We start from the raw sequence: 288358 nt of genomic DNA on the forward strand, positions 1-288358 counted from the left end.
CGGTCAGAAACTGGTTATTATTAGGGGTTATCAAAACAGGTTTCTGTTTCTCCCTCATTACTAATCCTGGAAACCCATTGCTAATGAGCATTACTGGGCTGCATGTTGCATCTGTAAGCCATAGGATGCAAGTTAGAGCTATCATACACGTCTTCTATCTACATGTTGCTCTTTCCTTGGCAAGGAGTACTGGCTAAGTTCCCAAAACATTGCCACAGGAAGGCAGACGGCCACCAGGCCCACAGGGCGAATTCCCACGATGCCAGTCCCTCCCACAGGGTTTCCCTTTGTTCCTCTTCACCAGGATCTCAAGGGCCTCAATCCCTCCGGTCTGGATTTAAACGCAGAACAGCTTCTGGGGTTGCCCACCCCTGGCAGTCAGACATCAGACAGGGCAAAGGATAAAGACGGTAACTGAACCAGTGGGCTTCTCTTAGCATGCCAACTTGACCGGTGCTTTTCAAACTTTAATGTGTGCACGAATCACCTGGGAATCTTGGTAAAACGCAGATCCTTAGGTCTGGGCTGGGACCTGGGATTCTGTGTTTCTAACAAGCTCCCACCTGATGCTCAGGCCACGGCTGGTCCCCAGTCTCCCCTTTGGGGCTCCAGGACCTCGACCTTCCCAGCCAGGGCATCTTCTGGATCCCACTGGCTGAGATGATTCATTATTACCAGCTTTGCCTGGGGGCGATCCAAGGCAAGCAAAATGTAATCAGGTGGTAAAGCCATGACCTTAGTGCCCAAACACTTGACAGAATGCGGGAGGAACAGTGACAAGGAAAGCACGAGAGAGACCGCAATTGACACCGAGGAGGAGGACTTAGCCAAGGTGGCTCCAGAAGCTAAAGAGGCTTAAAAAAGGACAGAGCAGCAGAGGATATTCTTTACTGAAGGCTTCCTCTCCACCGCTCCCCACCCCACAGAAAAAGAAAACCCCAAGAACTACGCACAAAAACAATTTCAGAAACAGAACAAAACTGAAATAGGGCTTTTCATTTCCTTTACTACCTTTCATTTTCATTATTCCATTCTCTTCACTGCCTTTCTTTACTGTCTTTCGGATTCTCTTGGAATCCAAAATGTTGGGGGGAAAGTACAGTTGGGAAGCGAGAATGAGCTCACACTGCCCGTGCCTCTGGGTGTGATTTATGCCTGCGGGGGGCCTTGGGGAACCTGCAGCTAACCGACCCCAGAAAGGCCATTGTGCCTCCAAACAAATGAGCGCGCTACGGGGGCAGATTAATGTAACAGGCGACGGCAATGAGACGCCCTCATTCCTAACGTCCAATGTTTTATAATCACAGGGCCTACATGAACGGAGTCATCCTGGGGAGGATGCATTAACTTCTGAGTGAAGCACTTGCCCCTAGCTCTTCTGGAGTCTTTCAAAGGTTCCCGTCCACCTACGGTTGCCGTTTGCACAAAAGGGATAAGTGGGCACAGGTGACCTCAGGTCTCCCCACACCACAGCGCATCAAGCTTAGGAGGGATCCTACCCCCAGGTTCCCAGGTCCACAGAGGACTCTGAGGTGCACAGTGACTTGTCCAAGTTCGACTCCCAGTTGCGGGAATGCTCTACCGGGCCGGGAACGGGGTGTCGTCTGTGCAAGAATCACAGCAGCTCCATACCGTTTGGATGGATGGCTTCCGCTTGGCCCCAAGCCAGCACTAATTTACAATTTGTGTTCTTCTTCAGAGAAAAAGGAAAAAAAAGCTACAGGGGGAACTTTTAGCCAAACGTATACCGCCTCCGCTGCTTATAGAAAACCACAGCTCCCTAAGAGGGGTGCAGAACCTGAGAATCCAGCTACGAATCCCAGTCCTGGGGACCAGGGTGTTGGGGGGGTTGGGGGGGGGAAAGCCAGGGACCAAACAGCAGGTCTCTGTGGCTGGCGAGGGGCTGACCTCTGGCACCTATGTGAAAGAGTGAGCCATCCCTGGAAGGACATTCTTTTAATCGTACCCGGTTATCAGAGGTAGAAGCAAACACTTGGGCTTGCCCAGCTGGGCAAGAATCTAAGAATTAAGGGAGAGGAATGGATTATCATATATGCAAGGTCTGTACCTTCCCATAATTGTCAGGGTGACCTTTTTTAAAAAAATTTTTTTTAAAAAGTTCCTCAATGTCATAAAAGGAAGAGAATGAAAGGAAGGCGAAGGGACTTGGGTCCTAAACGCCAGGGAAGTCATAGAGTTTGGATGCCTTAACCTCCACCAACAGAGATTTCTTGGGGGAGCAATTCTCCATCACAATGCAGAGAAATGTGGTTAGAAATGTCAGACCAGCTTGAGCAAAAACCAAGATCAGTAAGATCTGTGGGGAAAGTCGGAACACTATCCAACAGCTGGACCCTCTGTGTGGACTTGGCCAACCCCTGAAGCAGCACCATCTTCTTTTGTGTGTGCTAGTCCTCACCCGAGGATATTGTCTTCATTGCTTTTTCAGAGAGAGTGGAAGGGAGGGCGGGGGGGGGGGAGAGAGAAACATCAATGTGTGAGAGAGACACATCGACTGGTTGCCTCCTGCTTGTGCCCCAAAAGGGTGTGAGGAGCGAGCGAACCTGCAGAACCCACAACCCAGGTAACATGCCCTTGATCCGGGAATCAAATCCACGATCCTTCGGTGCGAGGGCTGAAACCCCAACTGTTGGGCCACACTGGCCAGGGTGGTGCCATCTTTGAAATGTTAATTCCAAGTCCTGGTCACCATTGTCCATTATCCTTCCAATGCATCCCCGGCATTATACCAGCTCTGAGGGCTCACTGATTCTGTACTCATCCCCAGCCAATCCCCTTTTCATGACTTGCCTTCCTGTTCTGGAAGGACTCCCAGTGAGACTCACAGGGAATCCCTTTGTGACCCCCCGTGACATTGTGGATGTCCTAGCTCCTTCTCCTTCAGCCCCACCAACACCCATTGCCTGCCATGGATGGGTCCAAACACGCTCTCCCAACTGTGTCCTATCCCTGTGCCCAGGCATACTGCTTGAGAAGGACACTGCACAAGGTCTTCAGACTCTCCTGGAATCTCAGTGCCCTATAATATAACTACCCTCTCCCTTCCATATCCTCCCCACAGCTCTTCTGAGCCTTCACCACTCTTACCAAACCCCATCCCATTCCCAACTTCCTGCCCTTTGAAGACATTCTTGCCTCCTCCTTCAACAAGGAAGAAAAAGCCCTCAAAAGGGTCAGGCACAGGTCCCCTCTGCCAATCAATGTATCCAAATCTGCATCCACCTTCACTCCAGCTCCTTCAGAGAACAGGATCTATTCTCAAGTTCAAGGCAATATCATCACCAGTGCGCTACATGTATCCTGTCTCCTTTCTTCCTGGCCCAGGACCCCTGTCCCTCTTAGATGCTTTCTCTCTCCCCTGAATTCTCAGCCTTGCTCATCAAGTTCTCCTTGCACAGCTGTAAAGTGTACCCCAGTGTGTGCCACACTTTCGGAGAAAGTAAGGTCTCCACTGCTCCTCCTTCCACCTTCTCATGCACCTGCCCCGTCTTCTCCGCCACGCTGGCCTAGGAAACTGACCATGCTTGCTTCCTTCGCTGCTTCCTTTAGCTCCCTGCACCAAACATCTCCCCCACTGCTAAAAAACAAACAAACAAACAAAAATGCCCTGGAAGAGGTTATAGGTCACCTAAGTAACAAACCCAGGCTCAATAGACACCTCTCAGACTTTGCATCCCTGCTCTCCCACTCTTTTCTCGAAAATGCCCTTCTTGCAGCCCTGGCCCTGGCTTCTGTGGTCCCGTTATAGGAGAAAACCATGCCCAATGTTTCCCTGTTGCTAGTGGGAGTGGAGTTTTTGGGGTACCGCTGGAATAAGCATTTCCGGAGGCCCCCCCTGGAGAGTGAGAAAGCTTTATTTCTGTGGAATTACACCCCTGGGTTTCCAAAGTCCCATTTCCCTCAGTCCAGTCATAGAAGAAGTGTAGCTGGGGTTTCAGGAGAGCTAGAAGCAAAGCCAGTGTCCAGTGTTTCCTTTCCATGTCAGGGACAGGCCCAGTACAGCATCCAGCTAGCTGCAGACCATTAGGTCATTGTCTGCGGGGGTCTGCATGGCTGTGGACCACGCCAGAGAATGCCAGGAAGCCAAGCATGAGCCATGAGCCAAGTGTGCCAAGAAGCACCAAGAGCACAAGAGAGAGAACTCCTTCAGTAACGGAGTAAAGTCTCCCACCTCTTTGCCTGCTTGCAGTGGCCACACCCATTCTGGCCAATGACCTCTGTTCCCAGGTGTGACAGACAGAACCGTTCCTGTCACCCCAACTTTACTGGGCATGCGTCCATCTTCCCTTTGTCCAGTCCCCTTCCCCCAGTGTTTGGCAGGGAACATGCCTATAGTGTCTGGCCTTCCCTTTGTCCTTTCCTATTATTAAAAATTAGCTAATTACAATGGTATCACCCCCCCCCCCCGTTTGTTTCTCTCCCCTACCCCTGATCCACTAACTTCTGTTGGTTTTGGTTTTTCCTTTCACATGCCCCAAAGTTCTATTCTTTTCACTCCACATGCTCAGGTAAGAGGGCTCTCACCCAGGCTCACGGTCTCATCTCATAGATGGAAGATCCATTGTACCCAAGTCCTTTTCTAACCACCTTCTGGTCCAAGTTTTATAAAGAACCCACACACTCCTTCTTTCCCACAACTTCCAAGTCGCAAAGAGGGAAAGGGACCCACTAGGTCTGGGTGGCTTCATATAAGAAAGAATCTCAGTAAGTTAGAAAAGTTGAAGACTCAGAAGAGAGGAGGAAGGTCGCCACAAAATCAGGAAAGAATGGGATTATTGAGGGCAAAGTCGAGGGCTTAGCTTTGGAAATAACAAAGCTAAGTTGTCTGAGAAAGACAACTTGGTATTTATTGAGTGTCTACCGGTTCCAACCAGTACTAAGCACTTGGCATATAATAGCTCACTTTATACTCACAATAATCTTATATGGGTTATATCATTCTTGTTTGACAGAAGAGGAAATACATGCCAGACAAGGTTAATTAATTTGCCCAAGGTCACAAAGCTGGTAAGTATCAAAGTTAAGACTCAAACCCAAACCAACACTCTCCAAAGTCATTGTCCCTAAGGCATGAGAGAAATAAAACAAGGATCCTGCAGAGAAATGACCATGTGCAGAGAAGGGAAATTGAGGAGTCTGACGAGCTTCTGAAAATGAATATGAAGAGAAACAAAAAGGAATATCACAAAATCTAATAAACTCAAAAGCTTAGTAGAATATTTCCCTATGTTTTCCCATCATCGAATTTCTTTCTCCATAAAATCCAATAATCATCGGGCTCAATATTGTTTCCCTTCCAACTGACATTCTAGAAAAATGTTAAATCTCTTTTGTGGTCTTTATTTTATTGAATTTTGAGTGTAAAATTAAGGGAATGGAGATTCATTGTGCCTCCACCTGATTTTTGACTCTCTTTCCTCTTCCACCCTCACCCTCTGCTTCCCCATCACCTGTGGTGATGAAGGAATTTTGTACACCCATATTGCTTTAGGTCTTGGCAGCCTGGGCACTCAGCGCTCACAATAGATACTCTCTGGGGAGCTTGGATCTATTTTCCTGAAGCTTAATCTTGTTCACTGCCTTTCACCCTCATTGCTGACATTTTAAACGAAAAATGTTTACCATACCTGTAATTTGATTGGCCTCTTAGGGACGGGTGGTCGGGGAGGATGGAGTAAGAAATCCATATATTTATTTTCTTGGCTTTTTATCTAAACTGACTTTGATTTTCTATCAGTCAAGAGAGTGATCCCTCCCTCTTCTTCTTAGCTTTGGAAATAGATTGTGAGGACCAGCAAGAACTGCATTGGATGGCTCGGGGCTGGTAGGTGTGTGTTATGTGATTAGCCATCGTGTATATGGCACTGTCTCTGAGGGAATGACCATTGGAAACCACTTCTCCTGCAAGGTTCCTTTCCCCCAGGGAATTAAAATCCAAGAAACCAGATACTCTTTTTAAATATTATGGTGAGAAAGGGAAAATGATTCTGACTGATAAAAAAATCATAGTGCCAGTCCAAAGACTTCAAATTGACTTCTAAATTTGGCTTCTGTCAGCTGTTCAAACAACACCTCTGCAGTGCAAGAGTAGTTCAAAACACGTTCATTTAAAGGACACTATGTTGATAGTCTGTTTTTCTCTTGGTCTAATAGATGCCTCCAATTAGACCTCAAGATTTTGGTGACATGCAGGGCAAGCACAGTGGTCCTTGTCTCACTCCAGGCCCTGTTCAGCCACAAGTTGCCTTAAAAAAACCCCCACAAAAAAACCACCTTTGTGCCAACTCCTCAAAATAGCTTTCCCTTCAAGCTTGCATTAGAGAACAGGCCACTTATTCCCCTGGAAAACCTTTAACCCCAAGTTATAAGGAAATTCATACTGAAGAATGGAGCAAACCCCATTAAAACAAGATGAGAGGGGGAAAACTGATTAAAGTTAGAGATAGTAGATCTTATCCTTGAGAGTCAAGGGGTCATGAGGCACACAGAGAAGCTGCTGTGCGTCTGATGGGGATGCAGGGGCGGAGAGGAACAGCCCAAAGGACAGTTTAACTGAATGGAACCTTGGTGAAGGCAAAGTGCCGCTGCAACCCCCGAACCTGGGGGGAGGGGCTTCGGAGGGGCTGCAGGCTTGGATTGCTCTCACATTCCTAGTGAACACCTCGCTCTTGTCCCATAGTCACCAGTCATTTTTTTTGGTTCATCTCCCACTTGAGAATAAGCCACTTCATGGATCTCAGTGCTCCAGCTGAACCTGGCAAAGAGTAGGAAGCCAATGAACATGGAAGGAAGGAAGGCAGGAAAGAAGGAAGGGAGGGAGGGAGGGAGGAAGGAAGGGAGAATATGACACTGGAAAACCTACATACAGACACAGATGAAACAAAAACTTAAAAGGAGCAGCAGGACTTGCCTCAAGCAGGCAGTTAAAGACCCAGAGACTTTGGTGGAATTTCTGAAAAGTTCAGTTGGCTCAGCTCAGTGAAGAAGAGATCCAAAATGCCCCAGCGACCAAGACAGAAAGGGAAAGGCTGAGGAAGGGAATAGAGAACAGTGTCCCCTAGTCTTTGTTCCCCCGAGAGCCAGGGCCAGAAGCTAATGTAGAGCCTGGCAACAGGTGTTCCCTAAAAGCACATGGGATGAATGTGAAGTTCATCTCCAAGGCCCTTTCCGGCTCTGACATTATGGGAATCTGCCTTTTAGGGTTTCCTGTGACAGGCAAATCCCTCTCTGACCCTATGCTTGGGTCTGGCAACAGAGATAGGACTGAGTTAGAGGACAGAGTCAGAAGCAAGAGCTTGGCCTTGAGAAGCAGCCTCACTGGTCTAGCACAGGAGGCTCCCTGTACTGCTAACCAGTGTTTTCTCCAAGAGGTCATGCTGCTGATGGATGACAGCAGACACTGTCCTGGGAGAAGAGCAAAGATTCAGAATCTGTGCCCTGATTTCCCACCCAGTGGGTGGTCTACACCGCAGAACCTGGTTCCACATTTCCCCCCACACGGGAGCCCTCCATAACCTGACTGTATAAAGAGGAGGGCTAGCCCCCCACTGAAGGCATATTTCCACGCTTCTTTCATTGTCTTCTTTTCTTACTAACGAAGGAGCTCAGCCTGGCTGACCTCACCTAATAATTTAGGGACTGTCCTGTACCTTTAGTAGAAGGTGCGAAGGCCATGGTGGGAGGAATTACTGATGAGTTTTTGTCTGCATTTATGAAAGGGCAGTCAAAGTGGAAGGGAAAGATGGGTGGGGGTAGAGGAGGGGGAGGGAAGGAAAGTAAGGAAGATTGGAGGGAGGTGGGGAGAGGAAGAAAAAGGGGAATGGGGGTGGGAAGCAGGTTGGTCATACATACAGACACAGATGAGGATTGACTAGGCTCAGCTGCCTCTTTCTCAAGTCCATAGCTTGAATTCATTCCTGAGAATGAAGACTCGCCAAGCTCTAAATACCTAGGCTCAGATCTCAGGGCTGCTGTTTTGTAGCTGTGTGAAGAAGCACCTTTCTTGGGCTGGTCAGATGGTCTATTGCTTCAGTTGGTTCTGGCTTCCCAGACAAAGTTTTAATTGGACCTCTAAGGCCTGGCCCTTGCCCACTAACCTACAGGGCACTCCCCTCCCCCCAGCCTGGAGGATAAAGTCCAAATTCCTCAACATGGTATTTGAGGCTACCAGTGGTGGGCCTGGCTCCCCCATGCCCCCATCTGGGTCTTTCCATTCTAACAGCGCCCCCACCCTCCCCCTGTGGCTCATAGCTCCTTGCACCCACCCCGCCCTGAGCCTCTGTGCCTTTGCTTGTTTCTTCTCTGCCAGGAAACCTTACCAAACCCCCCACGCCCTGGTCAACTGCTACTCAGGCCTCTTCCTAAAGCCTGCCATGCATGACCTCTGCCCACTCACCCCTCGCTGCTAGGTGGCAGAGGTGACCCCTACCCTGGGCATGCCTCTTTCATGGCACTGGCCACATTCTAAGACATGGATTGTTTTTGTGGGTTTCACAGCCCTCCTCCCCCCTCCCCACCCGTGCCACCGCACTGGAGAATAAGATCCTTTGGGCAGAAACTGACCTCCACCTTTGAGCACCATGCCCAGCACACAGTAGGCATTCAATAAATATTTGTTGGGTGAAGGGGGTACATGCATGAACAACCACCTTCTCCCTGCACTTGAAACCCAGATGCCCTTTAGAAGACTGAAAACTAAGTTTGAAGCCACTCTATTTGTTGCTCCCTCCCTGCAGCCTCTGGGTGGATCCTGGATCTGTCTTATTCCCCTTTGTCACTTTAATGGCATTCCAGCTCAGGTGCAGCCCCTCACCCAGCCCAGCAGCTGAAGAGGAGCATGATGAGTACTGGCGAGAGCGTCACTCGCAGGGGACTCTCCGGCTGATCTGAAAGAAACTTGAGGGGCAGGATCTCCGCGGGGCAGCTATGGGCAGGGCCGGGCCAGAGGAATATGGCTTTGTGGTTGTTGCTACAATTCTAAACCCCATGGGAATGGGCCATTTCCCCACATATGACAAATAAATGACTCCCAATGGAATGTTTGGGAGCAAACCATTCTGGACTCATGAAAGTACCCAGAATAGTGGTTATGGAAGCAGAAGCTGAGCCCACGGTGATGGGGGCGATGGGGGCGATGCAGGCGATTTGGGGCTCAGGCTACCAGGGAGAATCCAGGGGAACTTGCAGCTTGACAGCCGTGAAGGGAGAGATGACAATTATGGGGACCAGAGAAGGAAAAACACTTTTCATTGAAATTGTCCAGTCGTGAGTGGCAGGGAGGGTTTCCCTGTCCCACATGGACCCAGGAAATGGGGCCTCTTGGTACTTTGCCCAGCCCAGGGGGACGGTGGCAAGGGGGGGTATGTGTGTGTGTGTGGGGGGGGGGACAGGGGGCAGGGCCTATGCCTGGTAGTGCATGGGAAGCAATGTTGCTGTGTGCCACAGCCCTGTCTACAGAAGGGCGCGGGCCCTGTCTGAGTCTAAAGTCGGGCTGTTTCTGTACTGGGCCACTCACCTCCCCAGCGCCCTTTTCCCTGTATCTCAGCTAAGGCACCCACCAGTGCCGCTGCGAATGACCTTTTTAAGATGCAAATGGCACAGAATCCAAATGGCAGCGGAGACAGAGATGTTGGTTAACGTACCCACTCTTGGAACCCGTCGACTCCCCCAGTGACCATTTCCTTCTACCAGCAAATCTACGATAGGCGGCTGATGCCCTGAGAGAGGGGGAGCAGGAAGTGTCCCCCTAGATAGGAAACTCTCAGCACCTGTGGGGAAGTCCCTGCCACGGGGTCAGCCTGCTGTCAGCAACGGAGATTCCCGCCCAGTCTTTGCTTTCTCCCGGGGAATGTGAGATGGAGAAGGGCTGGGCCTCCTGGCTGGCTTGACAAGTCCGCTCCCCAGCCCAGGTTCAGCGGCCTGCTGCTCAAAAGCCAATCATCGAGAGACACAGGGGCTGGTGGCGGGAAAAAGCGGTTTATTCAAGAGCCGGCAGCTTGAGAGGACAGCAGACTCTCGTCATAAAGACCATCTTAACACCTGGACATGGGCAGGGGTTTTTCTTTGTAGGTAAAGGAAGAAACGGAAACAGAAGAGCAGGTTGAAGGGAGCCGGCTCCCTGCAAGGCGCCCGCACAGGCTGCTCAGATAACTGGCTGAAGGTCAGCAAACATCCCGGAGCCAGAATGTCTGAAGGTTGGCGTCTGCTTCTTTTGAAGCGAGTTCCTAGAATTCTTAACCTAACGGGCTGCTTATCTGCAGTCACGTGTCAGCTTGACTGGCCACCATTCACAGAGACAATGTTAAAAGCGCGGTAGTTGGTTACCGGTGCAGCCGCTGCAAAGAAGCTGCTGCTCTGTGTGCTGCTGCCTCCCTGCGAGCTCTCCGGGGAGGCCCACGTCGTGCCTTTTTCTCCTTGAACGCTCTCATTTCTGTCTCTGTGTGTGACGGACCACATGGTGCGTATAAGCCATGGCTGAGCCTCTGGGGAGACAGAGCTTTGGATAGGAATCCCCTGCCTCCCCCTGCCGCCTCTCGCTGGCTGCTAGTAAACAAACCCACCTTTTGCTGGCCACGTCTTGCTCTTAAACACACTATCCCCAGCGGGGAACCCCTTGGGGCCGGTGCCAATCTCGGGCCAGAAAGCAGAGACAGCGCGCAGGTTCGGGCCTGTCGGTAATATCACCGAAGGAGGTCAGACACTTCTCTACTTATCCAGACCTGTGTTAGGCCACCCAGGAGAGGTACACGTGCATCAAGGGAAAGACAAGGCGGGGTCTCCACCTCCCTCTTTACTCCTCTCTTTAGTAACCCCTCCCCCGCCCCACCATATCTCTGTCTGTGTGTCTTCCTGTTCCATAACCACAAACAACATTGTCCACCTCTCCCTCAACAGACGGGAGCACAACTTGACACGTTGCGGGGGCGAGGCACGTAATTTAGTGCTGGCGGACCCCTTCTGCCCTCACACTGCTTTGTGATGTATCACGTTGAAGCCAAGTAATTTCCAGTGTCTGGCCTCGAAGTCCCCCCCCCCCACCCCAAGACCCCCAGGTCAGAGTCGAGTGCCATTCGCACCCAATATCAGACACTGACGGATGACTCGTTTGGTCTTGAGCGTTTGGTCAGGCCCTTGAAGGAGCCAGTCCCATGAACCCTCCTCCCCCTCCTCCTCCTCCTCCTCCTCCTCCTCGGCCCCAGCCACATCTTCACCCCCTGGTGGGAGCCGTTGCTGAAATGGGGGGGGGGCGGTGCGAGGGGAGGGGAGAGCCGCCCAGAGGCAGCCCATGATTCCCCACACACTCAGCTCCTCAGCCCTTCAGCTCAGTTCCCTTCGGGTCCTTTTCATGGTCTCAGGCCACTTTCTCTTGACTGTTTCAGAGATCATTCCTTGGACACTTCTCACCTGTGGGGAGTGGGTGTGGGTATGGGGATGTGTGTGTGTGTGGCGGGTGCGGGGGGGGGGGGCATTGGGGGGTCGAGGCTGGCCGACCTTCCTCAAGTCCCTGGCTGCCTTTAGCTTCCTGAAACGCCTCTGTGCCTGGGACAGGGTGTGGTCATGTAAGACCCCTTCTCCTTCTCCTTCTCCTTCTCACTGCCCAGCACATTTGCTACACACACACACACACACACACACACACACACACACACACACACCCTCAGCCCCACACCGTCATACACAGCGTCGCCGGCCTTGTGCACAATTCAAGCTGCCTGGGAAGCAGAGCCGCCCAGATGCACTTTGCAGGCACAGCTCCCGGTCTGGCCCAGCTTTCTCGCTTCTTTTTCCCTTTTCCAGGAAGCATAGCTTCTTATGTCGCTTGGTTTCTGGATGACATTTCTGCCTGTCTCCTGTGTCTTTTCTCTTTACTGGTTTTCATTATTCTGTGGGCGTCACCTAAGGATTCAGACTTTGAAGAAAAGAGAAAGTTGAGCTATTTCTGCTTTCCACACGGTCCCATCCTTCTCTTGCCTGAGTTGGGGAGGGGACTGCTTGCACAGGGGACGGACTAGGGGAAAGGAAAAAGGGAGAGAAATGAAGGAAAGAAGAAGAAACATTTTTTACGGCACAGGAATCATGCAGACTCTTTCATCACATGCAGTCAACTTTTTGTTGACTGTTCTGTCTTCTAGAAGGTGCCCCGAGGCCTGGGGAGGAGAAGGAGAGAAGAGAGGAGGCGGCGGTGGGAGGCTTCCCCATTCCTCTCCTTGATGCACAAGGGCCTATGCTCTGAGATAAGTCCTTCCTCATGTTGGCCAGAAACCGGTCTTGGATCCCAGATCCCACAGTGCGGAGCCAGTGACAGGGGACAGCAAAGGGTGTGTGTGTGTGTGTGTGTACGCACGCACAGAATAGGAGGGTAGGCAGGCCATGGTGGCCATGGAGTCTGGTTCTGTGACCTGGTTTGCCACGGGGCTGGCTGGACCCCTCTAGCCCTACAGGGAACCCCTGGTTCTTCCCTCATCTCCCCTCCTCTTGTCCTGAGGGAAGAGGCTTAGCCCTACCTTCCCACCTGTCAGCCTAGGGCGTTCCTTGCCTCTAGTGACAGGAACCCGCCTTCCCCACGCCTCCTCAGAAAGAGATTATCCAATTCAAGGCAATGCATGGATACAAAGTGTTTCTAGATCACGAATCTTCCAGAAATCAGGGAGCATACTCATCTCCCATTCCTGCCTAAGACATGAGACAATATAGGTTCGAGCCAAGAAGCATTTAGAATGGTGGGGGGGGGGGGGGGGGGGGAGGAGGGGAGTTCAGGGGTGCAAGAAATGGTGCAACTCTTTAGTTTCTGTAAATCAACATAACTGTCGTTTCAAGCCCCCTTCTACAAGGAATGTGGGAAATTGGGCTTCAGTTGATGGTTTGGTCTGGGGTCCTGGGGCCCCGTTCCAGCCCGCAGTGCCCCTCTGGCAGGGCTGACCCACCTTGCAATCTCTTCACTCCAGGAGCTATACACAGCTCCCCTCACCCGCCACCCGCACCCCCAGCTCTGTGTGTGGGGCTTCAGACTTCTCTGTGCTCTGCCCTCAACCCAAGGAAATCTCCTTTGACCCGGGGAAGCCTCCTTCCAGTCCATGCGCTCCTGTGGGCCTGGCTTTGGGGAAACAAAGGCCGGGTTACAATTTCTGTTGTAATTGGTGACTGTTAGGGTTTCTCTTTTAAGCTTGGCTTAGAATTGCAGCTTATTGTAGTCATTTTAAAGCATTCCTCCCTTATCAGAAAGTATCTTAAAACAGAGTCATCCCAGGCGAGGATTTGTTTGTGGTATCCTCAGAACAGTCCTAGACAGTGTTGTGCTGAATTATGCTTTGGAGCCATTCACGTTCTTCTGCTCCCCGTATTCTTTTAAGATGTCGCCTCTTACAGGAAGTCTGCTTTGACTGCCAAGGTGCACTCCAATCCTCATGCTTTCTGAATGCATAGGATTCATGTGATAATTCCTTGTGCTTTTGTACCGAATCCCATAAAGTCCTGTTATTGTTCTTCCTCCAACCGGAATGCAGGATTTTACCTGAGATTCTTGAGGGCAGGGACCATGGCTCTGTCATCCCAGTGCCGCCTCTCAGGGCCTCACACAGAGCAGAGCTCCACACGTGTTTGTAACACGGATGGATGTATGGATTAAATGATCTTAACCGCTTACCATCACCATTAGCCACTTCTGCCACATGCCCCTCTCCCCGCTCTCAGTGAGGGGGCCTTTCTTTTTTTTTTTGGTTAAATTTTCTTATTAGTCCTCTGCTTGTTGTTCCTGAAACGAGGAGAAGTTTGGTGCTGATTTCTGTTAGATGCTCCTTAGAACTTCTGTTTTAATCTTGTCGTCTCACTTTCCATTTCTTTTATACTTGGTTTTAAAATTCTGGGGCAACTGAGCGCTTCATTGAAATTCCGTTTTGGCATATTTAAGGGTTCCTGAAGTCTGGTTATCTCTTTTTCTAAATAAACTCTTTCTAAATCAACTGTTTCAGATGATTCATATTCACTTATGGATATAATGGAATGGTCCATTATACACTCCCCCTCCCCGCGCCCTCCTCACCCCCCATGGAATCAGACAACAAGAGAACAGAATGTTCTTTAACATATAGGTGAATGCCCTATGTAAAATATTGAAATGCACAGCCACAGATTATGCTAGCATTATGTGTGTTTCTATTTCTTACATTTGCAACTCATGTTGTTGATTCCAGAATGTTCTCAAAGGTTCCTTTTTCAAAGCACATTTTTATCTCACTGAACCCTTGCACTTACTCTTTGTCTCGGGTGTTTGCAAATAATTCAAAAGAGCCATTGATGTAGGCAGTTTGTAGTGAACAACACGGATGACTATATTGGAAAATACTTTAATGGTATCATATTCCAAGTGTGCAAAACCCTTATTTATCCCGCATGATTTCAAGTAATGAATGACGACCTTTAAATCTCTTTCAAATAGTGAGATTTTTGCTACTTTTTGCATTTCAAACTGCGGGACATTTTAAGTACTCTTCTTTTAGTCTTAGATCCTTACAGTGTATTTTTAAGTTTATTTCTAAGGACAAGTCATGCAAATTTGAAATATTTCCCACAAAGGCAATGGAAGGTTGTGGACTTATTTGCCATGTCCTACAGCCGTGTACACACGGGCATTTTGAAACCAGGAGAGCTCTGTTGTAAGGGTGTGTCCACCACTTGGTTTCTGCGGTTGATGTCAGGTCACAGAAGGGGCCAGGTTCCCGTTGCACTGGGGTCAGTATTGTGTCTCTGGAAACCTTCCAAGATGCTTTCTATTTGCCTGGGCCATGAACTACCCTTTGCGCTGGGATCCCCTCACACAGGGCCACCTTTTACCCTCCCCTCCAGCTCACCCAGATTTGGCCTCTCTTCCGCTGCTCCTACTCTCTCCCAAGGCCCTCTACTCAACACATGGTCTCAGATTTGCTATTTATCCAACACATATCTTTTTTTTAAAATTTAATTTTTTTAAAATTAAGTCTTTATTGTTCAGATTATTACAGATGTTCCTCTTTTTTGCCCCCATAGCTCCCCTCCACCCCGCTTCCACCCCACCCTCTGCCCTTATCCCCCCGCCCCCCCACCCCAATGTCCTCATCCATAGGTGTACGATTTTTGTCCAGTCTCTTCCCGCACCCCCCATACCCCTTTCCCCAGAGAATTATCAGTCCACTTCCTTTCTATGCCCCTGATTCTATTATATTCACCAGTTTATTCTGTTCATCAGATTTTTTATTTACTTGATTTTTAGATTCACTTGTTTATAGATATGTACTTGTTGTTTGTAATTTTTATCTTTACCTTTTTTCTTCTTCTTCCTCTTCTTAAAGAATACATTTCAGCATTTCATATAATACTGGTTTGGTGGTGATGAACTCCTTTAGCTTTTTCTTATCTGTGAAGCTCTTTATCTGACCTTCGATTCTGAATGATAGCTTTGCTGGGTAAAGTAATCTTGGTTGTAGGTTCTTGCTATTCATCACTTTGAATATTTCTTGTCACTCCCTTCTGGCCTGCATAGTTTCTGTTGAAAAATCAGCTGACAATTGTATGGGTACTCCCTTGTAGGTAACTGACTGTTTTTCTCTTGCTGCTCTTAAGATTCTCTGTTATTTTAATTATGATGTGTCTTGGTGTGGTTGGATTCCTTTTGTTTGGGGTTCTCTGCGCTTCCTGGACTTTTAAGTCTATTTCTTTCACCAGGTGGGGGAAGATTTCTGTCATTATTTCTTCAAATAGGTTTTCAATATCTTGTTCTCTCTCTTCTTCTGGCATCCCTATAATTTGGATGTTGGTATGCTTGAAGTTGTCCCAGGGGCTCCTTACACTATCTTCATATTTTTGGATTCTTTTCTCTTTTCCAGTTGGGTGTTTTTTGCTTTTTCGTATTTCAAATCTTTGACTTGATTCTTGCTATCCTTTAGTCTGCTGTTGGATCTCTGTATAATATTCTTTATTTCAGTCAGTGTATGCTTAATTTCTATTTGGTCCTTTTTCATATCCTTGAGGGTCTCACTACATTTATTTAGGGTCTCACTAGCTTTATTGAGGGTCTTATTAAATTTATCAGTGGTTTCTAGAAAATTCTTGAAAAACCTTTTAAGTGTGGTTTTGAACTCTATATCCAGTAGTTTGCTTTCCTCCATTTCTGTCATATGTGACTTGTTTCTTTGTCTCTGCATTTTGGCTGCTTCCCTGTGTTGATAGGGTGGCTTTCTGTGCTAGGTGTCCCATAGGGCCCAGTGGCTCAGCCTCCCCAATTACCTGAGGTGGACACTCTTGGTGCACCCCTTTGAGGGCTGTGTGCACAGTCTTGTTGTAGTTAAGCCTTGACTGTAGTTGGTATCACTGGGCCGAATTGACCTCCAGGCCAATTGGCTATGAGGATCAGCTGTGTCTGCACTGGGAGAACTTCTGTGCTGGAGACACCCTTCTGGGGCAAGACTTGCTTCAGTGGGGCTTTGGTGCTCACTGAGTCTGCCCCCTGAGTGTGTCCCTTATGGATCTGAGGAGTTGTAATCTGGATGGTCCAACTCTGACCACTTGGTACACTGGCACTTGGATCTCTAAGGAGGTGCTAATTTAGCCTCTGCCTGAGGCTATCCAGCAGGAACTATGGAGAGATCTGTAGATTCCACTTCTTTGTTTTGGATTTAGAGGTGCCCAGATGAGGCCCAGCTGTGAAGCAATGCAAGCGGTTGTGGGGCCTTGGGCCTTCTTTTGGATGTTCTAGTTCTCTCTGACCCAGCTGCAGTTTGTTAGGTAATTGCAGATTGCAAAGGGCCAGGTCATTCATATGCAAAAGCCTCTGCTAGCAACTTGGGTGGGGTGGGGTCTCAGGGAATCAACAGGGTAGAGCAAACAGCTATGGCTGATCCTCAGCCCTGCACTAAGAGGCCCCGGGTCTCAGTGTCCCGTGGTAATTGCTGCAAGCACCTCTGAGATAAAGCCACCCTTGAGTTCCACCTGCTGCCAGACAGTCCAGTTTCTCTCCATATGAGTCTGGGTCCCCAGAGACTCGCCCAGAACTGGAGTTCAGAGCAGTCAGGAGCTTGTGTCTCCCTCCTGATTGAAAAAGACAACCGTGTCCTCAGTTGCCAGCCCGTTCCGCGCACGCCTCCATACCTCTGCACTTTACTTCCGCACCTCCTCTGAGTCTCAGTGTGTTTTTCTCTTTCCTTCTAGTTGTAGAATTTCCACTCAGCCAGCCTTCCTCTGGTTCTGGATGATGTCCATTTTGTCTTTTAGTTGTATTTTTGAAGTGGTTGTGTGAGGCAGCAATTTCAGCTGTTTACCTATGCCGCCATCTTGGTTTCTCTCAACACATATCTTTTGAGCTCCTATCATGTTCCATGCACTGCGTCAGGTCCATGAGAACAAGGAGGGAAAGAGAGCTCCTTCAAAGAGTTCTGATTATGGACAAGATGAACAGTTACCAAAATGGAGTGACTGTTGTTACCAAAAAATCATTGGGAGGCCACCTAATCCACTCCTGGATGGGCAGGCAGGTTCCTGGAAAGCTGATCCCCATGGTGTGGTGGCCAGGAACCAGATCCCCCGTGAGACCTCTCAGGGCTACCTGAAGAGCAATCTGAGGAGCTGGATCACCCCAGAGCAGCTGGGCAGGGCCAGAGAAATACTGTTTTATGGCTGTAGTTAGCTCCATTCCTACAAGGCCAATCAGGAAGCTCCTCCCAGGAAAAAGATCTAGGTATTTTGGGGTTCTCTAAGAAACGCAGGTTCACATACTATCATCTTGGAAAATCCTTTCCAGGAAAAGGTGTCATATGATCTTGCCTCTGTTCTCTGAGCGACTAAAGCTACTCAATTCTAAATGCTGTACACACGAATGAGAGTGAAAATGGCAAGTAATGTCTTAATGTTATTCTCAAAACAGTTCTGACCTCATGGATCCCATGAAAGAATCTCTGGGACTCACCGGGTCACTGGGCCATATGTGGAGAACTACTCACCTCAAGTATAGTCTTAAAATGCATTCTGAGCATGCACCTGGGTTAATGGGGAAGAAATTCTGTGACTGATAAAGATATCTGCCTTGGGCCTGGGAGTAAGGAGTGGTGACACGTTTGCCATACATTTGACATCCCCTTGAAGCACAATCTCATATTTCATTAAGCTCATGGACGTTCAACCTATCTATGATAATAATAATGGTTTAAAAATAAATCTTCCGCCGAAACTGGTTTGGCTCAGTGGATAGAGCGTCGGCCTGCAGACTGAAAGGTCCCAGGTTCGATTCCGGTCAAGGGCATGTACCTGGGTTGCGGGCACATCCCCAGTGGGGAGTGTGCAGGAGGCAGCTGGTCGATGTTTCTCTCTCATCGATGTTTCTAACTCTCTACCTCTCTCCTTTCCTCTCTGTAAAAACTGAATAAAATATATTTAAAAAAAAAAATCTTCCATTATCTATACCTCAAAATGAGTGTTACTCTGCAGAGCTGTCATCTTTAGGGGCCAGCTATTTCAACAACAATCACTGGGATTAAACTGATGCAGTTATTTGTATACCCAAAATGCAAATCACACTGATCACTTTGTAGACAAACTTGGTTTTGACCAAGATGACACTTCGGAGCTGGATAAATTACTTACTCCACCAGTCGTGGCTCCAAATGACTTCCAATTCATGAACAAATGAAATTGGCCTTGAAGGATGCACACATGCTATCAATAAGGGCACTAAAATTATTTCACCACTTACTAGAGTGTCTGGATTGTGTCAGTTGCTGTGTTCAGAGCAGGAATGGAAAGAAAAGGCATAATTCTTGCCCCGAGGAGCTTATAATCTGCACCCGACAGACAAGGACATCAACAGTTAAAATTCCGCATAGCACGTGTGATAGCTGAGGGGAGGCAGTTAACTCTCTCTGAGGGGATGGAGAGGAGTGAGTTCAACCGAAAGATTTGGATGAGTCAGGTGGTGGTGGAACAGGGGAAGGTGGCACCTCAGTGAGGGGGCCTTTCTTTCCTTTTTTTTTTTTTTTTAAATTTTCTTATTAGTCCTCTGCTTCTTGTTCCTGAAACGAGGAGAAGTTTGGTGCTGATTTCTGTTAGATGCTCCTTAGAACTTCTGTTTTAATCTTGTCGTCTCACTTTCCATTTCTTTTATACTTGGTTTTAAAATTCTGGGGCAACTGAGCTCTTCTTTGAAATTCCGTTTTGGCATATTTAAGGGTTCCTGAAGTCTGGTTATCTCTTTTTCTAAATAACGCTTTTGCTTCATTACTTCATGCAAGTTCTGTTGCAGAGATATGAATAAATCCATGTGTTTTTTTGATGCTTCCTTTTCATGCTGAGATTGACTTCTGCTTTCATCTAATTCCTTCTGCAACTCTTGTGTTTTATATTGTGAACACATATGATGATGTGATTCAGCCTTCAGTAAAGCCTCTGTCGTAGATAGTTTTCTTTGGATATCAGCCAGTTCTCCTTGAAGTTGTCTCACAACTGCCTCAGATTTCACTTTCTTAATGAGCTCTTTCTATCCCCTTTGGTTTGCAAAGGTGTTTGGTCAGAATTCCATCTTGTAATATACTGGCATTCTGTTCTTGAGAAAGTCGCCTCTGAGTGTAATTTTTGTTCTTCAACAACATCATTCCTTCTTACAGTCTTCAATGCCATCACTTGTGTTCTAGTGGTGTTTTCAACTTTGGGGTTCATTTCAGCTGCTTTAATAGACTGCCTTTCTTTTTGTCCTAACTGCACCGTATTCTTTTTATATAACAGATCAGCTTTTTGTCTCTTCTCTTTTTCTTCTTTGAAGTTAAATCTATCAGAATCTTCATTCACCGCAATAGGAAGCTGCTGCTTATCACTTTGTTCACTGTTGCTTTTCTGTCTCACTCCAACACTGTCACTGTCATCATCAGCCCCATCATACATGTTTCTTGACACTCCCCTCTTACTATTTGTCTGCTCTTTTCTTTCTTCAACAACCATGGGTTCAACTGGCTGGGGAGACTGGGGGGACTATTCATCTTCTCCCAGTATTCTTTTCCACAAGGATCTTGCTCTTACATGCCAACTCATATTTCACACAGTTCAGTCTCAATGAGAGAAAGGATGTGATGCAGGAAGACGGCCGCCTCTCCTTCCTTCTCCTCCCAGGATGCTGGCAGCGAGGCCGAGGGGGCCTTTCAAAAGGGAAGTCCTGGAGGTGGAAGACCTGGAGGTGGAAGACGAAAGCATGGGCCATCTGCACACCTTGCTGGTAATTCAGCAACGATGGCGGCAGAGCTGGCGTGCAGCGAGGCAGAAACTCACACAGGCCTGATAGACCAGCGCTGCTGGGTTTTATCTCGAAGGCTAAGGAAATTCATGACCAGCTTGCATTTTAGAAAGATCACGCTGAGCTCCTGCCATGTGCCATGTACTGTGCCAGGTCCATACAAACAAACAAACAAACAAACAAAACGAGCCAGATCTGTCCCTGTCCAGCCCCTGACCCAGTGGCCATGCTGGGTCAGCCCGGGTGAGGCTCTTGGCTTTGACCCATGTCAGGCCACTTGACCTGGCTCAGTCCCACAGCCGGGCATTCACTCTGACCTTAGGGCTCGCCTCTCTGACAGACAGGAAGGGAGAGACAGGGAGGACAAGTCGGAAAGCACCGCACCTGTCACCTTGACTGGCAGAGTGGGCACAGCACACGCCCCACACAGCTGCACACCGGGTGACAGGGACTCAGCTTTGGAGCTGATTCGCTGGGGTTGGACGCTTCTGATTCCCTCTAAGCCTCAGAGTCTTCATCCACAAAGTGAAGAAGCGCAACTTGCCTCAGTTGGGAGACTTAACTTCACAGACTAGTCTGTAAACTGCGTAGCACAGACCCTCGTACGTAGCAGGCGCTCAAAAATGGTGGGCATTTTCTCTGTATGACGCGTCACTCCAAGCCCAGGGCCGGTGGACGCACGGCAGAGGGCAAAACCAAATACAGCTTGGAAATGTGGGCACCCGGGGGCGGGGGGGTGGGGTGGGGGGGAGAGGGCGGCTTGCCACAACGTCCAAAATTAGCGTTTCGCCTAGTGTGACACTGTGCTGTCCAACCTCCAGAGACATCCAATCAGGATCAAATAAAACTGCGGAGGAGGTGCAAGTAACTACAATACGGGGTTGTGTCAAGGTGCTCTTACTGGGTTGTGGCGGGCTCCTGTGCCTGCAAGACTGTGAATTTCCGTCGGCTCTGCCCGATGAACACGAGTGCGTGCCCGGCCAGGCCAGAAGCCTGTCCCCAGGACGGGGAGGGGCGTGCCCCCGAGTGCAGATTCGAACCCATCCGCTATCACCCGCACTGGGCCCCCACAAAAGAAAGGAAAACAGGAGAGACATTGGATTGGATCTTCCAGAAGGTCTTTGTTGCAATTTTCTCCATCATTGAAAAAAAAAAAATTACATCATCAAATAAAGACAGTAGCAGCACGGCGTATTGAAATGTCACAAGCAAATGTGCTTTTGTACTTTTCCTAAGAACATTACGAAATTCCCTCCTCACCCCCACCCCACCTTATTTTCTGTAAAATGCCTTTTTTTTTTTTTTTTTTTTTAAAGCACCATGAAATCCTAGAGAGAAAGATAGGTGAGACACCTCCACTCATGGGTTTATCCTCGTCGCCTTCGTCATCACCGGGCCCCCTGCCTGTGACTCTGGACGGGAAAGAGGCCTGAGGCGGGCTTGTGGGTTGGTTTGCGTATCTCTTCTCCCTTCAAGCTTGGGTGCCCTGACCCCAAAGGAGAGGTTTGTCAATTACCGGCCACAGCACAGGTCTGCGATGGAGCGGGAGTCCTTGCAAGGATTTTTTTTTTTTTTTTTTTTTAAAGCACAGGGAACTACTTGAGATTTTTCTCAAGAACCGAGAACAGAAAGCAGATTCCAAATCTCTTAGGCACCTCTCATTTCTCCTCCATGCCGCTGTGTTGATGTCAGGTGACTTGGGGCCCGCCCTGGGGGGAGGGAACTGAGGTTCACCTGGAGGGGGGACCTGTGGGTGAGGTCCGGGGCAGCTGGTTTATGGTGCCGGGACAGAGGGCAGGGCTTTCTGGACGGCCACGCCATGGGCCCACTGCTGCCAAGTTTCCTTGTGCAGAATTAAGCGAACCTACAATGCCCAAGTCAAGTCCCCTTTGCTTCTGTTCGTGTTTTTTTAAGGCCGTGACTAACTCGCTCTTATACCCCCAGAAAGTCCCTCTACTCACGCAGTGGCTGCTTTGCACACAGTTGCACCCTCACTGTGAGAAGGTGTGACCCCCCTGGAAATGTGAGCGGGATGCGGAATGCAGGGGCGTGAAATGCAGGACTGGCTTTTTCTTCTCTCTTTCTTCAAAGTCTCTGCAGACTTGTTTGCTTTCCTAGGCCTTCCCTATGGTTCGGACACCGGGGCGCCCACTGGGTGGTCTACATTCTTACCCCGTCCGTCCAGTGAGTAAAAACCCGCCCTGCCCACATGCTGGCCACACTCTCACTTCTCCCCAAAGCCAAGCCCACAGGTAGATGAATGGCATGGACTCAGCCAGGCAATGATATCATCTCAGAGAGAGGCAAGGGGGCGGTTTGCTAATGTCTAGCACAATGGGGGCGTTCAGTGTGAAATGGTCGCCATTTCCTGTGCGTGTGTGTGCACATGTGTGTGTACGTGTGTGTGTGTGTGTGTGAGCAAGAGATGTCTATAGTAACTGAATTCCTGAAGTAACCACGAGGAACCTTGACTACCATTGACTGCAAATAGCAACAGCTTAAACTTCTTCAAGTAGTCTTAACACCATGCAAAAAATGCCCGCATAGCATGAGCCCTCCAGGTGACAGTGTGCTGTAGACTGGGCCTACAACAGGGCACACTCCTAATTTGGACAGCAGGCTCTCAGATGCATCTGGTCTCCATCAATTATCCAGAACACAAATCCCAAAGAGCAGGAGATTAAGCTCTCATGTTAGCCATTAGTCAGTGTTCACAAATCCAGCTAATACGCATGCTTAAGACATGTAGGTTGTAGACCAGGGACTGTTGGTCAGAGAACTGCAGAACTAAAAGGGACCTTGACAGTGATCTTTGTTTAACTCCCCAGATGTGCTGATGAGGTAACAGAGATGTCGGCAAGGGGACAGGGGTCCCCACAATCCCAGGCTGGGATCGGTAGAGCACAACCAGATAGTCCCACTCACCTTAACTGTAGGCCAGGGACACCCCTGCCTACACACACATTGAGGCCTGACCCCCAAAGTGATAAATTTCTGGAGCCCCAATTGGGTTAGGACTGTGTATTGAGCTTCAGTCTCTTCAAATTAACCCTTGGTTCTCACCAGTAAACCTCCAGATGTGTTTTGGAAGAAAAAGTCGGGACCTAATTACCAGGTGAAGCAAAAGACACTGCCGGCTAAAGACCCCGAACAGGTGCCCTTTCTGTGTGTAGAGTCAACAAGTCTATTCCAGGTTTACAATGGGGTGAGGGGTGGCGGTTGGAAGGGCAGGGCTGTGCTCATGGGCATTACGACTTTGTAGCAGCTTTGCCATATCCACATGTTTTCTACGTGCTATTTGACCCCACCTTTGAAAAGTAACATTCAAGCAACTTCAAAATAACTGGCCACCCCCCACGAAGACAAGTCCAACCTCTTATTCCTTCTCAGCGTCTCCTTTGGAGACCACATTATAGTTTGTCAAACACTTTGCCCACATCTCCCTAGAGGAGGGCTCGTCTTTGATTTTGTTCATCAGGGTTTTGGCCTCATTTGTCCTCAGGGAGAGGGTTACATACATGGGGGATGTTCCCCCTCTCAGTCAAGGGCCATTGCAATCCCTTTATACTACTGTGATTTAACGCAACTTGGGAAGCGTCCATCCATGCACACACCATCACCTCTTCCATTTGGTCAAGTGTGCACTTTGCTGTGACTTGTTGATTCCTGCTGTCTGCAGAGTTTCTGCCAAGTAAGTGAGTAAAGTGCAAAAGAGTGCTTTCAAAGGGCATTTTTAACCATACAGAAAGGGTGCCACACACAGGACTCCCACAATCAAAGCCCAAAGAACGTACAGTCACTCTGCAAGGCAAACACTTGTGGCCATTTTAACACAAAGACCATGTATGCTCTTGGTAGTAGAGCTCCCCCCACCTCTGTGTGCTGTGTCCACGAAACTGGAAAGACATACACGCACAGAACGCATACACGTGCACACACACATGCCCACACACGCACACACACACTCAAGGGTGCATTGTAGCAAAGTCGAAAGCAGACTTTGGTCAGACAGGCTTTGAATAGCAGCTCTACCACTTTCTTGCTGTGTGCCATTGGGTAAGTTACTTAGCTTCTCTGAGCCTCCATGTCCTCATCTCTACAAGGGGTTTGCAAACACTTCCCACAGTGTGTGGCTATGATATTGGGATGGTTCAATGTCTTTAAAGTGCCTAATCTAATGCCCGGCCCATGGCAGCCACTGGATCAGTGGTTCTCAACCTTCCGGCCCTTTAAATACAGTTCCTTATGTTGTGACCCAACCATAAAATTATTTTTGTTGCTACTTCATAACTGTAATGTTGCTACTGTTATGAATCGTAATGTAAACATCTGATATGCAGGATGGTCTTAGGCGACCTCCGTGAAAGGGTTGTTCGACTGCCAAAGGGGTCGCGACCCACAGGTTGAGAACCACTGCACTGGATAAATGACCGGGAAGTCTCTTTGCCAGATTTGGCTGTCGGGTCTAGAGTTTCATCACACCACTCTAAAGAAAGTACCAAGTCATAGAGGGTGGATGGATACCCAAATGAATGACATCCATGAACAGTTGGATCAGGAAGCTTTTTAACTTGACAGAATGAGAAAGTCCCAGTTATCTACCAATTTCTTAAAACACATCTCTTCAGGCTGCCACAATCCCGTGGTAAGAAACCATTGCCCGCACCTGGACAAGCATCGCTTCCCAAGCGCCTGTTTATTGCTGCGGGGACACAGGATGTCACCAGCGAGCTGCTGCTCCAGCCCCACGGAGGCACTAACTCACGCCTGCCTCAGGCAGGAAGGGCCTCATCATGGTTGATCTTACCTGGCTGCTTCCCCAGAGCAATGCCCAACTTTAGAGCCTCCACGTTTGGGCAGGGGTGGGGGTGCTGCCTGTGCTCCAGGCAAGGGAGAGCTGTCTCCCACGGTACCAGGGGTCAAGGATGGGGTGGGTATCATTTTCCCTGGAAGTCTCCGCTAGTCCTGGGATCTTTTGATAAATCCACCTGTGTGATAGTCACGTGAATCCTCGCCCCTGCCCCCCCCTGCCCCCCCCCCCCCCCAAAGGCGGCACTGAGCAGCAGAGGCCCATGGCCATCCAGGTCCCAATGCTTGTGTGTGGCCCAAGCAGCTAAGTCTGAACCAGTCTAAGGACCAGCCAATTAGGGAAAAGGCTGAGGCTCACACGGGATGGTTGGCCTAGTACATATTTTTCCCTTTCAGGGAAAAATCCATTTAAAGTCTTCCTCTCAAAACATATGACTAGCTATTCCCCCACTTTCCTTCACTGAGGTTCTCGCCTCACCGAGCAACTCTGTATCGTGTGTTGGTTACTGGCGTTGCAAGAGCAGGTACTGGATAAAGAAACGAGCAAGGAAAAGGAATGCTTTCAAACTAAAGGAATGCCCAAACGTAAAGGCAAAATATTTGAAATACTTCTTTTAAGTATTATTTTTTAAAATGGCATTAATGGCACTTCAACTGCAAACAAAAACGACTCAGTTTTCTTGTACAAGGGTTGGTTGAGGGGTTAGTTTCCCTCCAGCCTGGAGATAGCAAGATTGGCTCTTGTAACTATGTCTACCCTAAGACACCCCAAGGGACAAAAAGCCCTGAGATGGAATGATGCCATGGTCCCCCTTGGTGTGTCTCAGACATGCAGGATGCCCATTTTTATAAAATTTTAGGATCAGCTAGACAGAACAGCAAGCCGCTGGCATCATGCAAGGCAATTGTTTTGGTACTTTCTCCCCCCCTCTTATCAAAGCAGGTTACAACCGAAGTTCCACCAGAAAAGTGAACGTGGACATTTCAAAACCAGTTTATTTCACCATTGCACCCACTGAGGAAAAGGCATGATTCTTTGCCCGTTAACCACGCAGCGGTTGAGGTTGAAGTTTCACCAAGGCCTGCCGGTCCGTTTGGACTACCTACCCCCGTGAGAAAGACCAAGTTCAGTAGGCTTCTGGCCTTGGTTGAGGTGATATCCACAGTGCGATGTTTGTGATTATTTTTCTTCTTTTGTGATGAGGAAAGCAACTGCACCTTTGAATACGTGTGCTCTGATCCGCTTCCAACAAATCCCGGGACCTCTCAGGCCCCGCACAGCACTCATTGGAGCTGAGAAGGGCTAGGGATGCGCTGCGTGGCTTGGATCCGAATTCAAGCTCAGAGCAACACGCCCAAATGTCAACACAAACCCTCCTTACCGGTCCCAGGTCGCCCCCAATCCGGTCCCCTTCTGGGTGTGCATACATCACGGGCGGTAGGCTCAGGAAGTGAGACTCCGTGTAAAAGACAAACCTGCTTCTCTCAGAAGGCTGGTCTAGGGAATAGCTGCCCTTGTCTATGTGCCCTCCAGGGCGGCGCTGCCCAGGGGTACAGCACCACCGGCCACTCGGCCTTGACACTTGGTGGCCGTGACCTCCGACGCGTGCACACGCTCCCCGGGTGTCCCGCGGTGGCTCATCCGAAGCGGAGTCCTTGTTCTTTGATCCCTTTTGGCAGAGCAAACTTTCTCAGTCCTTTATGGCACAGTGAAATCTATCTTCCAATGCTATGTAATTTTGGACTAAGGAGAAGTCTGTTTAAGGCACGTGTCTCGGGGTGAATATAAAAACACACACAACGCTTCCTCGAGCCCGGGTGTCCGGAACCTTTAGCTCCTGCCTTCCAGCAACGCGTTGTTCTCGTGTTCCCTGTCTTTGGTGTCCGCGGGGACCATGCCGTTCTCCAAGCCGGCGGGCGGCTGCGCGCAGTGGGTCAGCATGGCCGTGCTGGAGTGGTCGGAGTTGCACATCTTCTCCGTCTCCTCCTCTCTCTTCTCCTCGTCCAGGGAGTAGTTGCGGAAGGTCTTGTAGATCTTCTGCACGTCCTCGGGCAAGGCCTTCTTGGCGTCCTTGTTTTTCCTCTTGGTGAGCTTGGCGCTGGACCCGAACTTGTTGATGATGTTGTCCTCGGAGGCCCCCTGCGCGTGCTTGTGCAGCGGCTCGGGCCCGCGGAGGCGCAGGTTGTTGGGCCGGTTGTTGATGCTCTCCTGGGAGGAGGCCTTGCCGCGGCCCGCGTCCAGCGCCGCGAACACGGAGCGCTTCTCGGGGGAGAGCATGTCGAGCGAGTGCGCGCGCTGGTCCAGGCCCAGGCGCCGGCGCTCCATGCTGCGCAGCGTGGCCGCGCGCTGCAGCTTGTCGTGGATCTCCACGCTCAGCCGCCGCCGCGTCTCCCGGAACTCGGCCGTCACGTTGGCCTTCCACTCGGCCGCGTGGGCCTTGATCTCCCCCACCTGGCGGGACACAGAAAGGGCAACAGCCCGCTGAGAGATCGCGCTCTGCCGGGCGCCCCCCAGCGCCCACCGCCCACCGCCCTGGGGTGTCCCCCACGGGAAGGCCCAGAGGGGGCGCTGCAAACGCCCAGGGCCGGGGGTGGAGGCTGCCTCTGCCCTGATCTCTCCCCCCTAAGTACCCGTCGCTGGTGGGCTCCTGGCTGATGTGGCTCAGGAAGGGGCTTGTGCTGGGGAGCAAGGGAGGCTTGGGATTTGGAGATGGGCCTGGGAGAGAGGCGGGCGGCACTTGCGGGGAGAGGGCAGCGGGCTGAGTTGGACAGGCCTGCAGGGTTCCCGTGATGTGCCCACCGCCTTTTCACGGGATGGTCTCATTCCTGGGACATTCCTGGGGCAGTCACCTCTAGCTGATGGTTTTCAGTGTTATGTCAGAGAAAGACGTGCACTAGCTCAGTCCTGGCCACCAGCAGATTTTCAGAAAGTCCTTTGCCCTTCCCCGTCCCTCCGACGCCTCTCTGGGGAGGGTGACCAGTCAGCCTGGAGCTGTCCTGATTTTAAAAGGGGGAGTCCTGTATCCTAGGTCCGCCCTCAGCCCTGGGCAAGCTGGGACTGTGGTCGCCCTGCATGTGGGCCATGCTGTGGCCATGTGCTGTCAGGCTCATCCTGGTTTAAGAAGAACCCCCCCCCCCCCCCCCCACCCAGGGCACCGGATAACCAAATTTCCTCGGTGGGGGAGCTGGAAGGGGGCAGGCTCAGAGTCCAGTTCTGCATGAAGCTCATTATCAGATCTCTGGGCTCTTACTCAGCATGGCACATAGCACAAGCACCATGTTTTCCCAGACGGACGGACGAGGAACTCAGATTTCGGCACTGAGGAAAGTCAGTGTGTATGTGGCACGTTCTCTTTCCTTATAGCTGATTGTTAGCAGGCCAGTTAGATACCTGGGGGCTCAGACTGGGCGGAGACGGCATTGCTAGGGTTCTGGAGGCCAGGAGAACGACATTGTGCCCAGGAGTGAGAGGGCCAGTTTCTCCACTCAGCAACCTTCTCCTGGACCCTTGCATGCAGAATGGCTGTACCCGGGAAGTACACAGCTTTCTTCAAGAGGCTGCCCCTCTTTTTGTTTGTTTCTTTGTTTATTTTAATCTCCCTTCCTTTCTTTACTTCTTCCCTTCTCCTTCCCTTGCCTCCTCCGTTCTCATTTCTTTCCCCCTCTTCCTAGAAGAACTACATGGACTTTTGTTTTTTAAACTCACAAAGGATCTGCCTTTCCTTCCCAGACTTTCCTTTTCTCGCCTTTGTGTAGGCTTGCACGCACGTTTAGCTGCGGGAGTCAAGGCTGCGTGCTCTGGGGTATACTTCTTTCCACAGATGGGACCGCCAGGAGGGGGTACAGGTGAAAGGGGCCCCTTGGGTTCGCTTCCCCGGGGCTGGCCGCTGCTCAGTGATTTCAGCCTCACTCAGAATCAGGGAAGATTCATGATGTTCAAGTGCACTTCCATTCAGGCCCTGTGACCTGAGGGACAGGCAGGCTTTCTGAAGCTTTTTATGATTTTTCGACGCCTCCCCATACATTTTCTGACAGGGGGCAATTGCACACCTCCCTCGACCACAGTCTCCCTCTGCTGACGAGTTCTATATTTTCCTTTTCATTCCATTTTTTTTTAAAACGAAGTTGCTGTTTACTGTTCTTTGCAGGATCTGTGGGCTGGTGACTGAGTCACCAGATTTCCTCACCTGCCAAAAAAGGATCCGCAAGTAATTGCTATTCAATTTCACTTGGCTTTTAGGTAATGATCCCAAACAAGGAAGCCTTGTGAGCCCTCCATTGAGTAAGAAACACTCCAGCCCACAGAATAGAGAGAGGAGATTCTTGACACGAGCTCATCTAACCTCAGGAACATTCGTAGAATCTGGAAGGGGTCCTACCTCTTCTTTTGTCTTTTTGGACAGAACCCGTAGCCAATCTCCGATCATACTGAGGACGGCTGCAAAGTAGGCAAGGCCAACAAGGATCCAAAACCACACGAGGGGCTTATACCACTCCCGGTAATTGATGCCAGCATTTCCCCCTGAAAACAACGAAACGTTACTGGAAGCAGGGTCTAGCACGGGGTCTTTGCGGAGCAAACATATTCTGGTCCATGTAGCGGAGATGCCAGCCCATCACCATCTAACACCAAGACGCTAGGCCTGCTGTACAGGAGATGTGGTGGGGGTTGGAAGACAAGGAAAAGATGTTCCTGTTCTTAAAGGAGCCTGACTTGTGGCTGAACTCCCTGTGATTCTTGACCACTAACCATAGTACCCACAGCAGAATATGCCCGTGGCCAGCTTGATCCGCCTGTTCTCTCCCTGAGCTTGACAGTGAATGACTAGAGCTAGAGGACAACAGATCAGGCCCAGTTGTCAATTGCTTTTTTCTTAAACCTCTTTAAATGTAATACAAATAAAAAAAACACACCATTTAATCATCCCTCATGGTTTGGAAGTCATGAAACCGTTTCCTTCTTCAGCGCACACGCATTTACCAAGAGCTAAGTGCAAATTTAGACTTTATGGCATTCCTGACACTTTGATGCAAGCCATAGTGATTTAATGCTGAGGCTGGTGTTTACATGATGCTAATCCAAAGGGTCAATTAAACTGAGTAATTAGAACCACCACAGCCATGCTAGAACTAAATGGGACCTTTAAGGCCAGCTAGTCAATCCCTTTGTTATAAATAGAGATTACAGGAAAAATCCATCAACTCAAATGGGCCAGTTGCCTGATTGCATTGAATGGTTGTTACGTTGACCCTACCAGTCATTTGTTCCAAATAATAAGCCTATTTATTCTAGCCTTCCTTCAGGCACTGCCAAAGGCAACCAAGCAAAATAGGTTCCAAGCCCAGCCCCCCCACTGAAAGAAATGGGGACCTTCCATGAAATAATTGATGTCAGCCTCGTTCTCACTCCGTGAGATGTGTTACCCAATGAACCAGGCAGGCGGTGATTCCTAAAACAGTTGACATTAGCTATGTACCGGTAGTTATGCTATTACATGATGAGTGATAACTAGTCTTTCTCACTGGGTCATGGTTGTAACCTCATCTAGATCGCTGAGTCTATATTGAACTCTTTACGGTATCATAGCAGCAGCGGGCCAGGTGCTATGGCCTGTGGTTCTTCTCAATGCAACCAAACCCACTTAACAAATGTTTTTCACCCCACCAGTGTGGCTCAGTGGTTTGGTGTCAATGCACAACCCAGGAGATCATGGTTCGATTCCCGGTCAGGGCACATACTCAGGTTGCAGGCTTGATCTCCAGTAGGGGGTGTGCAGGAGGCAGTTGAATGATGATTCTTATCATTGATGTTTCTATCTCCCTCTCCCTCTCCCTCTCCCTCTCCTTCTCCCTCTCCCTTCCTCTCTCTGAAATCAATAAAAATATATTCAAATATTTTTTTCCCAATCATGGCTTCTTTTCAATATTATTTTGCATTGGTTTCAGGTGTATAGCTTAATGGTCACACAATCATGTACTTTACTGTGTTCCCTTCAATATTTCTAATACCCAACTGATGCCCATACATAGTTATTGCAATATTATTGACTGTATTCCCTATGCTGTACTTTACATCTCGGTGACTCTTTTGTAACTACCAATTTGTTCTTCTTAACACCTTCACCTCTTTCTCCCAGTCCCCTAACCCTCCTCTCCTTTGGCAACCCACTTTTCAATGCAGCCATGAGATCTCAACAGCTACTGCCATTTATTAAAATTAGAATTCCAAACATTGCTAAAGGGCTCCAGACCCCCTCTGTTTAGTGGTTTGGTTAAGCTGGCTTTATTTTTCCTCTTTATGTACACACACACACACACACACACACACACCCTGCGCAGCTTTCTCTAGGATGCTACTGGAGTTCATGCAACATTAAGTGGTTTTTGAGCTTTTTCCTTGGGGCTATTATCTGAGAGCAAATATTTACCTTAGCCAGTCCAGTCACCATCATCCAACAGGATTGTCACTAGGGTGCGCTATCGAGCAGCACATTAATCACCTTTCTCCCTCTTTATCAGCGGCTTGTCCAGAGTTTGGGGCTTTCCCTGTGCTCCCAGTCAGAGCTGTGAAATGCTATAATGTTCTCTGTCCTAAAGTGAGTCAGCTACCCAGTAAACCAGCACTGAAACCTGTGTGGTGATCGGTGCTCCAGTTATATTTTTAATAGAGTTGATACCTTGTTCAATCACAGCAACTATCAACTCTTGTTAGTACACCTTTTTAAACAACCGGGCATCTTTCCCTGTCACCCTGAGAGCATTGCCAAAAAGGTTGTGAAAAGCTTCCGGCCTTTTAAGGCATGCATTCTTCGGACCTGGGACCTGGAGAAGGGCCTGGCCTAATTGCAGCTGGCTCTGTGATAAGAGATCCCTATCTGTGAGGACCTCAGGACAGAGGAAATAGGACTCTGTACTCAGTGGTAAGTAAGGGAATTGAAACAGGACCAGTCGTTTGACTAAGGAGGCCACGCCCTTCCCAGGTAAGTAAAGGTAAGGTCAAGTGCTGGTCTGTGCTAAGTGCTCACAGTCCATGGTGTCTAACACAGATAAATACAAGCCATGAAGTTTTAAAATCTCATGTTCCCAGGGCTCTGCTATCTGCGCCCCAGATGAGCAGATGGACAGATTGAACTGAACAATATTAGAGCAGGGCCCTCTAGCAGGCAGCCCGGGGTTAGCACAGTGCTCTGAGGCAAACTACGCTTGGGGGGAACGTAAAGATGTTTGTGAAATGGTTCCAAACGCCAGCTGCCACGACAGCCTTAATTGGGACCTCAGGTGGGTTTCCCCACGGACGAGCTCCGGAGGATGCTAAGGAATTAACTGGACAATCGTTCCTCTTCCTTTTCTCTGCTTCTCTGTGTCAGGCCCTAGTCAGGTGGCACCAGGGGACTGTCCCCCGAGGCGAGGAATTGCACAAGGGGTTGAGTGCTGTGCATAAGGAAAGACTGATGGGCTCCCAGGCTTTTATACACAATGCTCAATCACTTCAACTTTGCAATTCTTAGCCCTTAGTCAATAGAAAGGAAGACAGATTGAAACTGCTATTTCTACAGTGGGGACATCAATCTTAGCCTGGCCGGTTGCAGTAGCTACAAGGTCACTGTGCTGGTTATCTGTATCACAGAACTGACCTATTGAGGAGCCTCCACATCCCCCTCCCCAGACTCTCCTGTTTCCCAGATTCCCAAGGACCAGGTCCCTGTCATCGTGGGCACCATATGCCATGGAGATCCCAAGGCACAGCCAAGATCAAATGCCAGATGAAGGACAGTCGGCCTGGGAGTGCACCCCTGAGCTGTCCAGGCTGCTGCTGACCTGGGGACTGGTCAAGGCCACATAGACCACCCACCATTTTGAACTTACGATGGAGGTGTTCACGCAAAGCACTCACTTCTTGGAGTAAAGAAGGATCGGTCAGTGGGCTGGCTCCCTGGAACTACCCCATTAGGAGTGGATAGGGTGGCCTCCTCCTCCTGTTCCTGCCTTCCTACCACACTCTGGGAAGGTGGTAGGCACTTGTAAGAGGCTGGATCCCACCTCATTTTCAGCTCTCTCTGTCCCTAGAGGAAAGTGATGGTGGTTTTCTTTGGCTTCCATAAACCCAGCCCATGGGCATTTATGTTCACACTGAAGGCTATTGCTTCTGTCCACATTCATGCAGAATCTGTTAACACTCTGTTCCCTGAGCGGGCAGCTCTGATCTCAGTTGTCAACTGAGTCCTAAGCCTTGTGGGCACGCCCTGGACAGCTTTTGCAGGGACAACGGCCCTCACCTCAGGTGTGGCAGGAAGCTTAAGCTGCAGATCCTTGCAGGCTCAGCTCTGTGCTAATCTCTTCAGGGTTTCACATTTGCTGCTTGCTAATATAGCCTTTATCGATGGATCCAAGGAGCCTTAATACAATTCAGAAGCCCCAACTTCAATGAGAAATTCATTTCACTCATGCATAATTCATATGACGATAAGGGCGCTATGCATCCTGGGAGGAAGAGGCTGCCTTCCCTCTCACAGCAGGAGCCTGATGCTGCTTAGATCACAGAGAACCACGGCCTTGAAATGAGCCCGTGCACAGCAGCGGGGATACTGGGCCTTTGCCGTTCGCTTCTCTCACAACTCCTTTGCTCATGGTGTTGAAAAGCACCGCCAACCACCTCTCCACCACCCACGGGGGCCCTGGTGACTGGGAGGCCCGGGGTGCTCACCTGCCACATAGTCGCCAAAGCCCACCGTGGTGAGAGTGACCACCACAAAGTAAATGGACTCCAGGGCCGTCCACCCCTCGATGTATTTGAAAATGACGGCAGGGATCGTCACAAACACAATGCAGCCGGCCAGGATGAACAGGATGGTGGAGATGACCCGGATCTTGGTCTGACTCACTTGCTTTTTCTGGGAACAGCAAAGGAGAAAGACAAGTCAGTTTCATCGCCCTGGAGCCAGAGATACAGAAGAAAATGTCTTCTGTCAGAGGCTTTTTAAAAATGGAATTTATTGGGGTGACCTTGGTTAATAAAATCAGAGAGGTTTCAGGTGTTCAATTCTAAAATATATCATCTGTATATTGTGTGTTCACCATCCCGAGTCTCCTTCCATCACCCTTTACTTCCCCCCCACCCTTTACCCTCTTCTTCTACCTCCCCCTCCCTCCACCCTTTTCCAGTAATAATCACCGTACTGTTGTCTGTATGAGTTTTTGCTTAATCCTTTCCCCTTTTTCACCCTGCCCCGCACCCCCTCCCCTCTGACAGCTGTCAGTCTGTTCTCTATGAGTCTGTTTCTGTTTTGTTTGTTCGTCAGTCTTACCCTTTGCGACAGCATGGATGGACCCGGAGCATTATGTTAAGTGAAATAAGCCAGTCAGAGAAGGACAAGTTCATTCATGTGTGGTTTCTAATGAGCAAAATTGTCGGTGCCTTTTAACCCCCCTTCGTCCAGGGGCAGCTGTGAGAGAATCTGATGAAAGCCGTGGACCTTCCCCTACAAGAATGCACACGCAGGTGTTTTCAGGTGTTCTGGGTGCTTCCCAGGCGCCAGGAGGCCGGTTCATGGACTCGACCAAGGAAGCCCGCTGGGCTCAGACCTCAGCTGCCCTCTGCGTGGCTCATGAGTGCAGCCAGACATTGTCTCCCCTCCTCACCGGTGGAAAACGTAACGAACTCCCAAGAGGGGCTTGCTGCCAGTTTTCATGGCGGCCGGGTTTGGGGCTCTGCACAGTGCTGGTGAGGGTCTCTCCCTGGTTTCCCTTGCGTCAAAGGGATACTGCTGCCCTAACCGGTTTGGCTCAGTGGATAGAGTGTTGGCCTGTGGACTGAAGGGTCCCAGGTTCGATTCCGGTCAAGGGCATGTACCTTGGCTGTAGGCACATCCCCAGTAGAAGGTGTGCAGGAGGCAGCTGATCGATGTTTCTCTCTCATCGATGTTTCTGGCTCTCTATCCATCTCCCTTCCTCTCTGTAAAAAATCAGTAAAATATATTTTAAAAAAAGGGATGATGCTGCTAACCTCCCACCCCCTCTAAAAACAAAACAAAACAAAACACAACACAACACCATAAAAACTGACCTGAAACAGGCCAGAATGTTTGGCTGAAGAGAAAATACACAGCCATCCCCACTCACATTTGTGACAGACCCTAGGCAAGTCCCTGTGTGTGTCCTCACCCTCCTTTCCCGGCTGAGGTCGGACAGTTATACTTTTCCTTTAAATACACGTGTCTAAGCTGTGCTGTGTCATCGTGTTTGCTGCTGTATCACACACAAGGGTCGGGGCAGGAGTTGAAGTCAGGATGGCAGGGTCACTGTCTAAACTGGGTAGTAGGCACGTCAGCTCACATCAGCTTCTGAAGGAGTCAATAGTGAAGAGGTCGAAGTGCATTTGGAAGGGGAGGGACGCTGATGGAGGCCAGAGGTGGGTTAGAGGCACCAGTGGTGTTCCCCTTGAATACACACCGAAAACCTTGGCATTGCCTCCAAGCTGAATGATCCTGAAGGTCTCAAAGCTGCCAGAATTGGCACCAGAGACTGTCTTTGGGAGACCCTAGTATTATAACCTCATCAAAACAATATGCCGTCATAAATCTATAGTGAACACCAGAGTGCCCAGGCCTTGCCACACTGCCTGGATTGATTTTCTGTGAAAGTCCACCACGTGGAGGGCAGTCAGTGCAGGAAATCCTTACCAGGTGATCTTTTTTTCCAGCCATTGCCTCCTGGTGAATTAGGAGGCAGACAGCTCAGAGTGCAGGGACCCGTGCACTCACAAACCTCACTTACAGATGCAAAAACAGAAGCTAAAGGGGTGAAGGGGCTTGCATAGATGCTGCTGCTAATTAAGCAGAGCTGAAAATAGGATTCTGAGGTGATTAACTCAGTCCAGAGAGTAATGAAGAATCCAGAAACAGCTTTTCAAGTCATTCAACAACTCACCAGCTCAAAGTTGCCAGAGCCATCCCCTAACAACAGAAACCAGACTAGCCTCCATGAGGAAGAGGCCACTGGTTCCCTTCTGGGAAGGAAGATGGAGAATACAAAGTTGTGGCTGGACCACCTGTTCAGGAATTCTGAAGCTTCCGTCCCGGCAGTGACACCTGGGCCAGGTTTCCCAGGACAGACATGGTTAAGAGAGATTCTCCAACCATCGGCCGCGTGGCTCCATCACAAAATGACAGCCAAGGAAATGACTAGGTCTCAGAGCCGGGAAGGCTGATTACAGTTCTGTGTCCCTTCCTCCCACCCTTCTCTTCCCCGCTGATATTTGGGGATAAACATGGGTGCTCCCTGTTCACTGGAAAGCTCCAATGAACAAGAGCTGAAGAGGGGGAAGCTGCGCTTGCCTGTAATCAAACCCCCCGAAAAGCAGCCCCACTTGATTGGGGTCCCGAAGTCCCAGGTATAGTCAACATAGCAGAATGGAGAGGGCAATGAAATGAGTAAGAACAGTGATAGTGGAGAATATTATCTGCACCAGTCTAAGTCAGCACTATTTACGCTCCAGTTCCTGGATCAATATATATTCCCCAAACATGCATAAGAAAAGCTACAAAACTACAATCTTTTTTTTATTAAAAAAAAAAAAAAAAAAAAAGCCATGTGCTCTAACTCCCCAGGGGACAGTCAGTATGTAGAACAGGGAACAATAATTGGGTTCGTGCCCATCCCTCAGAAAAGCCATCTGGGAAAAAAAAGATATTTTATTGACATTTTCGAAACTGTACATGAAATACCATTTTCCCCCACAAATAAAAGTATCATGTCAGGATAAATGACCTGAGAACCCCAGGGAATGTTTCACCCATTGTATGAATTTCCATATTGGCTATTATAGGAGGACCCTGTGGGGGCAGCTGAGCCCCTCTGAGAATCCAGGAAGGTAGTTATGATTAGCCTAGTTTTGTTTGCAGACATGAGCAAAAATCCAGAGCCCCAAAAGAGATCTTACCAGAGGTTAATTAATTGCTGGCAATGGGAACACCATTCCCCGCCCCACTTATAAGTCGTCCTCCTCAAACGCATAATGAAATGAAAGCGAATTAAATGTTTGTGAGACACCTGTTAAGTCATAAATTAGGATGTGAATGCAACTGCAGATGAAACGAGGCGGAGGTCGGGGAAGGAGGGCGGCAAGTCTGGAGGCAGCTGGAGACACTCTTAGGCCCCAGGGTGTGGGCAGAGGTATGGGGTTGGTCTGGTGGCAGACAGGGAGGTGTGTAACAAAGCCTACTGTCTGCTGGAGAGTTTCTGAGCCAGGTACACGTGTCAGCACTGCTCACTGCCCAAGCCAACAAGTCCGTCTGTCCCTGGACTGCTTCCTCCAGACACGGTGGAGTGATGCTCAGGGGCTTGGAGAATTTAATCAATGGGGTATTTTAGGGACTTAAGAAATCAAGTGTCTGGCGTGTGTGTGTGTGTGTGTGTAAATGTGAATACCCATACTTCAGTATAAAAGGAAGAGGTGTGGTGTAGGGTTTTTAGCAATATATGTTATTCTAGATACTTGTGTTCTTTCTGCCCTCTAGATATTTTTTTAAAAAGTTGCTTTATTTGAACATTTGAAACGGTGGCTTTCAGGATAGAATCATAGACTATCTTATATTTCATTCAGAGATCTTGGGCTTCTTAGTCTGGTTGGCCCTGCAACTGTTAGATATACTGTAAAGTGGTGTTTGAGGACCTGGAGTTTGGGGCAGACTGGCTGCCTAGACACATCCCGTCCCCACTACTAAACAGCTGAGCGATCTCCGACAAGTGTCTCAACTCCTCTGTGCATCTTATCTCTGTGGAGAAAGAGAATCCACCTCATAGGACGGTTTGGAAGATTACATAAGTGTGTTAGCCCTTAGCACAGTGCTCGCTAAGTGCTCAATGATCGCTAATGACTGTTTTTATTTTTTGTTAAACCTCACCTGAGGTTATTTTTCCCATTGATTTTTAGGGAGAGAGAGAGAGAGAGAGAGAGAGAGAGAGAGAGAGAGAGAGAGAGAGAGAGAGAGGGAGAGAGAGAGAGAGAATCGACATGTGAGAGACATATCGATTGGTTGCCTCCAGCACTCTCCCCAACTGGGTCTGGGGATCAAATCTATAACCTAGCTATGTGCCCTTGACTGGGGGTCAAAACTATCACCCTTTAGTGTGTGGGTTGGCACTCTAACCACTGAGCACACCAGCCAGGGCAACTGTTTTTAATGTCAAAGTTCAAATATTTCCTTCGATGTGGACAGTCCCAGACTGGATGCTGCCCGTTGCTATTAAGGCATGTTCCCTCAGGGCTGGCTTAAGATCATCTTTGTTTAGCTTAGGAGGTCACTGTTGGTCGTCCCTTCCTGGATACACTTTCTCATTGTAATTACTTCATTTTCAATAAGAGAAAAGTCTTCATTGGTTCTTCTATGCTGACTCCAGAATGAGCTGCCAGATGGTTTTAGCTCACAATCTTGAAAGCAGTTTTTATTTGCCTTTCAATTAATTTCCCCCTAGATCTTGATCATCCTTCTGAAACTGCCAGGAATTGCAGATAATGTTGGTGACATCAGGAACCCGCTGCAGAGGGACCTGAGAGGCGGGCGTGGCTTTCCTCGCCCCGCCCCCACCGCTCCCACCACTTAGGGAATCCAGCTGCGTTTCCAAGGTGGGGTTGCTAGGCAAAATCTCATTGCTTATTTACCAGTAAGCAGAGCCGCTGGCAAAAACCTTGGGGGAGAGTCCAGATCTGACTGAGCTAATGTGTTCTTGGACTGACAAAATTGTTATCCCAGAAAAGATGGTTTGATAAAATATTTGGGCAGAAGTGATAGGATTGTTGTGCGTATTTGTCCAAATCTTGTTTTCCCACTTTGTTGATTAGATAATGTTTTCTTTCCATCTCCTTGTGCAAACAGTAGTATGCAAAACTATTTCCTGTGTCCCATTGATGTTAACAGTAGGAATTTTTGAAGAACTCGAAACCTACCTTCTGTGGGGTTCATTTAATTCTCAAAATTACACATGCAATTATGTCAGAGAGAAATAAGCATCATTAATCAGGAGGCAGGGGAGCCAGCTCTAAGAGGCCCCTTCGAGGAAGGGATGTATGCGCGGACCATTCTGGAAGTGTTGGCGAGTTTCAGACCTCAGAGGGCTGAGCCTCATGTCCAGTTCTCAGGAAGCATACGCCCTGCCTGTGTTTGTTTACTTCCACAAGTTATGTTAGAGGGGAAGTATATTTCCATTCACCTGTGGGCTATTTCTTTACTTGATTTTTATCCCCTCTCCAATGACCATGCGTTTTTTCTTCACTTTTAAGTGGTTTCTTAGAATTCTGAGAATAGCTATCCAAGTTGTGTCTAGGTGAGAAATTGTGCACTTGCTGTGATGGTTAGCCAGACATTGGAGATTTTTTACAAAAATAAAAATACCAGGATAAAGATCCTAGGACAGGAGGTAGACATGACCAGCTGTCACTTACGGTTCAGTTTTGTTTTGTTGAAATGCAGACATATTGCCAGGGTAATACAATTGAACTGAGAGTAATTTTTCCAAATGGAAAGATAGTAGGAACTGCCTCACACAAGAATTGATTTTATTTTCCAAAATTGTGATGTTTTCCACAAATATTTCTTTTTAATAGGCCACTTCTAATACTACTTTCAACATCACAACAAATATCCATGTAGCACCACATAGATCAGTGGTTCTAAGCCTTCCTAATGCCGTGACCCTTTAATACAGTTCTTCATGTTGTGGTGACCCCCAAGTTCATTGCTACAAATTGAACATAATTAAAGCATAGTGATTAATCCCCAAAACAATATGTAATTATATATGTGTTTTCCGATGGTCTTAGGTGACCCCTGTGAAAGGGTCGTTCGACCCCCAAAGGGATCGTGACCCACAGATTGGGAACCGTTGACATAGATTATGAGGAGACTTTGTATTTATTTTTTTACATTTTAAATTTCCTCTTTTATTTTATTTATTTATTTTGAAATTTAAATTCTTTATTGTTTAATATATTACATCAGTCTCTTTTTTCCCCCATTGACCTCTCCCCAGCAGCCTCCAACCCCCAGCACATGGCCCCCCTCACATCTGTGTCCATTGGTTATGCTCATATGCATGCATATAAGTCTTTTAGTTGATCTCTTATCCCCTCACTCCCAACTTCCTCATAGGTTGGACAGTCTGTTCAATGCTTCCATGACTCTGGCTCTATTTTTGTTCATTAGTTTATATTGTTCATTATATTCTACCAATGAGTGAGATCATGTGATATTTATCTTTTTCTGACTGGCTTATCTTGCTTAGCATAATGCTCTCCAGGTCCATCCATGCTGTTGCAAATGGTAAGAATTCCTTCATTTTTACAGCAGCATAGTATTCCATTGTGTAGATGTACCACAGTTTTTTAATCCACTCATCTGCTGATGGGCACATAGGCTCTTTCCAAATCTTAGCTATGGTGAATTGTGCTGCTATGAACATAGGGGTGCATATATCCTTCCTGATTGGTGTTTCTGTTTTCTTGGGATATATTCCTAAGAAGTGGGATTACTGGGTCAAAGGGGAGTTCCATTTTTAATTTTTTGAGGAAACGCCATACTCTTTTCCACACTGGTCACAACAGTCCACATTCCCACCAACAGTACAAGAGGGTTCCTTTTTCTCTGCATCCTCTCCAGCACTTGTTGTTTGTTGATTTGTTGGTGAAAGGCATTCTGATAGGTGCGAGATGATACTGCATTGTTGTTTTGATTTGTATCTCTTGGATGATTAGTGACTTTGAGAATGTTTTCATTTGTCTCTTGGCCTTCTGTGTTGAGGAGACTTTTAAAATAATCCTTACCTGAGGATATGTTTCCATTGATTTTTAGAGAGAGAGAGAGAGGAAGGCAGAGGAGAGGAGAGAGAAACATCAATGGGTTGTCTCCTACATGTGCCCCAACTGGGGACTGAACCTGCAACCCTCTTGGTGAATGGGATGATGCTCCAACCCACTGAGCCACCTGGGCAGGGCAAGGAGACTTTTAAAATGCCATTTGCATATAATCCCCATGGTAGAGATACTGTAACCACACATTAGTGAGAATCATGCAGCAAAATCTCCATGGAGACTATGGGAAATGTCCTACTCAAAAGCTGAATACGCCAGGACCGGTTTGGCTCAGTGGATGGAGCGTCGCCCTGCGGACTGAGGAGTCCCGGGTTCGGTTCCGGTCAAGGGCATGTACCTGGGTTGCGGGCGCGTCTCCAGTGGGGGATGTGCGGGAGGCAGCTGATTGATGTTTCTCTCTCATCGATGTTTCTGACTGTCTGTCTCTCTCCCTTCCTCTCTGTAAAAAGTCAATGGAATGTATTTAGGAAAAAAAAAAAAAAAGGGAAAAAAGAAAAAAGAAAAAAAAAAAAAGAAAAGCTGAATACACAAATAAATAGTAGCTATACAAAAAAATAAAGTTATAGCTAGCATCTGACTCTCTAACATTGGCCAACTCAGTATTTTGCTGGTATCATCATGCAGTTTTTGAAAAACACTTTTCATATTACTATTAAATTGCTTTTATCACTGAAATGCCAATATAGGTGTATCTGGGATGGATAAAACCTTAAATCCACAAACAATAAAAATTCTCAGCTGTTCCACTCCAGGAACACCTCAATTAAAATCTTGGAAAGTTTTCTGTTCTCAAAGTCAGTGGCTTTTAACATCTATATATATAAAAGGCTAAGTGACTGACCATACTTCCGTCTAACCGACCGACCGACCAGCCGGTACATATGGCATGCACTGGCAATTTAAAAATAAATCTTGACTTGCGCATGCACGATACATGTAAAGCTCTTGCTGGCACCAATCACACGCGTGTGTTGCTTTCTCTCAAGTTCAAAGAGCATGTGATGTTAAAGTTGTAAATACTTCACAAGGGAAATCATTCAAGCACTCTGAAAGTGTTTTTACTCTTAATGTGTTATACAGGGAGATATTAGAATAAGTTTAATCAATTTATCAGTCATTGTTTTTATCAATGTTCTTTTTATATCATGTTTTTGTGTTTTATATAATTTCTTTGTTCTTATATCATGTTATTGTTTATTTATTAATCAATTTATATATTATTTTCATATATGTTTTACTAATTTTCTTTCATCTATGATACTTCTATTATAGAGAAAGGGTGAATAGCGATATTAAAATATTTCTTTTAATTAATTTCCTTTCAATGTGCACAAACCCGTGCACTGGGCCACTAGTTTGAAAATAATACTCTATCAACGCACAAGATTTTGCATTCAAAATTCAACCAATTAAGTCAGCACATAGTTGCAAAGAACACACCAGTTTTTTAAAAAAGAAAAAGATCCTTCATCCTGCACACAAAGTCTGTACACAAAGTGGGTGGGTGGGTGGGGGAGGAGATGGCTGAGTCTAGGGCTGAAAACATGTTTTGTGTCGCTGTCCTAGGTGCCCAGCACTGGTCCGGCTATTGATGACAAAGGTTAGTGCTGAATGACATACCACTGATTAAAAACATCACCTGAGAGAGAAGAAAGGAATATTCTTGTAGCTCCGGCATGTGGAACACACAAATATGCCAAGTGCAATGGATGGTCATTGGATCTTTGTTAGCTAAGCAATCAGAAACTACGTCACATAAGTAATCGCACTGATGTAGGAACCATCTAGAGGTCACCTTGGCTGAAGAATGATCTTTCTCTCTCGATGAGGTGAGAAAGGCAGACCCATGGAAAGGAGCGGAGTGGGGGAAGAGGGCACCGCGTGATGAGCCAGATCAACAGCATAACTCCTGGCAACTCGATAAATGCCCTGCCCAGCTGCTCACGCACCCAAACCCCAAATTTATTTTACCCAGATGTCAGCAGCACTTGAACAATGGCTTTACCCTAAAATGCTCCCCTCATCACACAGGCAAAATATTACTACAGTCACAGTGCTACAGACAGCTGAAAGGTGCTCACTCTTCTCCCTCTGCTGGCTAATAAAGGTTCAAAGTCAAAGTTTGTTGTCCAAGCAGTCCACAATAGTCAAGGCACAATATTCCACCAAACAGGATAAACGTTCCCTCCCACCCTGATGCTTCTTTCCTAGAACCTTACCCACTATACACACGGACTCAGCCTCTTATTCTGGCCAAGGAGCCAAGGACGGGGTCTTTCTCCCCCGCCCTCCTTTTGGGAACAACTCGCCCTCAAGAAGTGAGTGCTTCTAGTAATCGCCTGTCTAATTCTGGGCTGTATTAGGAACCCCATTTGTCCAGAGATAGAAGCCATATTCTCTAGTGTCAGAGGACTAGAGTAATATTAGACTTCAACCACTGAGCCACACCGGCTGGGCCAGAGTGGCTATCTTGACATCCTGATAGACTTGTCCTCTTTGCACCTCACTCAAGTTTCATACAAATGTCCAAGGAAATTTCAGTTTCTAAGTGTGCATGAACCAGAGACAAATAAATGAATACGTAACCCATCTGTGTTTATTCATCTATCATTCACCTGCCATTATTAAGGGCAGCCTTGTTCTTTAATTTGATTAGAATGAATTTGATTAGAATGTGGGTTTGATTAGAATAATCGAACAGAAGCTTATTTAGATTACTGAACACACATGATGAATATCCTTGTGGTTAGTTAATTGGTACATTTTTTTCCTTTTAAAAGAATTAACTTATATACAAACCTTTTAACGGAGTTTAATGTAATGACTAAAGAGTACGTTCATCTTTCATGAAATGACTGGGCTGTTTAGCTATGCAAATGAGAGCAGCTGTGGGCAGAGTGGTCTACCCTTAGGTAGGGTTGCATCTCTGCAGATAATATTTTCTTAGAAAAGTATTCTTTTTAGAATATAGTTTTAGTTGAATTCATCCCTGCAAAGTATTTAGCAGGGATGTTCATGGGCTCATTGGAAAAGTTCTCCACAGAGGACCAGAAACAAGGAGAGCAGAAAAGGACATTGAGGCCTCCCGATGCTCCCCGCAGGCTGGAAGAAAGATTAGCAAGTGGGATTGGACCAATGCTGGTGACACTCAGCCTGGAGTGTTCTGTTCATGACCATCAAGGATGCTGTTTAAGGAATGACACCACCCCATTGCCATGTTGTGAGGGAATTACGAATGAGATGACTGGGCACTGTCGCTTTAGAGGACACTGGTCATTCCTTTTGTCTGCCCATCATCTTAATCCCCTTCTTTGCTTTGGTGACAGACAGAGAACTTTTCCCAATGCAGAAGCTGAAGGATGCCCGCTAGCCACTTTCTCAGCCTCCCCACTGCAAGGACACAAGCATGCCACCAGGTTCCCCCAGCCGTGGAGACCTAAGTCAGGCTTTAAACCCGACACTAGTGTCCTGGCCAGTGTGGCTCAGTGGGTTGGAGCATCGTCCCATGCACTGAAAGGTGGAGGGTTCCATTCCTGGTCAGGGCACATGCCCAGGTTGTGGGTTTGATCCCCAGTCAGGGTGTGTGTGTGTGTGTGGGGGGGGGGGCAATTGATCTCTCTCTCTCTCTCTCTCTCTCTCTCTCTCTCTCTCTCTCCTTCCTCTCTCTAAAAAATATAGATAAACCAGAGACCAGGGAGGCAGATGTGACAGACTTGGTCCTGAAGTATTCACCCGATGATTTTCTGTGTGTTTTCCTCGCCCTCTTTTCTCTCTCCTGTATCCCAAGGGCTTTTTCTAACTGAAGGATGGAGATCCTCAGAGGCATGCCTTCAGGACCACGTTTTCCTTGCCCCGAGGGCTAGGGTTGGAGACAGACTAGCCACTCCTCCTGGGGAGGAAGGAACTGCATCTCCGTAGGGTCTTCCAAGTGGGCCCTGCTGACTGTGCAGGCAGACACTGCAGTGGCTTCTTCCAGGGCCAACCAGCCTGTGGCATGATTTGGGTCATTGTTCTCAGCTGGCTGCCTTCCAAGTGTGGGTCTCCAACCGTCCCAAGGATTTGGTAACGATCCAATATCCTTCTTAAAAGCTTTCTTTTCTGTGTAAATCACAATAGTTGGTTTCTCACAATTCAGCCAAGCTGCCTGCCCACAAGTGCGTCTTCTGGAGGTAGGGTAAGCTGACTTGGCTACTTGGAGGCAGGTCAGGGTCACAGCCGCCGCCCGCCCGCCGCCCCACCCCAATGGCCCGTTTGAAATTCTGCTTCAAGATCAGCCAGAACTGTAACCGGATCTGATTTAACCACTTGAATGTCTCTGACATTCCTAATCTTCAGAAGAGTCTTATCAAAAATTTTAGCTCATTTTGGCCGTGGTGCGGAAGGAGCTGTGTCCATTCCTGGGATGGGCAGTACAGGAGGAGCAGTGCCAGCCTCCTCCCAGTAGCAACCCCCGACTGAGGCAGAGGGCTCTGCCCCTGCAGGAGGGACCGGCAGCATTACCAAGAGAAGTCGGTGGTTATAGCAGTGATTGGCAATCCAGAGGAGTTAATGGGGAACACAGGCTGTGGCCAGGACAGCCATGGGTGACATCCCCTACACGTCTAGCGGGCAGGGGACCTTGGACAGGAGAGCTGGGGAGGGGCCTGCTGCAGGACCAGTGGAGCAGCCGGGATTTGGGCTAAATATAGATGAAAGAGAAAAAATTCACAACTATAATCAGTGGCACGTTAGTGGTGGAATTCTTGGGATGATGGATTTTCAGGGGATTGTATTTGCTTCGTTGTGCTCGTCTGTGTTTCCCAAGGTCTCCACAATGACCATGTGTTCTCTTTGTAATGTTTGCAATGGAAGACAGGAGAAGGAGGCGGGGTGGGAGAGGAGGAGAGGAAGTGGAATCATGAGGAGAAAAGGGAAAGAGAAAACAACGAACATGCTCACAGACACCATGTGGTTCCCTCCAGAAATAGCACAGTGCCCTTGAAAATCATATAATTTGTCTTCCTTTCTTGGGGAAAGGGGTGACGGCCATGCCCTTGAGGGAAAACCAGAAGAATGAGTGTAGATATTCCCCACAGTAAAGTAAGAGAGATGGGCCTTGTCTGAGCCTTTGTAATCCCAGGGACGTTTGCCAAAGGTGGCGGTGGGAGCTGGGAGGGAGCCTCGTTCCAATTCAGTCATGGCAGCCCGCTTGCTGCCAGGGCCGCCTCCTCTTCCTACAGAAACCTGCACCTCCCTCCTGAGCAAAGTGCTGGGAGCCTGCTGTTGGCAAGCACTTGCCTTCCCTCTCTGGCTTGTGTATAATGCTGGTTATTTTTGCATCTTGCCCAAAGGGACTGGATCATTTATTGGTGCTCAGATATAGCACCAGCCCATGCTTCTGTGCCTTTTTTTGTTAATTCTCACCTGAGGATATTTTTTTCATTGATTTTTAGAGAAAGTGGAAGGGAGGGACGGAGTGAAGGGGGGCGGGGGGAGAGAGAGAGAGAGAGAGAGAGAGAGAGAGAGAGAGAGAGAGAGAGAGAGAAACATCAATATGAGAGAGACACATCAATTGGTGGCTTCCCACATACACCCCCATTGGGGCTGGGGATCGAACCTGCAACCCAGTAAGGCGCCCTTGACCAGAAATTGAACCCACAACCTTTGGTGCATGGGCTGATGCTCTAACCACTGGGAAACACCAGCCAGAGGCTTCTGGGCCTGTAAAAAAGGTTGTTCTATCTGCTTGGATGTCCTTCCCCTTGTCATGCTTCCCAAACTCTTGTTTACTCCTCAAAACAAAATTCCAGTGTTGCCTCTGCAGGAAGCCCTCCACCCTCTGGTGAAGCAACAGGGTCCTCCTCCCGGCTGTCTTGGTTCCTGGCATGTTCCCCTGTCGATCAACCAGCTCCTCCTGGTTTGCTGTTTACCTGCTTGTGTGTCGCACTATCTTTGCATCCTGGGTGCCCTCCATGGCGCGTTTTTTCTACACCTGCTCCCTCTGTTTTAGCACCCAGAGAAAATACGAGAGTAACTGTTTAAGGTAAACTATTTTATGAAGGATATATAAGACAAAACTCTTCATCCCACAAGAGATAAACTGCCAGGATTTTGTAACGTGGAATGCTAGGAAGAGCACATGTGATGGAGAGGCGCAGGGATGCACATCCCACACACGCACAAGATCTGAACTTCTTGGACTGAATATTAATACCACAGGCACTGAGTCAAGGGGAGAGTCTTGACTATTTGAACATGGCCACTGACACGAGAATAAAAATCATGTACGTGCACTCTGGAAAGTTACACTGGAGCTCCTGAAAGTTATTTTTTATAACCCTGTTTAGATCCTAACACCCTGGGAAGAGACGGGTCAATCTGTGAGGATGTTTGTGGTTGTCACACAATTGGAGGGACACTCCAGGCATGTAGTGGGTAGAGGCACTTCCTGTAATACAAGACTTAGTGTCACAAATCAGAGAATCATCCCAACGTTAGCATGAGTTATCAATGTCCCATGGACAAAATTTATGTTTATAATACCTAAGCTGAGAACTCCCTTTTATACATAAACACACACACACACACACACACACACACACACACACACACACACCTGTTTGGTACTGCTTCAATATAGGCTGAATTTTACAAGAATATGATTCCTACGTAAATTGAGAAAAGCCTGAATATTGATTAGTTGGAGCCTTGCCAAGGATTGTTCTCCATTTTCCGTATCACTGACGGGGAAGTCCCTGGTGGCATCTTAGTCATGGATCTGATGCACCTGACCAGCCTAGGTTGGGAGCTATGGCATTCTACATATAGATGCAAGGGTCCCTCTGCTTCAGAAGGTCCTCTGGGGTTTCATGACCGAGCACCTATTACTGAAACATGTATTATTTATTGTGACTTTCCTTTTTTTTCTCTCCTTCATATTGTAGCTAGAAAATAGTGTTGAATTTTTCAAAATTAGCTGTGTAGGCAAGTTGCACCATCCTATATAATAAAGAGCTAATATGCTAATTAGACCAGATGGTGGAATGACCTTCTGGAACGAACTTCTGGAACAACCTTCTGGAATGACCAATGGGTGTGGCCATGAGGCAGCTGGGGCTGTGAGGGCCAAGCCCCTTGCATGAATTTCATGTATTGGGCCTCTAGTCTAATATAAAATTCATTTCAATGTGGTAAAAGGTCATGAATAAGGATTGGTACAAAAAGTGGTGTTGGACACAATACAATATAAGCATGATGTATTTTAGAATTGCACACCTGAAACCTATATACTTTGTTAACCAATGTCACCCTAGTACAATCAATAAAAATGTATTCACCAATTTTGAAAAAAGAGTGGGTTTTGGTATTACAGGGTTGAGCACCACTGGATACAATTAAACTGTGTATTGTGCTTAAGGAGCTTCTGGAAGTTTTTTATAACCTGTTGAGAAATCTATAGAATTACACTTACAGGCATCGCCTAATGAGTTGAAGGTTCCTGAGCAGAGAAAGGCCACATGCAATAATCATTATCAGTGGACAGCTCCCCTACTAAAAAGCCCTTTCATCAAAATAATGACATTTCAAAGGTTAAGACTGTTTTTTGTTCCACTGACATTTATTTGCACACGGTACTCCTTTTGGTTTCAAGGTCATTTTCTATATCAAAATGTACAAGGTCATAGCTAGTGATGCTCATCCATTCACCAGGTCTGGGTGCCACGCCCTGAGCTAGGCACTGCTGACCGGTCAGGCTGGACCCCTTCCCACAGAGCTCTCGGGCTGATGGGCACAGCGGGCATCGAACGCATACCTCTTATCAGAGAGATGAATGCTATTCTGAGGGTGTGCACGGTGTGATGGAAGGGGAAACAGGTGCTGGCCACACTGAGAAGTGAATAAAACCTCCCTGAAGAACTGACACCTACCCTGAGAGCAGGAAGAGGATGCGGACGGTTGGAAGCACCGTCAACATCACATGGGAAAGTCTGGAAGTGACAGGCTGTGACGTGTTCAGTGCACACGCCCAGGCCTTTCAATTTCCCCTGTGGAAACAGATTTCTCCCCAAATACTATCCTCAAGGACCTTACTTCGGGAAAGAGTGCTAACTGTGACAAACTTTTAAATGTTTGGTCAATATGAGCTTTCCACAAAATCTGATCAATGGGCTTGTTTTCTGTTGTTTCCCTAATCATAAGAGAGAATTTGAATTTAAGACACTTTAAAGGAAGCTTATTAAAACTAAAGGCCTGTGATAATTAAAAAAAAATAGAAGCCCGGCTGGCATGGTTCAATGGTTGAGCGTCGACCTATGAACCAGGAGGTCATGGTTTGACTTCCGGTCGGGGCACATGCCCAGGTTGTGGCAGGCTTGATTCCCGGTGTGCTGGAGGCAGCCGATCAATGATTCTTGTCATTGATGTTTTTATCTCTCTTTCTCCCTCTCCCTTCCTCACTGAAAGAAAAAAAAGTAGAAAAGATGGAAAGCATTTCCTAGGCAGAGGGTGATCATAGCAGCCCTCCGCTCCCCGGGAGAGGCTCCCAGAAGCAGGTGGCACCTGGCTGTATGGCCATCTGGACAGGCCCTCTTCCTTCTCTCCCATGAAGAAGAGGTTGAAGCATCTCCAAAGGGTAGGCGGGAGAGAAATAAACCTAACAGAAATGCAGAATCAAAGGGCTGAGGATAATTAAAAATTTTAAAAGCGGAGTGAAGCAAGAAGCAAAGAGAAAAAAGAAAGCCAAAGAGAAAGTTGTAATAACCCTGAGAGAACACCACATGGCACTTATATGTCATGCGTTTCATTTTAAATGTTGCTATTTGCTTTCTTGTTAGCTTTGCTGCCAACTCTGTTACGGTGCTCAGTAAAATTCATTTAAAAAAATCACACAGAAGCGTTCTGTACTCTATCCTTAAAATCAAACATAGATTCCTTTCCTTTTTTTAACTGCATGATAATATATCTATCTATCTCTATCTCTATCTCTATCTCTATCTCTATCTCTATCTCTATCTCTATCTCTATCTATATCTATATCTATATTTATATATACTTATAATTAACTCTTCAAACTAAACTGCAAAGCAGTGTTAAATTGGAAGAGAAAGTCCTGATAACCAATAGGGGATGTCCAATGCATTGGCTTGTACCAACTTGGCAGTAAAAGGGAACCTGGGGGGAGGTGGGTAGGTAGACAGACAATATTAATAATAATAACTTAACATGAGCCCTTTCAGCCATTCCCCAGGCTCCAGTAGAAAGAGTGTTAATGTTTACAATAAAATTGACTTCTAACAAGGAGTGGAAAAAGCTAACTTAGGGGACATTGCTCCATCTAGCTGGGCGTTTTCTTTCGGGAAGAATGCCTAGGAACACTGAGGCTTTATAAAAATACTAGAGGCCCGGTGCATGAAATTCGTGCATGGTGAGGGGAGGGTCCCCTCAGCCCAGCCTGCACCCTCTCCAGTCTGGGGCCTCTTGGGGGATGTCCAACTGCCAGTTTAGGCCCGATCCTGGGGACTGGGCCTAAACCTGTGGTCGGACATCCCTCTCACAATCCGGGACCGCTGGCTCCTAACTGCTCACCTGCCTGCCTGCCTGATCGCCCCTAACTGTCCCCCCTGTTGGCCTGGTTGCCCCCAACTGCCCCCGCCCCCCACTGGCCTGGTCACCCCATGCAGCCTGCTGTTCAGTCGTTTGGTTGTCCCTCACTAACCCCCCTGCCGGCCTTGTCACCCCACGCAGCCTGCTGGTTGTTACTGTTACTGTGATGGTGTCCCGGACAATTTGCATATTCCTCTATTATTAGTATAGATGAACTGGCCCGTGTGTTCAAGATCTAGTAAGAGCACCCACAGGCTGAAAGGCAACCCCCAAGCAGCTAAAATAAATTCCTTCTCATTCTTTTATCTTCCTTTTACTAGAATCTATGTATGTAGTGGAATATCATGGACACATCTGCGTAAACAGTTGTAGCCCATTAAGTGCAGCTGAGAAAGCAAGTACAACCTCCTCTCTTGCACAGACAGACTGGCAGGGGTACACTCAGACCTTCTGTAGTCTTCTTGAGTCATGACCAATGCAACTTCTCCTCCAGGGGCAATGACTGGTGATGGGAGTTGAGTCCCAGCCCCAAGCCCTTCCACCCAACAGGCAGGACTGAGAGCAGCATCAGCAAACATCTCTTCTTCACTTGGGCTTGTCAGGGGTGCTGCCTGGCCTGCACACCCTGGGTATGTGAGAAGGAATCTAGTCCATCTCTCTCTCATCCCCAATGAATTCACAATCAATGAAGTATTTACTGAACACTTCCAAAGTGCTTAGCGCTGAGCAGAGGTACAGGGAAAGAAAGACATAGTAGCCCTTAGTTTCAAGCCTGTCATGCTTTACTTAACGAGAACAACTCATTAGCAACATAAGACAGGTGCATCACCGAAGATGCACACCATGTCAAATACACAAGCTAGAATCCACAGTCCCTCCTCTGAGCTTCCACAGCTGACAGGTGCCTGTCATAGCCATGTTCACCACTTATTGAGAGCTGACAGCATGCCAGGCATTGCTCACAAGCCTCAGCTAAGTGCCGAAAGAGGTAGCTACGGATTGGATCCCCATTTTTCAAACGAGGAAACTGAGGCACAGCCTAAGGTCACATGACTTAGGCACTGAGGCAGTGTGACCTCAGAGGCTGCCTACCCCAGCCATTGGTCTTTTTTAAAATTTAATCCTCACCCGAGGATATTTTCTCATTGATTTTTAGAGAGAGTGGAAGAGAGAGGGAAAGACAGGGAGAAATATCCATGTCAGAGAAACACATTGATTAGTTGCCTCCTGCATGAGCAGAACCCTGACCAGGGAGGAGCCTGCAACCAAGGTACCTGCCCTTAACTGGAATCGAACCTGGGACCCTTTGGTCTGCAGGCCGACGCTCCATCCACTGAGCCAAACCGGCCAGGGCGACATTGGTCTCTATGCATGCCTGTTTCCTTCTCAGGTGAGAGGACTGTCTCTTGTTTACTGCCCCATATCCCAGTGCTGCCATTGTAGAAGGCGCTATTTGGTAATTGCTCATTAAACTGAACTGGGAAGGGGATGAAGGAAAAGCTGTGAGAGGAGTCGGAGAGGGAATCATTACAGGGTGAATAAAGGGATTTCAGAGCAGCGGCAAGGCAAGGGGGAACCTAGATGTCACCAGCACGCAGAGGCCCAAGGTGGCCTGGCATCCGGCCACCTCCCTCCCAGTAGCTCTGCTGCAGTGCCAGAGCTGGAGCAGGCTGGGCATAAGCAGGGGGCATGGCTGGAGGTGAGGACAGGAAGGGGGCAGGTGCCAGAGGGAGGCGCAGCATGGGGCCCTGCCTCTCGCCTTTGCCCCCAATGTAACAGAATGGCAGCTATCGGAGCAGCTAAAACATAAGGGACAATCAACTAGCAAGTTAGCCAGTGCTGCCTTTGTGGCCCATAGAAGCTGAAGAAGAAAAAAGAAACAGAGAAGAACAAGTTAAACACAGACATACCATATGATCCGGTAATTCCACTTCTAGGTTTGTCCCAAAGAACCGAAAGCAAGGACCCGGACAGACTTTTCACACCCGTGGTGCTCATAGCAGCATTATTCCCAGGAGCCAAAAGGTGAAGCAAGCCAAGTGTCCATCAACAGATAAATGGAGAAACGGAATGCGGTTCATACATACAATGGAATATCATTCAGCCTTAAAAAGGAAGGAAGTCCTGATGTGCTGCAATGTGCATGAATCCTTAAGGACATTATGTTGAGTGAAGCAAGCCAGACACAGAAGGAAAAACACTATGAGAAGTATCTGGAGCAGTCCCATAAGTAGAACAGCGGTGACTGGGGCTGAGGGCATGGGGAGAATGAGTTATCATTAATGGGTGCAGACTTTCAGTTTGGGAAGATAAAAAAATTCTGGAGATGGGTGGTGAGGATGTTTGCATGACAAGATGAATGGACTTAATGCCACTGAACTGTATATTTTTAAACAGCTAATATGGTAAATACACAAGCCATGTCAAATACACAAGCTAGAATTTTATGTAATGCATATTTCACCACAATAAAAACTTAAGGATAAAGAAAAAGCGGAAGCAGGCTTTATAGCACCCCAGTAACTCCTGGGGTTACCTTAATTGAGAACCTCTCTGAAACTATGTGACTATGGCCAGGACAAAAATGTGAATTCCATGGGGGAAAAGACCCCCCAAAACAACATGGGAACAGTGCTGATGGGAAAAGCCAGCGTTGCTCTATCCCTTTGTACCCAACTTTTTCTGAGGATAGGAATCCTTTTTGAACATAAAAAAAAATTTTTCTTCAATCCCCACAGAACAATGGAACCTTTGGTACCCACTGATTGTGAAAACATATCAAGAAGAAAGATACTATCACCTTTTAAAATGAACTTAAGGGATGACAACCCCACTCTATACATTTAGAAAAGGGAAACACATGTATGAAGGAGACATAGTCTTTTTTTTTTCTTTTTTTTTAAATTAAATCTTTATTGTTCAGATTATTACATTTGTTCCTCTTTTTTCCCCCCCCATAACTCCCCTCCTCCCAGTTCCCGCCCCACCCTCCGCCCTCACTCCCCACCCACTGTCCTCATCCATAGGTGCACGATTTTTGTCCAGTCTCTTCCCGCATCTCCCACACCCCTTTCCCCCCCAAGAATAGTCAGTCCATTCCCTTTCTATGTCCCTGATTCTATTATAATCACCAGTTCATTCTGTTCATCAGATTATTTATTCACTTGATTCTTAGATTCACTTGTTGATAGATGCATATTTGTTGTTCATAATTTGTATCTTTACCTTTTTCTTCCTCTTCCTCTTCTTAAAGGATACCTTTCAGCATTTCATATAATGCTGGTTTGGTGGTGATGAACTCCTTTAGCTTTTCCTTATCTGTGAAGCTCTTTATCTGACCTTCAATTCTGAATGATAGCTTTGCTGGATAAAGTAATCTTGGTTGCAGGTTCTTGCTATTCATCTCTTTGAATATTTCTTGCCACTCCCTTCTGGCCTGCAACGTTTCTGTTGAGAAATCAGCTGACAGTCGTATGGGTATTCCCTTGTAGGTAACTGAGTGTCTTTCTCTTGCTGCTTGTAAGATTCTCTCTTTGTCTTTTGCTCTTGGCATTTTAATTATGATGTGTCTTGGTGTGGTCCTCTTTGGATTCCTTTTGTTTGGGGTTCTCCGCCCTTCTTGGACCTGTAAGTCCATTTCTTTCACCAGGTGGGGGAAGTTTTCTGTCATGATTTCTTCAAATAGGTTTTCAATATCTTGCTCTCTCTCATCTTCTGGCACCCCTATAATTCTGATGTTGGTACGCTTGAAGCTGTCCCAGAGGCTCCTTACACTATCCTCGCATTTTTGGATTCTTTTTTCATTTTGCTTTTCCGGTTGGGTGTTTTTTGCTTCCTCGCATTTCAAATCATTGACTTGATTCTTGCGCTCCTCTGGTCTGCTGTCGGGAGTCTGTAAATTATTCTTTATTTCAGTCAGTGTATGCTTAATTTCTAGTTGGTTCCCCAATATACGATCGAGGGTCTCATTAGTTTTCTTGTAGATCTCATTAAGTTTATCGGCGGCTTCTAAACAGTTCTTGAGAGACCTTAAAAGTGTGGTTCTGAACTCTATATCTTCCATTGACAATTTTGTCCTGTTTCTTTGTCTCCGCATTTTGTTATGCTTTCTTGGTGCACCCCCTAGTGGACTTTGTTCGCAGTCTTATAATTAAATCTTGATTGTTGTAGCTAATTCCAGGGAGGGTTTGACCTCCAGGCCAAGTGGCTATGAGAATCAGCTGTGTCAGCAGTGAGAGAACTTCTGTCCTCTGGGGAGGTGCTAATCTAGCCTTTGCCTGAGGCTATCCGGCAAATGCCTCTGTGCAGGGCTTGGGCGGGGCGGGTCGCACAGGATCAACAGGGTGGGCCGGAGAGAGCAGTAATGGCGGCTCTCCGTCCTGTCCCCAGGGGCTCTGCCTCTCTGAGTCCCAGCACTCGCTGCAAATCTCGGAGAGAAAGCTGCACTCGCTCTGACCGAAGCCAGACAGTCCCGCTTCTCCCGTTTGAGTCTGGGTCCCTAAAGACTCGCCCGGATCTGGAGCTCAGAGTCTGCGACTCCCTCCGGATTGAAAACGCCAACCGCGCCCTCCGCCGACAGCCCGCTCCCCGCACTCCGCACCTCAGAATTTGACTTCAGCACTGCGCCTCCTCTGAGTGTCCGTATGCGTTTCTCTTTCCTCCTAGTTGTAGGACTTCCACTCAGCCAGCGTTCCTGTGGTTCTGGGTGATGTCCCTTCCGTTTTTTGGTTTCACTTTTGAAGTAGTTGTTCAAAGCAGCAAACTCCGGCGTTAACCTATGCCGCCATCTTGGTTCTCCGGAGACATAGTCTTTATTCTCTCTACCAGCAATGCTAGATGCACGAAAGGATTCTCGGGTCCTTTAAAACAGCACTTCAGGCCCCTGGGGACCCACCGCCCACAGGGGGAGAACCACAGCTCTATACTAACGAGAGGCTAAAACTCAGCAATAAACTCCAAGACACAGTTCAAAACCATTAGGTCAAAAATGCTGTGATACATAAATGCAGCTCTTCTCAGAAAATAAAAAGCAAAGCATTTCCCCCCAGAATCACAGAGTGTATTTCTCCTACGTAGGCTGGATCCATGCCAGCAGGCAGCCCTCCCTTATACAAAGCCACCAGAGCCTGCTCAGCAGTGTGACCAGGCTGTGCCTGGCAGGTTGGCACCTCCCAAGGGAGCTGCCTCTTTGGGGTAAAGGGCCCCAAACACTGGCTCGCCTCCCAGTAATGATGTATTCTAATCATTTTCCCTTCCCTAAAGCGAAAAGTTCTAAAGCTACTTTTTATTGACTCCCGACACACCAGTCATTTAGAAACGTGCCACCTAGTGTAAGCCCGTGAGTCGTATACCAGCTCCGTGATGGGCAGACGCAGCTCAACAAAGGCATCTCTCAATTTTTAGGAACCTCAGTTTCTGGAAGCTACACTAGAATGGTTTATTACTTGCTTGGCTGACACAAGTAGATGGGGTTAGATATAAGAGAAAAACCCACTGTTGTTTTTCATTGATAAATGTAATTTTTTAAAAGTAGAATTCTCTAAGAGGGCAAAGGATATTATTCTACTAGTAGCCCTGTGCACGAATCCATGCGCCAGTAGCTCGTTGCCACCCCCCTGTAGCTCTCTGCCCACTGCTCCACCCTCCTGTAGCTCCTCCTGCCCCCCCCCCCCCCCCCTTATAGCTTGCTGCCCTGCCCCCTCCTGTAGCTCTCCACTGCCGGCTTGTAGCTCGCTGCCCCACCACCTGCTGATCTGTGATCCGGCTGTTACGTGGTCAGTCGTTACCCATCAAGGTGTAATGACCATTTGCATATTTCATCTTTATTATATAGCAGTGATGGCGAACCTATGACACACGTGTCAGAGGTGACACGCGAACTCATTTTTCTGGTTGACTTTTCTTTGTTAAATGGCATTTAAAGATATAAAATAAATATCAAAAATATAAGTCTTTGTTTTACGATGGTTGCAAATATCAAAAAATTTCTATATGTGACACGGCACCAGAGTTAAGTTAGGGTTTTTCAAAATGCTGACACGCCGAGCTCAAAAGGTTCGCCATCACTGTTATATAGGATGACGTCAGCGTGCCTTGCCAAGGACCCACACTAGCCTGTGAAATGGGGTGAGGGGTGACTACGGGAAATTGTCCACCTAGTAAGCTGACTCTGGGATACTAGTAGAAATGAGTGCTCATAACATTCTTGCATAAAAGTTTTAACCCAAAAGTACCTGGAAGTTTAGAAACAGGTTACCATGTGGTGGATCGAGAGCATGTGGTGGCTCCCAAATGCAAAGATATAAGCTGCTTCAATTAATCAAATCTGTGGAATCATTTCTTCAATGGGCACAACCTTGGAGAGAACGAACCCAGAAATATTCCAGAGACTTTCCTCTATGGGGTGACAGCTTCGGAGGAGCTTCTCTACCACGTTCCTTGAGTTTAGGACTGAGTTAAACACCCAGTGGGAATTAAAACCTTGGCGTTGACTCCCTCAAATCCAGGTTCTCCAAACCACTGAAGCAAAGCGTGGAGGCAATCGGTGGGGCCCAGAAATAGAAGTGGGGTGTTGAGGGCACGACCAGCTGCCTGGGCTGCCCAAGGGCTTGGCTGTGAGCTGTGTTTCCTCTTATTGTCAACAATGAGTGGGTTGTACAAAGTGTACAGAGAGTAGAGAATATCATCAACTTCTCTCTCAGAGGTAGGTCAAAACAAGTCAGCTATCTGGATAGCACCAGCCACTTTTAGAAGCCCACCTTCACATCAGTCACATCGTGGACATAAGCAAGGAGGCATTAAATCCTGGCTGTGGTGGCTGAGTGTTGACCTATGAACCAGGAGGTCACAGTTCGATTCCTGGTCAGGGCATATTCCTGAGATGCAGGCGACAGCCGATCAATGATTCTCTCTCATCATTGATGTTTCTATTTCTCCCTCCCTCTCCCTTCCTCTTTGAAATCAATACAGATCTATTAAAAAAGTAAAAAATAAATCAAAATAAAACTAAATCCTAGATTGATCTCCAGGAGTAGAGAACAGTGAGCAAGAGATGTTTGCTAAGAGCGACCCCGTACCGGGGAGACAGAACAGGTGCGCAGGAAAGAATCAGAGGCTATGGTCCAATTCAAAGTATCGCCGGGTGACATGAAGTTGGAAAACCCTTCGAGAGCAGACACAGGGCCAACATGAACTTGTTCTCACTTTGATCTGTTTCACGAAGACTTCCCTGAATCACCAGATGCTACCCCTGCTTTACAAGAGAAAGAAGGAAGGAAGGAGGTTGGAAAGACTCAGTCTGGCTTGAAAATCCTTGCTTTGTCCCTTATGGCCTGGGTGACCTTGGACAGGTCACCAAACCAATGTGCACCTTCTGGTCTCATACAAGGAAGAGGGTGACACGGCCTTTCTGAGAGGGTTGCTGCACAGCTTCCTCCCGGCAAAGCCCACCACCAGCGTCTGGCATAGACTAAAACCCTGCAGCAGATTTGCATCTTATCTCTAGACTTTGAGACGGAGGTGCCATAGTATTCAGTCTGACCTCAGTCCACTCCTCTTGGACAAATGACAAATCCGAGTCTCCCTGCAAAATTCCTGACATGCAGAGGTTTACGAGTGACTCCCCAGAAGTTCCACCCCCTTTCTGGGGCACTCCGGGCCCACCACCTGGCTTCCCCCCACACTTGTTTAGGCACAACCCTGATGTGCATAACTCATTCCTCAATGAACACTTCCACGCCTATTAGGACTGGAACATTGTACCCACAGAGCTGAAAAGAACACCCCGTTTCCAAAACAAGGCTTTTGATCTTCCTGAAAAACTAATCTTTTAAAGTGAACCCCACTGCTGCTGGGAGCTAGCTCAAGACTCCTTGTGAGAAACAGAAGCCTCCTGCAAATGTGTCCTTCAAATCTCTCCTCCACTCATGCCAGGCCCATGGCAGAGGCCTCCAGGAGTCCTTGGCTTCCACGGCCAGCCCCTTCCTGCAATCCAAAGTGATGGACGAGCCCACTAATTGAGCATCATTAGCAGATTGAGATCGTAGTCACCGGGTCTTAAGCACTTGGCAGGCTCCGAAGTCCCCAGGGAATCGTGGCACCAATAAACCCAGCATAATGTGTGATTATGTGTCAGCTACACCCAGGCTCCTTTGACTCCAGAGGCAAATGAACATTTCTGAGGTGTCCTTGGGGGAAAAGGCCAAGGAAGGAAAAGGAAAAGCGTGTCCCTTCGTTACAGAGGTACCATCAGAAAGCCCGCTGACCCGCCAGAGAAAAAGCGGCAGCTGCTTCCCACCAGAGGCCAAAGTCCAGCTCAGAGCAAGACAACGGGATCCAGTCCAACATCAAACCAGTTTTCCTGCAGCATCCTCTCAAGTGACAGTTGGCCTGGCCCCGCAAAGGAGCCAGCCCACAGCAGGGGACACAGAAGCTGCCCGCTCCCCAAATCTGCTTTGGGACCCAAGATCAAGCCTGCGTCATCCGAAACCATCATCCTTCACCGCCAACCGCCCAGATTGCACTTGGAAACCTAGGAGGAAGGACTTTTACTGTGTACTATGTAAATACTTAAAAATCATCTCCACGAATTTGAACGGTGGTATATTCACAACACCTAAACTGCACACTGGATCCATGGTGTGGCTCCTACCTCTGACAGTAAAGATTAGTGGCCCACCTGGACGAGGAGGCAGGATTACTGGTCCGGGTCCAGGCTGTGCCACCAACTCACTGAGTCGCTTCAGGCAAGTCACTGAACAAACCGCAGGTTCCAGTCCTCGGGTGTGAAATGAGTCTCACGGGAGTCGTGTTCCCCAAAGAGTCATCGACAGGCCTTCTGTTCTAAATGCTAGGGATGGTTGTCCCAAGACAGTGTGCCCAGGCATAGTCCCAGGGAATGGGCACAGGAGATTACTAGTGCTCACCAGTTTCCCACCTCCGCCCCCTCCTGGAGATCAAACAAAACATTTCAGGCCCCTTTGTGGTTGGGTGGGTCCATGTGACTAGTTCAGGCCAAAGGGCTGTGACTGGAGGCCAAAGCCCTTAAGAGCCAGGGTGCAATGCCTAGCTGCTCCCCCCACCTCCCCTCCCCCCCGCCAAACCCATTAAAGCCTGGAGAGCTGCCTGGGCTGCAGCAGACCCTGGCAGAGGGTTACTTGTTACCATAGCATAATCCAGTCTCCCCTAAGTGACTCAAGGACCCCAAAGGTCACCTGATTTACGACAAATGGAGGGAGAACAGCTTCCCAGTAAGTGGCCGGTGTGGCTAGCGGCTGTCATTTGTTTCCCCCAACTTCTTCGCCGACAGAATTCAAATTTAGCTCATCACAGGGATGTGGTCAGCCCCAGAGCTGTGACATAACAAATCAAATGGGTGTTGCTTTTTTAAGCCTCTGCATTGCTGATCATTTGTTGTACAGCAATAGAAATACAATGCAGCAGGGTGAGATAGTGAAAAGTCCCTCCTCATCAAAGCTAAAGCTACATCCTCTGATGAGCTTATCAGCAATAAAGCCAATCTCCATATATTTATTTCTATGTTTATTTCTCAATTAGTTCTGAGCTTCAGATGACTTTTTAGGTGTTTTCTTTTATTCACTCCATGCTAACCCCAAGCACTTTGTTACTCTGTAGCCAGAAGCATTCCTACATAATACAGGCACCCTCAGCAACTCTTTAAAATGAGGCTCAGATGTGGTAGAAGGACCCAAATTCTGCCACTTCAGAATATAGACAGCTGGAAGACTGACTTTATATTTTATCTTTACTCCACAAAAAAATCCTCTCTACCCCCAAAAAACTACAACCGATGAAGGGAAAGGCTTAACAGTCACTGAGCAGGCGAGAAAACAATGAATCTTCTCCATGGGAGCCAGAAATTCCAACCCCAAGTTTTGTTGTTTTCAGTTCTCAAATAATCACCTAAGAGTAACTGGCCTTTTAAATGTAGTTTAAATGAATGGCAAGGAGCTGGGAGATTTTCTAGCAAGGCCGCATGCAGCAAGCCGAATTGCTGTTTGCATCTCCAGGAAGTATGCTTCTCCGGCTCCTGGATCTCATCATACCTGACAACAGCGCCCTCCACTGGGCTGCAAATGCCTACCTTGTATGCTGCTAATTCCATAATACACCACCCTCAGCTTCCTGGAACTGAGTGGGCATCAGCATAAAATCGAAATGTGAGCCCTGACCGGTCTGGCTCAGTGGATAGAGCGTCGGCCTGCGGACTGAAGGGTCCCAGGTTCAATTCCGGTCAAGGGCATGTACCTTGGTTGCGGGCACATCCCCATTAGGGGTTGTGCAGGAGGTAGCTGATCGATGTTTCTCTCTCATTGCTGTTTCTAATTCTCTATCCCTCTCCCTTCTTCTTGCAAAAAATCATAAAATATAGTTAAAAAACAATCAAACAAAAAAACGAAATGTGAGATTTTTGAGGCTGTCCCAGTGCCCGTTGAACTGAGCATTGAGAGGCAGCTTTCAGGGGAAGGAGAGCAGTCCTCTCCTTGAAGTTCAAAATACATTAGGGGAAACGAAGTCCCCAAATTTGGTAGCAGGTGTCATCAAATGAGTGCAACCTCTTTCCTTGATTAGAGTACAGTCCCTCATTTTTTTTTATAAAAAAGAATTTCAAAAGCTTGTAGTCTAATCAGTTTTTTTTTTTTTTTTACAAATAAAGACACCACTTAAATATAAAAATGCCGGATTTTGAATCCTGTTCTTCTGAATCTTTGCTCCGCCAGATTTCTGTTCTCTAGCTGTGAGGGCTAGAAGGGCTCCTCTGAGAACTGTTCTTGGAGGCAGGGTTGCCCTGTCTGGTTCAGGCGGACCTGAACCTCTGAGAAGCAGAGAAACTTGAGCTCTGGCGGTTTCCATGGTGACCACTGAGCCGGGTGCATGCTCTAAAGAGGCTGGCTGACTAGCCAGCACTTAGGGAGCAAAGGTTGTGGGGCATTCCAGGAAAAACCCACATGCCGCTGAGCTGCTCGGATGACATGTGAATGGGCGGCTACCCTGCCAACAAACACTTCATTCAGGAGACAGACACACAGCTCTCTGAAGTCTACGTGTCTGGCCCCATGCCAGGCTCTTTTCCATACATTATTTCATTTAATCATTACCAAACATTATAAAGCAGGTTAGAATTCCATCCCCTTTTGCTAAGGAGTAAACTGAGGCAGCTCACTCTCACTCAGCTTATAAAGGTGGCTCTAAGCCTTATTCATCCACTCTGACAAACTGAAGCTGTTCTAACAAAACTAACATAGGGAATTCCCTGTAGTCTTCTAAAGAAAAGCTGGTCATGATTGTTTGTCTCAGAAGGAAAAACAAGTTCAGATTTAGAGCTAACCACTGATCTATCTTTCCCATCATTGCTAGATTCTGAAAAAGGTCTCAAAGTGTCATCTTAAAATATTAAGTCATGAGAAAAATTCCCTAAAGAAGGTTTGGAACACCTGAACATTAGGTCAATAATGAGAAAAAGAGGAGAAATGACCCTACACCAAAGCAAAGCAGGTGCTCTGTGAAATCATATGAATAGGTGTGAGTTAGAGGGCCTTGGGAACCGCAGTCCAATCACATCTATGTCACATGACTGTCATTGATGCCAGGAATGCCATATTTAGTAAATAAATTTTGCTTGAGTTGAGACTTTTGTTCCTTGTTTAAAGGTAAGTATTCTTAAGAGGAAAAAATAACCCCACTAACACAATAGCAGTCATCAGCACCTTAGTATGAATTAGCACATCAGTGTCCTATTGCTGAGGGAACACAGCCGTGGAAGGAGAAAGAGGGAGGGGCCACGGGGAGACAGATACAAAGCACGAAGCAGTGCCTAGAAAAGACAGGCTCTGGAAGAGATCCCAGAAGCCAGGATCATCCTGAAGACACCGAGCCTGCAAATAAAATGGAAGTTCCCAAACCAAATGGATGAATTTACAGTTCTCTACTTTATTGCAAATACATAAGGGCTCATCTTCCATCTTTAAGAAGAAACGGAGTGTGCTTCATGTCTCCACAAAATCTGTGCTGGCAAATCCATACTTAACCCTCTGCGTTGTGATTCCAGAGAGACCACTCTACAGAAACTAACTACCCAAGAGAAGAGCTTCGGCCAGTGCCTGTGACGACCATCAGCCACACAGGAAATACGGTCGTGACATCAGGCTATTCCCTTAAAAGTGGTAATGATATGACAAGACCCTGATGATCCCTCCTGGATCCCAAAAGGCTGAAGCCCATTGGATCTCAGAGGTCAGGGTTGACATAGAGGCAGTACTCACTCGAAACACCTTCTCCACTCTTGCAATGCTTTTCCCAAAGATGGTTCCAAGTTGGTCTCCAATTCCAGCCAATAAGAAACCAAAGAGTGGAATTCCAAAGATGGCATATAAAATACAAAATATTTTGCCTCCTTCAGTGCTCGGAGCAATATTCCCATACCCTGGTGAGAAATATGAAAAAGAGAGAGAGGGAGAGTGGTGAGGTAGCAGAGAAATTAGAGTACAGGACCAGACTCCACAGACCCTTCCAAACCTTCCTGCATCCCCACCCCCAATTTGATGAACTTTAGGAAGTAGCACTTCATTTTAAAGGCCCGTAAACTTCAGAACACGGTCCCCATTGCCTCCTTTCCTTCCTTCTTGTCAATAGTTTTAAGGAGATCCAGGTTTCCTGGATCTAATGTGTTTAGTTAGGCTACTTTTAGGAAATGTGTGGTCACCCAAAATTGCATTTCTAATGGAAAGTGGTAGTATCCATTTCAGAAACACCAAACACCCTGGACCTGCCTGGTTTCGGGACACCTGCACACCTAAGAAGGGTTCGCCATTGTTGTTTTTAGGTTGGAAATGAGCCCCTCCAGACTGTGGCTGCCTTCAACATTTGCCTTCCCAGGGTCATGGGTGCCCCGCACTAAGGAAGCTATGTGGTCTAGCACACATTCAGAAAGGACCCATGGACCGCACAGCCCTACTCGGGGAAGCCTGAAAACAGTCAAGAGTGGGGGGAAGGACAGTGGCTCTTTTTCTCTCTACTAGGAGCCCCGCATCATCTCTGAGTCCAGCCTATCCTCTCACCCACTTCTTTTATTTTTTAAATATATTTTATTGTTTTTTTACAGAGAGGAAGGGAGAGGGATAGAGAGTAAGAAATATCGATGAGAGAGAAACATGGATCAGCTGCCTCCTGCACACCTCCTATTGGGGTTGTGCCCGCAACCAAGGTACATGCCCTTGACTGGAATCGAACCTGGGACCTTTCAGTCCGCAGGCCGATGCTCTATCTTCTTCCAGTTAGGGCCTCCCACCCACTTCTTGCATCAAGGGATATCAAGTGCTAAATACATGTTAGTTGGTGGAATGGATGTTTACAGATAAAAGAAGCCCTTCATAGCCAGGTCTACCAGTATGTTTGTCAAACAATGCTTTGGAAACACCAACATCTTAAGACTGCAGCAAGTACATATTAGTAAGTAACTGAGGTATAGTGAATAGTGGCCTTACTCTATATGGATGGGACTAAAGACAGTGGTGTTGGAAGAAAATGGCTTATGGCACTAGCACAGTTTGTATAGAAATGAGTCTAAGTCATTTGCTATTCGTTTTCATGTCAATGAGTATCGAGGTAGTCACCTGACAATCCTCCGATATCAGGGCGACTCACGAGAGGTCTGTTTCTAAAGCCATCAGTGGGTGAGTTATTGGGTTCATGGTTAGCAGCATGTTGGGGGTGCAGCACAGTAAAGAATAACCTTGATGATTGGTCCACCAATCCTCCTCTATGCATGTGGCGAGCTCACTGGTGCATTCTGCCCTTGAGCAATGAGTCACCTTGCTATTTGCCTTTGCAACTTTCCACTCGGAATCATTCAAACCTCTTATCACGAAGTATCTAAATCACAGTTGCTGTTTCATCAAGGAGTATTCAGTCAAGCCTCCTAAATCTTGCATTTCTTTGACTCACCACAGTTTTGCCTTAATGGTGAAAAAAAACCACACAACAATAACCAACCCTTGGAACTTATTTCAGGTGCTTTCAGGAACTTGGACACAATCCTTTTTCTCAGCAGCCCCCTCTAGAATAATCCAATTTACATAACATAGCCCTCTTGGAGAGGGAACAAATGTGCCTATACAGTTTCACATTATGCAGGTTTAAGGTTCCCTCTCGGAAACATTCTAGTAACTTCTGGAAACATTCATACTCTTGCTTGGCTGTCTCATCATTGCCTGACTACTCTCAAGGGATCTAGGTTTTCTTTTAGTCTGATAACTCAGAAAAAAATATACTGCAGACACCGGCAAACGAACCTAGGCTTTGAACCTGCTGACTGGGCATCTTCGCAGCCCTGACCAATGCTATACAGCCTTCCTCTTCCTCTCAGAGGGGACCTGCCCCCACCCCTGAGTCAGGGGTCATCCAGGGTCATCAGGAGCATGAGAGAGAGGCTCCAGATTCAATTCATCTCACTCTGCCCAGTTGTCCTTAGACTCACTTAGCCACTGCAAAGCCTGGTGTTGGAGGGGGTCAAGGACAACATGGGGGAAAAATCAATGAAGTGTCATTTACCATAGCAATGCAAAGTAGTATTATCATCCCTGGCTCCTTATTTACTCAGTGTTTCACAGAGAGGAACACTAAAGTAAAATTAAAGCGAAGTTCTTAGGCTAGGGCACTAGTGAAGTGATATTTACGTCTCTAAGCATATTTAAGGGCATCGTGTCATATCAGACACAAAGTAATCGCCATTCCTGAGTGACGCTGTACTTTGTGCATGGGTGTGCGCATGCGCTTTTTTGTCCCCTGCCTCCAGTGAACTATTTGGAGTGACTGCTGCCGTTGGACTGTCAACGCTGTGCCTCTAGGAAAAGCCTAGAACTTCCATTTTGGAACTTTGAGGCAATAGGAGGCCCACATTCCTGGATTCTTGGCTCTAGTCCTACCTGGCCTGTTAGACGGTCCTGCCCAGCCTTCCAGAATGCTTGGGAGAACTATGAAGTGAGGTTTGAGGATTGTACGTAGGCTCTAGAACTAGAGATAAATGTGGATTCTTGTCTGGTTCTTCCGCTTACTAACTCTCGGATGTTGGCAACCTACCTAACCTTTCTGCCTCCTGCTCCGCATTTGAGAAGTGAGGCTCTTTGATAGCACTCACCTTATAGCTACTAAAGGTGAGATGCGTTGCCTGTGAAGATTAAATACGTGTATGTGAAGCTTGACACACAGGAGGCGCTCAGTAAGTATTAGCGATTATCGTCTTGTGGTTTCCAGTAGGAAGAAATCACTTCTGAGCCATATGTCTCCAGGAAAATGAAGCCCCAGGAGAAAACAGATGGCTGGCTCCTACTTTCCCTCCGGAAACTCTGCTGTTCTCCCACAGTGCCAGGACACGGGACAGAATGTACCTCCAGTGGCTGGCTCACTGACCTGGGCGGGCCCATGGCTGGATTTGGGGTGCGGGCATCTCTTGGTACAGCAGGGGGCTGTGAAAGCTGGGAAATGAGAGGGGATACACAGCTACCAGAGAAGCAATCAATGAGGCAGACCTAGCCCGACGATTGGAACTGGATTTAAGTAAAACAAAAGACATCCAAGGAGCTACTCCATCAACTGGCTTCTGGTGACTTTCAAAGGAGATGAGCCCAGTGAGGACCGTTTGCAACATCTGAGAAGGACCAAGGTGGGACTTAGCTCCATTGACCCCCAACTAGGAAACAGTCCCATGAAGAGAGGCCGATGTTTAGGGAGGATGTGTGCCTGAGGAGCACACAGATGAGGCTCCTATGTGCTATTTATGTGCCAAAGTCACACCTTTGCCAACCCACGTGCTATGCAGCCCTGCTGTGTGGTGACAAGTGTGCATTCTAAAACCAGAATGTCTTTGTACTCAGGGCTGCCTTGATGGGTGTGCAACCTGTGCAAACAGAACCCCCATTTCGAGGGGCCCTGTGCTGTGGTTAGTGCTCTGCTGTTGCTGTTTTGACATTCGTACTCATTTCTTCGCAAGGAGACCACATTTTCATTGTGCACCGGGCCCCGCACATTCTGTAGCTGGCCCTGCTGAATGAAGCTACTAAACTCCACTGCTTCCTCACCGTGAGATATTGGGCAAGTTACTTAACGTCTCTGAGCCTCAGGCTTCTCATCAGTAAAATGAGGCTAATAAATAGAACCTGCCTCCTGAGGTTAATGAGAGATTGTGAGAAGGCGTGTGGAGCACAGTGCCCGGAACCTGGCCAGTGCTCAGTGAATGCAGGCCACAATGACTGCTATTCCCCAAATCATGGGTTAAACTTCCAATCAGACGCTGGTTAATTAGAAATAGCTGCCAGGTTCCTTGGCAGGCACAACTCTTAAATGAGGCTGCCAGGCAAGTAACACAGTTACTGGCTACCATCTGGAACCTGACCGCGGGCTCTCACTGATGTGGGTGGAGTCCGGTGACTCCATCCAAAAATGCCTCAAAGACTAAACTCCAGTTGCACTAGGGAGCTGTTGGTCAGAATGCCATCACCCGTGGCCCTTCTGTTGGTGCTTGTTTAGGGGGAAGTCTCTGCATACAAGAGTGAGTGTCATGATTAGAAAAGCTAGTTACTGGGTTATCTACCAGCAGAGTCCACATTCAAGGGCAGGTGGGACTTTTTCACATCAGCATCCGTTACTGAGAAAGGGGACAGGTACAGGGCAACCTCAACAAAGACGGAGCTGAGTCCATTCTTCCTCGTGGCGGGGCTCCTAGCTTGGAAAACGCCTAAATGTGTTCCCTTTGGCCATACACTTGTAAATCTTTCTGTATGTCTGAGTACAAGAAAAGCTTTCTAAAAAAAGAAGGCCTTGATCCATTCAGATAAAAGAGACTTCTGATACTGAGTAGTAGTATCAGTAGTATCGCTGCTTTTCAGAAAAGAGTCTATTATTCCTCAGATCTCTCTGCCTACATTCTAAGCAATGAACACGTTTTTGTGTGTCTGAAAGGTACACAACCTCATGCAGCCCGTGAAAGTCTTTCTGGAGAGCAATGTGGTGAGCCTTTAAAAGGCTCATGACCTTTGCCACGGCAATCCCTTGGGGATCTTTCCAAAAAAAACCCAACAACCAACGGTGAAGACCACACTTCATGTACAGCAGTTTTCATGGTGATGCTAAAGGAAGAAACAGCTTCGGCCTCCAACAATATGGGATCACAGTGTGGATGGTAGAAGCCATGGAACCCACCACAGATTGTTTTTCAGAGAAGCTTAGTAATAGGGGGACATGTTTCCTGTATTATGTCGTATATGAACTCAAGCAAGCAGGCTCATGTTGGTGCTTCCCAAACAATGAAAAGATAGCTCCTCAGCTCCAGCGTCCCCCTGCCTGACTCCTACATTGTGAAAAATTTCTCAGGAAAAACTAAGAGGATCAGTGAGTTCTGACTTTCCTTAGAAGCTTTGCTACTATATATGATGAATGATGAAAAACCATTATTTCCTCACCTGATTATTCTACTAATATTGTACTATGGTTCTCTTTAGAATTCTCAAACTGTGTGACTTTATAAATACCCCCCACTTTGGAGTTAAAATTTAGCCAGCTAAATGGTGGCCATCTTACAATACATTAATTTGCAATGTATTGAGAAAGAGGGACAAAATAGCCTTTTTTTTCATTGAATGGAACGAGGACCCAATCTCTAGCACTAACACGGAGCCATGATACTGAAGTAGGCTTATGGTTTGGGTTTTATTGGTGTTTTTGTTTCATGCCTTGTGTTATAGCCGTTTCTTGTTCAACATCCACCTTCCTTCAGATTTGGGGAAAAGTGCCAAGCCTGTGCCTTGGGTATGACACAGTGTCCTGCTTCCCAATATAGAGGCAGCACCTTCCCAAGCAGCCAGGACGCAAGCACGGGAACCCAGAAGCTCATCCAATGGGAGGCTCTGCCTCAGACTTTAAATCTAGAGCAAGTGGCCCACAGGAGGTAGGCGAGGGCAGCAGCAGTGTCCAGCAAGGTCAGGCCCTGGCCATGAAGGTCAGAGGATACTGTCTGGCCCTCCATGATCTCTGACCCAAACATATGTATTCGTTAGTATTTTTCAGTGCTGGGTAATAGAAAACCCGATGCAGGCTGGCTTAGGCAGAAAAGGAAATGCATGGAGCCTGGTAAACAGGAGATTTAGCATTTATTTCGTAACACTTCACAGATAGCTCCATCCAAAGCTCAAAAGATGTGAAAAGAAGCCTGTTTTTCACGCCCCCTTTCTTACTCTGCTTCTTTAGCTGAGTTCCAGGCATAGCAATTCAAGAAAATGACTGGCAGGGGCCTGGGCCTATCTCTTTCCAGATTTACCTCCAGTAAGACAGGAAGTCACTTCCTCCAAAGGTCAAGTAACAGTCCAGGAACTGAGGTTCTTATTGGGCTAATCCCAATGAGTTAAGAGATCTCGTGTCCATCTCTTAGCTAAGGACAGTGGTCACTCAGGTGCAAAGTAATGGATTTCTTAGTCTAGACAAGGTGATTCTTCCCCTGAGACCTAGAGGCCAAGAGAGGGGAAGAGGACCATTGGGGAAATGGTTATCAGGATAAGTAAATGGATGCCAGGCACCAGAAACCAAGGACTACGTGTCATTTGCACAAACTCCAAGATTCTAGAATTAGAATATAAAAAAGGCAGGAAATGTTACATATCAAATATTTCTCATTAGAAACACCATTCCTTTATCACATAAGGTCATACGGGCCAATGAACACAGTTGTTCAAGAAACCAAGCCCCTGATCCTAAGGAGTTGACACAATAAGTACCATAGGACTCCTACCAATGCAGCTGTAGTGTTTTTCCGTGCATCATACAGACCCTGATTTAGCCATTTTATAAAATGGGAAAATTTGAATGTTTTTCCTGCTGGGGCTGTGAGGTTGTGGACTAATCTTGTCTGGAGTGTCTGAAAAGGCTTCTAGCCCCCAGACCCTAGTGCATGATGGCGAACCTATGACATGCCTGTCAGAGGTGACACACGAACTCATTTTTTTGGTTGATTTTTCTTTGTTAAATGGCATTATATATACAAAATAAATATCAAAAATATAAATCTTTGTTTTACTATGGTTGCAAATATCAAAAAATTTCTATATGTGACACGGCACCGGAGTTAAGTTAGGGTTTTTCAAAATGCTGGCACGCCGAGCTCAAAAGGTTCGCCATCACTGCCCTAGTGTAACGCACACCTCTAATATCTGTAATATCTGATCTTAATGGATAAGCAGATTTGCAAGTGTGAATCTACTCTGACATATAATTAGATGAAGAGTCTTTTAAAAAAGAACAATTCTCTTTCATTCCAAATTTTCTTACGGCACATAACTTCCTTGATTGCGCCAATGTAGAAACACCACTGGTCCTAAAGGCTAGGTCTCAAAGCACATACAAAATGTGGTGCCTCTAAAACAACCCTTAGCCTCCTAAATGTACACCAATAAGAAGCTGATCACCAAAGCTGTGCATCCCCCCAAGGGAGGCATACCCTTAGGCACCTACTTAACATGTGGTCATGAAGGACAAGGGGGAGAAGAGCCTCCCTGATGGCATAGCTGGTCTCAGAGAGCAGCAGATGGGAGGCCTCCTTGCAGGTGTTAAGGAAGGAACCCTCCCCTTGCAAGGGCAGAGGGGCCTCCCAATGCCTGCCCTTCGTTTCTATGGATGGGCAGGGCTGTGTGTTTCCTATTCTTTTGAATGAGAATTTTTATTGACTTCACTATTGTAGTCGGGAAGATACCTGTCAAACTCATTTTCAGCAGAGCTGGGAGAGGGATAGCACCTAGCAATTCCACCATGTAGGAAAAGAAAATAAACAGAAGAAATACAGATAATGATAAAAGAGCCCATCAGTTGCAAATCTCACAAAGTGCCAGCAAACATCCAATTATGACGGCAAGGGTGTCACCTTGAACTTCGAAAGAGATATCTTTGCAGTAGGTGTGGATATAGGTTGAAGAGGGATAGCAGCATAAGCCTCCCTCCTCTGAGTCCCCCTCCCACCCTGCAACCCTCCTGCCTTAATCTGGTCCAAAAAACAGATGAGGCAGGACTATTCATAGAAGAACACAGATGGGACTGCCGTCTCTTTGGCAGCAGGAAAGGAGAGTCTTGGGATGTGCTACCTGAACAGCTAGCTACCTGCTTCTTCCTGCTCTCCTCTCCCAGCCCCATTTAACATTCAGCAGGTACAGGAAGATCCAGTTTGTTTGGTGTCAAGTACTTTACAAAAACCTGGCCCAGCATAAATATTAAGCTTCCATTTTTTAAAAAGAATGTGAAAAGAGCAGCAAAACTTACCAAAGAATGGAAGGCATTCAGTAGAAAAATGTCACCCCAACCAGACAAAATTGTAATAAACTATGAAGTCATCGCCTCTAAGCATTTTCACAGAGGAACCACAAAGCAGCAATGCAAGAAATTAGGAAAATAGTAGTGGGATAACTAGTGAAGACGAAATGGGAGCTAATGGAATTCAGGAAAGAAATAGGAAGGAAAAAAAATCCACTAATGATCATGAAATGAAAATAAAATGGGAAGGAACAGATGGCAGAATAGGCACTGTGAAGAACACACAAAAAAGGAATGGAGAGGATAAAATTACCAAAATGAGAACCAAATCGTAAGCGTTAAAAAGGCACGGAGGAAAGTTACAGACATAAAATACAGGCAGAAAAGTGATAATATATGTGTAGCTGGAATCCCCAAAGGACAGAACTAAAACCATACAACAGAGAAAACGTTTGGAGATGACAATCAAGCAAACTTTCCTAAAATCAAAGGAACAAAACCGAGTAGTGTTATCAGATGAAAGATAAAGACATAATCTTTTGCATAGCTGCGCAAAACATCAAGTCACTTACAAAAGGGAAAAATATTGGGCTGACATGAGATTTCTCCACCACAGCATACACATCAGAAGAGAGCGAAACACCTACAGCACCTTGAAAAACATGGGAGTCAAAGAGTTCATTTCCAGCCAAACTGCCATTCAAGGGGAAAGTTATTTTGAACAACACAAGACCCTAGGGAATATGACTCCCGTGAGCCATTCTTAAGGCAACCATTTGAAGCTGAATTACAGCCAATCGGGTGAGGATGAGGAAAACCATGGCAAAAAAGACTCGAGATGAATACTGACGACATTTTACTGAGAACTACAACTAAAATAAACGTATCAGGAGAACAGACCAGAATGTAAATGATATACCCCAATGTTATAGAATGACAGAGTAATAATTGATAGTGGAAGAGGGAAAGGAGGAGGATGCTAAGCTCACCTTATATTATAGCTGAGAGCCAAGAGGTATCATACATCTAAAGAGGAAAAATTAGCTGAAGTATATTTAATAATTTAAAAGTAAACATTAAAAGGATGGTGTACAGAGGGCGATGTCATTGTCCATAATAGGGAAATATTAGATAGTGCTAAAAGATTAGAACACTAAGTTGATATATATTATTATAATTATAAAGTTAATCCCTAAGATAAAAATATAAAACTCCTCCAGTATCAGAGACACGCAAATATTATACAACAAAAATTGCTGCAGGAAAGAAGTAATTATAGATCACCATATGATCAGTTGTGAAGAGCATTTATCTAGTCCAAGAAATGCAAATGTTCACATTTGATCTAATTAAACGACAGTGGGAGGACAGGAGGATGGGAAGAGAGCCGTCTCCAGTGGAGCGGATGAAAGAGAACTAACTCCTCACCTTCCACCACAGGAAGTCAAGACATAATCCCTAAAACCTGAACATTCAGGAAGTGGCTACACGAGTGTGATATTCAGAGTCATGGAGATAAATATCAAAATAACCAAGCAAAAGAGCATAAAGTGGTTGCCCTGGGGAGGTGAAAAACTGCTGTTTTTCATAAACAAACCTTCTAGAACATTTATATGGTTCTTTCATATATAGCTTTAATAAAAAGTACAATTTTTAAAAAGGAATTTGAGCACAGCCGAGCAGTCTGAGTTCAACTGCCTGATTCATATTTGGATTTTTTCACTCTAACCTTGTCATGAGGTTCTTTCAAACTAAAAGCTCTGAGTCTCTCACTGTTGTTGTTTTTTTTAAATATATTTTTATTGATTTCAGAGAGGAAGGGAGAAGGAGAGAGAGAGATAGAGACATTAATGATGAGAGAGAATCATTGATCAGCTGCCTCTTGTATACCCCACACTGGGGATTGAGCCCACAGCCTGGGCATGTGCCCTGCCCTGGAACCAAACCCATGATTTCTGGTGCATAGGTTGACACTCAACCACTGAGCCATGCTGGCCAGGCTGGTTCATTTTTTTAAAATGATTTTGAGAGAGAGAGAGAGAGAGAGAGAGAGAGAGAGAGAGAGAGAGAGATTTGTTTTCCACTTATTCATGCATTCATTGGTTGATTCTTGCATGTGCCCTGACTGGCCAATGAACCGCAACCTTGGCTATCACCACGACACTCTAACCGACTAAACTACCGGCCAGGTGCAGTTCTTCATTCCTCTTTGCCTTTCACCGAAAGCCACGACGACCCCTGCATTCATGTGACAGTATTTCATAAGCCTCCTTGCAGCCTTATGCTGCCATGTGTTCTGTGAGGACGGAAGTTTGACAAGCGCCATCCCTCAGGATGGCCTGCAGAGGAAGCGAGAGTGGCAAGCAAACAGTTACCTATGGTGGTGATGACAGTTCCAGCAAAGAAAAAGGCACTTCCGAGGTCCCAGTGGCTGCTGTTGTTGGAGGAGTTTCCTATCGGACTCACTCCTGCGTTGTCAGCGTCAAGGGCATGCTGCAGAGAGAGTGAGAAAGCGCGAGGCTCGGTTAAAAAAGTTAAAGGAAAAGAATTTTCCTGCTCAACAACCTGCAGTGATCTACAGGGGACTGGTTATGTGAATGAGGGTACAGTCACGAAGAGAAACACTACACACCCACTAATTAAAACGAGAAAATGCGTTGTGAGTGGGGGAAAGTTAGGGTATATAGACTAATGGTGCCATTTGGGTAACATTTGTAGGCACAGGTTTATGCAACCCAGCCCTGGGTTATGCAAATTGCATACAGATTGCTTAGCAAAGACATAGAAGGGTTGTCTGAAAATTGTTACCCAAAGTGGTCATTCCTGAAAGACAGGCTTTCTGCTGCTTTTGACTCTTTTCTGTTTGTTAGAAAGTTTGACATTGAGCTTGTTTCAGGAGCACAGGAGATAAGAGCTTGGGCTACTAGGTCAGACTACCCTCCCTTGCGGAAGCTACTCTAACCTCTCTAAGCCTAACTCTCCTCCTTGGAAAACGGGATGCTAATACCTTCCCCACCCTCTGGTGGGGAGGATTCAATGAAATGGTCCCATGTAATGTACTCAGTTCAGTGCCCGCCACCAAGTCAGGATTTAACTAACAGCCAATGTCATTTCACTGTTCCCCCAACACACAGACACATATTGCTCCTTTTCAAAATAAACAGCAGTCACTCCTTACTGACCTACTGGATTTGGAGACCCATACACCTTAAGTCCTCCAGCCCGGGCAGGACACTCCATGAGACAGACCCTCTCCCTCCTGGACCTTTGCCCACGCCCTCCCTGAGCATGCTCAGACTTCAGGGTCTAATCCGGGTCTGCTTTTCCGGGAGGTTTGTGCAGAATAAAGTGAAAATCTCTCAGCAGCCCTTCTAAGCTGGACCCGGCCAAACCCTTTCAGGCCAGAGGAGAGGGGAGAGCAGGGAGGAAGAGCAAACAGGTGAGCTGGGGCCAGGAAGGGACAGGTGGGAGTTGCAGAGGGAGGTGACAAACATAGAGCAACTTCTAGAGCAGTGATGGAGAACCTATGACACGTGTGTCAGAGATGACACGTGAACTCATTTTTTGGGTTGATTTTTCTTTGTTAAATGGCACTTAAATATATAAAATAAATATCAAAAATATAAGTCTTTGTTTTACTATGGTTGCAAATATCAAAAAATTTCTATATGTGACACAGCACCAGAGTTAAGTTAGGGTTTTTCAAAATGCTGACACACCGCACTCAAAAGGTTCGCCGTGACTGTTCTAGAACAACTAGAGATCCCGGAATAACCCAGGTGGAGCCTACAAGATGCAGTTAAATATATATGTATATTTAATATATTTCTATTTGACAGTATTGCAGATGTTTCCCATTTTCTCCATTTTTGCCCTCCTTCCACCCAACCCCCGCCTCACCCTTGGCCTTCCCCAAGACACAATATTGACATGTGATTATATAGGGTGTCCTAAAAATGTATACACACACTTTGAATAATTATAAAGGCAGTATTTATTAAAATACATTTCATTTTCAAAATTGAGCTAACAGCTATTAAAGTGGGTATACATTTTGGGGGGACACCCTGTATTTATCCTTAAATAATGCCCTTTAAGCTTTGTTAAAACAGACATGGTTGCCACAAGATCAGATCACAAGTGAAAAAGTGAATCACCCTTCTATGTTGCCTTTATGAGCCTGAGATATTTCAAACTCTCTAGACCAGGGATCAGCAACCGTTTTTCATAAAGCACTAGATAATAAATATTTTAGGCTTTTGGGGCACGTATGGTTTCTGTTGCATATTTATCCTTTCCTTTTACAAACGCTTAAATATGCAAAGACCATTCTTAGTTCACATGTTGCACAAAAACAGGCTGTGGGCTGGATCTGGCCTGCCCTTGCACAACTGACTGGATAATGGGAAAAAAATCCCCTTTTGTTAAATGTTTAGTTGATTCTTTCCTTTCTCTAAGAACATGAAATACTATGCTGCCCACTGTCTCTAACATAAACCCTGGCACCCAGAATTTAAAATCCAGTCGCATGGGGTGCATACAGGCTGTCTTTGCCAATGGTTTAAATCGGCCTAATTGACAACAATCATCAGGGGCTCTGCTCTGTTCTGCTGTAGAGAAAAGACAGATGGCGAGTCCTTTCTGCTAGTAAAATATCCATTTTCCCTTTGCTGTGAGTGCCACCAGACCCAGCAACAGGCCCTAACTAGTGTTTATCTCCTCATTATCTATTCAGCGCTGACGGGCCCACCTGGGCATAATACCTCAGGAGCAGCTCTGGGTCTCAGGCACTTGGGTGACCTCACATCACGCCATCAATAACTAATATTTCCAACTTCTATGAAGCTGCAGAGAGCTTGGTTTCCACCAATTCTCCCTGTGCTGAGTATTGCAGACAAACATCATAAGCAGACCTCGTGCTGCATATAGAAATACATATTTGCAGCAAAGACAAACGGAAAGGATTATTTGTTTCATCAAAAAAATCCGGATTCCTTTTCAAGTATCTTTTTTTTTTCTGAATTATGCAATTTATAAATAAATAATGTAAAGTATTTATCAATTGAAAGGAAAAGAAACTAACATTTGTTGAGTGTTCGCATGGAGCCAGGTACTACAGAAGTGTGATTTCATCTTATCCTTTGCACTATTTGTGTGTTATTTAATTTTATCCTTTCTACAACTTGCAAAACAGTAAAATTATCTCCCACTTCAGTGGTAAGAAAACAGGCTCAGAAAAGTTAAGTAACTTACCCTAGGGGACACAGCCAGGAAGCAGAGAAGTCAGGATTCAAACCCTGACTGGGCCCAAGCCATGGTTTTGCCTTTTCCTTTGCATGTGGTACCCAGAACACACTCCTCTCCCACAGCCATACTGGCCTCCAGGCAGAGATGAGGGGGAAGGACTGGTTTAGGCAGAAGGGACCTCCCAAGGGATCATTTCTAATGAGATGAATTCCTTGAAGTGGAAGCACCAAAACCTTATTTGGCTCTTGGAGCTGGTAACAGCTTAACTGTGTTGCATTAAAAATTAAATTTAAAAATAAAGAAAAAAAAACTTGGACAGGTTGATTTTACACCCTGAGAGAGAGAGAGAGGAGAATAAAGAGAGAATAATCCCTGAAAGGGAGGAAGGAAAAAGAGAGAAAGGAGTGTCAATTGACATTTGGGAGGTTCCAGGTCAGTGTCAGCATTGCCCAGGACTTACAAATATTTATTTTTATTTTTTTTATTTTAGAGAGAAACGAAGGGAAAGGAAGAGAGAGACACAGATATGAGAAACATGAATTGGTTGCCCTTTGTACGCATGTTGACTGGGGATTGAACCCCAAACCTGGGTATGTGCCCTGACTGGGAATTGAAGCTGCATGGGATGACCCTCGGCCAACTGAGCCACACCAGCCAGGGCTGCCCAGGATTGTTGCCGGTATCCAACCTTAACTTGCTTTATCTATGATGTAAATTCCGCTCTCACTCCCCCAAGTCTTCAGTAAAGTGGGTTCTACACCCAAATGCCTTTGGGAAGCGGTTTTGTGGAAATTAAATATAAGCATTGTTATAGGCACAGTGGGAAGAGTGAGAAAGATAAGCCCTGCAATGAGTCACCGAGCTCTTGCTAAGGCTTCATACAATCCCTAGTCCCGGGCATGAGGTTTGACTCTATCTAGATCTGATGAGTCAGAAAGACTCCAACAAACCACCAGCATGAAAACGAACCAGCACACTTGGCTTATGTACATGTAGGGAAAACCCAGCACAAGCAACGGTTATTACTTGAATTAATAGCATCATTTTTAGTTCAATAAGAATATTTCTGGTTGAGTTTGTAGTTCTAACTTTAATCATCTTCTAAAAGATTTTCAAAGGCTCTTAATTGTTTGAACTCAAGAAAACATTTTAAAATTAAATGTATTTGCTTTTAATTTGCTTCTCCCCTGCCCCGCCTCCCTCTCTGCACTCAGGCTGCAAAAGTGAAGATAAGCCAGCCCATTAGAAATGTCTGAGCACACAGAGAGTGAAATGCGGTCACTGAGCTGTGTCCTGTTTGGCTTAAAGATCAACCAAAACTCTCCCTCTCCATTCTCCCTCCACTACCCCTATGCTTTAGGACCACCTGGGAGGTATAACAGAAACTGCAGCCTCTCCCCAGTGAGGCAGGCCTCAGGTTGATGTGAAGGAAGAGTGACAGGGGTAACAATCACTTGGACCCCCCTCTCCCTCCCAACTGTCCCCAGTGTTGTAATCCCATAACTCGAAGCCTGGCTGCGTAAATCACTCTCCAGACAGCGTGAGACACCGTCATGAGTGCTAGCTCGACACTGAGATGAACAATGACCCACAGGGGACCACTAACTGTCCGTGGCTTTTCTCCTATGATCTGTGTACTCGGTGAGATCATCTGTTTCCTTATGTGGCACCAAAAAAAAAAAAAAAGCTGTGCTATCATCACTCAGCTTGTCTGAGACTGGCTAAAGAATGCCACCGATGGGTGCCCTATGTGTGTACACTGATGGCGAGAGTGTTCATTTGACGTATGGCTCAGTTGAGGATGCTTGCAGAATACAAGGCGGCTCTGTTCATAATCATGTTGGGACCACATGGCAGGTGCAACCCAGCATACATGGCCACTTTCTTCATAGCTCACACCCCTGGGATGAAACGAAAAGACCCCTTATCGGAGGGCACAAAGGTGGCTCTGTGTGTACAGTATTCTTAGTCCCAGTTGGCAAAGGGATTTATGGAGTAGATAGCTAGCCAGGGGTTGAGGCAGGATGATGGGGTGGCTGTGGAAGTGGCTTCATAAATGTATTAAACGTGAGCATTCTTTCAGCCATTAATGGATAGAAGTAGAGCCACAGACCCTGGGAGGCGGACAAAGGCACATGCATCTGACTCAAAGAAGCCTCTGATAATGCAAACCCCCAGCAGCATCCTTCTACCTCCTCACACAGGGGTAGGAAGGGCCTCGGGTAGGAAGTGGAAGGATGGTATTAATTTGGTTGCCACGGTTGCTTTTTATTTCTCCTGCTTCAGAAGTGCTTCTCATATAAATATTTCAACGAAGCAAAAGTGAATATCCTGGTGTGGGGGGAGGGGCAATTTCACATCCACCAGCATGGTCCTGAGGAGAATATATGATGTACACCCTGCTGTCTCTGCACTTTAAAAGGCCACATTATAGTATTTCAAACAGGTTTGGTGGTGATGAACTCCTGTATTTTTTTCTTGTCTGGGAAGTTCTTTATCAGTCCTTTGATTTTAAATGATAGCTTTTGTTCATAACACCAAACCAGTATTATATAAAATGTTAAAAAGGTTTTATTTAAGAAGAAGAAAAAAAGAAAAAACATATATTAACAATAAAATGGCAATGAATACTAAAAATAAGTAAAGAAGCAGAACAGAAACAGACTCATAGATACAGAGAACATTTTGATGGTTGCCAGATGGGAAGGGGATAAAGGGGATGGACAAAAAGGGTGAAGAAATTAAGAAGTACAAATTGGTTGGTACAGAATAGTCATGGTGTTATAAAGTACAGCACAGGGAATACAGCCAATAATATTGTAATAATGTATGGTATCAGATGGGTGGGAGATTTATCGAGATGACCACTTAGTAAGTTATGTAATGTCTAAACACATATAATAATGTATGTCAGTTGTAATTAAAAACAAAAAATGATTAAAAATAATAGTATTTCAAACAGCAGTGGGAGGGTGTCAGAGAGAAAGTCTGGACTCAACCCAGCAAGGCGCTTCTGGGGCTGATTCCAAGAAATCTTGCTTCACTGTGAAGAGATAGAGCATGGAAGCAACTTGTGTTGAGCCCCTGCAAGTTACTCAACTTCTCTGATCCTCAGTTTCCTCATCTATAAAATGAAGGACCTTCCAGCAGGGATTTAAAAAAAAATGTGTATTTGATTTTGGACAGTGTGCCTTGTCATTTCATATATAATAATATTAACAATATTACAAGAATCCTCTCTGAGCCCTTACTAGTACACAGACTTACTCAGTTAACCCTCATGATGACCTCTTGGGATGGGCATGGCTAGCATCCCCAGGAGACACATGAACTTGGACTAGCGCAGTACCTTACCCGTGCTCACACAGCTTGTGGACACTAATAGGATTGTCAACAGGAAGATGGCCATCCTAAATGCTGGGAAGGCAGCTTCTCTCTACCCTCTGTGTTCTCCTTTCTCCCCATCTCAGACCCTCGGGGGAGAGCAGGCTGACTCCCACCCAGGCTGGGCAGCTCCAGGATCTATGAGAGGTGAAAGGAGAAGGGAAAGGGCATTGATGCCCATGTGCCTTCACCTCCCACCCAGGCAGATAAACAATGTGGTAGTCAGGCCGGGGCTGGCCGGAGTGGACTGGGCATTCTATGGCCATATCACCTCAGAGGTTCCCACAAATAAATACTCAAAAAATCAATCAATCAATCAATCCAGGCGATAAACAAGCAAAGAGAAAGGCAACTTCAGGGCCACAGTGAGTACTGTGATGGTGTTTATTTTTCTGCTGTCCTAAGTATCAGTTATGTGTAAATATTAGCCCTTCATCAGGTCCCTGGGGGAGCCAGGAAGCCAGGCTTTCATCAGAACTTCACAGCCTGGTTATGAGTCTACAGTAGAGCCCAGCTGCAGAGTGGACAGGATGAATAGGAAATCTGTTTGGAGAATATGAGAGGAAGAAAGCCAAGGTTTCTGGACCACACATTCAGAGCCAATGGCCTTAGACAAGCTCGCTTGCCTTGTTATCGCCAGTTAATTCTTTGGGGATGAAATGTTCTAAAGCTCAATTCATCAGCACCTACACTCATGACTAATCTATGTAAACATTATCCAGCCAAATTTGGATAATGGGGGAGCTCCTTCACCATCCAAATAGCACCTAACAAGGTAAAATTAAGTTTCTTTCTCTTTAACTACATGGAAGGATGAAAGAAGAGAAATTTTAAGCCACGAGGAAATTATCAAGTCTACTAAGGAAGTGAGGATATATGCTCTGATAGGTCAATAAACTTTTACACTGTCAGCAGTCAGTGTTCATCCCAGTTTGGACTCAGCCTCTACAGACTCCATAACAAATTCGCAGAGTGATGCTGAAAAATCAGCCTGGGTCTGAGGAGAGTGTATGATGTACGCCCTGCTGTCTCTGTACTTGAGATTATTCCTATCAAAGATGAGTCTAGCCAATTGGAGAGAGTCTGAACTTTAATCGATTACAAAAATCATGATAAAAAAAGATGCTTCTGCTACCTTGTTTTATTGTAGCTGTTTACTGAGACTCTTTCTTGCTCTTGAGTGTTCAATATTAATCTCAAATTAATATTTCATTTCCTCTGCACCCTTAGAGAATGTCAGCACCTACTGTCACCATCTCTCTGATTATCAATGTTTGACGTGGGGGCAGACACAGAAGTGAAGACCCAGAAACTTTGAAGAAAGTTCTAGAATTCTCTTCAAAATAATCATAGTTGCCAGCATTTGCAATGTGCCTTCTTGTCTTAGTCAGTCCTCACAAAAAATCCTGTGATAATAAATCCTATTATTGTTTCCATTTTCTAAACGAGACAACAGAAACAGAAGTCACTTGCTCACTCCTGCAGCAGTTAGTGAGCGCCAGAGTGGGGACTGGGTGAAAGTCCACTCTCTTAGTTCTGGCCTCCCCCTCTCTCCCACAGATATCTGTCTGCCCAGCTTGCAAACATTTTTCTAAAGCTCGTCTGTTATGTCACCTTCCCCCACCTGAGAAAATGACAGTAAGAAAAGGAGGAATTTGTACTTCTGGTCCTCATTTTTCAAAGAACAAAAGACAAAACCTCATTTACTCAGTGGAGTTAACCTGCATCAGCAAGCTTTTCCTCCCTTCTGCCCATTTTCACCAAGAAGAAAAGAAAAGATATGCTTTCCACATAGACTGATGCACACCTGAGTGATCACTCATGTACATTAGTTTTTTTTTGTTTTGTTTTTTTTAAAATATATTTTATTGATTTTTTACAGAAACATCGATGAGAGAGAAACATCGATTCAGCTGCCTCTTGCACGCCCCCTACTGGGGATGTGCCCGCAACCCAGGTACATGCCCTTGACCGGAATCGAACCTGGGACCCTTGAGTCCGCAGGCCGATGCTCTATCCACTGAGCCAAACCAGCTAGGGCCATGTACGTTAGTTTTAAAGAGACTGTATTGACCCAGCCTCAACACCTGGCCTGAAGGTGAAAAGCCACGCCCCTCTAGAGCACAGCCAACAGGTAATCATTATATTCTGGTCTGGTCACAGGTGAATGGAGGTCCTTTTGGTGGTCCCACAGGTTGAATCAGAGACTCCTGCTCTGTGCACAGCCCCAGTCACACTGGGCTCGAACTAACCACTCAAGCCAAGTTGGTCTCCCCAAGCAAGAATAGAGCATTGTGGGTAAAAATATGGATTCTGGGCCCTGAGTCCGGATCCCACTTTTACTTCTCACTTAAGCGTGGGCAGGTTATTTAGTTTGTCTGTTTCTTGGCTGCTTACCCCTACCTCAAAGGATCAATGTAAAGATTAAATGACTTAAAATACAGAAAGCATGTAGAGCAGAGCCTGGCCACAGTAAACAACATGCAAATGTAGCTAGGGACACTATTGACATTAGACAAAAGTTCTGGGGGACAGGAAGTAGGCATCTTGCACCTTTTGCTATGTTTTCCTGATCACTAGAGCTTAACACAGCACCTGCTTCAGGACAGGCATTCAGTAAATATTAGCTATCTAAATGAATACATTTGATTACAAGGAATGGAAGCAATTGTACGAGCCACACACCATCAAAATCTTGCTAAAAGGGATTCTCGCTTTGCTCTAAAAAAGGAGCAAACATGTGCACATTTATGTATAGATGTAAACACAGTAGCATTCATTTCTGGGATTTGTTTTATTTTTATGGGCTTTTTTTTTTTTGAACACTGAATTCTCATTTGCAAACTCATTTTTCCAGTGACATGCCAATTTCCATTAGCTCTTTAATTTCTGGCTTAAAAGCTTTAGCTCTTCTTCACTACACAGTGATGGAATCAACAACCCCAGGGATAAAAACAATAATAATAATAATAATAATAATAATAATAATGAAGTGGAGGCCTGTAGAGACAGGCAAGAAGCCACAGGCCCAGTCTTGTCCGCATGGAACAATCTTCTGCATGTCAGCTTTGCTAGAGAAAGGGCAGGCCTCTGACTTCAGGGCAAAGCTGGGAGGTGACGCTTCAACTCATCAGAGCTGTGTCCTTAGGCAGAAAGAACCCACACCTGCACTCACCAGAGGTCACCTGCTGCCTGGGCTTTGGCCTAAACTTCCTGCACAAAGGCTGCTGGGAAGAAGGGATGACCCAGAACAGGAAGGAGAAAGCTTATCTGGCAAGGATTTCCACAGGCTGATGAACAGGTGTGTCAGGTGTCACTTCTTTCTTAAAATCTTTACATTTCTAACCATGTAAGCATTGAGGGCTGGAGACAGCAAGGGAATCTTCTGCCTAAAAGAGACAGGAAGATGATTCGAAAGGAGTACTCTTGACAACCAGAATGGAAAGAGAAGTCTTATGTTGCACAGAAACAAAACCATGTTCTGCTTGGTTTCTTGAAGGTTTGGAAGGTTTCTTGAAGGGTGCCTGGTCTCCAAAACAGATCTAGAAGGCCCATTCATTTATTCCTCAAACCTACACATCGTCTTTGGGCCAGCCACTGTGCCGGGCGTGAGGGATATACCTATGAAAGACACAGACTCAACCTGAAAGAGCTCATAGTCACAGGAAGGAGATAGATGAGAACAATGATGATTATCCAACAGAGTCGAAAAAGTAGAGACGAATGTAACCCATGTCCTCCCTGGTGGGCACCTCATCCTACACTGAACCCACCGCCATGAAACTCCCCGCCTGTCAATGTGGTGATTACCTGGAGAAATCACCACCATGTGACCCCATGGAAAGTCTTTGAACATTTAAGAATTCACAGGGTGAGAAAGGAGATCACAGGTCCCTAGCCACACAGACACAAGCATTCGTCCTGTCCCATCTGTCGGTGAAGCCGCCTCGTGATTTTGTCTTTGAGCATTACAAAAGATGAACGTCTACTGCTTTCTCCGAGACTAGTCATGACAGTATTTCTAAGACAATTGTACTGGGGACAGGGAAATAAGCGATCGTGGCCTGGGAAAGCATTGGACAAAGAAGTTCTTGGGATGGTGTGACTATCACATCAAGTTCTCTGCAAAGGCGACTTCAAAAACACAATCAGTTTACTTTATTCCATTGCCAAAGAAATGCAAGTACTCTGGGTCTGCTTATCACTCTCTATTCAGTTCTGTTCCCTGGACTTCACCTTGAAGAAGAAAGATGGAACAGAGTGAATGTTTCCTAATTGTTTCCTAAATGCCAACTAAATGCCAGGCATTTTATGTGGCTTATCTCATCCACTCTTTCCAGTATTCAGAATGAGAGGGACTACCTGGTCCCTTCATAGGTGGAGCCTGACATTCAATGGGATAAGGGATCAGGCCTACCTGATTCTAGTGTCCCTACTTTCCCTCCTCTGCATACCCCTTTCTTTGAAAATGTAATAGTCCACATTTTTTAAATTATTGTTTAAAGTATTACAAATAGTAGTACATATGTCTTCTTCTTCCCTCCCCCCCTCTCCCAGTTGTAATAGTCCACATTTGGAGTGCAATAGTACCATGTCAGACAGCCCAGGTTTCCCTAATATCCCTCCTTCTCCCTCCTTGGAGTAAAAGCTTTGGAAAAGGCCCAGGTGTAGTGTAGTGAACACTCATTAGTCACACAGTTAATGGTATCACACAATGGTTAGACATATGGGCTCTGGAGTTCTGCCCCTCAGGCTGAAATCCCAGTTTACCCACTTAACTTGGGCAAACTGCTTAATGTCTTATAACTTGTTTGCTCATCCTTAGCAAGGAATGATAAAGACAGAACCTACCCATCAGCTTGCTGCAAGGGTTAAATGGGCTCAAGGACGGAAGCACTTAAAATGAACGGTCCTGGAGGAAAGTAAACCACCAATGAGTGGTAGCTATTTTTTAATATCACAACAGCTCTGTGGGGTTTCCCTGTTACAGTCATCTAGACTCCTTCACCTGTCTCAGGGGTGAGATTCTAGAGCTGGACGGGGCTTGCGTGCCCTCTATGGGCTGACCAGCTGAGGCTCCGCTCTGGTTAAGTAGCTTGCCCCAGGGCACAGACTAGAAAATCCAGGTGCCTCACTGGGATATGTGGAAGCCAGGCTCAGAGGATACAAGGCCCCTGCCCTCAGTCACACCTTGAAATCAATGGCCACCACATTGTTCAGGTGCGCTCCTTGGGGGCTGCCTGAGCCTTCTGGGTCCCCCAGGTTCCCTGAAACTGTGTCTCAAACCACACAGAGAACCAACAGGAGGAACTGAGATCAACAGAGCCAGCCCAGGGTCTACCAGATAGATACGAGGACGAGCGTCCCCACCAAAGCTCAGCATAAAAATGATGATCTAGGTGGCCAGCGTAAGCCCTCTACATGGAATAGAAAACTGCTAAGTGGCTTCCCTGGGCTTGAGCCACAAAGACACAGCAGCTCGGAGGAAGCAGCCCAACCCAGCACTCAGGGGAGCAATTTCCGTGAAGAGGACTTTATAGAAGCAACATGAGGAAATTGGCCAATTGGAATATTTAGGATTTGAAGTCCCAAAGGGCATTTCAGGCACTTGCTTCTCTTTCCTCTTAGCAGAACCCGAGAATGCTACACCTCAGGGGCTTTCTGGTTGCTTTTTCTGCCTTCCCTAACAAATACATGGTAGTAATCACAAATACCTAAAAGCAACTGAGCTTTTTTTGTTTAATCCTCAGGGCACCCTAACAAGTGAACACTGTTATTAGGGAAGGGGAACGGAGGCCCAGGGTCACTCCCCAAGTCACAATGCCCATGAGCAGCGCAGAGATCACTGGGAAGGTTGACTCCAGTCTGGGTGCTGACCGCCAGGCTACGCTGCCTACGTGGCCTCTGCTTGGACAGGGACGTGGAGAATGGAGCAGGCATCCAGAACTCTTTGCTGAACAGGGAATGAGTCATTTTCAAGTTTACTTTGTCGGATTATCTTAAGTGTGGTTGTCTCTATCTCTTAGCATCTCTCATCTATGATGTTGCAATATCATTCTAACTCAGTGGTTCTCAACCACCCGAATGCCGTGACCCTTGAATACAGTTCCTCATGTTGTGGTGACCCCCAACCATAAAATTATTTTTGTTGTTACTTCATAACTGTAATTTTGCTACTGTTATGAATCGTAATGTAAATATCTGATATGCAGGATGTATTTTTATTATTACAGATTGAACATAATTAAAGCATAGTGATTAATCACAAAAACAATATGTAATTATATATGTGTTTTCCGATGGTCTTAGGTGACCCCTGTGAAAGGGTCGTTCAACCCCCAAAGGGGTCTCGACCCACAGGTTGAGAACTGCTGCTCTAACTGGTCTTTCTTCCTCTGATTTCTCCTTCCTCCCACCGAACTTCTCCATTGCTAAAAGAGTTATCTTTTCAACAGAAAACTTCCATCATGCCATTACCTTGCTTAAATCTTTCAGTGACTCCCCACTTCCCACAGCAGAAAGCCTAAACTCCTCAGCAAGACTCTCTGGGCACCTCCTAAATCCAGTGCCCACCCCAGTCCCCAGCCTCCTTACCATCACTTCCCACACCACTCAGTTCAAGCCACACGGACCACTTGCAGACCCTTCATAGGCCCACACATGTCCTTGGGATGCCCTTCACCATGGCCTACTGAATGAACCCCTCCCATATCCCACATTTCTGTTCAAATGTTTGGTGGTTAAGAGCCTGGGATATGAATACAGATACTGCCCAAGATCTTCCACTTACTAACCATGTGACTTTGAGCAAGTAACTTCACTTCCTGCTGCCTCAGTTTCTTCATCTCTAAATAGGTACAAAAGACCATCATCACAGGAGATAAACAGGCATAAAATCTTCCCTGTGTGCCTCACTGGGGCTCCAATTTTTTCACATACTTCAAAAAGCTCCACACCAATTAATTCTAATGATTGGTTTATATGACTCTTCCTCCAGAATTTCTCACCCTGTTGACATGTTAGTCTGGGTGGTTCTTGCTGATGAGGGACTATGCTGTGCATTGTAGAGTGTTTGACAGCATCACTGGCCTCTGCCTACTAGATGATATAGTACTTCCCCAGCTAGGACAACCAAAAACATCTCCAGACATAATTGTCAAATGCCTCCTGGAGGCAACCCTGCCCCTTTAAGAACCACTGCCTAAAACTCTGAGTAACTTGAATAATAATACAAATAGCAGCAGTGATAGCTATCATTTTTTTTAAGTAGTCACCAGGTGTCAAGCACAGTTCAAAGCTCTATGCATGAATTATATAGAATTTAATCCTCTCAACACCAAAAGGGTGGAGGATTTTAGGCACCTTTTATTGATAAATTGGATCACAGGGAGGTAAGTAACTTCCTCAAGGTGTGTCTTGTTCTCATCTTTTCCATCCCCAATACCTAGCATGTCACTTGATACCATAGAAGCTCAATAACAATTTAAGGAATACATGAATGAATGATCGAAAGAACAAATGAACAAATGAATGAATGAATGAATGAGATGGTCTCCTCCACTACAACAATCCATCTTTCTTCACCTTTCAGGAACAATGACCTGTCAGTCTCTTCCAGAGTCCCATGGTACCCCATAAAGTCGTTCAACTCATTGGAAAATTCCTCCCCAGCAATGACTCTTCTAAGCTATCTAGCAATTTCCTTGGGTTTATGCTATTCTGGATACTCTGTATTTGTACTAATAGCCTTAATAACACCTTCTGGCTTAGCTTTATGAGGAGATCAATCAATCCAAACAAGAATACTGGTATTATCAGATAAATACCATCAATCTAATTTTCAACCTATCAGTCACTTCTTTCAGAACTTTAAGAGATACAATAATACTATTTTCCAGCTGAGAAAACACCACACTGAAAAACCTCCCAGATACCGGGTTTCTTATGAACACTATGTACAGTGCTGCTCAGAGGAATAACATGAGAGAATGCTGTCTGGTCTATGAGTGTGGACATTTTCATCCAATGAAGTGAAGCGAAGGGCGAACCATAATGTTTGATTCTTGATTTACAGTTTCAGCATTTAAACCTACTTAGCCTACAAAAGCTGGAGAGAAACACAAGTATAAATCCTTCAGTTATAGCAAATGGAGATCCTAAAGTTCCCCATAGCCAGAACTGACACTCACAGGTTATAGAGGAAAGAAACAGAGAAATGCTTCTGTTGTAGAGCAAGGAACTCCAATGTTTCTCAACTCTGCTAAAATTCTACAAAGTATTTCACCTAAAACAATTGTTTAAGAAAGAGTGGAACTTATGATTAAGCAAGACCTACTTAAGGGCTTGTAGACTCACCAGGAGAGGCAAGGTAGAATCAGACAGACCTCACTTTAATCCCAGCTCTGCCCCATAGACAATTGAAAAGTTATCCAACCTCTTTTAGCACCAATTTCCGCATCTGTAAAATGGGCATCGTAATACCATCTTAGAGGGTTGTTGGAAAGATTAACATAATGGGTATAAGGGGCCTAACTCATAACAGGTGCCTAATAAAAGGTAGATTTTACAATTGTCATTAAAATGATCTTAAAGACACACACACACACACACACACACACACACACACACACACCCTCATTTCACAGAGAAACCCCTCAGCTCAAAACCTGGGATGAGTCTTAATTGGCAGCACCAGAATTAGAACCTCTATACTCCCCTGTCCTGTCCTTCATTCTGGCCTCTGAACCCTTTCTTAAAGGATAGAACCAAAGAATTAATCCTGAAATAATAAACAAATGCATGAATAAGCTCAGATATCTTGCAGCACCACCAATGTTATAGATCATTCCAAAAGCATTTCTCTATTGGGTAATATTTAGATGCAAAGCAATGAATAGGCTATACATGGATACAAAGATAGACATCATCCTTTTCCTCAAGATCTCACTAAGGGTGAAAAATTCAAGCATGAATGTAGACTCAATTCAGACCACCTTTTAGGTTATTATATATATGTATTGTAACAAAGTAAAAAGGGTCTCACCGCATATCAAAACAACATGGAACTGCATTGTTAGTTGAAGCTACTCCATGATTATTTCCTCCATTCTCTATGGCACCCCAGGCCTTAAATCTGGAACATGCTGTCACCACTACATTTGGTAGCATTTTCTCAAGAAAGAAAAAGAGAAGACCATCCAAGAAAAAGTGAAAAAGTGATGCTAAACATTGCCCTTGAATGTTAGCATTTAAAAGTTTTATTTTTCGCATAAAAATTGTAGGACATATGTATAATATCATATTATTCCCAGGTGGAAAATGTGCATTTTTATTTATTTAAGAGTCAGGTCAGATTATCAAAACTAATTTAAAAGAATACCATTACTATGAAGATGTTAGGTCATAGTGACCTTAGAATTTCCCTCCTATCAATGCAATTTGAAATGGATAAATAATAAGCCAGCCCAGATTTGCAAATCCTGCAGAATCCTGGATTGTAGTAGCCATTAGAATTTAATGCAGATAATCCCAGAGCCAGAAGGAATCATGGAAGCTGTCCTTTAAGTCCTTGTGCCTTTCAAACTTTAGACCCTCCAGAAAGATGAGACTCTGCCTGGCCTCCATAAATGTCACCACCTTCCACCATGACCAGCTCCTCATGGTTCAGTGGGGTGTGTAGGAGAGGAAATCAACCTTCAGCCTCAGAAGTAGCCATCCTCCCTCACCTCCAAGCTGGGCTCCCCACCATTTTCCTTTCCTCTTCCTGGGACTCAGTTCTCTCTTTGCTGACTTCTCCAGCCCCATTTTATTTCCTCCCATCACACCACCTTAGATGGCTCTGCTCCCCCACAGCCCTTCCCAGCCCAGTTCACCACTGCCAAGGTCACCTCCACGCTCTGCTCTCGTTGTCTTGCTTCTCCAGGTGGTAGCCCAAGTTCTCTGCCTCCATTTTTAAATGGATCTTTTTTCTTAATATCCAGAGTATGCAAGGGCCTTAGCACACAGTAAGTGTTCACATATAGCAACCTTGATTATTACTGATATCCTTATTATTTCATCCCCATAAACCCACCAAAATGGCTGCTCCACATAGTGGACAACCTCATAGTGACTGGTCCAGTGGTTGTTCTGGCCATTCTGCCATTAGGGCCAATTTGCATATTACCCTTTTATTATATAGGATATGCTCCCTTATGTTCATTGCAGTGTTATTTACAATAGCCAAGATTTGGAAGCAGCCCAAGTGCCCATCAGTAGATGAGTGGATAAAAGGCTGTGGTATATTTACACAATAGAATACTACTCAGCCATAAAAAAGAAAAAAAAAATCTTACCCTTTGAGACAGCATGGAGGGACCAGGAAAGTATTATGCTAAGTGTAATAAGCTGGTCAGAGAAAGACAAATACCACATGATTTCAGGCATATGTGGAATTTAATGAACAAAACAAACTAATAAACAAAACAGAAACAGACTCATAGATAGAGAACAGGCTGGCAGCTGTCAAAGGAGAGGGGGATTGTGGGGTGAAAAAGGTGAAGGGATTAAGCCAACAAACAAACAAACAAAAAACTCATAGACACAGACAATAGCATGGTGATTACCAGAGGGAAAGGGGCAGGGAAGGTAGAAGAGGGTATAGGGGGAATAAATGGTGATGGAAGGAGATTTGACTTGGAGTGGTGAATAAACAATATAATATACAGATGAATTATTATAGAATTATATATCTGAAACCTACATAATTTTATTAACTAATGTCACCCCAATAAATTCAATTAAAATTTTTTTATTTAAAAAAATAATAAAATAAAATAAAATGTCTTCTTTCTTTGGCTCCTAGGGCACCCTCTTACCCCACTGTCTCACTTGGACTTCAGAACCAGGAAGTTAATCAGCGCACATGGGTGGACTTGAATTTGGAAACCCACAGCCTTTTTGCCTGCTGTTGCTTCTGGTCACCACACCCTAAAGCAGGTGATGCAGGTCACAGCCTGCTCCTACATCCGGGCCATTGCGTATGGCCCCTCTGCCCCCACATTGTCACATGTCTTATTCTCCAGTTTCTTTGAGGTCTCGGCTCAAATGTCACCTCCCCAGAGAGGTCCTCTCCGACCATTAGGAGCATCATAACCAAAGGCAGGTAATCCCAGAACCAGAAAGACAAAACTGGTGCTGTCCTCCGTCCCCACAGGTGGCTCTGTGGTTGACTCCCGCCCTGCTCACCTGGATCAACGTCTCCAGCTCCTGTGGGCTCACACAGACGTGGTCCCGCAGGAATTCTGCCTTTTCCAAGGCGATGGTATTCTTCTGGCTGCTCTCAAAGGGCTGCTCCAGAGCCCGGAAGACGAGACCACCCGTGACAAGGTAGACCACCACCACCACGAAGATGGCAACCACGGTTTTCCACTTCATGACGGTCTGCAGGCCCCCCTGGGAGGCACCTTCCATCCTGGCTACCACCGTGGCTCGGGAGGAGATGGACAGGCGTGGGGCCGGGTAGTGCCCGTTAGTGGCACCCTTGGGCTGGCACACTGGGGGCGCTGCTGCGGGAACGGCCACTGGGGAACAGGGAGAGGAGAGGGAAAGAGAGTTTGTTTATAAGCACAGAACGCAAAACTGCTCAGAAATTAAGCACAGATGTCTTCCTCAGGCCAGCTTTCAAGTGTGAGGAGTAAAATGGTTCACCAAGATGCATTTAGGGAATGTGATCAGTCCTAGTTTTTCTTTTTTTTTAAGTTATTAATTGCATTTGAAATGCTTCTATTTTTCTACAAGTGTCCAAATTTGAAGCCTGATCCCCATTATTATTCATCTCCTCTCTCCTTGTTCAAACAATATGTAAGATACACATCAAATCACCATATTGGAAAAACAGACATTGTTCCACGTGGAGAGGAAATAAATGAGAGATGGATACCCAGCTACTCTGTCCACGTACTGAGGGCAGAGCAGAGAGGAGGTGAACGACCAGCAAGTTTAACAGTCCCCGTTAGCCAGGGCTGATGTCACAAAACAAAGAAAAGAAGGGTGAGCTGTCTACAACGGTGATGAGTCAAAAGTGAGACACAGTCAAGAAAGTTTGGTTTCTGAAGACTACTAAAGGCGAAGAAAAAGAAAGGTGGCCATAGAGAAAGAAGGAAGGAATGGGTGATGTTTATGCCAATTAACTTCGTTTCCTGAAAAACATAAGAATACTAAAATGCCTCCTAAACATACCTCTCAACAGAGAATGTGATGACTCAGATGTAATCACTCCTGACCTATTAATAATAAAAGTTTTCTTCTATTTTCCTCTAATAAGAAGCCACTGAAAAGGAAATTTCTCCCAGTTTTCTAAACACATGGACTTCTCAAAGGTCCCTCATCTCCGTGAGAGCAATTTCATTACCTTGGAAATAAATGTGCGGAGCTGGGGTCTTTTCTGGAATGGCAGGAAGTTGAGGGTGGTGTTGCACATGCAATGCTATTTCAGAAAACAGCCATTTCCCTTTGGGTTTGTTCTTCCTTTATTGTACTAATGCTTATTATGGTCTCCGTCATGGTGCTCCCCGACCTTTGTGTAAATAAGGTATTAGGAGATGACAAACCTCATTACCTAAGTGCGGCAAACAACCTCACTCCTGAGAGCTAAACTGCTCAGTTTCTGCCTTGGGAAACACCAGTGACCTGACAACACCTGGCCGGAGGGATCACCACCTTGGGGAATCTAGGTTCGTACATCAGCCTTTCCTCCCAGAGCCTCAAAATCTGCTCTTCTCTTTGGAAACCAACCTGAGCATCTGCCTTTATTGTATACTAGAGGCCTGGTGCACAAATATGTGCACTGGGGGGGGGGGGGGAATGTCCCTTGGCCTGGCCTGTCCCCTCTCGCAATCCGGGACTCCTTGAGGGATATTGGAGAGCCAGTTTTGGCCCAATCCCTGCAGGCCAGGCTGAAGGACCCCACTGATGCATGAATCCGTTCACTGGGCCTCTAGTATGCATATAAGATCTTTGGTTAATGTCTTCCTGCCTTCCCCCCTCCCCACTTCCCTCTGAGATTCATCAGTCTGTTCTATGTTTCCATGTCTGTGGTTTCCGCTCCTGCGTTGAGTGTCTGCCCCCCTGGTGGTCAGTGTGTGTCATAGCTAGCGGCTTAGGCTTTTATATCTATACTAGAGGCCCGGTGCAAAAAAATTTGTGCACTCGGGGGAGGGGGGGGGGTCCCTTAGCCCGGCCTGTGCCCTCTCGCAGTGTGGGACCCCTCGGGAGATAACGACCTGCTGGCTTAGGCCTGCTCCCGGGTGGCAGAGAGCAGGCCCAATTCCTAGGTGCAGCCCCTGGTCGGGCTCAGAGCAGGGCCAATTGGGGAGTTGGGGTGCCGCCCCGTCATGCACAGATTGGAGATTGGGAGGTTGTGATGCCACCCTCAGTCACAATCAGGGTAGGGCCGATTGGGGGGTTGGGGCACCATCCCCTGTCACACTCAAGGCAGGGTCGATGGGGAGGTTGCGGCGCCACCCCCTGTCACTCACAGAGCAGGGCCCATCAGGGGGATTGGGGCTCTGTACCTTGTCATGCACAGAGCAGGGCCAATCAGGGGGTTGGGGCACCGCCCTCTATCACCCACAGAGCAGGGCCCATCAGCGGGTTGGGGAACTGCCCTCTATCACCCACAGAGCAGGGCCGATCAGGGGGTTGGGGCACCGCCACTCTCACACTCAGGGCAGGGCCGATGGGGAGGTTATGGCTCTACCCGTCACACACAGATCAGGGCCCGTGGGGGGGGGGTTGGGGAGCTCCCCCCTATCAGGCACAGAGCAGGGCTGCTCAGGGGGTTGGGGCGCCTTCCCCTGTCACGAACTGAGCAGGATGGATAGGGAGGTTGTGGCCCCGCCCCCTGTCACACACAGAGCCGAAGGGCGATCAGGGGGTTTGGGCGCTGCCCCCTGTCACGCTGATCCCGGTGCCAGGAGGCATATTACCCTTTTACTATATAGGGTAGAGGCCTGGTGCATGGGTGGGGTTGGCTGGTTTGCTCTGAAGAGTGACCTGGATCAGGGTGGGGGTCCCCACTGGGGTGCTTGGCCAGCGTGGGTGAGGGGATGATGGCTGTTTGCAGCTGGTCACACACCATTCAGGGTAGGGGTCCCCACTGGGGTGCCTGGCCAGTCTGGGTGAGGGGCTGAGGGCTGTTTTCAGGCTGGGAGTGACTGAAGTTCCCAACCGCTCCTTTTTTTCTTTTCTTTTTTTTATTCTGGGCCAGCTTTAGCTTGAGGCTTGGCTCCAGCTCTTAGGCCTCCATGGCTGAAAGTAGGTTTCTGGCCTTTGCATACAATGTTGCGAATCTGCTGGCTGAAGTCCCGCTGTATCTGTTACAGTGTTTGAAACTGCAGGCTCAGAGGCCAGCAACCGCAGGCGGGGAACGTTGCCTCCATCACTGAGGCAAGCAAGCCTCATGTTAGTTTCAAGCTGCCTGGCTGCCGGCCGCCATCTTGGCTGACAGTTAATTTGCATATCTCGCTGATTAGCCAATGAAAAGGGTAGCGGTCGTACGCCAATTACCATATTTCTCTTTTATTAGTGTAGATAGATAGATTATTCGATCAAATAAAGTCATTACATGTTAAATTTCCTTCTAAGTTACATGAACATAAAACTCTGAAATATCTGAGATATTTAAGAATTAGAATCTGCACCCCGGGAATTATGTTCCCTGAAGACGGTATGTACAAGTTTCCACTTGTCCTTGACACTGGGAGGGTGAGACTTGTCTAGGGAAGCTTTCTTTCAACCTTGCCTGCATTTCCCATCCATTTAACCTCCTTGCTGTCATTTCAATCCCTTGCACCTCTCACTATACCCATGGCCACTGGTCTTGTCCAGGCCACCATCCTGTCTTGCTTGGACCAGTCCAGTAGCCTCTTAGGTGACCTCCCTGCTTCCACGTTCACCCACCTGCTGACCCATAAATCTGGGGGTAAATACCACTTCTGGAAGCATCTCTCCCCTGTTCCCTCAGTGGTCTGCCGAACAATGACCCCAAAGATGTCCACATCCTCCCCCTAGTTCCTATGCCTACACTACCTCAGGTGGCACAAGAGTGACTATGCTGCAAAGGTGACTACATTGAGGATCTAGAGATAGGGTGATTTTCCTAGATTATCTGGGTGAGCTCAGTTTAAGTGTCCTTATAAGAGGGAAGCGGGAGTGCCAGAGAAAAAAAGAGATGTTAGGACAGAAACAGAGGTCAGAGTGAGTAGGCATGAGCCAAGGGATACAGACAGCCTCTGGGCGCTGGAAAAGGCAAGAACAGATTCTCCTCCTGGAGCCTCTGGAAGGATTCAGCCCTGCCCACACTTTAATGTCCTCCCACTGAGACAGATTTTTGAACTTCTAACCTCCCAGACCATAAAGTGATAAATCTGTGTTGTTTTCAGCCACCACATTTGTAGCAATTCATTTCAGCAGCAACAGGAACTAATAACCCCCACTACCTTGGTCTCCCTTGGCCCACACACACTGCCCCCTGGTGTTGGTAGAGCCTGTCTACCCGTCATTTGACTTAGAGCTCCAGGAAGACAGGCACCATGTCTACCCCCTCACCTTTGCACCCCAGTGTCCTGCACAGTGCCTGGCAGGCAAAGGGAGGCCAACCAGTGATGGCTGATGAAATGGATGGAGAATGGTGGGAAGGAAGAAATGTTGGCATATCCAAACTATACATACAATGTGGGTGAGTGGTGTTGAGTGGAAAACAAGTTGGCATTCCAAGACTGGACAGAAGGTTCTCCAGCAGAGCAGATCACTGTTCACGCTTCTTGGACATTCCCTAGGCCAATAGCCCCGTTCTGCCCTCATCTGCCTGGGAAGCTCCCATCCTCCTCAGTCTCAGCTCAGAGCTGCCTTCTCTGTGAAGTCGGGCTGGACTCTCCAGGCAGACGTGACCTGTCTGCCCCCACAAGAGCCTGTAGGCTCCTTGGAGTCAGAGAGCTTGTTTTTCAATTGTTAGAACTCCATATCTTGGCACAATGCCTAGCACAGAGCAAATACATCTTTTCTGTTGTTGTTATTGATGATAATTCCTTCAAACTATAAACGAAGCGCCATCAGAATCACCACCATCCTTTGTAACAAGCATTCACTTAGTACTAAATGGGCAAGAGGAGCTGTATGGTGGTGGGACTAAGTCACCGTCCCTCCCAGCGTGGGCGTGGAGGGAGGGACAATCTCCTTAAGGAACAGTCCACAGCCTCAGGTAGCAACTGTCAGGATGGAGCCCCGCTGGATGAGAAATGATGGGCCTAAGCATGGAGGCCAGCTGCTGGGTCCCCTTCACTGACTCCCGCATCACGAAGCTGGGCAGAAGTGGGCTTAAGAAAGGTCTTTTCAGGCCAGTTCATGGTGCCAGTTTGCTAAGAGACTGTCCCTGGGAACAGAGTTAGAACAGAATCCACCAAACCCGGAGTTTCCAAAGCACCAGGAGCAAAAACCAGAGTTCCAGTCCCAAACCTGTGAGCATGAAACCACCCTTTAGTTTCTCTGTTTCCCTTATCTGCAAAATACGAATAATAATGGCCAATTCTTTTTTAACCCCCACAGAGTTTTCAGGAACAGCAAAGGAGGTGCCCTGGAGTACAGTGGAACTTCATTTCTCTAACTTAATTCATTCTGGAAGGCTGATCTAGAAGTGATTTGTTCAAAAACAGAATAATTTTTTCCCCATTAGAAATAATGTAAATTGAATTAATCCCTTCCAGACCACCAAATGATTCCCTGTCACAGCACATGTCTAGTGTACTGATTAATTTATAAATAAACATTTCTTTTCTTAAATTTATAGAACTACCCTCTAGCACCCTTAAAGGAATTTTTTCATATATCACTGCCTACAAAATGCTATCATCAGCTAACTGCTTTTCCTTTATACAAACAACAGTTTTCCCACTTATTCAATTGCCAGCGATTGCTGTTTTGTGAGCACTTTCACACCCTTTGCAACATTAGCACTCTTGATGGCCTCTGTCTGTTTTAAAATTGTGCTAATCCTCAATTTCATGAGCAACAAACACATTCTCTCCCTTTGCTTGTTGCATTATAGAAGCTTTTTGTCATGTTGGATATCAGCATAAAAAGGCTGTCAGGTGGAAAACAGAAGTTTTGGTCAACAAGGAAGACATTTCTGTCTGTGAACAACGTGGTCAAAAATCGAATTGGTTGATGGGAGACATTCGAGAAATGAGGCTTGACTGTATATGTATAGACATCAGGGGCACTGGTAGGAACCTTGGAATATTATAAATCTTTTGTGTAGTGGACTGAAAATGGAGTTGGTTGCCTTAGCAAAGTTGGCTGCACATTTCATTGGCTGAAAAAGGACTTAGTTTGTGCCCTTCGCTTTAATTGGATACGTTTTTAAAGGGTGTTTTAATTAATCCATTCCTTCTCCTCCGGAGCCATCGTGGCTCTCACTCTAATACAAAGTTGCCGTGAGACCTGGGATGCTGCTGGAGCTTGCTGTGCCTGAAGCCAGCAAAGAAGCAAAATGGCCATGTGATGATGAAGGTGGTGGTGAAGGTAACAGGATGTCCTACCACTTACTGGGCACTTCCTTTGTGCCCGTCACTCTAATAAACCCTTTGCTTTCATTGTTGCATTTGGTGCTCAGCATGAGGTATGATCGCCCTGTGTGATTCCAGTTCCTCCCAGAAGCGGGCACCAAGATGGGATTTTGTGCATGGATTTCATTAGGGGAAATGCATGTGTGAGAGAAAATGGGAGTCCTTCCGGGGGCTAGTGCAGCCAGCAGGCACACTGTGAGTCTGGTCCCCAGCAATGGAGAGAGGGAGGAAGGATGGACAAGAGCATTCAAGAGCCCCTGCAGCTCAGGGGAGGTCCAGCATGGCAACTGAGGAGTTCTTGAGCCAAAGTTGGCCACCTGAGGAATCGTGTGTCTCCCAGGAAGACACCTGCCTTAGGGCCCTGCAGCACTCAGTCCCCAGCTGGGAGCAGACCCCAGGAAACGTGCCCAGAGGGCAAGCCCACCGTGGGTTCCACAGCAGCAGCTCAAGCTCTTGGTCAATTATGCTCCCTCGCCCTCCCGGTGTTGGATGCCTGCAAGGCATACACTTTCTCAAGGCCACCACCCACCCTACTTCACAGATGAAGAAATTGGGACCCAGAGAAGTTCAATGACTCATTTGAGGCCAAGAGGGGCGAGAGTGGTGGGGCCATGATTAAAATGAGAGGAATCTGACTTCAAAGTCAAGTCTCCTATGAAGCATAGATACAGAAAACTAGGAAACAAAGAAATTCCAGGTGGAAAAGGCCCTTTTCTCCAAAACTCAGAAAGGCATGTGTCTCTGACAGGCATGCATATATTTCCCTGCCAATGAGATTGACCACTGTAGTTTCCTGGAGGTGATGGAGGTTTGCCCATTGAATGAATCAATAGTGGGTGGGCCACATCAGTAACAGCCTATCCTGCCTATGACTCCAACTGACATGAGAGAAAGGGCTGGAAGACATATCCCTCTGTTGATGCTCATTTTAAAACGTTTCCTCACAAACATTAGCCCATTCATTTTTACCTAAATGTGGGTAGATAGGAGGGCTCATGTGGAGATCCACTTCTTCTTGGTTGAATGAGTTCTTAGTAATTTTACGTGATTCAGGGTTTCCCATGTCCTGTATACTTCACTGCATCATCCATTCATGCATTCAATCAACAAACATTTGAGTTTGCTGGGCAACATGCTTGGTGCTGGGGATATATAAGTAAATAAACACATCCCTGCCTTCGGAGTTGGTGGGAGAGTTGACAAAGATCTTATCATGTGGGAACCTAGTTTATCTTCACAAAAGGGCAGTGGTCATTATCTATCTCCCTTGGTGGAAGGGGACACTGACTAGCGAATCACAAGCTAACAAGCAGTGACGTCCCTGGATCCGTCTTCAGACACTGCACCCCGAGTGCCTCCACTCCTCCCACTCCACCCGGAACAAACATCACCCACAGGCGCAGGGTCTCTTGGAAACCTGAAACACAGCCACTTCAGAGGTGCCACTGTCGCCTGGCAACGTGACTCTGTCTATTGACCCAGGCAAAGTACAACTGTGACCACAACACTCAGCGAGAGGCAGAGAACACCTGCCCCCCCCCGCCCATCCTGCTCCCCCCAGACTCCCTCAGGTCTGGAATTGTTCCAGGGCCACCTGCAAGGCAGCTCAGAGCTTTCACAGAGCCCCAGGTTACAGCTGTGCCTGGAATTCCCAAAGGCTGCCCAGGGCGTGGGCTGGTGCTGGGCTGGATGTGGAAAGGGGGTGGGGGGTGAGGGGTTGGGAAGAGGAGAGGAGTAATGAGGAGCAGACAATTCCAGCCCCACCTGCCTGCGCTGTCACAGCACCTGGTTTCAGCCATGACCTGCCTCTGCGAAGAGCAGAAAGAATGTATGTGCTCCCTCTGATTCTAAACCTTGTTTTTCCTGTTTCCAGGGCGCAGCTGTATCTTCACGGTGATCGAGCTGGTCCTGGTAAAAGTACAGGGGCAGCTCAGTCTTCATACAGTAAGTGAGCAAGCCATGTACTCTTACCAGCCCCCAAATGCCACCACGGAAAAGGCTCTCCCCTTGGGCTTCATCTCTGCTCTCGCCTCGCCCTCTGTAAGACCTCAGGCTTTGTTTGCAGATGGAAAGACCAAGGTATCATGAAATTTCTGGGAAGTTTTAGAGACGGACAGCCAAGATGAGAAGAAACGAGGCTGAAAGGGAGGGAGAGGGAGCTGAGAATATGCTGCCACCTCGGTTCACCTCTGTGCAGACCCTGGTCTCACCTGAATCACCAAGACAACCTCCTTTAAGTCCATCCTCCCCAGTGCAGCCAGGCGGCAATCTCTCAGGTGTGAATCTGATCACATCCACTTGGTCCTTAAGCTCCCCTGGGGGCACCACGGGGATTCAGAATAAGTGCTGTCTCCGTGGCTTGCACCAGACTCTCTTCCAGAACCTGGCGCCTGTCTGTCTCCCCAGCCTCTACCGCTGCCACGCCCTCACACTCAACCTTCGCCCCAGCCAAACCCAGCAGCACCCAGGTCCCTGCGCGCTGAGCCCAGAGGAGTGGGTCTTGCTTCCAATATTCCGTTCTCCTCCCCACTCTTTAGCTGCCAGCTCCTCCTCATACTTTAAACCTCACTTCCTATGTCACCACCTCCAAGAAGTCTTCCCTGACTGCCCCTCGCACCCCCAGTGGGATCAGTGCTCTTCCTCTATGCCAGTGGTCCTCAACCTTGGCTGCACATTAGAATCACCTGGGGATTTTTTTTTTAAAATCCTGATTTCTGGGCCTCATCCTCCGGAAGCTCTGTTTCTTAGTTATGGGGTGGGGCCACAACATTAGTAACAAAGAAACAGAACTTCCGGAGGATGAGGCCCAGAAATCAGGATTTAAAAAAGATTCCCAGGTGATTCTAATGTGCAGCCAAGGTTGAGAACCACTGCTCTATGCTTTCTCTGTGTCTCAACGTGGAGCGTAGCATAGTGCCTACACCTGGAAGGCTCCTAGTTACAATTTGCTCCACTCCTGAATTCATTCACGCACCCCTCCATAAATCTGCCTGGAGCTGGCATTTAGGATATCAAGTTCACACACCTGCCCCAAAGAACATGTAACTGCAGAGTGCTCTGCATCTGAAGATATGAGCACCCTGGTACTATTGTGTGTGTGTGTGTGTGTGTTTATTTTTATTCCACAAGGTGTCAAGTTCTCAGAAAGTCAATAGTCCAAGCAGAGCTCTTCATGGCTCCATTGTCAATTGCTAGGGAAGACCAGAAAGGAGACAGAGAAGTAATTCACTTCCTGGTGCTCCAAACACTCTGAGCTTTCTTATTCTCTTCACAAAGGGCTAGAAGATTACCTTTTACTCATGGGTACAAAATACTCCTTAGGTTGGAAAAAAAATCTATTGAATGGCATGAATCATCCTCGGTGAGTCACCTTGCCGGGGCCAACCAAGCAGAATTCCCCTCCAGTCCGCTTTCCTGGGGTCCCTCTGACCAGGACCAAACAGCATGATTTGGAGTTGAGGACCCCAAAGTCTGAAGCCCTGCCCTCTCCTTGCACCCCACCCCCTCCAGGCACTCCCACCCATCCTGGGGAGAGTACAAATGTTGCTGGTTCATCTGGGGATCAAAGGACCAGAGACCTCCTTCTCAGGACTAGTAAGCAAATGGTTTCTCCTGAACACCCCCCCACCCCCCAATCCCTTGTATTTATGCACCAGGGGCCTGGTACACAGTCAGGATCCTTCACCAGCACAAGGGCCCAGAGAATGAGGATCTTTGGATTTGGGCCTCAATGTAGGCAGTAGCAGAAGAGGTGAAGAGGGGTCAGAGACAAGGGCTGGAAAACCCCTATGAGAAGCATGCGGCGGGCAGGGTCTGGGATGATACTCAGGCACCTGGCTCGGGAGAGCGGGGTGTTCTCCAAGACAGAAGAGGCAGGAGACTTAGGTCTGTGGCTCCTGTAGCACACCCAGGTGGAGATATCTGGTAGAGACTGGGCACAAGGGACTGGGACTCAGGGGTGGGGGTCAATCTAGCTGGAACCTGGGTTGGAGAGCCATCCTATACAATAAAAGCCTAATATGCTAAGTGTCCAGTCATCCGGGCATCTGTTCAACCAATCAAAGTGTAATATGCTAATAATATGCTAAGGCCACTCAACCACTTGCACTGACCACCAGGGATTAGACAGTTGACCGGTCAACCAGTTGCTATGGTGTGCACTGATCACCAGGGGGCAGATGCTCCAACTGGTAGGTTAGCTTGCTGCTGGGGTCCAGCTGATTGGGACTGAGTGAGACGGGCTGGACACGCCCTGGAGCCCTCCCACAGTCCCTCCCTAGCTGGCCAACCTCCTGTGTCCCTCCCCAGCTCCAATTGTTGCACCAATGGGGTCCCTCAGCCTGGCCTGCACCCTCTTGCAATCTGGGCTGAGCTCCCCCCCACCCGAGTGCATGAATTTTGTGCACCAGGCCTCTAGTGAGAATAGAAGTGGTATGGAAACTACAGAGCTGGATGAATTGGTACAGAGGGAGATGGAGAATGAGAAGCTACTAAAAGATGGTGCTCAAAGAAGCAGCATTCAAGGAACAGCAGAGGGGAGAAACACACAGGAGAAGCAGGATGTGGCATCCTGGGCATCGGGGAGGGCAGCTCTTCTACCACCTCCCTGTTTGCAGCATCATTCACAAGGCCTGGCCTGGAAGAGCCTCAGTGTGTATCTGCTGAATTGATTGCTGGCACACAGCATTACATTGCTGCTCATTAATAGCTATCTCATAGACCCTTTTCTCTCCCTGGTTGCCAGGAAGCTCTCTTCAAAAGAAAACCTGTTCCAGAATTTCTGGACATTGTAGGTAACTCCTGAACCAGGGGGGATGCCTTTAGTGCTACAATGAAAGGTGCCCTCACACACCCACATGAGCACACGGAGCCCAGGACCAGAGTTAGTCCTGATGCATGCTGAGCTGGTCAGAACAGCCCTGGCATTTCCCACTGGACTGCTCATCTTGTGGGCTGCCTACTTCGTGGTTCCACAGTGTCCACACAGAGCATGCCCCACAACCAGGCTGGAGCTGGTGATCCTCCTAAAATCCCAATCTTGCCCCTGCTTAAACCCCACAGTTACCCCCATGGCTCTGCACATGGCCTCCAATGTACTCAGGGTCCAGCTTGCTTCTTCAGCCCTACCTCAGCCTCTCCACGCTTTCCTCCAACCCCAACAAACTCCCATCAATATCAGCAGTCACAAATGCATGAGTGGTCGTACCGAGCTAACCAATTCCTTTAAAAGATCCACTGTAGAAAGAAAAACTGAAAAATGTGTTAACCCCTTAGGGCAGTGGTTCTCAACCTTCCTAATGCCCTGACCCTTTAATATAGTTCCTCATGTTATGGTGACCATAAAATTATTTTTGTTGCTACTTCATAACTGTAATTTTGCTACTGTTATGAATCGTAATGTAAATATCTGATATGCAGGCTGTATTTAGGCGACCCCTGTGAAAGGGTTGTTCGACCCCCAAGCCTATGACCAAGTCCATAAACTTGGCTAATGTTTAATTCCCTAACCTTAGGAACTCTGTTTATTGCATCCCACCTAATAATGGTGAGAGCAGCTAGAGGTACTTCAATAAGTTCCAAGGTTTTCTAAAAGTTCCATATTTATCAGAGCATAAAATATATAGAAGTGATAGGAGAAGGCATTTAGAAATTTGTTGTGTCATTCATCCGTTTACTCAGGTAGTACATGCCAGCTAGGTGCAGGGAACAGTACCAACCTCCACAGTGTCCAGGCTGCCAAGCTGCCATCCACCTGGAAACCGGGGGAACCAATGCTTTTGAGAAGTGTGAGGCCAGTGAAGCCACGGAATGTAAGCTCCCCTGTGGATTGATCTCCGTCCCCGTAGCCTTGATCCCTCTTCCACTCTCTGCTTCCTCTGCTCTGATGCATCCTTCCCTTTCTCCCCATCCCAAGCCTTTTCAAAAACACCTCAGGACCCCCAGTTACCCAAGAGCACCCCTATTTCCTCAGCCTTTTCAGGGAGCCTTTCTCCACGCTGTTCCCTGACACCTGGACTTCCCCTGAGGGCACTCTGCATGTGGCTTTCAGGTAGAGGTTGTTCAATCTCCCTTACCCACAACACCAGGACCACCCTATTCCAGAAAACCAACAGTCTACACTCAGTCAAACTCCTTGTTTGTTTGAGACCCAAGCCCCCTGGCTCTTCCACTTCCTCCTTTTCCTCATGGCTGCTGGTGGAGACCCCATTCTCTCCTAGATTCCCTGAAGCCTTCCACCCAGATTCTGCTTTCCTCCTGGGTGATTGCCCCGCGGACAATCCATCTAACATCTGCACTCCCATTGCCTCGATTTCCTCACCATTATCAGCATCTCCATTCTATTTCAACCAGTGACTTAGATCAGATTCCTAAGTAGATCCACGGATAGATCCTGAAGTGAGCATTGGTTTGCAAGCAATTTATTTAGGAAGTGCTTCCAGGAGAAGGCCATGAAGGAGTGGGAACGCAGGTAAGTAAAGGGCAGGAACCACGCAAGGGTGTGATTCCAGGTGAAGCCCCATCTCTGCCTGAGCTCTTGGGGAGCCCTGCAGCACACATTATGTCTCCGAGTTCACGCCATCTTGAAGTAAGGGGGCTAAACATTCATTCTCTCACCCAGTCAGTCACTGGCTTCAGACAACCCCCTGGGAAAATGAACGCCAGGACCAGCCTGGAAGGGGTGCTAGCACACCCAGGAGAGTCCTCTGACAGGCTGTCGGGAGGCATTGCGGGGAAGCTCACAGACTCTGGACGGGTGCACAGGTCCAGGAAAACCATCAGCGAGAGCTGGGAACACTGCCGGCAACCACTGCAACCACCTCCTCTTCCAGTGGCAAGAAATGGCCCTGCCCCTGACATGCCCCATTAAGGAGACCCACTTCGGACTTGGGCATCCTCTCCTTCCCGCTCTCACCCTCAGTCACTCGCCCTCCGCCCTGCCCTCCGCACGACATTCCCTTTCTTCCTTCCTCACCCGGCTCAGATTCCGTGCTCAACACTCCACTCTTCAGGGAACAGACTCAACTTCCTTTGTCCTTTCCTGGAAACTGTTATTCTTTCTTTCTGCTCAGGGGCACATCCTGGCTGCGGCAGAGACTCGAACAGCCAGGGGGATGGCGGCTACTCTAAAGCCATGGTTTCTTCCTCAACTGCCCTGGATGCCCACTGCAAGCCTGCCCTGCTTCCCTGCTCAGAGCCAGCAGTCAGGACACGTCATGAAGATATTAAGGTGGATTCTCCTATAAACAAACCTGAAATCGTATCTGGAAATCCCTCTGCAACCTAGATATTTACTTTGCACAAGAGTTTCCTGCAGAACTGGTTTAAACAGAAATTTCTGTGTGCATGTAAAATGGGCGTTGGCTTATATCTCTATAGTTTTAAGAACAAACGGTTGATACAGAATGAGGTGTACTCTTGCTTTGCCCTTCTCCTGGGGTCTGAAGTCTCAATGCCCCAGTGCACGCTGCCAGGCAAGCAGTATCAGTGGCTTCATCGCTCAGCACTGCTGGACCTTTCATAGCCACCAAAACCTCCTACAGAAAAACTCAGTTGGGGGAAAACATATTTTTTAGGTGGTCTTCCTTTGCTCTGCCTACTAAGTTGCAAAAGGGAATGAGGTCCATCCCAGAAAGAAAGCAGTGTCTACAGAACACCCTAGAAAACAGCTTCGCCTTTCAGCATCGCCCTCCAGGATGATTCCCTCCAAGGTGGCTCCTCTAATGCAGCATCACGGCTGCTGACATCAGCATTCCCAATTTACTGCAAATGCAGCTCCGAGGCTGGCAGCGAGTGCGGTGAGCCAGAGCGCTAAACTGAACAGGGAAAAGAATCCCCACATTGTTCCTCTGGAGGCTGGGAAGAGAATGCTGCAGAAAACGGACCAGCCCATTTCTCTGAGAAGCATTTTTAAACCATTATCAATAGCTTTAATGAGTGAAGTCTTCAAGGAATCAAGAGACTGACTGAAAAATTGGGGAAGTGAATGTCAAAAGGCGGGAAGGGAAGCTTCCATAAACCAGCTCCATGTATTTCCAGCACCACCTGGGTCTGGGGGATGGAAGGGGGTGGGATGAAGGCAAGAGTCAGTGCTGCCAGGGGAACTGCAGGGGAATTTTCTACACCAGAGAGTTGCTGAATGTAGGCTAGACCTTCTGGCTAAACCAACACCTCATTCTACCCTCCACATAGCTGCAGTCGTTTCTCACTAGTAATCCCTCCAGCTAGAAGGTCAATTCTTCTGCATGCCCCTAGAACATGGTCCCTTTGTCCCAACCCCAGTGTACAGCCTACAAGAGTTAACATTCACAGAATGGATTTGACAGGTGTCCATCAAATATCCATTGTGCTTCAGGCACCAGGGGACACAAAAGTGATGGAGCAGCACACCCACTGTCCAGGAACTCAAGGTTGGGTGAATTGGGGTGGGGGATGCCTTCAGAAAAGACCCAGCACTCAAGGATCTAGAGCAGCGGTTCTCAACCTGTGGGTCGTGACCCCTTTGGGGGTCGAACGACCCTTTCACGGGAGTCGCCTAAGACCATCGGAAAACACATATATAATTACATATTGTTTTGTGATTAATCACTGTGCTTTAATTATGTTCAATTTGTAACAATGAAATTGGGGGTCACCACAACATGAGGAACTGTATTAAAGGGTTGCGGCATTAGGAAGGTTGAGAACCACTGATCTAGAGCATGCCTCCAAAATCTCAGAAAGTAGATAGATCCTTATATGGGTCACATGAGAATCTGCCAAGCTGCTGTGCTGGTCCTTAAGCTGCTCCCCAAGAAACAGGTCATAAAGCAAGGGTATACTGTCATTCATTTTCAAGGCTTAAACCCCTCTTCCACACAACCACCCTCAGACCCAAATCTGTTATGTGGGCAAACTCACTATGTGATGGGTTAGTCACAATTAAGCAGCCACCATAAGCAGAATCCCTTTCAAGGAATTGCCCAGTTATTAGAACCATGGGACATTATTTGAAAATCTAATTTGCTCAAAACACCAATTAGATATTGAATACTGGCACACAGTAGGGCTCAATCAATCAGTGTAGAAAGCAAATATGGCGTTCAGCTTGCCATGTAAACGAACATTATCTGTGGACGCAGGCTTCTTAAATAGCAAAGCTCAGGAGAAAACCACAAGAGAACAAAACCATTTTCATAGATAGTTAAATCTAACCTTTGGGTTTCTCAGGTTTTAACCAAGGAATAGTATCTTCATAGAAAGTCCTAGCTGGTATGTAATTTGTCCTACATTTCAGATTCAATTAATTGCTTTGAAATTGCCTCTGAAAAGGTCATTGGAAATAGTCTTGTGGCTATGTCTCCTGTACCTCAGAGAACAGGGGAGAAAGGAAGGCAGAGAAATTGCTGCATCCAATTAAACTAGCAAATGACTCTGACTGGCTGTCTCAGAATTTGTGGGCATTTCCAAGAGTTCCCTGCCTTTCAAAGATTTTTAATGGCCTCTCTGAAGCCAGCCGCATTTAAGCTATAACTGGGATGTCAAGATTTCAGCAAAGCCATTTGCTCCAGAGCCACAGGGCTAAAATAGTGTGTCCTGGAGTAAGTACTTGGTGCCCCCAGCACAGTCACCAGCGCCACATGACTTAATTCCCTGAGAACTTCCACCCGAGGCCCATCCCATGGAGTCCTATAAGTAGTGTCACAGGTACTGGGGAGCTCCTTTTCATTCAAGTATCATTGATTTTCCATCAAACCAGCTTTTGATAAATGCCTACTATGTGCTTCACACTCTGTGAGGTGCCCTAAGGGAACTGAATAGAAGTTATTCCCAGAAATAACATCCCTCAAGGTTGGCTTCCTTATTGGCCCTAGTGGCTCAACCTAGAAGCAGAGCATGTGGTCACCTACATGACAGTCTAGTTAGGGTAGGGTTGTGAGATTTGTGAGTGTGCTAAAATTCACACAATATAAAATCCATGACTTCTACCATTTTAAAGTGTACAATGCAATGTGGGCTGCCAGACTCAGAAAAAAGAAAAAAGGACAGCCAGTTAAATTTGAATTTCAGATTTAAACAACAACAACAACTTTTTAAGATAAGTGTGTCCCATGCAGTATTTGGGACATGCTTACATTTCCCCTCCTGAACTTCATATTTAATTGTTTGTCCTGTATTTTATCTGGCAACCCGAAGCCAGGTAGACAGTAAAGCACAGCCACCAGCCTCTCGACACAACCAGCCACAATGTAGGCAGGACGACACTGGGTGAGGCCACCCAACTGCTCCTTGAAGGATCTCTACTCTCTCCCATTGCCAGGTGCAGAGGACACCATCACGGTCATGTTAGACTTGGCCACTCAGCTGCACTTCACACAGAAGGCCTTGCTCTTTCTTAAAATGCTCCCACTCTTGACACTTCTGTGACACCAACTTTCAAGATTTTCCTCCACTCTCTCTGGATGAGCCTTTTAAATTCACTCTGTGAAGTCCTGATCCTAAAAATTAATAAATATTGGACTTGTATTCTGTCCCTGAGTGACCTCTTCTAGGGCCATGGTTTTAAACCCCACCCACTTGTTGATGACTCCCAGATCTTTATGCCCAGTGAAGACACCGGCAGAGTCCAGCAGAAGAAAACTTGGGGATCTGGGTGTAAAAGGTGCAGGAGCTGCAGGGGTGCTGTGTCCCCAGGCTCTGACTAGGTGCTAAGCCATGCTGACACTGCAGATGTCCATACCATTCTGCAGCTGAATAATGAGGGAGCTCTGCTGGCTATCAGTTATAGGAATCCAGATGCCAGATCACCATGGCCATTACCAGTAACATCTGGTTGTGTAATGAAGACAATCTCTAATGCATCCTCATGGACTGCATGAAAGGTCATGCAGCCATCACCCAAGTGGCCAACCTTCCAAGGACATATGGGCTTTGGAATGCTCAGGGCCAAGGCCCAGCCTTGGGGTGGTACCTGGGGAAGCCCCTCACCCAAAGAATGGCATTGCAATGGGTGTTGATGGAAGTTGAGGTCAGAAGAGAGAGATGACCAAATATAATATAATATAGACAATGTAATATATCTCAAAGGCTATTGAGAATTTTTGTTGGAATTTAGAGTAGGGGTCCAGAATCCTATAAGCCTTCCCTCCCTCTTATTCTTCGTACTGGGTCTCAAGACCCACTTAGGACCTGGATGATTCATGGGACACTATTAGAAAGCAGGAGTCTAGAGAAAAGAACACCAAAGAGAAAATCCAGAACTTGGAGTCTTGTTCTAGCTTTGCACACATACACTGTGAGAGCAGAAGACCCAGGTACAAATGCCACCCTGGCTCACTTAACCTCTCTATTAATCTCTCCCTTCTCTATAAAGTTGATACAGTAACCCACCTCATTGGATTACATTGCAAATTAAATGATATCATACTTGCAGGGTGCCAGTATATTGAATGGTTATAGTAAGTACTTAATAGTTGCTAGTTATAATAATAATTAATTTGGTAAGTCTATAGAATAAGAAATATATTTCTGAACATGGAGTACAATGCTGAGTATATTTCCATTAAACTCACCTTGTGCTTTGTGTTGAGTACTTGTATTGTAATTATCATTAGGGGTTGTCAATGGCCTTCTTCCTCTCCAGAGTGTAGTTAATTGAGAACCAACTGTACTGGTCTTCCTTTGAGCTTGTTGACTTCTTGTGGTATCTCAATTTGCCCCCACAGCTATTAGCACAGGTCTTGCACAAAGTAAGTACTGCATCAGTGTTTCTTAAATGAATGAGTGCTTACCAGTTCTAATGAGTCAACCTTTGAACGCTAATACAAGTTAGGTCAAGAGCAGTCAAGTCTGTTAATAAATAAGAGAGGCCCTGATTTCAGGACATGTTCAAAATTTAGAAGTAATTGAGTCGTTTAAGCCAATTAGTCTCAAATGGTCTCCTGGTTAAGCTTCATGGTAGACTATACGTTTCCCAAACTGGCCACAACCCCTCCTGTCCAGCACGCTCTTCTCACGATGTGACTGTGCTATTCCTCCCGGGAGAAGGTGAGATCTATGCTCCTTCTCATTGAATCTGGACAGGCTGCGATTAAGGCATTAGTGACACTATGTGACCTCCAAGCTATCATAAAAGTCCTGGCTCTTTTGAGACATTCATTCTTGGAATCCAGCTGTCATGCTCTTCGAAAGCCTAAATTAAGCCATGAGATCCCATGGCGAGTTCATATGTGGGTGTTTCAGCCAACAGCCAAGCTAAGATCTCAGTTGAAAGACAGTGTTAACTGCCAATCACACGAACAAAGATGTCTGGAGTTGATTCCAGCTCCCCTACCCTCCACCCCATCAACATCAGTGGTCTTCAAATCTTCCCAGGTACAGCCCCAGACATCTCTGCCGAGTCCTGCCTGAAGTCCTAAACTACAGAATCTATGAGCACAATAAAATGCTTGTTCCCCACCAGTAAGTTTAGATGGTTTGTTATACAACAATAGGAACACAAACAGGTTTTAATCTATAATAGATGTGATGGAGAGACCCACAGAGGGAATCGGCTACGCCTGCGTAAAATGTTTTTGCCTTTTCACCTCTGCCTGCCACCTGCCTCTGGAAGAACCAGAAGCCACAAAGCAATCAGGGAAGGAATTTGAACAAGGAGAGAAAGAACACATGGGCGTCCCTTCTCACTGCTGGCCTGCAGCATCTCAGGCCCCGCCTGACCTACAGGGGAAGGGGAGCTTTGAATCAGATGAGAGGTCATTTGGATTAAGATTAATCTGGACTTTTGAAGACCTTAAAATAATTGTTTTCATTTCTATTCTATTTTTATTTTATTTTAAAAGTACCTTGAAATGCTTTGGGAGATTCATGGGAAATCATCCAAGGTTGGCCTAACAGAACAAGTGTGAAGGTAGAAGTTGAAATTTCCATTCAGATATCTGATAGGCTTTGCAAATTCCCACCAAGCTAGAATAGCAAGGTTGACTAAAATAATAATTAAACATTAAAGTAAAACCCTTTAGTCTTCCTATCTCAAAAAACTGGTACCACCATTCTTCCATGTTGTTCCATCCACAAACCTAGGAGTCATTTCTAAGTACCCCCCCCCTTTTTTTTTTACCACTTTCGGCACGTATCCCATCAGCAAACCTTGTGGCTTCCATCTACAAAATATAAATCAAATCTGTCCACCCTTCTTCATCTCAATGCCACTCTCTTTATCCAAACCACCATGAGTTATTGACTGGACTTCAAATATCACCCAACTAGTATCCCCGCTTCCATTTTCACCTGCCCTGCCTCTACCCCTTCCATTTGCTCAGCATCCATGATGAGCCATGTTGCAGCAATAGCACCCTGATTTTGTTTAGGGAAACCACTCCAGCCCCACTCCCATTCCTTGTAATTACCTTCACTCCAGAGCTCCAGGAATGAAGTACATGACTCAGACTAAGCCAATCAGCACGCTGGATCCCACTCCCCACCATGATTGGGTAAAAGATGACTTTCTGACCTTAGGCCAATCAGGACTAAGACAACTGAACTGTAAGACTTTTGTTTGAGCCTTAGAGAATTTAGCTTTATTTTCCCTGAAGGATGTGAATCTGGAAGGATGAAACCCTGGAGCTATTGGCAGCATCTTAGAACCACCAGGAAGGAACATGCCTAGAACAGAACAAGGCAGAGAAAAATCAAGAAATGAAGAATTGGCCCCCGCCATGCTGCTCAGTGGTTACAGAGTTGACCTGTGCACTGAAGGGTCCCAGGTTTGATTCCCAGCCAAGGGCACATACCTAGGTTGCAGGTTTGATCCTAGCCACGTCAACCAATTTATGTATTTCTCACATCGATGTTTCTTTCTCTTTCTCTCTCTCCCTCCCTCCTTCCCATTCTCTCTAAAAATTAATGGAAAAAATATCCTTGGGTGAGGATTTTAAAAAAAGAAATGAATTGTAATAACGACGTCTGGTGTCAGGTGGGTACTAGACTTATCAGAGGGATGCTTTCATAAGTTATCTAAATGTCTAACCACTATGAGGTACACCTGAAACTAATATATGCAGAATGTCAACTGTAATTGAAAAATAAAACAATTAAAAAAGCAAAAATAAACATAAAGGAAAAATGAAAAAAATACTCTGTCCTTGATGCATTTAGTCCTGAGTCCTAGAATGGGCTGGATCCCACTTGGGTTGGGCTCTCTGTCACCTGCAGTAGAAACCATCCTAACAGATACATTGGCTGATTGGCTGATCCAGTGCCCACATTTATGCCCAGAAGGTTCAGGTCTCAATGAATCCTTAGACACAAATGGCCTCACACTGCAAAGGCTCACACGAAACTCTGATGGGTCTTCAGGTCACCAGTTTCAGCAGCAGTGTTGCCGTTAGGATCAATTCCCGACCTGAAAATACCAGCTTTCTCTTTCTTCACCTAAATTTAACATGCAACTTCAAGGGTACTGTCCCAACCTTCCCTTCTTGGTGCATTATAATGTTACTTTCAACCGTTAGAAAACACTTAAACACAGTCACCTATGACCCTTGTTTAGGTTATACATTTCTCACTGTGCATTCATTAACGTCCTAATTCAGAATATTCCAATTCTCTTCAATGTATTTCTTATATGTATTTCCCCATATGTTTGTTCTTGTATTGGAAACTCTAAGACAGGGAACGAGTCTCTTTGTGGGACACCTTGCACAAGGCAATGAGTAGTTAGGTACTCAACAAATGCTTAATGACAAACAGTGGTGACAAGGGTGACATTGGTTGTGTTGCATCATTAGAAAGACAACTTTTCTGACCATTCATTAGAGATGGTTCTTCTGAATTAATATAATAATGTCACCTTTGTAAGAATAAATTAGTTGTTAGGTGAACAATTTAGAATTCTTCCTAGTTCTCAGATTTGAATAGCTACCTTTGGTGTTTTTTAAAAATACATATTTTTATTAATTTCAGAGAGGAAGGGAGAGGGAGAGATCGAAACATCAATTATGAGAGAGTATCATTGATCAGCTGCCTCCTGCGTGCACCCTACTGGGGATCAAGCCAGCAAACAGGGCATGTTCTCTTGACTGGAATGGAATCTGGGACCCTTCAGTCTGCAGGCTGACGCTCTATCCACTGAGCCAGACAAGCTAGGGCTACTTTTGGTGTTTGAAAGCTTGGACTCTTTCTTATAATTTATAAAATTCTTCTTAGCTATTCGATAACTCTAAGTAAAATAAAATAGTGATTTAAAATAATGAACCCAAACAGTTTAAATTTCCTTGAAATCTGCAAAGGATCATAATCTAAAAGCAATCTATTCAGGGCAGAACATCCTTACAAATATTAGAAACATAATTAAAATTATTCATCCGTTTTCAGCTACGGACTGTAAGCTCATCTCTACAGCAAGCTCCTCTGGGGATCATGAGCTTTATTAAAGTATACCTATCACTGAGTTCTGGAATCCTAGCGACAAGAGCAAGTCCAGTCTGATTGGAGTAAAGTACAAATTTTTGAACTTCAGCACTTAACTCACCTGGCTACCAGGTACTTCCTTGGGCCTTCTGGGCACTCGCCCCATCCCAATCTGGTCCATTCCATGTGCCTGTGCCACAGCACACAGGGAAGTTACTCAAGACATTGGTGGACTTCTGCTCAGTGGCCTTAATTTTGGATTCTGATGCTACTATATGTACTTGTCCATGAACTTTTCTGAGACCTCTTATGATTGGACATAGGGTCACTGCATGATCTGTGACTTTGTGTTGTTTTTTTTTTTCAGTCCTCACATGGGGATATTTTTCCATTGATTTTTAGAGAGAGTGGAAGAGAGAGAGAAAGACAGAGAGAAATATCAACGTGAGAGAAACACATTGATTAGTTGCCTCCTGCATATGCCTTGACCAGGGACTGGGCCAGGGAGGAGCCTGCAACTGAGATACATGCCCCTGACCAGAATCAAACCTGGGACCCTTGGGTCTGCAGGCCAACGCTCTATCCACTGAGCCAAACCAGCTAGGGCTGATCTGAGACTTTGGATGTGTGCAGCATGTTGGAAGTGGAGTGGACTTTGATGCTCCATAATCCAAAGCCTGCATCCTGGTGCAAGAACTGACTTGCATAGGATGCTGGGCAAATCACTTACCCTCTCTGAGCCCCAATTCCACACATGAAACCAGGATAATAATGGCACCCTATAAATATCTATCTTACAGGCTTGTTATTTTTTTAATATGTTTTTATTGATTTCAGAGAGGAAGAGAGAGAGATGGAAACATCAATGATGAGAGAGAATCATTGATTGGCATGCCCCCAACTAATGATCAAGCCTGCAATCCGGGCATGTGCCTTTGACTGGAATTGAACCTGGGACCCTTCAGTCCGCAGGTCGACGCTCTATCCACTGAGCCAAACCAGCTAAGGCAAGGCTTGTTATTTTTAAAAAACAGTGCATTTGATTAAAAACCACAACGAGATAGCACCTCACACTGTTAGAATGGCTATTATAAAAAAGACAAGAGATAATAGATGCTATAGAGGATGTTGAGAAAAGGGAAGCCTGGTGCACTGCTGCTGGGAATGTAAATTGGTACAGATACTATGGAAAACAGTATGAACGTTTCACAAGAAAGTAAAAATAGAATTGCCATATGATCCAGTAATTCCACCTTTGGGTATATATCCAAAGGGAATGAAGTCAGTATCCTGATGAGATAACTGGACTCCCATGTTCATTGTAGCATTATTCACAATTGCCGAAGTGTGGAAACAACTTAAATGTCCATCAACAGATGGATGGATTAAAAAAATGGGACACACACACACACACACACACACACACACAGGAATACTATTCAGCCTTAAAAGAGAAGGCAATCCTGCCATTTGCAACAACATGGATGAACCTGGAGGACATTATGCAAAGTGAAATAAGTCAGACTGGGAAAGACAAAAACCGCATGGTATGTAGAATCTAAAAAAAAAAAAAAAGAGTTGAACCCACAGAAAGAGAGTAGAATGCTGGCTGCCAGGGGCTGGGGGCAGGAGGAAACAGGGAGAATCTGTTGAAAAGGTACACACTTACAGCTCTAAGATGGCTAAGGCCTGAGGATCTAATGACTAACATGGTGACTATAGTTGATATCATTGGAATTTGCTAAGAGAGTTGAACGTAAGTGTTCTCACAAAGAAACGCAACTATGTGAGGAGATGGATGCATTCATTAACTCAATGGGGGGGGGAATCCTTTCGTAATGTATACGTATATCAATCATCACATGATGCGCTTTAAGTACATGGCAGTTTGTCAATTTTACTTCGATGAGCTAAAAATAATGGTGCATTTGAAATGAATAATAATCGTGCACGTGATAAAGGAATGCCGCTACTATCACTGTAACTTCGTTTTTCACTTTACCAGACGGACCCTAGCCTTCCATCTCCCGCCCTGCAGCCCTAAGGGCCATTTCTCATTCCTCCAGCTCATTTCTGATGTCTGGCAGAGTCTGGCCGCCATGAATTTATGTGGCAGCACAAAGAGGCAGAGAAGAGGCAGAGACTCCAGGCATCAGAGACGTTCTCTACTGTGCAGCTTGAACCACTGGTTCTCTATCACCTTCTAACCTAACCTGGGCATCCTGACACCCAAATTCTGACATCCCTGGGCCCACTACAATGCCCTAAAACTGGAGGCCTAACGTTAGTCCTAAACCCCCAAAGGGGTCACATATCGGTTGTGCAAATATCTCCTATCAAATCTAACATATCATCAGGTACAAAATGCATCATTATTTTTTTGTACTTCTAATAAATTAATGATTCCAATTGAATGATTATGTACCATGGGTAGGGAGACACATTCTGATTTCAGAAATGTTATATAATGAAAATAATGCATCTTAGAATTAATGCAGTACAATGGAACAGTTTCTCTTGGAGAAACATTAAAAAGTACAAAACATGGCTCTTATTCTTGTTTTCAAGAGTACTGCACAGAGCCTGGCGGACGGCAAATGACTATTTGTTAAATGAATAAATGTATGCATGAATGAATGCACTTCCTAACAGCCGCATTAGGAAGTTCTGTTATTCAAAAAGAAAATGTGATGCAACAGGAAAATCATGTTAAAACTTAAACACATCATTTCACCAAACATTCCCCTTGAATTCATTTATAAAATAAGCTTCACTCCGAACAGTTTGTTGTGTCCTTCGCAAAAGGGACACCTAGATATGGTAATTGATTCAAAAGCCTACTGTCTACCTAACGGCCTGTTTGAAGGTCGACACTATTGTTAAGTGCGTGGTATCTGGGACCATAAAACATCAGGTGCCTATTCAGACTCATCTGGCAGCATCTTCAGAGTACACTTTGGGTTCCTATCAGCTAGGACACAGCATTGCCGTCTTTGATAACTGGGAAAACAGATCCCTTTAACAGTGCCTTCTCCTTTCTCTTGTACCACTAAATTGGCTATAGACTGCCTGGCACCCAGCCAATCCCTGCACGGTGATGGGGATGAAGGCGAGTGAGTCACAGTCGTCAAAGACGCTTCCGTTAGAAGAATTCAGCATCTGCTTCCTGCCAGAGCAGCTCCCAAGGGTTGCTTTGCCCTACTCATTGCCATTAAAATCAGTGCATTTCTCCCTGGCCAGTGTGGCTCAGTTGGTTAGAGCATTGTCCTGTACATGGAAGGGTCACAAGTTTGATTCCCAGTCAGCGTGCATACCCAGGTTGTGGGCTTGATTCCCTGTCAGGGTGCCTGCAGGTCAGGGTGTGTGCAGGAGGCAGTCAATAGATGTTTTCCTCCCCTCTCCTCCCCTCCCTTTTCCTTCTCTCCCTCCTCCTCCTCCTCCACCTCCTCCTCCTCCTCCTCCTCCTCCTCCTCCTCCTCCTCCTCCTCCTTCTCCTCCTCCTCCTCCTCCTCCTCCTCCTCCTCCTCCTCCTCCTCCTCCTCCTCCTCCTCCTCTCTCTTCTCTCTAAAAATCAATGTAAAAAATTAAAAAATTAGTGCATTTCACCTCATGGGCTACAGAGATAGGCATTATATAAAATAGATGAAAAGAAATATAGATGGATGTTGGAGATTCATAAATGTAGAAGGTTCTCTGGGAAAACTTCTGGTGACAGGTGCCACCAGCATCAGAGGGCCACTCTTCTCTTTGCTCTGAATTTCAGCCCCTTCTCTGGCTAACGCTTCGTCTGCTGTTTGCTTGAATGCATTCACTCTAGACTTTTCTCTGTGTCGAGGGAGGATGGTGCCCGCAGCCACAGGAGGTCAGATCCTTTGCAGGTGATACACAAGGCATTGGAATAGAGGCATCCTGCCCATAGCTCTTCCTCTGTGCAGGGAGATTGCAGGGGAAATGACTACTGTAGGGATCACAACCAGCCACTCAAATGACTTTTCACGGAGACTGTGGACCAGTTTCCCAAAACAGGCTACCCTTGTGCAAGTCAAGAGCAATGATGTCCATTCTCAGTGTGACCTAAATGACTCTAGAGTTGAAAAGCCCACACAGACATGATACAGCTATTTATCCTTGTGGCTACGTACAGACAAAATAAAAGGAATCCACAGACAATGGACTGACTGCCTCTGTTCTTTCACAGTGAAGAATTATCCACCAGATGCCACCTCCCCTTCACCCACGGGCCCCAGAACTGCAATCCTCATCTTCTTTCCCTATAATCAATGTCTCCCAATATTCCATACCTCGTGGATGACACTGCTTTCCTTTAATTTAAGAGAAAGAATTGACTCCACTAAGCTGGTGGCCAGTAGATCCCTAGACCTTTCTTCTTCACTCCCCCAGGGGTCCCTCCAGCCCAGACCTCTGAGAGGATCTCAATATTTTTCACCCGGTTACTGCACTTTCTTCCCAATAGTCTTTTGCTTGTCATTATTCCTGCCTCCAATTCACATCCTGTCTTGTGTCATAGTTTTAATTCCCTGTGCCATCAGAATGGAAACTTCTTAAAGGCAGAGAGCATCTAATGATCATCTCAGAATCAATCGCCGAGCCTGGCACACGTGTTTAATAAATATTCCAAATAGAAAAGGAGTCCCAAACGTACTGGGGTAAAAAAAAAAATAAGTAAATCCATATTACTCACAGACTCTGGATTTGCAAATCCTCCTTGCTAAAATTCATCTGTAACCCCGAATCAATACTGATGGCACTTTTGCAGACATGTGCAGAGCCACAAAATGCTTGAGTCGTTCAACACATGTGTTCCCAGGTGCGGTCGAATATGGCAATGTGCTGCCTGATTGCATCAGCTCTCATACTGTGTCTATTTAGTACCACATTTTCCACAATTTTTGGTGGTTTTTTGTGTGTCATTTAATTGTTTAAAACTGCACTCAAGCACTGTGTTGAAGTTCTGTCTAGTGTTTCTGAGTGCCGGGTTTGATGCCTTATGGAGAAAATATGTGTGCTGTTGCCATGAGGTCAATGTTAATGAATCAACAATACACATCCCAGAAGGGGCCTTTAAACAGAAACACACAGAAAACAAGGTTATGTACTGATCAGCTGATGAAAACGTGATGAGGCTTGCAGGAACCTACCCCTGTATTTTCCCTAGAAGCAGTGGTTGGTGTTCAATAACTCAGTGATCGCAGCCACTTTATAGAACACAGCTACTGCAGATGACAAGAGTCAACTGTGCTTCATTTTGCCATCTTCTCAGAAGGAGGACTATGGGAGCAACGGTTTGATGAGGCTGAGATGAGTCTCATCAAGTCTTAACCTCTCTTTTCATGCTTTATGGATTACTCAGCAGCACAGGTTTTGTGCTGAAAATGTCTTGGGGAGAAAGCTGCTGCTTAGCTGTAGATGGCATCCCCTGAGAGCCATTAGCCTGCCTGGGCAGCATCTGGGGCACCGTACCCTATCTTCTCACTGGAAGCTAGCTGGCTGGGGAATCAGGCAGAGAAGCCAGGGAAAAATAAAGACCTTTATCCTAGGTCTTAATGTGGGTTCCCCTAAAAGCTGATCCAAGATAAGGACTTGAGCACAGTAGTTGTTTGGGAGGTGAAGAAAGCACCCGTAGGGGAGTAGAAAAGAAAGGGGATTGAAAAGCAGCCAAGAAAACCAATAAAAAGTGAGTATCAAGCTAGCTATCCCTGTGGGAGAATGGAAACTTTCCCTCTGGGGAACCTGGGACCTCACGTAAAACATTCCTGAGTTCTCTTACCATGGCTGAGGGAATTGGGGTGTTTTTACACCATCTCTCATTGGTCATTGGCTGAGGGCTGCTCTGGGGGTGCACCAAGTCCCCTGCACTTTCTGCATCCCATGGAAGCAGCAGAGAAAAAGGCCAAAAAGGCAAGACTTGGCCCTCAGAAGTCAGCCAGTTTTCCCTGAGTGGCAAGAGCCAAGGGGTAAGGAGGGGTACATCTGTGACATCATCCCGGGCTGACGTTGAAAGTCACATAAACCAAGAGGAGGAACAAGGCCACTCCCATGAGAAATTTACAAAACAAGCACATCCCTGCTTCCTGAGCCCTGGGGTCTTCATGTACTTTCAGCTAACTCGCTACTTCAAAGACCAATTCCCACCCGCCTTAAGTCAAAGTAAAGTTTAATGGTGTTGCCAGAGGACCTAGGAGGTACATCTGGTTATTTACCTTCTTCTTTGGTAGCAGATGGACGGTTCATTTGCATTTTAATGATCAAATGGGGTCTTTTCCCTGGACTAACATGAGTGAGAAGGGCAGGACAGAAGCAGTTATTGGAAATCATGGGGAATCCAGCTCTTCACAGGATGGGCTGTGTCACCATCAGAGACTAGCTAGTTTCTTGATGCACATCCAAGGAAGACACACATCCCTGTTCAAGAGCCAGCTAGTGCTAGGCCTTTCCCGTCCACAAACACCAGCATGGGGACAAACCTGAGCTCTGGCCTCATCACACGCCCTTCATCTCCATCACAGAATGGCCATTGTTACCACCATCAGCACCACCAGGCAGTGTTCCCCCCCTTGCTAGGACCAGTTTAAAATAGAGCAGAAACCTCTGGTAGCTGCTGGCTGGCTGGCTCCTACAGGTCTCTCCCAGCCACTCAGATGAGAATCCTAGCAGTGAAGGGTGCCCTCATCCACACAGTGCCGCAAACTCCTGGCAATACTCTCACAGCTCCCTGGATTCACACTGGACACCCCAGCCAGTCCCTCCCTGGATTGGTAGTGGATACCCCAGCCAGTCCCTCCCTGGATTCACAGTGGACACCCCAGCCAGTCCCTCCCTGGATTGGTAGTGGATACCCCAGCCAGTCCCTCCCTGGATTGGTAGTGGACACTCCAACCAGCTGCTGCCTCCTTAAGCCCTCATGACCCAGGCTGGCATGTTGGAGTCACTGTTGACCCGGCTGCCCCAGCACCCCAAATGTAGCAAGGAGACTACCAGGCTCATAACCAACAGGTGCCCCAATTTCCCCCTGTTCAGAAGACGTGTCAATTTAGACACTTTGGAAGCCACGTGTACCAGAATACCCATCTGCCAGAGAGAAAGAGAGAGAGAGAGAGAGAGAGAGAGAGAGAGAGAGAGAGAGAGAGAGATGGAGAGAGGTTTTGAAGTAGTTAACATTTGGGCCTCCTGCAATTCCTCGGAGATTAATTTCCATGCCATAATTCTGGGGAGACTCAAACTCGTCACATCCCAGCGATATGTGCACAAGCCACATGGTCCTAATGAACAAAGGTTCTTAATAAAATGTCAACACAATCGAGGCAGTTCTAAGGCCTCTGAAATCGCTGAATTTTCTAACAGAATACTGCTGCCTTCATCAGGATCAACCTTCCTTTCCTACTCAATTATCAAATGAAACTTTTTTTTTTTTTTTTTGCAGAGCAATATAACATCAGAATGGCCTTATTTTCATCCTCGGTATTACATTTTTTCAACCCCTTTACTCGTGCCTGACAGAGATTTTTCGAATGCAGAGAAAGTGGGCTGAGTGTCTGTGAGAGCAGCTGAGCTCTGGCCAGGTGGCGAGTTTCAGGAGGCAGAGACTGTGCTGTCCATCCCTGTGTCACCAGGCCTGGGGCAGCGCCGGGCACAAGGCAGGCGCTCAGTAAATATCCACTGATGCCCAGGTAGTGTGGCTCAGTGATTGAGCATCAACCTATGAGCCAGGAGGTCATGGCTCAATTCCCGATCAGGGCACATGCACAGGTTATGGGCTCAATCCCCAGTAGGGGGTGTGCAGGAAGCAACTCATCACTGATGTTTCTGTCTCTCTCTCTCCCTTCCTCTCTAAAATCAATAAAAATATATTTAAAAATATTCACTAAGTAGGTGAATGGACATCTTCTCCAAGAGGCTGAATGTATACTCACATCCATACTTGTGGTAGACTTATGGAAAGGAAGAACAATCTCAGAGCCCATATGCTGTCGGCCAGCGGTTCTCAACCTGTGGGTCCTGACCCCTTTGGGGGTCGAATGACCCTTTCATAGGGGTCGCCTAAGACCATCGGAAAAACACATATATAATTACATATTGTTTTTGTGATTAATCACTATGCTTTAATTATGTTCAATTTGTAAAAATGAACTTGGGGGTCACCACAACATGAGGAACTGTAATAAAGGGTCGCGGCATTAGGAAGGTTGAGAACCACTGCTGTAGGCTCTAGTACAGCTGTAGCTCTTTGTTAATTCTTCCCAAAGGAAGGGGGTGGGACAAACAGGCCCCAGCACCTGTCAGCTTTACCGCGAGAGGTGATGTTGAATAATGGAGGTTAGCAGATAAGCGCTCAAAGATGTGCTCTGTCCCTCTGCCGCCTGGGCAGGGACCGGCCACTTGACCTTTCTAGACTTCAGTGTGATCCTTTGAGAAGCCTCAGAGGATTTAGGTGTTTCAAAGTCCCTTCCAGTTTCTGAAGGGAGTTCAGTGTAAACTGGGCGACATTTACATGAGTGACAGGTTACTGTCAGTGCCCTTCTCCTCTATCACGCAACCTCTGCCTCTGCTCACCTCCATCCCACCTGCCCCCGTCACACAACCGTACAAGCAGCCAGGGCCCTCGCTCTGCTCCCTAAACAGCACCTCCCAAAGCCTGTCTTCCATGCTCCTGACTTCTCCCTTCCCACTTTATCCCAACCCATCAATATGTTTTTAGCCCTGGGTTCCATCCCCTCTTGGCCCTGTGCTTTCATAGAAATTTGATTAACATGGCTATACCCATGGGTAATGGAGAGCTCATATGTTATCCAGAGGAAATGTATTTGCATTTTAACCAGATGCGTTCTGGAGATGATGTTTTAATCCACATCTCTATCAGTGCATTGATCGTGGTATATGGTCATACTTGTTTATGCACCTGCCTTGGTGGCTAACTGTCGCTTTTCTGGGTATGAAACCTCAGTTCCTTTTCATCTTTCTCTGTCTAGTGCCTAGCTCGATTTCTGTGGGCACTCACTCAATAAATGTGTATGGAATAACCACATGGATGAATGAAAGGTTGATGAATAGAGCCGCTGATGGATTTTGGGCAATCTGATAGTCATGGGAAAGAGTGATGTGGGTCACTGTAGACAGGGACTGATATGCTTTAATCCCACCCCCTGTGGCGGTCGGCTCGACCCGTCTTTAGACTGAGTCTGAATGCAGAGCATTGCCTGCTGAGCAGGCATTCATGCTGCTATAGAAGCTGTGTTCTCACTCTGCCAGAGAAAGGGACCAGCCTGCCTTAGTCTCTCATTAATTCAGGCTTCAGGGGTGGCTTCTGAGCTGAGGCCACAAGGACTCAACTAGCAGGGGGCCCCATTGTAGTGAAAGGAGAAATACCCCAATGTCACAGTGCCTCCCGACACACCAGTAACAAAGTGACAGAGGGTATGGAGGGGATGCTGGCAATTCCTATGAGGGCCATTATGCTGAATGCTTCCAAAAGGCGTTTGAAGTACAATAAAATATGGGTGCACCATGGTTTTTGGGTTATTGCTGGTTGACTGCAGATATGTAAAGTATCACAAAATCAAAGGCCATGTAACAAAGCCAGGGGAAAAGTAATTTTAATGAACAGAAACTGAAAACATGGGGGTCCATTCCTTTAAGATACGCCTCCCATTTGCAGCCAGTAGTTTGCAACCAAAGATGTCAAGAAAAGCTATTTTCCTGTCCAAATATTTTTCAAAAATTCCTATGATTTCTTATAAGAAAACGGAATCCCCCAGATGAGCCCTGCCCCAGCACCATGCCTGACACATAGTCGGTCCTCCATAAACATTTCCTGAAACAATAATTTGATTTATGAGTGGTGTAAATAAATTTTTTGAAATATATTTTTATTGATTTCAGAGAGGAAGGAAGAGGGAGAGAGAGATAGAATCATCAATGATGAGAGAGAATCATTGATTGGCTGCTTCCTGCACAACTCTTACTGGGGCTTGAGCCCACAACTTGTACATGTGCCCTGACCAGGAATTGAACCGTGACCTCCTGGTTCATAGGTTGATGCTCAACCACTGAGCCATGCTGGCTGGGCCATGTAAATAATTTCTAATCTAATAATAGACAAACATGGTAATTGACCATACTTCCGATATGCTTCCTATTGGCTAATCAGCAGGATATGCAAATTAACCCAAGCAAGATGGCGGCCGGCAGCCACGCAGCTGAAGCGAGCAGGAGGCTTGCTTGCTCCAGTGATGGAGGAAGCCAAGGTTCCCCGCCTGCCAGTGGCCCAGCTCTGAGCTCCACTCTAAGCAACAAAGTTGCAATTATAGAAGCTAAAGAAACCCCAGATACCTGCTATCAGCAGGCCCTGGCCTTGGAGCTGGACCGGCAACAAAGTTTCAATTATAGAAGGTAAATAAATCCTAGAATTAAAAAAAAGAAAAAAAGGAGAGTCTGGGAGCTTCTGTCGCCGGCTTGGCCAGCCTGAAAACAGCCCTCAGCCCCTCATCCAGACTGGCCAGGCGCCCCAGTGGGGACCCCCACCCTAAAGGGGGTGCGGGCAGCCTGAAAACAGCCATCAGCCCCTCACCCAGGCCGGCCAGCACCCAAGCGGGACCCCCACCCTGATCCGGGACACCCTTCAGGGCAAACCAGCTGGCCCCACCCATGACCAGGCCTCTATCCTATCTAGTAAAAGGGTAATATGCAAACTGACCCTAACAGCAGAAAGACTGGGAATGACTGGTCACTATGACACACACTGACCACCAGGGGGGAGACGCTCAATGTAGGAGGTGCCCTCTGGTGGTCAGTGAGCTCCCACATGGAGGAACTCTGCTCAGTCACAAGCCAGGCTGATGGTTGCCAGTACAGCGGTGGTGGTGGGAGCCTCTCCTTCCTCCTCAGCAGCGCTAAGGATGTCCGACTGCAGCTTAGGTCTGCTCCCCGCTGGCAAGTGGACATCCCCCAATGGCTGCCGGGCTGCCAGAGGAATGTCTGATTGCCAGCTTAGGCCCAATCCCCTGGGGAGCGGGCCTAAACCAGCAGGTGGTCATCCCCTGAGAGGTCCCAGACTTCAAGAGGGCACAGGCCAGGCCGAGGGACGCCGCCCCCCCCCCCCCTAGTTTAAAATATAAATCTGATTGTGTCATCTTCCTGCCTCAAACCATTTGGTGCCTTCCCACTATTCTCAGAAAAAAAAATTCTTTTACAATGCCTACTATACCTGGCCACCTTGCTATCCTCATGTCACCATGACACACCTCAGTCTCCAGCCAGTACCAAACTCCAGATCTCTTGGCCAGAGACCTGAGCTCTCCTTACTGTACCTCATTGCCATTCTTTGTTCTTTTATAACACATCTGAAACTCCAGACATCCAAACCAGATTGTAAGTGTAGGAGTGTTATTTGAAACAAGGAGTGCCACAAGCCACCATCATTATGCACAGCTACATTTAAATCTGAAGTATGTACACTACATGACTTAAGATCAATTTTTCACAGTAGAAATTGAAACACTAAGGAATCATATGCATGTGGCTTAGACTGGGTCATAATAAACCAGTTGTAGGTCCAAGAATTGAAAATGAAGAATCAATGGGAAGTTCAATCACCAGTGTAGAAACCACCCTGAAAGTCAGTCACTGTATGGGGCCAGGGGGCAGGGTAGGGAGGAAAGGTGCAGGGAGTGAGGATAGTTTCTGGATAAAGGAATTGAGGGGAAAACAACAGAACCAGAGGGGGGTACAATGGCTTAGCCACATCTGAACAATTTTTCAGCCCATGGTTACTATGGTTACAGATGCCACGAGAGTTGGCCCAGGCAGCCTCATTCAACCCACTCTCCCCGTGCCCTGGGGCTCGCCTCTCTTTGCCATTTTGTGCATGGACAGTGACATAGTCAACAGAGCCCATGGTGGCAGTAAAAAAAGCTGTCTTCATTCTCCTCTGCCCTAGACACCGAAGCTCCAACACTGTCTGCAGAATATGAAACTGCCTTGGAAATAAGCTAGGCATTCAATGTTTGGCAACATGGGAACCTCGAAGCTATCAAATGCATCTTACTTCCTGGAAATCATTTTCTCTTTCAGAATGCGAAGCAAAAAAAAAAAAAAAAAAGCAACAAGGTAGTAAAAAGATGTTTACTGGGCCCTGGCTGGCATCGCTCAGTTGGTTGGAGCATTGTTTCATATGCTGAAGGGCTGTGGGTTTGATTCCCGGGTGGGGCACATACTTAGGTTGCTGGTTCCATCCCTGGCGGGGGCATGGATGGAAGGCAACTCATTGATGTCCTCTCTCCCACCGATGTTTCTCTCTCTCTCCTTCCTCTCTCTCTCTAAAACCAATAAGCATATCCTCAGGTGAGGATTAAATATACATATATTTACTAGAAATAGGACAGGGAGGGCCGACAGTCCTTACCAATGGCTTCTGCTTGTGTATGTGACGTCATTCCCAGGCACACTGTCCCTGTCATCTCGGCTACACCCTGACTTGTGCTTAGATCACACCACATGGACAGGAGGGCTGCTGCAGACACACAGCAGACACCCACCCCTGACCCTTCTGCTGCTCAGCCTGAAGGATGTCCTGCTCTTCTGGTTTTATCCAAGGAGGCTAGGTTTTCAGTCACGAACATGTAAAGGAAGGGGGTTGTCAAAGAAGGGGACTCTGGGACACCTCAGGTGCATGAGGCGTCACTCTGAACCTCTCAATTCACAGTGAGAAGAAACAGATTACTTTGTGTGGTCATTTTTGGGTGAATGTTTTACAGATCTACACATAGCATGGTGCCCACACAAGACAGACTTAATGGATGCTTTCTGTATCTGAATAATCTGCTGAGAATGGGAGGTATGCTGTTATAAGACTGTATATTTACATTTTACATAAATTCTCTTTCTACTCACCATCTTTCAAATATACCACCTCGGGCAATGAGCAATTGGAGGGGTAAATGGAGTTCAATGAGCCATGGCTCTGTGGGAAACTGGGAAAGGCAGGATTAAATGAAATCAACCAGGTTTCTTTTCTGTAGGATTGTCAGGGAGGGGTACAGGTTAGAGGTGAGAGTGACAGCATTAGCCGACACCCAGGTTCAAGTCACAGAGCTACAAGGTGACTTGGGACATGTTGCTTAAGCTCTGGGATAATAATTTCGCTTGCTTCTTTGGCCTAGAACAAGAAGTATAGGAGATCATGACTATAGAGCTCTTATCACTGTGCCAGGCACTTTGTATGTATTCAATAATAGGGGGAAATGCTTATGGTGATTTTAAAATGTGCTCGAACCATTTCCTCCCTTCCAGCGTGAGTCTACCCCACCTCCCTTCCCAAGTGTGAACTAAACTTAGGGACTCTCATCTAATGAAAAGAATGTGGTGGTAAATCCATTTGAAACAACATGGATGGACCTTGAGGGCACTATGCTAAGTGAAATAAGTCAGACAGAGAAAGGCAAATACCATATGATTTCACTTATATGTGGATTCCAAAACAATAAAAATCATAGAAACAGAGAACAGATTGGTGGTTACCAGAGGCAGGGCATTGGGGGTGGGTAAAATGGGTGAAGGTGGTAGAAACATTAAAAAGAGGATTAGAAAATCAGACTTCATTTTCAATTCATACTAGTCAGTTTTAGACACTTGTGAGGGAAAATGAATCTCACACTTTGCAAACCACAAATAAATGTTTTTAAGTAAACATGAGGTTTCTGTTTCTCCATTCTGGGTAACAGTCATGAACTTGATGTAAAAAAAAAAAACAACCAAAAAAACAGTAGCTTCCACTGAGAGTACCACTCAGATCAGAGCCAAAAAGAGGAAGGTCCCTTTGACCTTCTTAAAGAAAAAGGATGTTCCAAAGATTGTCTGAGCCATGATTTGGTTTAGGCTTCTTTCCCAGCGGTGTCAGGGGAGCGTCATCATCCTTCTGCAATCACAGTGGTTGCAGGGTAGACTTGCGATTGGGCAGGCTGACTGTGAACATCTTTCCTCCAGAAGAAATCTGCCATGTGGGTGTCACCAACATGGTGCTGGTGCCATGTTTAGGGAGATTCCGTAACCAAGTCTGAGCCCCTAACCAACTCTAACCCTGTCTGGTCATCCAGTCAGTGTCCTTTAAACAGAATTTGAGTGCAGCAAAATTCATCCCTTGTATGCACCCTCCTGCTTCAGCCAAGCGAGCTGTGCAAACCTCCTAATTGACTATCAATACAATCGCTTCATTCTGTTCATCATTAAACACATTCTAATTCCCTATGGAAAGTAGAAAGTAAAAGGAATCCACTATCCAAGAAGAACATGTTTCTTGCTGACAGTGGGTCCCTAGTTCTGTGCCTCTATCAGATACACTTTATCCCACATCTCAGTTGTGGTTGAAGTCTCCCAAATTTGGGGTAAGATGTGGATTGTTTTTTAAATGTATCTGATTTAAGATGATACTCATATAGAGACTGCTATGGACTGAATCATATCCCCCCAAAACTCATGTTGAAAACGTAACCCCAATGTGACTGTAATAGAAATGAGGCCTTTAGGAGGTTAAATGAGGTCATGAGGGTGGGGATGTAATTCATAGGGCTTGTGCCCTTTAAGAAGAGGAAAGAGACACCAGAGCTATCTCTTTCCACCATGTGAGGACACAGTGAGAAGGTGGTCATCTGTAACCCATGAGGAGAGCCCTCACCAGGCATCAACCCTGCTAGCCCTTGATCTTGGACTTCCAGTTTCCAGAACTGTGAGAAAAGAAATTTCTATTGTTTAAGCCTCCCTGTCTATTGTATTTTGTTATGACAGTCTGAGCAGATGAATACAGAGCCAAAACACAGATGTTTTGGAAATGGGAGAAGTAACAAAGTCAACCTAGCTAGTCTTCATTCTACCAAAAAATCGCTGGGATTGGCAAAGGATGACGAAGCTCCCTTAGACACCCCTGGAATAGAAGCCTGGACGAAACCTTGGCTCAGGCAGTCTTTGGAGCATCTTTCCTCTCTACTTTCTAGGATAATTGTGGTGATTTTGGCACATTATTAATCCCATTTGGAAAGCTGATCTCTTGAAAGTTGGATATTAAATCAAAACAGATTATTTTCTTTCCAGAAAATCTAAGCTACACAAATGAGTTTGGAAACACATTAATGAAGATGGCAGCCGAGTGGCCTTGCAAGTTGAGCATGGCTCACATTCAACAAGACCAGAATCTCTTTTTAGCCAGGAGAGAAGTGGGATCCCAGAGACTTGAACTGGATTCTTGGGATGAAGTGTGACCAGTGCAAAACCAACCTGCAAAAAACAGCTCTCGACTGAGAATTCGCTGATCAACCGAGAGCCTTTTTTCTCTAAATCCTTCAGAGCAACCTCTGAATACATTTTTGGATAAGAAAGAACAGGAAAGTGTAGAAGGGAGGAAAGCTTGAGAGGAATTGCCCTGGACATAAACACCACAAGGCCTGGGTTGGGCCCAGCTCTACCTGTTTGCAGTCCTGGACCGCGCCCCCCCCCCCCCCCCCCCAAACAAGTCGTTACTCTTTCTACTGCCAACAGTAAATCTAGATCCAATATTGACAAAAAGAGGGCTGCTTAAAGAACAAGTGAGATAATTTGTAAAAAGTGTTCTGTAAACTGAAAGATGCTACACACATACAATACAGGCTTCTCTGGAATTTTGCATTAAAATATGCACTAAAAACACAGGGTTTTTAAAAAAAACACCTTCAGCTCTGCAGCTTTGATTTAAATACCTCAAAAGAGTTACACACCAATGGCCAATATGAGCCAAATTATTCACTGGACACCAAACAGATCTGTGTCAGCTCACCTAGTCGTCCCCACCTCATGTCTAGCCTGCCTTTCACTCCTGGTGAACCGAAGAACAGAAGGAAAACAGCCTGCTGGAGGTGTGAGAGAGCTGGGAGCCTGCAAGGAAGAGGTGATATTGCTGTCCTTTCTGGTACTCCGCTATTTAGAGATATCCTTCCCTTCTCCTTTGTGTACTTTGCCTTTTGTAGCTTGGGGAAGTCCTGGAATTTCCATCCTGCATGGAGCCTGAGAGATCCTCTCCAATCCATTCTTCCATGCATTCATCCATTCAGCAAAAGGCAACTGAGTTAGTGACTCCTGTGTGTCAGGCACTTCCCTGGGCACTGGGGTTATGATGGGGAAAGTTCCTGCTCTTGGAGCTCACATGCTAGTGAGGGCACATGAGTAAGCAGGATGGCTTCAGCTCAGGACAAGTGCCAGGAAAACAACTGAACAGTTGACACAGTGACAGGGCTGGGGAAGGAGAGGAGAGGTCTTCAGAGGGGACAGGGAAGTCCTTTGCTAATGAGCTGGCATTTGAGCTGAGATTCAAAGGGCAGAAAGCAGTCAGTCATGCGAACATGCATTGTAAGCTATGGGAAGTGCAAGTGCAAGGCCCTGAGACAGGAACAAGTGTCCTCTATTTGAGGAACAAAGGAAGCCAAGCGGCCCAAAAGTCAGATGCAGGGGGAACGTTGAAGAGGTGGGCCAAAGAGGCCAATAGGGCCAATGTCCCCCTTGCGCATGGCAGGAGAGTGAAGCCCAAAGGGGCTCAATGAGCAGCCCGAAATCTAAGAGCTTACTGCGAAGCTACTTCTAGCAACTCGTTCTTCTGCCCCCAAATCAAGGGTTTTTAAAGCCATATTTATCAGCTTCTCTCAAACTATGGGAATATTGTTTGCTATTTTTATTGTGTGTTTTTTAAGGCCCTTAACATACATAAAGCCAGCAAACCAATCCCAATTTTCAGCAGAAAAATTATCAAGCGATCCCAGCAATTTAAAATACACGTAGGTTCTGTCATGGAAGCTGGAACTCAGTGTCAATCTACTTTTGTTTGGTCCTACACAAACAGGAGCCATTGGTTAAAGGTTTAGCTTTGCAAATAGGAGGGAGGCCAGAGCTCACCAGAGAATAATCATTTCACCTTTAGGTCTTAATTTGACACCTAAACCTCTTGACGGTGCTTTGTGTAATTCACCCAAGTGCAATCAAAACCAATCTGTTCTCAATCCGCCTTCATTTTGAACGATTAAATTGTCAGGTAACGGTGCTGTAAGCAAAACATCGTAATTACAACTTTCCTCCACAATCTGTGAGCGCCTCCACCTGAAGGTTCAAATCTGTGAATACCCAAATCCTACAGTCTGTTTAACGTGAATTGTCTCTTCACTTCTCTGGTATAATTCTAGGTTTCCCTTTATCTTTGTCCTGCTAAACACACTTGGCCTGTGTAGATGCAAACCTCCAAAGAACAGACCCAAAGTCTGTCCAGTGACCAGTGACTGGTTCACCAGAGGAAGATGCAGAGATGCTATCTGGCTGGACGGGTTAGTGGGAAAGGCTCATTCACTGCCTGCCTCCCTCCTCCTTCTCCCCTCCTTTCTCTTTCTCCTCCTCCAGTATCTCCTCCTCCCCCTCTTCCTCCCCTCTTTTTCTTTTTCTCCTTGAAACAAGCTTCTCCAGTCCCTGAACTCTGGGAGCCTCACAAGGCAAGGGCCAGAGGTCCCAACAACTTAAGAGATAGACTTAAAGAGTGCTTAAGGGCCTATAGTATAATCCATCCCCACCACCTATTATCTCTATAACTTTGGGCAAGTTACTCAACCTCTGTTCCTCAGTTCCCTCAACTGTAAAATAAGGACAGTATCTTCTGCCTGAGATTAAATAAAGAAGATGAAATAAATTAATCTTCTATTGTATAATTAATTTTAGTAATTTATTTATTTAATGCATGTAAAACGATACGACGTCTGGCACATAGTTCTATACAGGTGTGAGATATGTCACCCTCACTTCCACTCTTCTTCTGCCTCCACCCTTTTGGCTCTAGAAAACTATTGTCACCCCAGCTTCAGGAACAGTTGTGCATGACAGCCAAGCACCTTACTGGTAGCAGCTCAGGGGTGTCCTAATGGCAATCCAGTGTCAAATGGGGACAATCATACTTATACCATCAGACAAGCATTATGAAAATGATTATCCTATATAATAAAAGGCTAATATGCAAATTGTCCCCTCGACTGGGAATTCGACCCGGAGTCTGACCAGAGGAGTTTAATCAGGGGGTAGGGCCAGCCAACCAACTGCCCACGGCCCCTCCCCCCAGCCACCCGATCGGCCAGATTGGGGTGGGCTGGCTGGATCCCACCCATGCACGAATTCATGCATCAGGCCTCTAGTATGAAATAATGTACAGAACACATCTGGCATACAATGATTGCTCATCAAATGCTGTTATTTTTATTAGGGTCTTTTCACTTTCAGCATCAATGGTTGTGATTGTAGATGCTACTTGCTTACTTCTTCACTGTGTCAGGCTCTAACATGTGGGATTCATCTGTGTTTATCACTGTGGCATAAATATCTAGAGAATGATAGTCATATAGAAATGTAGTTTAAAAGCCAAGGCAAGCTTCACGGAGGCAGCCCCACAGTCCTCCCTATCAAAGCTCCTTGAAGATCCCAACCTGACTCTTTAGACAACTGCCCACTTGACACACCTCTTGATGGACACAGGGACATCTCTTACTCAGCAGGTCCTGGATTGAACTCATGAGCTTTCCCTCAAGACTGGTCCTGCCCTGCTGTCTCAGTCATTCCAATTCCTCCACTTCCACAAATTCTTCACTCAAAGCCTGTAGATTTCGTGTCCTCGGTAGCCCCCTACTCCATCCACTTCTCCTTCCCTCGCCCTTGACACCATGGTATCTGGTCCCTCACATCCACAAGAGCTACACAGCACTTGTTTTGAAACTTGAAACCCTTCAGTGACTTAAGATAACGACTATGGTCCTCCTGCATGCCACAATCACACCCTACCTGCAAGAACAGGTGGCTTCGGGGTCTGATCCTGCAAATTCCCCAGCCATACCTCAAAACACACACTCCCCTGCTCTCTGCTCAAGCCATAGAAACTTCCTTTCAGTTCCTCAAATACACATCTGCCTTGGGGCCATTGCACTTGCTGTTTCCTTTTCTGCAACAGTCCTCCTCATTAGTCATTTAATCCCTACATATCCTCCAGGTCTCAATACAAGTGTCTGAATGCATTCCCTGACCACCCACCTCCCCTGATTCTTGTCAATCTCTTCTATCAGATACTTTCTTAAAACACTGCTGTTCTCCTTCATGGAACATACATCTATACTAATAAAAGGGTAATATGCTAATTAGACCAGGAGACCTTCTGGATGTCCTTCCGGACAAAGCCATGGTGGTGGGGGCAAGGCAGAGGCAGTTAGGGGCGATCAGGCCAGGAGGGGAGGGCAGTTGGGGGTGATCAGGTCAGCAGGGTCAGGGGGAAGTTGGGGGTGAACAGGCTGGCGGGGGGGGGGGCAATTGGCGGGCTATCAGGTTGGCAGGGGAGGCAGTTGGGGGTGAGAAGGCTGGTGGGGGGACAGTTAGGGGCAAGTAGGCCGGCAGGCAGAGTGGTTAGGGGTGATCAGGCAGGCAGGCAGGTGAGCGGTTAGGAGCCAGCGGTCCCAGATTGCGAGAGGGATGTCCGACTGCTGGTTTAGGCCTGATCCCACACCAGCAGTCGGACATCCCCTGAGGGGTCCCAGATTGGAGAGGGTGCAGGCTGGGCTGAGGGACACCCTCTTCCCACCCACCCCCCGCCCCCGCCTGCACGAATTTTGTGCACCGGACCACTAGTAAGCTTATAATTATGCATTACTCAGTGCAATGATTGGTTTAGGTCTGTCTCCCTCACTATAAACTCTAAGAAGGCAGAGCTGTTGTCTGTGTTATTCTAACTGTATTTCCAGTACCTGGGACAGCAGTTGTTATGTAGCAGGTATTCAATGAATATGTTTTGCAGGGAATTAGAAAAAAACAAACAAAAACAAAACAAAAACCAAGGCACACTTCCATATTCCCAAAGATCTAGAGACAAAAGGGAAGATGTAGGTCATATTTAAGGTGTAACAGCCTCAGGGTTAAAAATTGTCACTATCTCTCCACTCTTCAGTAGCCAGTCAATCCATAAGACATTTACTTAAGGAGTGAGAGGGTTTCCTCCTTTTCAGTCTGGAGAAAAGAAAAGAAAAAGTACTCTCAGAGAACACTAAACACACTCACACACACACGCACACACATCTAAAAAAGAAATTTCAACCCCAATATATACAGAGGTGTGTCCAAGCCAGAATCAGCCTTTAGATAAGAGAAATGTTAAATACAGCATTCTTGTCAAAACTGGACACTAGCTTTCAACTTGTCCCAGTCCCATATGCTCTCAAGAGGAGCCTTAGCATCTGTATGCTAATTACAGACACGGTGGCCAGCGCTAGGCACAGCAAATCTGACTTAGTCTCTTGCCTGGAGGAAACATTGTCCAACATTCTTAGCTTGTAAATGACACTACTGCTTGGACTGCCCCCTCCCCAGCCCTTTCCAGCCCCACCCTGTTCACAAACCACTGCCCCCTGCTCCTTCTACTCAGGTCAGAGCCAAACTAGCTGCCTGGTTTGGTAATAAGATTGAGGGGAGACTCAGAAGGCTCCCTGGGCTCCATTATTACGCACGCCCTACAAGAAGGGCCACCTCCAGGGACTGTTGCTGTAGATCTGAGCTCCACTTGCTGCCAGGAAACCTTTCCCATTGAGGACACCCTGAGCAGGCAGCGCAGCAGCCCCAGGTCCAGGGGGAGGCACCGCACCCATCTGCCAGAGACAAAGATCACCAGAAACAAAGGGCACACACAGACCCGCGCACACACAAAGTCAAAAGCAAATACCGACACTTGGTGAAATTTCAAGCCAAACAGCCAGCTTGATGTATCTTTAAATAGATTTTGCAACAATCCAGGAGGGACAATGACTATATGATAATGACAGGCACTATCTGGGTTTGGAACCCACGCTGCCTCCACCCTCCTCCCACCCTTACTGCTGTTCCCAGGCGCATTTTTCTGCCTCAGGACACACACTGCCGGGAGCAAGAGTGCTTCCACTCGCGGCGGCGCGCACACGCCGGAGGTGGAGGCAGGGCAGGCAGGGCGAGGGGGGCCAAAAGTAGGAGATACCAACCTTTAGGATCCCAGTTAACCTGTTTTCTTGGAGTCTCGATTGGAAATTTCATTGCTCCGTTGCCCAGATGGGGAGGAAAGGGAAAGAATCAAAATGATAAAGTCCTCAAGCTTTCAACACCTCGGCACAGCAGTCCAACAAAAACAATTTCCAAGGATGGGGGAGCCCTGGACGGGCTCGCGGAGGAACCCCAGAGAAAGACAAATGGAAAATAGTGGCTTAGGAGAGAACTGGAGGCGGCTGGGATGTTTGCACCGGTTGAGGGGTGCCTGGGAGCAACCCCCTGGGTACAAGGAAAAGTGAGGTCCGCGAGGGGAGGATGGAGGAGGCTCGGGAAGATGGAAAACGCCGAGCTTCGCAAACGCGTGCGGGCAGGTCGGGGCTGAGCCGCTGGAGGGCTGCGGAGGGAGAAGCCCACTGCATGTCACTCCAGCCCCCAAGGCGTGTGCACACACTCCCGCACACACACTGGCCCGGCGCGCGCTCCGGCGGCGGCACGTCAGCCTGGTTCGGTGGTGCAGAGCGCACGCCCCACCCCACCAGTGGCTCCTCGCCTGCAGGCGACGCCCCCCACTCTCCACCCCCGAAAAGCCATTGGACAGAGGGGTGGCGCGGCGCGCAGGGAGCTCGCGGCGAGGGCGGGCGACCCTCCCTGCTTGCGCTTTGCTCTGCAGAAGCCGCGCCAAGACGGGAGATCGAGGCGGGTGGAGATGCCTGGCCAGGGCTCTGCCCCTGGCGCCTGGCCTGAGACAGCGGCAGCTGCGGACTTGCCCCGCCGTGTGCGTGCGGTGCGGGCTGCGGGAAGCTGCGGGTCGGGAAGCTGCGGTGGGGCGGGCGCAGGCGGCGGGCGCACAGCTACTTACTGGTTCCGCGGGCGGGCGGGCGGGCGGGGAGGCAGGCGCGGCTCTTGGTGGAGTTGCCGCCGGAGACACGCTTGGCTGCCTGGAAGGCGCTGCAGGAGGTGGAAGAAGAGCCGAGGTGGCCCTGCCGCAGACCTGTGCTTCAGGGGTCACCTCTTGTCACCGCTCCCACGCTGGGCGCACCCCGCTTCTTTTCTCACTTCATTTTTCGCTCCGGTGTCCTCCCGCGCCAGGTGCTCCCGCCTGCGCCCCGAATGAATCTACATCCCCGGCGCGCGCGGAGGACGCAGGTGCCAGCCATGAGCCTTTTGTTCCGGGACCGTTCAGATCAGCTCTGCTCTCCCGCCCGGGAAGCTCGCCCCCCAGGCACAGCCCGGGTTCTTCTGCTGCTACCTGCGGGCGGCTGAGGCCGCTGGTTGGAGGCCGGGGAAGAGGGTGGAGAGAGACGCAGCGGCCCTAGAGGAAAGCGGAGTTGCCAAGACCTGGCAACTCCTGGAAGCAGGGGCCCGGGGGCCCCAGGAGTCCCAGGGCCCAGCGGGTACAGGTGCACGGGGCTCCAGACACGTTCAGCCCCCCCCCCCCCGCTCCCCTTCCGCCTGAAACTACACAAGAGCTTGTGGTGGGACCTCAGTCTCCAAGAGAACCTAGTGGGCTGAGATGGTCCCGAATGGGCCACTGGACGTACCAATCTGAACAACGTTTAGAAATGACCCTGGGTGCCCAGCATGGGAGCCGTGCACTAGTCCATGCTGGAGAAAGACTTGCTAAAGGAAGGCATGAATTGCATACAGCGTGCTGGAGAGGAAGTAGTTTAAGTTACTGTCCGTTCACTGTCCATGCCACGCATATGTTGAACCCCTTCGATGTGCCAGCACTGCACCAGGTGCTGGTGATATGGCAAAGCACAAGATAGGCATGGACCTTGCCGTCCATGCCATGAGGTGGGGTTCCAGGGGTGGGCAAACTTTTTGACTCGAGGGCCACAATGGGTTCTTAAACTGGACCGGAGGGCCGGAACAAAAGCATGGATGGAGTGTTTGTGTGAACTAATATAAATTCAAAGTAAACATCATTACATAAAAGGGTACGGTCTTTTTTTTTTTTTTTAGTTTTATTCATTTCAAACGGGCCGCATCCGGCCCACGGGCCATAGTTTGCCCACGGCTGGGTTAGATCGTCATTGCCTTTACTTTAAGTAGGAGAAAGTGACTTCCTGCCTGCCAGCTAGGGCCCTAAACCCTCCACGGGGTTTTGCTCTCTGAACTGCTTGAGGCTTCTGAGGGGCCTTGTGTCAGCAGCATCCTTTTCTTCATCGATTCTCCACAGTCACATCCAGGCTCTGAGTTCCAGGGCAAGATGCACAGAGGGCCACTGTCATCTGTGGCAGGGTTTGGTGAGTGCTTGGTCACTGACCCTTCAGGCCACTACGGCTGGAGCCAGAGCTCTCTGCAAACCTTGTTCAGAAAAAACTGGTACCAATCTGACCGTGCCACCCGAGGGAGCGCACAGGTCCCCGGGCAGGTCCCCCAGGCTCGTCAGGGCCAGCTTCTCTGGGACTCTGCTTCCGCACCGCACTTTGCTTCCTTCCACTAGAAGCTTGAGAGGATGGATGAGATGGAAATGAGACGAGCAAGGAATTTCTGCTTCTCCCGCCATGCCACCAGTGACATCCGTATGCATGTGGATCCTGCTCCCAAGCCCAAAGGGAACAGCTGGTGAGCTCCCGAGAAAGCCTGCCGAGCTTCCCTCTGCCTTCTCCTCAAGTGCTCACGGCAGGAGGGCTCCAGGCCAGTCACCGCAATGACATGTTCCCACCTGCATCCGAGTCAGAGAGGTGTCCACAGGGAAAGATACCCTCTCGCCTGAATCCTCTGAGGACGGGATGTCAGACTAACATTTATCAAATGCATCCCTGACCTTCTCACACTTCTCTCCATCCAGCTTCCCTACATCTTTCCTCTGAGGAAGCCCCAACGAGTCCCATTTTACAGGTGAGAAGATCAAAGCACAGAAAGATAAAACAAAACAAAAAAACCACAACCCCCCCTCCCCCCAAAAAACACACCCCAAACACTCCCAAGGTCACAACACGGAGATTCAAACCTAAGTGAGCTCATCTGGTCCCAGCCCCTCCATTGCAAAATGAGTTGGACTAACCTGGTGCTCTGGGGCCTACATCAGGGAATTAGTTCACTGCCCAAGGCAAATTCCCGAGGCACAATATACAGCCTTAGGGTGCATCATTCAGCCAATCAACGAACAAATAGGGAGCATCCCCTGTGTACAAGATGGTTTGCAGTTTTTCTTAAAAGTTATATTGGGGCCTGGAGAACCTTCCCCAGAAAAGCATCAGCAGGACAACGGAAGGCCTGCTTAGAGGCTGGGAGAGTTGGGACGGACCCACCGGGGTGAGGGAGCAGGAGCAGAACCAGGGCTGCGGAGTCCTCCTGCTGTTAAAGATGTGCACTAGTCTTTGGCCCTTAGGATCATCTCTCTGCTAAATCACTCAGTGCCTCCCCACCACCCTCACCACCACCACCACCACCACCACCAAGAACAACCTTTGGAGCTTTTTCTCATCTCTGCTTTCATTCTGCTTTCTCAGAGGGTGTGTGTGTGTGTGTGGGGGTGGGGGGGGTGGGGGGGTGGGGGGGGTGGGGGGGTGGGGGGTGGGGCGGGAGCTGGGGCAAGTTCAGCAAAAATTAACCAATTAATTAATTAACCCCAGCACCCCCTCCCCTAACTGGCCTATATCAAGTCCAACTCCTAACCTGCTTAGTATTTGGAATAGACAGCTGAGGACTGGGGGTGGGGTGTAAGGGATAAGCCCCCCCCTCCCCACCCCCCACCCCCACTCCCGGGCCTCAGCCCCAAGTAAAACAACTTAGCACATTAACCCTTTGCGCTACTGCCATGCCCTTCCATCAGTTTCCATTCTCTGCCTTCGTTATTGCAAACTGGATTCCACTTACCCCAGACAGGAGGGAAGAAGGGGTCTGTGCAGAGGAAAAGCATCCAGAAGAGATGCCGCGCCAAGCGGTTCCCTCTCGCTCTGCGCCGCCCCAACTTCCATGGCTATTGCTGACGGCTGCGGGCGAAGTCTGGTGGGAAGCGACCGCCTCGGGCTCCTGCGGCAGGACCACAAAGCATCGTGGTGCCCAGTGGCTCAGCTTCCCGCCTGCGGGCAGCGGCCTCCCCTGCGCTTTGGGGGGGGGGGGGGGGGGATGCAGGCCCTGGCCGGGAGGCGTGGCTGCAGGTCCCCGGGTCTCCGCAGCTCAGAACCTGCAATCCTGGCGGCACCACTTCAATGAGCGCCCGGTAGCCCAGTCATCTCCCCGAGGAAGTTTTCCGCAAGTTGGCTCCCTTACTTCCTCCCCACTGCGCAACTCCGGACCCGTGTGAGAGCGGAGGGGAGCTGACTGCTTCGTGTGGGGTCTCGGAGTGGCTGCCCGTGCCCCGCTCAATCTGAGGACTGCTGAAGGCGGATCGCGGGGTGCGGCAGGAAAGAGTCCTTGCTGAACAGGGATTCCGGGGCGCAGCAGGAGAAGAGTCCAGACAGGGAGAGATGAAGCAGCTTGGGGAATCTTGCTTAGTGCTGGTTCCACAAACGGAAGGAGAAGGGGAACAGATCTGATTAGAATCAACTTTAATTCGCGAATATCAGGATGCATTCATTCATCTGCCTCGGGTTGTTTCCCCTGGAGGTCCAGAAGAAACCCCAATCTTCCAAGATCTCCCCCATTCCCAAGACACCTCCAAACCCGCTTCCCAAAAAGAACCACGTCATTCTGTGAAGAGAACCCCATACCAGCCCCGTGTAGAGCCACTGGTATAAAACCGATGGGACCATTCTGCACGAAAGTGAACTCGAACTTCTTCTACCAGAAATGTTTTATTTCCCTAGTGAAGTTGCCACTGTGTTCTCAGTATTTAAGCTGAGAACATTTGTCTCCGTGTCCCAACCAGAATCTGCAGAAGCACATCCTTAAATATCTTGGGCTCTGCTGTTTTGGGAAAGGCTAGAGGCATATGGGCAGCTATAGGGCAGAGGGTGTCAGATGTTCGACTGCTCCACAACAAACCCCCTGTGTGTAAATCCTGCAGCTTTATTGCCTTGACTCAGACCTCTGATTGGGGGTTAATGACGACAACATACTCTGAAGTCCAAAGAAGTTGTAATTAGAACATCGGGTTGATGAACGTGTTTCATAACCAGGAACCATATCCTCTCCCTCTGTAAGTTTCTTTGTTTTAAATTTTAGCCCTTGAGAAAATATAATTTAAGCACCCATAAAGCATTGTGCCAAGCATTTAACCAAAATGTGCAGAGTTCCTTATAAAAAAGTTTTAAGGTGATTCCCTCTCTCTGAGTTATTAGCAAAACATAATCCCAGGTAAAAAAAATTTTTGAGAGCTGGAGCTGGAATTGTTTTGGTTTTCCCCTCAATTTTTTTATTTTGAAAAAATTTCAAACACGCAAAAATGTTGTGTTCACTTAGTGAAAAACCAAAGGTTGAATCTGTTCTATATATTTAGTGTATTTTAGCCTAGAAAATTTCCTCAATCTTTTTTTGTTTGTTTGTTTGTTTGTTAATCCTCACCAGAGGATTTTTTCCCCTTTCCATTGCTTTTCAGAGAGAGTGGAAGGGAGGAAGAGAGAAGAAGAGAGGGAAAGAGAGAGAAAGAGAGGGAAAGAGAGAGGAAGGGAGGGAAGAAGGGAGAGAGAGAGAGAGAGAGAGAGAGAGAGAGAGAGAGAGAGAGAGAGAGATATGGGAGAAACACATCAATTGGTTGCCTCCCAAACACACCGAGATCTTGGGCAAATTTTTAACCCAGATATGTGCCCTTCACCGGGATAAACCGTTACCTTTAGGGCGTGCCAACACTCTAACCACTGAGCACACCAGCCAGGGCCTCGCTCTTTTTATTTTTTAATGACATTGATTTTTTTAAGAGTCCAAATTCATTTGCTGTCTGCTAATGTTTAATGTCATGATGTAGTTAAAGATCAGTTTAGTCAAAGATTGGGAAAACACATGATTTCCTGACCATAGCAGGACATTAAAATAACTCAAGGCCTTCTATAAATGTGTACACTCCAGTATCTATGAAACAGAAAGTAGTTAGTTGTATTCCTGCTCATTCAAGCTTCTCCCCGGAATTAGCCCAGCCTTAGTCAGAGTAGTTATCTTTGTTTCTTATTCATCAAACGGCCCTGCTTCAGGGATGGGTGAGCATTTTCACACATACACATCAAGCTGACAGGGACATATGGTATTTTACTGAATTTAAAAACAAGAATTCAGCAAGGTTACACACCATAATGAGTGAGCTCTGATTTTCATGTCATTCTAGGAAGGTTTTAATTTGAACCAAAATTTTAAGGCTTGTAGAAGGCATTCATGTTTTCAACAACCTATTTATTTATGAGCAACCCTTAGTCCCAGACTCTTCTGGCAAAGAGTAGAGAATCCTTTTGAAGGCACCTACTATCCTGTCATATTGACAAATGCTCCTCCCAGTCAGCCAATGAAAGACTTGGGATAGTCTGACCAATGGAAGAGGTTTTGTTCAGGAAGAGGTGGGACATGATCTCAGTGTCCAATGGGAATGTTTGAAATAAATTAATTTCATTTTTGCTGCTTTTGAAGCAAATATGTGTTTGGTTGAAAATGATTGGACCAAGTGTAACGTTACAGCTTCCTTTCCTACCACTAAGTCATCTAAAAGTCTGCTTAATCATGCAACCAGATTTGGAAAGCCATGCCAAGATACTTTCTAGCTCAGCTTCTGATCTCTAAATAGCATTCCAATTTATATGACCATCCAATATTTCTAAATATATCTAGTGAAAGAGATTCCAAACTTGGTATTGATAGGCTTTCCAAATTTTGAGGAACTTTGATTAGGTCAAATATTATTTCCAGTCTACATCTTCCTTCTTTACTTTTCCAATACCTAAGGGAAGATAAAGACCAACAAGACCCTTATAGTAACTTTTATCTGTTGGAGATTAAATTGTCCAACATCCTCTTCTTCATGACAAGTAACTCTTTTCACCCCTTTCCCAAAATATACAAGCATTTTGTCAACATACTTTTCTTTTAAAAAATGTTTTTGTTATTGATTTCAGAGAGGAAGGGAGAGGGAGAGAGAGTAGAAACATCAACGATGAGAGAGAATTATTGATGGACTGCCTCCTGCACACCCCACCCGGGAGGATCAAGCCCGCAACCAGGGCATGTGCCCTGACTGGGAATTAAACTGTGACCTCCTGGTTCACAGGTTGATGCTCAGCCACTAAACCATGCCGGCTGGGCAAAACATACTTTTTTAAAAAGCACCTTTTTGCTAAAAGTTTCAGAAAATAAAAAATAAAAATCTCTCTAAGCCTTACTGAGTTTCTCTATCTATAAAACAGGGAGAAGTAATAAGTACAAAGTATTTGGCTAACTAACCCACATGTTAGCCAGCCGTCCTCTTCAGTAGGAAGTACAACCAAGTAAGCACATTGTGCCAAGCCTCACTCAGTTTCTTCATCTATAAAATGAGATACCATATACCTGGCTAGTGCTACCTACAGGGTTGCTTAAGAAGATAATAGATGTGAAAGTACTTTTAAACTTTAACATTTAAAGGATCATTCTTATAATTACTTGCCTCATAAGATCTTTCTTATTCTGTGCCAGGTACAGAGCAATCATATTAAGATTACCCCATTTATTTCTCATAACAATCCTAGAATATGGGTACTCTTATCAACATGATTTTATGTGAAACAATGCCTGGCATGTTTTAGGCATATACATATGGAGGAGGGAATTGGAGCTAGGAGAGGCTAGTGACTTCTCCAAGTAAACATAGATAATTAGGGATGGAAGTAGAAATCAAACCAGATCCCCACTCACCTGTGAATCAAGCAGTTATATAACCAGAAATTTTAGTTATCTGAGACTCCTTGTTTCAGATGCATTATGGTTAAATAAGCATTTATGATACCCTTGTCCTTTCTTTGCTGAGCACATTCCTCCACCCTTTCCTCTGATTGGTCCCGTGGGCTTGATTACGGTTTATGGGTCTCCCTTGGTAACTTTGCGCCAATAATTGCCTGAATCATTCATGTTCCTTGATCAGTACTTTTCTTCTTAAAACTTGTATCAAACAAGACATGTCTCCCCTGTTGGCTTATATGGCACAGTTACTTCCCACACCATTCAATTTATCATCCTTTCATTTTAAAAATGTATCTTTGTTGTTGAAAGTCCCATGGATGTCCCCATTTTCCCCTCATTGACTTCCTCCACCCTGCACACTCCCCAGGCCTTCACCACACTATGGTCTGGGTCCACGGATTACGCATATATGCATTTAAAGTCTTCGGTTAATCTCTCCCTCCCCCCTCACTCCCTTCCCTCTGAAATTCATCAGTCTGTTCCATACTTCTGTGTCTCTGGATCTATTTTGTTCATCAGTTTATTTTGTTCATTAGATTCCACATATAAGTGAGATCATGGGATACTTACCTTCCTCTGAAGACATTTTCATTTTATTGCTCTATTTCTCTAATTCCGTGTGTCTAACTTTAATTCATTCTTGTTTATACGGATGCTAAGTGTTTGCATATGAGACAGGTGTTATAGAGTGGAAAGACCACCATGACAGAGATTGGAACTACTAATTTCTTGTCCCAACTCTGTCACTAATAAACTGTGTGACTCTAAACAAGTCGCTTAGCTTTTCTGAGCCTCTGAGATTTTGAGTCCTTTCTTTCTATAGGTCTGCCGTATCTCTTCAAGGAAGGAAGGAAAGGAGAGAGGGGAAAGAAAGGATGGAGGGTGGCAGGGAGGAGGGAAGGAGAGAAGGAGGGAAAGAGGGAGAGAGGAAGACAAAGAGGGAGGGACCATCTTTTCTAATTTATTTTTCTTTTCACACGGAGCCTGTTTCACAAAGCTAACTCAGTAAATGCTGACACGTCCATGATTGGACAATTTGACTTTCCTTCTATCACAGATGGTGTATGAGCCACACATAACTGATTACAGCTGACCTTTGTTTTGGTAAAGACTAAAATAGTACTAACTGTGTGTCTTTCCAGTGGCATTATCCTTGCCCATGAAACTGCACGTCCTATTCCTTAGGCCTCCACATTTGCCATTAAAATCAAACATTATTTCCTCATGTCCCTTTTATCTGACAGGTTCTTTTTAATTTTGGTTATAGCATTCCCAATTTGGGGGTATATCATATTATTTACTCATATCCCTGATGACCTGGTCTATTAATTTCTTTCTTTAGAATTTTTATTTGCAATTAGCTTTCTGGTTTGGTTCATGTTGGTTTACAGTTTTGCATTTTTTTTAGAAGATACTTGGTCTCACAATCACAACCATAAGCACCTTTATTTGTTTTTGTTTTCTTTTTTTTAAGTAGCTCTTAAAACATATGGCACACTATCACATATAAAATTGCTATATTCACCCAGTTAATCCACACTTAAACGCACTAACTGTAAATAAACATACAATAAAGAGAACATAAAAAGTATGGACTGATAGGAAGTCATTCAAAGTTCAAAATAATACTAAACATTGTAGAATTAAAATGTGCAAGCTTTCAGGACCTTGGACAGTTAAAGTAGTTGCTGTAACCCCTGGTAAAACCACATAAGCAAGTTTGTGGTACATTTGAAAATCTATAGGGATATGATACCTTAAAATATCTTGCTGTCTTCTTTTTCTTTCAGATGAAGCAGCACAAATGAATGAATTCCAGTATTAGGTACTGTTTCCCAACACTTTCCTCTGAACTGCTTCCTAAAATTAATACAACAGGATACATCATTACTGAATATTCTGACACAGAATAGTACTTGAACTCTGGATTGAATCCTGAAGATGATCAAATGCCAGACAGTGGCAAGTCCAAATTGTTGGCCCACAGGCTGAAGCTCAGCTTCTAAAGCTATAATTCTTGTTTGTTTCCCCGTATGGATTTCCAGAAAATATAATCAAGAAGCTTTTAAATGGATTGTGGACAATTTTCTACAGTCCACATCTTACAAGGAGAGAATAAAGACTTCACCAATCAGGGATATGACGCCCAGGCTCTAGCTCAGATACAGCGGGTAAACAGCTCGAGGCGCTGATGGAATCTATGGAGGGAGAGGTGGCAGGGTCAACACAAGGCTGTGCTGAGCAGTATGCACACTCTTCCTTAGCTGGTTTGCTGTTTCTTTTTAAAATGTAGCCTGGCTGGCATGGTTCAGTGCTTGAGCACCAACCTATGAACCAAGAGGTCATGGTTCAATTCCCGTTAGAGCACATGCCTGGGTTGCAGGTTTGATCCTCAGTAGGAGGTGTGCAGGAGGCAGCTGATCAATGATTCTCTCTCATCATTGATGTTTCTATCTCTTTGTCTCCCTCCCTCTTCTTTCCTCTCTGAAATCAATAAAAAATATTAAAAAATAAAAAATAAACAAAACATAAGCTAACACTTTTGAATACACAATCATAAGAACTATAGGTGAGCAGTATCAGAAGCAGAGAAAGGGCTACCTTACTACCATCTGAGAGATGCACATTGAAGGAACAACGGGATGCCGTTCTTCATCTCTCAGATTGGCAAAGATTAAAGAGATTCCCAGGGATGAAGGGAAATGAGCACAGTCATGCCCTGCTGGTGGGAATGCAAATTGGTGCAAGTCTGGGAACAGGGTGATTATAAAATGTGGATCAAAAGCCTAAACAATAATGATGGAGCTATATATGTAATAACATGAAAACAGATCCTCAGTTCATTGTTAAGTAGAAAAGGTAGGTTACCAAGTTCTATAATCACATATTTATGTTAGATAGACATACATTCTGAAAGGACATCAACCAAAATGGCATCATACTAGAGCAGTGATGGCGAACCTTTTGAGCTTGGCGTGTCAGCATTTTGAAAAACCTTAACTCTGGTGTTGTGTCAAATATAGAAATTTTTTGATATTTGCAACCATAGTAAAACAAAGGCTTTTATTTTTGATATTTATTTTATATATTTAAATGTCATTTAACAAAGAAAAATCAACCAAAAAAATGAGCTCGAGTGTCACCTCTGACATACGTGTCATAGGTTCGCCATCACTGTACTAGAGCATAAGATGGTTGGGAGGCAGGGGAGCATAGTTCATTTGTTTACATGTTTTTTAATGTGTCTGTATTCAACATGAATTGCTGTTTCCACTTTAAAAACAACAATTTACACAAGTATCAATAGGATTCTAATGGTAATAACTGACTGGTTTCTTTTTCGGGGTAGGGGGAAATCTACATTTGGTAGAATTGGATTTAGCATGTTTAAGATGCTACAGGGAAGCCAATGGGCTGGACAGTTAAAGTTAGGCAAGGTTATGGCCCCAAATAATAGTCAAATAGCCAAGGAATGAATTATGCCTGGCCTTGATCATGGCAAAGAGTTTGGATTTTATTTGGAAGCAATGGACCACTGTTTCAGGGACAGCACGAGAAAAAAGCAATGATTAGATTTGTGATTTTTTTTTTTGTTTTCTTTTGTTTTTAATTACTCTGGCTTCCGTGTGGAGAATGGTAGGGAGTGAAGCAATATTAGAAGCCAGGAAGATCGGTGAGACGACCATTGTAGAATATGGTAGATGAAATTAAGGCACTGAGAATATGGATGGACAGAAACAAAGATTTGATTTCGATTTTAGAAGTTAAAATGATGGAGCTTGCCTATGCTCTTAGGTAGAAGAGAAGAAATCAAGGATATCTCATGCATTGAAATTACGGATAACTCTAAGTTATTCCTTAGTATCAAATTTAGAAAGGCTAAACTACTCCTTTATAATATTAGTGTTCAAATCTTTTTATTGAAGTATGTCATTGCAGTGGGTTGAATGGTGGCCCCCAAAATGATATGTCTATGTCTTAATTCTAGGAACTTGTGAAAGTTACCTTATTTGGAAAAGGGGTGCTGCAGATATAATTTCAATTAAGGGTCTTAAAATGAGATTATCCAAGATTATCTGGTGGGCCCTAACTCTAATGAGTGAGGTGGAGGGAGATTATAGACACAAGAGTAATGGGACCCCAGAGACAAAAGATGGGGGTGAGGCAGCTACAGGTTCATCAATGCAGCAGCCAATGGAAGCTGGAAGTGTCCAGAATGGATTTTCCCCTAGAGCTCCTGGAGGGAGCATAGCCCCGCTGAAGTTTGGACTTCTAGACCCCAGAACTGTGAGAGAATACATTTCTGTTTTCATCCACTCAGTTCCTGGTAATTTGTTATGGCAGCCACAAGAAACTAATGAAGACATAGATACAAAAAACCTGTACAAACAAACCTTTAAGTGTGTGGTTTGATGATCACAAATTGTTTATTACTCTTTCCCATGAAAAAACACTACTTCATTGTGGAAATTTTCAAACATGTACAAAAACTGAAATTAGAGATAACTCTAAGGAATACAATGAACCTTTATGTTCCCCAAACCCAGCTTCAGCAATCATCCATACACTGCCAATCTAGTCTCCTCTATGCTTCTATACACACCGTTACATATTATTATTCAATCTAAAAATACCTTAGGAGATATCTCTAAAAGATAATGACTCCTTTTTAACACAATAAAAATGTGATAGATTACCTAAAATTATCAAAATGTTTTTAATAATATCAGATATTTCTATTCAGTATTCAAAATTTCCCAAATATGGCCAATGTGGTTTCTTTCTCAGTTGGTTTGTTTGAAACAGGACCCAAAGGAGAGTGACATTCTGTGTTTGGCTCATATGCCTCTTACTGTAAGTCTCTTAATCTAGGAGTTCCTCTCCTCTCCGTCTTTTCTTTTTCCTTCTAATTCATTCCTTGAAGAAATCAGGTCAGGCCACTGGCACAGTACAAGTCCCTGGATTTTAATCCATCTGAGTGTCTTCAGCATTTCCTATCTCCTGTGTTTCCTGTTCACTAGAAATTGGATCTTGAGCAAATCCAGCTTCAATAGTTTTGGAGAGAATACTTCACGGGGGTTGGGGAGGGGGTGTGGGGAGGCGGGCGCGGGTGTTGTGCTTGCATCGCATCACATTCATGCCTGGGTCTCTTTTTGTGCGATGCTAAGACTGATGAGTGGTTTCAGGTGTTGTCTGCCTAACCCATGCATTATCAAAACCCTAATTGTTTTACATGCATTTGTGCTCATTACCTACAGCCATTATTTGGGGCTGAAAAATGATAATATTCCACCACCCCTTTTGCATTTAGTAGCTGGGTCTGTTATTAAAGAAAAACTTTCCCTAATAAGTCATTTTTTTAAAAAAATTCTCACCCAAGGATATGTTTAGAGAGAGGAAGGGAAAGAGAGAGAGAGAGAAACATCGACATCAATCAGTTGCCTCCCATACATGCTCCAAACAGGAATTAAACCTGCAAACATTTTTGATGTACAGGATGATGCTCCAACCAATTGAGCCACCTGGCCATGGCCCTTCATAGATAATTTGATTACCTTGATGTACAGTCCATACAGGAAAGACAGGATAGATGCCCAATTCTTTCTCTATAGGTACCAGTTTTCAGAATAAGGAGTTGGTTCCTTAGCCTCCTCCAAAGCTGACAAATAAATGAGGGTGGTGGTTTTTTTGTTTGTCTGTTTTCTGTTATTAGGAATTCATGAATTTTACTTTTCTTGTTATTTTATTTCTTATTTGGGGGGTTCTGGTCAGAAGCCACAAGTGCACTATCTCCTTGGCTATGCCTCCGGGCAGCCACTGCTTGTAAGCGAATCCTAGACCCACTCACCCATTTCTCCATATGCATCCTTGGTTAAACGGAGGGCCAGGTGTCCTGGCAATATGCCAAAGAACTCACCTGGTTAGTAGCAGGACGCAGGTGAGATCCAGGCCCATGCTTTCCCACTAGAAGGTAAATAAGAGAGCTTAGCTATTTAGGTTGGTGAATATTGCTCTGCCAGATGCAGAGGAACCACAATAATTACATAGTCGACACATACGTTTGGCAAACAGGAAGTAAAATTTGAGCATTTTGTGGTTTGTCAAGAAGGTCAGTAAATGGCAATTTGTGCACAAAAAAGGGGGGGTGGGGTGGGATTTGAGTCAATTGTGAAATCGAAGTGCTTGAGTTTGGTTAGGAGAAAAGCTTTTTTCTCTGTTGATACTGAGAAGAATCTGCTTTGCTTGCATTTTAAAGCAGAACACGAAACAGCAAAGTTAGACAGTTCCCACACTTTGTTCTCCCTGGCTTTGTTTTAATTTAATGCTATTTTAGTTTTTAAAAATAATATTTCAGTATTAAATACAATATGATATGCGAGTCTTAAGTTTAAGATTCACAGCTCTTTAGTCCATGGATTCCAATAGAACAGGGCTCCAATTATGTTATAGAGTGGAAAGGGCTCCCTCCTCAAATATAACTGGTGTTGGTCAGTGCAACGTAATACTCCTGGAGCTGCAAGGGAAGGACTCTCTTCTTCCTGGTACCAGATTCATCAAGTAAGTGATTTTAATACTTACTTATTTTAATACTTACTCATTTAATAACTGAGCCTGGAGGCTTTTCACATATGAAACTGTATCAAAGTCAACATATGTCCTTAAATGAAATCTTTATGTTTTAGTGTATATGGTGTGAATGGTAATAGAGTTGAAGGAACTAGAAAATTTTAACTTGAAGAAGATGAATAATTGCTAGTTTTTTCCCCATCTATTGTACCAACAGCTAGCTATACAATGGATCTCATATCCTCTTTCTGGCTCCCTACGAAACCCAGTGTGTGTGAACTACAATAACAACTCCAGAGAACTCTGGGACCACCTTCTTTTCATTTTCTTCCTCATAATTAAAGCATCCAAGGAGGGAACAGGAATACACCTGAACCTTCACAAATAAGTTTATTTTTATGTATAGAAAGCTCTGATTCCTTAAAGATAATATTAATATAAAGTCTCTTTTCCCTGCCCCCACCTCAGCAGTCTTCAGTCTTTTAGCAGTTACATTGCTTGAATGGCCTGTCTGCATCTCATTCTCCCTTCTCTAAGCTTTCTCTCCTACCCAGTTTCTCCCCTTGCCTGGCTCAGAATTCCCAGAGGAAGGTACACAGGAGGTACTAGTATCAGTGCCCCAGGGCTGGGTGGGTGTGGGTAAATCCTGGAATCAAGTACTGGTTCCCCAGTCTTGGAGTTTGTTTGCTACTGCAGATTCTAGACACCATCCCACAGTTAGTGATTCTGATCTTAAGGTGTGGGTCCCCAAGATGTGTATTTGTAACAAGCTTCCCCAGGAATTCTGATAGAACGGGTCTAGGACAGGTGTCTGGGAACCACTCTCATGAAGCACAGTGATTTTTCATGTCCATAGAGATGGGCACACATTTCTCTCTTCCCATCTACCCCCACCAAATGAACTCTAACCAAATGCTATCATGATAGGAAACATTTCTCTCCATACACAAGTCCTTAAGAAACTTCAGATCTTAAAGCCATTATTTCAAGCAGTGCTAGCCTTACAGAGAGAAGGCTTTGCTTACAATCATATCATTCCTTACTTTGTTTATCACACGTAATGTTGAGAACCCCACCTGGGCCAGGTATTTGCATCGACTAAGGCACTTTAGGTCTCAAGTGTCAGGAAAATCAATCCAAGCAGACAAGGAATTTGCTGGCTCACATTCCTGAAAAGTCCAGATAGTACTGGCTTCAATCATGGCTTGATCCACAGGCCTCAAAATGTTATTCCAATTCCATTTCTCTCTGCGTCTCAGCTTCGCTTCTTCTGGGCTGGCTCTGTTGACAACAGAATTTCCTCTCGAGTGTGCAAAGCAGTCTCAGGAGTTCCACATTACATCCTCCTCAAATCAAGTCCAATCGGGGAGGCTTCCTCTCCCTCTGGATTTCCAGCACAAGTGTTGTTACATGTCATTGGTTCAAGGATGGCCATGTGACCAGTGAGAACCAATGACTGTGACCCAAGGGATGATGCTTAATTGTCCAGGTCTGAATCAGTGGCAGCTGCTCTCTGCTGGAGCTGACGGTAGATTCCACACATAGGGACCAGCTGTGATCAGGGTGGCTCTCAAAAAGATACAGGATACTACAGTGGGGCCTTGACTTACGTGTGTCCCGACTAACGAGGTTTTTGACATACCAGCTGTCTCTTGGCCAATTTTTTGCATTGAGTTGATAGAGTAATTTGAGTTAACGAGCTTGTCTTGGAACAAATTAAACTCGTAAGTCAAGGCTCCACTGTATTACCAAAAGGAACAGACTGGACAGACAGAAGTGGCATGATCTCAAGTGTATTTTGACCAAGAAGCACTGGTAAGCTGCAAAACCAAAATCCAAGCCAGTATTTTTAACTTTTTTTAATGAATTTCACGATAGATATTTCCCAAAATGAGAGACTTCATGATCTATTTTAACAAGTTTAAAGGAGATCATTATCCCCTCTCATTGATTTCTTTGTCCCTTTCTTCAATATATATTCAATTTTAGGCACTGGATCAAACAATGTGAAAATTCCGAAAGATTGTGCATGTAAAGTCATTGAATAGTGATGATGTATTTTATAGTAGCTTATTGCAGGCAGCACTCTGATTCTGGAATACAGTTACTTTTTCTTTCTAAATGTTGTTAGAAACTTTTCAGACCTGAATGTACAGTAGCCTAAGGTGCATAGTAAATAGAATAACTAAAAACATAAAACATACCTCGCATAAATCTGAACACTGAAAATCACATTGTGCAAAAGAAAATGAAGACAATATCCATCATATATAAAGAACTCCTAGAACCCAATAAGAAAAAGATAGACATTCAAGAGAAAAGTGGGCAAAATCGCTGAAAAGACAAAAGAAGCTATGCAAATGACCAATACACATGTGAAAAGGTGCTCAACTTCCTTAGTCATCTAGGAAATGCAACTTAAAAGCATAATATGATACCACTTCCCCACCCTCCCGCCCACAAGCAAATAACAAGTGTTGGCAGATATAGACAGTGATCTTATCCACTAGTGTTGAGAGTGTAAATTGGTACAACCATTTGACAGTACCTATCAATGTGGACATGTGCTTATTTTATGACATAGTAATTTCACTCTTAAATATATATCCAAAAGACATGACCAAGAACGTTCATTAGAAGCACAATTTGTAGCAGTCAAAACCAAAAAACTACCAAAATGCCCATCAGTAGTGTAATGGATCCATGTTGCACAGTCTAGTACTCTGCAGCTAAATGAACAAACAACAATTACAAAAAACAACAGGGATGAGGATGAGCCTCACAAAAATAAAGTTAAATGAAAGAAACCAACCAAAAAAGAGCACCTACTGCAGTGGTTCTCAACCTTGGCTGCACATTAGAATCACCTGGGAATCATTTTAAAATCCTGATTTCTGGGCCTCATCCTCCGGAAATTCTGTTTCTTCGTTACTAATGTTGTGGCCCCACTCCATCACAAAGAAACAGAATTTCCGGAGGATGAGGCCCAGAAATCAGGATTTTAAAATGATTCCCAGGTGATTCTAATGTGCAGCCAAGGTTGAGAACCACTGACCTATTGCATCATTCCATTGATGTGAAATGAAAGACAGACTAACCATTCTACGCAATTAGAAGACAAGACACCGGGCGGCCTTGGAAGGTCAGTGACTGGAAGATTTGGGGAGTTTGGGTAAGATTCTGTCTCTTCATACGAGCGCCAATGCAACAAGCGCGCTTAGTCAGTGAGCTGACACTTATATGCATTTCTCTGAATACATATTATACTTTAAAGGTTAAAAATAAAAAGGAAGGAATCAACCTGTCACTTCCAGCCTGTCATTTCCTCCCATTACCAATTCCCTTGCTGTTTTATAAGGTTGCCTTTCAGTGTTAAAATACTTGCTCGGTTTTAACAAGGGGTGGGCGGTTGATGTGATTGCTCTATAAATAGCTTGTCGAGCGGTTTGGGAAGCATACTATAAATGCTAGTTTTAAGCCTGAGGGGGTGTGCACAGGATTTTTCTCACAGGGACCGCATTATGAAGTCATAGTACTTTCACTCAGTGTTATACTTGATCTGTGAGCGCTACACCCAGAAGCCCTCCTGATTTCCAGCTGTGGATTATAGAACAATTGATTCCCGTGAAGACCACAGCTACAAGGGACATTAAATTAAAGCAAGCATCAGCTAAAGCCTTCATTGTTGATCCTGAGAGCTTGTTTGAAATAATGAAGAAAATCTGAGATTTGCTATCCTTTTTCATATTACTGCTATTTCCCATTAGTAGCCTATATGTAGCCGATATAGCATAACCAGGTTTTAATAAAAAAAAAATCTGTTTTGGAGCTCATTCAGCTTTCTCCATGTGAGCCCACCAGCCTTTGATCCAATCAGAGCTCTTCTAAGTGTTGCAACTTCCTCTGTAAATAAAAGTGAAAGAGGTAATTAATAGGTAAATACAGATAGAAGCTGGACTAACATTGAGAATAAACAAGTTATCCTTATGAGCAGCATCCTGTTATTCATAATAATAGAGTTTATGGACCATGCACCGCCATAAAAAATCCAAAAGAACATAAAAATCTTTAGATTATGAAACGATGAGTTAATGCGTAGACATTTGTAAACAGACAAAATAGCAAAGGGGATGCATCAGGCAGTAAATCATTTTATTCTCAGACGACTCACATAATGTCCCCTAATGTCAAATACCAGGAAAACCAAAGCCACCGTTTTCCTAACCCCTAATATTGAAAAGGATAACTTCTATCTTTTGGAAGCTGTTATAGTTTATTTTTGTTGGTATAATATGGAGGCTTCAAGCTTCTAAAATTTTCTTATGGCATTATATTTTGAGATTTCTCAGAACCATAGACTGGCTTTTAAAATTAAATGAGACATTAAAGTTGATTTAAACCAATGGTCCTTAGATTGTGCTCCAGGGAGCCCTGGGGACTCCTACTTGGTGTGTCCTGGGGGTGGGGGTGCAGGGATTGGTTAGAGAAGGACCAAGAGAGCAAAACCCAAAACCCTCCCCAACCCCAGACTAGCATTAACAAGTGGAACTCCACTTCTTCTTTCTCCATAAGGGGCTTTCACAAGTTTTTGTTTGAAGAAAGCATTAAAAAAATAAGAATTTTTTATTAAAAATTTTTGATGTTGGCATGATTGCCAGTGTCCCCCTTCCCCCCTCCCCTTTGCCGCCATCCATCCCCCCAGCCCCCCTCCCTTGTCCGTGTCCATGGGGCATGTATATATGTTCTTTAATAACATTTTTAAAGTAGACTAACTCATCTGGTCCAAAAATCCTCAAAACGTAAGAGTTGACGATCAAGGAAACTGGGTCCCGAGCAGGTTAAGGGACTTGCCCCAAACCCCAGAGCTAGCCTGGGACAAGACTCCAACTGGAGCTTTTGTTTCTGGATTCTGATTTGGAGGGCCTTTCCAAACCACCAGATGCCCATCATGGAGCCTATGAAGTTTCCAAAAAGAGAGGGTGGAAGTCTTGAGCAGAAACTATTATAACCTTATTTATTTATTTTTTAAAAAAAATATTTTTATTGATTTCAGAGAGGAAGGGAGAGAGAGAGATAAAAACATCAATGATGAGAGAGAATCATTGATTGGCTGCCTCCTGCACTCCCCCTACTGGGGATAGAGCCCACAACCCGGGCATGTTCTTGGCTGGAATCAAACCAGGGAGCCTTCAATCCACAGGCCGGCACTCTATCCACTGAGCAAAACCAGCTAGGGCTATAACCTTATTTATACTAGTACAGCCTTTATAGGTTCCCTTATCTTCCATGCTAAAGCCCTAGAGAGAGAGACCACCTGCATTTTTTAGAAATAATGCATGGCACGCTACATAAAATAATACGGATAACAGAACGAAGGATAAACTATTAAGGAGTCCACTGCCTGTTTGCTCCAAAGTGCTATTTGCACGTGGAAACAGAAATTAGCTGCAAAGAACGTGAAATTGATTGCAATCTGGAAGTTTTCAGTAGAGTAAAGCTGCCATGGGAACTGACTAGCTGATTTTAAAGCTTAACAAGCCTCTAAAATATATACATATATTTCAGGTTTTAAAAAATACATCAGGATGTTGGTTTTAAAATGATATATAATTAGACACCAGCGTTCTCTCTGTCATACTAGCTTTGTTTTCTAAGAAGAATCTACTGCAATTAATTTATTTATCCAACTTGGTAGCCAAATGGTTAATTAAAGCTAGAGACCTCTATTTTTAACTGTTACTATAGCTCAACTCCCATTTAATCTAAAAACAGCATGCCCTTTGCACCATTTTTAAGCCTGCAAAGCCGAGACTCATGCCTGACCAAATTAAGGATGAGCTTAAATAGCACATCCTCAGGCAAAACCATGGCAACCACTACACAGTGCACATCCTGCATCTTGCCCGGTAGTCCTTAACATTCTTTAATCACAAGACAGGAAATCTGTTTGGTTTGGTTGTCATTTAAGGAGAGATTTACTCTCTAGGATGGTCAACCATCTGCTTTTATTTAGGGAAGAAATGGACTTATGATAGTATAAGCTGTACAATTAGGGAGAGACAGGAATAATTTTATTTATTTATGTATGTGTTTATTAACTCATTGCCTTATTTCAAAAACAGTTCTGTGGTAAGTCCCAGAAGCTCCAAAAAGAGGAGATGGAGAAAGTGGGAATGATTGGAGTGTGGGCTTTGTACAGTTATCACCATGTAAACAACTGGTTTGGCAGTCAGGTTAAATACTAAAGATAAAATTGGATTCTGTCCAGCAACACTGCCCAAGTATCAGTATTAAATTGGGAAACATAAAGGGATTTTTAGTTTCTGACTTTTTTTCAAATTGAAAATATCTTTATGATTTTTTTCTGATTATAAAGTGAATACACGCTCAAGTAGCTAATACATACATTTAAAATTTACCTTTATTGTTAAAAGTATTACATATGTTCCTCTTTTTCCTCCATTGATCCTCTCTAGCTGGCACCCCCCCACCCCACGCCCTAGGCCTTCACCACACTATTGTCTGTGTCTATGGGTTTTGCATAAATGCATGCAAGTTCTTTGGTTGATCTGTTCTCATCCACCCATCTCCTCCTTCCCTCTGAGATTCTACAGTCTGTTCCATGTTTCTATGTCTCTGGAGCTATTTTGTTTATCAGTTTATTTTGGCCTTTAGATTCTACATATGAGTGAGATCATGTGACACTTGTCTTCCTCTGACTAGCATAATACTCTCCAGGTCCCTCCATGTTGTCTCAAAGGGTAAGAGATCCTTCCTTTTTACTGCTGCATAGTATCCCATGGCATAAATGTACTACAACTTTTTTAATCCACTCATTTACTGGTAGGCACTTGGGTTGTTTCCAGATCTTAGCTATTGTAAATTGTGTTGCTATGAACATAGGGGTGCATATATTCTTTCTGATTTGTGTTTCGAGTTTCTTAGGGTATATTCCTAGAAACTGGGTCAAATGGCAGTTCCATATTTAATTTTTTGAGGAAATTCCATACTGTTTTCCATAATGGCTGCACCAGTGTGCATTCCCACCAGCAGTGTAGTAGGGTTCCCTTTTCTCCACATCCTTGCCAGCACCTCATCATACTTTTAATTTGTGTCTCTCTGATGATTAGTGACTTTGAGCATTTTTCCATATGTCTCTTGGTCATCTGTATGTCGACTTTGGAGAAGTATCTATTTAGGTACTTTGCCCATTTTTTTTTTTATTGGATTGTTGTCTTCCTTTTTAGTCGTATGAGTTCCTTATATTTTTTGATATTAACCCCTTATTGGATGTATCATTGGCAAATAATGTTCTCCCATATGATGGGCTTCCTTTTCATTTTGTTGATGGTTTCTTTTGCTGTGAAGAAGCTTTTTATTTTGAAATAATCAATTTATTTATTTTCCCCTTTGTTTCCCTTGCCCTAGGTCATGTATTGGCAAACATATTGCTAGGAAAGATCTCTGAGTTTTTGTTGCCTATGTTTTCTTCTAGGATTTTTATGGTTTCACAACTTACATTTAAGTCTTTTATCCATTTTGAGGTTATTCTTGTGTATGGTGTAAGTTGGTGGTCTAGTATAATTTTTTGTATGTACCTGTCCAATTTCCCTGCATCATTTATTGAAGAGACTGTTTTTACCCCATTGTATGCTCTTGCCTCCTTTGTCAAGTAGCTAATCTATGCATTTTAGAAGAGTATAAAATTGGGAAACAAAGGGATTTTTATTTTTCTGACTTTTTTCAAATTGAAAATATCTCTGTGATTAGGGAGAGACATGTGTGCCTTACTAAATGCATAGAAATAAAGTGCTGCTCAGCACCATGTTTTGTGATCTGCTTTTCCCATTCAATTCATCGTGAAGACTTTCTATACCAATTAATATAGATTAATCATACACTCTACTGCATAGATGTACCAATAATTTATTTTAAAAATCCCTAATTAAGAACATTAAGAGTGTTTCTAGCATTTTGCTATTATGAGCAACACTACAATAAAGATTCATTTGCATACATATCTTTGTGCAATTGGTCAATCATCCAGACTGCAACCTGGGAAAATTGAGTTAATCTATATAGGGTGCCCCCCAAAATGTGTACACACACTTTGAATAATTATAAAGGTAGTGTTTATGAAAATACATTTCATTTTCAAAATTGAGAGATCAGCTGTTAAAGTGTGTATACATGTTTTTGGGACACCCTGTGTAGGCTTGTTAGGCATGTGAATAAAGTCTCTCTACACCCTCACCAATATTTGGTATCTCATTCTTTTTTTATCTTTTCCCATTTAGTAGACAAGATGTCATCATGTTTTGATGGTAGCATCTCTTCTCCCATCAATTCATAACTCAAAGGAAAGGAAAAATATAATTAAATTCAGTGTGATAGTTGAACTTGATGATTTTGAAAGGCTTTCCAAGTTTTAACATTTCAAAATTCTACAAAATGTCCTTAATTCATTTCTCTACCAAGCATCTATTATCAGCAAGCTGCCAGAGGAAGAGAAGCTAACCTTGGGCATCTAACCTGTGTGAAAACAACCCTTTGAGGTCATTGCTTTTACGCTTATTATATAGACGGAAAACATGGGGCTCAGAAGAGGTGAAATGCAGCACGACCAGAGCAGGCTGATCTGACCAGAAAGCTGAGCTCTTTTCCCCACATCCTGAGTTTTCCCTCATACTGTGCTGCATCTCTTTGGAGTTCCTGCCCTTCAGGAATACACAGTCTATTGAGGCAAGTGTGGGAGTTTGCAGGAGACACTATAGCAGTGATGGCGAACCTTTTGAGCTCGGCGTGCCAGCATTTTGAAAAACCCTAACTTAACTCTGGTGCCGTGTCACATATAGAAATTATTTGATATTTGCAACCATAGTAAAACAAAGACTTATATTTTTGATATTTATTTTATATATTTAAGTGCCATTTAACAAAGAAAAATCAACCAAAAAAATGAGTTCGCGTGTCCCTCTGACACTCGTGTCATAGGGTCGCCATCACTGCACTATACTCACATTAAATAATTCAAGTCACATCTGCTGATGTCTAAGGTCAGGTCCACGTCTTCCCCCACCTACCCCTACCGACATGCCACTTTGCGCCATTTTCTGGGCATTCAATATGGTGTTTCACATTTAGCAGATGCTCAATAAATACTGTCCATGCTCCTCCTTAACTGCTTGACTACCTTGCTGATGGGGTAAAATTTTCTCATTTTGGATATGATGGTTCTACTCACTGTACCAACCAATGGTTGCCTGGTAGCTAGAGCACAGCCAGCCTCAGACTGATCTTACCACCCAGCGGGGAGTCAGCCTGACCAGGCTTGGAGCCACAAGCCCAGAGGATTAGAGTGAGCTTCACTGATGGAAAGACACTCAGCTCCAGGACCACGTGAGGCACTTGTACTCTTTCAAACTTCTGCTTCTACCTGATGAAATTATTATTATATTGCATACCTTTGAGGTTTTTTTCTCTAGCCCTTTGACTCTTTTAGAGTGTCTTTAGACTTGATATCAAGATTATTATCATAGTTATCGTTATTGATCCAGCCTAACCATGGGTAACTTGCATTTTCTGTGGTTCAGTGGTTTAAAATGGCACATCTCAACGACTGCTAATCAACATACGGTGTGAGCAATGGCATAGGCCTCCAAAGTTACTGAATCCTAATTAGTTACCATCACTTGTGGTCAACAGCTACAACATTATGGCTGATGTGCACTCACAGTGGGGAAGGAACTAGACTCCGTGTAACCACTCTTGCAAAGCAATCACATAGTCCGTGCGTTTTGTATTTCACATATTACAAAATAGAAACAGGTTCATATGAATATATGACAAGCTGCCAGTCAATGGTTTCTGCAGATGAACTATCCTCAAAAAACAGCTGGGAAGACACGCACGTTTACATCGTAGACTTCATGTAAACCTCACTGAAGGCATAAAGCTCGGCCACATTACTATGCAATGACTAAGTGTTCCATGTGCTTTTGTTAAGCTGAGAAAATGTTTTCTTTCCTTTGTTTTTTTAAAAAAATATATGTTATTGATTTTTTTACAGAGAGGAAGGCGAGAGGGATAGAGAGTTAGAAACATTGATCAGCTGCCTCCTGCACACCCACTACTGGGGATGTGCCTGCAAACCAAGGTACATGCCCTTGACCGGAATTGAACCTGGGACCCTTCAGTCCGCAGGCCGATGCTCTGTCCACTGAGCCAAACAGTTAGGGCTCCTTTGTTTTATTTTCATTGTTTACATTGTTACAGATGTCCCCATTTCCTCCCCTTCCCTCCCTTTGCCCACCTTCACCTGGCCTTCACTCCCTCTCTCTATCCCTCTGGCCATCACCACACTGCTGTCTGTGTCTATGGGCTATGCATATATGTTCTCTGGCTAAGAATTGTTGGTTTGGATCAATGCCTGTGGTCTTTCCAGGATCTTGAATATGACAATCCCTCCATTGTCAGACTAGCCTCTCTATAGGAGAGACAATGGCCATGGTTGAGGACATTTGGCCTATAATGACAGCCCATCCCACAAAGAAGAGTGGCCTCATTATATTTGCTGCAATGGACTCATGCTCTCTTTTCTACGTTGCCATCTTCTATCCCCCGACCCCTAAACAAATGTGTTTTATTCAACAACAACAAAGGGTCTGACAAGAAGCCTCAGAGCTCTTACTACAGAGCAACATAAAAACAGGAGATGATGAATGCTAAATGCGTTGCAGCTTGGTTTGGTTTAAAGAGATCAGTTCCAAGAAACATGGGGATCAGAACTTGAGGAATTACAGATGCATCCAGACAGCTGAGGGTTATTGGAACAAGGGTGGCTTTGTTCTCTTTGATGTCCATTTGTACTGCGTTTGTCGTCAGTAACTGTTCATGCAGAGGGCAGAGCGGAGATGACACAGAGCCACAGCCAAGAAGTGAGAGGTTCTCTCTGACTAACACGGAGGAGGAGTTCTATTTTTAGTAGCTTGTTGCTAGGACTTCTAGAGTGCAGAGTCCAGCCTGTCCCTACAAATGATTTCATGTTTGAGCATCAATATGCATGTACGCAACCAGACCCATAACCTGCTCTTCCTGTGCTCACAGCTAGACCCCACTTCTCCACCTCCCTTGAGAACAGAGCTAATAGGATGTGAGCAGAAGTGATGTGGGCCACTTCTGGGCCTGGCCCATAAAAATATCCGTGGGTAATCCTCTGCTCCCTCCGTGTCCCTTCCCCCCGTCCCGTCTGCCAGCTAGATGCCCAGGTAACCATGCAGTCATGTTCAAAGAAGTAAGCCAGATCCTTCAATGTGTGTGAAGCTCAGCTCACCCACACCAATGCCTTTGTCAATCAATTGAAAGCAAATACATCAAAACCTTAGCTTTCTGAAGGAATTGCTTTGCCAAAAAAATTGATTTAAAAAACACACACCTCAACCAGTTTAACTGAAACAACCCTTGCATCCACATCTTCACAACCAGAAAAGACGTTCCAGAGGCTCTGGAAACCTCCCTCCCAAAGGGACATGCAGGTCAGGTGGGCCCAAGGGGAACAAAGGTCAAAGTTCCTAAAGAGAAAAGGGCCACAGAGAATAATAGCCAGAGGCAGAATCAGGGCCCGGTCCAGGAACTTTCCCTGCCCCCAAGGTTGGGAGCCCTCCCCGTACCCAAGGTTTCAAAATTGCTACAGGGCAATGATTGCTACAGGTTTGCTGTTAAACTTTTTTGATAAAAGTCCTTTTGGTCTCTAAGCTACCCTTGTATTTTGGTATTTATGCAACTGATGATTTTTTGTTCTTATTTCATAAATTTCCAGACGAAGAGGGTAAGAACCAATGGAGATTATTGCTTTGGCTCCAGTGGTTAGGTGGTTAGATGGGGCAGACTTGACAGACATAATGCTAGATGTTCCCCTCTCCATTTCTTTCTCCTGGCACACAGGAAGACTACATGTCCCAACCCCCCTTGCTAGGTCTGTGGGTCATATGGCTGAGCTACGGCTACTGGGAGGTAGGAAGAGATGATGTAAACCATCATAATATTTTAGTGTTACAAATTGCCATTTTAAGATAAACTATATTGTTGGATTATTGAGGAGACTTGGTCTGGATGTTTTAGTTGTCACTGAATTTCAATATAACTTGGGTAAACGGGAGAAATACGTGTGCTTTATTGTTATGAACAATACTTCTCTCTGGATCGCAGAAAGGAATGAGTTGCTAGAAGGTTTGTTCATGCATTTATTAGAAACTTACCTTCCTTCCTTGAAATCTATTTAGACCATTCTATTCAATATTCATCATTTCATAAGAAAATACAATATCTTCAGCCACTTAAAATATTAATTTGTATTCTATTACCAAAACCTTTATTAGCCTGATAAAGATATATAAAATTTCCCTTCCCTTTATACTTGTACCTTATCTTTGGAGAACATGGCCTGAGCAAAGCCCATCAGTATTTATGCAGGAAGATATGCAGGAAGATAGAAGATGCCTTACATACGCTGTGGGTCTCATGTTAAATACTATGCTTCCAACGCTTTATTCGTCTATCTCCTTTTAGTAATAGAGCACTATCGTACCCACCTACTGTGCATCCCTTCCTAATGTTGCATTCACTGATGTCTTATTGGCAGCTTGAATCCTGGTGGGAGTTTTTATGTCCTAGAAATTGATAAACACTATAAGTCAGGTCTTTTATTTATTTTGTTGATTGTCTAGACCAGAGGTTGGCAAACTATAGCCTGTGGGCCTGCAATCTGTTTTTGTAAATTAAGTCTCCCAGGAATACAGCCCCATCCATTTATTTACATAATGTTTATGGCTGCTTTCATGCTGCAATGGGAGAGCTGAGCAGATGCAACAGAAACTGTATGGCCCCCGAGCCTAAATCTTTACTGTGGGTTCCTTTAAGAAAAAGGTTGTGAAGTCCTGGTCTGGATTTGAAAAGTGATGAAGAAATTATTATTAAGATGAAACTTAAAAGGGTTCTGTGTTGATGGCTGTTACACTGTGAATGGCATAAAATACTGAGAAAATCTTCTTTTCAGTATTCAAAAACTAGTATGCGAGTCAGCAAAGAAGTTGCTCACATCATTGAAGCGTGACTGAAGTTCTCACACACGTCTTCACCGTTTCTCTCTTTGCTCCTGAATATAAATGAAAATATCATCACACCATGTCGGAACTGCATTTGATCATCAGTTGCAACCATTGCTTACCTATGGCTAGAAGAGTTCAGCAAAAATCAAGCACAGCAATCATTGAGAATCAATGGGTCATATGGAATTCACAATAAAGAATATTGCCTGTCACAAAAGGCCATACAGTGTTAGATTCCATTGATGTGAACTGTCTAGAATAAGCAGATCCATGGAGACAGAAAGTAGATTGCCTGTAAAAAGCTCTTCGGTTCAGTGGTGTTTTGAGTATATTTACAGAGTATTATAACCTAAATCTAATTTCAGAACATTTTCAATGCCTTCAGAAGAAACCCCATTCTTATTAGCAGCTATTCTCCATCCCCACTCCCCATTTCCTCCACCCTAGACCCAGAAAACTGTGGCAATTTATACAGAGCTGTATACAGTTGAAAAAAAAAGAGAATATTATACATTTTGTTATTATTTGTAAAATGGGGTATCATATCCTTTATAATTTATAATAAAGGTAAAATGTATAATATTCATACCTCTTTTTTTGGGGGTGGGGGGAGGAGATAGGAAGGACAGCCAGATCTTAGGTTTTACCCACACATCTGGGTGTAAATGACTAGTTTAGGTAAATCATTTAGCCTCTTTGAGCCTCCGTGCCCACATTTGTGCTCTGTGATAGTGAGAAGCTACTAATATTATCCACTAGATAAGAAATCAGCAAAATTTTTCTATATAAAGCCAGATGGTAGATATCTTCGACTTTGAGGGCTATATGGTTTCTGTCACAACTGCTTGACTCTGTCACTAGTGGCATGGAAGCAGCCATAGATAATATACAAATCAATGGGTCTGACTGTGTCCAATACAATTTATATAAAAAACAGACAGTAGGCTGGGCTTAGCCCATGAGCTGTAGTTTGCTGAATCCTGCACTAAGTTATATGTTCCTGAGAGTGGAAATGGTACCTCTCTTGATAAAACCCCTATCCTTAGAACTTGGCACACATGGCAATAAATCAGCGAGCACTTGTGGAATGGTGAATACAGAACAGCAGTGAAAATGAAGGAGCAAATGCCACTTCAAACCACGTGGCTGGTTCTCAAAGACATGATGTTGAACAAAAGAAGCCAGAGACAAAAGAACACATGGCCTGTGGATCCATTTTTATCAAGTTCAAAAGCATGCGAAGCTAGCCTCCCGCTTCCAGTTATGAAGGGATAGCAGGTCGAATTGACCCTGCCACCTCAAGCAAAGAAAGGAAGCAGATCAAATATATGATTTAACGATTTGTGGCACCGGGCGCCAGGCAGCACTGGCCTATGAGCTCTGCGAGAAGGGAAATGAATGAGCTGAGCCTAGGAATATCCAGTCTACTGCCTGGATGCAGTTTGCAAATTGCAGTACGGGAAGGAGGAGCCCAAACACAGCCAGCCAGTCTTTCTGAGTGAAGGACAGAGACAAGAATTTGGGAATGCTGATGTGGCTGGGATCTGGAGAGGAGGGAAGCAAACAGGAAGCTCCAGAGATCTGCAGGGAAGTCTCCTTGTGCCTTTGGCTGAGTACCAGGCTGCACACGAATGAGAGGACACTGTCCCGAGCCAGAAAAGAAATGCACCCTTTGGCCCAGCTATTTCACTCATCGGCTGCCATTAATATTTGTGCACAGGTTTTCTGTGGACATAGGGTTTCACTTCTCTTGCATTATACCTAAGTGCTGAGTCAAATGGTAACTTTGGGGATTCTGGAGGGGGTGGGTAATAACTGATGATGGGAAGCATCATGTAGACATAGAAAACAAAAAAGGAAAAGTTACATTTTTTTCAGTACAGAAGTAAACACGAATAAACCACATGACTGTGTTTCGTTTTAAATCATCCACTGAAAGGACACTGGCAACAGGCAGTCAATCTCAGTGGAATGAAGAACTTGAGTGAAGGCTGCCTCGAATGCCCTAATGTGCCTGGTCTGGGAAAGTGTCGAAGCCTTAGTTCCTTTTAAATTGTTTTCTTGGAGTCAAAATACAGACAACCTCCTCCAATCTGTGGCTAATAGTAGATTTCATTATTCAAGGGCTAGCAATGTCCCTCATTCTGAAGAAGGTGACAAGACCAGGTGTATGTCAATTCTGCTCCATCTGCAGCCCGAAGAAGATGATTGGCAGGCAGGCTGGCTACCCTCTGGGCTCTCACTCCTGAGGCCTCATCTTTCCACATGGACACTGAACAGGTCTTGTGCAATCCACGTGAGCCTTCCGATGAATGTCTCCTTACTCAGAATAATCACATTTGAGAATGTGTTACAGGAAAGAGCTGTCACGTTGCATTAGGTTAGCACTGGGACTCACATGGAAATTGTCAGCTAACTCAATTGCCCGGCCCAATCATTGGCAGGCAGAATTTAGCTCACGTAGAGTTAAGAGAATGAATGGTTAATCAAATGTCCTATTTGGGGTTGTTGAAGGCAAGCTAGGAACTGGGGTGCATCCAAAGGTTTGCAGGAGCTTGTGGGAGCTGATGGCTGGAACGAGAATAGGCACCCAGAGAAATACACCAGAGAAGATACCCCAGAAATGCTTATGGTTAATTTAAGTTACATAATGCTCTACAGTTCACAGCACACTCTCAGTATAGTCTCTCTCGATTCCTAGGGCAGTTCTGTAAGGCAGGCATTGTTCTCTCCATTTATAAACAAAGATACTAAGGATCCAAGGCAGTACCTCATTCAAAGTCACATGGCTGGTTTGTGATAGAATGGGATGAGAAGCTGACTCAAGTCCTCCTTGCACCCCCCCCCCCCCCCCAGTAACATGTGTTTAAGTCCTAACTCTCAGAACCTCAGAATGTGACCTTATTTGGAAATAGGGTCTGTACAGATATAATTAGTTAAGATGTAGTCATGTTATAGTAGGATGTCCCCTTAATCCAATAAGACTGTTGTCCTTCTAAGAAGAGAGAGACACGGAGGGAAGATGCCATGTGAAGACACAGAGGTCCAGGGAGAAGGCCACATGAAGACGAGGCAGAGATTGGAGTGATGCATCTACAAGCCCAGGACCGCCAAGGGTTGGCAGACATCACCAAGAGCTGGGAGAGAGGCATGGGATAGATTCTCTCTCACAGCCTCAGAAAGAACCAACCCTGCTTGGACTTTTAAGCCTCCAGAGCTGGGAGAAATGCATTTCTGTTCCTTGAAGCCACCCAATTTGTGGTACTTCGTTACAGCAGCCCTAGGACACCTATCTAGCTCCTAAGGATGATAAAAGATTCCACTTATAGTGCCCTGACTTACTTTACACATACTACCCTGAAACATTTAGGGACTTTCAAGGTATATTATTATCAATGACCTTCGAGTGACTTAACTAGGTCAAATAACTAATGAATGGCAGAGTTGGGATTCCAGTCACAGGCCTGAATTTAATACTGTCCATTGTATCTCTAAGCCATGATGGTGTCTAAAAAGCTGGTGGCAGTGTGAGGGGGGATAACCTGCAAGCCATTTTGGTCATGACTTGATTCTAGGTCTCCCACTGACTCAGTTTGCTCTCCACCTTGCTAACTTGCATGCATTTATTATGAATGATCTCAAAACAGTGCCTGACACACAGAAAAAGCTCAGTATTTGTTCAATGAATAGTAATGAAAACTCCTGAACCTGTCACAATGCTTCAAAATTTACAAAGTATGTTCATATCAATTCTTATTAGATTGTTTTAAAAATCACTTGAAGGTTGCTTTAAGCATATTCCTGTTTTTTGCCTCTGAATTTTTTTCTTTTGATTTTTTTCATGTTTTCCCCAACCAAATAATAGGTTTCTAAAAAGGTAATGAATATTTTCTTTTCTTTCTTCTTGAATGATACTGGTTCTTCAATGGGTTTCACTAGATGTAAATGTATGGTTTTGAAACAGTCACCCATATAATTCTGAACATAATTATAAAGAATGAATTAGATAGTCCCTACATAAAAAGCAAGAACAGAGCTTTTAATTTTTATCTTCAAAATTATAGAAATCATTGCCACTGTGTCCTGAGAGTTGCTGTGAACCATTTTAAGTTCTTTCCCTCCTTTAAGTAGACTGTGAGCGGAGCACTAACACCATCATCCCTTTGCTCTATGGGACTCAAGGGTGGGGAGGGATCTGCCCACCAATCCAGCCCTCCATGCATTGTTGGGGTTCTGGAAGATGAGACAGTTCTCCCCTGAGTAGTCACAAAGGCTAGGATTGCCTTTCCAGGGTCCATGGAACATGCTATGATGTTTGTCTTTCTTGGTTGATCAGTTTTCATGTTATGGCTGACTTAAATTTTCTCCAATATTAGTTTTCAAGATGTTTTTGTTTTTCTATAGATCTCCTAGGCAGAGATAGAAAACCTAAATGAACAAATTCAGATTTTTAGTGATATGGGGAATGTCCAGAGAAAACAATACCACTAAGTAAAAATAAGCAGATAAGAATAGATGCAGTATAATCCCAGTTTTCTGGTTTTGTTTTTTTTTTCTGCTACTTGCAGATGTGTGACTTTGGGCAAGTCACTTTCCTCTTTGAGTCTCAGCTTCCTTAACTATGCACAATAATGTGTGCCTTGCAGGGTTAATGTGAGCAGTAGGAGTGATGCATTTGACAGTCTTATAAATTTTGATGAGTTACACCTTGTATTACTTTGCTGGGACTGCCACAACGAAGTCCATTGGTTATGGTGTGGCATAACCAATAGAAACTTGTTTCCTCAGAGTTCCGGAGGCTGGAAGTCCAAGTTCAAGGTGTCAGTAGGTTCGTGTCTTCTAAGGCCTTTCTCCTTGGCTTGTAGATAGCTGTCTTCTCCTCTCTGTGTCTTCGTGTGTTCTTCCCTCTGTGCCTGTGTCCTAATCTCTTCTTCTAACTAGGACACCTGTCATATTGGATCAGGGCCCACCCTCATGACCTCACATAACTTGATTACCTCTTTCAAGACCCTGTCTCCAACTACAGTCACATTCTGAGGCACTGGAGGTCAACATCTAAACTTGGGAGACACACATCCTGCACAGGCCACAACCCACTCCACTGCTTCTCTGCTCTTCTTCCAAAACCCGCAAGAGCTAGTTCCCTCTGCTTGGAATGTCCAATTGGCTTCCTTGGAAGGTCCAGCCTTCCCTCCTTTACAAAGTCAAGCTCCAATGTAGGACTCTTTAGGAAGTGTGTTCTGATCCCAGCCATGAAGAATTCACCTCCCTCTCCAATGCCTCTGGCTTCTTTGCTGCATCTGTGTCAGAGCAACACTGTATGCTATTTACTTCTGCATCCCCCCCCAAAACCTAGCGCAGGATCTGGCACAGAGTAGGTGTTCCAGAAACAACCTGATGAGCTGCACTGAATTCCAGTTAATTAAACCAATGTTTTTCATTTGACTTAGCTGGAAATATTCGTTTGACCTCTAGCAGAGAACTATGAGGGGAATACAGACTGGGTGGAATGAACATGACCCCAAAGATCCATTAAGACACTTAGAATAAATAAGATTATTTATCTTCCTTCCAATGTATTTTATGTTTAAGGAACCTATTCTAGGATATGTTGGAGGCAGTCGAACATTTATAGATGTTAACATGAATGTTAAGAGGTTTTCCAGATTTATAGATAGACTTTGAATTTTAAATCCATATGAGAAAAACTCTTCTACTCAGGAAGGCAGGGATATCATGAAGAGTGATTATTTAAACTGCTAGTGTAGGAGGATAACCGTGCAAAAAGAAGAACTGCTGTGAAATTGTGCAGAGGTTATTTAAACAGGGTTGTGTTTTAGGATGTATGGAGTGTACACACTGTCAACTAAAGGTCGTTGGCATCAATTCAGTGCCAACAGGAATCCCCAGTTTGGGGTGCACTGAAGAAGAAAACTTTATTCGGTGCAAAACAGCTCCACTGTGATACAGCAGGGCTGTGAAACAGCACAGCTGCGAGACAGCCCTGGGCCCGGCTCCTCTCAGATGGATAGCTCTGTGCTTGTCGGTCTTGTGCTGGTGGCGGGGGGTGTGGGGTGTGGGGGGTGGGGGGTGGGGACAGCGGGTGTAGTGGGGGGGGGGGAGGTGTGCTCACTGGGGTTTTGGTCTGCTCCATTCTGGGCTAGTCTCCTCCGGCTATTGATAATGCCTTTCCTCTTGTCTCCTACATCCTGTGGCTAAGTCCAACAGCTTCTCTCATGTCTGTTGTCTCTGGTTCATTCCCTCTGCCCCCATCTCAGACCATATCTTTTCACTGAGGCAACAGCATCTTGTGGGTTTATGACGATATAGATTTGACTGCATGTAACAGAGACCCAAAGTAACATTGGCTTAAAACAAAGTAGAAGCATTGTTCTCTGTCACATAGTGAAACAGGTTGGTCTGGGCTCCCCCTTCCTCTGCAGGGGTTCAGATTCCTTCTATCTTGTTGCTTCAGCATCTTCAAGTGCTGATTTCATCTGTGTGGTCCAAGATGGCTCACCATCAGGCCTGCAGTCTAGGAAGAAGGGAGAGATGGGAAATGAGACGGCAGGTCCCTTTCCTTTAAGGCAGAACCCAGAAGTTTCACAATTTAAACTGAGATCCTATTGAGCAGGTTTAGTCACATGGCCTCACCACAGTGCATAGAGATGGCTGGGAAATATAATCTTCATGCTGGGCAGCCTGACGTCCAGGTAAAAATTCTATCCCTAGTCATTCTATCCCTAGTCAATAAGGGAGAACGGATATTGGTGGACAGTCTTCAGGCTCCACCTCCTCTCTTGACTCCCCTGCTTCCAGCTTTAACAAATTGTCCCTTTTCTGCAACTCACATCAAAGGCAATCTGGGCATACCTCTCGCTGCCCAAAAAGCACTCAATAAGCTCCTCACTGCCTGCAGATAAACTCTTAGCTCTCAACATGGACTAAACAGTCTTCATGTTCTTCCTGACCACATCACCTTCTATTTCTGTCCTCTTTGCACCTTAACAGCAATGAACTCTGTTATTTTTCCATGAATTACATGGTGTTTCATACCTCAGTGCCTTTGCACATGCTGTTTCTTCCTTTAGAGATGTGTTTCCAGCTGACAGATGTCTACTTGACTTTGAGAACTAAGCTCAGAAGTCACTGCCATCAGGAAATCTTTATTAACCTTCCCTCTCCAGCCCTTAATCAAGAGAATTTGTTGGTTATACCTTAAACCTCATACTATGAGCATTGTCAGGTCACTTTTACAACCTCCAAGTTCAGCACAGTGCTTGCCACAGGGCAGTTCAATAACTGCTTGTTTTCTGTTGATTGAATGAATGAACAAGTGGCAGAATGAATACATCACAGCAGTCCTTTCTTAGCACCTTAATATTTTATATGAGGTTTTCTTTTGATAAAAACTATTATTGAACCCTGACTCTCTTTGATTACACTTATTTTGTTTGTGTTAGCATATTAACAAAATGATCTAATTTAATCCTTATAAATAGCTTTGTGACGTAGGCATTATTATTATTCTCATTTTACAGATGGAAAAGTGAGACAGAGAATTGAAGTAACTCATCTCATTTTTTTCTTAATTTTATTGACCGTAGGGTAAGTGGAGGTTGGAAGAAAGCTGAGTTTTGCATGGTATGTCATGCTGGAAAGTATATTGGAACGGCGGTTACTGGGCTCTTGTCTAATTCTCTAATTGATTCGCCTAAGTGACCAGGGACATCTCCCTTTCCCTGTTTGGGCTTTAGTTTTTTCATCCTTAACAGGAGGGGTTCACTCAATGATCTCCAAGTTTCCTTCCACACCGGAGAGTGAGTGATTTTCTTACTTTTCTAATACAGCATGTTGAAATGTAACCCTCCTCCACACCAATATGCTACATTCCCACAGCTGTGATTTTGCTAAAAATGGACACTTTCTAAATGTTAAAACAGTACATGGTAGAAAATAGTCAGTTTAGATCCAAAAAATCCCCCACCCTACTCAAGGATTAACACTGATCCTACTCAGTGGAAAACCTTCCCAGAATGGAGGCTGTGAACTGGCACTGCTCTCCCTGGAGCTCTATAAAACATACATCAAATATACGGAGCCACCAAACACATTTTGGGTCTGGGAGTATTGCAGTTGAAATGTAGCCACAAATGCCCCTGGATTCTCTCGATGATATGAGTCCACATTGTGAGGGAGTCTATACAACCCCTTTCTGTGTTGACAAATTCTGTGCAGGTCATTTTTTCTTTGACAAAAGAAAATATATACTGGAAATCTTGAATTTATATATTATCATCACCCCTCTTTCTCGTCTGGATTCTGAAACAATTCAAGACAAAGTTGCTCAGCAGCTGGAGATAAACATATATCACCTATGTGGTGTTAAAGGCGATACTGGTGTTAAAGGCTTCTATTGTGGCCAAGGCAACTTCCTAAAAACTTTCTAAACCCTGGAATCATTCAGACATTTTCCCAGTCCTTCTAGATCTTCTTCCCAGGAACCGTATGAATTTAGTATGCCCAGTTTCTTCCTACAAACTCACTCTGAAGACTACTAGTTATCCCCTAAGTTTCTCCTTTCCTTCTTCTCCAGTAATATAACCCCCACTTTCCAGTGGGGCACAGTGGCTCCCCATCATAAAGACTACGTTTCCCAGCCTCCCTTGCATCTGGGTGTAGCCCTGTGACTTAGTTCAATGGGTGGGGGTAAGAAGTGCTGGGCTCAATTTCTAGAAAGATTAAGGATTTGTGTGTCTCCTCTGAGCTTTCCTCCTCCCTTCTGGGAAGAAAAGGAGCTGGAGTGTCCATTTGGACTATGAAATGGAAACTGAATTTTGAGGATGGCAAACAAACCAGAATGAGCCTGAGGCCTTGGAGACACCATACTAGTCCCGGGTTATTATATTTACGGAAGAGAGAGGATCTTTATCTCATTTAAGCCACTATAATTAAGAGTTTCCTGTCACTTAAGGCTGAGTGCAAATCTAACTGATATACTCTCCAATCAGGTTAACCATTCCATTTCCTCCCACATTGAATGAGGAAAGGAGTGAGTAAAAGGTAAGAAGTAGCTTGGAGTGTTACACTAATAGATGTCCCTCCACATGGAAGGGAATGTGAAGGTGTAGGGAAAAAGAGTACCCCTCTTGAAAAGCTTATTCATTCAACAAAAAATGATATGTCACTTGTTATATGCCAAGTATTGCTCTAAGCACTTTACAACTATTAATTTACTTAATCCTCATGAGAATTCTGCACAGTAAGTATTAATAATATCCCCATTTTGCATATGAGGAAATGGAGCCACAGAGAGGTTGGAGAACTTGCTACAGGTCACATTGCTTAGAAAAAAATTAATTATAATCTCTCATTCATTACATACTTATTGATATTATTATTGACTAGAGGCCCAGTGCACGAATTTGTGCACGGGTGGGGTCCCTCGGCCTGGCCGGTGATAGGGGCCAATCGGGGCCATCTTGCCCAGGCGCTGGCTATCTAAGGGTCAGGGGTAGGGACTGTGAAAGGTTGGTTGGCCGTGGGAGGTTGGCTGTGGGAGCACACTGACCACCAGGGGGACACATTGAGCGTCTACCCCCTGATGGTCAGTGCATGTCATAGCAACTGGTCGTAACAGTCGCTTAGGCTTTTATATATATAGAATAGATTTGCAAAGGGCTTGCTTTCATTTATTTATTTACTTATTAGTAACTTAATCCTGGTGGACTATATTTTAAAACAAAGGCTAAGATTTTGACAAAAATCTTAATCTCCCTTAGTTTTCTATTGCTGCATTAAAAAACAACCACAAATTAGCACTTTAAAACAACACCATATTTTATCTCACAGATTTTGTGGGTCAGGAGTCTAAGCATAGTGTAGCTGGGTCTCTGCTGTGAGTCTTATAAGGTGTCAGGAAAGCTGTGATATCATCTTAAAACTTGACTAAGGAAGCTATCTGAGGTTGTTGTCTGAATCAGTTGCCTTGAGGCTGTAGAATTCATGAAAGCTGCTTCTTCAAAGTCAGCAATGGAGAGAAAGAATCTTTTCTGTTTTGAGTCTCTGACTTCTAAATCCTCTTTGAAGTGCTCACCTGATTAGGTCAGGCCATTTTGGTTACTTAAAGTCAACTGTTAGAGACTTGAATTACATCTTCAAAATCCCTTCACCTTTGCCATGTAACATAACTTGATCACAGTTGTGATATCCCATCACCTTTGCCGTTTTGTATTGATTAGAAACAAGTTACAGGTCCCACCAACACTTAAAGGAAAGGGACTATTAAAGGGTATGCGTCATGGGGGGTCATTTTAGAATTCCGCCTGCCATATAACCTATATGGAACCTTTCTGATAACCTATGTACTTGGCTCTTTCCCTTCCAAATCTATTTGGTCATTCCTTTGCTTTCCTTTTTCTATAGGTTATTTACCTTTTGAGACTTGCTTTTTTGTCTCTGTTTTATATTGTTGGGATTCACACATATTGGTATGGGTTTTTCTAATCCGTTCCTTTTTAACTGCTGTACAATAGTCCATTAAATGAATTTTTAAATATAGTATATTCTTTCACTCTTATGTTGATGAGACTTTAAGTTGTTTTTAGTTTTTTCGCTATTGTTAAGAGTGCTGATATCAACATTTTTATAGTTGCCTCCAGTTGTAGATGGATAAAATTATATTCTGAGAATATACCTGGGAGTGAACATAATGAATGTTCAATTTTAGTAGATAATGTCAAACTTTTCCAAATTTATATTTTCATCAGCAACATATAAAAGATCCTATGGTTTTCTTCATCGCCAATATTTCTTTTTATTTTTGCCCATCAAAGGCATGTAAATTGGTACCCCATTCTGGATTTAATTTGCATTTCCATGCTTGCTAATAATGCTCAACATTTCTTTATACAGTTATTAGCCATGTATTTTCTCTTCTGTGGAATATCTGTTGGTATTTTGTCCATTTTTCCATCAAATGGCTTGTATTACTTTAATATTTATGTGTAGGTATTCTTTATATTCACATACTAAATGAACACTAAAATGAGATAATAGTTTGTTTTAGGATAAAATAAACTTGATAACGATAAACATTCAGCTTTGAATTGAAAGGCAGTATAATGTGGTGATGAAACACATGGATTTTTGTTCCAAGTTGCTTGGGTCCAAACCTTGACCCTGATATTTAATAAGACTGTGGCCATAGGTGATTTATTTACCCTCTATGCCTTCATTTCCTTCTAAATCAAATGGCGATTGTTACAGTGTGCACCTCATAGGGATTTTAACGGATTCAATGAATTAAATATAGACAACACTGAGAACAGTGTCTAGCACACACTAAGCACTATATTGATATTTGCTCAGAGTTTTATTTGACCTGGATGTCCAGGTGCTTCTGGGTGCTGGATGGCAGTGTCCTGCTAACTAAATTCGGAAGAGTTGTTTTTACACATCCCCTTATGTTTATATTCTTTTACCTTGACTCATTTCTAACAAGTCAAAATGAATGAATTTTTTCCTTTGTGTATTACTTTCCCTGAGTAGTGAATTAGTGGCTGATGGAAAAATATTAGCTCAGTCCACTAAACTATACATATAATAATATAACACAAAGAATGCGCACAATACACCATAAAAGATAATATGCATACAATGCATACTTCTGACTCTAAGCTTTCTTTCAGCTTTAATAGCCGGTGATTCTGTAAGGATGTTGAATAACTTATTCCAGACTGGCTAAAGCTTGACTACAAGGCATGATAGAACTTAAATTGCCCTGCTTTGTTGAGTCTGAAATCACATTGGGAGGCAATAGCCATTGTCTAAGTAACATGGGCTGCCAATTATTTGAATAAAGAAAAGCCGTACTGTCCTGTATTAGCTCTCTCCCCTCCCCCTATTAATAAAGTTCATTTGCTCCCATTTGCCCACCTCTCCTTTGTTCTGCAGGGCCTTTCTTATTGCTGAATCCATAGATGCTTTTATCCACTCCAGACAGAGTCTGATTCTTCGAGCGAATATATTTTTAGCAACAATTAAAGCTCATGTCTCCTGCCTTTCTGAGAGACTGGCATGCTGCAGCATCCGGAACCACCTGCATTCAGCCTTCAGGGAATGGACCGCTTTGCTGATGGTTCAGCTATCAAATGGAGGCATAAACACTGCTGGTTGTGTGTAAGCTGGAGAAGGCAGCTCATTATGCTAAACAGGAATATTAATAATGCAAGATGTGCAAACAAAAACACTCTGGCCAATTTCAAGGCGCGATTCCTCCTCTCCCTCTTTCTGCTCCCTTGCTCCTCACCCCCAAGGCATTTGAAGGACATGGCAGTAGCAGAAAGTGGGTCTCCTCCAGCAGATATTGGAACCTGAAAAGCAAGAGATGAGATTGACAATGAAATTATCAATTTCATTGAGAAAGAGAAATGCCGGGTTTGTCTGCCTTGGAGTTGGACTTTTAAGTAGAGTTTGGAAACCTTAGAAGGGTAGTTAAGTGGAAGGGACTGGTAGGGTCTCCTACAGAGACTTAGGTCAAAGGTCAGGGTAGGGCTTGTCAGAGACAATCTAGGTCACTTCTCTCCAGCCTAGAAGAAGGGAAAACTTGTCATGTGGGCAGATAAGGATTGGCTCCATTGGGCAGGACAAATTATTCTTTCCTGTCCTCAAGTAAGAACACCTGAATAATGTTGTTCTCAGGAGGTCCTGCCAGCTGAACAAACCAAGTTCTATTAGGGTAAGCCCCAAGCGAATTTTAATATGGTCATTGTGGAACCGGACAATCAATGGATCTGTGCTGCCTATCACTACTTGAGTCAATTAAGGAGAGACAGGGTTGAATCTATATGAGCGTTTATTCCAATAATGACAGCAGTATGGGAGAGCAGCAGGTCACCCACAAAAATCTGCTCTCTATCCCACCATAAACCAGCTACTTATATTGGGTAGAAGAACAAAGATTACATGGGGAAGTAGGCAAAAGGGATAAGAATGAGTATGCAAAATGGGCAGTTTAAAGGCAATGCAGCCTGGGGGTATGCAAAGGGCTGGGGGTTTGCAAAGGCCTGGGGGTTTGCAAAAAGCTAGAGTTTTGTAAAGGCATAGGGGTATGCAAAGGGCTGGTGTCTCTGGTTTCTGCAATAATGTTGTTAATCTTTCCATGATAATAGGCCACTCCCAGATGTGGAGGATGGGCCGAATTTCCAGGTGAGCTCCCAAGACCTACGCGCAACTCCCAGCCAGGTTGGGATGTGCTTTCTTTAATCCGAACAAAACAATCACGGCTAACAGAGCATGGTTAATATTTCTTAAACCTACAGCTGGCCCCCAATATTCTATTTCTGCCCCTAACGATTGGAAAGTATTCTAGTTACCTATCCCGGTGTAACCAACTACTCCAAAACTTATTGCCTTAAAACAATGATCTGTCATAGTTTCTCTCTGTTGACAAGGCTCAGTTTGGCAGCTTTTGCTTGGGATCTCACATGCAGTTGCAGTTAGATAGCTGCTGGGGCTGGAGTCATCAGACTGTGGGATGGTCCATTCACTCACTGGTCTGGTGCCTCTGTGCTCTTCCAGTGATCTCTCTCTCTCTCTCTCTCTCTCTCTCTCTCTCTCTCTCACACACACACACACACACACACACGTACACACTTTCATATATAATATCAGAATCCTGTAAACTGGGGCTTGAGAACTCCCGGTTTGGTTGCTGTAGCATAAAGCACACTGAACTAACATTTGCAGGTATAATATATTGGATTTTTTGAATGACTGAGAAATGTCTTCCTTTGATGAGATTAGAAAGAAACTGCTACATGTTAGATGTTCATAATAATGGAAAAGTGAGAGTTTGTGTCAGAAAAGCTGGGACCTACAAGGGGTTGAAAAGCTCATAAAACATTCCCGACATCAGAGCCAGAGGTTAAGGTTTTTCGCTTTTGGGCCTGTTCGCATTTCAGATCTTGGAAGCCAATCTCACCCTTGAACCTGCTCTGTACATGTTCCACATAAGTTTTTAGTAAATGTGACTAACACGGATTTTGTTCTAAATGTGAAGTGACTGGAGGGTTTTGAGTTGGAGAGATACATGATCATGTTTACATTAAACTATATTCCAGCTTGGACTACAGGCGTTTAAGAATGAAGCAAGAAGACCAGCCAAGAAGCTTCTGCAACCCGCCAGGCTCCCAGCCCGCGGCAAGGACAGAGAGTAGAGGTGAGTGGCTAGAATAATGAAGGGGTTTAAAATCATGTCATAGTTGTACTTTAGAAAGCCAGGGGAGGCTTAGATGTTTCAACTGGGAATATGAGAGATGCCTTCAAATATGAGACTGGCTGTCATGTAAAAAAAAATGGATTAAAATGATTCTGAGTCCCAAAAGCCAGACCCACGGATGAAAATCACAGGGCATGGGATTCGTGCTCAGAATAAGGAAGTGTTTTCTCTGAGACTTGCAAAGATAGAAGGGGCTGCCTGGGGAGTCAGTGAATTCTCATCCCCAACTGTGGAGAGCAGGGGCTGGAGGCCTGTGGGAGGAGATGTGGGGAGTCTAGGCAGGGGCTGTGGGGCCAGGTGACACATAGACTCCACTTGGAAATGCACCGATTTTGGAAACTCACAGATGTAGCCAGATGGAGATCTGTGGATATTTTCATTTGCATGGAGCACCACTACAACAGAGAAAATTTATAATGGTGTTACTCATTTTGGGGCTTTTTAGAGAGCTCCCAAGCATATCCCAGGTGGGGTGTAGCTGCTGCTGACGTGTTGAGTAGAGGTGTGTGAGTTTTTCTTCCCACTTCTGGGCCATGTTTCTGAGAATGTTTTTCTCTAATCTTCTTCAGAGAGATGGGGTAGGGCAGTGGTCGGCAAACTCATTAGTCAACAGAGCCAAATATCAACAGTACAACGATTGAAATTTCTTTTGAGTGCCAAATTTTTTAAACTTAAACTATATAGGTAGGTACATTGTTATTAACTTAATTAGGGTGCTCCTAAGGCTTAGGAAGAGCCACACTCAAGGGGCCAAAGATCCGCATGTGGCTCGCGAGCCAAAGTTTGCCGACCACGGGTAGGGGAAGAGTTTAGGCTCTGCATTAGTGAAACCTAGCTTGAAATCGTCAGTCCACACTTGCTAATTGCACAAGTGTAGGCAAATTATTTAATGTTTCTGAGCCTCACTTATTCATCTGTTAAATGGGGATAACATTGCCTATTTTCTACAGTCTAGAGATAATCTTTACTAAGTTCCCAGCACCTTGTAGGATTTTAATACATAGGAACCCTACTCAGAAAAACAAACATTTTCTTGTGCAAGTAAATGGAGCCTAGTACTTATGGGTAGGAATTGGGTAGTATGAGTCACAGTGATTAAAGAGTTAACCCACAAAAGGAAATGCTCATTGATTGAATCGATGGAGTCCTAACTCCAGGATAGTATTCATTTTCCCCTCTAATGATGCATCTTTAAAGAAAACCATTTACACAGGTTCTTAAAACACTCTGAGAAATGAGCGACAGCTCAGAGGCAATGATGTATAATGTTCAGAGCTTTCTCCAGTTGGTGCTGGGAAGCTAGAGGGAGTAATTGAGCCTCTCTGATGAGTGTGCTTCTTCCGGTGAATATCAGGGATGGGGGTGGGGGTGGGGTGGCGTAATTGGTCTTCAAATAATCATGATTCATAGTTTAGTGGAAAACTGCAAAGCTCCCCATACAAATTGAACAGCAAGTCAGTTCATTATATTGTAGTTATTGATATTGCAATCTGCTCCCAATGAACGCAATTACAAATCCATTTAGGAAGGAGTGTGATGGGGGATTTCTTTCATTTACCCTTCAGGTGCCTGAATGACGTGTTGTAAATGAGACCTGCCCCATTTCCAATATCTTTGGGTCTTGTTCATATCTCTACCTCTGGCACCTGTCACAGTGCCTGGCACACTGATAATTGCTAATTAATTGTAAATGCTCTTATTTTGTGTCTCTGGTGTGCTTTTGGCCACTCAACAAAGGGCTGGTAATAAAGTTACCCCATTGGGTGTAACCACTCTGCATGCCCCAACCCTAGCACTCTGGTTTTCAACTAGTGCCAGCCTTGACACGCAGCCTTCATATCTCTTTATGTTGACAATGAATGACCCATTTACACCAATGCACCAGTGTGTATAACCTGCTTATCTGTGAAACTTTCTCTGTTTTCTCAATTTCCTGAAAGCCCAAAACTGAAGAGAGCAGATAAGTTCCCCAGTGAAAGAGAGCTGGCAGACATTCCCTTTATGAAGTCCTAAGATAATCTGTTGATCCTGTCACTCTCACCACTTACCCCCTCACACTCTCCGACAATCTTGTATAAAGTGAAGATGTGACTTTTGAAGGGAGCTCACCCAATAGTTTAGTTGAGGGGGATTCAGGCCTCGTGGGGAGTGCTGTGGCATTCTCATCTCCAGGTTCCAAGAAAACTGTCATAGAGGTTAGAGTGGGTGCTTCAGGAAAGCGAAGCTGGAGTTTCACTATGTGGCTGGAAGCTGGCTGAGCTAATTATGGCAAGCATTCCAGCTCTGCCACCAGGGGGCAGGAGAGAGCTCTTGGAGGGCTTGACTCTTTGGTGCTGGTGTTTAGGAGGCTGTCTGGATGAATATGGAGATTGGAGCTTAATTATAACCAGCAGAATTCTAGAGATATGAGGGTGAATGGCACAGCCTGCGATGGCTGAGAGGAGGAAAAGGAGGAGAGAGGCAACATTTAGCCTACATTTCCCTTGACACAGAAGGTGCTCAGGCTTAATCCATTGCCTTAGTCAGCTTGGGCTGCTTTGCCATAGATTGGGTGATCTAAACAACAGAAATATAGTTCCCGTAGTTCTGGAGGCGGAGACCAGGGTGCCACCATGGCCAGGTTCTGGTGAGGCCTCTCTTTCAGGCTTGCAAATGGCCATCTTCTTGCTGTGTCCTCCCATAGCAGAGACCAGAGAGAGGAAGCAAGCTCTCTCCTGTTTTTTGTTTTTTTTTTCTTGTAATCCCATCATTCAGGCTATAGCTTCTTGACCTAATCACCTCCCATAGGCCCCATCTACAAATACCATCACATTGAAGATTAGAGTTTCAACATATGAATTTTTCTGAAACACAAACATTCATTCCGTCACAGCCATTAAAAGGAATCTCCTCAAGGGGGTAGCATACATGGCGAGGGGGACTCAACTGGAGGTGGTCCCATGGAGGGCAGGAGCTCAGAGACGGTTCAGAGAACTTCCTCCAAGAACTGAGCAGTAGTGTGGTTCCCACGACTCTGAAGAACCTACACATGTGTTTCCCACAAAAGCCAGCTTTTGAATGAAGTCAACACAGAAATGCCTACTTGGTATCAGCCAAGGAAGAAACACACCAGGGGCCCTTTCTCTAATCTGTCTTTCCCATGCTTTGTCCCTGAATGAGTGAGAAGAGGTGAAATAAGGTAGAGGAAATGTCATATTCAATTCCTACTGCAAGTCCTCAAGCCAAGGTTAGGCCTGGCTGGGGAAGGTGTGGCCAATGGAGGCGGTTACTGGGGGAAAGGGAGAGGGAAGGAGCTTGGAATTAAATATGAGGCTTAAGTTTTGTTTTGTTGGATGGGACTTTATAGTATCTGAAAATGAGCCTTTGTAATTGTAAGGAGATTGCTCACAAAACCAAAGAGATTGGAAGGCCACAGGATCTGCCTGGAATGTCATCAGAGGTAGAGAAAGTAGATTTATCAGAACACGCTGGACGTAGTAAGAGAAAAATGTTTCTGTTTGTCTCATTGCTGAGTTCTGATCATTCATTAAACTGCTTACACGTGTCAGGCAGACATTCGTAGGTGAGATGGAGGAGAGGACTTCCACTACACAAAGCAGACTGCTTCTCCAAGCATCTTCACTAGGTGTGCTTTTCCATTCCAAATCGCCCCAACTCTGCAGAGCTAGTGGTATGGCTCTCCCTTATGGTCCTTTCTCTCCTTTCTCTGGCTGCAACTTGCATACCCCTTCCTGAAGGCACTTGAGCAATTCCCCCTGTGAAGGGCATGCCATCGAGGTTGGTATGCATGGAAGGCAGAAGACATTCCTGCACACTCACCCTAGACTTGCTTTTTCCAAGAAAAAAGACTGTAGTTAGGTTTACAGGCTGATCTCAGCCTAATAGAACACACTTTCATTTCGTTCAAATTAAGCAGGTATTGTGCTCAGAAAAGAAAGCATAGACAATTTCTTAAAGGAATCCTGGGTTCTCATTGAAAAGTTCAGTGGGGTATCTTGGTTTTAGACATGAAAGGCTCACAGTGACATCTGGTATATGCTTTTTATACCCTCCTTCCAACCTTCTAGCAAATTTCCTATTTTGGGACATTGTCTCCACCTAATTGAAAATTGCTCAGCTCTAACATTATTTTCCAGATGGTTTTATAAAATGATTTTGAGTTCTCATTTGCTTTTAGTAGATGAGATCATTTGGAAAAGAAAATTTTGAAAAAAAGCAGTATTAATGGGCAAAAATGACAGCAATGGGCCTTTCTGTGGAAATCACAACAGGATCATACATGATTAGATGGAGTTAAAAGAAGTCTTTGATATGATCTCTCCATGGTAGGGCTGTGGTACAGGCTAAATAGCAGTCTTTCTGACAGCCTTTGACAGTTTCTGCTCCTGCTGTGTGTCCACGTGTTCAATCTTTGAAGGTAGGGATTTTCATCCACTAGTGACCCTACTGATTATACTCCAAAAATTATTTTCAACCAATTCTCTTCTCTTCATCTCCATTGCCAACGCTTTAGTCTGGACATCTAAGTGATCCCTTTGTTTCTAATTTGCCTTTCTTTCACCCACTCCCCACACAGGGATGCGATCATAAAAACAAATGGGTTAAGATGGTGAATGGAAACCAACTCACAGAATTTCTCTTCTCTAATACCTCGTAAAGGAGAACAGGAGAGTACAAACCAGCCAAGAATATATCAACAACCTGGTTGAATAGACTTAAAAAATTCTCTACTTCTGTTTGTATCTCTCCGTATTTGGGAGTATTGGTGAGAATGTCCAGATGCTTGTGGCTCACCAGAGTGGCTTCTGGGGTTTGCCTGGTGAGTTAGGAGCAGGTTGGGCTACGGTTCTCTCCTCCTGTTTACACTATAACCTCCTCTCTCCTTTTTTGAAATGTATTTTATTTATTTTTTACAGAGAGGAAGGGAGAGGGATAGAGAGTTAGAAACATCAATGGGAGAGAAACATCGATCAGCTGCCTCCTGCAATACCTCCTACTGGGGATGTGCCCGCAACTAAGGTACATGCCCTTGACCAGAATCGAACCTAGGACCCTTCAGTCCACAGGCCAGTGCTCTATCCACTGAGCAAAACCGGTTAGGGCTCCTCTCTCCTTTTTTGGTGGATAAAAATGTTTCTGTTGCAGTAGCCATGACAATGTGCCTTGTAATCTTGAGCTTCTTGCCATGGTCTCTGTCCATCAGGGTAGTCTGATTTCTTACATGCAGACCTAGAGCTTCAAGAATGAGTAGTTATAGAAATAGGAAAATGGAAGCTACCAGTCTCTTAACACCTGGACCAGGAAACTGGCACAACATCACTTCTTCCATATTTTATTAGATAATCACAGAGCCAGATTTAAGGGGAGTCACCATGGACCGCCATATCAACCCAGAGTCACAGAGTGGTGCAGGTGATTTCTAAGTTCATGCTCTGAGAGAGAATCCTGGCTCTGCTTTTGAAAAGACATACTCTTTAAATCTGTTGATTTGACTCCTGATGGCTTTTACAGTCCGACATGGAGGTCACTTATCTGTAAATCACAGTGATAAAGACTGGGGTCTCTGTGTGCCCTCGGGAGAAGCCAATTCTTGGAGTGGTTTATTAAGACATTACTTTTAGAAGGGCCTTAATTCTTCATGTTCAGAGCTCAGTAAAATATGGGTCATTTTTGTCCAACCTCATCTCAACCACTTTGGAATTTAAAGGTTTGGGTCCACATGGAAAGGCACTGGCTGGTTGAATAATTCTATCAAACTAAAATACACTGATTAATCATTGATTTGAATCTCAATACTTCCACATAGCAATTGAGTAATATAGTGCAAGATTTTAAGCTTTCTAATCTCTAATTCCCTTTTCTGTAAAATGAGGATACTAACAGTACTTTCTTCTTAGGGTTATTATGTGAATTAAATAAAATAATGTAAGGTTCTTATTTCAGTTTCTGGCAAACAACTTGAAAATATTAGCTATTATAATGATCAGAAATAATAATGGGGGAGAGAGAATTTATCAAATTTAGTTTCTTAACTCCAAAGCTGGTATAATGTCTCTGTATTCTTGGTATAATTACAGAAAATAAAACTGTTTGGGATAGTATATAACCTTAACTTGGAAGACTTTAGTGAATTATTTTGTAGTATAATAACATTGCACATAAGAAAAAGTCAAATTTTAATTTTCTAAGGACAATTCCAATACTGGCATAAATTACTGATTAAGTATAACTTTTCTAAGGGTAGAATATGACAAGAATTTATTAAACATAAACATAAACAAGCACCCATTAGGAAATAGTCATTTTATAGATCTAGGATGTGCATTTTTCTCCAGACATTTCAACTCACGGTGGAATGTCTCCCTCCCACGTTCTATGGTTGAAACTAAGCCCCTGCACCTGTTTTGGCATAAGTAGAATCCCATGCCTTATTCTTGCTATTTTGGATTGTGACTCACGTCTTCTTGTTCCTTAAAATTAGGGTCTCAGGGTTAGATTTCCTGAAAACTTTGCTTATTTGGGCTGAGTGGTCATCTCCTCTCAGTTCCTGTGAAGAAACATGTATTATTAGCCTGAAAAGTATAAATCCTCTAGGTATGCAGTCTCATCTAGAGAAATTACGGCGATGATGAGAAGTCTGGGGTCTGGTGGGAAGAGGAAATGGCAAGCTCTCCGGAGTCAGCCAGATCTGGTTTCTGACCTTGTTCAGACTGTGTGGTCATGGGCAAGTCCCTTGCCTTCTCTGAATCTATTTCTTCCCTTGAAAAATGGGAAGACACTACATGACTACATATGTGTGAAGTCCTCAGAAGACTCCCCAGTTTGTAATGCAAGCTCGGCATATGTTGTCTCTAATTCTTAGGATTATAATTATCCCCCAATTATTGTGATCTGATATTCATTTGTGGTGAATTAGGTCACCCCCCTTTCTTCTCTCAGCCTCTGGCTCTCCTACACTTCCTGGGTTGAACTGGTGGGGGGCAACCATAGCCTCTGATATTGAGGGTACTGTGGTCCAGAAAGTCTTATCAGAGGCTCTTGACAAGGCCAAAGGTAAAATTATTTTTCAACAAATATTTATTTATTTACAAGGTATCCCCCAAAATGCAGACACAGTGTCTGTAGATTCTATCACACTTTGAAAATAAAATGTATTTTAATGAACACTGCCTTTATAATTACTTAAATTGCATATATATTTTGGGGGACACCCTGTATACTGGTTCAGCATTTGAGCATATCTGTTTGGACCCAATCAAACTGCCAACACAGCACAGTATCTGGAAATATGAAGTGCTGGCTGTGTAGTGAAGCAATTAGCAACTACCATAAATGACTGGATGGATGAAGTGGCCTAGAAAATAAAAGGGGGCTCTGAGTAAGGATTCCTTCCCTCCCCAGGCCACTAAGAGGAGCAAAGAAAGCTTATCAGAAAACATTTGGACTTGCAGACTCCTTTCCCAACAACGTAGCCTTTGCTCTAAGTAGACGTCTAATTTGCTGTAGATATTGCAGAGCATCAAACTGGAGAACTTCTCAACTTCACAAGAATCTCAGCATTTTAAAGGAGGTGAAGTTTCTCTGAAGCCCTTGATATACAGGGGATGGCGATGGGGGTTACAGGCCGAGGTGAAAACAAGGACTTTGTTTCCCCAGGGTTTCCTTTTGGAAACCACTTGCAACCAACAGGAGGTAGAACTGAAAGCAGGCATGTCCCCACCCCACTCTATTAGAACAGATGTTCTATTTAATCAGAATCTGCAGACAGAGTTTATCATATTAAGTCATTAGTCCATTCATAGAGTCCTCTCAAGTTCTTTGGAAGCTCCAGATGCTGTGATGTAAATGTGAATGAAACTCCATTCCTGCCTGCTTTGCTGACACCTTTCTTCATTGCCATTTACTTGTTTACTGTTTCTGCCTCCCACCTCTCCCTGCCCCAATAAGAATGTAATCTCCATGAGAGCAGGGACTTTGCTCTTTTGTTTACTGCCCAGGACTTGGTGCTCAGAATGACATTGCTAGATAAATATTTGTTGCATGATTTTGCTGAATGAATAAGATTATTTTACAGTAATTCTTAATCCTGAACAAACTGCTAAAATGAAAAGTCCATGAGATCCATTCAAAGTGTTTTTATTATGATTTCACAAGAATTTGGTTTTTGAAAGCATTTAAAAAACCATTGTAAAATTAACATGGAAACACCAACACTTTTCTTTAATAAAAACTTGATATAAATATACAACAGGGCACTGCCATGCTCTACATAAACCTCTTACAAGTTATTCACATTGAGGAATCTGAACTTCACTTGAACTAGCAACTGTCTTTAGTAACTTCTAAATGTATCATTCGACAGCTCAATAGTGCAGCTCATCTTTTAGTTGTTTAAAATAGTATTTCCTTCGCACAAGACTAGATCCCTTCCCAGAAAATATTAACCTATTTGCAATAATCTCTGCACATGTTCAAAGCCTGGTTGGCCTGTATTTACATTTAAAAAGAAAACAGACGTGGGTTCTGAACCAAATCAAACAATGCTCCAGGAATGAGCCATATGGCTTGGTAAAATAATCTGATAGAGTTCAGCTTCAAGAACAGCAGGTATAGGAAATTATTATGGGATGATTGCTTCTTGGTGCCTGGAATTCCACAAAGTAATTCCTTTGAGTTTCAACAGCCTCTTAATCTTTTGAGTTTTGCCCTAAAATACTCTAAGCCAGTGGTTTTCAACCTTCCTAATGCTGCGACCCTTTAATACAGTTCCTCATGTTGTGGTGACCCCCAACCATAAAATTATTTTCGTTGCTACTTCATAACTATAATTTTGCTACTGTTATGAATCGTAATATAAATATCTGGTATGCAGGATGTATTTTCATTGTAACAAATTTTACATAATTAAAGCATAGTGATTAATCACAAAAACAATATGTAATTATATATGTTTTTTCCGATGGTCTTAGGCGACCCCTGTGAAAGGGTCGTTCGACCCCCAAAGGGGTTGGGACCCACAGGTTGAGAACCGCTGCTCTAAGCCATTATTTGCTAGCCATATGCCTAGCAAAGAACCAGGCAAAATTATGAAATAGGAAGATGTATGACAACAGGGGACCATGAACTATGGATGCCTGCGCCATCCAATTTCTAGCTAATAACAACTTTAGACCTTTTATTTAGCAGGATGACAATCTAGCTGGAGGTAAGGGTGGGATAGGGAAGCTTGAAGCTAAGCTAGCATAGCAGTTTACATAAAATGAACAAAACCTCCATAGTTCAGGCCAAGAAGTGAGGACAAAGTACTGAAGGAAATTGTGTAAGAGGAATAACTAAAGTTCCCCTACACTCTGTCTTTGTGCTATACTTGGCCCAGGTCCATTGTTGCCCTGTGAGAATTGGGCCTGATACCGTCAGAGCAGTTGCATTTTCTAAAGAAGCTGAAAATCCCATTTTTTAAGGGAAATGTCCTGGTGGTTGGGGTGATGGTTTAGATCAGGTAGTCAGAAAAGGCCTGTTTGATAAAGTGACACCTGAGTACAATCTCTCGAAGACAGTGAGGGAGTGAGCACAAGATAACAGGAGGTGGAGTCTTCCAGGAAGAGGGAAGGAGTGCATAGACCTGCAGCAGAACTGTGTCTGAGAGTCCCCTGGAGGAATGAATGGAGACAAAAGCAGAGTGGAAGCAAGAGGGGCAAGGTACAGAAATACAGCTGGGTCTAGTAAGGGCTTTGATGAGACTGTAATGGGAGGAGAGCCGCTGGAGAGCTTTGACCGCAAGAGTAGCATAAGCCAACCTGGGCTTTAAAGGGAGTATTCTGGGATTATGATGCCGTGGGGAGGATAGTTTATAAAGGAGCAAGAGCAGAAGCAGAGGAAAAATTAGAAGGCATATTGGTTTGGATGAAGTTCAGCAATGACCGTATTAGCCAAGTAAGAGTGGATTTAAATAGAAGTTGGCTTCTCTCACTCATAAGTTCACAAGTCTGAATATAGAGGTAGATGGCAGCTTTGTTGAACAAGTTCTCAGAGACTCAAAAACTCCAAGTCATAGTTCTGAGGACTCATCTAGGGCAGTGGTCGGCAAACTGTGGCTCGAGAGCCACATGCGGCTCTTTGGCCCCTTGAGTGGCCATGAAGTTTCAATCACACTGTACGTGCGCGCCCGCACGTGCTATTTTGTGGAAGAGCCACACTCAAGGGGCCGCAGTTTGCCGACCACTGACCTAGGGCATAAATACAGATAGTGAAGAGCAAGCATAAGGGTGCCTCTCTGTGGGATAAGAAATCATCTGTGGATGGAAACAAGATGAGGAAAGGAGAAAGAGGAAGCTACAAAGGGTACCTTGCAACTATGTCTTAAGGAAGGTGCCCAGAAGTTTCATAGACATTTCTGCTTATAACCCCTTGGCTACACCAAGCTGGAAGAAATGTTAGAAAATCTACATTCTGGAAGACCAGATACCTAGTTAAATTTCTATTAGTATAGAAGGAGGAAATATAGATATTGGGCGGTAATGAGAAGTTTTGACTACAAGATGCTTTTGAAGTAACCTGGATGAGAGATGATGGTGATGGAAATGGTGAGAAGCGGTTGGATTCAGGATACAGTTTGAGGTAGTGGCAAGAGGAAATGCTGAAACAATGATTGTCAGGTGTTAGGGAAAGAGAATAGTCAAGGATGATGATGGATTTGGCTTAAACAACTGAAAAATGGAGCTACTTTGATTGAGAAGGCTTAAGAATAATAATAAGTTTAATTTGGGGAAAGTTAATTTTGATACCCAAGTGTAGATGGCAGTGAATATGGTGTTAAAAGCTCTGAGACATCAAAATCACTTAGAGAATGAGTGTATAGAGGAAAGAATAAATATAAGATACTGAGGCACTCTAACATTTAGAAATTGGGAAGACAGAGGAGTGACCAGCAAGAAAGTCAATCAAGGGAGGGGTCAGGGTCCCTAGAAGCCAAGAGAATAAGTATTTTAAAAAAGAATGATATATTGTATCAGGTTCTGGTTGAGTAAAATGAAGATTAATTGGCCATTGCGTTTGGCAACATGAAACTCATTGTGATCTTGATGTGAGCTGTTTCAATGAAATGGTGAGGGAGAAAGCCTGCTTGAAGTGGATTCAAGAGGGAATAAAATTAGAGAAAGGAAGAGAGTGATGTGGACAGTTTTTTCCCCTCAGGAATAGACCTATAGAAGCTAACAAAGAAATGAGGTAGTAGTTAAAGGAGGGGGTGGAGTCAAGTTTTTTGTGCCTTAAGATGAGATGTATTGTAGCATGTTCTATGTGTTGATGGAAAAGATCCAGTGTGAAGGAAATTTTGATGATGCAGGAGGGGAAGAAGAGAATTGGAGTAAGATCCTTCACAGGATGAGAGGGAATGGTGCCCAGTGAACATATGGACATTTTGGCTTTAGAAAGGAGCACAGACAATTCACCCAGGAAGGAAGGCACATTACATGGGAACAGATGCGGGTAGGCAGTAGAGGCGGTGGTGGGAGTTAATATAAATTCTCCCTTTATTGCTTCTGTTTTCTTATTGAATTGGAATTCATACTCATCAGTTGGGAATGAGGAGGAAGGAGAAGGAAATGGATATTTGTGGAGATAAAATAGAATATGAAATAAATTGTAAGAAATTGGATGAGTGAATGAACTATGGATATGCAATGAGATTTCTGGACCATACTTTGGACCCATTTTATGTCAGCAGTCATGAATTTAAAGTTTGTGAGTGAAAGTAGGTTAAGAATTGGATGTTAGAAGAGTTGGGGATGGAATCACAGAGATAGAGATAGAGATAGAGATAGAGATAGAGATAGAGATAGATAAAGAGAGAAAGTGAGAAAGATAAGTGGGTGGAGGGATAGAAGAGATTAAGAGTGCATTTATTTAAGGGTGTCATAAGAAATAAGAGACCATGCAATCCATGCAGTGAAATCTGATTTGGTCATAAAAGTTTGGGATGGTGGTGAGAGACTATGTCTTAGATTCAATGGATCAACTATAGCCTTTCTTGGAAAAGTTAGCAAATTGTGCAAAATAGACATTGCTACTTTTTAACATGATGTGTTAGAGTATGCTAAGATGCAATGAAAATAAAATAAAATAAAATAAAATCCAAGTCTCAGTGGTTTAAAACACAACAGCCATAATAATAGGATTCAAGTTGATGACAACTCTCTTCCACACAGACATTTGAGGACCCAGGTTGATGGTGGCTTTGCCAACTTCAACGTGACATCGGGAGGTCTTGCAAAACCTTGTCACATTAGTCAGCCAGCAGTGAAAAAAGGCCTAGTGGGACATGCTGGCAAGTGGCATCTATCACTTCAGTTCTATTTCACTAAAGAGAACGTAGTCATTTCTCTGCAGAGGGAGCTGATAAATGATGTCTAGCTATGTGCCCAGGAAGAAGGAGAGAATGGCTTTTGGTGGCAATCTCTATCATGATTAGCCACTTTGGCCAGCATCATCAGCCCTTACATTAAACAGACTCCTTAAAGGAGAAAAACCAAAATGTCATTCAGTTGTTGCATCTACCTCAAAGTCTAGAATCTTTAGGAGATGCTCAGACCCCTCCTTCAGGTCCAGATGTAGTTCTGGAAGGTCCAGCAGCCTTTGAACTAAAAGACAAGTTACCTGTGCTCCATCTGCCCATGCAATATACAAACACTGACAGGATAACCACAATAAAAAGTTTCAAAGCTGTCCCTGCTCCATAGCAATAATGGAATTCTATTGGGGAGGTACTGTGAAGACCCCCAGCCCCGAGAAGAAAATGTCTTAATAGACTCTGGGTCTGTCCTCTTTAAGGAATTTTCTTTTGCATTTCTTGGTGGCCCCGATAGGCTCTCCCACCTGGAGAATATTCTTGTCCATTATCCCCATGGCCACATATGGGGTGGATATTGAGTATGTTATTAGGAGTTTCACATCTTTCCTAGCCCACTTTCTTCTGGTGCATGAGGGTAATTTGACAGACACAAGCTTGTGGTTTCTGAGCAATATAGTTTGTTCAAAAACTTGATAGGCTTCTGACCTACTTGTTTCCAGCCAGTATCATGTAGTTGCAAATAAGCCCCCAATTCTTTTCTAGACCTGTCGTAAGCCTGCTTCTCTTGCTCAGCCCATCCACCTTGCCTTCCTGGAATCTACATTGACATTTCAAACAACAGACTTAAGTGGCAAGACCACATCCTGGGTAATATCTTTGCCACTGGGCTGTGTCTCTGGTTTTTTATTTTTATTTTTGACCTACAAATCATATCTTCTAGCATTTGAGATACAGAAACCATCAGTTTTTCCAGCCCTGAGTAGCCCTAAATTTAAAAGTATTTTTATTCGGTTCCACTTCAACTAGCAAAATATTCAAGTTTTGCCTGAGTTCATAAATTTCTTGTAATAGTTTGCTAAAATTAGCAAATAGCAGCCAACATATACTAATGTTTTTTCTCTTTCCAGCTCCTTTTCCCAGAGCTACAGACATAATAGGTTCTTGGTCTGCTTTCCAAGTTATCATAGATGATAATTGTATCAGATGATAAGTGTATCAGTTCTAGCTTCCCAGCCTTTGATATTCATTTTCTTCCTTCCTGCAGTCTGAATGCTAAACTAAATACCATACATTTTAGGTGTTTGTTATGACACGCACCTTTAGATACTAATTTTCATATTGATTGGGGAAGATATCAAACAAATAGACCCTTAAAATTCAGTGGCTAAAATAAAAAATGTGTTGCTCACTCACGAAGGAACTTCAGCAGCAGTGACATAGTTTCTTAGGGTTTCGGGTGTGATAATGAGACTGCCATTTTTCATACGTGGCTGCCAAGGTTTCCTTTTGGTCACCTGCACAATGAATTAGAAAGAAGAAAGGGCATGGAGGAGCCTGAGCTGGAGGTTGTAATGAGCTTGGCTTGGAGTGGAACATGCTATTTCTGTTCACATTCCAATGGTGAGAACATAGTTGCATGAAACTGTAAGGGAAATGGAGACACAAACTCCAGCCATGGGTCCAGGAAGAAGGAAATAATGGACTTGGGTGGCCAGTTTGTGGTTCCTGAGAACAAATAAGGGGACTAATTCTTCCTATAGGAAGACTTAATATCTTTGAGGTGTCCTTACATAGGGAGAATGAGAGGTTATAAAATCTATAGCAGGAGCTGAGGGCTAAATAGAGGACTTTTGAGAGATCAATGACTAAAGTTGGTTATAACAAGTGTCTAGTCAAGATAAAAGTTTATTCACTTTCATCTGATTTGCAGCAATGGAAATAGATGGGGAGACATATCTTTGGAAGGTTGTTGGTTTTTTCATTTCTAGAAATTGGGATTTCCATTGTTTTAAGAAAACTGCCCTAGCTGGTTTGGCTCAGTGAATAGAGCATTGGCCTGTGGACTGAAGGGTCCCAGGTTCAATTCCAGTCAAGGGCACATGCCTGGGTTGTGGGCTTGATCCCCAGTACGGGGCGTGCAGGAGTAGGGGGCAATCAATGATTCTCTCTCATCACTGATGTTTCTCTCTCTCTCTCTCCCTCTCCCTTCCTCTCTGAAATTACATATATATATATATATATATATATATATATATATATATATTTCCTCAAGATAGGATTTGATTTAAAAAAAATCACAAGGGGAAGCAATTTTAAAGGGGGAAAACAGTGTACCATACATCTCAATTTATATTTTAGAATGAAGTGATAATACTTTCCTTATGACATGAATTAAGGTCTGCCTTCACCTGAGTATGCTTTTGAAGAGCTAAAGAAATTATTTTTCCCTAACTACATACCTGACTCACCCCCATATGGTGTTATTTAATATTGAACATCTCAGACTTTGGGAAATATACTAACAGTCATTGTGATTCCTTTGCTTCTCCTAGGTCAGATTATACCCTTTAGTGGAGGTGAGAGTTTTCCTGTGAGGAAGTGAATGTTCCCACTGCTGTTCACCCTGGGGCAGGGATGAATGAATAGGCTTTATTCTGGGAAAGGGACAGACCTCCTCCTCTAAAAATGTGAAAGGGTGGGAACATGAAATGTTAAAGAGGCTTAGATATTTGGCTGTGTCACACTTGAATTAGGTTTTCTCTCCTGGAACCCAGCAGGAGCTAGACAGGAAATCAAAGTGTAGATTTTGGCTGTGATTTTCCCAAAGTAACCAGTTTTAGTAACACTTAGGTTTTGAATGGTAGTACTATTATCCCCTAAGCACCCAATAAAGGGTTTTTTTTATTTTTTTTATTTTTTTTTAAATATATTTTATTGATTTTTTACAGAGAGGAAGGGAGAGAGACAGAGAGTCAGAAACATCGATGGGAGAGAAACATCGACCAGCCACCTCCTGCACATCTCCCACAGGGGACGTGCCCGCAGCCCAGGTACACGCCCCTGACCGGAATCGAACCCGGGACCCCTCAGTCTGCAGGCCGACGCTCTATCCACTGAGCCAAACCGGTTTCGGCTAAAGGGTTTTTTTTTTAAAACCTTTTCATTGCAAAATAAAACACAGATATAGAAAACTCTATGATATAAAGTTACACATGAATGAATCATTAAAAGGCAAGTAGTTTTGTAACCAAAACCAAGTCAAGAAATAGAACTTTGCCAGCTACCTCAGAAGCCCTCCATTTTCCAGTATTGACTATATACAGAATTGACTAGCAAGAATATATAACAAAACTAGAGGCCCGGTGCACGAATTCATGCACGGGCAGGGTCCGGCTGGCCCGCCCTGATGGGGAACCCATCGGGCCAGGCCAGTGGGGGTGAGGGGCTGCCTGTGGTTGGCCAGCTGGCCCTGCCCCCAATCGGGGTTGGGAGGGGCAATCAGGAGCAGAGGAGATCGGGAGCAGGGCTGGCCTCGGGGAGGGGCCGATTAGGGCCCAGATTAGGCTGGTTGGCTGCCACAGTGCACGTCATAGCCTCTAGTCATTCTGGTCGTTCCGCCATTCCAGTCACTGGGCTTTTATATATATATAGATAGAGGCCTCATCTACAATTGTAAGCAAAAAAATTGTTTTAAAATAAATAATCCAAGACTTCTGGTTCTAGAAAGATGATGGATCAAGTTAATATAAAAACTTGCAAAACATTTAGGAATTCAAAATACTATGTATTATATATAGCAACTTAAAAAATGTGCTTGCTTACTTCACAAAGAATGACTTTCTGCAGGGGTAAGAAATAAATAAGGAATGAAAAACAGAACAATAGGTTCAGATGACATTGCAGCCAAATCCTAACAATTCTTCAAAAACAAAAATTTCTCATTTTTTACAAACTGGTCTAGAAAATAGAAAAAGAGGGAAAAGTCTTCACCTCATTGTATGCCATAGTCTAATCTTTATAGATGCAGAGAAAGCATTCATAATCCTAATATGAATTTTTAATGTGAATACTAATTCATAATAGAAACTTAGAATACATTTCTTTAACTTAAGATGGGAAATCATAAAAAAGCCAAGAGCAAATGTTATACTTAATGACACAACCTGACAAGGATGTCTGTTATGCTGGTTTTATTCAACATTATTTTGGAAGTTCTAGTTAGCACCATAATATATGAAAATAAATAAAAAAATAAGTAAATAAAAATCAAATTATCATTATTTGTGCACAAAATTAATATTTACACAGAAAACTAAGGAAATTTAAGGACAAACAACTAGAATAAGGGATGTCATCAGAATTGCTAGATAGTAGATACTAGATCGCCTTATGAAAAATGAATCTATGCTTGTACATCAACAACAAGCAATTATAGGATAAAAATTTTAAAATAGCATTTACAGTATCAAAATTCTTTAAGTGACACAATCTAGAAGTGACTTAGCAATAATTCTAATACAGATGCCCAAGTTCTCTAAGAAGAATATTATAAAACTTTACTGAAGGGCATAAAATAAGATTTAGATAAAATAGAAACATATGCTAGCATCCCGGATGAAAAGTCAGAAATATGTAAGATTTCTGAAAATTTATCTATAAAACTCAATGCAATCCCAATTAACACCTCAATAGAGTTTCCTCACAGAACGTGATGAATTGATTCTAAAAACCCAATGGAAGTGTAAAGGACTGGGAATAAAAAGAAAATTTGGAGAAGAAAAGTTAATTTGGAAAGGAGAACTCTCCTTACCAGATACAAAGATTTATTATAAAACTATATGGCAGTTACCACAGTGTGATTATGTGCAGAATATGCACAAAATCTTACTAAGAGAGAAAAGAGCGTCCATACCAGAAGTAAGGAATATGGGAAAAGTGGTATTGCATAGTAAAGAGGGATGGCTATTCAGTAAATGGTGCCAAAAAATTGGCTTCCCATGTGGAAAAATATAAAATACTAGAGGCCCGTTGCAGGAAGATTCCTGCAAGAATAGGGCTTCCTATGGCCGGAGCGAAGCAGAGAAGGGAGTGATACCCTCAGCGGTTTTGCTCCCGCCTCTGCCACCCCGCTTGCTTCCCTCCCGCCTCTGCCACCCCGCTTGCTTCCCTCCCATCTCAGCCGCCCCACTTGTTTCTCCACAGCTTCACTCCCTTCTGCAGTACTTGGCTTCCTTCTGCAGTGCTTGTCTTCAGTCTTAGCTCCGCTGTGCCTGCATATGCAAATTAACCGCCATCTTTGTTGGGTTAATTTGCATACTCATCTGATTGGCTGATAGGCGTAGCAGAGTGACACCAATTTGCATGTTTCTCTTTTATTAGTGCAGATAAAAATTGAGTGTTACCACACACACATCACTCATTAAAATAAACTTCAGCCAGTATTCTGATTAATGCTACTCTGGAATGTCCAACCTGCCATCAGCAGAGACCAGGCTTTTAGTAGCAGGTTGATTACAATTGACATCTTCTGCTTTGGGGGTGTAGAATTTGTCCTTACAGGAATTGATACTTAACTGAATATAGGTTTGCCTTATGTAGAGTTTGCATATTGCAATGACTATGGCCCAACAAAGACAAGGCAAATAAGGGTTCAGACTTCTCAGAGGTCAAGGTCAAAGTCACCCCATGAGGACACCAACCTAGATCAGTTCCTCTTAACACTGAGACAAGAGTAACCTTCCTAAAGCACACATTTGATCATATAATTCACATGCTTAAATCTTTGTAATGGCTACTTATCAACCTTAATATAGAAGTCCAAATTATTTATCCTAGTTAAGAGACTCTAAGATTTAACTTCTGCTTCTTTCCATCTCTTAATTTTTGCCACTTCCTCCTTCAGAGTCATCTTCAATAACACTGAACTACTTTCATTTCCTTAAAACAGAACCAGGCCTCTGTATGTCCTGCCTCTCAGCCTGAAACACCCTCCCCCACATGACTAATGCCTATTCAGGATTTCAATCTCAGAGGAGACAGTGAGTGCTCTTGGACATTTTCCTGGACCCAAGATTGAACTAGAAGTGCCACGCCCACCCACCCTTCTTACAAAACTCTTACTATAACACTCACTATACTGTAGCACTCACTGTTGCTTGTCCCTGGATCCCCTATTAGGCTATAAGCTTCCATTACTCCTAGCGCTTAACAAAAATTAGACACTTGACAAAAGTTCATTGAAAGAATTAATAAATAAATAAAGTGCTTTTCTTTTTATTGAATTGCTCACTATCCCTTATAATATCATTTAAAAAGATAAGTGGCCCTAACCGGTTTGGCTCAATGGATAGAGCATTGGCCTGTGGACTCAAGGGTCCCAGGTTTGATTCTGGTCAAGGGCATGTACCTTGGTTGCGGGCACATCCCCAGTAGGGAGTGTGCAGGAGGCAGCTGATTGATGTTTCGCTCTCATTGATGTTAATAACTCTCTATCTCCCTCCCTTCCTCTCTGTAAAAAAATCAATAAAATATATATTAAAAAAAGATAAGTGCACATTTTTTTCTCTCATACACTTCTCCTATGTACTTAAGAAGTAAAATGAAATGGAATATGAATGACATGAAACTGATTGGGAACTTTACCAGGGGTAAAGTTTGTTATCATTGGGATTGACCTTTTATAGTCATCATTTAGCAAAAGTTGATTAAATTCCATATATAGGTTCTCAACCATTTAGCATTCTCCTAGATTTTTCTATTAAAAGAATCCCGTGTTATATTTGTATCACAATAGTATATGGCGAAACTGAACACACTGACTCTTGACCATTTAGCTCACTGATGGCCTTGGGTTTTATGTGATATCATAAGAATTAGAATTTAGACTTCATAGTGACTGATAGAGAACAGCAATTTGATACTGCTGTTCCTTTCTTAGCTGTTAACATGCGGTCCTCGGAGGACAGTGAGAGTTTTCCCAGTGAAGTGCCTACAATAAATCTACAATGTGTACACATGCATCTCCTGAAATAAGAGGAGCAAAACTGCCTCTGCATCTTGATCCAAGTGAGACTGATTTCTCAATGGCAATCGATCAGATTTTACTGTAAGGGAGAAAGAAAGAAAGAAAAGCCTGCTAGAACAACAGGGAAATGATAAGCTATATCATTTAGTATGGTGATTGTGGTCACAGGCTTTGGACTCAGGCATTTGGGTTCAAGTTCCTGGTCTGCTTTTAGCCTCTGTAAGCTTCAGTCCTTTCATGTACAATAGAGACAATCACATCTATTTCATAAAATTGTTGGAGGCAAATTACTAAACTACTGGATGTAGAGTTCTCTGCACACAGTCCACTCTCAATGAACTCCTGGCAGCTATCACTGATAAGTTCCCAGGCAACTGGGACAATAAGGGAATCTGATCGAATGAGTCTTAGCAACCAGAATATGCAGAGAGGGCTGGGGGTGAGGAGAAGAGGGGAGGCATGAGGGGAATTCTGACTAGGAGTTTTTATCAGGCCACAGCTTGCAGCCTGGTCTTTAGAAATCTAGGCAGTCAACCTAGGAACCAGCAGGGCAGAAATAAATTGTGACAAGCCTCGCTGTATTATGGAAAACGTTCTCAGCGAACAGCAGGGGAGAGGTGGCAGGAAGATCCATGGCCAACGCTCTGCCTTTAAAGGACTCCATAACTCAGTGGGACACACGGATGCTTTGGGCTTTGCCTGCTCATAAACAGATAATAAGCACAGTGACTCACTTGTCAGGCAGAAAACTTGATTAATTTTTTCAGCAATAAGCAGAATCACAGAAAATCATTTCCTTATTGCAAGCCCGCAGTAAACTGGAGGTTAATGTGTCATTAATTCATTTCTACTTTGATGCAGCAAAATGTACCACCACATATGGAATGAGTCCAATGGGCTTTGGAACTTTTTTCTGATGAAAAATTATTAAAATTCATACCCATAAATAAACCATCTTAACAGATTTCTTATGCTCACTCTGAAGGTTGAAGTGATCAATATAAAATTAGCGCTTTTGCCCTGGCTGGTGTGGCTCAGTGGGTTGAGAGTGGTCCTGTGCACCAAAAGGTTGCTGGTTCCATTCCAGGTCAGGGCACATGCCTGGGTTGTGGGCTTGATCCCCAGTAGGGGGCATGCAGGAGGCAGCTCATTGATGTTTCTCTCTCTCCCTCTCCATTCCTCTCTGGTCTCTAAACATCAATACATTTTTTAAAAAGTAGTGCTTTATCACTCTCAATGCACTTTTATATCTAATAGTTCATTCATACTGAATAAGAGAGAGAGCACCAGAAAGGCAGGGGGAATACCTTCATGTTAAAGATGGGAAAACTCGGCTCTGAGAGGTTATCTGATTTGTTCAGGGTCACACAGCTAGGAAGCAAGTAACAAAAACTAAAACAAATCTGATGACCCGAAGCCCCATTGGACCTCACTGACGCTGTTGTCATGGATGCTCACAATCCTGTGTGCTTCCATGGATTTTTATTATAAATGTTTAGCAGGCAGTGTTGCAGGACAGGAATTTAGACAAGGGCATGTGTTCAGACAGCATATTGCCCTGATTTGCCCCGTGACTAGAGTGTAAATATAACTGAGAAATGGAACATGAGTCTGTTCCTCCTTCGACGCACTCTTCCACCTTCTCCATCTAGCTCTGTGCCCTGAGAGGCTGACCTTCTGACCCACAACAGGGAGAGTCCTCGCCTCTGGCTTCCCCGCGCTTCATCCAGCGGGAAGCTCCTGTAGGAAACCGGAGGGAGGGAGGAGAGGAAGTTTTGAGTACATGTTTGCCTCAAGCTCCTATTTTGAGGCTCTGTCATTGCTAAAGGTCCCAGTTCAGTCCAGCTGCCTTCTCCAGGCCATTCCCTGGGCCTCCGGGTTTGGGAACCAAGCCCTCCTCTTGCCCTTTGGGGCCAGGGGTGTCAGTGCACCCAGATGTTACTGCCCCATCCCTGTGACACCCCGACACCCTGCCCTTGCCTTTGTAAATATCTCTCTATTAAACTTTCCTCATTTTGTCTAAATTTGAGTGACCTTTCTGTTGCCTGCCAGGATTCTTCTTGATATTACCTTCCAGGATGAACACTGTGGAAGGTGGCTATTCTCTATGCAAAATTTCTCCCCTTTTATAAAGTTAAATAAACTGCCACCCCTTTCAATGAAGACTAACGCAAGGGGTGTGTCTGGTGTCACAGGCCTAGAAGGTTATGGTCATGGTCATAGCAACAGACTCTTTTCCTCCTGATTGTCCTTTGAAAAGCCACATCCTCCTTCCAGTCTCATGGTTAGGTTGTGACTGCACCCCACTTCAGGAGCACGTGTGGTCTCTGGGAGAACTGAGACAGTCCACTTCTAACCACAGCAGCTGGTTTAAGTCAGGAACAAGGGCAGGAGAACCAGAAATATCAGTGAAGAGACTGTCTCATCCTACTGGATGTTCTAAGCAGTGGAAGCTAAGCCTGGAGATGCTTGTAGCCATCTTTGATGTGATAGCAGAATGAATGAATGAATGAATGAACGAACGAACAAATGAATATTTAAAAATAGCAAAGGTAAAACAGGAAGATGGTGAAGATGCCTTCCTGGCAATAAGAGTTAAGCATTTAAATTCAGCCGTACCTGAAATTGCACCTGGACTTTTCTTTTCCAGGCCAATAATCTTTTTTCCTCCCTCTGACAGTTTGATTAATTGCTTGCAACCAGAAAAGTCTGCAGCAAAGGAAAAGCGCCTGATTTGGAAGACTTGAAACTTATTCCAGTCTCTGTCATTTAGACGTTGTGTGACCTTTGGTAGACTCCTTACCTATAATAGAAGGATTTTTTACTAGGTGTTCTTCAAATGCCTTTCCAGAGCTGAATATGGAGAAAAAGAAACAGTGGCCAGTCTTCCCTCGCAGCTGGAACTAAGAGGACAGTGAAGCAGCAGAAGCAGCCCATGGCCTGTTCCCAGCACAGTGTGGATAGCAGACAGGGAGCCCGGCTCTCCAACCAATATAGGCCCCTGCAAAAGAAAAGCCATACCCAGCCCGATTCACCCCATTCAAATTCCTAGATCTCATCCAATCTTCCTCATTTCCATTGAGTCAACCAAGTACATAAGGTAATTTACATGATATCTCTCCTCCAATGTAATCAGCACATCAAATGACCAAATAAATATTTAATACCTACTATAAGTAAGATGTGGTGCTAGGTGTTATGATTATTAGCATTCTATCTTTATGGGTGTCCTCCTCAAAAGGGACTGAATTCATTTTAGCAAGTAAATGCCAGAAAAACAAATGTGTTTTGAAGTAAAGAGACAGGACAATTTTGCAGAGTATTTAATCCTCCTTATTATCCATCCACCCATCCTTCCAGCACCCAGTGTTTCTGGGTCACTCACAGTAGCTCTGTTTTCTGCTTTTGTTTTCCAGTAGATGAAACTTCAGCTTAAATAAACTAGGCTATGTAAAGTGAGTGTAACAGCCATTTGCCACACATGTGTTGAGTCGGGAGGTCCCATTTTTGCCTACTGCATGTGGGTGTGGGAAACAAACTATTATCGTCTTGCCCTGAAAACCCCACTCACACTGGTTGTGAGAAAAAAAAGAAATCTTAAATTTGCACATGGAAAGTATGTCATCTCTGGAGGCTTAAACAGTCTTTTTTTTTTTTTTTTTTTAATGACTCATTTAATATTTTTTGGAACCTCGAAATCAAGACTCATATTTTCTCTTAGGACAGATATCTTCTTAGATTTCGATTCAAGATGGCTCCTGGGTGGAAAGGCAACTTCATTCTCTCTGTCAACATGCTGGTCCTGGTGCAGTCCTCTGAGAAGGATGTCTGGCTATGGGAGCTTGTGTCCCTGAAGATTTGGGCGTGTCACCCTTCTGGGTGGATCTATTTGCCAACCTGGAAGCTCTCCAATCTGGTACCTTTGGAATTCAATGAAGGCTTCCTCATGCAGGCATGATCAATTATTTCACCCCCTCTCTCCTCCTTGGAGGGTGCTCATTGGCACTGAAAAGGCTAATCTAATCACAGATCATTCATTCTAGTCCTCATCCAGAAGCCATTCAGCAACCCACCCAGTCACCTCAGTCAACCAAAGACACTCCTCTCACCCAGGAAATTACAAGAGTTTCAGGAATTCTGGGAGGGAGTAAAAGATCAAATATTAGAATAAGAGATACTCCCAGGGCTCTTACCACTTAGGGCAGCGGTTGTCAACCTGTGGGTCGCTACCCCTTTGGGGGTCGAATGACCCTTTCACAGGGGTCGCCTAAGACCATCCTGCATATCAGATATTTACATTATGATTCATAACAGTAGCAACATTACAGTTATGAAGTAGCAACAAAAATAATTTTATGGTTGGGTCACAACATGAGGAACTGTATTTAAAGGACCAGAAGGTTGAGAACCACTGACTTAGGGAGTTACAAGAGTTTTAGGAGCTCTGTGTCTAGGGACAAAAAATAAGAATATTTAAAACTAAGATTTCCAGGTGATACTTATAAACATTGAAGTTTGAGAACCATTACACGAATGACTGGACCTATAGTCAACCCAGCCTGTAGGTCACAGGTGGACAGAATTATTTTAAAGCAAGGAATGTTTTTTGTTTTTTGTTTTTTCTCTCTCTGTTCTGGCAGGCCACTTCCAGTCAAAGCTTAGACATCTGAGAAACAATGATCACAGTATGACTCAATTGTACTGGAGTTTTATTTCCCAGTACTGGTCTATTCTTTCTCCTGAGTCACCGATCTGCTGGATAGTAGGGTTCAAAAATATTGTTTCACTCATGAGTTAAACATAGCTCCATCTCTTTCTCCTTAAACTGACTCATTTGGCTAACTCAGCTACTTCGGGGTATTAAATGCTAATTCTTTCAGATATATTCCACCTCTCCCAGCTCCTCTCATGACGGCTCTGGGGTAGACGAGGCTTACATGGCCTTGTGGTTATAGGAGAGAGGCAGGTCACATGGCATTTGGTGCAAATTTGGAAAAGATGACAGGGTTGGACCATTGCCATGCTTTTTTATTAGAACACTTTGCTGCCATAGACTCTAAAACTGCCACAGTAACTGTACAAATCTATGCCTGTGAAATGAATGGTTCCCTGTTGACATGGATTTCTTGTGCTGTGCTCGATCTGCACAATTGTATTTTAATCTCGATGTTTGTACCATGTTGGTGTGCATCTGGATGAATATGGGGTTTGTAGCTGCCTACAGGGAGAGCAAATGACAAGCATTGACTGTTCTCCCCCATCCATGCTGGAAGTTCCCACTGCTCCCCAGTCCATGAGGCCCCTGATGAAGAAGTCTTCTAATTCTTCTTTGTCTCCTTCCCACAGTCCACTGGGGTCAGGAGGTCAGATTTTTGCAGGTTCTTGCAGAACAGCAACTTTGTTTCTCACTTCCCTTGAATTATAGGAAACTCCAAATTTAAGTCATCCAGGCCTGGATGACTTCTTAAAATTCTCTCCCAAGGATATGTTTTTATTGATTTTAGAGGAAGAAAGAAAAAAGGAAAGCTGGAGCTAGAGATAGAGATAGAGATAGAGATAGAGATAGAGATAGAGATAGAGTTAGATAGAGATAGAGATAGATAGAGATAGAGATAGAGATAGAGATAGAGATAGAGATAGAGATAGAGAAACATTGATGTGAGAAACAGGTTGTCAGCTGCATGCACACCAACCAGGGTGCGAATCCACAACCTAGGCATGCGCCCTGACTGGAAATCGAACCCACAACCTTTTGGTGTATGGGATGATGCTCCAACCAACTGAGCCACCTGGCCAGAGCCAGGCCTGGTTCTGGATATGAAATGGGAGCCTAAGGGATTTTAAGATTTTTTTTTCTTTCTCCATAATGTCTGGCTTTTGAGACTCTATTAACTAGTGACTCACAGATAATATTGACTTTATTTTTCTACCTAAAATTCACTCTTTTTAAAACACATGCTTAGATGGGCCTCCCGGGGTGGGGGGAGGGGGGGGGCAGCAGTATTTTCTAGATTTGAAAATACAACATGGAAGCTCTCTCTCACACACACACTTTCCCTTGCAGGCCTGATTGAAGGGTATAAAAAGAAGCCCAAAGACACCAATGTTGTATTTTTTCCTAACAATTCCCTGATGTGAGAGCCTTTTCTGGTAGGCATTTTCTGAGTCCCAGGATGTAGCAGGGAACAGTTCAAGCAGTTATTTTGCTACCATCATTTAATAACAAAGGCTACTAACTTCACCTCTCCATCATACCTCTTCAGCCTATTCAACAATCTAGACTCTGACACATCACCCTCACTTCCATATTCCACATTCCACTTTTGGGGTTCAAGAAAGAAAAAAACTGAGCTCTGATTTAAAGAACAAGGGGGGTTATTTGGTTCATGTAACTGCAATGTGTGGAGACAGATCACTTTTTAGGATCCAGCTGCAGTGCCCTTTGATTCCCTGAGTTCTCCATCTTTCTATTTGTTGTTTTTTTTTATAATCAAAAAGTGGCACAGAGATTCCAGGCATCTCATCTGCATAATGCATCAGCCACAGCAAAAGAAATAGCCTTTGTCCCAGCCTTCTAAGTAGGGTAGGTCACATGCCCACCGTTGAACCAATCAGGAGACTGGACTGCTTTGATTGGTTTAACTTAGGTACATGCTTCATTCCTGAACCAAGAACCATGTAAATTTTGAAGGGAATGCACAGGAGTCTGGGTCATTCACTGGCTTCTAAATCTTGTCAATGAGCTCTGTGCCCCCAAAATAGGGAGGCAGCCAAGAACCACTGAGGTTCAAAGGACCACTGAAGTCTTAGATAATATCACTGTCACTGGTGATTGTTAGAGACCAGCAATCAAAGGCCCCACCTCCATTTTTCTTATCATATGCAAAACCTCCCTGATTTTGGTGTGAACCCCACAGAGGAGGACCTCGTAGTAATGACTGAGATGGAATTTCCTATAGCTTGGTGGTATGTGCGCTGGAAATTATTGAGTCACTTAAAGAGAAAAGGCAGCAATATTTTTTGTAGCACTGAAACAACGAACAGAGATTCATGGCATTGTATAGTCTGCAACTAAATTAAGTCAGTTTGTGAACATTTTACTTAAAATTTAAGGAAATAACATCCTTAAAAATTTCTCATGAGTAAAGAATGATGGATGGAAATCAAGATGACAATTTCTCTTTTTACCAATTTCCAATGAGTAAAAGGTCATTGGTAATATCTGATTCTGTTTTACTTTGATAAATGTAAAAAAATATGAATAAAGCTTTCTTAAAAGGAAAATATTTCTCAAGGTTATTTTCCTAGATAACCTAAAACATTTTCAACTGAAAAGGCAAATAGCTCCAAGGGTTTCAAAAACTGAACTCTGGGGTTAGGACAAAGAGTAAAATTGTACCGTTCTTTGTAATTAACTTATTATTTATTCACTCAATAAACAATTCTGATTACCAGTGAGAACAATCTTAACAATAGTCCTTTTAGGGGTCAGAACAAGATTTGTAGAGCAAGAAAGAGAATCTCTGCTTATTCCAGACCCTACTTTGTGTTGGCAATCCTTTCATCCCAGGAGAATTGGATAGGTGCTGAAGATGCATTAGATCTTCTGTCCCACAGTCCTTTTTACAAAAAATATTTTTATTGATTTTTTTTTTAGAGAGTGGAAGGGAGAGGGAGAGAGAGAGAAACATCCATGTGAGAGGGAAACATTGATTGGCTGCCTCTTGCATGCTCCCTATCCAGGATCAAGCCCACCACTCAGCCATGTGCCCTGCCCGGAAACCTTTCAGTGTTCAGTGCACAAGATGACACCCAACCAACTGAGCCACACTGGCCCGGATGGTCCCGTAGTGCTTTTGAATGCAGGGTGTCACACTCTCTTTTCTGGGGTGAACTGCCAGAGAAGCACTGAAGGCATTTCCCTGAAGACTCAAAACAGCAAGTGTCATTTCCATGAGTGAGTGAGAGATAAGATTTCTGGTTATGTATATTTAAAAAACTAGTCAAGCCAACTAGAGTTGATGATCATTCTGTGCACACTTCTAAAGGCCCACAGTGCACCTCTCTGTGGTATTTCTAGAGGCACTTCCTAGTCTACTATTGCAGTCCTGTTATGGGCTCCGTTTAACTGTCTAAAGCAGTGGTTCTCAACCTTCCTAATGCCGCGACCCTTTAACACAGTTCCTCATGTTGTGGTCACCCCCAACCATAAAATTTTTTTCGTTGCTACTTCATAACTGTAATTTTGCTACTGTTATGAATCGTCATGTAAATATCTGATACGCAGGATATATTTTCATTGTTACAAATTGAACATAATTAAAGCATAGTGATTAATCACAAAAACAATATGTAATTATATATGTGTTTTCCGATGGTCTTAGGCGACTCCTGTGAAAGGGTCATTTGACCCTCAAAGGGGTCGCGACCCACAGGTTGAGAACCGTTGTCCTGGAGCCAAGACCAGGAATTTGAACAAGATTCTTTCAAAAGAATGTTCACAAGTTCAATTAAATATCCAAGAATGATCAATAGCTTCTAAGAACTGAAGTTAATATTTTTCACAGCATTGGCAAGTCAAGTCATTGCAGGTCAAGATTTCTTGATTATATTTAATTTGAAATTAATTGAGCACACGTTTTCTAGATAACAAAATTTATGTTTATTCTAAAGCTTGCACTGATCAATGATGTGAAGACTTCCATAGTGCATTCCTTTATTTGGCTTGCTTTTTAAACACCTAATTGCAACATTATTTGAGGAATTATAACCTGTTTTTTAAAAATCCACTGGTACTTAATAGAGGGCTTAATAAAATAACAGGGAGAAAAAATAGATTACAGGCCATTATATGTTTAATAATATGCAAATACTGTTAAATTAGAATGTGATTGCATTACTGTTCTTTGGAGAAGAACAGGTTTAAACAATTCAAAGTAACAGATGTAATTTTTAAGTGCTGAGATTTAACAATAATAAATTAGAAATTGAAAATCATACATATATTGAATTATACCTTGACTTTTATAGAAGTAATCTCGTCATAGTAGGCAAAATTGCAAGCAGCTAGTAGTTCAAATGTTTTATGCTTCTATTTATGTGAAGGGTAGCTGGTATTTTCTTATGAGTCAGATAACTAAATAAAAAACAAGTCACCAATGTTATATCTACAATCTTTCAGAAATAACACAATTTAGCTTATGTTTTCTTACATCTGGACTGATTTTAACAGGCTGAAAAAAAAATACTGAAATGACATATGGAGTTTAAACCAAGTGAAATTATCTGATGATTATTGCTGAGTTTTCCAAAGAGCAGAGAAATAAATGATGCAAACTGAATTTCAGCATTTCTCCCCTTTCATTTCCAACTCATAGGAGATATTTCTAAATTGTTTCTTGGATAGAAAAATATCTCCTTAAGCTCCTTTTTGCTGTTGAAGAGCACCAGTTGGCCATGAACTTCAAAGTTCCAATTAGAACATGATCGTCACCTAGTGGCCACAGACAGGGTCCCTGTGTGATTTTTCTTGGCCGGCAACAAACGATGTAGTAAGAAAAGGATCTTTGGAGGAGAGGAATCTTAACTTCCACATCACTCCCCCCTCACCCAAATTTGACTTGATTTTGCCATCGTCAGCTTATTCCTACAACTAAGGTGCATTCAGCTAGTGCAGCTGATAACATGAACATGGTCACTTTGCATTCCATCTTTCAACTGTGAAATGGCAAAGGATAAAAAGAAATAGTGTTTAAAATTTTCTTTTACTTGAATCAAATCCGGTGTTTATACTATGAAAAAAACAACAACAAAAAACAAGACATTCTTGCTTTCTTTTAAATTAATCTTCTGTTATTTTCCCCCAAAGGCGTCTACCCAAGAGATGCAAATAAAACATCTCAGTCAGAACTGGATTTGTCCAGGATAGTAGAGGAAAAGAAAAATGTAGATTAAACATTTCCTTACCATCGCTCCCTTGGCAGCCACTGTTGGTTGGCTAGGGGAGGAAGGAGGGAGAGAGGATAGAGAGGGAGAATCTTAGCAATGTCCCCCCGGCTGCTCAGTTAGTAAATAAGGAAATGAAAATTCACATATGGTGCATTCTTTCAGAAATTAAGGCAGTGACGTGTATTCGACTAGTTGGTATTAGATATCTTACAGCACAAGCAAGTGCTACAAAGGACGAGGTATTTGTTTGTTTGTTTTTGTGAGATGGGGCAGGTTGTCTCTGTATGTGTCTATGGATATGTGTTTGTGTGTGGATGTGTCTGTCGGAGGAGCAGCCTGCTGATTCATGGCAGAGTCACCTGATGGACCTAGACAAAGAAGCCTATTATCACAAAGGCCTTTGTGGGACTGGGTGTTATAGTAGCTGTTGTGTTTCCATAGCAACCTGTGGATGGGTTCAACTAGAAAGGATCAGGGGCCCTATGCATAAATGACAGAGTGAAGCCCAGGGCAAGATAAAAGTGATGTAAAAAGAAATGCCTATATGCTATGCATCACATATTCTATTTTAAAATTGGTACATCTGCTTAAAAAAAAAATCAAGTTCACAAGGTCAACTGAGGTGATAGATGAATATTATTTATTTGACTATGAGATTAAAGAATAGAAATATAAGGTCTTGGGGGGGGGGGGGCGTGTTCAGCTTAGACGGAAAAGAGAAAAAGGAATAAATCAGGTTGAGAAAGCAGATTTTCTCAAGATGCTCCTGGGGAGGTGATGCTGTATAACATGAACCAAATGAGGTGGCTGTTTTGGTTGTATTTCAAGTTCTTAATTGGAGGTTTTATATCTCTCTGCTCAGTCACTTCCCTGGCCTATCCAGAGGTCTAATTGAGTTCATTAAGTTAAAAATGACATTCTTAATAAGAAAATAAAAAGTAAAAATTTAAAAATGGATATTTACCTGTGTGTTTATGATAATGTCCTGAGCATGTCTCCTCAGAATTATGAACTCTTATGAGCAGGCATATTGAGGATGTCCCACAGAACCAGGAACAAGGAGGCCCTTAAAGTGCCTCAGTGGATGTATTTAACCACCTGGAGGAAGTAACCATGGCAGTGCGTGCGAGAGCCAGCTCCTACCAGCCCACATGGCTACGTGCCTACCCACAGGGTCCCTCCAGGGACTTTTCTATGTCTTAGGTAGCTGGCCACCAATCCTGATAAAGATGAGAATAGTAATAATGAACATTAAGAAATCTCAGGACAATGCTCTAATCAAAATTTACAAAGTATTTTTTACACTTACTTGTTAAAAGCAAGTGTTCTTATTGTCCTTGCAGTTTATAGGGAGAGCACAAAAAATACCTGAGGTAAAAAATCTCATAGGTAAGTGGATCGGTAGTGTCCCAGTGTAGGTCTTCTGACAACAGAGTCCCAGGTGAGGTCTTATTCCTTCCAGAAGTACTTTTAGTTTTTAATGGAGAATTTTAATCAAGAGCCAAAAAAACCTTTTAAAACTAAAGGCTTAATTTCCCTATGTTGGGAGTATAGATAATTTCGGATCATGTCTGGAGGCTTTGCACTCAATCATCTGAGCACCCTCCCAGCATGGATTCTCCATGAATGGCTCTGCTCTGATAGGAAGGATAGGCTGCCCGAAGGTTTTGGCAGCCTGGTTTATATTGAAACTTATCTCGCAACATCCTAAATCGATGGTTTTGCTGTCAATCATTGGGTAGAACATTCTTTTTCTTTTTAATATATTTTTATTGATTTCAAAGAGGAAGGGAAAGGGAGAGATAGAAACATCAATGATGAGAATCATTGATTGGCTGCCTCCTGGATGACCCCCACTAAGGAGGGAGCCCTTAACCAGGGCATGTGCCTTTGACTGGAATCAAACCTGGGACTCTTCAGTCTGCAGGCTAATGCTCTGTCCACTGAGCCAAACCAGCTAGTCTAGAACATTCTCATTAAAGTTGCCACACATATGTATTTGCTACATCTCTTCATATAACCAAGGTAAAATATTTTTTAAAAAATCCTCACTCAAGGACATATGTTCCCATTGACTAGAGAGAGAGAGAGAAAGAGAGAGAGAAAAACATCAATTGGCTGCTCTCTGTATGCGCCCTGACCAGGGATTGAACCCCGAAACTTTTTAATGTACAGGGTGATGCTCCAACCAACCGAGTCACCCAGCCAGTTCTCTGTAACAGTTTAATTAAGATCTATAGGATTTATTATATTCCCAGAGGTATTAATTAATGAAAAAACTCTCCTTTTCCCCCTCTTCCTGACCAAAATTCAGTGTCTATCCTGAACAGCTCTTCATGCATATGTCTTTAGCATGCTTAACAAAAGAAATAGTAGAAATGTTTAAAAAGTAAATAAATAAATAAACAAAAGGAGCAAAACAACTCTGGAGAGAAGTCAGGATTCTTAGGAAGTCTTGTGATCTTGGACAAGACATGAGACTTTAACAAGTATTCAATTCACAAGCTGCTAATAATTTGACAATAATTAGTCACACAGCCTAAAGCATTTTAATTACCCTTTCTTAAAAATTGATTTGAGAAAGAGACACATTGATTTGTTGTTCCACTTATTTATGCATTCATTGGTTGCTTCTTTTATTTATTTAATTAAAAATATATTTGTATTGATTTCAGAGAGGAAGGGTGAGGGTACGAGATAGAAGCATCAATGATGAGAGAGAATCATTGATCAGCTGCCTCCTGCATGCCCCACACTAGGGATCAAGCCTGCAACCCAGGCATGTGCCTTGACAGGGATCAAACCCAAAACCTTGGTGTATGAGGACAATGCTCTAACCAACTGAGCAACCCGGCCAGGGCCTATTTTAGTTACTGTTCATTTTAATGGTATACCTCCAATTTTTCAGCATATGTGTTTCTCTGAGTGCCCAGACACAATTTATTAATTCTCTACAAACTTTAGGACCAGAAAAATGCAAAGAACAGAAAATGTACATATGGCCTTCAAGCAAGGTTTTAATTTACACACCATCATGGATATTTTCCTGGAAAATGAGTTAGTTTGTGCACTTATTGTTTTTTTTAGTGTGTATCTAGAAATTCATTATTGAAGGGAGATGGGACTTTCTTGTTATCTGGCTTTTTGTGAGACTAGCAAATGGAATCAAAACATTTATTATCTGATCATTTGCGGGGGGAGTAGAAGAAACAGATAAGACAAAGAAGGAAAAAGAAAAGGAGAAGAGTAGGATAAAAATCTTTAAAAACACATCGGTTAGGTCCACCCAGCATGGTTCAGTGGTTGAGCATTAACCTATGAACCAAGAGGTCACGGTTCAAGTCCCAGTCAGGGCACATGCCCGGGTTGTGGGCTCAGTTCCCAGTGGGGAGCATGTAGGAGGCAGCCGACGGTGATTCTCTCTCATAATTGATGTTTCTATTTCTCTTTCCCTCTCCTTTCTTCTCTGAAATCAATAAAAATAAAATAAAATAAAATAAAAATAAAAACACATTGCTTAGGAAAACTGTTCACCTAATACCTACTTAAAACTAGCAGTGTAATTTCTATAATGACAACTCAAAAGAATATATTATATCAAGACTCTCTAAATATTGTAAGTCCTAAAAGAAGTCCCCTAATATAAGATTTAATATAATAAATGTATTTTTTTTATCTGTAATGTCTTTTTGTCTTAACGTTAAGCTTCTGGTAATTTCAACTACTATGTATTTAACTGTGAATATTTAAAAATCAAAATAAAACAAAAATATGATTTGAAAGAAAGTAAAGAAGGTCTTTGAGCAGCTGAAAGAGCTCCCACAAAGCTCGTGTGCTTTATATCATGGAAGAGCCTTCAGATTGTCACTCTAGCCCATTTACTTTTCCTTTATATAGAAGTGACTAGGTTTCTGAACTGATATGAGCTTCACTAGGCCTCATGAGACCATATATTTTGTAACCCCAATAATAAATACAAAACAGTATTTAGAGTGGGCTAAATAATTATTTAGTAACTAGAGGCCCAGTGCACAAAATTTGTGCACGGGGGGGGGGGGTTCCCTCACCCCAGCCTGTGCCCTCTTGCAGTCTGGGACCCCTCAGGGGATGACCATCTGCTGGCTTAGGCCTGCTCCCCAGGGGATTGGGCCTAAGCTGGCAATCAGACATTCCTCTGGCAGCCCTTGGGGAATGTCCACTTGCCAGCGGGGAGCAGACCTAAGCTGCAGTCAGACATCCTTAGCGCTGCTGAGGAGGAAGGAGAGGCTCTCACCACCACCGCTGTACTGGCGGCCATGAGCCTGGCTTGTGACTGAGCAGAGTTCCTCCATGTGGGAGCTCACTGACCACCAGAGGGCACCTCCTGCATTGAGCATTTGCCCCCTGGTGATTAGTGTGTGTCATAGTGACCAGTCATTCCCAGTCTTTCTGCTGTTAGGGTCAGTTTGCATATTACCCTTTTACTATATAGGATAGAGGCCTGGTGCACGGGTCAGGGCCAGCTGGTTTGTCCTGAATGGTGTCCCGGATCAGGGTGGGGGTCCCGCTTGGGTGCCTGGCCAGCCTGGGTGAGGGGCTGATGGCTGTTTTCAGGCTGCCCGCACCCCCTTCAGGGTTGGGGTCCCCACTGGGGTGCCTGGCCAGTCTGGATGAGGGGCTGAAGGCTGTTTTCAGGCTGCCCGCACCCCCTTCAGGGTGGGGGTCTCCATTGGGGTGCCTGGCCAGTCTGGATGAGGTGCTGATGGCTGTTTTCAGGCTGCCTGCACCCCCTTTAGGGCAGGGGTCCCCACTAGGGTGCCTGGTCAGCCTGGATGAGGGGCTGATGGCTATTTTCAGGCTGCCCGCACCCCCTTCAGGGTGGGGGTCCCCACTGGGGTGCTTGGCCAGCCTGGATGAGGGGCTAATGGCTGTTTTCAGGCTGCCTGCACCCCCTTTAAGGCGGGCCACGCCTACAACTGAAGCTCCCAGTCTCTCCTTTATTTCTTTTTTTTTTAATTCTGGGATTTATTTAGCTTCTGTAATAAAAACTTTGTTGCGGCCCCAGCTCCGAGGCCAGCTGGCTGAAAGCAGGTATCTGGGGTTTGTTTAGCTTCTATAATTGCAACATTGTTGCTTAGACTGGAGCTCAGAGCCTGGCTGCGGCAGGCAGGGAACCTTGGCTTCCTCCATCACCGGGGCAACCAAGCCTCATGTTCGCTTCAGCTGCGTGGCTGCCGGCTGCCATCTTGGTTGGCAGTTAATTTGCATATCACCCTGATTAGCCAATGGGAAGCGTAGCGGAGGTATGATTAATTACCATGTTTGTCTATTATTAGATAGGATGAGTGAGAAGATTAGAAGAGGTATTTTGTAGTTGAGGTTGTTGGAGACAAGGACATATGGTTGGGAGATGTTATAGCTAACAGCTTAAAATCTATAGAAAGAGTGAGAAAAATAATAAAAACCAGACATAAAGCTTACCAAATTAAAGACACACAGTTCTGCATATCTTACTAACCTCTGAGGGATTATAGCATAGATACAAAAACAATTGCCATCAACAATAACAATTCTGAGTAATTAGGAAATATTAGATTTTTGTTTAATATTCATTTAATAAAAGCCAAGGAGCTGCACAGTGCACTTTCAACATATTTCCCCATCGGAGAGGATATTAAAATATTCCCTCAGTTGGAAAACTTAGTTCCATCCCATGCTAGGTTTCCTTTTCAAAATGTAATCTTGATGATATAATATTGTGCATCTTAAAACAATTCCTTGGTTCTATTCCAGGGTGTCTAACTCCACAGTATCTTTGGTAGACATAGAAAATATGCTTTTTCTTTGTCTTTGTGATTTATTAAGTTTCCCAGTACAGAATTTTAATATATTCCACATATCGGATCTTCCTGTTTCAGTTACAAAACAATACAGAATCGGATCAGCGACACAATTTAAACTCGTTAATGCACCCGTGATTCTATATATTTTATAGGTCTGCTTCCCATACTTTGGGTCAACTGTAGGCTCTAAAATGCTGCGGAGCAGCAACATCACATGAAAGGGAGTAAAGCACAAGACAAAAGTCAATGTGATAGTAACAAGTAGTTTTATGATTCTTTTCCTCTCACTGTTTTCCGTGGCTTGATTACGTTGCACTGCTTGGTAAACTTTCAGGTTGCAAACCATCATGATGACCAAAGGTATAGCATAGCCCATACACGTCCTAAAGAAATTGAACCAAATTTGCCAGTCCGCCAAAGGGTATCTGTCATAGCATAGAGTAAAAGTAGACTTATTGGTGCCACAATATTCTGTAGATATCTCATCTTCCCACAAAATGGCAGCATTGAAGATGGTTTCTACTACCCAGATGGACAGGCTAACCATGAATGCAAATCTTCTTGTTCTTAGGAAAAAGAACTTCAGAGGGTAGACAACTGCTAGGTATCGGTCCACAGCAATGCAGGTGAGGAAGGCTGTGCTGCTGTAAAAGTTCATGTACATGAAGAAAGCACACCCCTTGCACAGGGCAGGAGAGAAAGTCCAGTTGTCTTGATTCCAAGTATAGTGAATCCAGAGAGGGAGAGTGAGAGCATACAGCAGATCGGACAGTGACAAACTGAAGAGATAAATGCCTAATTCGTTTTCTTTCTTTGCTTGCAGAAAAGACACACAGAGAGATCCAATATTGGCTGGAATGCTGACTATTATCACGAAGATGTAAACAATTGGAAACAAATAGTGATCCAGGTCGTGCTGCTCATCAGTACATGTGCTGTTGTTCATTTTCTTCTTTTCAACGTGGCAGTTACATTCGTTCTTAGGAGCTAAACAGCAAAGTAAGTCTTGCCTTGTTTAGTTTGTCCTCAACATCGAATTCTCTTTCACTCTTCAATTTTCTTTGCTTCCAAAAGTGCTGGTTAATTCATGAATGCTTTTAAAGAATGGGCATAGATCCCTTTTCACACAGATGTCAATGGTGTGGAGTCAGGATCCAGGCCCCTGGCAGTTAGCTAGCGTGGCCAGTTGATTCTGGTGGGTGGACGTCCATGTGTTTATCATCATGGAATGCTGGTAAGGAGACCCTCAAGAATCAATCTTTCAGAGCCTGTTGTCCCCAGTTTGTTTGGCGTGAATCTCAGGAGGTTGGTGCAAACAAATAAATTTCACAGAGATTGACATCTCTTTTTAAAATGCCTTTGTTTCTGTAATAAAAGATGAAGTAGAATAAATTAGATGTTTAAAAGATACACCAGGATTTTGAAGCAATATTCTTGTATTTTACTTATTAGAGATTTAAAAAATGCATTCAACTACAATAAGGTGTTTGTAATGGGAAAACGATCTAATTGACTTCAATAAAGGAAATCAAGCTGAGATATTTTACTTACTTCAAATAAGAATTATCCAAGAGATACTAGATTCCAGGGAATTCTCTTTCTCACTGGACATGATCTAAGAATGCAAAACTAAAGTTGAAAAGTCATCTTAAGAGCTAATAAAAAAGATGGCAAATTCATTGATGTGTTTGTAACAGTAAAGGCATTTGAGTGTATGATAAACTATATGGTTGTATGATTTCAAATGTCAATTTCATAGGCATTCTAGAGGTAAGGCACTTTCAAAATCAGCTTATTAGCCAAGAAAATATTGTCACAAGAAAATTGATAAAGTATTTTAAATTAGCAGAGCTTGCTGAACCTTCATCAAGAATTAGATAACACTGTCTCTTCTGTTCTTCCTTCGCTTCCTTTGTGGTTAACTCACGTTATCTTTCTGATACTCCTGTGACACAGAGGTCAGAATGTTCTCAGTTTTGATTAAAATCTTGTGATCATCAGTTTCCTTCTTTATTTGGTGAATATATATATATATATATATATATATATATATATAGTCCCCAAAAAATGTGTACACATTTTACAACTGATTCTATTACATTTTGAAAATGAAATATATTTTAATAAACACTGCCTTTATAATTTTGCAAAGTGTGTGTACATTTTGCAGGGCACTATATAGATACAAGTTTGATGTTACAGGTTCATATAGGAATAGAGAATCCACCCTTTTCACCATATAGGGGTAGAGAAATACTTCTATCTTCCTTTGCTAGTGAGGCCCATTGGTGCTTTATGATTTATCTGATGGGTGCATTTACAGAAAGCTTTTAGAGTCACTAGGCAAGAGAAGGAAGATTTGCCTTCTACCTGTGTGCAGATAACATCAAAACCACCCCCTTCCAAGTGTCATTGAGCCCTAGGCACAAAAGAGACCTGTCTCCACAAGGCACAAGGATTCTGACAGCTTAACCAATATTCAGAGTGTGTAGTATACGTATGTCACTCTTAAAACAAAATGAAGAACTGAAGTGTTCTAGTTTTACCATACCTGAAAATAGGTATAGAATGTGGAAAACAGCGCTTTACATCAATGGGTGTACCTTGGTTGGAAAACTGGCACTTGTGTATATCATATGGCTCAGAAACTCCACTTCTAGGCACATGCTCAACAGAAATAGATGTATATGATTACAGAAAGATATAGAATTAGCATGTTCACAGTAGTACTATTTGTAATATCCCCCAACTGGAATACTCATTAGCAGTACAATAGATAAGTAAATTATTGTATATCAACACAATTGAAATCCATGAACCAATGAAAATGAACAAATGATTGCTCATTCATGCAATAACATGGTTGAAGTTCAGAAACATAATGCAGAGTGACAGAAAAAGGCAGGCACAAAGAGTATACACTATCTGATTAAGAAGCAGACAAAATTAATCTATGCTGTCAGAAATCAGTGTAGTGGTCCATGTAGTGAGGGCTAGATGTTTTGGGCACTGTGTTAAATGGCATGCATATTTGTTTTAATTTATGTTTCACTACAACTCTGTGCTAGTTATTATAATCCTATATTTCAAATATAGAATTGAGCCACCTATTAAGCAGTTAACCCCAAATGACGTATCTAATCTTTGGTAGAATTCAGCCACAATCCTAGATTGTAATGCTAGAATCTCTTATTTTGTTTTTTGTCTTTTGTACAAAAATACCTTAAAAATCTGAGGTATTTTGCAACAATTCAGACTGCCTTTGTTGAGAAGGATGATAATATTTTCTATTTTCCATCTAAATAGTAGCACCAATAGATTAGCACAAGTCTTGTAGTTAGAACAGTTCTAATTAAAGAACATGACTTATGAATAATCATTTATGCAAATTAGATATATAAAATCTCACATTTTCTAGAAGTCATCTCTTTTATGTTCTCTATAAAACATAGCCTTCAAATAAACTTATAAAAATGATCTCACATCATGTCCTCAAACTCTGTGGCAATGTGTTGTTATGTTTCCTTAGAACTATCACCATGTTTTCTTTGAAAGGTTAAAATGCAAAGTGTTTCTTTTCTACAAGTTATAATGGATAACGTAAGAATTTTACTTAAACAGGCTTTTATTTTTTTCTTGTGCTTGATGTTGGAAATAGATGGCTAAAAAGAGCAAATATCTTGCTACCACACCAAGAAAAACACAATCTCCCAGTTCTCATAGTTATGAGGCTGAATTTTATAACCTATTTTTAGTTTAGGAATCCTCTGTGAATTTAAAGTTGAAATTATCTTTTACTACTTATAATATGATAACGAAGAACATATAAAGACCTACTGTGAGATCTATCTATCTATCTATCTAATCATCTCTTAAAAGTAAGAACCATTGTGCATTTCTGTTCCTTCTCAACAAAGCTGATCTGCATTAATGCAGGAAATCATGTGCAGTGTCATAGTAAACATTTGTGTGTGTGTGCATGTGTGTATGAGAGAGAGAGAGAGAGAGAGAGAGGAGAAGAAGGAGAAGGAGAAGGAGAAGGAGAGGAGAAGGAGAAGGAGGAGGAGGAGGAGGAGGAGGAGGAGGAGGAGGAGAAGAAGAAGAAGAAGAAGAAGAAGAAGAAGAAGAAGAAGAAGAAGAAGAAGAAGAAGAAGAAGAAGAAGGAGAAGGAGGAGGCCAGGTAGTGGTTAAGTTGTTAACTGGAGGGGTTGGGTAATGACTAGAAGAGGGTACTTTGGGACTTCTGAGAATTTGTAAGGTTTTATTTCTTTATAAAAGTGTTTATACCATGAACAAGTTCTGTTTGTAAAACTTAGCAAGCTGTACACTGAGGATATGTGAATTCTTCCGTATGAATGTTGATTGCAATTAAAACGCTAAAAAGTGGAATCAAAAGGCTATATGAGATGGGATGTAAAGAACCTTGACAATCAATATCTGTTTCACCCGCAGATGGACCATTTTGCCTTCCTAAAAAGGACGTGGTTTAACTTCTTTCCTCATATAAAAAGCAATTCATAGAAACAAAACAAAACAAAAGTAATTTAAATAATATGAAAATGAATGCACCAAAAATAAATATTCTAGGTATGAGGAAGAAGTAAATACAAATCCTCCCTGGAGGATGCTCCCCAACAGAGGCTTCAAAGAATTCTCACAAATAGACTTCCACAAACATGGGAGAGAGAGAGAGAGAGAGAGAGAGAGAGAGAGAGAGAGAGAGAGAGATATTAGCCATTATGTGTGAAATTTAAGAAAAACAAGAAAGAAGAATACCAGATCCCCAAAAGCTTTAGAGAGAAAATGAATAAAAGAATAGACATATAACACAAAACAAGTGTGACCAACGGCAGTCTAGAACTCATGAAGGACATGGAATCCTCAAATGTATAAAGCCCAGTGAATCCCACTGGGGTTAAAAACAAACAAATGAAGATGGAAATTTACACCAGACACATTGTCATCAAACTGCAGATCAACAAAAACTAAGAAAAAAGAGTGAGAGAGAAAAGATGGACTCGCTACAGAGGATGAAATTTAGACTGACAAAGGAATACTCAACAGCAATAATAACAGACACCAGAACAAAGTGGATAGGTATTTCCAAATGGTTAAGAAAATGTCATCCCATAATTGTCTACCCAGCAGAACTCAATTTCAAAAGCAAAAATAAAGACATTTTCAGATAAACTACCACTGAGAAAACTGACCCCTAAAATCCTTCTAAAAGAAAAGATATAAGTGAGAAGGAAAATGACACTAGAAAAAAATCTGAGATGCATGAAGGATTGAATAAGCTACTGAGGATGCAACTCTGATGGCTGCACAACATCACATCCATTGCTGGGCTTGTTGTGTCTGGGAGAGCACCTGAACCATGAAATATCCTTCCTCAGGACCCGGACCGAGAGAGCTGGGTCAGTGAGGACCCCCTCCTCCTTTACTCACGTTACTCAAAAATATGTACCTTTTTTTCTCTAAAAAAAGATGAGTAAAATGGAAAGAATGGTTTTAGGATGACTTATAACGTTCTCAAGGGGACACATTTCTTTCTGTGTAAAAGCATTTCCTGTCTTGTCTGAAACAACCACAAGACCCAGTGGTTTGATGAAAAGATACTGGGTGTCTTTCCCTGTTGCCATACAGGCAGGGGCGGGGGGGCGGGCTCTGGAGACTGAAATGCAGTCTTCGGGGGATTTGTGAACATGTGTGTCTCTTCACGTCTCTAACTTTCAGTTTTCACAGGTGTAAGATAGTCAGATAGTACCCATTTCTTAGAGGTGTTGTGAGGATTAAACGACGTAGCACATGAAGCAAGTGCCTAGCACATGGCAATATTAGCTAATATTATTGTTTGAATGACACCACCAGCAGTTCATAGGTGCCCTTTGTGCTGTCCCTTACACTTCCTGAAGGAGGTCATCTTTGGCCATCTACTCAGAGCAGTGGAGAAGCCAGAAGCCCTCAGAGTATAGTTTGTACAGGAGCATTTCACATGCAATACCAGCTCTGCAGAAAATAGTTGTTAAATTAGTGTGAATCTGAGATTGTAATGAATACATAATTTTTATTATTCATACATCTTTTCAGTTATTATTTTGACTAATCAAACTTTCAGAAAAATTGTTTTTAGAACTAGTTCTGAAAAAATGTACATTTTTGACTTTTGTTTTCATTGTTACCAATTGCCAAAAGAAGATAATCCATAGCATATTAAAATATAACTATTCTTTTTTTAAAAAATATATTTTATTGATCTTTTTTTACAGAGAAGAAGAGAGATAGAAACATCGATTCGGCTGCCTCCTGCATACCCCCTACTGGGGATGTGCCCGCAACCAAGGTACATTCCCTTGACCAGAATCGAACCTGGGACCCTTCGGTCCACAGACCGACGCTCTATCCACTGAGCCAAACCAGTCAGGGCAATATAACTATTCTTAACCAGCTCCTAAAATAGTACAAATCATTGATGACAGTGATCAAAAGAAAAAATGTTTCCCTACAGTGTTATAGGATACATTTGCCTTTATTTATCATTTTAATAGCTCCTTATTAAGACTCTACTACATGCCAGACAGTGTGATACTCACTTATTAAGAATTATTAATCGATACTTCTTAATAATGAATATGTTACTTCCAAATTTCACTTGAGTTCTGATTGTATAAAAAGTATCACTAGACCATTGTGCTGATGAAGAAATGGTGCTAACTAACTCTACAGCCAGGAGCTTTCTTGGATATAGACCTATCTTTCTAACCACTTAATTCAGTTTGCCAAATGAAGAGGGAACAGAGTATAAACATCCCCCTTTTGCATATAATTTTACCTAACTGTAAATGCAAATTCTGACATCCTTTTATCATTCCTCAAATAGAGGAAACCACGTGTCATCCTCTTTTCTCTCTTATGATGCTCCGCATTGCCACATTTATACAACCTAAACTAGACAAAACATTGCAAACATCACTGACAATCACACAAAAGTATGTGATCAACTTAGAAATCTTATTTCATTTAAAAATTTTACACTTACCCATGTTTCTTGGGGTGACGATTTTATCAACTGAGGAGCCAGAAAAATCTGCTTGCATCAAGAAGAGAAACCCACATTTTGAGTGGACAGGAAGTTGCACTCATATTTCATCATAAACCAATGAGGAAGCAGCACCTTAACAAGAGAGAGGTATTTTATCCAAATCTGAACCAAAAAAGTCTCCTAAATACTTTAAAAGATGTTTTATTTATTATTTACTAGAGTATAATTTTTTGTAACTTGCTTTTCTCTTTGCATCTTAATTACAATGTATACATGTATACCAATATTACATGGGGATTATTTAATAGAATATGTACTAAAATTCAGTGATTCAGTCATTCATTTGCTCTGTCAACAAATATATCTATAATACTCTTAGCACACAGTGCTCGGAGCTATGTAGGACCTGGTTATAGCCTGTAGGAGCTTATCACCTAGGGAAGGAGAAAGGTACGTGCAATAATAACCATAATACAATGACAAAAAAATAGATAAATACTCCAAGAGAGGTACAAAAAGATAGGACGAGTCATTGGATGGGAGGTAGGGTAGGATGTTATAGATGGATTCAGGGTGATCAAGATCCATGGGAGAAAAACTGCAGAGGGAAGGTGGGGGCTGGGTATATACTGAACATATTTCAGTGCTTAATAGGAGTGACAGCAGGGCTAACTAAATCTTTTGTTCTTTAAAGTGACCGAGTGGTTTGGCTTCATAGTATTGTATTGTAGAACCATTTTCTTCTTTGATTATTAGAATAAAAGGCAATGATTGCTAAAACCATATTAAAACTAGTTGAACTAACTGGTTTAGAAAAACCAATAATTTTATGAAACTGAAAAATCACTTTGAGAAATACATGGATTGCTATAATGAAAACTCATGTAGTTGACAGTTGCCACCAAATCTATAAGTACTTTAATACGAGGGAAATGAGCTCCTAGAACTTTTCAGATGTAAAACAATTGGACATCACTGTTGAACCTTGTCATCTAAAATTTGCATTACAAACAAAGGGGAGCATATAACTTTATAAGAACAGAATTAATTAGAGATGCAAATATTTAACTTGAAAGACTGTAATCAAGACAATTTGAGTCTATTTTTATAAAAGAAGATTAGAGGTTGTTGTTGCACTTTTTAAAAAATTCTCCCTAGAGATAGAAAAGATGTTTTATGACATAACCTTGACTTCAATGTTGAGGTTATTCAGGATAATACAAGAATGTAAAGGTTTTCTGTACTTCCTTTGTAGGTCTTTCACTGAGAATAATAAAAGTAATAATTTATACAATGCATGAGGATTTTCAAAGTAATTGAGCATACAGTAATGTAAAAATTCAGAATACTTTGTATTTTTACCAAAACAATGAAAAATTAAAGTACAACGTGGAAATTAATAATAAAACACTTAAGCCTTTAAAAAAATGAAAGTAATTATTTCAATTTATGCAAGTTCTCATTTTTGCTTGGTTTTGCACATCGGCTTATCTATTGCATTACACGTGAGTATTTCATGACTCTCAGTATCTCCTATTTTACCTAAATAGACTTATACTTCTGCTTTCAGGAAAAAGGTATTTTTCACACCAAACATTTATGTATTTTGCTCTTCAAAAAAAGGATGTAGCTGAAAAACACAAGAAACACAAACTTTCACCTTTGATTAAATAGGAGAAAAACTGTGGCCGACTTATGCTGAACTACTGCCAATTCTACACAGTAAGACATTTAATAACTTTTAAAAATTTTGCTTTTCATTTAGTCCAGAATATTTGACAATACTGCATTTTCAACCACAGGGCTATTAATGAAGAGTTGGTCATTTGAGAGCTCTTGAGTCTCTGTGACATTTCAAACACTAAAGTGAGAAAAAGCCAATTAGCAATCATTTTAAATACTGCTTTTAGGGGATATGCATTTTTGGTGTGCCAGTTCTCTGTCTTCTGAGGTCCCAAAATGGACACCCAACACTGGGCAGTGGCAGGGCACTTGTGCCCGCCATGTGGAAAAGGGGAAGAGAATGTGGTTCTGCCAGTTTCAACTTCTCCATGGGGCTGACAGTGCAAGAGCCTAATCTGCTGATGAAGGGTCCTTTGTGAGGCTGCATTGTCTGTTTGGTACAAATTCACTAGTTAAAGCAGCATTTATTGCTTCTTAGGAGGAATTCTTGGGTGAAAAGAGGGTGGTGGAGTGTGGGAAGATATTCCTAGGGTTTTAAAAAAATCTTTATTGTTGAAAGTATTACAGACGCTCCCCCCCCCACCCCCGCCCCTTATTTCTCCCCATTGCCTGCCTCCACCCGGTTTCTGCCCTGCCCCAGGCTTTCATCACCCTATTGTCTGTGTCCATGGGTTATTCATATGTGCATATAAGTCCTGTGGTAAATCTCTTCCCATACCTCCCACCCCCCTTCCCTCGGAGATTCTTCAGACTGTTCCATGTTTCCATGCCTCTGGTTCTATTTTATTCATCAGTTTATTTTGCTCATTAGATTTCTTGTTTGTTTATTTTGATTTTTAGTTACAATTGTTGATAGATATGTATTTATTACCATTTTATTGTTCATATTCTTGATTTCTTCTTTTCCTCTCCCTTTCCCTCTCCCTCCCCTCCTCCTCCTCCTCCTCCTCCTCTTCATCTTTCTACTTCTCCTTCTTCAAGAAGGCCTGTTAACATTTCATGTAATGCTGGTTGGGTGGTGATGAACTCCTTTAGCTTTTTCTTGTCTGTGCAGTTCTTTATCTGACCTTCAATTCTAAATGGTAGCTTTACTGGGTAGAGTAATCTTGGTTGTAGGTACTCACTTTTCATCACTTTGAATATTTCTTGCCACTCCCTTCTGGCCTACAAAGTTTCTGTTGAGAAATCAGCTGACAGTCCTATGGGAACTCCCTTGTAGGAAACTGCTTTTCTCTTGCTGCTTTTAAGATTCACTCTTTGTCTTTAACCTTCGGCATTTTAATTATGATGTGTCTTGGTGTGGTCCTCTTTGGGTTCCTCTTGTTTGGAACTTTCTGTGCTTCCTGGACTTGTATGTCTATTTCTTTCCCCAGGTAGGGGAAGTTTTCTGTCATTTTTTTCAAATAGGTTTTCAATTTTTTTCTCCCTCTCTTCTTCTTGTGCTCCCATGATGTGAATATTGGTGTGCTTAAAGTAGTCCCAAAGACTCCTTACACTATCTTCATAATTTTGGATTCTTTTTTCTTTTTGCTATTCTGACTGGGTGTTTTCTGCTTCCTCAAATGCCAAATAACTGCTTTTATTCTCAGTATCTTCGACTCTACTGTTGATTCCCTGTAAATTATTTTTCATTTTAGTTAGTGTATCCTTCATTTTTGACTGGTCTTTTTTTTATGTCATTGATGTTTTCACTAATTTCCTTGAAGTTCTTATTAAGTTCCTTGATCATCTGTATAACCATTGTTTTGAACTCTGTATCTGGTAGTTTTCTTGCTTCCATTTCATTTTGTTCTTTTTCTGGAGATTTCTTCTGTTTTTCATTTGTGCACTGGCTCTGGGACCTCTGGGACTTCCTGGAAGGTGCAAAATCAACTACTGCCCATGTTGTGCCTGGGGCCACCCAGCATGAGCTACAGAATGATGGGCAGATGGCTGCTACTTGTGTTGGGCTTGGAGGTGCCAAGGAGAGGGCAAGCTGTGAAGCAAGGTAGGCTGCTCTAGTGCCAGGCCTGGGGCCTCTTACTGAGAGGTATTTCTCAGCTGGCATAGCTCAATGGATGAGCACTGACCTATGAGCCAGGGGGTCATGGTTCGATTCCCAGTCAGGGCAAATGCCCAGGTTGCAGGCTCAATCCCCAGAAGTGGGTGTGCAGGAGGCAGCCAATCAATAATTCTCTCTCATCATTGATGTTTCTCTCTCTCCCTCTTCCTTCCTAAAATCAATATATATAATGCCGGTGGTCCTAATCTAGCATCTAGAAGGGTTCAGGAATCTGGAGAAGGCGCTGTGTGTAGATTAACCATGAGTCCAGAGACGAAATATAATTTTGGAAGGCATTTTGGGGGCCAGAGGAAACTTAGCTAAAGGAATAAGTTCTCCTTGTCTCAGGACCCCTTGCTATTTATTAACACAATTTGTCCTAAGGTAAGGTAGATATGCACTTCAAAGGGTAGGGTTAGGTATACAGAATCCATTGCCAGATTGGGGAAAATTGCCTATGGCTGTTCAGGTGTATGTGTGTGATTTTAAAATATATTCACAAATTCTTTGAAACCCTTCCTTTCAAAAGTTGAAGCCTAATTTCTGTCACCTTGATGTGGCTAGACTTAGTGTGTCACCCTAGTTAATAGAATAAAGCAGAAGCAATGGTTTAGTCAGAAAAATTCGTGACTTCCTCCTCCCCCCGCGGCCCCCCCACCCCCCCACTGCTTGGTCTGAGGGAAGCCAGCTACCAAATGATGAGAAAAGACCCACATGTCTAACTGCCATTTCCGTTTTCTCACGTCTTGAGCAAATTTGAGTGCTGTGTCCCGTGGTCCAAGGATTTCCCTTTCTCAGCTTGTATTCTCAGGTTTTTATTAGAAACTTCCTTGTCTAATAGAGCATAGAAAATAAATTTGAAACAAGAGATACTTTCTCTAGTAAAGAATTACTCTGGTATATGAACTAATAGGAACCAGTGGCTTGTCCTGAAGGCAAAGCTACTTTTTCTGTTAAATATTTTGTTTCCTCTTCTGCAGATTGCACACATTGCACAAATATTTGTGGCGTGCTTCCCAAATGCAAGGTACAATGATGCGCTACAGGATGACTAATGCTGGATAGTTTCAACTTCCTGATTTCGTGTACATGGTATTTTCCTCTATTACCACCTTGGTACTTCCCTTCTAGTGACATTATTCTATGTTAAATGCAGATCATAGATATAACATCACAGGGTTGGTAGGACACTTAGCATTCACTTGATCTGTCATCCTTGGCTTTTCATTTACTGCTGCTCCAGCTCAAGCTTAATACACTGTTAGAACAGATGGATGAGAGGGAGTTCTAGAAAGGTAAATCTATGGGAGTTGGATAGTTACTGACGTGTATCATAGAATGGTGGCAGGAGGGAAGGTAGAGTTCAGATATGTGTGGTACTAGGTATGCCGAGTGGTTTCCTGGGGCTATATTCTTCCCGCGTCCCAAACGGAGAAGAGATATGAACCGGTTCATGCAATCTAGGAGGCGCTTTTGGGATTGAAGAAATAATGAAAGACAGACATAAAATAGATTAAAAACTTGGGCTGGGTGTGGTGCCTGCCCTCTGGAGGGACGGAGCATGCAGAGAGAGAGCGAGCCAGCCAGCTCCCAAAGCTGCTTTATTATATACTTGAGTTGCAGGAAGTTACATCACATCTGGGTGGGCCTTTGACATCATGAGATCCATCCCCTTAACACTGGGCGGGAGAGTCAAACTGGGTGGCCTCCAATCTTGTGACTGGTCCTGCCCTCAGGGAGTGGCTCTGCTGGCCCCCCCCCCCCCCCCCCCCCCCCCCCCCCCCCCCCGAGTCCAGATGACATAAATTAAGCCAAGTGTATTCTAACGGCCCTTAGCACTAGGAAAACAAGAAATAGAAGTGATCCGTATAAAGGGGACTAAATAACTAATCATCCAAACCAGAACAATTTTTGAGGGTGAAGGGGCACCATTATAATTACGTTGGGGCTGTCCCTGGGAAACCAGATTAGACCTACAGTAATTTACGAAGTGAAACAGAGCAAGTACAGCTTTTCTTTCCTCCTGCAGCCTCTCAGAGTCTCTTCCATTTGCTCCAATGCCAAGGGAATCAGACATCTCAGACCAATATTGGATGTGGCAGACATCCCAGGACAATTCACAACTTCCCTTCCAAATGAGGGTTATCTGCCTGGAACCATTTCAACTGGCAGTGGAAGGTCCTCTATGAAGCTGAAAGCTAAATACACAGTTACCAGAATGGAGAACCTTGCCACCTGTTTGCCAAGTGTGCGACCCATTCGGCTAAAACGGCCTGGGTGCCCATCGCCTTACTTGTTTGTATTGCATGCATGCCCCGTGCGGCTGCTCTTGCTGTGTCATTTTTCCTGAGAAAAAACAGGCTCTGGGAGCTACGTGGCTGCTGAACTGGGGCTGCGGAGCTGGGGCTACCTTAGGGGCAGCCATTGGCTGGCACGTGGTAGATGCGCCCCGAGATGCTCGGGGAGGGCATGGTAGGGCCTTCACTACCCAGTTGCCTCGGCCAAACTGCCTTTCGCTAAGGTGCTCAAGCAGGGGATGGAGGAGAAGCATCGAGGGGGGCACACGTGCAGGCAGCACACGTGCAGGCCCGAGCATAAAAGGCTGCTCAGCTCTCCCGAGACAGGACGGCAGCTGTTGCCCTCATCCAAGATGGCGGCGCAGGCGTCAGGAGCCTCCTGCCCTTTTCCATGATGGCGGCGACCGGACCCGCCTCCCCGGGCGCCGGAGTCTTGTGACCCACACAATGGCTGAGAGCCTACTCCAGGCTTCCCGGCAACGCCGAGTAAAAGCCATGACGGCCGCCGCGGGTTCGGCGAGCCGGGCCGCCCTGCCCCTGCTGCTGTGCGCTCTCCTGGCGTTCGGCGGCGCGTACGTGCTCGACGACTCCGACGGGCTGGGCCGGGAGTTCGATGGCATCGGCGCGATCAGCGGCGGCGGGGTAAGCGGCCGGCGACGGGCTGGCGTGGTGGGAGGGGGTGCGCGAGGTGGCGGGGGGCGGCGAGGTGGCGCCGGGTCCCGCCCCGTCCCGTCCCGCCCCACAAGCCCCCGCGGCGCCGTCCCGCGTTGGGATGCGCTGCGGGGCGGGCGCCCCTGGCTCGGCGGTGCCCGCGCCCCCAGGGTCGCGCCTGCCCGTCTGGGCTGAGCCGGTAGAGGCAGTTGGGTGGAATGGATGGGCGTCCCGAGGGCCACGGAATAAATGGTGGCAGGTGTAGGTAGAGCCAGGGCTGGGCCTCGAACCCTCCCGTGGGCGCCGGGCGGGCCGGGGGCGAGGCGGGGGGCGGGGGGGGGGTGTCGCTGCTGCAGAAAGTCCGGGAGCCGGGCCTCTGTCTGGGGAGGAGGGCGCCCCAGGGAGTCTCTGGCTTCCCTCCTCCAGTCCTGGGAGGTGGGTCGGACCGAAGGCCTGGGCGGCTGCAGATGGATTCTTTCCGAGGGGCCAGTGCCCAGCAGGTGTTTTTATTTTATTTTGAATTATTTTATTTTTCTATTACAGTTTGCACTCAACACTGTTTTGCGTTAGTTTCAGGCGTAGAGCACAGCGGGTAGACCTTCGTATTGTTTACAAAGCGTTCCCGCTGATAATCCAAGCGCCCACCCTGCACCATGGATAGTTATTACAGGCTATCCGGTCTAATTAGCATAGTACGCTTTTATTATTATAGATTATTATAGGTTGCTGACTATATTCCCTATGCCTTCCCTTGCACTCCATGCCTATTTTTAAATTTCTAGTTAGTATTGTTAACCCCATCACCTTTTTTCATCCCGCTCGCTCTCCAACACCCCTCCCCTCTGGCAACCATCCCTCTATCTCTAAGTCCAAATAGGTTTTTGTTGGAGGCAGGACAGGTGCCTCCAGGCCTCTTTAGTAAGTTAAGAGGCCTGAAACGATCTGGGCATTTTTTAAATGGGGGCAAAGGCGGGGGCTGGGGTGGGATAGGGGGCATCTGTAATAATGTCAACAATAAAAATACAATGTAATTTAAAAAGTGACGTAGAATGGCAGGCTATACTAGTAGTCTAGGATTGTTTATTGTTGGGGGGCTGTGTTGCCTACAGATGGTCAAGCCCCGCAGGGGGGAGTTGCCCACTAGAAAGGTCAGTGCCCCTGTACCTCATTTTTGTGTGTGAGGAGGGGGAAGCATTGGGTCAACAGCTGAGACAGTGGCTGGCCATCCTTGGGGTGCATAGTAGCACCTGGTGCTTGTTGAACTGCAGATGCTGGCCACTCCCGCCCCCCATTCTGACTGTCCTCTGGAGTAGGGCTAGGAATCTGCATTTCAACAAACACATCAATTGATTCTCTTGCTAAGTATTGAGAGACATTTATCTATCTGTCTGTTTGTCTATCTATCTATCTATCTATCTATCATCTATCTATCTTTCTCTCAATTTCTCTCAATTCAGGGATCTCTGGAGTAAGGTATGGATTTAAAATAATAAACTTTTAATTTTAAAAGTTTTAGGTGGGCAGAAAAGTTGCCAAGACAATACAGAATTCTCATATACCGTGCAGCAGTCGCTCCTGTTAGCAGCATCCCACATTAGTATGGTACATTCATTGCAACCAATATTAATGAAAGTCCGTATTTCCCTTCATGTTTCCTTAGTTGTACCTAATGCTCTTTTTTCTCTTCCGGGATCCTACTCAGGATGCCAGTGGCATTTAATGGCATGTCTCCTTCGTCCTCTGTTGGCTGGTACAGTTGGGATGAGCAGGAGTTTTCTGGGCATTCCGTAAGATTTATGTGAGGGAGACTTGAAGGCCACTCCAGCTTTGTGCAGAACTGTGTGGGCACAGCTGACAACTTCCTTAACCCCCAGTCACGCTATCAGGTGACCTCCAGCTGTGGGAATTTGCTTCAGTAGCATCTTTGTTCTTGCCTCCAGACCACTTTTACTTAATTTTGTCCCATGTTCTTTGTAACCATTGTCTTGCCTTGATTTGATCCTTGGGAACCTTTGAGTCTGTAGGGTTTATGGTGGTGGACCTTTGGGTCAGAGGGATTTTCTTTTGTGTAACCCCGATCACAGCTGAAGCCAATTTTATTTGAAAATGTTAAGGCTGAATTCTTGTATGGGTTGTTTGTCGGGTTGAATTAGATGGAACTTGCACCCTCAAATGCAATGCAGGACTTGCCTTGAGTGCTTGTTTGCTGGGTGGGCGTTTTATGTTGGTTTCAGCCTGTTGATAACCAGTGTTGTGGCTGGACCGGTTCTTATGATTGCAATGCACTCACAAGTCCTGGAAAGCACAGGTTGATTGCTCCACGTCTCATTGAATACTTGGGACCACACAGAGAGTTGGAAGGAGAGGAAGAGAGAGGGGGGATGTGGGCATGGGGGGGGGGGCTGCTTTTATTGGGGTGGAAGGTGGGGTCCTAGTGTTTTGCAGACTCATTCTGTTGGTGAATTTAAACTTAAAAGTCCCATCCCAACCGGGCTCTTTATCTAGTTGTGTGGCTGGCAATGTGCTTATTTGAGATAGCCATCTTTGAAACGCGTGCCTCAGTAATCAAAGCTTATGTCAGGCGCTTGCATTACCAAAAAGAAGAAACCAACTCTCAGGGCTTACTAGACAATCCATCGTTGATGCTGAGGCATCAGCGTCAATGATGAGGACATTAACTGCCTGGGTAGCTGATATGCTGAAAGTCAGGGGTAGGATACGTTGTAACCCAGAAAGTGCCTGTCTAAATAGGATATAGCAGCACTCCTATACTAATTATACAGGCAGTAGTCTAAAATCTAGTCCATGGCCATTGTTCCAAGCTTAAAGGGTCCTGCCATGAAACCAGGTCAAGGATCTAGGGGCCCTAGAAATCTATTCAGTGGATTTGGTCATATTGTGAAATATTTTAACGTCTTGGGCCATCTGGTGTAAGTGGGTATGAACCTTTCCTGAGTTGGTAGATTGCTCCATATCTCATCAAACCAGTCTCTCAGTCCTGAGAATAGGTCAGTTCAGTTTAAGGGTTGTGTCTCATTTCAGGAAGTGGTGATGCAGATGGGCTCCCAAAGGTAGGCCTACATGGTCTAAGTCAGGGGTCCTCAAACTACGGCCCGCCAAAAACATTTATCCGGCCCGCCGGGTGTTTTTGCCACCGCTGCCTGTCCTGCTTAGCAGCCCACTCGTTCCGGGCCCGCAGTGCGCATGTGTGGAATGTCTGAGGGACAGTGAACTGGCCCCCTGTTTAAAAAGTTTGAGGACCTCTGGTAAGTATTTGCATCAGGTTATTTAATAAGAGGCATTTCTATGGGAACAAAAGAAAAACAATGTTTAATGGTTGGAACCTACTATAAACCCAGCCTGAGTCCTGAGGGTGGTTGAGATGTTTTCTAGACATCAGGCTCGAAACGTCTTCACATGGAGGAAGGGCAGGCAGTGGCAATCGGACAGATTTCCTAGTTTGCCGGGGTCCAGCCCCAGCGAGTCCAGGGGTCCCCAAAGGTGTGGACGGAGTTGGTGAAGAAGGAATGACACGGAGACAGTGTTCAGTTGATCAGCAGCCTAGCCAGGATCTCCAGCCAAGTTCTGGTCTGGATCTCCAGCGAAGTTCTGGTAAGGATCTCCAGCCAGGTTCTGTGTCCATGTTGTCTTGCTAGGTTCTCCAGCCAGGTTCTGTAGCCAAGTTCCCTCGTTAGGTTCTCCAGCCAGGTTCTGCCCAGGTTCTCCAGCCAGGTTCAGTCACCAGGTTCTAGTCAGGTTCTCTTGCCAACTTCTGTAGTCAGGTTCAGTCCAGGATCTTTTGCCATGTTCTCTCGCTAGGTTCTGTCTCTAGGTTCTGAGGCCAGTTTCTGTCCAGGATCTTTTGCCATGTTCTCTCCAGCGAAGTTCTTCTGTCTCTAGAGAACGTTCTGTGTAGGTTCTGTGCCTAGGTTCTGTCTCTCTCTCTGTCTCTTGCTGTCTTGTTACCTCTGTATTTATACCAGTTGATTCAATCCTATCAATCTCTATTACAAAGGTTAGGGCGTTTCTTATCTCCATTCCAGGGAGTAAAGATTATGTAGCTTAAGCATGATTGTTCGTAGTTAAAGTGATTAATTACCCACCTGGCACTTAGTTAAGAGGTTTTCTTCCCTCCCTAACTTCAGGGGAAAATCCTTACCTGGGGAAACAACCTTTCTCAGAGACCTTGGTTAAAACACATAGTGCCAAGAAGGTGAGCAAACATATTAAGAACAATATGCCATAAACGCCAGGTCCCTTGAAACAGCAAGCATGGACCGGCTCCCGGCACTAGTTCACAGTTTGAATGTCTCTGGTGACGGTTCTTAATGGCTCACAAGATATAACAGGCACAAAATGCAGTAGTGGTGATTTCTCTGAAGTCTATATCAAGTTGTCCTACTTTAGCTTGCATGGCTTCAGGAAAAGGGCAGTTTTAATTCTCAGTGATTCAAACCAGAAGGCTGGGTGAAAAATTTGAAACATTATGAAGCATAGTAACCCCCCTTTGGAAAAACTGCTGTTTGAAACTGCTGTTTGAGTTACTCTGTTATTCTTAGACAGTCTCTTATTCCGTGGGTCAACTCTGTTATTTTTAGACTGTAAAATAACTTTGTTTTTTGCTTGAATAGGAAAGATAAACTTAATTGTCTGACCGTGCAAGCTAGCCATCGAAAGGGGCTGATACATTATATTAATTTACATATTTTGCCAAGTGTTTGTTCATCCAAGGTTACAGGTGTTTGATTAGATATAATATGTATTCAAAGTTACAAGTTGTCTGTATAGATATTGCGGTGTTTGATTAGATAGGATATATATTCAAGGTTACAACTGTCTGTAACAATAACCCACATAGAGCCCTTTGTAATATCTGCAAACAAAGAGGCTCAAAGAGTATAAATACAAGAGACCTCCTGTATGTGGGGTTCAGAATTTGACAGAGGTAATCTGCTCTGAATCTGTGCACAGTGAAGATGACTCCTAACTAATTGGCTTATTTGGCGTCTTGTCCAGCTCTCTGATTTGCGATACAACACTACAAGTTTAACCTTAATTCCTTAAATCTGTCTGGTTATATCTTTCTCAAATTTGTCATTCTAGTCAAAGCCTTGGTAATATAACCAGTGTTTCCAGTTGTGTCCTGTTATGAGGAGGACAGATTCTGATTGAATTTATGCAAATAACTTTATTGCCAAGAAAATAAGAATACCAAGTTTCTGAATTCTGGAGGGATCAAGTAGGGAGAAAAATTGTTTCATCTTTGTTCACAGAGATATATTCTATCAAATTGCTGTAAGTCATAGATAGCTTAAGAGAAAAAGGTTTCCTTAAATCTGGAAAAATATAACATTAAAGGGCCAACAATGTTTCAAATAAAAAGTTAGAAAAATTGCAGTCATCCTCGTTAGTTCATTTAGTTCCATGCACTTCTTCTTCTTTTTTTTTTTTAATATATTTTATTGATTTTTTTTTACAGAGAGGAAGGGAGAGGGATAGAGAGTTAGAAACATCAATGAGAGAGAAACATCGATTAGCTGTCTCCTGCATACCCTCTACTGGGGATGTGCCCACAACGAAGGTACATGCCCTTGACTGGAATCGAACCTGGGACCCTTCAGTCCGCAGGCTGATGCTCTATCCACTGTGCCAAGCCAGTTGGGGCCATGCTCTTCTTGTTGATCTTTTATTAGCAGTTTTATGAATTCCATTTTACTTCAGGGTTCTGTAAATTTGGCAATGATCTATGTATTCAATGAATTTCTATCATTTAACATTCATGTAGCAAAACTCTAAGGTTTCAAGTTACCAGAAAGATTTGGGTTAGTATTTTTAAGAGGACACATACCATACAACATAATTATTGAAAAGTGGCTGTCTGGCAAGCCAAGCTGAAGTCAGGCACTTGTGTTACAAAAATGACAGCCCATTGTTAGGGCCTATACCAAGGTGGATGACTTTGTCTGCAGCCTGATCACAGGTTTGACCTTCTGCTGTAGAAAAAATTGCTTTTCCCTACCCAACCGATTCTTCTTGATTTTTACGCTATTTCCTTATGTTGCAACGTCTCTTATAGGTACTGGCTCATATTTCAAAGTAACTGTGGACTAATGGACTAATTGATTTGTTCATTACTACTACCCTTTTCCTTATTTTGTGCTTTAAACCTAGAATAGCTAGTATTTCATAAAATGAGGACCCATATGTCCTGATATTTGTACTTTTGGTATTAAATCCAGTGTTTAAACTTGCTGAAAATGGAAGTCTTTGACTATGTTTAACTCATTTTAAAATTATTAAAAGGAGAATTGTTTCATAACTCAGAGTGGGTGGATTTTATCTATTTTGTTTTGATAGTGTCTCTGTGTATAGCACATTACTCATCTTAGAAGCTGATTAAATGAAAATGGTTGCAACACAAATATTTGCACACCATTCTAAACTTCTTTGTGGAGTCCCGAGGACCTAGCACAGTCTGTGGCAGTAAGTGTTCGGAATGTTCTCATTTATCTTCATCTCCGAGAGGGAAGGCAGTGTGATAGTTAAGAGTGTGGACTTAGAGCAGATTGTCAGGGGTCCACTCTGGGCCCTGCTACCTACTGGATAGCCTTGGGAAGGTCATTTCACCTCCCTGCGTCTCAGTGTCTTTTCTGGGACACAGTGATACCTGCATTGGTAGGGGCATTGTGAGGGTATATGTAAAGCACCTCGGATGGCGTCAGGTACATGACTAATTTTGGCTAATATCCTATTTCATAGATTAGGGAGGAGGAAGTCATGCTAAGGACTGTAAGTGAGAAAGGTGGTCCAGTTTGGTATACAATGCCTGCTATTTATTGCGAGCTGACTATGTGCCAGCTACTGTGCCGCGGCTCCTTCCGGTGCTGGTTGGAAACAGCTCCAGGCCTTATTGAGGGGCTGTGATGAGGAACTTGGTGATTTGATATTGCTTGATGGGGCGTTTCCACATTTGCCTATACTACCCTTAACTGACTATTGTGTTTTGTTTAAAATTAAATGTATTGGTGTGACATTGGTTAATAGGATCATGTAGGGTTCAAGTGTACATTTCTACGATACAAGATCTGTATCCTATACTGTATCCACCACACAGTCAAATCACCGTCCTTCACCATATATTTGGCCCCCTTTATCCCTTTCCCCTCTTCCCTCTTAAAACGTGCACCAAACAAACAAACAAACAAACAATCCGATTAAAAAATGGGCAGAGGCCCTGAACTGCCTATTTATTGTCTTTGACTAATCCTTTTGCATTGGGTGTGGCTATGGCCTTGCAATCATATAATGATGTAGTGTTCGTTTCAAGTGGGCACTTTCCGTCTTAAAAATAGGAGAGCAGAGGGGACAGAATAACCCCCAAACAGCAAAACACACCATTCAAATGGCACAATGCAGGACAGGAAGCACCATTTACATTGGGTCAGAGCGAGGTTAGTGAGCATGTATAGTGTTTACTCACAGAGCGCCTTAATATCAGAGCCTCTGCCAGTCTGTAAGCTATTTGAGAACAGTGACTGTATTATTAAAAAATTTGTGTACATAATGCCTATCATTTATTGAGAGCTTACTACATCCCAGCTGTTGTGCTTAGTCCTTTACATCTTATTTTAGTTTTAAGAGCAGCTGACTGAATAAGATAACCCACTTTACAATCATTAGCCCTTGGTCACATAGCTTGTAAATGATGGAATCTGGATGCAATTAGGTTGCCTGTACCAGTGCATAAAGCACCATGAAAAAGTATTCATGATTGGATTTGTTTTATTCATACTTTTGAAACTTTTTTTTTTTTTTTTTTTTTTAGGCAACCTCCCGGCTTCTAATAAACTACCCAGAGCCCTATCGTTCTCAAATATTGGATTATCTCTTTAAGGTAATGGAAAATTAATTATTTAATAGTAGCTGTGATATTTTAGAAACAATGGTGAAATTCACCCATAGATTTTATCACCTTCTCAGTTCTAGTGTTGTTGTTTTTTTAAATGGCAAATTACTTTTGGGACAAGTTGCCATTTATTTGAAGTTTTGTTTTGGTTTTCTCATCTGTAAAATCAAAGGCAGCAATTAGTAATTGTCTTGAAGTGGTGTTTTGTCCTTCATACCATGAATCACAGGTTAATACTATTACTTCTTTCTCCAGCCAAACTTCGGTGCCTCTTTGCATATTCTAAAAGTCGAAATAGGTGGTGATGGGCAGACAACAGGTAGGAGTATCCCCTGCCCAACATTTGAATCTATACTTAAACTTATGGACTGTGACTTCAGAATATAAATAAAAGCAATGTTTGTTGATGTTGATTATTGCTTAGTAGATTGCTCATTTCCCCCTCTACTTATTTTTTAAAAATTGTATCAAAATATGCATTTTTTCCCATCTAAAACAGCATTTGGACTTTAGCTTGTTTATTTAGTTGAAGTAATTTATAGTAAACCTACAGTTTTTTAAGAGCTAATTATACAGCATAGGGTCAGTTTGGAATTGTATTGAAAAGTAAAAAAAAGCTTTTAATATTATATAAAATATAAAGTGTTATTAGATTTAAATAAAATAGGTGGTAAAAATATAAGTAATCAGATACATAGCTCTTTTTTTTTTCTTTTCAAAACAAAATTCTTTGTAACCACCAAATCTGCAAACTTCATTGTGACTGTTTTGATGGCTTTCTGTAGTACATGTAGTTAGTTTAAAGATTATGGGCCAATAATGTTCAGGAAGAAGAAAATGTAAAGAAAAAGGAATTTAATTATCTCAATTATTATATACATATGTGTATATGTATATATATGTATACATACAGTTATTATATATATTTAGGTCAGATTCCATTATAATGAACTCTAGACTTGTCTGTACACTCGAGTTCCTGTTAGAGATTTGGAAGTAATTTTTGTTAATCAGATATATCTATGTGGTGGTATTAGTGTTTAATTTATGTTGAAAGGAATGGAGTGTGAGAATTGGCCCTTAGGAGACCTGGGATTCACAACCAGGATTGAGAAGCTGGAAGCTCAGGAGATGTGAACTTGAAGTTGGAATTTGAAAACCCCAAAGACACCAAAAGCCCAGCAGAATGTAGTTGTAGGAATTTGCAATTATATGAGGTAATAACACTTTCCTTAAACTCCTTATAATAGAAAGTTGTGGTTTTATTATTGAAGATGCTTACGATGCTTAGGATAATGAAAAAAAGATGAAACCAGCCACAAGCTATATAAGATTATTCTTGCCCCATCTCAGGATTGGAACTGGAATACTACTTCTGTGAAATGTGTATGTGTGTTGGGGTGAGTGGCCCGACGATGCACCATTAACGGAATTGCCTCTCTTTTACTCTCTCCCACTCAGATGGCACTGAGCCCTCCCACATGCACTACGCATTAGATGAGAATTACTTCCGAGGATACGAGTGGTGGTTAATGAAGGAAGCTAAGAAGCGGAACTCTAATATCACACTCATGGGTAGGGAGTGAAGTTTGCCATGCTTTTGCTGTCTGTTTTCCTTTACCTTTTAAAATCTGAATCATGTATGTAAAGACCCTATTAGTACTGAAGAACTAATAATGTCATTAATACTACCAGTGTGCTACCCATAGCAAAGCATGTGCCAGGCACGATCCTTTCTTTGCCCTTACATATTACCTCTGATCTTTATAATAATTCTGGAGTAAGGCATTATTTTCCACATTTTATAGAAGAAGCAGTAGAGGCTTAGAGAGGTTACGCCACTGATTTAAGGTCAGGTAATTAGTAAATGGCAAAATTAGATACAGGAACTATTCCATTCTGGTTTTTTATTTAATTTATTTTTTTAAGCTAAACTACTTTCCGCAACAACATTTCTCACCAAAATTTGTCAAAGGGCAATGCTGTTATAAAATTGTGTATTACATGCAGTAGTATATTCCAGCTCTTTGCAAAATTGTGTATTACATGTAGTCGTAGACCCCATTTCTAGAAGTGGTGCATACAAAAGGTTCATTGTTTGTTTTGAATCTCAGTGGCGTGGTGGACACTGTTCCAGGCACTGGGGTTACCGAGCAATCCAGCCCCCAACTCCTGCCCCGTAAGCTTAGGATCTAGTGGCAGGGAAGATTGGATGATTCCCACATGGGACTATATGCATTTCACTGTTCTCCGTAGCAGTGGCCACACTTGTGAAATATTTCAAATGTACACCGAGGTGGCATTCTTTCATCATCTGAAATGAACTTGATTTTTTGAAACAGGCTTTCACATTCGGACTAAGTTCAGGGAGATTAATGAGATCTATTTTATAGACTTGATTTAAAAAACCACTTTAAACATCTAAAGGACAAATATAAGTTTTTCTAAATGAAAAAATGGAGGGGTCAGTGTGTGCTTTGTAAATGGGCTTTGGTAAGAGATTCCAGAAATGTTTGGGGCAGTCAAAAGCACCATTGACTTCAGTGTTATTTGCCACTGGGCTGCTTTCAAGGTCACTGCTCATTTACATGCAGGAAATCTGGCTGTTGAACATATCCTAGCAGAGACACTGTAGAATGTATGTGGCACTTCATTGTTTTAAAGTGCTCTGCTATTTTAATGTCACATTTCTTATGTAAATACACTTAGGCATTCCTCCTGAGTTTAGAAAAATAAACATTTTGTCATTTTGATTTTGAACTTTTCAGTGGTGAACTAAATTGGTAACATATAAACAGCTAGGGAACTTAACTGTTGAGTTTATTTTAATATACCAGTAACATAGTTAAGATTTAAAATTGTAAATTCTACTCTTATTTTTTTAACATAAAATAATTAGCATATAGGAACAATGTGGATTATTTAATCTACATCATTTCACAAAGCTATATTTTCCCTATTGAGTCATTGGCATTTATATTGATATCAGGGCAAACTAGTTTTGCTGAATTTGATTACGTAATTTATATTTTAAGTAACCTTATCAGTGAATGAGGAGTTTGTATTGTACTTACCTCATAGGAGTAGTTAAAGAGTCCTAAAAGGCTTATGTTTGACTTGACCTGAGAGAACAGAAATGGGTTATTGAACATTCCCTATAGCAGGTGTTAGGGATGTTAAGTTAAATTGTACATTATATTTCTCTCTGTTGGTATCTTTGAGAGGGGTGTTTGTTTTTGTTGCTGTTTTTTTTTTTTTTTAATTTCTTTCCCTTGAAAAGACCATTTGGGGTTATTGAATCTGACTCCAGGGATCAGTAAGGAATTACAGTATTCCTTTTGGTTTCCTTTGCTCTGTTTTTAATAGTGCTGGCATTGTTACACCCACTCTCCCTCTCTGCAGGGTTGCCTTGGTCATTCCCTGGATGGCTGGGGAAACGTTTCGACTGGCCTTATGTAAACCGTCATCTGACTGCCTACTATATCGTGTCCTGGATTGTGGGCGCCAAGCGTTATCATGACTTGGATATTGATTATATTGGGGTTAGTAATAGATTTAAAACATGCTTACATTTATTTGTAATTTTTTAAAGTGGTACTTTGTTAACTAACCATTTTGTCTCATTGATTGTCTGCTTCCTGCATGTCACCTACTAGGGACTGAGCCCACAATCCGGGCATGTGCCCTAACAGGAATCAAACAAACCATATCCTCCTGGTTCATAAGTTGACACTCAACTACTCAGCCACACCAGTGGGGCTGAAATATATTTTTTAATGCTTGTTTTTGGTACCACCCCAGCTCAAGTTCTCTCTCTTCAAAGCCTTTCCTAGCTCTCTAGTTCTTATAACAATATTATATTTACTGTGCTGTTTAATGATTAATCTCATTTTGCTCTATAAGTCTTCTGTGGTTCTAAACCAGGGGGTGGCAAACTCCTTGAAGGACCAAAGAGTAAATATTTTAGGTTTTGTGGGTCTTAAGGGTATTATGTAGGTAATTATATACCCACTGGAGGCCCAGTGCACAAAAATTTGTGCACTCGGGGAGAAGGAGGGGGGGGTCCCTCAGCACGGCCTGTGCCCTCTCACAGTCTGGGACCCCTCGGGAGATAACGACCTGCTGGTTTGGCCTGCTCCCGGGTGGCAGAGGGCAGGCCCAATCCCTAGGTGCAGCCCCTGGTCGGGCTCAGAGCAGGGCTGATTGGGGAGTTGGAGCGCCGCCCCTGTCATGCACAGAGCAGGGCGGATCAGGAGGTTGCGATGCCACCCTCAGTCACGCTCAGGGTAGGGCTGATTGGGGGGTTGGGGCACCGCCCCCTGTCACACACAAGGCAGGGTCGATGGGGAGGTTGCGGCGCCACCCCCTGTCACGCACAGAGCAGGGCCAATCAGGGGGTTGGGGCGCTGCCCCCTGTCACAGAGCAGGGCCCATCAGGGGGGTTGGGGCTCCGTACCCTGTCACGCACAGAGCAGGGTCAATCAGGGGGTTGGGGAGCTCCCCCCTGTCACTCACAGAGTAGGGCCGATAGGGGAGTTGGTGCACCGCCCCCTGTCACACACAGAGCAGGGCGGATCAGGGGGTTGGGGCACCGCAGCCTGTCACAGAGCTGCAGGGTGATCAGCGGATTTGGGCGCTGCCCCCGTCACGCTGATCACAGTGCCGGGAGGCCTCTTGGCTCCACTGATCCTGGTGCTGGGAGGCATATTACCCTTTTACTATATAGGATAGAGGCCTGGTGCACGGGTGGGGGCCAGCTGGTTTGCCCTGAAGGGTGTCCTGGATCAGGGTGGGGGTCCCCACTGGGGTGCCTGGCCAGTCTGGGTGAGGGGCTGAGGGCTGTTTTCAGGCTGGCAGGTGACTGAAGCTCCCAACCGCTCCTTTTTTTTTTTTTTATTCTGGGCCAGCTTTAGCTCTGAGGCTCTAGCTCTTAGGCCTCTCCTGCTGAAAGCAGGTTTCTGGCCTTTGTATACCTTCTGTATTTGAAACAATGTTGCGATCCTGCTGCGTGCTGGGAAAATGACTCCTGTGTGGTTTACCTGTGACTACGTGGCTTTCTGCTGTCCTTGTTGGAAACTCGTGGGAATCATTGCAGCAATCCCTCTGTCTGTTAGGTCTCAGTGCCAGCATAGGTCCTGGCACACATCGATTTGTCAATATTGGTTGAAAGATTGAGTGCATATTCTGTTTCTTGGAAATCTCTGGTATACACTGTTTTTAAAAATACCCACATTGCTTTTTAAAATTACCCACAATACTATTTTTGAAAATAGTATTTTAATTTTAAAATTATATTGTCTTACAAATATCTATAAATTCTATATCAGGCCATTCTATAAAGTAAGAAAAAAATGGCTTTTCAGGTGATATGAAAGATGATGAGAGAAGTGGCATTTAATTATTATGTGTATTTTCTGACATTAAAAAACTTCAGACTTTTTGACTTTTTGTTTTGCAGATTTGGAATGAGAGGTCATTTGACATCAATTATATCAAGGTCTGTACAAATTAAAAATCTTTTAATCTTTAAATTACCAGTGAATAATTCCTTTATGGTTCTATGGAAATTAGTAGTAAAAACTGTATTTTTTTTACAGCACAGTTATTTGTTTTGCTAGTTGTGACACAAAATTTAAGCAAAATCTTAATATTTGTATTCATGATGAAAGCATATATAATTTCCTGTAAGTCCCAAATTTTACTTTATATGTATTTTTTATTATTATGAGTCTGTTTTGATTCCATTGCATTCTAATTCAACTTACCTTGGTTTGAAAAACTGCTATTGTAAACAATTTAGACTTCATTTCCATTTCTCTCAATCTTTAGTTTACCTGCAGCAAAACATCTCAGGATATAAGAATTTGTAGTTTGTAATTGCCATTTTGTAGCAAGATGTTATTGGAATCGGTGTCCTGTTTATTAAAATGCCTGTATAAAGAGTTCAGTAATGGCAGATGAATGTAAGTGTTCAGGTTTGATATGCCCTGTGAGCATATGTTCCATATAGTATGGTAAGATGGCCCCTGGAAATAGTCTGGGTTTGTTTTTAAGAGTAGAAATTAATAGAACACAAATAAGCCATTTATATAACAATGGCAGGGCTACTGTTTCTTTTACTTTTGCCATTTATATTGTATTTGAGATTGACCTTGGGTTTTCAGTGATGTTTTTTTTTTTTTTTTTTTTTTAAATATATTTTATTGATTTTTTACAGAGAGGAAGGGAGAGAGATAGAGAGTTAGAAACATCGATGAGAGATAAACATCGATCAGCTGCCTCCTGCACATCTCCCACTGGGGATGTGCCCGCAACCCAGGCACATGCCCCTGACCGGAATCGAACCTGGGACCCTTCAGTCCGCAGGCCGACGCTCTATCCACTGAGCCAAACAGGTTTTGGCCAGTGATGTGGTTTTTAAGTTGTGCCTGGAAAATCCCATCTGGGGTCTGAGGGTGGTGGGGGAAGGGGACATGTGAGTCTCGAGACCCTATGAACACCAGAGTAGGCACTCAGTGCTTTGCTGATTTATTTCCTGTTAACACTTAGATTGTTATTTTTAACTAGACGCCCGGTGCATGAATTCGTGCACCAGTGGGATTCCTCCGCCTGGCCTGCGGGATTGGGCTGAAATCGGCTCTCCGACATCCCCTGAAGGGTCCTGGATTGCTAGAGGGCACAGGCCATGCTGAAGGACCCCACCAGTGCATGATCAGGGCTGAGGAGGGACTGTGGGAGGGTTCAAGGGCGTGTCCGGCCTGTCTTTCTCAGTCCGGTTCGGCTGGACCCCAGCAGCCAGCTAACCTACCAGAAGGAGCATCTGCCCCCTGGTGGTCAGTGCTTGTCATAGTGAACGAATGAGCTGCCTTAGCATATCATTAGCATATTGTGCTTTGATTGGTTGAACGGATGACTGGACGACTGGACACTTAGCATATTAGGCTTTTATTATATAGGATTTTCCTGGGTGGATAGCCTTACAGGTAGGTTTTATTGCCTGTTTTCTCTGTACATGTGAAAGGCTTGCGGGCAGCAAGGGAGTATTTCTTATGGCTATTTCTAGTACGGTACAAAATCTTGAGAGCTGTAATATTTTCAGTAATGGCAGAATATTTAGAGACACAGGAAAATACTAAAAATAAAATTACAGTTTAAAGCATTTTACCAAATGGTATGTTTAATGCGATCCCAATTTGATTTTGTGTCTGCCTGAGAAATTTCCTAAGAATGCATGCCAAAACAATAGTGGTTATTTCTGGGGAGTACTATTATGGTTTTTTAAAAAATTTTCCACCCTCTCACCCAAATTTTTTATGGTTAAACATAATTTTGAAGGTAGAGGGAAAATCCCTCTAAAACATTTTAACTTCATAGGTTTATTTTTTTATTTTCCATAGGAGCCACATTTCTACTGAAAAATAATACTGACACTGTGGTCCAGTATGTTGATTTTGGAAGATACTTTAGCTACCTTGGCGTAACGCAAGAGCTGCAGTCTCTTTTGTAACCTCTCCTATGTCCTGTTTATCCTCCACACAAGGTTTTAAGAAGAATGTTGAACTATCAAGGTCTCGAGCGAGTGAAAATCATAGCGAGCGACAACCTCTGGGAGCCCATTTCTGCTTCTATGCTGCTGGACGCGGAGCTCATGGAAGTGATTGATGTTATCGGGTAAGGGATGTCTTCCTTTGAAAACTAAGGGTCCAGTGCTTGCTCTGAGTATTAACTGTGCCTTTCTTTTTGTGTTTTCCTCTCCATTTGGTTATATTTTTCAGAAAGTAGCTTTTTTCTAATTACTTAATGAAAGCCTGCATAACTGGTATTTCATTCCTTTTTCTTTGCAATGTATGAATTTTGGGATTTTTCTATGACAATAAAAGGAATTGGTAATTTTTAAAAATGGTTAATGTTTGCAGTAATAAAACATGGGTTTGTTTAGATTTGGGGCAGAATCGTACTTAAATTTTAGAAGTTATAAAAGGCAGTGTCGTGAAATCAGACTTCCTGTGGGTGGAGTTCTCTCGTGAACACTGTGGCATGATCACTGGCCATGTCTTTTGTCATGTCTCCTTAGCCATATGGCTTTGACCTTGCTCCTTAGTCCCACCTGCCTTTCAGTCTTCTTTCTGGGCCCTGGCCTCACTGTGTTCCAGCAGTATTTTTTTTTTCCCTGTTTTATTTTTTGTTATTTTATTTTTTCAGTTTGATTGAGAATTGTCATACATCACTATATAAGTTTTAGCTATATAGCACGGCGGTTTGATTTACATCTGTTATGAGGTGTTTACCACAATAGGTTTAGTTAACCTCTATCATCTCATATAGACACAATAAAAAGAAAAGAAAAATAATTCTTATTATCAGAACTTTTAGGATCTTACTCTCTTCACAGCTTTCCTATATATTGTATAGCAGTGTTAACTAGTCATTACATTGTACATTACATCCCTAGTACCTATTGATCTTATAACTGGAATTTTGTACCTTTTGACCACTTTCCGACAATTCTACTTTCAGCTACTTTTTTAAAAAAGTGAATTTTAAATATCATGACAATGTACATAAATATTTAAAAAATAGAATACACGTGTGTGTGTGTGTAATTTGTTCTTTATTTAATGTAAAGACTCTGCTTGATCTAATGGCATTTTTAATAAAGAATTTTTAATGTACACAAATGTAGGCAGAATAATATCGTGAATATCCATGTTCCCATTATTCAGCCTCCATAAGGATGAACCCATGGCCATATCATACTGTGAAATGAGAGAAATTTTGTCTGTTTACATACATTTAAACAATTATATTCCCAAAGAACCTTTACATGTTGTTGAATTAGCAGTGAATCCAGATATTGGAAGAGACCCAGATAGACTATTAGTTCTGCCCTTCTGTGCTCCGATCATTTAATCTGAGCAGGTTTTAAGTGTAATGTAACAGCTCTATTGTTTTCTGAATGAGGGATATACCACCTATTCCTATAATTTTAAAGGAGATACTTTTTCAGTTTATAAAAATAATGCATGCTCATTATAGAAAAATTAGAAAATGAGAAAACTATAAATTAGAATTTACTAGAATTCTAAACTAGAATTAGAATTTACTCAGAATCCAACATCTAAAGATCATTGGGAAGGTAATAGCATATTCTTTTCCAGGATCTATTTTTTATAAAGTATATTTTAATCAGAGATACAAGAAATATACATTTGGCTTTTGGCTGAGGCATTGAGGTTGAATATCATGTCATGGAATAAAGTTTTGGGATATAATATCACTACAAATATTAGTAGCCAGATTTTCTGAGTTGGGCATTATGGTGACGTGGCAATAATTTCTTAACCCCCTTAGGTGCTAGCTTGTTTGTGTGGTCTCTGTAGTGTATATTTATAATACTGAATAGATGCCTATTTTCAACTGATGTCAGTGACTCAACAAAGTCTTGGTGGAACCTCATTTTTGTTCAACTGTTTTTTTGTGTGTGTTCTCTATTATATATACTAATATATAATACTTATCTCTCATGAAGTTCTGGAATGCCAAATTGATAATGTGCCCTAATCCATCTTTACTAGGTCTAATGAATTCCCTAATAGGACTTTCTCTTAAAAGATTCATAACTTAAATGATGATAATAACTGCAAACTAAAACAGGACTTCACAATCATTCTTTTAATATGATTAATGCTGCTACACCAATCTACAAAGAGATAATCTAATCTTTATTATCTTCTTGTGTTATTAATTTTTTTGTAATCAATTGTTGGCCTAAAAAGTATACACTCATGTCCCTAAAGTTATTTAGCTCATATGCTCTCTTATTATTGTATTAACTGTCAGTCTGATTTCTATTCTACATTTGAAATTTCTTAGTTGTTTTTAGTCAGTAATCACTAGTTTCCACCATCATCATTATGGCAATAGTTTACTCTTGGAATAATGAATATACATTTATACTTCAACTGACTGACTCCTCTCAAAGGGGAAGGGCTCATTACTCTGGGGCAGGATTGCTCAGCCTTTGCAGGTTTGATATTTCCACTGGATGATTCTTTGCAGTGGGGACCTCCCCATCCTATGCCTGAAGGATGTTTAGCAGCATCTCTGGCCTCTACTCCCCAGATACCAGTAGCAAACCCTGCCTGCTGTGCCAGACAAAAGCACCCGGTTGAGGACCACCACTGCTCTGGGATTATAAATATTCAAGGAACTCTGTGTGGGTTTTTATTGTTTTTCTGTCTGTGTCTGGGAGTAAATGCCAAGTTGTCTTTCTCTGTCTGCTAGTGGTGGGAACAAGGGAGGGAGTACTACTTTATATAATAGACTCATTGGTCTTTTGTTTTTGGCTTCTTTCTTACTCCTTCCTTTCCAGTGTCCCAAACTCTGTACTTCCTGTGGGAAGTATGAATCCTGTCTCCACCTTATTCATCTCTTGGAGTCTCCTAGGCTCTGGCCTCCTTTGCTAACTCCCTCTATCCACATGCTTCCATACATGTTATGGTTTCCAGAAACAGAAATGTCTGATTCATCTATCAAGACTCAAGAGAATCTTGGTGGAACCTTGTTTTTGATCTTCCTTCCCATCTTGTGAGTGGTTATAGGTTTATCTCATCTTAAGGACATCCTGAGACACAAGGATGGGAAGCAGATGCTGATGACAATCAGCATCCACCTGGAAGCCGCTGTTGTTTTAAAATAGAACATGCTGGAGAAGATGTATTTTCATTTGCTTAACAAATAGATTTAAGTGCCCCTTGACGTTTCCCCATTTCCTCCTACCCTTCCTTCCTAGAGCTCACTATCCTGGGACCCACACGGTCAAGGATGCACGGTTGACTAAGAAGAAGCTCTGGTCTTCTGAAGATTTTAGCACTTTGAACAATGCCGTGGGTGCCGGCTGCTGGGGTCGCATATTGAATCAGAATTATGTCAACGGCTACATGACTTCGTAAGTTACAAAGAACTTTGAAAGGTTTTTACCTTGAAAATGTTCTAAAACACAAGTAGAAACATGTACGATGGACGTTCATGTTCTCACAACCTAGATTCAATGATTGTAAATATTTTGCCTTATTAGCTTCATCTATACCTATGTCTGTACTTAAGCTACATCCATTTATTTTTCTGTATTTGAATATAGTCTTTATTGAATAAAGTCAGGCTTATTGAGATATAATTTATGTAAAGTAAAATTCATGCATTTCTATGATTTTTAACAAGATATATATATATATATATTTATATATTATTTTTTTAATGAATGATTATAAAGTAAAATTAAAAATGTCATGGCTCTTTACCCTAAACATTTTATCATGTGGCTCCAGAAAAAGGACATTTTCCTATACGATCACAATATCATTTTGATACATAAGAGCATAAGAACATTTAAAAAAGTATTTCTAATACCCAGTCTATCCAGGTTTTCCTAATTGTCTCAAAAAGTGTCATGTATAGCTTTTTTTAAAAAACATAAGAGCCAGTCAAGCACCATGCATTGCACTTAGATGACCCTAAAATCTCCTTTAATCTAGAATAGTTTCCTTTCTTCCTCATTTCTTATGACAGGACTAGGCTTGTGGACTATCCACCTCCCAATGTGCCCCATTGATTCCTTAGAGCTTCATTAATTTGTGTAACTGTCTGTTTCCAAAACAGAGGTTCCAAGGAGAGAACACTCCTCTCTATTTCTTGGGGAAGCATTTCTTAAATGCTTTGAGAAGCTTCAATTGTAATTAGATTCAAATTAACTTTCTAAAACAAAAATAAATAGAGCAAAAGCAAGCCAATACATGCTTTTGTGATGCTAATGAGAGCTGACATATTATTCTGACAGCCCTCTTTGTTCTTTTTCTTCTATTTTTAAAAGAAAAGATGCTTCTCATGGAGAGTTTGGTTCTAAGGACTTAACTTGGTATTTAGGAGTCAGGCATGCTCATGGCAGAGATTGAGTTGACTGCATATAAATACAAAGTAGGAGGCAAAAATCACTCATATTTTTGCCATCCAGAAGTATTTGTTCTTAAAAATTTTGGAATGTGTCTTCCCATTTACATTATATATGTAAAAGTTTCATACAAAATTTTAATACAATGTACTATATAATGTTCAGGAAATAAGCTGCTTTTCACTTAACAAGGCATTATGAACTTTCCCTCATATTTAGGTATACTTTGACTTTAGCACTTTAAATGTTTATATATGTTCTTTTACATAAAGCGGGATTTCCCACACTTGCCTTGTCTCAGGAAGCACCTGATTCCTTGGCAGCTGCCCAGACCTGCTGAACCTTAATCTCCAGGGAAGGCTCCTGGGACTCTGGTGGTCTAGTCAGCACCCAGGTGATTCTGATGGCACACAGCTTTGGGAAACACTGGCGCAGAAAAGATCCCGTACCTCATGAATATTTTCCTCTTCCTAGAAATGGAAGTTGTTTCTGTTTTCGTTAACAGTTGAGTACACACTGAAATGATCAGTTGTATGCAGATGTCTATATAGACATCGGTGATTATTTCCTCAGGGTGTGTTCTTGGAAGTAGAGTCAGTATCTGCATCAGAGGTGTATAGATTGTCAAGGCACTTGTGTATATTACAAAGTGCTCTCCAGGTAGTTTAATTTGTATTTCTGGCACTAGCCAGGGGAGATACCATGTATCTTGTAATCCACGGATAAAGTCATGAGAGCTCTTAACATTTTCACTGGTAGTAAGCACTTTTTGAAAATTGGGACTATTATTTCTACTTTGTGTTTCCAGAATTAGAAGTCTTTGACTTTCTAAGAATGTCAGTCTGTCATTTTACTATGGGTGAGGACTTGCTAACAAAAATACAATTCTGTTGGTAAGCTCTCTCTAGTTTTTTTTTTTTTGGCTGTGAGGAACCTAGCAGTACCAGGGTCCAGAGCTTCCTTTTTGTCCTTGGATTTTCCTGAGAACCACAGAGTCACAATCTTAGGGGTCAGCACCCTCTCTGAAAGAATGGACCACAATGCAGACCAGCAAGCTGACCCAATTAGTACTTGTAGATGAAGCAGAATCATAGTAGTGCTACAGCCTGACCTTGTTCTGTCCTCTTCACACATTCAATTCCCACAGCAATCGCATGAGCGAGGTATAGTTCTTATCCTCATTTTACAGACCAGGAAACTGAGGGCCAGAGAGGTTAAGTGGTGGAGCCATGATTTGAACCCAGGCAGTCAGACTGTCAGAGTTCTCAATTTTATTGCAGTTGATAAAATTATATCATGAAACTGGGACACTGGGAAGGCTGACTGTCACAAGGAAAGCAAGTATGAATAAAGCCTTTATTTCTGGTACTGGTGGTGCATGGTCCATGTTCTGATTACACCATGGCTCAGTAAAACTGCACACGTTGGATTAATCTAAATTTTTTAATTATGTGATTCACCATTAACAATATTTAGATGCATCCACACTGGATTTTTCAGAATATGAAGGAAGTTAGTAAACATATGTTTTCTTGCTTCGGGTGGTCATTTTTCAGTATTTATTATCTATTTATAATAATAAAAGCATAATATGCTAATTAGACTGGATGTCCTTCCAGACAACCTTCTGGATGAAAGCTGGTGCTGCAAGGGAAGCCCAGGTCCTGGGTGTCAGGGAAGCCGGTGCTGGCAGCTGGGGAAAGGAAGGCCTACTCTTGCACAAATTTCGTGTATTGGGCCTCTAGTATCCTATCTAATAAAAGAGAAACATGGTAATTAGCTGTACCTCCGCTACCCTTCCCATTGGCTAATCAGGGTGATATGCAAATTAACTGCCAGCCAAGATGGCAGCCAGCAGCCAGGCAGTTTGAAGTGAACATGAGACTTGCTTGCTTCAGTGAGGGAGGACTCCAACGTTCCCCTCCTGCCACTGAAGGCCTCTAAGCTGCAACTCTAAGCAACTATGTTACAAATATAGAAGCTAAACAAAACCCCAGAAACCTGCTTTCAGCCAGCCGGGATCTCAGAGCTAGAGTTGAAACAGTGTTTCGATTATAGAACCCAAACAAACCAGATACCTGTTTTCAGCAGCCAAGGCCTAAGAGCTGGAGCCAAGCCTCAGAGCTAAAGCTGGCCCAGAATAAAAAGAAAAAAGAAAAAAAGGAGTGGTTGGGAGCTTCAGTCACCCGCCAGCCTGAAAACAGCCCTCAGCCCCTCACCCAGACTGGCCAAGCACCCCAGTGGGGACCCCCACCCTGAAGGGGGTATGGCCAGCTGCAGACAGCCATCATCCCCTCACCCAGGCTGGCCAGGCAACCCAGTGGGGACCCCCACCCCGATCCAGGACACCCTTCAGGACAAACCAGCTGGCCCCTACCCGTGCACCAGGCCTCTATCCTATATAGTAAAAGGGTAATATGCCTCCCAGCACCAGGATCAGCGGAGCCACGAGGCCTCCCGGCACCGGGATCAGTATGACAGGGGGCAGCGCCCAAACCCCCTGATCGCCCTGTGGCTCTGTGTGTGACAGGGTGCGGCGCCCCAACCCCCTGATCGGCCCTGCTCTGTGCCTGATAGGGGGGAGCTCCCCAACCCCCTGATCGCCCTGCGGCTATGTGTGTGACAGGGTGCAGCACCCCAACCCCATGATTGGCCCTGCTCTGTGTGTGACACGGTGCGGCGCCCCAACCCCCTGATCCGCCCTGCTCTGTGTGTGACGGGGTGGTGCCCCAACTCCCCTATCAGCCCTACTCTGTGAGTGACAGGGTGGAGCTCCCCAACCCCCTGATGGGCCCTGCTCTGTGCGTGACAGGGTATGGAGCCCCAACCCCCCTGATGGGCCCTGCTCTGTGCGTGATAGGGGGTGGCGCCGCAACCTCCCCATCGACCCTTCCTTGAATGTGACAGGGGGCAGTGCCCCAACCCCCCAATCGGCCCTACCCTGAGTGTGACTGAGGGTGGCATCGCAACCTTCCAATCCTCCCTGCTCTGTGCATGACAGGGGGCGGTGCCCCAACTCCCCAATCAGTCCTGCTCTGAGCCCGACCAGGGGCTCCACCTAGGGATTGGGCCTGCCCTCTGTCACCCGGGAGCAGGTCTAAGCCAGCAGGTCATTATCTCCCGAGGGGTCCCAGACTGCGAGAGGGCACAGGCCGGGCTGAGGGACCCTCCCCCCCCCCCCCCCGAGTGCACAAATTTTTGTGCACCGGGCCTCTAGTATATATATAAAAGGCTAATATGCAAAGTGTCCCATTGGCCCCAGCCAGCAGCCGGAAGGCCCTGATCGGCCCTGGTCACCGGCCAGGCCTAGAGACCCTACCCATGCATGCATTTTGTGCACCGGGCCTCCAGTGTTTATATAAATTATGTATACATCTTTTTACTATGTAGGATTCTAGACATTTACATTTTTATCACAAATGTTTCGTTGTTTCTCTCTTATCAAACAAATCTTCTAGAACAATCGCTTGGAATGTGGTGGCCAGTTACTATGAGCAGTTGCCCTATGGGCGCAGCGGGCTGATGACTGCCCAGGAGCCCTGGAGTGGGCACTACGTGGTAGAAGCTCCTATCTGGATATCAGGTATGGTTCCCATACCTCTCACTCTCTAAAGTCCTCCCTAAGGGCAAAGCACAACATTCTTAGAGGGGGTTGTCACGGAAAGGCTGAAACTCCCCCGCTAATTTTCCTGGCTCTTTTGGCTGTCTAACTATTAAATAGACAGAAGACAGATTATCAGCAGGAAAAAACAAGCAAATTTAAGTTTGTACATGCGGAGGTCTCATAGATATGGGACCTAAGATGTGATTAGAGTAAGTTTTTGATACACCTTTTAGACAAAGGAACTATCAACCTTTGAGGAGCTGACTGGACAACAAAATAGGCTTGGGTTCTAGTTACTGAAGAAACGCAGCAGTGCCCTAGCCGGTTTGGCTCAGTGGTGAGCATTACTGTGGGCTGAGGGGTCCTAGGTTTGATTCCTGTTAAGGGCACATGCCCAGGTTGCAGGCTTGATGTCTGGTGGGGGGCGTGCAGGAGGCACCTGATTGATGATTCTCTCTCACCATTGATGTTTCTATCTCTCTCCCTCTCCCTTCCTCTCTGAAATAAAAACATATATTTTTAAAAAAGAAAAGAAACTAAGCAGTTTGCTTACACAGCTTTCTCTGTTCTGAGTGTCCTAAATCTGGCAATAAGGAACCGGTCTCTCTGCCTCCTGGTGCAGGGAGGGTACCTTTCACCTGCGGGATTTATTTTCTGCTCTCGGGGATAGAGAGAGTCAGTGTTGCACTGCCGTCTCAACTTTAATTAAAAATCATCATTATGCTGGTTTGGCACATGTTCTGGTTGGTTAACTCCTTAAATGTTGAACTTGATTTTTTTGCATGTGGGGTCAGGTCATAGAGTATTGCTCAGTACATTTTCAGGGCCAGCATTGGAGGTGCCCAAGAAATATATATTGTGTAAATAAACTTGTTTGAAACCATAAAGCTTAGTTTTTGAAATGCATTAACTTTTTAAACCTTATTTTTGTAGTTATACTAGGATGGGTTAAAGTCAGCAGTTCTCAACCTGTGGGTTGTGACCCCTTTGGCGGTTGAATGACCCTTTCACAGGGGTTGCCTAAGACCATCCTGCCTATCAGATATTTACATTACAATTCATAACAGTAGCAACATTACAGTTATGAAGTAGCAACGAAAATAATTTTATAGTTGGGTCACAGCATGAGGAACTGTATTTAAAGGGCCAGAAGGTTTTGAACCACTGGGTTAAATAGAGATGAACAAAGGTTGGGAGAGGATAATCTTATTTTACTATTGGAAAAAGACAATTGTATTCTTGAACTGACAGAGTGTGGTTCATTTATTTTTACTAGTCTTTCTAAGAATCCTCCCACAATTGTACTATTTAACTGGACTAATTATTCCAAAGTTGGAACATGGAATTGGCAAGTATTTTCTTCCAAAATAAAAAAATAGCTTGTTTTTGAAATGCATTATTAACTTTTAAACCGTATTTTTGTAGTTATACTAGGATGCGTTAAAGTCAGCGGTTCTCAACCTGTGGGTTGCGACTCCTTTGGCGGTCGAACGACCCTTTCACAGGGGTCGCCTAATACCATCCTGTAGACAGGTTTTTAAAAAACAACCCCGTTATTACCATTTTTATCTTATTTGGCTCTTTCTATGCTTTTCTGTAGCTCATACTACTCAGTTTACTCGACCAGGTTGGTATTACCTGAAGACAGTTGGCCATTTAGAGAAAGGAGGAAGCTATGTAGCTCTGACTGATGGCTTAGGTAACCTCACCATCATCATTGAAACAATGGTAATTCTTTGTTGTTGTTTTCAGGGGGGTTGGGATTAAATCACTTTGTTTTTTAAAATCAGCTTTTGAAGATTATATATACAACTAGAGGCCTGGTTCACAAAATTCATGTGAGGTGGGTGTGTCCCTCAGCTTGGCCTGCATCCAGGCCTAAACCGGCAGTCAGACATCCCTCTCGCAATCTGGGACTGCTGGCTCCTAACTGCTTGCCTGCCTGCCTGCCTTCCTGATCACCCCTAACCACTCTGCATGCCTGCCTCATTGCCCCAAGCCACTTGCCTGCCTGCCTGATCACCCCTAACCACTCTGCATGCCTGCTTCATTGCCCCTAACCACTCGCCTGCCTGCCTGATCACCCCTAACCACTCTGCATGCCTGCCTCATTGCCCCTAACCACTCGCCTGCCTGATCACCCCTAACTGCTCACCTGCCTGCCTGATCGCCCCTATCTGCCTCTGCCTTGGCCCCCGCCACCACAGCTTCGTCCAGAATGACGTCTGGAAGGTCGTTCGGCTGTCTGGTCTCATTAGCATATTGTGCTTTTATTATTATAGATAAGCAGTATGTAGTGGAGGAAGGAACTTTTCCCTATACCCTTTCAGGTTCAATAGCTGAGGCTCCACAAATTAAACCGACAAAAGACAGAATAGCCTGAGAAAAGAAAACAGAATTTATTTGTGTATGCAGTGTACATACATGTGGGAGGAACTCAGTGATGAAATCACTCAACCAGGTGGTTAGGATTTGAATTTATACACCTAGCTTAGTGAGTAATGGAGAAAGGAGAAAGGGAGCATTTAGGGAAATAAATGACTTTTAAGAAAGATAATGGGTTTTTTCAGGAGAGCAAACAGGAGATGAGAAAGTTGGGATAGTGTTTGACTGGACTGATATGAGCAGTCTTTCCCTCTCCTTCAGGGCCATAAAACTCCCCTAGAGATTTGGGGTAGGTTTTTATTCCCATTCCTCCATTCTGGGATAGATGCACCTTGAAGAGGAATTATGGCAGCCTTATTTCCCAGAACTTGCTACTTTTAATCTTCCTTCTGTTTTCCTTCATCTGTTGAGTCTCAACTATCTTCAACTTAAAGTAATCTTTATACCAAAGTGGCATATTTTGTGGTGGTTTATTCCTGATCTCCTTCAAACATATACTTAAAGTGCATAATTTCATAAGGTTTAACATGTATAAGCCCAATAAACCATAATCACAACCAAAGTAGTGAATGAGTATCCATCACCCACCTAAGAGGATTCATGTCCTTGTATAAGTAGTCCCTCTGTCCTGCTACTCCCCATACATTGTGACGTCATTGCTTTATGTCACTGAAGAATAGTTTGCATTTTCTGGAGTTTTCTGTCTCGGTGGAATCATACAGTATATACTGTTTTTTGTCTTGCTGATTTCACTCAGAATAAAACAAAAACATCTCAATACATCTCAAGCGTTTGTTTTCTTACTGTATTTTACTTGGAAAATATTTACAACATAAAACATCTAATGTGGGTGCTATAAAATGACTGGAATTTAGCTATGAATTCAAAGTATGGTTCAGTCAAAATGCCAGTGAGCTTTACTTTGACTAGTGATATGCAATGGACACTCAATAAAGGTTTTATATTAGAAAAAAGTCTTTAAAATTTTAAAATAAACTCATAGTTGTCACCTAATATGTACAGTTTCTCTTAATATTGGGGAATTAAATGTTTAATATTTTTTTCTAATGGCTTATGCATCATTTGGATAATTTATGTGATTGTTTTCTCCTCAGAGCCATAAACATTCTAAGTGTATACGGCCACTGCTTCCTTATTTCAACGTGTCACACCAAATTGCTACCTTCGTTCTTCAGGGTTCATTTGTAAGTAAACATGTGGGGCTTTTATTTTGGTTTTGAGAATTTATATATTTTATCATAGGCTAGCAGTTTTTAAATGAAATCATATATTACAGTTGGAAGACAAGATGTCTTATTAGAGTCTTAAAGAAACGATTTTTATAAAAAAGTCACTGGTTGCCACCCATGTTCTTACGAGTGAGAAAAATCATTATAAAATACTGTTGTTGTTCTTTACCATAAAGTTTACTAAAAGTTAAAAAAAAAAAGTTTGCGTATGAGTGGATAAATGCCGTGTCTTGGAGCTGCTGACTGGTTTTAGTCTGTCACTCCAGAGCTGCTAGGAGGGAGAGCTCTGTGGCCTTGAAGAGCACTCAACAAACGTGACCTGCAGGAAAGCCATTCTTAAGCAGGAGCATCAGTTATGTAGTCTGGGGACCTTTCAAGCATTGATCTATATAGTGCTCTGTACATAAAAGAAAGAGAGACCAGACTCTGGCTCTTTCTACCTATTGTTAGATTTGAATGCAGAAGATGCAGCACTCTTTCTAACTACTAATTGCATAAGGATGGTTTTTTAATATAGAACATTCTTTAAAAATATTTTAACATGATTTCAGAGAGGAAGGAAGAGGAAGAGGGAGAGGGAGGCAGAAGCATCAAGAGAGTGAATCATTGGTCAGCTGCCTCCTGCACGCCCCCTACTGGAGACCAAGCCTGCAACCTGGGCATGTGCCCTGACTGGGAATCAAACCATGACCTCCTGATTTATATAGGTCAAGGTTCAACCACTGAGCTACACAGGCCTGGCAAAGCTTTCTTAAAAAGGTTTCCACACCAGTACAATAATGAGTATTTTTGAAGCCAAGTCACTAAAATAAACATTTGCCAAAAGTCTGTAGATTTATAGGGAATAAAATATTTGTTTGAATAATACTTTTCTACTTTTAAAATGTTACCGTTTAAATTTGAGAGGTGGGCCTTTTGGTGGATAGAGAAAAAGTGCATATGGCCACTGGTGCGTTCTTGCTGGTATGACTTTGGGATCCTCAGAAGGGTATGACGAGCCACTCAGCTGTGCTTCCTGTGTGTTCTCTCCGCAGAGTGAAATACTGGAGCTGCAAGTGTGGTACACCAAGCTTGGGAAGTCATCGGAGAGCTTTCTCTTTAAACAGCTGGATTCTCTATGGGTAGTTTTAAAACAAATTCCTATGTATTAGCATTGCAATAGTCAGTGGTTCTCAACCTTCTGGCCCTTTAAATACAGTTCCTCATGTTGTGACCCAACCATAAAATTATTTTCGTTGCTACTTCATAACTGTAATGTTGCTACTGTTATGAATCGTAATGTAAATATCTGATATGCAGGATGGTCTTAGGCGACCCCTGTGAAAGGGTCGTTTGACTGCCAAAGGGGTTGAGACCCACTGGTTTAAGGGAACAGAAATTTGATTAATGAATTAAGAATTTTTAATTTTATAATTGATTTTATGGCTAAAGCATACTAGAGAGAAAATTGTCCCCAACCAGTTTTTGTTTTTATAAAATAGAGATCTTCTTCAAAGCAGTTGGTTTGTCTTAGTGAATGATACCACCATCATTTTTTTTTTGCCTGCTCTAGTCAGAAATTTGAGTCTCATTTGAAACTGTCTTTCCCACTCTTCATGTACTCACGCTTTATGTACCACCAGCGATCGAGGGTAGGGATTCTACCATCCACACGTCTCTCTTACCCATGCCTCATTCCCTTTCCCACTGCCTCTGCTTGATTCCATTCCTCATTATCTTGCTCCCGGATTTTGGAAACCACCTCCTGTTTCCCCAGCCGCTAAGCTGGTTCTCTCCAGACCCCCATCACACTGCTACCAGAGTGATGTGTCTAAAATGCAGGTCGGATTTTTGTCCTCTCTCGCTCCAACTGCCTCAGTGATTTTCCCTGTAAGCTCATATCTTAGTGCAGCCCATGGCACTCCATATGACCTCAAGATGCATGTCCTATGGAACTGGCCTCACAAATTAAACTTCTTGCATTTTCCAGAGCGTAGCACGCCAGTCTAACTACTTTTGTGACTTTGCACACGCCTTTTCTTCCTCCTAGAATTTCTCCCCACATGTCTTTGTCATCCTTCCAGACTCAGCTCAAGGTCACCTCCTCGGGGGCTTCCCCACCAGCCTTAGCTCATCTCCGCCTGGGAAGATGTGCTTGTCCCGTTAAACACTTTCCCGCTGCACTGGCCGCCTTGAGGCCGGAGGCCCTGCCTCCTTTAGCTTTTTATCCCAGGGCCTGCTGTAGTGCTGAGTACATGGTGGTTTCTCAGGAAGTAGTTCAGAGAATGGATTGGCCTAAGCAAGCACATTACTTCCCCTAATGGACACAGATCTGGTAATTATTCGTATCCTGTGAATGCACTAGCCACTCTCAATGATTGAACATGCATTAATATTAAATTCCGGAAAAAAGGACAGTCTGTTTTATTTGTACAACAATTGCTAGAAATAGCATAATAAAATTGATTTTCCCCACTGGAAAAATAATGTCATTTGGGGTTATTTCTGAGCCAAAATATGGTGTTAGATATTTCATAGATCTGACCAACAATTTATTATTAAAGCAAAGATAGAATAGAACCTCCTTTAGTTCAAAGTAGAAAGAAAGCTGCTCAAATTTCATAGACTAGGCGTACAACAAATGCCTATGTTAATTGTACACCAGACTGCTTTTGGTACACAACAGGTAAGACAGAGGATGTGTTTTCATAGGCCACACACTGGGCTAGGAGCACTGTAGAAATATTATCTCATTCAGTCCTCACAGAAGCCCTGGGAAGTAGGTATAGTTTTGCCTCATTTTGTAGATGAGGATATTGTGACTTAAAGAGATTAATTTGCTAAGATCATTAATATCTTATAAACCTAACTTGCTAATTGAAATATATTTTGAACATAGAATGTGTTGAACTATTTTTTCCTTAACAGTAAAAGGTTTCCTGAGTCACCAGTGAGAGTTTATGAATTTTTCTACCTTAGTAAAAAATTAGTAGTCTTAAAAAGCAGGTCTCCTAGTTATGTGTATTGAATATATATAGGGTTGGACAAAAGTAGGCTTACAGTTGGCAATATGTGAAACAATTTATTCTTGTATTTTATTTATTAATTACTATATTATTTTCCATATACACAACTGTAAACTGACTTGTGCCACCCTCTATATAAATATATGTAGACATAAACACATATGAAGTGTTTTATATATATATATATATATATATATATGTGTGTATATGTATATGTATACTCTATTTTTATTATAGGCAAGTAATATTTAAAACACACACATGTACAAGGGTGGGCAAAAGTCAGTTTACAGTTGTTAGTATGCAAAAATTTGTTCTTATATTATTATTAATTTTTATACTATTTTCCATATAAGTAACTATAAGCCTACTTTTGCCCACTCCTGTACAAGCTTTAAGGAACTTACAGTGTAATGGAAAATAATAGACTAATAGAAGTAGACTTGGGGATCATCTAGTCCTCCTTCCCTCCATGTAGAGAAATTCTTTAAAAAATGCTTTCTATGAAGAATAATCTTATAAACTCTTCATAATAACTTAACATTTTTTTGGAGGGCCTTGATCTGGGGTGTGTCCTTTACAAGTGGTTAGGAAGTTCTAACAGAAATGAGTGTGGCTTATCTCTGAGCCTGCGTTTTAAAAAGCCACTTTGCCCAAATGAGACGAGCCAAAGCCCTGCCCTTGACACCACGTTCTCTTTTTAGCTCCTTGACAGCAGCGGCAGCTTCACAGTGGAGCTGCAGGAGGATGAGCTGTTCACACTCACCACTCTCACCACCGGCAGCAAAGGCAGCTACCCGCCGCCTCCCAAGTCCCAGCCCTTCCCACCCATCTACACGGATGACTTCAACGTCGGTGAGTTTCCTTCACTACAACTTTAACTTGGTTCCCATTTTTATCAGTCGTGGAGAGATTCTGCCGGTGAAACCAGTGTGTGACCTAGCGTTGCGAAAAGTGCATTCATTGAGCTCTAAGTCTCTTATCTTTTATGTTACTTCAGGGTGAGTCTCCACTTGAGGACCCTATATTTTTCAGTGCCAGCAAAAGCCTTGAGGTCATTGTCAGGATGAAAGAATTCTAAGTAGTTTTTGGTGAAACCTAAGATTTGTTACACGGCTACTGCCCCTTATCCATGTCTCTGAAAGTCATTGTCCTTTGTGTAGAATTTAAGGCACATTCACACCTGTCCTCACGTAGTGTTAGTGGACTGAGTGCTTGTGGGCAGTTGCTCTATCCTTGGGTAATCCAACTCATTGTCCAACCTCTAGTGTGCCTGGAGGTTTTATGTGTGTGCCCTCCTGGTTTTCTGGGAAGATCTGTCCTGCTGTCGTTAGAAAAGCTTTGGATGATAGGAAATTTAGGAAATCTTGCAAATGTAGGAAAACCGTTGGTAATTTAATCGTTGTATTCCTAGATCCCTCAGCAATCGACAAGACTTGGTGACTGGTAGGTGTGGGTGCATAGCATCATGGACCTCACAGACAGGGTCAGGTTCTCTGCTCCTGGGATCCACAGCTGGGGGGGAGAAGTAGGGAGGGAGGCTGGCTTTAGGAGAGAGACCCAGCCTCCTGTGGCTGCGGGTCTGCTGGTGAGACTCCCAGACTCCTACACCCCTGCCCAGTGGTCCCTGCCAGCGTCTCAGCTCCTTCCCCAGGAACCGATTCCTGGGTGACTGGAGTACAAGGCCCTTTGCACTGTGCTGAGTCCTCTCAATCTTTAGGATAAACCAGGCCACAGTGACCCTGCCTCCACAGCGGAGTGTGGTGCTGTTTTCTTGCAAGTCCCTGAAATGGCCTCCAGTATCTTAGCGCTGGGCGCAGTCCTCGGTCTGCAGCGTAACCCTCCTTGCGTTCGGTCAGGAGGGGTCAGCGTGGGACATGGCCTGTCGGCACCCCGACCATTTATTCTGTGACCTGCAGATGGAAGGCAGTCCTCACCCTTCCAATCTAAAATACACTAAAACGGAAATTAAACACCAGAGGCCAGGCTTCGGAACTACTTCCGAGGGTTTTTAATGTCTCAAATGATGTGGCGAATGTGAAAACACTTGGAAAATCATGAAGTGAGAAATTGCTGTAAGATAGTATGACTGAAATTGCTCATCTAGCGCCTTCATCATGGTGAGACTATAATTTAATAAAACTAAGGAGAGATTGATAGCTTAGGCTCAACACTGATTTTTTGTTCCATTTTAGAAAGAGAAGAAAATTTGTGAGTTCTAAATCCTGTGTTTGGTATCGTGAGCCTTTTCTAATGTTCTCTCTGCTGATGACTGTGAGCAGTGACTTAGAACCTTGCCTGACAGATATTAGAAATAACAAAACTGTCCCTTGTTGAGTCCTGGCCAGGGCTGGCTTATGTCTGCACTTTATATACATTCTTTCATGTATTTATTCTCTGTCCTCCTCCCACTTCGAAATGAGGAAACTGAGAGACAGGGAAGTGGAGCACCTTGCCCAGGGCCAGACTAGAACTTGAACCCAGGTCTGCCTTCCTCCAGAATTCATGGTCTTTCCCCTTCAGCAGGTGCACAGGTTAAATATGGAAAGTCTGTATGTCACACTGGTCATATTGACATTAATAGTGACAGCGTAAAATCAATATCTCACTAGTAACCTAAACCCTAAACTCGGACTGGTTGTAAGTTTCATTTCCTCGTTTAGAACTTTGCAGCAGTGTTTTAAAATGTACCATAAAATCTCCGAGAGAAAATGTTCAGTGAGGATTTGATATTAAACAGAGCATTTATTGTGTTCTGAACAGAATACCCGTTTTTTAGTGAAGCCCCGAATTTTGCTGACCAGACGGGCGTGTTCGAATACTTTATGAATACGGAAGACCCGGGAGAGCACCGCTTCACGCTGCGCCAGGTTCTCAACCAGCGACCCATTACGTGGGCTGCGGATGCGGCCAGCACCATCAGCATTATCGGGGATTACAAGTGGTACGTGATGCTGGCGTTCTTGACGTAGATCCGACTGCAGTAGCCTTGTCGTGCTGTTGGGTACATTCTGAAACAGGCTTTTCCACGTCCTCCTGTCCAGGCACCTAATAGGTGTGTGATAGTTATTGAATATTAGGGTGACCACAAAGTAGCAAGTTGTTTTGCTGTGTCAGTTTCCTTCCCTCAAATTTTCCCAGTTTCGTAGTAATTATTCCAGTAACAGAAGATTTTAATATAAAAATCGAGGACTTTTGGACCAATAGTAATTTAGCATTTATTTACAGTCTATAATTTGAGTGGCTTTTTGGGGTGTGTTTTTTGATCTGGTGGTGCCACCTGCTGGATTTATACTAGAATTACACTGTGCTAGCCTGTGACTGTAGATGGCAATCGTGAAAATTAATTACCTTTTAGTTGGAGAGGGAATTCAACTCTTCTTTTTAGGCATCTGGTAAAGAGACAAGTTGTATTTGTTTTTCACTTAAAATATAATGACCAAATCAAAACTCCTCTTCCCTGTTAAGTCAGTTATGGAATTCTAATGTACTGGTTATTATACCTGTTTTTGGTGTGTGTTTTTTCTATCTTTCTTTTTAGCTGGTATAATTCCACTAAACCATTCCAGGTTTAGTGATATACTAGCTATTAATACCTACCAAGCCACAAAACAGCCTATCTGTAGTTTAGAAATTGGACAGGGTGGGGAATATAGTTCTGAAAAGAACGTTGAATTGTTTATCTGTGGAATGCTGCAGAAAACCTTACCCTTCTGTATTGCTTATTTTCTGTTAAAATCACAATTCTAGTCCCAAGCTCTTTTATGTCTTGAGAAGCTGTCAGCTATCCAGAGTTCCTGGGAACCTTACAGAGGTAATACTCAACACTGGTGTGAGTTCCCCACAACCACCTTATGGCAGAGGTCTCATCCTCCCAGCTTATAGATTGGGAAACTGAGGCTTCTGGGCAAGATTTGCCCATGATCCCACCCTGACAAATTGCAGAACCAGGGTTAGAGGCCAGATCTCTCTGGTTCTGTAGCCCATGCTCTTTGGACCACACCTCACAGTCTCATTTTAATCATCGTCTTCTTCCTCAGAGTAGAAAGGGGAACATTAGTGAGCTTTCTCTGCAGTTCTCTTTTTGTGAACCAGCTCTCCATGTGTGCACAGGGCTGCCGGTTCTTAGATCTGTGTTTGCAGTAGAACTTTCTCTCTGTCATGTTTACACGTAGATAAGCACCAGCACAGTACTTTAGGTAGACTTCCCCTGAGTGACTTAAGATTTTCCATTTGTTAGTAAGCTTTGTTTGGGATCTGAAGACAATCACAAAGTTACCTTTGCCCTGGCTGGAGTGGCTCAGTTGGTTGGGCATCGTCCTGAGCACCAAAGGTTGCATGTTGGATTCCTGGTCAGGGCACATGCCTGGTTGTGACCTCGATCCCCATTGGGGGTGTGCAGGAGACAGCCGATCCGTGTTTTACTCTCTCCCTCTCCTTTTCTCTCTCTAAAAATTAATTTCGAAAAATATTTAGAAACACACACAAAAGAACCTCCCAAAGTTACCTTTTGCTGCACACATCCAAACTCTACATCCCTTTGATCAAATTTGCTTAATATGTGGGCTGGGTTTTGTTCTCCCAGCACCACTGAGGGACTATGGCTATGGAAGAGCACTCCACACTGTTACTCTGCTTCATTCATTATCCGTAAAATTGCCTGTAAGTTCTGATGCAGGAATCTCTTATTCTGGAATGGGATGGGATGTAAAAGAAAGGAAAATGTTCACTCTTCTCTCACTCTAAATCAAATAATTTATGATGCGGACAGTATCTGTAGCACATTCGAACTCTAAGGAACCAGAAAAGAGGTAGGGATATATTGATTACTATGGAGGACATACCTTTACTTACTTAGCATTTGAGTTTCCCCTAAAGTAGCCCAGCTCTGATTAGAGGATTAAATGTAAGTTCCCTTATGTAGGTGCCTCTTTTTTTAATATTTTCATTTACATAGTTAAATTCCACTGTGCAAAATTTACTGATAAAAAAACTCCGAGAAATGTAAAAGCCACATAATTCTAGATCCAGTTTACCCCATTTCCAAAATATTTGGGGGCATTCTTAATTTTTATTTTAGGTAGATTGCTTGCTTTATTACTTGGCTATGGTCAGGCTTTCTTTCTTATTTGCAGTTCTATTTCGAGTGCGAGGTGAATTGTTTTCAGAGATCATGTCGGCTTGAGGTGGCTCGGTTGCTGCTTAAGGTATCTAGTAGCATTTATAACAGGAAGCCTGGAGGAGAGTCAAGTCTTAGCCCTGCTGGCTCCTGGTTGGTTGAATCTACTGTCCATTAGTCATCTCAGAGCCAGAGCTGTACTGCCTCTGTATATCCCCTGACCGGCAGCATCTGCATCACCTGGGAATCTGTTAAACAGCAGGTTCAGGCGGCCCATCCTCCACCTGCCCTCCTGCTGGTCTCAGTGCTGCTCAGGTTGAAAACCCCAGCTGTATAGTCCATATAGAGTTGGCTCTGTCTTTGCAGAGAAATAATTTTAGATCTTTTGTCTGGAGTTTCTAGGTCTTATTAGTGTTAAATGTAAAACTTATCCCTCAAGTCACTGATGTTTTCCCAGAAGCTCCTGCCATTGCTCTCGCTGCTTATCTTTGCTGATGGAAATGTAATAAACCTTTGTTCAGAATTGTTGGGAGATTGCCTTTGACGAATCCCTAGAAAAATGGCTTCTTTTAATGTTATTTATTCTTAGGATGGATGAGACGCTGTTATAGAGAGAAGAAATATAGTCTTAAGAAACTTAAAAACAGTAAATATTATTTTCCAGTAATTCATTAAAAGAGGCAATGAAATGCGTTGACTTTAGTCTTGTAAAACTTAAAGCCGACATCAGGGAAGACTCTCGAAGTTCATTCTTGCTACAAGCACAGATGTAGCAGATCCCGTACTCACCTCCATTAGAAGTTTGGAAGCACGGGCTGTGCAGTGACACATCATCCTGCTGTGCTCGGCAGGGCATAATGGAAAGCCTAACCAGCCGTTTCATTCTGCAGGTCCAACATGACCATCACTTGTGATGTTTACATAGAGACCCCTGGGAAGGGAGGTGTGTTCATTGCCGGAAGAGTGAATAAAGGTGGCATCTTGATTAGAAGTGCCAGAGGGATTTTCTTCTGGATTTTCGCAAATGGCACCTACAGAGTTACAGGTGATCTGGGTAAGTGTCTTATTCTATAGCATGAGAGAGAGGCAACTTGTGCAAAGCTTTCTCGTATATTACAGAGTTGAGCTGGCAGTAAGGGTGGGATTTGCGTAGATGGGGGTGAGGGTAGAGAGTGCTCAGGAAACATGTAAATAGAAGCAAGGAGGTGGCCACTGTGCTTGTGGAAATACAAGGAGAGGGATTGATATGCTTAAAATAGAGTAATCCTATTTCCTAATTTAGTTAATACATTGAAAACGGTGTGACTTTTCTCATTCATCTCAGCAGCCCTTGTTTTGTGTAGAATAGTGTTTTATCCAGAAGAGGTGCTTAGACCAGGTTCCAGTTGAACCCCACCCCGTTCCCTTTGGTTTTGGATACACACTGCTCTGTTGAAACTAGACCTTGTGGCGGTGGCTCTGCTTGGTTCTTAGTCTCCTGCTTTTCCTCTTGCATTAATAAAAAGTTCTATAGTTTGCTGCTCTCCGCCTCTTCCTAAGGGGTCCGTAAGTAAAATGAAAATGAAACGGGAAGTGGGTAATGGGGACATGAGAGTAGAAATTGCATAATCATAGTGTGACTGATCTAGAAGGTACCTCACGTTTTCCAGTCCAGGAGCCAGAGAGGTTAATTGATTTGCCCCAGGTCTCAAAATGATTAGCAGCAGAATAGGAATTAAGAATTTAAATCTGTGTCTTTAGTCGCCACTGCTCCGTGTTTTAAACTACCCCCTCGGTCTCATCCTGGGTTTTTTCTCAGGCACTCAAACATGATCACAGCCCAAATTAACTCATTATTTTCTCTCTCTGATTCTCAGTGAATGCTGTTACCATGTAATCAGTTACACCAGCTAGAAATCTTACGGTAGTCTTTTAATCCTCCTCCTGTCCTTCATATGTAGTCCAGTCAGGTAAAAGTGTGCCCTGGAAGTATAGAAGCTATTGTGTTATACGATAGTTGGTTTGTGAGTTTATTTCTCTGGTTCTCTGGTGATTTCGCAGATAGGATATGGTCCAGAGTAGGATCTCAGTATGTGCTTGTTGAATGCATGCTCGAATGAAAGATGTTTTGTTTTAAATCATTTGTGGATCTGGAAAGGTCAGTGTTTATTAAGGTCGACTCTACTACATACAAAAGCCACCTAAGAGCCCCCACTGAGTTTTGTGATTCTGTGCTTTAGATAACCTTTTTGTGTTGCAGCTGGATGGCTCATATATGCTGTAGGGCAAGCTGAGGTTACAGCACAAGAATGGTATACACTCACTTTAACTATTAAGGTAAGTATTGCTGATCAGCATGCCTGGAGGTAAGATGTTCTTCTCTTGTCCCTTTCTAGCATTTTCTGTGAATAGGTGGTGGTGATAAATAGTGGAAATAGGCAGAAAGTATGGTATGATACCAGCAAACCACCACTCCCTGAAATAGTAGTATGTGTCAGTGTAAACCCACAGGAGAGCCATCAGCTGTTTACTTTATCACCCAATAATTCAACTGTTTTTTCAATTTTGCTTGAATGAAGATTATAATTGGAGCTTACAGGTTTAAGTAGAGTCCCATAACTGTATGTTTGATGGTTGAATATAATATAATTTTGTTTTTTACTGTAAGCACAATGTTTTCAAAGTTGGTTTCCATGAATATATTTGTCAGAGAAGATACCAGGTTCATTGCAGTACCACGGGCCTCTAAAAATATTTGTCAGAATCACTGGTTGATCATGAGTTGTTGATTGACATGCTTCTAAGGCAGTGATGGCGAACCTTTTGAGCTTGGCGTGTCAGCATTTGAAAAACCCTAACTTAACTCTGGTGCCGTGTTACATATAGAAATTTTTGATATTTGCAACCATAGTAAAACAAAGATTTATAGTTTTGATATTTATTTTATATATTTAAATGCCATTTAACAAAGAAAAATCAACCAAAAAAAATGAGTTCGAGTGTCATAGGTTCGCCATCACTGTTCTAAGGGATGCTCTATGGAGAAATTTTTCTGTATAAACATACTTCTCTCTGCCAAGATAGTCCTGGCATAACTTTGTTCAGGTTACAATAGAGATTAAAAGTGGAATTCAGAGAACTTTTTGAACTTGTTCTCTTCCCTTACCCAATCACCAAAACGACAATACTAAATTTCCAGGCAGTATCAATATGTATGGACCGTCAGAGTTTACTTAACTATACATACTTGATGGGCATAACTTCGTTCCCAGTTCTTTCCTTGTACAGGGAACTGAGGCAATGAAGGATGCCTTTTTGCAGATAGAGGGGAAAGATCTTTTATGTGCCTCTTGGGGTACACATGTTCTATTATTTGTTTAGGCAGATATTTAGAGGTGGAATTGCATTTTAAATTTTAACAGATACTACCCTGTTGCTAGTCAAACTGTATCAATTCTATAGCATTTATAATAATGTTTGATATTATCAAGTCTTAAAGATTTTTTTCAAACTGACAGATATGATTTATATTTTCTTGATAATTAGGGAGGTTGTACATTTTATATTTATTGTTCATTTTATATTTATATAACTTTTCTCTGAAGTTACCCATTGAATTCTTTCCTGATTTTCTTACTGTGTTGTCTTTTTCTGATGGACCTATATGAGTTTATTATATGCTAGTATTCTGGATAGTCTGTTATATGTGTTACAGATATTTTCTCCTGTTTCCTTGTTCTCATGATTTGTATTTTAATTTTGCTTATGGTATGTTCCATGAATAGAAATTTAAAATTTTGGTATTGTCAGATATTTCACATTTTCTTCATTTGTTTTATATTCTGTTTAAGAAAGTGTCCCTTTTCTTTAAATTAGGAGCTTTTCTCCCTGCCCCCAAACTAAATAAAGTTTGGGCTGCGTTTTATGTTTAAGTCTTTAATCCATTTGGCATTTATTTGTGAATTATAAGGTGAAGAGCCCGATATCTTTTTAAGCAAATTGATAGCTATCATCATTTATTATATAGACTGTCCTCTTGCCCATGATTTGAAGGCCGCATTTTTTGATGTAATAAATCATCACATGCGCATGGCTTGTTTCTGAACATTTCTCTGTTCTTTATATTGCTCTGCTTGTCTATTATCCTATACTAGAGGCCCAGTGCATGAAATTTGTGTATGGGTAGGGTCCCTAGGCCTGGCTAGCGATCAGGGCTGATCAGGTTGCCTGCCCACCCCCCCTCCTCCTTCCCTCCCCACCCACACACCACCACCATGTGGTCTCCCTCTTCCCATCCACCCCCCGCCTCCCAGCCTCCCGCCTCCTCTTTCCCTCGCTCTCTCAGCACCCCACCGTCACTGCCGCTGCTCGCCCACCCCACAAGGGTCAGCGCATGTCATAGTGAGTGATTGAACTTCCAGTCTCCCGGTTGAACTCTCAAGGAAACACTTTGCATATTAGCCTTTTATATATATAGATAATAAAAGGCTAATATGCAAATCAACCGAACAGTGGAATGACCGGTCGCTATGATACACACTGACCACCAGGGGGCAGGCACTTAATGGAGGAGCTGCTCCCTGGTGGTCAGTGTGCACTCACAGGGGGAGTGTCACTCAGCCAGAAGCCAGGCTCACGGCTGGCAAGTGCAGCGGTGGTGGCGGGAGCTTCTCCCACCTCCGCTGCAGTTGGACATCCCTCAAGGGCTCCCCAACTGTGAGAGGGTGCAGGCCAGGCTGAGGTACCCGCCCCACTTCTGAGTGCACGAATCTCATGCACCGGGCCTCTTGTTTTATTTATAAAAACAGGTGGCTAGCCTGTGGGCCATAGTTGGTTGACTCTTGTTCTTAAGGCAGTGAACTTGTAGATAAATCAATAAATAAAATTATGAATAACAATATGGAATAACGAGATAAAGTAGCTTACCAGATTGGATTTTCTCGATAGAGAGGTCAGGTAAGACCTCTTGGAGTGGGCAGTGTTTGATCTGAGGGTGCCGCTGGGACTGGCCTTGTGTGAGGAGCAGCTTGGCCAGGTTGGCCAATGCCTGGGGAGTGGGGGGTGGGGGGGGGGTGGCGAGGAGATGAGGTACTGTTAGACAGGTGTTGTGCTTAATATGATTTGTGTATGTGAGTCCCTTGGGTCTGTGTTAATATTCACCATTTCATACGTGGCAGGAGATGTTTAATGAGCACGTCTAGAGTTGAGGTGGCTGTGCATGTGTATAGTAACAGGGATACATGTGGACAGCTAGGATTCAATTCCCAGCTCTGCTGGTAAATCTTGACTTTGGTTCTTAATCTTCAGTCTGAGTGTCTCCATCTGTAAAATGAAAGAGCTAAATTGAAGTCTATTGCATTATAGACTTAAAAACAGATTTAATTTTAGTTCTTGGCCTCGTGCTTCATCCTTTGAAATTAGCTAGTTTGAAATGTTTAGCTATAATTGCACGCTGTGAATATATGCTCATAAATGTACTATAATAATGAAAAGAAGCGCCGGCTAGCATTTACTCACTGTGTGCCAGGCCCTTAACTAAGTAGGAATGGCAGCCACATAGAGAGGATGTTAACTTTATCTTCCTCTGTCAGTGACCACTAAGTCATTTCTTTTTTTTAAAAAAAATATATTTTATTGACTTTTTACAGAGTGGAAGGGAGAGAGGGATAGAGAGTTAATAACATCGATGAGAGAGAAACACCGATCAGCTGCCTCCTGCACACCCCCTACTGGGGATGTGCCCGCAGCCAAGGCACATGCCCTTGACTGGAATCGAACCCGGGTCCCTTCAGTCTGCAGGCCAACGCTCTATCCACCGAGCCAAACCAGTTAGGGCCGCTAAGTCATTTCTATGCTTCTTCCCGTCTTACTGCCCCTGGCAATCATCACTGATGGTGACTAGTTTTCTAACTAAGGTTGGGCTCTTCATATGACTTTGAAGTTATATTCTGTACACTGGGACAGAAAGGACTTACATAAATGGACATTTTGGTTCCATTACTCATGTATGCCCACGACCCATGCACATACAACCACTTGTAAAAAACAAATGTTTTTTCTTTTATTTCAGTGGGCTCTTGTCTAAAATTTTATAAGAAAAGTTTCACATTTCTGTGGGTTTTACATTTTGGTGGAGTCCAAGGAAGTATTGTGATATTCCTTGTGCCTTGGAAACTATTACATAGGTAGATAAGAATTTCCTCAGAGAATATTGTTCCTGTATTTCAACCTTTTGTTCCAACCAATGGAGTTGTTTTCCTGCAGGAAGTCTTAAGTGAGGAGGGTGTTTGCTCCACTAAGTGGGTGGGCCACAGGTTATTAAGAAATGGACTCCGGACGATCATTTTCATATGTCTTCAAGGGTCGCCTTTCTTGCCCCCAGGGTCATCTCTCGGCCGGCATGTTGAATGGCAAGCTTCTGTGGTCAGAGGTCCCAGTGAATTTCCCCAAGAATGGCTGGGCTGCGATTGGAACTCACTCCTTTGATTTTGCACAGTTTGACAACTTTCACGTGGATGCCACGCCCTAATATTCACAGAGCACCGTAGAACACACTTTGGATTTTTTTTTCCTTCTTTTTGGTTTGGTTCAGAGCCAATTCTTTTTTTTTTTTTTTGATGGATTGATATATAAGCCTTTGGAGGCTAAAAATAATTAAGAGTAAATGAAGAAGAAATATGTTTTTATTTGATCATGTGGAAGATTTTTTTTTTTTTTTAGAACTAGTTCCAAGGGGAAAAACAGATGAATCTTTAACATCACCCGGTGTGTATCCTACTCTTCAGATGGTACATTGGTTCACCCCTAGGAGCGCTTTGGGTGGTCCAGACCTTGACACTTGGTGTTAATGTTGAGACCGCCCTCGTCACCTTATTTGGAAGTGATCATGCAGGTGATAATAACTTGATTATCTCAGAAATGTATTTATTAATGCCGATGTGTGTCTAAGTGAGCTGATGTCTTTGTCTTAAACTAAAGAACTCTAGAAATGCTGCTTTTTGAAGACCACTTCAATGTGTTATTCTAAAAAGTACTTTTTATTTTCATTTTTTATGATGATGGTTTTAAATTATAGATATGATGAATGGAATGATTTGAAAATTGTCTCATTAATAAACTACCTCTAAAGCCATTTCTGCAATAATAAATAATAGTAGATTAATTGGGTTATCTGCATTTTAAAAAATTCTTTCAGATCCACTTTCAGTCATATAACCTTATAACTCTCGGTTCTAACATTTCTCCAGATGGCGGGAAGGAGGAAGAAAATACCCTATAGCCAATGCTGTAAGTGGGTCTAAAGATGAAATTGAAGCAAATTTCCTTATCTCATATCATGTGCTTTTCCTGGTCTGTCTTCTCATGTGTCACTGGGAAGAGATTAAAGGTCAATGAATGAATTTTTTTTTTTCTATCTGCTTGTATGCAGAAGAAGGGGGACACTTAGCTAGTTGCTAATTTATAGAATTGGATCTAATATTTTGTGTGGTTAGATGCATTTATGTCATTAAACTACCAATACATTTATATTTTAAGTATGGGTGAGCATATTTGTCATGCAGTATAGTTTATATTTAAGAATTAGTGTACGTCCTAGAAACAACTTAGTCATTCATGTGGATAAAGTAAATTCTGGAATTCTTTTGAAAGTTTAAAGCTTCAATGAACTGATTCTTCAATTTTGAAATTTATAATCATTTCATATAGGCTAAACTGACATGAAATTTTGTATTACTATTAAACTCAAGAAACGAAATATTAGAATAAATCAGATTACAGAGACAAAATTTAAATTTAGATCATGTCTAAGTGATTTCCAGTTCAGTCCCTACATATTTTTTTAAAAATTAACTTTACTAAAATATAACTTACATACAATAAAATGTTCTTAATTTTAAGTATATGGTTCAATGAGTCTTGATTAAAGGACACATTCATGTAACCAACACCCCAAACAAAATATCAAACATTTCCATCACTCCAGAAAGCTCTCTTGTACACCTGTAGAGTATTTCCTCTCACTCCCCATCTCGGGAACCCATTCATCTGACTTCTGCCACTACTGACAAATTTACTTTGTTCCTAAACACATTAGAAGTGGCACCAGATGCTACGTACTATTTTGTGAATTGTTTATTTCATTCAGCATAATGCTTTTGAGATTTGATTATGTGGCTGTGTATATCAGTGATTTGCTCCTTATTTGAAAAAGAATCCCATTGTATGGCTAGACCACAGATTGTCCTCCCAGTTTTTGGTATTACAAATGAAGCTGTTATGAACATTTGTGGACAAGTCTTCGTGTGGACTTGTGTTTTCATTTCTTCTGGGTAAATACCAAGGAGTGAAAATGCTGGATCTTTTGGGAAGTGTACTTTTAACACATTGTATGCGGGAAACATATTTATATGTTTTACATTGACTGGTAGTAGAGTGCGGGACACGTATTAATACGTTTTTTATAGACTAGCGGTAGAATGCGGGTAATGTATAAATACGTTTATTTTTATACCTTTTTATTGCTCTAAAGGGATGCTAACATGCAGATATATGAATTCCAAAGGACAAAATTTGGGTCTCTAACACATACAATGGTGAATTATATATGTACTTCCAGGTATAATGGTAATCAATCTATTCAACTGCAAAAATGGCCCGCACCACCTGTTAGCGCGCGATAAAAACTACCCGCAAACAATGTGTTAACTTGATAACAAACTGGCAAGTTGTTTTCCAAAATGATGGTATGATTTCACACTCCCAGTAGCAGTGTTTGAGAGGTTCTACATTCTTGTCAGTGTTCATATTGTTGTTCTTTATAATTTTAACCCTCTCTTGTGGGTGTGTAGTAAGTACATTAGATGTTGAGCATCTTTTCAAGGGCTTATTTGACATTCATATATTTTATTTTGTGAAATCTCAATTCAAATCTTTTGCTCATTTAAAAAAATTGCGTTGTATGTCTTATCTATCTATATATATAAAAGCCTAATATGCAAATTGTCCCTGTGGGAGTTTGACTAGGAGACCGATCACTTGCTATGATGTGCACTGACCACCATGGGATGGTGCAGAATGAAGTAATGCCCCTGCCCACAGCTGGCAGCCAGGGAAGGGAGGCCCCAGAGCTGGGAGGCCCCAGATCCAGAAGGCCCTGATCGCCGGCCAGGCCTAAGGATCCTCTCTGTGCACGATTTCGTGCACCAGGCCTCTAGTTGAGTCATACGAGCTCTTTATATATTCTAGATCAGTGGATCTCAACCTTCCTAATGCTGTGACCCTTTAATACAGTTCCTCATGTTGTGGTGACCCCCAACCATAAAATTATTTTCGTTGCTACTTCATAACTGTAATCTTGCTACTGTTATGAATTGTAATATAAATATCTGATATGCAGGATGTATTTTCATTGTTACAAATTGAACATAATTAAAGCATAGTGATTAATCACAAAACAATATGTAATTATATATGTGTTTTCCGATGGTCTTAGGCGACCCCTGTGAAAGAATCGTTTGACCCCCAAAGGGGTCATGAACCACAGGTTGAGAACCGCTGCTCTAGATGAAAAACACTCTGTAAATTGCCAGGGTTACTTCACACACTGTCTTTGTCCGTTCAGGATGCTGTAACACGGTAACCACATCCTGGGCAGCTTATAACCAGCAGGGATGCCTCACTGTGTCCTCACCTGGTGGAAGGTGCTAAGGAGCTGTCTGGAGCCTCTTTTATAAAAGCACGAATCCCATTCACGAGGGCCCCACCCTGTCCACGGGTCCCACATCCTAACACATCACATTGAGCATTTAGGATTTCCTCATGAGAATCTGGAGGGACACAGACATTCAGGCTGCAGCACACATTGAAAAGTAACACCTGGAGGGGCTCCCCGGCAAGGGTATTGCACTTGAGTCCTTGAGTCCTCGTGTCTGGGTTGAATGCCCGTTCTGCTGCTCATCTGTCTGCCTTTGGCTGAATCCCTTGAGCCCTCTGCACTGAAGCTGCTGCCTCTGTAAAGCCAAGTAGCCAGGCTGGTCACCGAGGTACCTCGTAGCTCTCACTGTGAAGGTTATTTCCGTGAAGGTTATTTATTTATTTGTGAAATTCCGTGACTTGTCAATCCGTGTTTCTTTATTTAATTCAAATCTTGCTTAGGTGAAGAGGTAACTGCTTTCTAAGTCAATGTGGTTTGCCGCCCGCCCTTGTTTCCCATACTGAACATGATCATACGATGCCTTGTACATTTTAACTCTAGCGAAATATGGCTTCATCAAGTGAAATCACTTTGCAAGTGGTATTTTACTTCATCTTAAGTAACACAGACACACCTAGATTCCATTCTTCCATTATACGTGGCCTGCTTAATAAGGACTGTCTATCACACAGCACTGCTAGTAATATTTTAAAATATCATGGTGTCAAAACATTGCGATAAGCTAGACTAGAATCAGGAGGTAGGATTTCGAAACCAGTGTTCTATAGTTTTTGCTCAGAGGTGGATTCTTCCTAACATTTTCCTTTTGTCTTGTTAATATTTTACTTTCACTTGAAAGAAAGCCTGGTTTTCCTTGTATGTCAGAAGTATTATAATTTCATTATATTCTGAACATAGTTTTTTTTTGCTTAGTTAAAGCTCATGGATAAATTGAAGCTGTTCTAAAATGCATTCTCCTCCTCTTCTTTTAGCTCCTTCTCCTCTTCCCGTCCTCTCCCTCCATCTCATCTTTCTCCGTCTCCTTCTCATTGCTCCCCCCTCTCCTATTCTTTCCCTCCTTCTTTTCCAACTTCTTCTTCCTTCCTCCTCCAATAAAATTGAACTTGTTCCATGGAATTGGTAATTATTACTCAACTAAGAAAAATGCAGATACTTTGAGGGATGATGGGGGACTGTTTAGCAAGACATTTGAAGTGATTTTGTTCCAACAGGATATTTATAGCTGTTACATTCATGGGGAGAGGGAAACATTATAGAATTAAGTGATTTGAAGATTACACTGAAAAGACAGTTTACTGCTTTCTGCATCTGTTCAACAGATTGCACTGATTAATGTTTTTCAGTTGTGTGGTATGTATTTGACACAATGTGGGGAGTGTTTTTAAGCCCATATGGGATATTTTATATGCAAGGGGTACCGTGTGCTTTGGGAAGCACCTGGACTTTGGATCTGTGATTTTCGCTGCAATGGATTTACTTCTGTGTTTGGTAACAAACAGACTATCAGCCACTCAACTGGATGGCCCTGATAGACACAGGCAGAGGATACAATTTCCTGTAAGTACATGGTACTAGAACTTTCCTGTGTTGATGGACGGCTCTGCAGTGTGATGGATACAATGGTATCCTCCCCAGGTGGGCCTGCACAGTTTCTGGCCCTGGAGGCTCACAGGGTTCCTCAGTTGCTCATGATGTTGTGTGAATATAGGGTCAGACTGTTTACATGTGGGAGGATTTGGGGGTGTCTCTACCCTCTTGCCTTGTTCCAAATGCTGTGGAGACTAGATGTGTACTTGGCTCAACCCTAGGTGCAACGGGGAACAATCCCAAACAATTTGAGAATATTTTGCAGGGCAGGGTGAGTTGAAGTTCAGTTTCTCAACCGAAGGCAAGCACACACCTCCAGAGCTCTTTTCCCACACATCCTCTATGACCAATTCACACAAACTCTGGTTATTTTTGCAAGTAATTAAGGTTTGCACATAAAACTAAGACACCGTGATGAATAGTTTTATGTGTTAGCGTGACTAGGCCATGGTACCCAGCTATTTGGTTAAACACTATTCTAGACGTTTCCATGAAAGTTATTTATTTGTTTGTTTTAAGAGTTAACATTTAAATCAGTAGACTTTGAGTAAAGCAGATTACCCTCCATAATGTGGGTGGGTCTCATCCAATCAGTTAAATGACTTTAAAAACCACCCACCCCAAACCCCAATACTGACTTTCCTGGGAGAAGCGGGAGTCTGCCAGCGGGTTGCCTTTGGATTTAAACGGCCACTCTTACCTGGGTCTCCAGCTGCCGGCCTGCCCTACAGATTTGAACTTGCTAAGCTTCCACAATTGTGCGAGCCAATTCCTTGAAATAAATCTCTCTCTGTGTGTATATATCCTGGTGGTCCTGTTTCTCTGGAGAACCCTGTCTAATACAGATGCTTTATCTGAGTGAAAGTAGATAAACTCTTCTGTTTGGAGTATTGCATTACATTTTCCAATAAAAATGTAACTTATAGCATGGGGATTTTGAGCTGTTTTTCAGAGAGCATAGAAGAGTGCATGGGAAATCTTCAGTGACCATAAACATTTGTGAGTGACTGTTGAGTGAAAAACTTACAATTAGTCTAACTGGGATGACTTTCCCCCTAGTAGTGTAAATGATATAGGGACCATTAATTTAATCCTCTAAAGGGAGTGCACATGGCTTGCTGGGTCATGGTGATGCTTAAGTCAAAAGTTTGTTTAAACAACTGACTTTTAAAAATCCCTCTTTTCATGGTTCAGTAGCATTTTAATTCCCACATAGTCCTTTTTTTTTTAATTGCTGTTCACGAGGGGGGAAAAGGGCCTGACCCTTCTTTCCTATTTAAAAAGAGATGCTAGAAAGACCAACGTGTGTGTCATTCACTGGAATTTAGTAAAACTCTGGCCAGAGTCACCGGAGAAGCTGGGAGCTACAGTCTTTTAGCTGGGCTCCCGGACACTTCAAATACAACTGGGGTTAAGTTATTAAGGGCGAAGGGGTCTGTGCATGTTGGAGCCAGTGACCTGCACTAACATCTCCATCTGTGGAAAGGCATTTTGCTTAGTTACTTTCAGTACTGCTCTATTCAAGCTGGTAGACCGATCCACATGGCTTTTTAGGGGAAAAAGACTGACATGACTGTAACATGTCAGAGCCAGAGGGGCCTTAGGCTTTGTCTGGCAGAGGAAGAGACGGAAACCCTCAGAAGCGAGGTGACTTCAGTAGACGTTAACGCACTGGGAAGGCTTCTTGGGAGCAGGGAGCCAGCATCTCAGCCTCTGTGTCCACACTCCCCCGCACCCCCCCCACCCCCCGCCCCGCCATCTTTGCCATTTCAGGTTTCATAGAAGTCAGAGAGTTACCCAGCCCTTCAGTGCTGTGTTGTTTCCTAAACTGTGCAGATCCCTGCCATTTGGGAATCAGTGAGCCCAAATGCTTACTGTGCCACTCACACTGTTTCTTCTTAGCAGCAAAACAGTCATTCCCATTCCTAGAATCTTGAAATCACAGCCTGCCTCTATGGAGAATTAGTTTGTCAGCTCCATGGAAGCCGGGATCAAGGCTGATGACGCCCCACTGTGTCTGTCCTGCCTCGCGTGGTCCTTGATGCATAATATGTAACACAACGGATCAATAGCTGTGGGGCGAATGGATGTAGTGTTTACGAGGTGGCAGACACTACGTTAAGCACTTTTCATGAGTTATCTCATTCCATCCTCATAACAACCCCATGAGGTAGGTAATATTTGAAACTGAACCTTGAAAATGTGCCCAAGGATGCAGACGCAGTGAGTGTTGGCTCATGGATGGGTCTGACTCCATCCTGAATTATTAGGGAAGCTGGAGGTTTGGGGGTTGCTGTTGATTAGCATATGGAATGTATAAGACTACCCTTAGGTTCAATATGGTGAATTTTAAAGGGCTGACTAGCTGACATGTTATCCAGCACAACAGATAAGTTACTTAGCTTTACAAAAAATGGAAGAATAAAATAGGAAAACTGACTGTTGGGTTGGCCAAAGATAACTGGGTATTGTGGAGAGTGGGGTGAAGTTGAGTTGGAGAGTAGTTATTCCATAAAGTTTCTACCCTATCTTTTTTAAAAATATATTTTTATTGATTTCAGAGAGGGAAGGAGAGGGAAAGAGATAGAAACATCCATGATGAGAAAGAATCGTCGATCGGTTGCCTCCTCCATGCTCCCCACTAGGGATCAAGCCCACACCCCCGGCATGTGCCCTGACTGGGAATCAAACCGTGATCTCCTGGTCCATAGGTTGATGCTCAACCACTGAGCCACGCCAGCCAGGCGACCCTATCTTGTTTGAGATGACCAGAGACGTTCTTCTGAGCCATAAATGGTGTTATGGCATCAAGAGCATGAATGAGAGACATTGGAATCTTACTCCAGGATTTGTTTCCATGATGCTAAGTCTTTTTCAGAGGAAGTAGTGAATTTGTGCAGGAGTGGAGGAGAGCACTGAGCTACAGGGACTGACTCTGGTTTCTATGCCTCAGGCGCTGCTCTTCCGTTTCCAGGGGAGATAATTTTTATATTTTTGTGTATATTTTTTGCCAGAGGCATTTCTAATGCCTGAAGCCTGTGTTTAGTGGTGAGGATGTGATCCTGTTTCTCAGACTCTTACAGAGAGATCTGAGCCATTGTGTTGGAGACAGGACCCCTAAAGCTGACCTGTGGGACTGACCTCGGCTAGGGCTCAAGTCTTTGAGTGTTGGGTGTGGGCTAGAGGTCATGTGGACACATTCCTTTAAAACTTTATTTATATCCCTCCATATTTCTAGAGCCTCATTCTCAGCTGTGGATGCTCATTAGAATCATCTGAGGACACCTAAATGCTGATGCCCAGGTTCTACCCCAAAGGATCTGATTTATTTGGTTTGGAGAGCGGTCCAGGCATTGGCATTTAATTTAGAAGCATCTCAGGTGATTTGATGTGTAGTCAGGGTTGAGAGCCATTCTTGTAGCCTCACAAGGCTCCTGCCTGCCCCAGCAACCACTGATTTTCTTGGCTTTTCTTCCTTTCCTGTAACCTGGCTCATGTAGCGTGGGGGGCTTGTGCTTGTATTGAATGGCATTTCTAGGGCTGTCATAGACTGTGCATTCATTCCACTGGGGTAGGTGAGGGGAGAGAGTGGAAGGCTCTATGAGAAGCAGAGTGAGGTGTATAGAACAATGGACTATTTTTATTTTTATTTAAAAATTCGGAATAAACCTAATGAGCAAAATAATAAACAGCAAACAAGTATGAACTAGAAAAGTTTTATGGTTTTTTTTATAAGCAGTAAATCTGAGTGCAGATTATCTTCCCAGAAATGGAAACATTAGGCTACATGCATGCTTTTCTAAGAAAAAAGGCTTTAATAAAACTGACTCAAGAAGAACTAAAAAAAGGGAAAGAAAATGACCAGTTATCATTGAATGAATTAAGCCATTTGTCATAAAATATCAGGCACAAACAGTTTCCAGTTGGGTAATTTTAAATTATTGAGGATCAGATGGTTCTTAGGCCACTTAAAAGTGTTCTAGAATAGAGGAAAAAGAGGTAAAGCTTCTGAATTATCTTTATGAAGCAAGAACATTGGTATAAAATTATGGGTGAGGGTATCATTTAAAAACAATGAGCTAAGCAATCTAATCTTTCCTAAAAACATTGACATGCAAGTCCTACATGAAGTATAAGCAAATAGCATCTAGCAATGCAGAAAAGGATAGCACCATGGCCAAGTGAGGTCCGTTTTACCAAATCAAAGAGGGATCAGTAGTGGAAGTCAGCTAAGGCAGTTCTCTATGTTGATGGGTAAAGGAGAGAGGGGGCCATGGCAAAGGCATTTGATAAAAGTCAATATATGTCCTGGATAAGCAAAACAATAAAATAGTAATAGATTATATTAGGAAAATTTCCACGAGTTATTTTCATGCTGCTTAATGGTGAAACACTAGCACCAGGTTTTTCAAGTTATAAATGGTCGGGATCCCCACAGAAAAACCACTATTAGTTGAGAGATGGAACAAGAAGTTTAGAACACCAACTGAACAGTGCTTCCTGTATTCCAGGTAAATCATTTAATCCTCCCAAAACTCCTCAAAAGAGACACTGTTATTCCCATTTTACCTGTGAGAAAATAGAAACACAGGAAAGTGACTTGCCCAAAGTCGCACTGCTGGGGAGTGACAGAGCTGGAATTAGAATCTGTGCCTCTCCTGCCCTTCTAGGAAGAAAATTCTTGCTAATGGGATCCTTGAGTAGATGGGGATTGGGAGATAATTTTGTAAAGATGGCATTCCTTCTCTATGTAGTAGTGAATTAAGTTATACTCCAATTATAATTCTTACCTTGAAAAAATTATTCTAAAGTTCCTCCAGAGGGTTAAATATTCAAATATAGGCCAGGAAAAAATCTGTAAGGAAATATAAAGAGAAAGAACTTGAAATTGTAGCAAAGCAGGGAGCATGGTAATGGCCCAGTATTTAACTAGTGTAGGTCAAAGAATGGGGTCAGCTAACCAAGGCCAATTAAAGCCTTGCCCCCCATTTACATATTGTCTTTGGTTACTTTCGTGGTACACCAGCAGAACTGAGCAGTTGCCAGAGACCGTATGGCCAGGAAAGCCAAAAATACTTCCTATCTGTTTCTTTACAGAAAAACTTTGCCAACCCCTGGCATGGAATAAAGTCCACAATCAAGTGCCTGTAGATGGCATTTAAAAATCAGTGGGACTACATGGTTATGGCAGTTGACTTATTTCTCCCCTCACTCCCATACACACATACAAATTGCAAATCCTATATAATAAAAGCCTAATACGCTAAGTGTCCAGTCATCTGGTCGTCCATTCAACCAATCAAAGCATAATATGCTAATGATATGCTAAGGTCGCTCAACTGCTTGCTATGGCGTGCGCTGACCACCAGGGGGCAGATGCTCCAACCGGTAGGTTAGCTTGCTGCTGGGGTCCGGCCAATTGGGACTGAGCGAAACAGGCTGACACGCCCTGGAGCCCTACCATGGTTCCTTTCTGTCTGGCCAATCTCCTGCATCCCTCCCTGGCCCCAATTGTGCACCAGTGGGGTTCCTTGGCCTGGCCCGCGCCCTCTTGCAATCTGGGACCCCTTGAAGGGATGTTGGAGGGCTGGTTTTGGCCTGATCCCTCAGGCCAGGCCAAGGGCCCCCACTGGTGCATGAATTCATGCACCGGGCTTCTAGTAGTAAATGATAATTGTAATGAAAGAAAAGGCAGCTTTTATCAATTTGCGCTGGAAGAAGTTTTACCAGGATGCTATAGACAAGGAAAAAGGAAGAGTTTTCAGATATGAAGATAAACATTTTAAGTGGCAGGGGAACAGTGGAAACAATGTTGAAAGTCAAATGGCTAACTTGGAAAAATATGTGTAAGAAGTGTTTTTGCATGGTTCAGCATTTAGTGCTCAGGGTTCAGTCGCAGATGACAGGACCACTCTGGCTCCTTAAATAGGAAGGGATTTAATACAAGGAATGAAACCCTTGCGAGGACTGGAGGAGGAGGTCCCCGAGCTGGTCTACCAAGGCACCTGCTGTTGGGGTTCACCTAGGAAGCTTGTGAGGAAGCTGCTTTCTCCTCTGCTGGTCATTGGGCCCCAGGGTCACGGCTGTGAGCCAAGAGCAGGAAGCTGCAGCCAGAACCATTGGCTCACGAGGCCCACTGAGCCCAGTGATCCCCCAGGAGCCAATGTGAATGCCACAGGTGCCTCGGGGGCTGACGCAGTTTCTCATTCAAATCCCTGCCAGCATGTCCCAGTGGTAGAATTACATCACATTTGAAATTTTAGCTGCAAGGGAGTCTAGCAAGTGTGGTTTTTAGCAACAGGAGGAGATTAGGACAGATGTTGAAGGAGCCAATCTACTGCTCACGATGATGTGCTCTGGAACATACATAAAGAGCTGTGAGATGCTAAACAGGACAAAATAAGTGCCCTAATTTAAAAAACAGGCAATGGAGAAGACAGATCACTCAAAAGAAGAAAATAAGAAAATTTGTTCAACCTTCTTATAATGAAAAACTGCAACTGAAATCACCAGGGATAAACTTGATATTGTCAAGGAAATGGGGGGAGGAGGCAACCTCATGCCACTACAAAGTCAGAAAGCCTTGGTAAAGGACAGAGCAGAGTCCCTGACTCAGAGACCCTGCTGCTGGGAGTATCTGCTGAGAAAGGAGATGAGCTCATGAAGTTAACCAGAGGCATGTCCAAGCTCTTCATGGCAAAGTACCGCAAACCATCAAAATGCCCATCAAACTGAGGAATAAGTGATACATTTTTTGTGGTACATTTACACCACAAAATACCCCACTGCCTTTGAAAAGGAGAGGCATTGCTCAGCGAGGGCATCGTGCACAGGCCGTGGAACTACAGTGGCTGAGTTTGAACCCTGATTCTATCACTTACTAGCAATGGGATCTTTGAATATAATTTGTTTTTCCATTTGTAGAATAGAGATAACAGCAGCAACGTAAGCATCATAACAGATAATAACGTACTGGCTGGGGTCTTAGGAGAATTGCCTGAGTTAATAGGATGCCTCCTTTTTAGCTCTCAGTGAATAGTCGATGTTATTATGTTGGTTGCTCAAGATCCATGACCGTGGCGTGACATTTCAAGTGATAAAAGAAGGTTTAAAAAATCAAGTACATTATGATCTGTTGTGTATAAAAAGCAGTGTACATGTGAGCACACACACATAAATAGCAGAGGCACCAGTGGAATTTTCCAGAGTGTGTTTAAGATATTAGAAGAGGTCATTAAAAATGAAAGTCTGTTCAACCTTATTATGTTTAAGCTCTTTGGGATTTCAGGTGATTTTACGTAATTGGCATTGTCTTATACTGTGTGTATGCATACAATGTGCCATGTAGCGTTTTTAAAAAGTTATTAAAAAAACAAAAGGAGAGTGTAAACTCCCTTTTATGATTTTGACTAAAATAAGACACAACTGCCTGCTGGCAGACAGGGCCCCACGGTCCCCGAGGAGAAGCTGGGAGTATGGGCCATGCTTGGAAAGACTCTGGACCACAGCAGGGAGTTGGGGTCTCCCAGCAGGAGTCAGGCACCAGCTCAGATCTCCATGGCAACCACATGAAAAGTTTTTTAAAAGGGAAGAAAGTGCCTCTCTTTATCATTAGGAGCATAAAAATGAGAAGCTTATCATTTTTATGTTTTTGACGGCATCCCTCTTTCCTCCCTTCCCAAATTCCCAGAGCAAGAATTCCAGCCCTCTGACCGCAGGTTCAGACAACAAACGAACGATGTGGTGCGTACTCTCTTTTCATAAACGGCAGATGTTTCCTGTTCTGATGACCTGCAGACTCTGGAGATGCTGTTTAATAAACATGCGGGAAATGAGGCATCTAAATGAGTGGTGTCCTCTTCAAAACGGAGCTAGCCAATTTCTGAGTCCTTTGGAAAGTGCCTGGGAGGCTGGAGGGGAGGGGAGCCCCCACATCTGCTGTTCCGATGTATGATGGCTAAGCTTCTGCCTGACCCTCGAATGACAGCTGTCCCTCTCATCCAGAGATATGTCTTCATTGTGGGAGAGTTACAATCATTAGGAGTCAGTTGTTTTGAGCCCCAAATCTGCCTTTCTAGAACTTCACCCGTTTATTCTGATTCTAGGTCAGAATCAACTCTGAGAAAGTCGTAACTCTCACCATAACACACAGTCCTTCAAGTAGATAAAGGTCACTGTCATGGACTGTTTTAGGAAGTGGTATTGCTTTATCATCTACTAGAGGCCTGGTGCACGAAAATCGAGCACTCGGGGCAGGGTCCCTCAGCCCAGCCTGTGCCCTCTCGCAGCCCAGGAGCCCTTGTGTGATGTCTGACTGATGGCTTAGGCCCACTCCCCGGGGGTAGCGGGCCTAAGCCGTCAGTTGGACATCCTGAGCGCTGCTGCGGAGGCGGGAGAGGCTCCCGCCACCCTGTGGGAGTGCACTGACCACAGGGGGCAGCTCCTGCGTTGAGCATCATCCCCCCTGGTGGTCAGTGTGTGTCATAGTGATCAGTTGTTCTGTGGTTTGGTCGATTTGCATATTAGCCTTTTATTATTTAGGATGATAGGGTATTTCAGGAATTCTTGGGTACTAGGGGTATAAAGGTAGAGCAGACACACCTCTAACATTTTCAGGCAACTCCACTGTACATAGGTCTCCCCCAGGAGTGACAGGTAGGGATCTGCCAAAAAATGTTTTCCTAACCCAAAATATAGTTTTCCCTGAGAGTCACTTTAAGATTCCTCTCTTAGGAGGCAGAAGCCATTTGCAGCACACACACACACACACACACACACACACACACACACACAATTGGATCTATTCTCAGTAATGTAATTATTACAATTATTGTCTTTTTCAGGACAACACTCATTTGGATGTCATAATACCTTTGTTAGAAACCCAGTCACTTAACCTTGTTTATTATTTAACAAATAGTGATTGAAGATTAACAAAGCCCCTGTTTCCATGGAATTTATAGTCTTAGAGCAGGGATCAGCAAATTTTTTTCTATAAGTGGTCAGATAGTAAATATTTTAGGCTTTGTGGTGCATAGGTCTCTTGGACACTACTCAACCCTGCTATTTCTACACTAAAGCAGCCACAGACAAGACAAATGAATGGACATGGCTGTCTTCAGTAGAACTTTATTTACAAAACAGATGGCTGGCCTGGGTGTTGTAGTTTGATGACTCCTGTTCTGGACAATAAAATAGAGATTTGAAATGGCAGGTATGACTAAGTGCTAAGAATGAAAATAAGACAGGAGGCACAGCAGGGGACCAGTCATGTAGGAACTTAAGATGAGTGAGATTGGAAATCCTTGGACGGTTTGTATGGGGAAATGGCCTGCTCTGACTCCCAGCTCCAGGGGAGCGCACTGGTTGGAAACTTGGAGACTGGTTGGGAGGGCATTACAATGGTCCAGACGTTAAGAATGGTGACTGGACTAGGATAGCAGTGATGAGGTAAGAAGTGGTTGCATTCTAGGTAGATTTAGAAGGTCTAACCAGTAGGCTCTGGTGAGGGTCTATATAAAAGTTCAAGGATGATTCTAAGATTTTAGTCTGAGCAGATGGAAGAATGGCTTTCCTATCCACTGAGATGAATAAGAGAAGAGGAGCAGGTTTAGGGCAAAAGGCCAAATGTTCTGTTGGGACATGTTACATTTGAGCTGCTTGTCAGACATCCAGGTAGTTATCGAACAGACATTTGGGTATGAGTCTGAGATTGAGGGGAGATATCTGGTGTTACAAATTTGAGAGTCACCGGCACGTGGTCCTTGCAGTGGGGATGAGATCAGCTTGGGAGTGAGAATTGATGTAGAAGAGAGGCCCAAGGATGGAGCCCTAGGATATTCTGGTGTTTGTAGATTAGGGAGCAGAGACCAGGGAGAAGAGAATTCAGCTGAAGAAACAGAATGAGTGGCCAGCGTTTAGGAGAGAGGAAAGGGAGCGTGGATTCGGGGTAGAGAGGGGGATGGACAAGCCGATGTCCAGTGGGATGGCGCCGCTGGGATGCGGGCTGAGAATGTGCTGTGATTGGCTGCTGGAGCTCAGCAGGAGAGCGCTTTGCCTTTCCTCTTGGACCCCGCGTTCCATTCCCTCTGTGGTCCCCACTGCAGCTTTCAGTGAGCTGCCAGGCTATCACTCTTTCCTGATCCCGTTATCACAGACAAGTTGTATTTTCTTTGTGACTTGGTGGGGAAATTGTACCTCCCAAATTGCTCATAATCCTTGGCTAAACTGCTTCCTTTGTGCTGAAAAGAAAAAAAAGGAAGCCAGCAGAGTTAAAGAATCATTTCTTGGAATGAAGAGGAAAGATTTCTGACAAAAATACAGTCACATCATCTACCACCCCACCCCCCTCTCCCTGTTCCATGGGGCAGGATGAACTTTACTGGCCAAGATAGTTTTCTTCTCACAGAGTGAAAATGCAGCTCCCCCTGAGAGGAATGGGAAGCCTTCTGGCTTTCACATGGAGGCGAAAGGAATGGTCTTTCATGAGTGGGTGAGGGTGTGTGTATAGGGCAAATGTGGGGTGAGGAGGAGGGTGGACAAGAGGTGAGAGAGAATGGGCAGAGGGTGCGAGAGGTCTGGCAGAAGGAGCAAGACCAGTGCAGAAATGGTGCTCATGGAGGCGGCAGGCTTTTGTTGTATCATTTGAGTGTGTTTGACCCAGAATTGGCCCCATGTTTAAGGCCATGGATCCAGGAAATCGGTCCCCTCCTTCCTCTTCCCTTTTTCCGTCACAGCAAAGATGACACCTGGCACTCTGAGCTCGCATCTGTTCGTGCCTTTGTTCTATTTTTTCCCAACTGGCTTCAATTTGGATATCTGAGGTTTAGAAGTGACACTCCAGCTATTTCCTCCACGCCCACTCCAGTGAATGAGCTTGAACTCCCTCCTGCTTGGCAGGGCTCTCTTCAGTTCCCACTAAGCAGAGTCTTGGTCAGGCCACTGTTTTGACACGGTGTCGCGTGCTTGGCGCTCCCCCCAATGGTCTTCTTGGATTATTGAACTACTGTCTTCTAGGCTCCAACTCTTGTGATTGATGGATGACCAGCTGCCCCTGAATAAAGCTGGGAGCCAGGGGATTGAGGGGACCTCTGGATAGTTTGGGTCCCAAGCCAAGGACTACACCCTGTGTTTAGAAGGTCGGGCCAGATATGTCCTTTAGATTAGTGGTGTACCCAGAAAGATGGAACAGTTCTAGACTTACGTAATGACTCTTTTTGTTACTGGGCTTTCTCAAGTCCGTAATGTCACGTTTATGTAATGTCCTGGGTACCAGGTAGCAGGTCACAGAACAAGTAGGTGGTAGAAAGCATGTTATTTTAACACCTGCTACCAGAAATATTCCCAGAAAGGGAGCTATTTGAGGAAAGTATCTTGATGAGTCATTTAGGGAGTTAAGACAACCCAAGGAATTTCAAAATGCTGTGTTTAGATATCACGACTTTGGGGGGAAGGAGAAGAGTGGAAGGGGCTGGGGAGGGTGCCAGAAGCTGGCCCAGGGTGAAGTGTGCTTTGATTCTCTTATTAGGGTTCCAGGGAAGCAGAATCAATAGGATCTGGACATATATGCACATGTACATGTGGAAAGAGATTTATAAGTATTTGGCTCCCATAATTATGGAGGCAGAGAAATCTTGCAATCTGCTGTCTGCAAGATGGGTATTTCAGTCCAGACCTGAAGGCCTGAGGGCCAGGAGCAGCAAACAAAGGGTCACTGTCTCAGCTCCAACAGCCAGGTTGAGTGAATTCAACCTTCCTCCCCTTTTCTTTCAATTCAGGCCCTCAGACTGGGTGATGCTGACTGGGTTATGCTGCCTGCTTTACTGAGTCCACCAATTCAAATGCGAATCTCTTTGGGAAATTCACTCACAGATACACCTCAAAATAATGTTTAACTTGATGTCTGGGCATCTATGACCCTGTCAGGTTGACACACGGAAGCAAGCATCACAGCGCCCCTGCTGCTAAGGAGCTCAGAGGAATTTTATGCCCTGAGGTGACAAGGGCTCAGTATAAGGGGCTGTGAGTTGGTAAAGTAACCACCCCAACGCTCCCAGTTTGCCGAAATCTTTACTCAAGTGTTCTGTGCACACAAGTGGTGTGCTTGTGTGTGTACCCGTGCATGGATGTGTGTGTATGTGTGGATAACGTAGATAAATGTGTGTGTGAGAGAGACAGAGAGACAGAGAGACAGAGTGGTTTGTGCAGGTGGGAGGAACTGACATTCCCCCACAAGGGCTGCCATGGTGCAGAGCAGGGATTGGGTGAGGGGGGAATCCAGAAATTAAGCAAATTCAGCAGAAGCAGGACTCTGAATGAGAGGTGGCGGAAAGGCACAGTTACCCAGAAATCTAGTGGGTGGTTGACATGAAATGGGAGTTGCAGTCGATCTCGTCTAGATTATAGGGGTGTGATGATGCCAGTGACATGTTCTCAGTGTGCTATGGGGCTCTGTTAACTGTCGGTAAAATAACTCCTGAGGTTAACTGACTTACAATGACTACCTCCGACAATAACTACCTTCTAGTCCCAACCAAGTCAATATTCTGGATTATTCCCCTAGCTTTCTATTTCTCTCTAGTTATCATCTTTCGACAATTTTCCATTTCCTCTTTCATCAAAGGCACTTTAAACCTAATTGTAGCAGACAACACTGTTGGGGCGCGGGTGTGATTTTTCTACAGTGGCTTGGGATGTAGGGTCCTGCCAACTTTTACTCAGGGCCTTACAAGTATAATCCCACAAAAGCAACTTGGCTTACCTGGAACTTTAGGGCCCCAGTTGTATAAGATGAATTCGATTTTCCTGCGAGCTACTGCATATCCAAATGACAAAACGTGAGTGCAGCGTTTCCCTGAAGTCTTGAATGGCTTTGCAAATTTGTGTGTAAACTCACCTGTCCTCTCCGGAGTGGTCCACCCTCCCGTTCCCTGTTCTGAGATGGCACACGGCACCGTTCCGATGCGTCAGCCGCTGAGCTCGGGTCATCAAATGCTAATCAGATAAATATATTATTAGCAAGGAATCCCATAAATTGTGTCTTCAGAGTGAAAGTAAAGGCAGTGCAAATTTAAAATTCACAGTGAAGCCATCACAGCTTTTTAGGATGCTATAAAAGTCCATTTTAATAAATATCACATAGTTTACCTGCAGCCCGTTAAATGCATTTTAGAGATAGGCCAAGTGAAAAGTGTAATCTGCTTTTAAGCACTTCTACTCGTATAAATTACCCAAATGAAGTATTTGGGCATGCTTGCACTGCCAAACGAGGCAGAAGACTTTACCAAACTTCTATGTTACTAATGCTACCCAGTGCTTTTGCTGTGTTAGGAATGAGCTATGCGACGTAAGGGCAAAGCACACACACTGGGTTTTGAGGGCCAAACAGACCTCTGCCCTTGCTCTCTGAACTTGGGTGCGCCACTTTCCTTCCCTTCGTTGGGCTGCTGGCTCCTTACCCATAGTCCTACGTTAGTTAATCCCATGAGTGCCGTCACTCAGGTTAAATGAGCAAGTGCGTGCGGAAGTACTCAGCTCAAGCCTGGCGTGTGCTAAGTACTCCATGAATGATGGCCACTATTACGATACGCCTGTAGCGTTTAACGCAACACTATTACTTTTAGAGTCAGACGTTCTATTTATTTCAACCATTTAAGATGGAAATTTAAAATAAGTTCTGCTCCTCCTGCCGGTGAGGCTGAATTTTATTTGTTGTAAGCACACATTATCACAATGAAAAGGGAGTTTTTAAAATTTAAAAATCATTTATTCATCATCTTTATATCCTACGAAAGGATGGTTTCCATCTCTTTGGATTCCCTTTCCCAGGTACAGGCGCAATCTGACATCACGGCAATAGGGTTTATAGCATTACCCTGTAGTCTACATTGTCCCAAAATGAACTGCAGATATTTTTACCTGGTTTCCAGGATTGTCATTCTTAGCGGCCATGTAACATTCAGTTGAGGCTGTGGATTTAACAGTCCCTGTTTTTAGTCATGTTGATTGCTTCTAGTTTTTTTTTTTTTACATGCATTGCAGAGATAAATATCTCTTGTAGAAGGAGTCAGGGGATTCTAGAGTTCGAGAGTTGGCAGAGGTGGGTCGTTCTGCCTGGGACTGGCAGGGGGCTTTGCAGCTGAAGCATTTGGGCACTGAGGGGCAGGGCTCCACGTGCAACCAGCAGCGTGGGGGTGAGGCTGGGGTGTCTCAAAAGAGGGGACACACCAGCCAGCTACAAAGGCTGCCTCAGGCTGTCTTCTGGAGAAAGGCAGGGGGACCTTGAGGCTGTCTTCTGATTGACCCGCTCCATTCAACAGGGAAGGGGAGGTCTGGGGATGGCAGAGAAATCCCTTTCCGCGGGGAGAGATGGAGAGTCAGCATCTCAGAGGCAGCCTGTGCGTCTGCTGCTTTCTGACTGTGAGCTCATTTAATTCTATAAAGTACTATTTACTGTATAAAGTCTGTAATGCCCCAGATAAACAGATGGAGAAACCGAGGCATAGAGAGATGGCGTAGTGGCCCAGGTCCCTGACCTGAGAGCTGCGGAACCCTGAAAAGCACCCACTGGGGCCTCTGGGAGTCCTGCTAACAGCTTCCGGCGGCTTCTGCGTGACAGTTACGGCAGCAGCTTGCCTTGCCGCTGAGTAGTTGGAACACCGTGGGGCAGATTGTGAGGTGGCCGCCAGCGGCTCAGCCCAGCGACTGTGTCCTCAAAGCACCCCTTTGGGTGTGTCACCTGGCAACACAGCAGTGCCTGGTGCAGGTAGAGCTGTTCTCTGAGGACCATGGAGGACAGGCTTGTCAGCACTTCCTGGTGAGGGAAGCTGTCCCAGCTGCCATTCCCAAGCAGAGCCAGGCCCTTCACACTCTTTTCATGATTGCTATCAGGGACTTGCATCGCCCAGTTCACATGCGATATTGTGAAAATGTGTAGGTTAATTAAAATAATAGGCCCAGCGGGTGTGGCGCAGTGTTTGAGCGTCAACCTATGAACCAGGAGGTCACAGTTTGATTCCCGGTCAGGGCACATGCCCGGGTTTTGGGCTCCATCCCCAGGAGGGGGTGTGCAGGAGGCAGTCGATCGATAATTCTCTCCCATCATTGATGTCTCTCTCTCTCTGCCCCCCTTCCTCTCTGAAATAAACTTTAAAAAAAATAAATAACAAACAAAGCACTTTTGATTTATCACATTAGCAAATATGCATATATTGCAGTATAATATTATTGTATGTATATATTTATATATTATATTATTTTATGTATAATAGGTACTATATAAAACAATATATTATGTATGTTATATTTATAATAAAGATTATATATACCTATATAATCTTTATATAATGTTTAAGCATATAGCTATAGGTGCAAATATGTGTGTGTGAGGATGTTTATTACATGGCTCTTTATAACAGTGAAAGATTGGAAATTATTTAAATGATCAGTGATAGTAGAATATATAAAGAAACTATGCATACCTGTACTGTGGAATCATAGTCTTAAAAAAACCAAACCATGCTTGCATGAATATTTAGTGACAGGGAAAAGTGCTCATATTAAGTTTTTAAAAGGCAGCATATAAAATAGTATTTATATTATGTTCCAGGTTTGCAAAGAAAATAAAAAAAGCAATCATAAAAGCAGCTGAAAATAAAGGAGTGAAAAATATAAAAAATGGCAATTATTTTTGGGAGGTCAGCATAGGGTTTTTTATTTTCTTTTTTATACTTTAAATTTTACGGTTGTTTTTTTTTTCAATGAGCATGACAAAGACACATATAAACCATTATGCCTGTGAAGCCACTTGAGAAAAACCAAAGCTTCTGTATTTCCCCAACTTATCCCAACTTTCCCAAATCTGTCCTGCTGCCAGACTATGCATTTTATTTTGACTTGGGACATAAGACGCTTAGGAATTTGGGGGTGAGAAACATGAAGAATTCTCTAAAGTAGGTTTCTAAGGAGAACTGGCAAATGAATCGCTTTATAAAAAAAAAATAATCCAGGTTGGTCCAATAATAATCTAGAGGGTGGCCAAGGCGTTATGGAAGGAGGACTGAGTGGCTTCAGGCATGACTTGGCCACCCCTGAGCTCGGGGACTTCCCATGGTACAGGAACTGGCCCAGCTTAGGGTCAAGTCCGGGTCCAGCGTTACCTATGTTGGCTTAATTGCCTGAAATCTCAACGTAGGTATAAGGTGATGACCATGATGGGTTGTATGAAGAGTTATGGGATCATGTACTTAAAAGTGGGAGCAAGGAGCCTGTCCTGGCCAGAGGGCTGATAACCCGCCTCCGACTCTGGATCGGTCCTGGTCCACATGTTTGCCTGTCAAATCAAGGAACTGGAATAGAAGATCTCTCCCTTCCCCTTTCTCTTTAAACCACCCATAGTACTCCAAAAGCCTGGAGCCAGGAGGATTTAATAGTCTGGTAGCTTTGATTTAGCCTCCTTTGGTAAAGAATGGGTTACCGCAGGGCATGCGTATGCATTAAGGAACCCAGCAGTGGGGTTTGAGTCCTCCAGAAGCCAGAATGGCCATGGTTCTCAAGGTGAGAGGGGAGGAGGGTCAGGTGACTGGACGGGAGCCTTGGCCTCCTGCCCTTTCCCAGAAAGATTCATTTTCTCATCCAGGGGCTCTGTGTTTTATTTCCTCTAGAGCAGTGGCTTGCAAAGGACAGTCCCCGGAGAGCTTTAAGAGCACCCCGGGGCCCAGAAGCACCCCGTACCAATTAAACCTGGGCGAAGGCTCCCCAGATATTCCTACATGCACCCCCACCGAGACCCATGCACTGTAGGGAATGAGGGCTCTGATACAACGGTGAATCCCACGCATCAGTTCTATCCACTGAGCGGAGAGAAGCAAATCTCTCCACCCCTTTCCAGATCACAGTGAGGGCAGGAGGGCACCGAGGAGGGGCGAGACGGGAAAATCCTGTGACTGCTTGATGTTTGTAATCTCGACCTGGTCCTGGCCTGGCTCATGGGGTGGTTAGACTCGCAGCATAGATGTACCTGAATGTGCTTGCGAGGGAGGAGGTTTTTAAACATCATCTCACGCCACTGCTCACTAGAGGGGGAGAAACAGGCTCATTCAGGCCCCGAGCTGAGAAAGTGGCCTGACTCCACCCCATTACTCATTTCCTTTCTCTTCCTTCCTGCGACCTGAGTGCTGTGGCGACGCATGTCAGAGGGCTCAAGTGAAACGTCCCCTTCCCTATAGCCCGCGTGTCACACAGCAGGGTTAATGACTCTCAGGACAGCAACAGCAACACAGGGACCTGCCATTGTTTCTGTCTCAGGTCTAGTTTCTCAAAGACACACCACGGAGCCGAATGAATGCAGGCAGGTGCCAATCTGATGGCTCCTCTCCAGGGGGACACGTTTTCTCTTGTGCGAATTTTCACACTTTTAAACAAAGAGAGAGATTTTATTCTGGCTCACCGCGTGTGACTGACACGTTTGAAAGTATTTTTCTACAAAGGCAGGAGAAAGAGAGGGTAAAGATACTCCATTATACACACAGAGAAGCCATAGAGGAATTCCAAAAATTAGTCTCCTAAGAAAGAATAATACATGTCTGTCGCGACGTCTAATCCTTTGACAATTTCCAGGAGACAGAACTTCAGTTCCCACTGATATCCACTAGATGGCAGCATGATCACGGTTAAAGTATCATATTGGCTTGTTTGGCACAAAACCGGATTTTTAAAAATACTGAACTGAGGTTGGAACTCAAAA

The 288358-nt window shown here is 44.0% G+C and overlaps 3 protein-coding genes across 5 annotated transcripts; 1 reads left to right on the top strand and 2 right to left on the bottom strand.

The window, feature by feature from the left end:
• Positions 1–19033: 19033 nt before the first annotated feature.
• KCNK10 (potassium two pore domain channel subfamily K member 10) lies at positions 19034–137550 on the bottom strand. 3 transcript variants are annotated; one of them, XM_081090554.1, is made up of 7 exons: positions 137327–137550; positions 90681–91015; positions 73199–73316; positions 62801–62961; positions 33777–33963; positions 29452–29594; positions 25761–27524 (listed from the first exon to the last, which is right to left on the bottom strand). In XM_081090554.1, the coding sequence occupies exons 1-7, from the start codon at positions 137367–137369 to the stop codon at positions 26904–26906; spliced, it is 1608 nt and encodes a 535-aa protein (XP_080946680.1). In that variant the 5' UTR covers positions 137370–137550; the 3' UTR covers positions 25761–26903. The 3 variants fall into 3 exon arrangements, with proteins under 3 accessions (XP_080946681.1, XP_080946680.1, XP_080946679.1); XM_081090553.1 differs by lacking the exon at positions 137327–137550 and adding an exon at positions 133495–134303; XM_081090555.1 differs by lacking the exons at positions 25761–27524; positions 29452–29594; positions 137327–137550 and adding exons at positions 19034–20200; positions 133495–134303.
• A 72795-nt stretch (positions 137551–210345) lies between these two features.
• On the bottom strand, positions 210346–211350 carry GPR65 (G protein-coupled receptor 65; the record flags this gene model as incomplete). The annotated part of the gene is made up of 1 exon (XM_081090589.1): positions 210346–211350. One exon carries the CDS (start codon positions 211348–211350, stop codon positions 210346–210348), a length of 1005 nt encoding a protein of 334 aa, XP_080946715.1.
• A 12564-nt stretch (positions 211351–223914) lies between these two features.
• On the top strand, positions 223915–266445 carry GALC (galactosylceramidase; the record flags this gene model as incomplete). Its single annotated transcript, XM_081082466.1, has 17 exons — positions 223915–224109; positions 231944–232012; positions 232280–232343; positions 233486–233599; positions 235427–235566; positions 237483–237521; positions 239565–239695; positions 242817–242972; positions 247430–247554; positions 249176–249303; positions 251076–251165; positions 252245–252331; positions 254920–255070; positions 256979–257159; positions 260225–260388; positions 261574–261650; positions 265696–266445. 17 exons carry the CDS (start codon positions 223915–223917, stop codon positions 265840–265842), a joined length of 2058 nt encoding a protein of 685 aa, XP_080938592.1. The 3' UTR covers positions 265843–266445.
• Positions 266446–288358: the final 21913 nt, after the last annotated feature.

Source organism: Myotis nattereri (genome assembly GCF_964212035.1).
Source record: "Myotis nattereri genome assembly, chromosome: 1".
Taxonomy (NCBI): domain Eukaryota; kingdom Metazoa; phylum Chordata; class Mammalia; order Chiroptera; family Vespertilionidae; genus Myotis; species Myotis nattereri.

What these genes read in the sequence shown, in the direction of transcription:
- KCNK10 (XM_081090553.1), bottom strand. Translation starts at nt 133,546, where the DNA reads ATGAAATTTCCAATCGAGACTCCAAGAAAACAGGTTAACTGGGATCCT. An exon ending in GGTTAACTGGGATCCTAAAG is followed by an intron (nt 91,016 to 133,494) that starts GTTGGTATCTCC and finishes CCTGTTCCCCAG; the next exon opens with TGGCCGTTCCCGCAGCAGCG. An exon ending in AACTGTCATCACCACCATAG is followed by an intron (nt 62,962 to 73,198) that starts GTAACTGTTTGC and finishes ATTTCTCACCAG; the next exon opens with GGTATGGGAATATTGCTCCG.